The sequence below is a fragment of the Ahaetulla prasina genome, chromosome 13 (assembly GCF_028640845.1).
Source record: "Ahaetulla prasina isolate Xishuangbanna chromosome 13, ASM2864084v1, whole genome shotgun sequence".
NCBI classification, from domain to species: domain Eukaryota; kingdom Metazoa; phylum Chordata; class Lepidosauria; order Squamata; family Colubridae; genus Ahaetulla; species Ahaetulla prasina.
The window spans coordinates 18,996,493-19,217,006 of NC_080551.1; the positions used below are offsets into that span (position 1 = coordinate 18,996,493).

General features: G+C 44.1%; 3 protein-coding genes across 10 annotated transcripts; 2 read left to right on the forward strand and 1 right to left on the reverse strand.

Annotated features, from left to right (window-relative positions):
• The first annotated feature begins 38,026 nt into the window (after nt 1-38,026).
• DMXL2 (Dmx like 2) lies at nt 38,027-115,015 on the forward strand. 8 transcript variants are annotated; one of them, XM_058155991.1, is made up of 45 exons: nt 38,028-38,283; nt 38,442-38,642; nt 50,255-50,377; nt 50,621-50,692; nt 53,299-53,377; nt 54,402-54,567; nt 55,702-55,768; nt 60,149-60,327; nt 61,545-61,734; nt 63,733-63,907; nt 66,133-66,360; nt 68,403-68,674; nt 69,370-70,066; nt 72,439-72,560; nt 73,434-73,523; nt 74,896-75,013; nt 76,288-76,407; nt 78,538-78,765; nt 79,469-81,145; nt 82,101-82,211; nt 82,353-82,522; nt 83,645-83,742; nt 83,936-84,101; nt 84,941-85,205; nt 86,049-87,097; nt 87,203-87,394; nt 87,978-88,054; nt 88,858-88,988; nt 90,884-91,132; nt 93,878-94,059; nt 95,398-95,528; nt 97,527-97,612; nt 98,738-98,939; nt 100,013-100,130; nt 100,552-100,617; nt 101,063-101,149; nt 101,258-101,379; nt 103,065-103,218; nt 104,894-104,954; nt 105,529-105,656; nt 107,006-107,083; nt 108,018-108,109; nt 108,214-108,266; nt 111,623-111,840; nt 113,291-115,015. In XM_058155991.1, exons 2-45 carry the CDS (start codon nt 38,556-38,558, stop codon nt 113,498-113,500), a joined length of 9,186 nt encoding a protein of 3,061 aa, XP_058011974.1. In that variant the 5' UTR covers nt 38,028-38,283; nt 38,442-38,555; the 3' UTR covers nt 113,501-115,015. The 8 variants fall into 8 exon arrangements, 6 of the variants coding, with proteins under 6 accessions (XP_058011979.1, XP_058011974.1, XP_058011976.1 ...); XM_058155993.1 differs by having other exon boundaries at nt 93,887-94,059; XM_058155992.1 differs by having other exon boundaries at nt 88,861-88,988.
• A 1,144-nt stretch (nt 115,016-116,159) lies between these two features.
• Nucleotides 116,160-146,219, reverse strand: GLDN (gliomedin). Its single transcript, XM_058155997.1, has 10 exons — nt 145,759-146,219; nt 138,720-138,771; nt 137,271-137,288; nt 136,648-136,746; nt 134,687-134,833; nt 132,536-132,679; nt 124,958-125,041; nt 124,715-124,840; nt 121,142-121,292; nt 116,160-117,460 (listed from the first exon to the last, which is right to left on the reverse strand). The coding sequence occupies exons 1-10, from the start codon at nt 146,125-146,127 to the stop codon at nt 116,947-116,949; spliced, it is 1,704 nt and encodes a 567-aa protein (XP_058011980.1). The 5' UTR covers nt 146,128-146,219; the 3' UTR covers nt 116,160-116,946.
• Nucleotides 146,220-186,753: 40,534 nt separating this feature from the next.
• Nucleotides 186,754-198,574, forward strand: LOC131184543 (aromatase). The gene is made up of 9 exons (XM_058155959.1): nt 186,754-186,901; nt 190,211-190,361; nt 192,298-192,452; nt 193,022-193,198; nt 193,474-193,588; nt 194,979-195,093; nt 195,803-195,965; nt 196,952-197,193; nt 198,320-198,574. The coding sequence occupies exons 1-9, from the start codon at nt 186,754-186,756 to the stop codon at nt 198,572-198,574; spliced, it is 1,521 nt and encodes a 506-aa protein (XP_058011942.1).
• The last annotated feature ends 21,940 nt before the right edge of the window (nt 198,575-220,514 follow it).

Genomic DNA, 220,514 nt, shown 5'->3' on the forward strand with positions numbered 1-220,514 from the left:
ATTTTTTTCCCTTCTCAAGAGTCTTCCCACTCAGAGTTCTTCAGTCTATGAAGTTTTAGAGCCCAGGGAATGTTTGAAAGATTCAGCATTTACGAAATGGAATTCCCAGTTTTCAAAAGAGAAGGAGTTATTTGATTTGGTGCCTGTCAACAAAGAAACAAACAAAGCTTCAGAGTGTTTTGTTTGCTATTTCAATAGGGAGACCGACTTGTCTCAGGGCAAAACAAATGATGAGACAAAGCAAAGAAACTGAACTTTGTAAAAAAAAAAAACAGATCCTATTCACATGTTTAGACAAGGAATATAAAGTTTGGAAGAGAAGATAATCATGGTTCCTAGCCCTACTGCAGGGATGGCATTCAATTTCCCTAAAAGGTAAAAGGTAAAGGTTCCCCTCGCACATATGTGCTAGTCGTTCCCGACTCTAGGTGGCGGTGCTCATCTCCGTTTCAAAGCCGAAGAGCCAGCGCTGTCCGATGACGTCTCTGTGGTCATGTGGCCGGCATGACTCAACGCCAAAGGTGCACGGAACGCTGTTAACTTCCCACCAAAGGTGGTCCCTATTTTTCTACTTGCATTTTTTTAAACTTGCTTTCGAATTGCTAGGTTGGCAGAAGCTGGGACAAGTAACGGGAGCTCACCCTGTTACACGGCAGCACTAAGGATTCGAACCCATGAGCTACCGACCTTTTGATCGACAAGCTCAACATCCTAGCCCCTGAGCCACCGCGTCCCTTACTTTCCCTACTGGTTTGCAAATGAGCGCGCATGCGCACACTCTGTCCACACATGTGCTTTGCTGGCGCATGTGCCTTCTGCGCATGCGCCCGGCCTCAAAAACATGCCTAAATAGGATGGCATAGAGCCCAGGTAGGTGGGTGGATAGACAGGCCCACCCGCAATTTCCACTACCGGTTCGGCCGAACTGGACTGAACCGGCTAAATACCATCTCTGCCCTACGGCGACATCATCCAGGCCACACTCAACGACGGTGAATAAACCACGATGCGATATTCCCAAAGGCGCTTTTTCAAGAGACAGCTGGGCTTGCTTCGTTTTCCTTGAAGACATTTCACTTCTCATCCCAGAAGCTTCTTCAGTTCTGACTGAATGGTGGAGGATGGAGATATTTCTATTCCTTGCAGTCATATGGACGTTAGGACTCCCTCTGAGAGTCACTGAGGCCACCTGGAGTTTTGTCTGTGCCCTGAGGGACACCTGAATACTATAAATCCTTCCATTCTCCACCATTCAGTCAGAACTGAAGAAGCTTCTTGGATGAGGAGTGAAACAACTTCAAGGAAAAACAAAGAAAGTCTTGTTGCCTTTTGACAAAGCAAGAACCTGTCCAGCCAGGTTGTGGCTGGACAGCCACGACCTGGATGACTGAGAATCTCTAGAGACACAGTGTGATATGAGAAGCCAGAAATACTGCTTTGCAAACCAAATTTTGAGACATCGTAAAGCGCTCAGTTCCATTACATAAAATAAATTATGGCCTAATGTGATTTGAATATGACTATTTTTATTTATGACCATTTTTTGCTTAGAGACCATGCTACTCATGGTCCATGAATTCAAACTTTGAGTTCAATTCAGGGATACCCACCACAAGGGGAAAAAAACAATACCAAACCAGCCAAGGATTGCATAAAATTGGCACGTCTATGAATCTACCCTTATCCCAAGTTACTTATGGTCAATTGGTATGCTTGCATTATAAAGAACGAATCTTTAGTACAGGTCTTCTGCGTGAGCAGGGAGTTGGACTTGATGACCTCCAAGGTCCCTTCCAACTCTGTTACTGTTCATGACTCCAACCCTCTTAGCCTTCCCTAAAGTTTTAAAAACCTGGCTATGCTGCCAAGCCTGGGGCATTACATGCACCAAAGGCCCAGCCTCCTGGCTAGATTGCTAACAGGCCAGATGTCTTGCTTTGCATGGGCTCGAATTTGATGTTTCAATATTATTTTTTTTCAGTGGGGATGCCTTTTGCTGTTTTTATTGTTTTAATTTTTTTTAAAGATTTTAATTGTAGTAGAGGCTTTGAATTGTCAGCTGCCCAGAGCGATAGATAGATGAGAGAGAGAGAGAGAGAGAGAGAGAGAGAGAGAGAGAGAGAGAGAGAGAGAGAGAGAGAGAGAGAAGATGGATGGATGGATGGATGGATGGATGGATGGATGGATGGATGGAGAGAGAGAGAGAGATAGAGACAGACAGACAGACAGACAGACAGTCAGATAGATAGATAGATAGATAGATATAGGATAAATAGATAGATAGGGATGGATGGATGGAGAGAAGGAGGGAGGGAGGGAGGGATGATAGAGATAGATAGATAGATAGATAGATAGATAGATAGATAGATAGATAGATAGATAGGGATGGATGGATGGATGGATGGGATAGAGAGAGACAGAGACAGACAGACAGACAGACAGAGAGAGAGAGAGAGAGAGAAAGAAAGAAAGAAAGGAAAGAAAGAAAGAAAGAAAGAAAGAAAGATGATAGATAGATAGATAGATAGATAGATAGATAGATAGATAGATAGATAGATAGATAGATAGATAGATAGATAGATAACCATTTGTGCATTTGGGATTTATATCAGGAGCCAGAGACTTTCTGGTCAGGGATACGGGCTCTGTGAAAAGCCAAAATTTACCTAGTTCCAATGCTGGAAAGTTCAACGCAAAAAAAAAAAAATGTTTGTTAAATCACAGCAAAAGCAGGAAAAAGAAAGCCTGAAATTAAAGTTGAGGAAGAAGGAATGGCACCTACGTGTTGATCGAGAGCAATCAACCATTTTAATAGCTTCATCCTGGTCGGCAATAAAGATTCTTATCTAGACACACTGTGCAGAGTATCTGGGGAGCTTTTGCCAAGTTTTAGCAGGAGACGATGAAATGTATAACTTGGATTAATTTAGAGGCGTTTTTTTTACTACCCTCCAAATGTTGCAGTCCAGTCCCCTCTCCAAAAAAAAGCATTTTGGGGAAAATTGCATATAAAAAGTAAGACCATTATGGGAAATGGCAAATAAGCAGCCCCATCCGGAGAAAGTACAATGTAGATATGTGCATACATTAGGGAAATGCCTATGAGGAGTCATTTTAAACTTCAGCTCCCCCCATGGAAATGGCTATAACTCTTTTGTGCGGCTCCTGAACGGGGAGATGCTAAAATCGGTGTGGAAATAGCATGAAACAAATTAGTGCTAACATAAAATACGAACACTACAGGAAGGAAAAAGAGACGTGTATGGCTGGGCGGGGCTGCGTTGAATTGCAACCGACAGCAGATACTACATTATACACAGCTTTTCCAGAAAATGCAGAGGAGACTTTTAAAATTTAGAATTTAAACTTAGCTATAGGTATAAACATAGGGACGCTGTGGCTTAGTGGGTAAGACGCTGAGCTTGTCGATCGAAAGGTCGGCAGTTCAGCGGTTCGAGTTCCTAGTGCCGCGTAACGGGTTGAGCTCCCATGACTTGTCTCAGCTTCTGCCAACCTAGCAGTTCGAAAGCACGTAAAAAATACAAGTAGAAAAATAGGGACCACCTTTGGTGGGAAGGGAACAGCGTTCTGTGCATCTTTGGCATTGAGTCATGCCGGCACATGACCACAGAGACGTTTTCGGACAGCGCTGGCTCTTCGGCTTAGAAACAGAGATGAGCACTGCCCCCTAGAGTTGGGAACGACTAGCACGTATGTGCGAGGGGAACCTTTACCTTTATAGGTATAAACAGACGAGGACTTCATATACTGTAGCAACCGGTTCGCGTAGAACCGGAAATGTGAGCGTGCGCCATCCATGCATGCTTGCGATGTCAAACAACACGACAATTCGCTCGTGCGTGCCATCCACACATGCGTGCGATGTCAAACAACAAGACAATTTGCCTGCTTGCGCTGTCCACACATGCACGCGGCATCAAAAACACAGCGATATAGGGCAAGATTGCGCCCAGGCAAGTGGGCAGCACCCACAGGTCGCCGCTACTAGTTCGCCTGAACTGGTCCGAACCTACTGAATCCCACCTCTGGGTTATAAATATATAGCTGTAGCTGTATGTTTAAACTTGGCTGTTCCTGTGTTCAGGTTGGAACCGTGGGAAACCGCAACTCAATGGCCTGGAATTTTTCTAGCTTTCTCGGAAGATGGGCACCGTTTCTACTCACCCTGAGTTTTTTATGTACTTACTAGCAAAAGCAGACTGTCCATCATAGACAGGAAACCCAGGGACTCCAATAGAAATGGAAAATTGCATTCTCCATCTTGCCACCTGCCTAGAGGAAAAGAAATTGAATAGCCTTAACAGCTGGAAGTCAAAATTTGTCTTCTGAATCAAATGGCAGATGTCATGTCGCAGGCTGAATGGCCGAAGTTTTTTTTTTATTTCTTTCTCCCTCCGGTTGTGTATGAGATTTGGGGTTCCGGATAGTTTTTTTTTTTTTAGATGTGTGTAATTCTTAAAACGAGGTTATATCCTGTCCAAGAATTTTTTATCACAATATTTCACCGATTCTAACACTAGTGGTTATTACCTAAATGTGGCATCACATTTTTCCCCCCAGACATGGTGGGATGCTTGCTCCCAGAATAATCAGCTTTTGGCATTTCAAACAACAGAAATCATCGGTATCATAGGGGGCTAAGCCGTTAGTTTGAAAATTTGCAAGTAAGAAATATAGCAATAGCACTGTATAATGTGCTATCGCTATCGCTATATTTCCTACTTGCATAATGTCATAGTGGTATATAAGCCCTCTCTAAGCGGCTTACAGAGGCAGTATCTTGGCCCCCAACAATTTGGGTCTTCACTTTACCCACCTCGGAAGGAAGGATGGAAGGCTGAGTCAACCTTGAGTCTGGTGAGGCTTGAACTCCTGGTTGTGGGCAGAGTTAGCCTGCAATACTGCATTCTAAGGAAGGGAGGGAGGAAGGAAGGAAACTATCAATAGCACTTAGACTTATATACTGTTTTACAGCCCACTCTAAGGGGTTTACAGAGACAGCCTATTGTCCCCCAACAATCTGGGTCCTCATTTTACCAATCTCAGGAGGATGGAAGCCTGAGTCAACCTTGAGGTGGTCAGGATTGAACCTCTGGTTGTGGGTAGAGTCTGCCTGCATTCTAACCACTGGAAAGGAAGGAAGGAAGGAAGGAAGGAAGGAAGGGCACTATCAATAGCACTTAGATTTTACAGCCCTCTCTAAGTAGTTTAGAGTCAGCCTATTCCCCACAACAATCTGGGTCTTCATTTTACCGACCTCAGGAGGATGGAAGGCTGAGTCAACCTTGAGATGGTCAGGATTGAACCCCTGGTTGTGGGTAGAATCTGCCTGCAATACTGCATTCTAACCACTGTGCCACCATGGCGCTGCATAACACACAGTGGATGCATAACGTTAGGTTTTAGGAAAACAGAAAGGGATGTCTGCTACACATAACAACTCAACAGGTTGAACATTAACCATGAAAATCCCTCCACTAGTTCTATCACACCCAGTGAATTCACGTTATGTGAACCCTCTGCAATTAACACTGGAGAATAGTGACTAAAACCCCAATTTGTTCAACAAATACCGGGCCAACCAATGCCGCCATTGGCACAGTCGCTTTGCAGAACGTACAAATCCTGTTGTTGTTCCAAAAACATGGTTTGGAAACGAAATAAATAAATCTGCCTTTTGCCCCATGCATGTCCAAATAAGAAAGTTGTCTGTTATAAAAAAAAAGAAAGAAAGAAAGATCCTGAGTACCTTCAAAATGTTGGAGAAAGAGAGAAGGGAGACTTTGATTTGATGGAGTGGGGAGGAGTTGGGTTTCAAATCATTTGAACGGCCCCCAATTAAATTACTCCTGTCGCGCATGCAGATAGGGATGGATCCGAGCCCCAGCATAAGGTCGCTCCCTTCTCCGTTTTTGCAATTCCCTGTCATGTGGACCAAGGCTGTGGTGTTCCATGAATATGCATGCGCACAGCCCTTTGAAGCACTTCAGTCGCCAGACATTAAGGCACGTTCACTGTATATTTTAAAGTCAAACAAATATACCTGTCATGGACGGGAATATCTTCTATATTTCATTTTAAATGAAATGTCAGGATGATGGAAAATATCTCGGAGGACATTGTGCAAAGGGCAGGAAGCTGCATTCCCAATCGCCACCCGAAGGGGAAGCAGCTGTTTTCAAAGGCCACTGAGGCTTTGTAGACCGCTTTAGAAACTTAGCTGGTGCTCCTCCAGCTCTGAAATCAGAGATTGGTAGGTGAATCAGATGTAACATTGGCTTCAACAGAGTTGGAAGGGACTTGGAGGTCATCTAATCCAACCCTCCCCCCACCCCCGCTGCCCAAGCAGCAGACCCTACACCATTTCTGACAAATGGCAGTCCAATCTGTTCTTGAAAGCCTCCAGTGATGAAGCTCCCACAATTTCTGAAGGCAACTTCTGTTCCATTGGTTCATTGTTCGCACTGTCAGAAAATTTCTCCTTGTTTCTAGGTTGAATCAGTTTCCATCCATTGTTCCTTGTCTCGCCTTCGGGTGCCTTGGAAAATATCATGACAGGTATATTTCTTTCCTGCCTAAGCAGGGGGTTGGACTAGAAGACCTCCAAGGTCCCTTCCAACTCTGCTGTTCTGTTCTGTTCTATTCTATTCTGTTCTTTCTGTTCTGTTCTAAATAGCTTGACTGTGAACACCATGGCTGCACAGCAAGAAATCCAGCGGGGCAAAGTGAAGAGTCCAGGAAGCAAGGGAGCACGGCAACTAATCAAAAAATCTAGAAAGAACTCAAGGAATCCAGGAAACTTCAAACATCAGCACTCAACACTACAGGAATTCAGCATTTGTTCCCGACAAATGCCCCTCCCCACAGCATCTCCTTAAGTCTCAGTCCCCAGATGTGCCTTGTGAAGAGGGGTAGGGCGCTCTCCTCCTGAGTAGCCAGCTCAGCCTGTGCTGTTCTCGCCTTCTCTCCACTCCCCGTGCTCGAGGATCAGAAGGGGATGGTCCTTGCTCGTTGCCTGAGCTCTGCTTAGCCTCTCTTGGTCATCCTGCCCCTTCTTCCTCCCTGCCTACAAGCCATCCCAATCCTGAAAGGCCCTGGCATGACTAGGCCTGCTCTTCCCTATTTTTCCTCTGAAGCCAACAAACCCGCCCCCCTCGATCTCTGTCGTCTCTAGTTCTGGCTCATCTTCCCTTGCAGATTCAGGCTCCGACGGGGGCATGACAGAAATCTTGCCAAACCAATGCAACTAGTTGCATCATTTAAAGATATAATCTGAGAACGTCTAGAAGGAGCTATCTTGACCCTCTTTCTCTTCAACCAAACTACCTCAACTTCGCCGTCTCTTGATCCTCTGGATGGCAGCCCCTTCTTCCTCTGGGATTCCAGATGACACTCCACCGCAGGTTTTTGACACTGCTATTCTCAGAATGGAAGGTGCGAGAATGGCATGATTCTAAGACCTCCAGCTTCTTATGGTCCATCTAGGACTAATGAATCTTGCCCTGAGTAGGCACGCTGAAGCAAACTGTCTTTATTTCTGCTCTTCCATTATTTATTATCTGCATCTGGACAAGGCCCTTGGCAGAATATTGAGCCAATTTTATACTCCGGTGATATGTGGGGTTGTTGTTATTGTTGGTTTTCCCCTCCTCGTTCTTGCATTTCTTTGCTTTGTTGGATCACATTTCTACTCTCCGTATCTCAGCCCATCCCTTTTGTGATAACTTCTAAGCGAAGCAACTCTTCTTTGATTTATGTGGAAGAGCAGTTTTCCCCTCCAATATTGGATTAATAACACCCTACAGGTATCTGCCTTCTTTTCGTCTCCGACCGCCATCAATAAATCTTTTATGTAACTAATTCCAATTTCCATCCGATGGATTGGAGAGTTCCTAGGAGGAGAGCAAGTCATTAAGTTTGGTGATGGAACTTTATCAGCAGCCGGTGAACAAAAAAAAAGAAGAAGAAAGAAAAAAGAAAGTTTTATTTAAGAGGAAAAATATTGGCACTGTTTCTGTCAATTTCTTCCAACATTAATATTTCACACTTGTTGTGCGCTGCCTGCGAGTTGAAAAAAAAATGGATCTGACTAAAAAAGGAGATAAGATATTGCATTGATTTTTTTTCCCCCATCCCAACCCACCTTCTTGATGGAGACAGATTCTCAAACATCCACATTAAGCTCGGCTGCGATCGCCGGAGAGATAAATTATTAATAGGAATGTAGGAACATCATTTTGTTGTGATTAGTTTTCACTTAATTTTTTTTTTTGTCAACTTGCATAGCAAAAAGGAGCCCCTGGCATGCAAGATAAGGAATGCATTCAAAGGATTATTATTACTTTTTTACTTCTTTCCTTTCCGTTTTTTTTTTTTTAGTTTATTTTGTGATCTTTGAAAAACCGACCGTATCTGGGAATCTTGGCGTTCGTGTGGCATCGAATTACCGAAAGCTACATTTTAAAAATTGTTGGATGGTTATTTTGGTTTGTTGTCTGAGGGCTGGGAGGAGGAGGAGGTAAGAAAAATTCAAAACTGTAAATAATTAAACAGCGGAGCATCTATTATTCATAAGCTAAAATGACAGCTTTAATTTAGTTCTTTGTTCGTCTCGGAACAAGATATTGAGGGTGAAGGTGATGGAGAGGGCGGGATTAAAAGTAACAGGAAAAGGGTAAGACTGACGGCGGGCCTTGCTGGTATTTTCCAGAGGAAACCAAAAATCCATGGGCGATGAATTGTGAAAATTTCAGATTTTTTAAAAAAAGACTTTCGTGCAACACACAATAACTTTCTCAGATGATGACTGTGTGGGAAGCCACCCAAAAGAATGAAATATTTTGAGGAATATTTTTTTTAAAAAGGCAGGATAAAATATTTCCCCTAAAAGAGAAATAAAAAAAAAATCTTAAGGGAGACAGAAACTCAGAGCTCCAGCTCCCTCCCCACCCCCAGCAGATATTTTGTGCCCATTGAGAAAGATTGGGCCAGCCTATCTACAAAACAAAAGACCTTCAGCTCCAGGATGATGGGATTAAGACATGACCCTCTAGGACACAATAGGATTACCCACTACCATTTAGCAGCAGAGCTCACTACATTGCACAATCTCCTAAGGACATTGCATCGCCCTCCAAACTTCAACGAAACCTAGCTCAGACAAACATCTAGGATTTGTACTTTGCCTATAGAGCCAGCTATGACCCCTACATAACCCCCTACATGGCCCCATGGGAGACTGACAACAGCCAATAGAATACATGTTCTTGCACAGGAGCAGGAAGCTCAAATACAGAGCCCAGAGAGGGCATAAAAGCCACCCTCTCTCAACTCCATGTGGTCAGCTGCTCAGAACCATGTGCTTAGTGGTTCTGCTTCATCATTAAACTATCTTTCATATCAGCCTCCGGCCTTCATTTTGTCTCCAGTGCCTTTCTTTCATCTTGGAATTGAATCAGTTGGATATTTCTGCCAACAATTGAAAAGGCCTCAGGTAGGTCTTTTGTTGTTCAGTTGTTAAGTCATGTCCAATTCTTCACCAACCCCATGGACCACAGCATGCCAGCCCCCCTTTGTCCTCCAATATCTCCCAGAGTTTGCCCAAATGCATGTTCATTGCATCAATTATTATTATTATTATTATTATTATTATTATTATTATTATTATTATTATTATTATTATTATTATTATTATTATTATTATTATTATTTATTAGATTTCTATACCGCCCTTCTCCCGAAGGACTCAGGGTGGTGTACAGCCAGAATAAAAACCCAAACAATACAATATACAATTAAAACAAAATTAAAAAACTTATTATACAATTGGCCAAAAACTTTAAAACATTTAAAATTCTAAAAACCCATTAAAATTCATATAAAATTTAGAAATATAAAATATAAATTTAAAAAACAAAATTTAAGCCAGCCCCGAGCAAGTAAATAAATACGTTTTCAATTCGCGGCGAAAGGTCCGAAGGTCAGATATTTGGCATAAACCAGGGGTAAGTTCATTCCAGAGGGTAGGAGCCCCCACAGAGAAGGCTCTTCCCCTGGGGGCCACCAGCCGACATCGTATGGCGGACGGCACCCTGAGAAGTCCCTCTCTGTGTGAGCGTACGGGTCAGTGGGAGGCAAGAGGTAACAGTAGGCGGTCCCGTAAGTAATGACACTATCTTACCATCTCATCCTCTGACATCCCTTTCTCCTTTTACCTTCCATCTTTCCCAACATCAGGTCTTTTCCAAGGAGTCTTCTCTTCTCATTAGGTGGCCAAAGTCTTTGAGCTTCAGCTTCAGGATCTGTCCTTCCAAGAAACAATCAAGGTTGATTTCCTTCAGGATTGCTGATTTGATCTCTGTGCAGTCCACTCAAAAGTCTTCTCCAACCCCTGGAGAACATCAGATTAGAAAGGACCATGCATCACTAAACATACAGGCAATTTTAGATTTACAAAATGGGGTGGGGGGAGATGTGGAGAATTGATATTCTGTAATATCTCTTTGCATTGGAACATCTGATGTAATAGAGAGTGAGAGAAAACAGAGTACATAATAAATTAAGTATAGTGTGTGGTGGCTGACAAGGTTAGGATGCTGGTTTGACAATTGGCAGGCTTGTGTTTAAGATCCAGTGGCTGTTGCGGGATGGGGTGAGCTCCTGTCACACGCTCCAGCTCCTGCCAGACCAGCAGTTCAAAAGCAGGTGACTGCAAGTAGATAAATGGGTACCACTTCAGTGGGCAACTAAATGGGGATGTGAAAGGAGCCCCCAACTGGGCATGCTCTGGGCAACAACGATGTCAACCCAGCAGTGCTTCGGTGTTCCGGACACAACTGTAGTAGTAGCAGTAGTAAGAGCAATGCTATTGTCAGAGTTCCAGGTAATACTCCCATGATAAATAGGACTCTGAGACAGGCAGATTCCTCAAAGAACTGCTTTATTGGAAATATCAAATTGGCGCAGGCTGGTGAAAACTGACTCTGAATATTCCCACGGTTTTCACCAAGTTAAAAGTAAAAAAAATTCCCCTTCCCCAAACAGTCAGTCACATGGTCCAATCACTGTGCCATCCGGTTGCTTGGTAACATCACTCCGCCTCTCTCCGGCCACCTGTGGGAATGTCCTTGGTTCCCAAGAGAAAGTATTTTGTTTTGGCTACAAACCCCAACTATCTCTACTCTCCCCATCCCTAACCCTCAGCTTCAGTGTGGCAACCCTCAGGCTAACTTCAGAGTTGACAGCTATGGTTGTGAAGCATTTAGAGAGTCCAGGAAAAAAAAACCAAGATGACAAATAGTTGAGATGCAAGCCCTGTGCAAGAAGAGAAAGAAATATTAAATGTCAACCCTAACCCCCCAAAAAAAAAAAAGTTTCACAGAAATTCAGACTTAAATTTAGAAAGGCCCAAGAGATCTGACTGGTGCTTTGCTTCCTTTGGAGAAACAGGTCACATTCTGTATCGGTACTTTTGACATGCGTCAGTATTCATCTATAGCATTCGGTGAAAAAGTTTGACTGGCTGACAGTTGCATGGAAGACGGCGCTCTCGAGTCAGAAGTCTGGTAGCCTTTAGCTCATCGGGGAAGTTGCTGCATCCAAGAAAATGCCTTCTCCTTTGTCAAGAGAACGAGGCATAAATCTGGACCTGGTGCTTTTACCAGCCAGCAAAATTTTGTCACAAATCTTGGCTGGGGAGGGCCGGTGCTGATTAAAGGACAGGTGGGGACAATTTGCTGCCTTGTTCCTGCCATCACCCAAGGACAGGCCATGATTAAAGGGACGCCGATATCAATTTGAGGCTGAACTTTTAAAACTGGGCGATTGCATTTGTCAAAGCAAGCTGGGGATACTTTATGGCTTTTAAAAAAGAGAAGATTAATTGATGGAAAAAGAAGACCAAAGAGAGGATGGGCAGGTATTAAAAATGTCTGTCAAACGCTGACTGTGGCTTTGTAGAATTTCTAGAGAAATTGCTGTGTTAATCCACTGCAGCAAGACTGATAAAGACAGCTTTGTTAGGCTCCAAGATTTCACAACTGTCCTTCCGTTGTACCCCCGACGTATGATGAAGTAAATGATTGTCCATGACAGCTGAATCTATAATATTGTTGTCGGAGTTTAAGGTGCCACCGAAAGAGGAAGGAAGAGGAAGTAAAGGTGGGACTCTGGAATCTAATTCTGAATTTAGGTAGATGTTCCAGAGCAGCTTAATGCTGTGGTCCACTAGCAGTCTGCAGAGCTGGCAGCAGAGTCAGAGAGTGATGAGGCTGAGGAAGAACAAGGACCAGTCCTGGAGGCTGGGGAAAGCCCAGATGAGGGTTCTGCATCGGAGGCGGAGATGGGGCCAGGGCCATCTGGGAGTGATGTGCGGACTCCGGAACCTCCGGAGGGCTGACAGTAATGAGGCAGAGAATAGGAGGAGCCTGTTCCTAATGCACGCATGAGAAGAGCTGCCAGAAGGCAAGAGCAGCTCAAGCAAAGAGGACGACTCGGGAGCAGGGCCAAGAGATGATTGGCCCCTCCCATAAGGCTTAAAAGACCAGCAACGGTGTTTGGGCTCTTTGTCGGAAAACAACATTGATAGACTTTATCTTGCTGCATTTATTTCTTGTCTGCGTCTTCTGCTTTTGAACTTTTGCCAAGAAAAGCCTTTGGCAGTTTGCCTAATTAGACCAAGGTTGGTGAGAAGATTGAAGAATTGTGTTATGAAGAATTTGTTTTGATTTAGTTCGGACTACGCTGAGAATGAGTTAATTCTCAGCTGTTCTAATAAAGTCTGTTTGTTTTTGAACTGATTGCTTTTAATACTACCTACTTGGGCCTAGGTCACAACACTTAAGTCCAGGGGTGAAATCCACTTACCTTCGCTACCGGTTTGCAAATGTGAGCACTCGCATGCGCAGAGGGTCAAAAATGAACATGATGATGTCTGAGTGGGTGGGCGGAGCTTCCCACCACTGGCGCTACCTGTTCGCCCAAGCTGGATAGAACCGGCTGCATTTCACCACTGCTTAAGTCCAACAGATGCCTCCAGAGGTGTTGTATGTCAAATCTCATATTTCCAAATTTCATTATATTGGCCACTAGGTTGGGAAATATGATTCTAAACCAAGAGCAAGGAATCTTAAATATTAAGTCACAAAGGAAGTCGTCAGGAAGAACCATCTCCCAGATGTCCTCCAATTGTGGAATGTGATGGCACAGAGCAGCAATGGCACCTTCAGGCAAGCAATGAAACTCAGAAATTGCACAATAATCAATTCTAAAACATTATCAGGGAACGAAATGGGTGAAAATAAGCTTTATTGTTTGAGGAAAAGACCATTTGGGCAGGACAAGGTTTAGCCCAGTGATGGACAACAGGATAATTTTACCTCAGAACCCTGAGTGTGGCATCAAGGATAACAGAATAACAAAGTTGGAAGGGACTTCAGAGGTCTTCTCATCCAATCCCCTGCTCAAGCAGGAGACACCTATACCAGGGGTCAGCAACCCACGGCTCTGGAGCCGCATGTGGGTCTTTCATCCCACTGCTGCAGCTCCCTGTCGCTCAAAATATGTGTCCCAACTGCCAATGTGCGACACCCACCAACGCGCAATTTATTAAGCCTTTTGACCCCTGGTAGGCCAACCATGGATAAATCCAAGAAAAGAAAAGTTTCAGAAGAAAACAGAATTTTTAATTCAACTATATATGCTAGTTTTGTGGCCGCTCCGGAAATAGTCAGACAGGGGAAGAATTTTGTGGCTCCCGGTGTTTTCTTTTTTGTGGGAAATGGGTCCAAATGGCTCTGTGAGTGTTTAAGGCTGCAGACCCCTGCTCTACATCATTTCAGACAAATAGCTATCCAATTTCTTCTTGAAAATCTTCAATGATGGAGCACCCAGAACTTCCGAAGGCAAGCCAGTTCCTCGAGATCTGCCCTCTAATCATCCAAAACTACCACTTGGGTTGAAGACTTTCCGTCCTACAAATTCAACCAAGATAGGTTGTTAATTTACTGCCTGAATATTTTTTTTAAAAAAAATGGGGGCGGCTTTCTTAGGTCATTGAGAGGGGACACTCAGAACTCCCGTATTGAATTAGATAGTTATGCATTCAGGAATAAGTGGCCTAGTAATGAACAAGACTGGACAAGAAGAAGGAAGGTCAGAAAGAGGCATTAGAATGGAGAAGAGAAAATGCTTTGTTACAGGCCTCGTCTTCCTGTTAGCAATCCTGCTTTCTCCATAAAGGTTTCTGCACTTGATTATTTCCTCCCCTTTGCCAGCCTCCCCTCCTTTTCAGACCTTAATATCCTGTCCTTGATGGACCTCCTATACTCGAAAAGCGTCTTTCCGAGAAATGCAATATTAACCAGCTCTTCATATCAATTCAAGCCCTTGTGAGCACGCCTTTGACTTGGCTATTAAAATCCAGGCCTGCTGGCTGAGGACCGTTCTGCCGTGCAGTCCTTCTCTCGGAACGCTTCGTCCCTTTGGATATATACAACATGAAAGTTGTGTTTTGTTCTCTGCACCGACACCAAGTGCAGCAACAAGCCCAGGGGATAATAAGTCATGTGTACCTTAAGTTTGTGGTTGAGGGTTTTTCCTCCCCGTTTATATTACACACCAAATGCAGAATGCTTTGTGATTGAATGGGCGGTAGGGTTCAGCCCTTTTTTTCTATTATTTATTTATTTATTATTTTATTTTGTCACAACAGTATACGCAAACATTGACATAAAACAACAACACATCATATAAACATATATATATAAGCAAAAGTACGCAACAACTATATTAATTGTTGGGCCTCTGTGGCTCAGACTGGTAAGACAGTCTGTTATTAACACAGCTGCCTGCAATTACTGCAGGTTCTAGTCCCACCAGGCCCAAGGTTGACTCAGCCTTCCATCCTTTATAAGGTAGGTAAAATGAGGACCCAGATTGTTGGGGGCAATAAGTTGACTTTGCATATAAATATACAAATAGGATGAAGACTATTGCTAACATAGTGTAAGCCGCCCTGAGTCTTCGGAGAAGGGCGGGATATAAATGCAAATTAAAAAAAATTGATATAATGAAAGGGAACAATAGGACAGGAACGGTAGGCACTTTTCTGCTCTTATGCACGCCCCTTAGTCTCAAATCTTTAAACGTTCTTCAATGAAAGAGGGTTTGAGCTTCTCTGTTCTTCTGGGTAGTGAAGAGATAACTTTAGGGTTAAATTTAAGTTATCCAATTACATAGTTGTGGGTTACATGCTCCTTGATAAGCCAAGTATGACTCTGTTCTGGCGTAGGCTTCCCAAGAGCATGACTTGCAGACTCCTTGTCCTGACAAAAACCTCTTTTTATGAAGTTACTGTGAACTCCTCTCGTTCACACCCAGCAAAGTCTTTCAAGGGAGAATTTACAGTCACAGACCTTATCTGGCTTGGGGAGCTGCCAGGCCCATATCTTCAAAACTTAGCAAGGAGTCACGGACCGATTAAGCAAACTAATTGTCTCCTGCAAACTCTACTCCCGTTTTGCTCCTCTTTTATTCCCTCTGGGAGGGGCCATCCCAGGGGTGAAATCCAGCCGGTTCTGACAGGTTCTGGAGAACCGGTAGCGGAAATTTTGAGTAGTTTGGAGAACCAGCAAATAGCACCTCTGGCTGGTCCCAGAGTGGGGTGGGAATGGAGATTTTATTATTTATTTATTATTTTATTTATTTATTTACATTTATATCCCGCCCTTCTCCGAAGACTCAGGGCGGCTTACACTATGTTAGCAATAGTCTTCATTCTATTTGTATATTATATACAAAGTCAACTTATTGCCCCCCCCAACAATCTGGGTCCTCATTTTACCTACCTTATAAAGGATGGAAGGCTGAGTCAACCTTGGGCCTGGTGGGACTAGAACCTGCAGTAATTGCAGGCTGCTGCTGTTAATAACAGACTGCATTAGCAGCCTGAGCCACAGAGGCCCCTATATTGCAGTATCCTTCCCCTGCCACCCCATCAAGCCACGCCCACCAAGCCACACCACACCCACCAAGCCACACCCACGGAACCGGTAGTAAAAAAATTTGGATTTCACCACTGGGCCATTCATCATCCACCTGTGGACTTACCCCCAAGTCGATTTTTAGCTGTTCTTTAGCTGTTCCCTTTGTCTGGCAACTCTGTGCAGGCGCACATTAGGAACAGGCTCCAGCTGTTCATCTGCCTCACTGATGTCTGAATCCGAAGGCAGCTGATAACTGGCATATGGCCCTGGCCCCCTCTCTGCCTCCAATGCAGAGCCCTCCTCAGGGCCGTCCCCGGACTCCAGGACTGGCCCGTGTTCCTCCCCAACCTCCTCACTGTCCGAATCTGCTGCCAACTCTGCGGGCCACAACAGACTCAACAATGGCTGTTGAGGTTCTTCAGCTCCTACCAGGTGGTCACATCTGCTTAGTGCTTCCATGAAGTCAATCCCACATCTGTGGCATTTGCCGAAACCCCGTTCGCCCCTGTTTTGTTTTGCTGTTCCAAATCTGGGTTCACTTCTGAATAAACAGCTTTTGCATCAGATTGTACATCCCCAGAAAGAAAATTTGAAAAAGAAAACTCAAGCCAGGATGGGCCGGAGGCCAAATCAAAGACTGAAATTAAAGAACGCTAGTTCAAAACTAATTACGACCATTGAAGTGTTTAAAAAATAATTATCAGGGTCTATCAAGAATAATCCCAACTTGGCTCCAGGAAATAAAGAGAAAAATCTTTCTTTGTCTTGGAAGAGAGCCCAGAAAATAATCACTAATTTGTTTTTGTTTTTTAAGTCTATTTATAGGGTTTAAATTATTATTGTTTGACAATCTAGGATTGAAAAGAAAGCATACATTCGAAATGCTTGCTCAGAAACTTTGACAAAAACCCTTTTTCAAACAACCACCTTCTCCCCTCACTCCACCCACTCACCCACCCCAAAAACTACAAACAACCACCGAAAAATATTCCTAGGAGTTGCTTCTCTGGCTGTCAATAAATTCAGCAATTGCCCTCTGAGCTTGGCGGTTTTCTTTCAGACGTTTCATTACTAAACTAGCTAACATCATCAATGCTAGAAGGGAGTGGGGTTTGCAGAGAGGAGAAGGAGAAGGAGAAGGAGAAGGAGAAGGAGAAGGAGAAGGAGAAGGAGAAAGAGAAGGAGAAGGAGAAGGAGAAGGAGAAGGAGAAGGAGAAGGAAAAGGAGAAGGAGAAGGAGAAGGAGAAGGAAAAAGAGAAGGAGAGAAGGAGAAGGAGAAAGAGAAAGAGAAGGAAAAGGAAAAGGAGAAGGAGAAGGATAGCACTGATGATGCTGTTGCAATTACGGACTGCCACTAAGCAAATCAAGAATTTACCTCTATATGAGATCATTTTTCTTTTTCTGAGTTCCTCTTCTTATCTGAAAGCTCAAGCAGGTCATTCCGAATCCCTAGTAGTTGGGTGAGCTAATTCTACTTTTTTTTCATGCTTTCTCACTCCGTCCCATAAAGGGAAAAACTGTTTTTCAACATTTATTTCCCAGGACCACAAGATATCAACTAACTTTTTCTGGAGACGGAACGGGGTGTTCATTTTGCGACGAAATGAGTGAACGTTTTAGCAAAAAAATAGCCTTTCTTTCCTAGTTACAACCCAGGTGGCTTCAATCTGCAGCTTCTTCATAATGGGAAGATGTGACATTCCGGACCCCTTAAAGTGGCATTTTGGCCCTCCATCACCTCCTGGGAGGAAGTCAACTCACTTCACTTCCCACTGTTTTATTTTGTATTTATATGTATGTTTTATTAGGCTGTAAACTGCCCTGAGTCCCTTGGGAGATAGGGCGGTATAAAAATGCGATTAAATAAATAAATAAATACTGAGAAAATTTAAAAATTTCCCTGCGCCTTGAGAATAAAGCCGAAACACAAAAGCCTCAAAGGAAGACTATTGTTTTGAGAAATTGCAAACCCATTATCTGATAGGCGTTCAATCCCCCACTTTAATGGCAAGGTTATTGATTGCGGGACTTGATGTAGGATCCCTTTCATTGTTCGGCGAGCTCCCCTGTGCCCACTGAAAGCAACCTTGACATGGCATATAACAATTTTGCACGACTGCATCAATTGATCTCCGGGGACCAATTAACCCTGTAAGGCGCCCCCCCTGTCCTACAATTAGTCTCAATTGCTTTGTATCAACACCCGGTAACAAGATCAAAAGCTCCTAGGTTTTGGCAGCTGTGTTTTCCACAAAGAATTTTGAATTTTTTCCCAGTAGAAGCAAAATGGTCCAGACATGACTTTTAAGTCTAACTCATATCAAAGGACTCTTATTTTGGAATCAATGGATTAACTGATGTGCCATCAAGTTGCCGTTGACTCTTAGCAACTGTTGGAAGAAATGTCCATCTGGGTTTAGTTCCAAGTGGGGAGAAAGACACTGGATTCATGGAGGCTGTTTGGAAGGAGGGTTTATTGATGAACGGGATTGCACGGCTTGAGATGCTGGGCAGAAAAAGGGCAGAGATGCTGAGAGTGCCTGGGTTTTATGCCCTCTGTTGGGGTTTTGAATTTGAGCTTGTCTTCTGATTGGTTGTCAAGACTCCCATGGGGCCATGCAGGGGTGACTTTGTAGTTTGTCTTTTGAGTAGGCTTGGTTGAGCCTTGCTGGGTGATGCAATCTCTCCAGGTGCCATGTGGTGAATTCTGTTGCTAGATGGGTAGAGGGTTTTGGGCAATTCCTACTATGGCTAGTAGGAGGTAGATCTTTCTTATGTAGAATAGGCCGGCCCAGGCCTTCATGGCCCATTGACAATGGTGGCGGGGGCTGAGTTTCTGCCTCCCTTTTAGGAGAAATATTCTGCCCCTTTAATATTTCCTAAAATATCTCATTTTCCTAAGAGAAGAAAAGGAGGTTGACTCAGGTTGACTCAGCCTTCCATCCTTCCGAGGTGGGTAAAATAAGAACCAAGATTGTTGGGGGCAAAATGCTGACTCTGTAAACCGCTTAGAGAGGGCTGTAAAGCACTGTAAAGCGGTATATAAGTCTAAGTGTGCTTCCTTCCTTCCTTCCTTCCTTCCTTCTTTCCTTCCTTGCTTCCTCCCTCCCTCCCTCCATCTATCCCCTCCCTCCCTCCCTCCGTTCCTTCCTTCTTCCCTCCTTCCTTCCCTCCCTCCGTGCCTTCCTTCCTTCCCTCCTTCCTTCCTTGCTTCCTCCCTCCCTCCCCTCCCTCCCTACGTTCTTTCCTTCTTCCCTCCTTCCTTCCCTCCCTCCGTGCCTTCCTTCCTTCCTTCCCTCCTTCCTTCCTTCCTTCCTTCTCTCCCTCCCTCCCTCCCTCCCTAGATCTTTGTTATGTAGAATAGATTTTTGTTATGTAGAATAGATTTTTGTTATCTAGAATAGACTGGCCCAGGCCTTAATGGCCCATTGACAAAGGGGGAGATTGAGTTTCTGCCTCCTTTTTAGGGGAAATATTCTGCCCTTTTAATATTTCCTAAAATATCTCATTTTCCTAAGAGAAGAAAAGGAGGTTGACTCAGGTTGACTCAGCCTTCCATCCTTCCGAGGTGGGTAAAATAAGAACCAAGATTGTTGGGGGCAAAATGCTGACTCTGTAAACCGCTTAGAGAGGGCTGTAAAGCACTGTAAAGGGGTATATAAATCTAAGTGTGCTTCCTTCCTTCCTTCCTTCCTTCCTTCCTTCCTTCCTTCTTTCCTTCCTTGCTTCCTCCCTTCCTTCCTTCCTCCCTCCCCTCCCTCCCTCCCTCCCTCCGTGCCTTCCTTCCTTCCCTCCTTCCTTCCTTCCTTCCTTCTTTCCTTCCTTCTTTCCTTCCTTGCTTTCTCCTCCCTCCTCCCTCCCTCCCTCCTCCATTCCTTCCTTCTTCCTCCTTCCTTCCCTCCTCTGTGCCTTCCTTCCTTCCTTCCTTCCTTCCTTCCTTCCTTCCTTCTCTCCTCCTCCTCCTCCTAGATCTTTGTTATGTAGAATAGATTTTTGTTATGTAGAATAGATTTTTGTTATCTAGAATAGACTGGCCCAGGCCTTAATGGCCCATTGACAAAGGGGGAGATTGAGTTTCTGCCTCCTTTTTAGGGGAAATATTCTGCCCTTTTAATATTTCCTAAAATATCTCATTTTCCCAGGAGAAGGGTAGGTTTTAACTTCCTACACACAGCCAGAGTTTCTCCATTCCTATCTGTCCCAAACCTGATCTTTCAGGTCTTCTAATGATGCACTCTGCTTTAAAACCATCGATCAAAACATTATTTAAATGCACAACGAGATCGTGTTTTGAGAGAACCTTTCTACTCTCAATGGCCCCTGCCCTGCAATTAGTCTCAATTGCTGAGGTTCAAGGCTTCTATCAAGGTCAAAAGCACCTATGTCTTTGCGGCTGTTTTTTTCCCAAATGGTCCCAGCCAGGAGTATGAAAGTAACTCACATCGAAGTGCCCTATTTCGAATTGATTGATTAATTAGGTGCCACAAGTTACTGCTAATTCTTCGCATATCACATTGATTTTTCTCCTGAACAATCTGGTATCATCAAACCTTTTAGAGATGCACTCCGTTTTAAAACCATCTGTTGTGACTCGTCCTCCCTCCTCTCCTCAGCCGGGCCCCTCCCGTCTCCAACCGGGTCTTTTATCAGACTCCGAGTCTGATAATGAAGATGAACGGCCTGTCATGCCTCCAGCCCCCGGCCCTGGCCCCATGCCCGGAGACGATTCCAGGAGTGGAAGGACAAGCCCGATAAACCTCACTCATACAGCGTGTGTTCCTTTGGCTCAGCCTTCAGAGCAGGAAGCCAGCCAGGTGCTGGAATTACTCGGCCCTACTCCCTCTGACCCCTCCCTTTCCCAGATGCTGACAGCAGATCCTGCTGAAAACAAGTCAGGGTGGGTGGACCCTCGCTTCCGGAGATCTGAGAGGCGACGCCAGCAGAAGGAGGGGTGGGGCAGGCCTGGATAAATGCTGAGTCATGAAGCCACACCCCACAGCCTATATAAAGGACCTGCTTTTGGCATTCCAACCTTGAGTCAAGCAAAGTCTTATCTAGTTTGCTGATATCAGACTCTATCACTGAAGTCACAACTTGGGCTCCTGCCTGCCCTGACAAACCTCGAAGGAACTTGGCAAGCTGCAAAGGCTTTGTTGCCAAGTTTGTTATGGACTTCCTTGACTCGTTCGTCGGAGTGGGGGTGGGACACGACACCATCTTTCAAAACATGATTTAAATGCCCAGTGACACCAATGTAACTTTGTTGCTTGTATCCTTTGTTGCTTGTATCTCTCTCATTCATCCTGGTTTGAAAGAACTTTTGTGTGGGTTATTTTTTAATATATTTTTTTAGAATGAAAGAAGGGAGGGAGATCAGATTTGACAAAAATTCCACCTTCTCAAATGTTCTTGCATGCAAATATCTCCCTTATATAGGATTAGGAATAGGAAATCCTGCTTATATGAAACAATATTGATTGTTTGTATCATAAGGATACAAGCAACAAAGTTACAGTCATACAGTCATAAGTGAAAGGAGATGGCTGGTGGGAACGATGAGAAGATTAAGAATAGAATAGAATAGAATAGAATAGAATAGAATAGAATAGAATAGAATAGAATAGAATAGAATAGAATAGAATAGAATAGAATAGAATTTTTTATTGGCCAAGTATGATTGGACACACAAGGAATTTGTCTTGGTGCATATGCTCTCAGTGTACATAAAAGAAAAGATACGTTCACCAAGAATCTTAAGGATAGTCATAGGATACAAATAAGCAATCAGGAAACAATATCAATATAAATCGTAAGGATACAAGCAACAAAGTTACAGTCATACAGTCATAAGTGGAAGGAGATGGGTGATGGGAACAATGAGAAGATTAATAGTAGTGCAGATTTATCCATTGCATTTTGAGGACCCTAAAAACAGTTGTGGGTAGCTGTAAAAGGGAGTTGTGGTGGAAGATACTCTGGATTCCCAAGAGGGAGGGGCTACATTCCACTATCGCTTTAGGCCAGGGGTGTCAAAGGCCCACGGGCTGCATCTGGGCATGGGGTGCTTAGATCTGGCCCACAGGGCCACCCTGGAAACAGCAAAGGACCAGCCCACGGTGCCTTTGCCAATAAAAATGCGCACCGCCACCACCACCCTGAGCTCTGTTTTCACTGGCAGGGGGCTACCAAAACAAGCTAAAAACGAAACAAAAGGAGAAATGTTTCCCCTTTTGCATTTGAGCATGCAAGAAAGGACAGAAAAGGAGAAAGAGAAAGAGGAAAGAAAAAGAAAAAGAAGGGGAGATGGGAAGAGAGCAAGGAAGGAAAAATAAGGAAGGAAGGGAAGGAAGAAGAAAGGAGAATGAAGAGTGAAGGAAGGAAGGAAGGAAGGAGGAGGAGGAGGAGGAGGAAGGAGGAAGAAGGGAAGGAAGGAGGGAAGGAAGGAAGGAAGGAAGGAAGGGAGGGAGGGAGGGAGGGAGGGAGGGAGGGAGGGAGGAAGGAAGGAGAGTGAGGGAGGGTCTGAGGGAAGTTGTGCCTTAACACTTGGCCACCACAAGTGCCCTAGACACACTCCAGCCATGCCAAACCCACTCCAGCCATGCCCACTCCGGACCTCGAGGTCAAACACAACCCTGATGCGGCCCTCAATGAAATCAAATTTGACACCCCTGCTTTAGGTGAACGCAGGAGTCGAAAATAATTTTTTGGGGGTGGGGGGGCAATAAAGCCATTGTTACATTTGAAATCTTTTCATTTGATCCACACAGGACCCTGAAACTATTGGTGATATTTCTGTATCTCCAAGAGCTGTGCTGATTTTTTGAGAGGGGATGGAAGACCACCAGGAGAGTTTTGGGCTGAAAAGCTAAAAAAAAAAAAAAAAGCAGTTGATGACCAAATCACTTTGATGTGGTTTCCAAGAAACTGGCAGGAATGCCATCGGCAGGAGCTAAATTGGACCTGGTGGTTTTGCTCCAGCATCAAAAAAAAAACAAAAAACAGAACACACCTTCCATGCAACTCAAGCAACACCCCCCCCTCCCTTATTATTTGGTTTCACTCTGCTTCCTTCTCTAATGAGCTTTCTTTTCACTACAGCCAGAAGCATCGTCAAGCCCGGCATTGAATCAAATCACAGTGGTGCCTCTTCATTTTCAATTGTAGCCTTTTCAGAGCGTGACGTCCCCAATCAGAGGAAAACGGAGTGGCTTGCACAGCTAGTACGCGTTTCTCCTCCTGGGGGGAGAATCAGAAAAATCACTGTGATCTCATAGTGTGGTGCTCAGTCCCCTCGGTGTTATGGATTAAGTGCGTAGTAACACTTCATGGCTTATGCTTAGACTTTAAGGTCATGACTTCTTCACCCAGACAGAGATGGATGCTTTGCTAATAGACGATGCCCTGTCAGCTTAATTGAATTTCCTTCTGGCTCAAGGAGCAGGTTTTTTTTGCAAATGTCTTAGAAACTGGAGGGGATTATAAACAATGGTTGGCCAGAATCTCGTAACTGACGCCGACTTTCCGGAAAGGCCAACCTTAAATATGCAGAACTCCATCCTTTTCTTCCAAAGACTCTCAGGTTTCCTCCTTGAAGTAAAGATTATCCTGTAGGAGAAGGCGTGGCAGAATCTGGGGGTGGAGTTAAAAGAGGGATCAGCCTAGAATCCAGGAATGAAATGCTACCAGTTCGGACCGGTTCGCTGAGTCAGACATCAGTGAGGCAGACGAACAGCTGGAGCCTGTTCCCAGTGTGCGCATGCACAGAGTTGCCAGCCGAAGGGAACAGCTGTAGAACAAGGGTCGACTTGGGAGTAAGGCCACAGGTGGACGATGAAGGGCCCCTCCCAGAGGGAATAAAAGAGGAGCGAAAGGGGAGTGGAGTTTGCAGGAGACAATTAGTTCATTCCTGCATTCTTGCCAAGGATTGCAGCGTCTGAAAGATATCGGCCTGGCCACTCTCCAGGCCTGATAAAGGTCAGTAATTATGAATGATCTCGAAAGACTGTGGGAGAGGAAAGACTTTGCTGGAAAGGAATTCATTGTAAATTACCGTATATACTCGAGTATAAGCCGAGTTTTTCAGCACGTTTTTTGTGCTGAAAAACGTCCCCTCGGCTTATACTCGAGTATATACGGCTTATACTCGAGTTTTTTTTTTTTTCTTTTTCACATTATACGGATGGTGCAAACTTGGCGGGCTTTTGCATTAGCTGGGGAAGCCCTGCCGGTGCAGTGAGAGGCGGGCGGGAGCCGCCAGCCTTCTCGGCTGAGGGAGGGAGGCTTTCCCTGACCGGTAGCTGCCTCATTTCCCTCCCTCGGCTTATACTCGAGTCCCCAGTTTACCCCAGTTTTTTGGGGTAAAATTGGGGACCTCGGCTTATACTCGGATCGGCTTATATTCGAGTATATACGGTAAATAAAAGAGGTTTATCAGGACCAGGACTTGGCTTTGTGCTGCTGGGGAAGCCTAGGTCAGAACAATACTTATCCATGTGATGAAATCCACATCTTACCCCCACTTTGGAGTCAAACAGCTGGAAGACATCTAAGAAGTTTGTCCCAAAGGTGTGTTTTCAAGAGGCAACTGGACTTCCTTGTTTTTCTTTGAAGACGTTTCGCTTCTCATCCAAGAAGCTTCTTCAGCTTCTTGGATGAGAAGGAAGGAAGTTGATCGTTTGCATTCTTTTAGATTTAGAATTGCATTCTTTCAGAGAGTCGCTGAGGCCACTTGGAGGTGTGTTGTTGTTGTTTTTATTTGCATTTATATCCCGCCCTTCTCCGAAGACTCAGGGCGGCTTACACTATGTTAGCAATAGTCTTCATTCTATTTGTATATTTAGAATAGAATTTATTGGCCAAGTGTGATTGGACACACAAGGAATTTGTCTTGGTGCATATGCTCTCAGTGTACATAAAAGAAAAGATACGTTCATCAAGGTACAACATTTACAACATTTATATACAAAGTCAACTTATTGCCCCCAACAATCTGGGTCCTCATTTTACCTACCGTATAAAGGATGGAAGGCTGAGTCAACCTTGGGCCTGGTGGGACTTGAACCTGCAGTAATTGCAAGCAGCTGTGTTAATAACAGACAGACTTAGTCCGTTGAGCCATTCAGAGAATATTCAGATTCTGACTCAATAGAAGATTGAGTATGATAACATTTAGATTTACAACTCATAAAGCCTTTTTTGCAGTGATGTTACAGTGAGCTCTGGGATTTGGCTGCCGCTCTGAAGTCATTCTGGCTTGTGACAAACACTTGGGCATTAAAATAAATACATTTGTAGATCATGGAGGGTTATTGCTGGGTCATCATTGATGGAACTGATGTCCATCATCTTTAGAAGAAACCAAGTTGAGTAGCATTTTTTTTTATTTGCATTTATATCCCGCCCTTCTCCGAAGACTCAGGGTGGCTTACACTATGTTAGCAATAGTCTTCATCCTATTTGTATATTTATATACAAAGTCAACTTATTGCCCCCAACAATCTGGGTCCTCATTTTACCTACCTTATAAAGGATGGAAGGCTGAGTCAACCTTGGGCCTGGCGGGACTAGAACCTGCAGTAATTGCAGGCAGCTGCTGTTAATAACAGACTGCATTAGCAGTCTGAGCCACAGAGGCCCTCTGTCTGTCTGCGTCCTCAGGGTCACCTGAGTCGTGCAAATGGGTGTGTGCGGCGCCTTCTTGGAACTGCTGAAAGGTCTACGTTGTAGACTGGAGATAGACAACGTCGTATGAGAAGTGAAACATCTTCAAAGGAAAACGAGGAAGTCCAGTTCCCTCTTCCATCTTTGGGACAACCATGACCTGGATGATGGAGCATCTCCACAGACACTAAGAAGTTTATGAGTGACCGGTTTTGAGTCTACTGGCTCCTGCTTTCAAACCGTTGGTATGGATTTGCGCTCACCTCGAGTTAAATCTCACCACCTCAGTTAGCTCAGTTCGCTTTCCCTATCTCTGGGCTGGGACCTAAATTTCTTGATGGAAGACACATCATTGATGGAGACTTCTGGTTGTGGTTTTATGAGAGGCTTGTCTTCCAGCTGACTTCAGATATTTCACTTAGTCCTTATCTTGGTTGTTTCTGCTGGCAGGGAAGGGATATTAAATTGCACCACCCTCAGGCGTTAACTTGGAAAACCTTTGGAAGGCAAAATTTCTAATAGTATTTCCTTTCTTTCCATTATCGAAATTAGCTTGCTAATACCCTATACGCATTTTCAAATATTGACTAATATTTCTGTGGAAATAGATTTGTTCTTAGATATGGCATCTTTAAGATATTTTATATCTATTTTTCTGGTGCTTGGTTTTTATGTCAGGTCCCTTGAGTTTAGGAACTTAGATAAACAAATACATCTAAGTATCTCTAAATAAATATACCAAGGTCCATCTTGTTGGAGAAGCAAAGAAGCCCATAGATTTGAGGGTCAGATGGCGCCTCCTAGTGGCAACAGAGCAGCACAACAGTTTCAGAATGTGGTACCGGACTGCAAAAGAAATCTTTTAAGTTTGTGTTTAATCAGAAATACGTTTTAACAAATCAGAAAGTGAATGGGTCTACAGCATGAACATTATGCGTCGATCTCATATGACCTATTAAAGTTTCATTAAAATAATGGTCCCTCCCCCAGGTCTGACAAGCGGACATTTAAATAAAAATTAAAGAAAGAAGAAGAAGAATAGACAGGCACAGATGTCCTATGCAATATAATTATTGTATTGCAAGTTTTGTTAACTCTGGATTATTGACCAAGCCACATCTGGCTGGGTTCACTCAACCCAAAGCCAAATAAAGTACCATATTTTTCAGAGTATAAGACGCACTGGACTATAAGACACACCTTAGTTTTTGGGGAGGAAAATAAGAAAAAAGCTGATTGGCAGGTAGATCGGCCTCACGGAATACCCTCAATCAGCTGTTCCCAGGGATGAATTTTAGCAATAGGTTCCTTAGTTGTGAGTTCTGTGCCTTGCTTTTTTTTTTTTTTTTATGCCTCTGAAAGCCTCTGAAACAGCTTCAGAAAAAAAGCCTCTGAAGCTCCGTTTGGGGGCTTTTTTCTGAAACTCCGTTTGGGGGCTCAAACCTCCGTTTGAGAAGCTGGGCAAGGCTACATTCGGACTATATGATGCACCCAGATTTTCACCCTCTTTTTTGGGGGGAAAAGGTGCGGCTTATACTGCAAAAAATACGGTACATTTTCCTCTAGGGTGTGGCACACATTTAGATGGTTTTATCAAGTTTATATGTTGCATAAACTTGATGTGGTTAGCTTATATTTGTGTACACTGTGCAAATCTTCAATGTTGGTTTAACTGTTGAGACTCTAGAAAGATCGCAGAGAAGAGCAACCAAGATGATTAGGGGACTGGAGGCTAAAACATATGAAGAACAATTGCAGGAACTCGGTATGTCTAATTTAATGAAAAGAAGGATTAGGGGAGATGTGATAGCAGTCTTCCAATATTTGAGGAGCTGCCACTGAGAGGAGTGGGTCGACCAGCGGTGAAATGCACTTACTTTTGCTACCGGTTCGGAAATGTTAGCGTGCCTCTTCTGCGCATGCGCAGAGGGTCAAAAACGGAACATAATGAAATCCCAGTGGGTGCCTCCCGCCGCCAGCCCTACCGATTCGCGCAAGCCAGATGGATTTCCCCGCTGGGGTCAACCTATTTTCCAAAGCACCTGAAGGCCAGATAAGGAATAATGGATAGAAACTGAACAACAATTCAACCTAGAAATAAGGAGGAATTTTCTGACAGTGAGAACAATCAACCCATGGAACAGAAGTTGCCTTTGGAAGTTGTGGGAACTTCATCACTGGAAGCTTTCAAGAAGAGACTGGATGTATGGTGTAGTGTCTCCTGCTTGGGAAGGGGGAGGTTGGACTAGATGACCTACAAGGTCCCTTCCAACTCTGTTAATTTATAACTGTCTGGTTCGGTTCTGCAACCCAACAAGAAAAACACAGACTTCAGAGGATCATTAGAACTGCAGAAAAAATAATTGCTACCAACCTGCCTTCCATTGAGGACCTGTATACTGCACGAATCAAGAAGAGGGCCGTGAAAATATTTGCAGATCCCTCGCATCCTGGACATAAACTGTTTCAACTCCTACCCTCAAAACGACGCTATAGAGCACTGCACACCAGAACAGCTAGACACAAGGACAGGTTTTTCCCGAGGGCCATCACTCTGCTAAACAAATCATTCCCTCAACACTGTCAGACTATTTACTGAATCTGCACTACTATTAATCGTTTCATAGTTCCCACCACCAATCTCTTTCCACTTATGACTGTATGACTATAACTTGTTGCTGGCAATCCTTATGATTTATATTGATTGATATTGATATATTGACCATCAATTGTGTTGTAAATGTTGTACCTTGATGAACGTATCTTTTCTTTTGTGTGCACTGAGAGCATGTGCGCCGAGGCAGGTTCCTTGTGTGTCCAATCACACTTGGCCAATAAAATTCTATTCTAAGAAAACGCGGGATGAATTTGACAAGCAAACACACCTTCTGACAATCTGGTGATCCAAAGTTCAAGAAAACTCTACTGGATATTGACACTACAATACCACTCAGAAAGTCTTTTTCCCTAAGAGCTAACTCAGGTACACGAGAATCTACAACTTTCCATCAAGGTGAAGCCATAACTATAGCCTTTACATTTTTCTTTCTTTTTTTTTTTAAAAAAAAACCAATTTTATTAGGTTATAAAATAAGATAAAGGTAAAGGTTCTCCTCGCACATACGTGCTAGCCGTTCCCGACTCTAGGGGGGCGGTGCTCATCTCCGTTTCAAAGCCGAAGAGCCAGCGCTGTCCGAAGACGTCTCCGTGGTCATGTGGCCGGCATGACTAAATGCCAAAGGCGCACGGAACGCTCTTCCCTTCCCACCAAAGGTGGTACCTATTTTTCTACTTGCCTTTTTTTACCTCCGTTCGAACTGCTAGGTTGGCAGAAGCTGGGACAAGTCACGGGAGCTCATCCCGTTAGGCGGCAGCACTAGGGATTCGAACTGCTGAACTGCCGACCTTTCGATCGACAAGCTCAGCCACTAGTTTAGTTTAGTTTAGTTTTAGTTTTATTAGATTTTTATACCGCCCTTCTCCCGAAGGACTCAGGGCGGTGTACAGCCGAAATAAAATACAGAGTATAAACAATTAAAAGAAATTAAAAGAAACTATTAATAAATGGCCGATAATTTAAAAATTTTAAAAATTTACAAATGTTTAAAATCTCTAAAACCCCAATTTAAAATCACTATTTATGCCAGTCCTGCTTGAATAAATAAGTATGTTTTGAGCTCACGACGGAAGGTCCGAAGATCAGGAACTTGACGTAAGCCAGGGGGGAGTTCGTTCCAGAGCGTCGGTGCTCCCACAGAGAAGGCCCTACCCCTGGGAGCCGCCAGCCGACATTGTTTGGCGGACGGCACCCTGAGAAGGCCCTCTCTGTGAGAGCGTACGGGTCGATGGGAGGCATACGGTAACAGCAGGCGGTCTCGTAAGTACCCGGGTCCTAAGCCATGGAGCGCTTTAAAGGTGGTAACCAGGATCTTGAAGCGCACCCGAAAGACCACAGGAAGCCAGTGCAAACTACAGAGCAGAGGTGTTACGTGGGAGCCTCGAGCGGCTCCCATTACCACTCGCGCAGCTGCATTCTGGACTAACTGCAGCCTCCGGGTGCACCTCAAGGGCAGCCCCATGTAGAGAGCATTGCAATAATCCAGCCGATAAGCCACTGCGTCAATAAAATAATAAAACAAATAATAAAATAAGATACAAAATACAGAAGGAAATAGGAAGACAGTGGCGGGGGGGGAGAGGGGGAAAGAGACGTGAGGAAGGAACCGGGGAAAAGAAAAAAAATATTGGTGATTTCTGACTGGTGGTAATGATTTACAAAGCTGGCTGAGGAATTCTGGGAGTTGAAGTCCACAAGTCTTAAAGTTGCCAAGGTTGAAGACCCCTGGACTAGAAGAACCCCCATCCGCCTTCCCACTCGGTTATTCTGGTAAGATACAATGGAGAGGAATTGTTTTGGTCAACTTGGACTTTGGGATGAAATGCACAAATGTGGCCACAGGATGGCACTGTTCCTCCACAGAAAGAATCCAGACTCCAGTCCAAATAATAAGCTGTGTACATTTTCTGTAACCCAAACCAATGATGTCTAGGTAGAAGGAGCAGAGGCATGGATAATGAAAGCTTAGAGCTATAACACAAGGGTGATCTGTGGACACCTTCGTCACAATACTACTCTCTATACTGCTTTATAGAGAATGGAGAAATTTTGCTCAAGATGGGAAGCAAAGGATCTAAGCAGGATCTGCAAAAAATAGGAAACCTGCTAGTTGAACACAGGGCCCTATCTAACAAAATGAAAATCAATGTAGAGAAAAGTAAAGTCTTACACTTAGATAAGAAAAACCAAAAGCACACATATAAACTATAACTGTAGCAGTAACTGTGAGAGGGATCTCGGAGTCTTAATGGACAACCAGCTAAATATGAGCCAACAGAGTGCGGTGGAAGCCAAAAAAGTCAATGCGATCCTAAATTGCATTAATAGAGGGATACAATCAAGATCAAGGGAGGTACTAATGCCACTCTATAAAGCCTTAGTAAGACCACACCTAGAGTACTGCATCCAGTTTTGGTCACCACACTGTAAAAAAGATGTTGAGACTCTAGAAAGAGTGCAGAGAAGAGCAACCAAGATGACAAGGGGACTGGAAACTTAAACATATGAAGAACAGTTGCAGGAACTGGGCATGGCTAATCTAGTGAAAGGAAGGACCAGGGGAGACATGATAGCTGTCTTCCAATACTTGAGGGGCTGCCCTAGAGAAGAGTGGGTCAAGCTATTTTCCAAAGCACCTGAAGGCCAGACAAGGAATAATGGATGGAAACCAATCAAGGAGAGATTCAACCTAGAAATAAAGAGGAACTTTCTGACAGTGAGAGCAATCAACCCATGGAACAGAAGTTGCCTTCGGAAGTTGTGGGAGCTTCATCATTTGAGACTGTCAAGAAAAGATTAGACTGCCATTTGTCAGAAATGACAAATGCTTGAGTGGGAGGTTGGACTAGATCAGTGGTCACCAGCCAGTGGTCTGTGGACCATTGATGGTCCGCGAGAAAATTTTGGTGATCCGCAGAAATATCATTTGCATTTTTTATATTGCACTAAATACTATTTATCTTTTTTAAAAAAATTCATATTAGTGGTCCTCGGGATTTAAAATTATGAATTTAGTGGTCCCTGAGGTCCGAGAGGTTGGAGACCCCTGGACTAGATGACCTCTAAGATCCCTTCCAACTCTGTTAATCTGTTAGTTGTTATACAAATATTTTTATTTTTATTTTATGTATTTATTTTTGTCACACAGTATATATAAGCATAAGCATGAAATAATTATACAATATATAATTGTACTCATAATTGTACATATATAATATACTCATATATGAGTATGAGTATGTAATAACTATATTAATTGGATATAACGAAGGAAAACAATAGGGCAGGAGCAGTAGGCACCCTTGTGCTCTTATGCACGTCCCTTACAGACCTCTTAGGAATGGGGTGAGGTCAATAGTAGACAGTTTTTGGTTGAAGTAGCGTCCCCTTCTCTGCCTTACATCTATCACCTTCTTTTCTGTTTTTCTTTTCAGCTTCTATTTTTTTCTTGGTATGGTTTTATAATTTTGACTGCTTTCTATAAAGCCTTTTGCATTTTGATAACCTGATTATGAAAAAAATAATAATGATGATGATGAAAACTTAAGAAACTCTGTGCTAAAAAAAGAAAGAAAGAAAGATATCGGTCTGCCTTTGGAAGCAAAAATGATTTGCTCTTCTCCTTGCAGAGGACTTATAAAGCATCTTGGCTGAGCAAGAGTTAAAGAGGGAAGTACCTGGTTTTTGCTGTAATACAATGCTATGTTGGCAGCAACCGGAAACCCTCGCAGTGCATCAAGACTGGCTCACCTATCAGAGCACGGTAACCGTTTTGACCGCAGAGAAGCGCTGAGTCATGGAACAGACAGTGTTGCAGGACCTTGGACAGCTCCTGTGTTTTCTCGGGGCCCTGAAGCATAATGGCGATTCGCCTTAGAAAAAACCTTGTAATTCTTTTTTTTTTCCCAATATTTTTATTATACATTTTCCTTTATTCTACATCACATTTCCAGTTTTGCAACAGTACTGGCTGGTACTGGCTGTATCAAGTCCTTTTTAGATATGTATAGTATTATACACTCTGATCATAACCAATATTCTCATAGTCATACAGCCTAGTCTCTTTTCAATACATGATATCGTATGTCATCCATTATTCTCGTAGTTATACATAACGCTCTATACATTTATCACTCTATATTTTTTAATCTATAGTCACATACAATCCGATATTAGTATGCTTACAGTATACAGTCAGCTAAACAATGTCGGTTGGCGACCTCCAGGGGGAGGGCCTTCTCTGTGGGGGCTCCTACCCTCTGAAACGAGCTCCTTCTGGGGCTTTGTCAACTCCCCGACCTCAGGTCCTTCCGCTGCGAGCTGAAGAGCTGTTTCGAAGAGCAGGACTAGCGTGAACGTAGTTTTAAATTGGGGTTTAAAATCAGGGGTTTTAAACGGGGTTTTAAATTTGTATTTAAAAGTTTTAGGCCATCAATTGAATTAATTTTCTATTCTTTTTGCTGTTTTATATGTATTATATATTTTCTGTTGTTTTATTGGCTGTGAACCGCCCTGAGTCCTTCGGGAGATGGGCGGTATACAAATATAAAAAATAAATAAAATAAATAAATATAGTGTATATACAGTATACAGTATAACATATACTGTATTATAAAGAAATAAAGGGAGACTAGTATAGATCTATTTCAAGCTTGAAATAGCTTGAAATAGATCTATACTAGTCTCTCTTTATTTCTTTATCAGCAAAATAAATTTTATTTTATACGTATGTACAGTATGTATGTATATATAAGGTAAAGGTAAAGGTTCCCCTCACACATATGTGCTAGTTGTTCCCAACTCTAGGGGGCGGTGCTCATCTCCGTTTCAAAGCCAAAGAGCCAGCGCTGTCCGAAGATGTCTCCGTAGTCATGTGGCTGGCCATACAGTTTGGAAATCTGAGCCTCCAGATCTGGACAGAACTCTTCTCAAACTTGTCCTAATCCAGTGATGGTTAACCTTTTTGATGGTTCAAGAGGCCCGGAAAGCCTCCTGCACCAACTTGGAAGCCAAAACGGGGCACAGGGGTGCTGAGCAAGGTCCCCCCCATGCCCCATTTTGGGCCTGGAAAGCTTCTTGCACCAACCTGCACCACCAACACCCCCGCGCATGCACCCCGCCTCCGCACATGCGCAGCAGAGACCCAAAGACCAGCTGTCTGGGCTGGGGCGATGGCTGGCGTGCCCACAGAGTGGGTCCTAATCTATCAGCAATATCCTGGAGATTTGGGTTAGGGTAGTGGCAGGGAGTTCCTATGTTGGCTTGGCTATGCTCAGCCCAGCTCAGATCTGATGATTAAATATCTGAAGCATAAAAACATTCAAGGCATTTTTCCCTCTCTATCTGCAGGAGTCTGGTAAAAAGCGCCAATCAAGAAAATTATCTTGCAGGGAAATTCTTGGCAAAGATCTCATTACTGAGCAAGAGAAAATTTGGCTCAGCCCCAGGATCTCCGCTGCGCCACATGCGTGGAAAGAAAGCAAGTCATTCTCGCTGTGGAGGGCTTCTGTGCTAAACGCCATCAATTACAGGTAGCCTTCGATTTATGGCCACAATTAAGGCCAGGATTTCTGTGGCTAAGCAAGGCAGTTATTAAGTGAGCCATGTCCGATTTTTGCAATTTGAGTCTCTCAGATATTGGAACATGGCTATCATGTTACCCCTAGTCTTCCTTTTCACTAGGCGAGACATACCCGGTTCCTGCAATAGTTCTTCGTATGTCGTAGTCGCCAGTCCTTTAATCCTCTTTGCGGCTCTTCTTTGCACACTTTCTAGAGCAGGGAGGGCTAACTTTTTTCCAGACCAAATGCCCAAAGCACCCTCCCCCCCCCAAGCCCCTCAAATGCAATGCCTCTGTGGCCCCTGTGCACGCACCCCACCCCCTGTGCATGTGTGCGCAGCCCTGCGCATGTGCCCTGCTCCCCATGCATGCACCCACCCCCCATTGCATGCGGCCCACCCCATGCGTGCGTGCATGACCCCCCCACACGTGCCCCACCCCTGCACTTGCGCACAAGGCACCCTGTATGCAGCCTGAATCCTGAAAATGTGCAGCAGAGACCCAAAGACCAGCTGACTGGTGGGAGATGTGCATGCGCATGTGCACGGCATGTGCACAGCAGAGCTGAACTGGGGCGACAGCCCACATGCCATCAGAGAGGGCGCTGTGTGCCACCTCTGGCACGTGTGCCGTAGTTTCGCCATCACGGTTCTAGAGTCTCATTTTTTTTACATCGTGGTGACCAAAACTGGATGCAGTATTCCAAGTGTGGCCTTACCAAGGCCTTATAAAGTGGTATCAACACATCACGTGATCTTGAGTCTGTCCCTCTGTTGATGCAGCCTAAAGTTGCATTAGGGGTTTTTTTTGGCTTTCTCTTTCTCTTGGCGGCTGTTTCCGATCGGGAAATTGGGGAGGGGGAACTTCAAAATAACAAGCTGGAGTAACCAGAAACAGGTGCAGGATCAGGATCAGGAGTAAAATGTTCTTAAGTCTGCTACCAGTTCACTTGGCTATCGGTTCACTTTGCACGCGCATGCGTAGTGTGTATCAAACATGCGCTTTGCGCGGAGGGGCATCGCAGGTGCTACCACACAGCGTTGAAAAAGGAGGATTAAGAAGCCTTTTCTGAGTCTGAAAAGGTAAGTAGAACATGCGAGGGTATGGGGAACAGCTTTGCCATGCGATTTACATTCGCTAAAAAGCAGCTTTCTAGCGAATATAAATCGCACAGCACAGCTGATTGTCGAAAATACCGGTTCACCCGAACCGGTAGCATATTTTTTTTACTATCGGTTCATCCAAACCAGTAGCATTTATTATTATCGGTTCGGGTGAATTGGTCGGAACCAGTAGCATTTCACCCCTGTGCAGGATCCCAGAATCTCCAGCATGCCAACACTGTCAAGAGGAATTGAGAAGGAATTCTCAAGCAATCTGAGAATAAGCAAATTCTGTTAAGAAGGGATCATTTCTTTTCACCAAATGGCGGGAACAAAACCCTGGAAACTGTGGAGGAGGATCCCTGTCAGCAAAAGACTCTAAAATAACCTCCCCGCAATCAGTGATAGAAAACCTGTTAATCCACATTGCATTGTAAAGGCCTGGCAAATACTGGTGTTGAACCAGGGGTGAAATGCTCCCGGTTCGGACCGGATCGCGCGATCCAGTAGCGATTGTGGCTGGTGGTTCAGCGATCCGGTAGTGCCACCCACCCGCCCAAGTGTCATTCCTTCCTAGTTTTAACCAGAAGGTTTTGCGCATGCAAAAGTCTGCATGCACATGTTGACATGTGTGTGCACGAGCAAAGCGAGCGTGCAAGTGGGGCGCATGCACTTCCGAACTGGTAAGGAAGGTAAGTAGATTTCACTTCTGTGTTGAACCATTTTTTTTAAAAAAATCTTGATCCGTTGGTTTTTCTCTCTCTCTCTCTGCTGTTGATGCTGCAAAGACAACAGGCCTCATACGTTTAGGCAACATGAGATTTTTAAGTCCTTTATAAACCAAGCCAGCTTTGGGGGTTCTTTAAATATTTATACAACAGATGGCAAAGGAACACATATCCAGGAAAAAAAAACCTGTCTTGGGGAGTGTTTTTTCAAGAGTGTTAAAGGGGAAACAGGTTCCTTAATGCAACTACAGGTAAATCTGATCCACTGGTAAACAAATTATCTTCATCTGTCTAGCATGAAACAGTATGGCGGGGGGGGGGCAGAAAATATCCCCATCTTGAAAGCCTGCGTATCCATTGCCAGTCAGAATATTTTTTTTTTAATTTGAATTTATATCCCGCCCTTCTCTGAAGACTCAGGGCGGCTTACACAGTGTTAAGCAATAGTCTTCATCCATTTGTATATTATATACAAAGTCAACTTAATTGCCCCCAACAATCTGGGTCCTTATTTTACCTACCTTATAAAGGATGGAAGGCTGAGTCAACTTTGGGCCTGGTGGGACTTGAACCTGCAGTAATTGCAAGCAGCTGTGTTAATAACAGACAGACTTAGTCTGTTGAGCCATTCAGAGAATATTCAGATTCTGACTCAGTAGAAGATTGAGTATGATAACATTTAGATTTACAACTCATAAAGCCTTTTTTGCAGTGATGTTACAGTGAGCTCTGGGATTTAGATCTTTAGAAAATCGTTAGAAATTTTGGGGGCTAATATGCAAAATATATATATATATGCTTACACTGTTTCCTTTGAACCTTGTGGTATTTAGGATTTGAATGACAGTTTTCATCGGTCTCTACCTCAAAAGAAGGAAGGAAACAGTCGCTTTCATTTTCATCAGCCAAGCTCAAAAGGGCCTCCAAAAACTGGGAATTCCAAAGGTGCCTTCCCTGGCTTAGTGTGTCCTGTGACCTCAGCTAATTGTTGCTCATTATATAGATAAACCATGAGGTCCAGGCAGAAGAAGAACATTTGGGCTTCAAAATCTAAGGGACCGGTTTGGACAAAACTCAGCAGCAGTTTTTTGTGCAGCTGTTGACAAAAATAGGATTGCCAATAAGATCACCAACATCCAATGATGGATATGGCAGAAGAAGAGGAGCAGGAGGAGGAGGAGGGGAGGTGGAGGAGGAATAGAATAGAATAGAATAGAACAGAACAGAACAGAATAGAATTCTTTATTGGACATGCAAGTAATTTGTCTTTGGTGCATATGCTCTCAGTGTACATTTAGAATAGAATAGAATAGAATAGAATTTTTATTGGCCAAATGTGATTGGACACACAAGGAATTTGTCTTGGTGCATATGCTCTCAGTGTACATAAAAGAAAAGATACGTTCATCAAGGTACAATACAATTTAAAACAATACATTCATCAAGAATCATAAGATACAACAGTGATAGTCATAGGTTACTAATAAGCAATCAAATCATACTAGGAAACAAACAGAACAATATAAAGCAACATGGTTATAGTCATAAGTGGGAGGAAATAGGTAATAGGAAGGATGAGAAGAATAGCAGTAATACTGTCACTAAATAGTTTGACAAGTGTTGCGGGAATTAGTTGTTAGAAAATTAGTTGTTAGATGTTAGAAAATGAGTTAGAAAAAAGGAAGTGATAAAAGTCAATATAGAAAGGCCGAGATAAGGCAGACAGACAAACAGATAGATAAACAGATCAATAGATGACAGATGGAAATAGAGAAATACAGAGGGAAGAGTTAGGGTTAGGGTTAGGGTTAGGGTTAGGGTTAGGGTTAGGGTTAGGGTTAGGGTTAGGGTTAGGAAGGATAGGATAGGATAGGATAGGATAGGATAGGATAGGATAGGATAGGATAGGATTCTTTATTGGCCAAGTGTGATTGGACACAGAAGGAATTTGTCTTTGGTGCATATGCTCTCAGTGTACATAAAAGAAAAGATACCTTCCTCAAGAATCCTAAGGTACAACACTTAATGATAGTCATAGGGTACAAATAAGCAATCAGGAAACAATCAATATCAATAGTAAGGATACAAGCAACAAAGTTACAGTCATACAGTCATAAGTGAAGAGAAGAGGAAGAGAGAAGAGGAAGAGAGAAGGAAAGAAGGAAAGAGAGAAGAGAAGAGAAGAGCTGAGCGCAGCTTCTCTCCTCTCTCTACCCTTCCCTTCCTTTAATTCCTTCCATTCTTTTCCGCCCAACCTTCCGGCGGCGAGCGGCCGCTTTGATCCCCCGCCCGGCCGCGCGGCCCCGAGAGGGTTTTCCCAGGGCGGGGAGCGCTGGCAGGAGGGCGGGCGCGCGGGCGGGGGCGCGCTACGCCCTCGCCTTCCTCCTGGGCTTCCCTCGCGCGCCGCGCGCGGCCCGTCTCCTCCTCCTCCTCCTCCTCTTCCTCCTCCGCCTCCGCTGCTGGTGCTGGTGCTTCCACGAGAGCGAGCGCGCGCGCCGGGCCGCTGGCCAGCTCGCCCTCCTGCCTGCCTGCCTGCTGCCAGCCTCCCTTGCCTGCCTGCGCCGCAAAGAGGCTTCCCTTCTCCGCGGCTGCTGCTGCTGCTTCCTTCCTGGTACGGCGGGGAGAGGAGGAGGAGGTGGAGAAGGAGGGCGAGATCCGAAAGGCAGGCAGGCAGGCGGGCCTGGCCGGGTCGTAGTAGCCCTCCCTGATCCCTCCCTTCTTTCTCCTCCTCCTTCTCCTCCATCTCTCTCTGTCTCTCTCTGCGCACAGGAGGAGCGGAGCCAGCCGGGGAGCCCTGCCCGGCTGCTGCCTGGTTGCCTGCCTGCTTGCTTGGTTGGCTGCCTGCCTGCCTGCCTGGCGAGCGAGCGAGCGAGGCCGGCCGTGATGCATCTGCACCAGGTGCTCACCGGCGCCGTCAACCCGGGCGACAACTGCTACTCGGTGGGCAGCGTCGACGACACCCCGTTCACGGTAAGGGCGCGGGGAGGGACGCGGCGATCCCGAGGCCGCCAGGAGGAGGGAGGGAGGGAGGGAAGGGGTGGGGGGAAGAGATGGATGATTAACCGATTAATCGCTTGGAGGGGAGGGGAGGGGAGTGGGGAAGGGACTCCTTTGCTGCTCGCCTGCGCCCGCCTTTCCCTTGCAAGGCTGCGCTTCCAAGGCCGTTTTGCACCAAGCAGCAGCATCGCTAGCATCCCTCTCCCGAGTTGGGGAATGGGAGGGAAGCTCGGGAGGTGCTGCTGGACCAGTTTTCTTCGCCTCCCCTCCCCTCCCCGGGACACACGGAATACACCCTCCGTGGACATCTGCGCAGGCGTGTGTGCGGTGGGAAGGTGTGGGGTGGGGGAGGAAATGCTGTCTGTGTGGGGAGGGTGATGGGGTGCGCGCCTCCCTGGCTGCGCTGGGGTGCCCGTGTCAAAATAGGTGCGCTGACTGCACGTCCAGAGTCTTCGGGTGCGGGTCGAGTAAATTGTAAAAAAAAAGAAAAAGAAAAAAAGGCCCTTTTATGTCAGGGAAGTGGCCTTCTGTGGATGAAGAGGCTCCTTCCCTCTTCTTGCAGATCAAGGGGAGGCCAGGATGTGGTGTGCAAGAGGAAAATTGTACATGGGTGTGTGTTTTTTAGGTGGGAGAAGTGGGGAGAGGGTGCAAACGGGGGTGTGCAGTCTCTTCTCTTGTACATGGATTATATATATGTATGTATGTATGTATGTATGTATGTATGTATGTATGTATGTATATGTAGGTCTTTGGTTATTTGGGTTTTCTCCCGTGTAAAATTGGAAGTGTCTTGGCGACGTTTCGACGAAGTCTCATTCGTCATCTTCAGGCTTCAGCTTCGTGCTTCTGGGAGGCTCCCAGAAGCACGAAGCTGAAGCCTGAAGATGACGAATGAGACTTCGTCGAAACGTCGCCAAGACACTTCCAATTTTACGCGGGAGAAAACCCAAATAACCCAAGACCTACATACAAACACCCGCGAAAACCTCAGAAAACAAATATATATATATGTATGTATGTATGTATGTATGTATGTATGTATAATGCATATAATGTTCAAATCCGAGTAAGGCTATGGCTAGCTGATGAGAGCTAAATAGCTTGAAATAAATCTATAGTAGTCTCCCTTTATTTCTTTATCAGCAAAATACAAATTTGGTACTATATCTATATCTATATATCTATATCTTTAACCAGTGGCGGGATTCAGCCAGTTCGCACTACTTCGGGAGAACCGGTTGTTAACTTTCTGAGCAGTTTGGCAAACCGGTTGTTGGAAGAAATCATTAGGGCAGAGAACCGGTTATTAAAATATTTGAATCCCACCACGGTCTATATCTATCTATCTATCTATCTATACATATATACATACATATATACATATACATATATATATATATATATACATATACATATACATATACATATACATATACATATACATATACATATATATATATATATATATATATATATATATATATATATATACACACACACACACATACATACACACACACACACACACACACACACAGCTTAATATGTTGAGGGCAAGAGAGAAAATGCATGCTGATATGTTTGTAAATAACAACAAACCATATCCGTACATTCTCTCTACAGAAAACATGGTTAAAATTTTCCCATCCCAAGTTCAGAGATCATAGAATCCTGAGGCTGGAAGGGACCTTGGAGGTTGTCTAGTCTAACCCCCTGCCCATCCTTGTAGACATCCCTGAAGGTCCCACCAAAGATCATGGAATCCTAAAGCTGGAAGGAGCCTTGGAGATCTTCCAGTCCAACCCCCCACCCATCCCGCTGGACGTCTCAAGAGATTTACCCTGAGTGTGCTTTTGTGTTTTGTGTGGGTTTTGGGGGAATGGAGTGATCTGAGAAAGGCTTTGCTTTACTGGGTAACTCAGAAAAAGGTGGGGGATCGTTTGGGAAGGTGACAAAAACTGGGTGGGATGACAATATGACAAAAGATGCACAATGCCAAAAAAAATACACTCCATTCCATTGGAAATCTAGACATGGTAGTTTTGAAAAGACTAGGCCGAATGGGTGTCAGGCCTAGAGATGGTGGCTGCTGCTGGTATGTGTGTCTTGTGATTATTATTTTTTCCCCAAACAGGAATCGCTATCTTTAGATAAGGAAAGGTAAATATTCCTGAAGATTGAGAAGGAGTCTTGCTGAACAGTTCTTTGTGGGCCTTAATTTGCATAGAGCGGATAAGATGGGATTTCCAGTTTTCAAAACCTATTGGCCAAGAGACATTGAGGCTAGTCAGAGCGGAAACCGGATAGTGCTAGGCTTATTTATTTTGTTGGTTTGTTAGTTTGTATTCTGCCCTTATTATTTTTACCCACAACTCAAGCCGGTGAAGGTACCCAACCCAACCCATCTTCTTCTCGTCCTATCATCAGCAGCAACCCAACCCCAAGGTGGGCTTGGACCAAGAGAGAATGAGTGGCCCAAAGTCGCCCAGCTGGCTTTTGTGACTTGACCAGGACTAGAACTCACTGCCTCCTGGTGAATTGCCCAAAGTCACTCAACCAGCTTTCATGCTTAAGGCAGGACTAGAGCTCACCATCTTCTGGTGATGGGCCCAAAGACACCCAGTTAGTTTTCATGGATAAGGTGGGACTAGAACTCACAGTCTCCCACTTTCTAGCCTGATGCCTTAACCATGAGACCAAACCCGATTGGGTTCCCTTGATTCAGAGATGTTAACTTACAGGGCCTGCTCTGTATATGTTTCTAAACGCAACAATGACCCTAAGATACATATGCTGAATGGTTATGACACCTAGCCAACCTTGGTTGTTTTTAATGCTAAGCAGGCTCAGGCTTGGTTAGTGCTTGGATGGGGACCACATGAAAAATTCTGGGCTGTAGCTAGGCAAATGACAGACCGTTGCCAAGATTGAACGGAGACAGGTCCATGTTGAGCTCAACTGGGAAAAAATATGACAGTTGCAGCAGGATTATTATATACTTAAAATACTTTCACATTACCCACAATAGAGGAAGATGAAGGAACTTGCTGAGATAGTTAAATTGGCTTCCTTGATTAGAGAAAAGGCAATATTTACAGTTATGACTGTCTGGAAACCTTTTATAGACGTTTTGCACACCACAGAACAAAAATGCCCTTGTGGTTTTGATGATTAGGAAGGAAAAATTGACAATAGAAGAAAGTGAACCTTTTTTTTGCAATCGTACAATAAGAGGTAACTTTTTAAATTTTATTTATATTTGCTGGAAAGGAAATCAGAAGGTGGTTCTTTCTATTTAGGTTTTGTTTTAGCACTTTTGTGTTTGTCTTTTCTTTGTTTTCTTCATCCTGTGTTAGTTTGCATTGGTTTTTAATGATCTCTTTAAAACTTTTTAATAACATTTTAAAAAGTGGGAAAAGATAAGGTGCACTCACATTAATCAAAATATTTAAGGTGTTTTCCTAAATGCAGCGACATTCTCTTGCTTTTAAATCTTGCCTAAAATGCAGCCTTGTTTTGTTTTAATCTCCATGGTGTTTACTGGAGTTTTTATTCTGAGTTGCTGTGAAAACTTTTCGCTGTAGGAGAAAATAGGGCATTTGAGAAATAATCAAATGTGTAACTTCTGATCCTTCATTTAATAAGAGGATCTAGGAGAATAGGAAGGATTTTATTTATTTATTGAAGAAACGGCTTAATTCTGATTCTATAAAAAGATTTTGGCTTCTTTCCTAATGAAGCTATTTGGTTGCAAGCATCTTCTCAAATGCCTCTTTTCCTTGGCTGCAGATAAGCTGTTTCTCTTTAATATAAAATGGGGTATTAATATTCCTTTCTAAAACTGAACAAAAAGGAAGGCAAAGCCCACCCTGAACAACTTCCCAACAAGCCCCCTTTCTAAGTATTTACCAATTAGAAGAGTTATACCAATAAGAGCAGCTTTTAGAATAGTGTTTTTCAATGTCAGGAAGTTTAAGATATGTAGACTTCAACTCCCAGAATTCCCCGACAAGCATACAAGCATACATATCTTAAACTTCCTGAACTTAAGAAACACAACTTCCGAGGGTTGAAACAGGACTATCTTGATATAGAAAGGCACTACTACTTGTTGTCCAAACTATGCAAAATATAGTTTCCATTGCTGAGTCAACCTGAGGCCTGTTGATTCTTCTCTTTAGGAATTCAGGAGAGTGATGTCTTTAAGAGTAATTCAAGAAAGCCACGGCCATAATCTTTTGGACAGAAGAGAAACAAATTACAAATTCTTTCTCCTTTTTTATTTATTTATTTATTTGCTGCTATGCAGTTCTCCTGACTTCTAAGGACACTGGAGGTCCGCTACCAAGTTGGACATTCCTTGGCCACTTGTGCCAAAAAAAACCCACCTCTCTCTCTCCCTCCCTCCCTCCCTCTTTCTCTCTCTCTCCCTCCCTCTCCCCACACTCCCTCTCTTCTTTCTGGCATGAATGCTTTCCCAGATTTTTATCAGATCAAAATTTGTAGACTCCGTTGCAGCTCCAGATGGTGCGTGTGATGACGATTCGCGAACAGCCGGCCAGGAACTGTGGGAGATGAGACATCAATTGCATCTCATCTCTTATTCTTAGCCTCAAGAGTCATAGTTTCATGAGACATCTTGGTTGAAGAACTGGAGGTGGTCTTAGGTCATGGTCAGAAAGTGTAAAGCTAATTATGACACCGATATAATCTGTTGAGCCGGAAAGGAGAATGTTATTTATCAAGGTCTTGGGTTGGCTGTTCTCTTTCAGTAATATTATATATATATATACATATATATATTTGGGCTTTGCTTTCATGGGTTTGATAGCAGTTGTTATTTCTGTACAACGCACCATTTCTAGCAACAGAAATCGGATCTTCTGATGCTACTGTCCTACATTTTTAAATGTTACACTGGGCTACAGGTCAGAATGCATGAGGTATTAAAATAAGAGATGAAGAGCACACATCGGGCCTCTGTGGCTCAGGCTGCTAATGCAGTCTTTTATTAACAGTAGCTGCTTGCAATTACTGCAGGTTCTAGTCCCACTAGGCCCAAGGTTGACTCAGCCTTCCATCCTTTATAAGGTAGGTAAAATGAGGACCCAGATTGTTGCGGGCAATAAGTTGACTTTGTATATAAATATACAAATAGAATGAAGACTATTGCTAACATAGTGTAAGCCGCCCTGAGTCTTCGGAGAAGGGCGGGATATAAATGCAAATTAAAAAAAACATGCTACTCAACTTGGTTTCTTCTAAAGATGATGGACATCAGTTCCATCAATGATGACCCAGCAATAACCCTCCATGATCTACAAATGTATTTATTTTAATGCCCAAGTGTTTGTCACAAGCCAGAATGACTTCAGAGCGACAGCCAAAATTACATCGCTACACAAATAACGTGGTAGTATGGCTAAGGCAAGCATATGAGGCAGATCATTTGCAAAATGAAGTCGTGCTTTGTGTTTTGTTTTGTTTTTTAAATATTGTTTATCCCGTCTCTTCTTTTTTTCATAAACAACTCAGTGAACCTAATATTCCTTCCTTCCTCCTATTCTCCCCACCCCAACAAGGTGGGGTTGGACTCAGAGAGTGACCGGCCAACCCAAGGTCATCCAGATAGTTTTCCATGTCTTAGGTGGGACTAGAACTCACAGTCTCCCAGTTTCTAGCGGATGCCTTAACTACCGAGTTAAACTGGTTCTGTTTCCCACACTGTTGCCAGAACAGTAGTTCCAGACTTGTGAAACTTGTTTGAACTTTACATATGGTTGATGATATCTCTAGGAATATGTTTCACGGAGCATATTTGATGGCCTAGTTCAATGATGGCTAACCTTTTTGCCATTGTGTGTCAAAAGCGGGGGGAGCAGGGGGAGGGATCACGTGCGTATGTGTCCATACCTATAATTCAATGGCCCCCCCGTGCCTCCCCGTGTTCCCCCCACTTTTGGCACGCGACAGCAAAAAAATTACCGGTGGGCCCAGTAGGCCCATTTTTCAGCCTCCCCAGGCTCCAGAGGCTTTCTTGGAGCCTGGGGAGGGCGAAAATCGCCTCCCCCATCCCCCGGGGGCCCTCTAGAAGCCGGAAATGGCCCGTTTCCTGACTTTCAGTGGGAAAATCAGCTGGAGCTGAGCTAGGGCAACGCTCGTGTGCCCACAGATATAGCTCCACGTGCCAACTGTGGCATGTGTACCATAGGCTTGCCATCACGTGGCCTAGTTCTTTGGAGAAGCAAGTTCCTATTTTCATATAAAGTCTGTATACAGTCATTGAATTTGGATCTGACTAACAAAGTGTCACCCACTTTGGAAAACTGGAAGGGATGGTCCTGTAACACGGTCTAATTTGCATGAAAATTGCTGATGAACTTCAGAAGTCACCCAAGTTGGCCAAGTCCTTTGAAAACTAGTCTGGCCACAATTCTGGAGTATCTGAATAATTAAATCCATGGCAACTAAAGAGCAATACAAAGGCCTTAAGAGAAGTCAGCAGCTTAACTCCTAATTAAGTTAACTTTCTTCTCTTGTTTTCTTTGCTTCTTGTAAGCTTTAGTTTTCTTATCTTCTAGGCTCCTCTTCTTTGTACAGGTAGTCCTCGACTTGTAACAGTTCACATAGTGGCCGTTCAAAGTTACAACGGCACTGCAAAAAAGTGACTTACGACTGTTTTTCACAGCTACGACCTTTGAGGCATCCCGCTGATCACGTGATCAAAATTCAGACACTTGGCAACTGGTTCATAGTTCCGACCGTTGCAGCGTCCCGGGATCATCTTTTGCGACCTTCTGATGAGCAAAATCAATGGGGAAGCTGCGGTGATTCACTTAACAACGGTGGCAAGGAAGGTCGTAAAATGGGGCAAAACAAATGTCTCGCTTAACAGCAGAAATGTGGGGCTCAGTTGTCGTAAGTCGAGGACTACCTGTACTTTTCTCAGGCCTAGTTGTAGACATCCACTTCGCTCCATCTATTCTCACCCGTCATTCCTTTGCGAGCACAGAGATGATGAAAAGCAAGGACAGAAATAGACACCAGTTGACCGTTCACCTTGGTCTAGGTATGTCTGAGGTGCCAAGTCAATGCTCTGCTTTGTAAAGTGGTGTGTGTGTGTGTGTGTGTGTGTGTGTTGTGTGTGTGTTATTTTCTCAACTGTTTGAAGGCAGCCGGGGATCACTTGCAATTCTATTTGCTTCCAACTGTGGTTTATCGACGTTATAATTTTGCTGGTTGCGTAATAAGGCTGTCGTCTGCCTGAGAATCCTACAAGTCACTCCGGGATTGTTCACAAAGTCAGCGAGAACAGAAACAACGGATAGAAAAAATATCTTACGTATTGAAAACAATAGCGATAATACTTTGGCTTCGGAACATTGATGGGTTTGACATCTGAGAAACCGCCGAAGATGCCTTACGTGCATTCGGGACAAAGAGGATCTGGTGTCTGTAATTATTTAAGACGTGGCCTCCTCAGGGCCTTGTATTTTATTTATAGCTATCCGTGATGCAGTTTAGGCATGGGGAATTGAAACTTCCCCAGCAGAAAACAATTCACTTCAGGAAAACCGCACAGGTGTGAGACACAGGGAGTCGAGTCCAATTCAAAGACATGTTTTTTTTTCCCACATGCCATCCCTCTGCTAAACAACTAATTCCCCCAACGCTGTCAAACTATTTACTAAGACTGTATTACTATTCTTCTTCTCATTCTTCCTATTACCTATCTCCTCCCACTTATGACTATAACATTGTTGCTTGTATCTTTATGATTTATATTGTTTATTTAGTTTCCTAGTATGATTTGATTGCTTATTTAGTATCCTATAACTATCACTTAAGTATTGTACCATGTTTCCCCGAAAATAAGACCGGGTCTTATATTAACTTTTGCTCCAAAAGACTCATTAGGGCTTATTTTCTGGTTAGGTCTTATTTTGGGGGAAATGCGCTACTAAATCCACCCATATCATCTTCTCTGCACTCTTTCTAGAGTCTCAACATCTTTTTGAATAGAATAGAATAGAATAGAATAGAATAGAATAGAATAGAATAGAATAGAATAGAATAGAATAGAATAGAAATTTTATTGGCCAAGTGTGATTGGACACACAAGGAATTTGTCTTGGTGCACATGCTCTCAGTGTACATAAAAGAAAAGATACGTTCATCAAGGTACAACATTTACAACACAATTGATGATCAATATATCAATATAAATCATAAGGATTGCCAGCAACAAAGTTACAGTCAAACAGTTATAAGTGGCAAGAGATTGGTGATGGGAACTATGAAACGATTAATAGTAGTGCAGGTTTAGTAAATAGTTTGACAGTGTTGAGGGAATTATTTGTTTAGCAGAGTGATGGCCTTCGGGGGAAAACTGTTCTTGTGTCTAGTTGTTCTGTTGTGCAGTGCTCTGTAGTGTCGTTTTGAGGGTAGGAGTTGAAACAGTTTGTGTCCTGGATGTGAGGGATCTGTAAATATTTTCACGGCCCTCTTCTAGTGCGGTGACCAAAACCGGATGCAGTATTCTAGGTCACCAGGCACACCATTTTAATCCACAGTGGACGGTGCAGACAAGTTGTAAATGCGAGGATGTAGGTCAGGTGGTCATTATTTTAATCGAGGGCCACCTGTACCTTCTATTGAATGTGGAGAGATCTCCAGCCTTTGAATTGGGACGGACGGACTTGGATCTATATATTTTGTTTCAAGGTTTTTGCAAAAGGCCGTTTTTCCCTACCTCCGAGGATCTTGCAAGTCATTCTGCTGTTTCTGGCAGCTTGCAAATTCCATCTCATTTTTTTTCGACTGTAGGTAGCCGAGCAACTAAAATCTGTGTGGGCGGTTACAAGGCTGTCTACTTCAGGCTTCTGCAAAGCCGTTCGCACTCTGCAGTGGCTGCCTACTGCTGTCGTGACGGTTCAGAAACACGACGTGACTTTCCTCACTGCTTCTCTTTTTTTTTTTGACAGAACACCTTTAAGTTTCTTTTCCTACCACCCCTGCCTGCCCCTGAACCTTTCTCCAAAACGTATGAGCGGTCTCGCTATTAAAAATGCAAAGAATGTGAACAGGGTATGAAGAAGGAACGTGATGCTTCACGAATCCTTAGAACTTCCTGCAACTATGCAAATGTTTTTATTTTTTTTAACTCTTTTTTTTTTATTGGCTTCGCATACGATGCTTCCACCTCCATGCTTGGTAAATCTACCAGAGCTGTGATGGCGAACCTATGGTACGTGTGCCACAGGTGTTACGCCTAGCCTTATTGGAGGGCATGCGAGCTCAGCTCTGGCACGCATGCACGTGCTAGCCAGCTAATCTTCAGGCCTTCTGGGGCCACTGGAAGTAGGGAAACAGGCTGTTTCCTGCCTCCGGAAGGTTTCAAGGAGTGGTGGGGAAGGCCTGTTTTTCTCTCTCCCCAGGCTCCAGAGCCTTTCTAGGAGCTTAGGGAGGCCGAAAATGGCCTTTCCCACCCCCCTCAAAGGCCCTCTGAAGGCAGGAAATGGCCTGTTTGCCTCCGGAGGGCCTCTGGGGGGGGGAAGCCATTTTCGCTCTCCCCAGGCTTCTAGAAAGGCTCTGGAGGCTGGGAAAGAGCAAAAAACAAGCCTTCTGCTCCCACCGGAAGTTGGCAAATGAGCCATTTCCGGCCTCCAGAGGGCCTCTGGGGGTGGTGGGGAAGGCTGTTTTTGCCCTCCCTAAGCTCCTAGAAAGGCTCTGGAGCCTGGGGAGAGAGAAAACCATGCCATTGCGTGCCAGGAGCTGGGGGAGTGGGGGGGTCATGCGTGGGGATGGGGCGCATACGTGACCTCCCCCCCGACATGCGATGGCAAAAAGGTTAGCCATCACTATTAGAGGCTCTAATTCCCAAACGTAGTTGCCTTTAAGGTGATTTTGGCTCATCCTAAACAATCAACAAGTATTGCTTTTCTAACTTACTGTACAGCGTTAAAATCCAGAAGATTATATTTGTTTTGATTCAGTTTTAATGGTTAGAAGCTTAGCCAGCATTAGCAAATATCTTTTTTTTTCCCCTGCTTCTTCTGTAGCATGGCTTAAATATAACCAGACCCCCCCTCCTTAAAATAACCACCGCAGATAAGGACCGTATATTGATGATAACTCAGAACAGGCAGGCAAAGAAACTGTCAACAGAAGCAGAATGTTTTCGGCCTGAAAAATGACATTGCTGCAAGTTCAAGGTTATGCAAACAGTTGCAGAGTCGAGATGTTTTGCATTTCAACGCCTGTCAATGTGGCTGAGAGCAAAGGATTGTGGGCATCGTAGTCTATGAAGACTCTTCTGTGGACAAAGAGGCCTGCCTTTATAGAGCCTGCACAGAAATACTTTTATCAGAATATCATCATCATCATCACTGCTTCTACTGCTGCACCATAGAGAGTATTTTAAGTAACTGCACCTGTGTATGGTTTGGCAATTGCACAGTGGCAGATAGGACAGCCCTCCAGAGAATCAACATCATTGCCCAAAGGATCATTGGTTGCCCTCTCCCTTCCTTGGAAGAGTTTTATAGCTCCCGCTGCCTTAAAAAAGTTCAAAACATTCTTAAAGATCCATCTCATCCTAGGCACCTTTTTTTTTTTTTTGGAACTATTACCATCTGGCAGATGGTACAGGACAATAAAAACAAGGACAAATAGCTTCTATCCCTGAGCAGTGACTATATTGAATTCTACTGTATAGTGCAGTATTAATGCAAACTTCAATTGCATATAATGTGAAGGATGTTTTTTTTGTTTTATTTTTATAGGTTTTTTTATATATAAGGTACACTGATTTAATTCCATAGTACGAGGTGCAATGACAAAAAAGTAAACTATAAAGTATAAATCAGTCTCATTCTGTCTTAAAAGCATTTGGATAAATTAAATTTATGCCCTTCTCTCTCTAGGTCCAAGATGGCGAACCTATGGCATGTGTGCCACAGGTGGCATGCATAGCCGTATAAGTGGGCACATGAGCTCAGCTCAGGTGCACATGTGCGCGCTGGCCAGCTAATTTTTGGGCCTTCTGGGCTCACTAGAAGTAGGGAAACAGGCTGTTTCCTGCCTCCGGGGGGCCTGGGGTAGTGGGGAAGACCCATTTTTCTCTCTTGACCAGAGCTTCTCTATGAGTCTGGGGAGGGCGAAAACAGCCTTTCCCATGTTCCCAGGCCCTCCGGAGGCCAGAAATTGGTTGGACAGGAAGTGACTTTTTTGCTGTCCCCAGCCTCCAGAGCCTCTCTAGGAGTTTCCGGGGGGATGGGCCTCCGGGGAGGGGGAAAGGCCGTTTTCGCCCTCCCCAGACTCATAGAGAGGCTTTGGAACCAGGTGAGAGAGAAAAATGGGCCTACCGGGCCATCATGTGCCAGGAGCCGGAGAGGGGGGTCATGCGGGCAGGGGCTGGGCTCCTAGAATTATGGGTATGGGCACAGACGCACGCGATACCACCACCACCACCCCCGCCTCCTTGTACGCGATGGCAAAAAGGTTAGCCATCACTGGTCTAGATCCTTTACAAGCAAATCTGGACAAGGCGTTTCTTTCCCTCTTCCTTTGTTTATTTCTTGTAGGCTTACGGCTCTGGGTGCGATATTGTCATCTTGGCCAACGACTTCGAATGCGTGCAAATTATTCCTGGTGCTAAGCACGGAAACATCCAGGTCAGCTGTGTGGAATGTTCCCAGCAAGGCAGGGTAAGAGGTTTGAAATCTTGGGGTGTTGTCCGGTTAAAAAGCAGCCCTGCTTTTAAATTCCCGAGGTTGAAACTTGAAGGGGAAGAAGTTGCATCCTTTTTAAAAAAGAAGATAATTCATTTTCTAGTTGAATCGCTAAATATTTAGGGGATACTTTCTTTTTTCTTTTTTCTTTTCCCAGTGTTGTATTGTGGGTTTAAACGCAGTTTCGCTTTTTGCCTTTTTTCCCCCCTCTCTGCTCAGATTGCTGCCTCTTATGGAAACACCGTGTGTATTTTTGAGCCCCTGGGGATAAATTCTCATAAGAGAAATTGTGTAAGTATGATGTGGTTTTCCGTTGTCCTTTTTACCTTCTGCTGCTCATGGATTCTTATCTTTGCAATGTCATTTTTAAGACCAGAATGACGTATTTCACAGCGAACTCTTTGTTTTGGCCTGAAAAAAAATATGCTTTCAAGACCCCAAAGGGCATTTATTTAAGTTGGCCTGCCTCCAAATTTTTCTCCCAACTTCCCAGACACTTTTTTTTTTCCCCAACCAGGACTTTATATAAAATCTAAAACCATTTCACATGCTGGTTTGGAAGCAAAGCTGAGAAGTACAAGGGAAAATGGGGGGAAAGAAGTAGAATAAAGAGTCATGAGCCACGGTGGCGCAGTGGTGCAGAACTGCAGACTACTTCTGCTGACTGTCGGCTGCCTGCAATTTGGCAGTTCGAATCTCACCAGGCTCAAGGTTGACTCAGCCTTCCGTCCTTCCAAGGTTGATCAAATGAGAGGCAGATTGTTGGGGGCAAAAAGCTGATTCCGTAAATCACTTAAAGATGGCTGTAAAGCACTATAAAGTGGTATATAAGTCTAAGGACTATTGCTATTGCTCTGTCTATCTATCTATCTATCTATCTATCTATCTATCTATCTATCTATCTATCTATCTATCCTTCCTCAAGGCCACTGAGCCTTGGTGGCACAGTGGTTAGAGTGCAGAACTGCATGCTACTTCTGCTGATCTCCAGCTGCTTGCAATTTGGCAGTTCAAATCTCACCAGGCTCAAGGTTGACTCAGCCTTCCGTCCTTCCAAGGATGATCAAATAAGGAGCCAGATTGTTGGGGGCAATAGGCTGACTCCGTAAATCGCTTAAAGAGGACTATAAAGCACTGTAAAGCAGTATATAAAGGCTATTGCTATTGCTCGCTCTAGCTAGCTAGCTATCATCTATCTACCTATCCTTCCTCAAGGCCACTGAGCCATGGTGGCGCAGTGGTTAGAGTGCAAAACTGCAGGCTACTTCTGCCGACTGTCGGCTGCCTGCAATTTGGCAGTTCAAATCTCACCAGGCTCAAGGTTGACTCAGCCTCCAATCCTTCCGAGGTGGGTAAAATGAGGACCCAGATTTTGGGGGGGCAATGTTCTGACTCTGTAAACCACTCTAGAGAGGGATGTAAAACACTGTGAAGCGGTATATAAATCTAAGTGCTATTGCTATTGCTATTATAGGTAGTTCTCATTTAATGAATTCTCGTTCAGGGACCGTTTGAAGCTACAAAGTACAAAGTTCCTCTGGTTGCTGCTGCACCATCTCCATGATCATGTGATCGTGATCTGGGCGCTGGGCAACCAACTTGAAAGTACATCATAGCATTGTGATCAGTCTCCTGTCTCATCGCTTGTGGCCTTCATGGCGAGCGTCCAATAAGCAATGAGGAAGCTAGTAGGAGGCTGCAAATGGTCACTCTGTGGGTGACATCATGCGTAACAAAGCCGCAGGACTTGTTTAGCAATGGCAACAGGAACTGCTGTCACTAAATGGCGCAGTCACCTGACATTGTGATTGTTGCTTAGCAATAGACATTCCCGTCCCAATTGCCATCATTAAGGGAGAACTACCCCATATCTACATTACATGGACAGTGCCGGTGAACTTTTTTGGCACCAAAAAGGTTGCGTGGAAATGTCGTGCGTCCATGTGCGCACTCATCGGGGCCGTGCTCAGGAAAAGCCTGAACTTCCGGGTTCTAGTGCACATGCATGCCCGACAATCAGCTGGCCAGCGGTTTTCGGCACTGCCACACGCACGAAGGACAGCTGATCGTCGCGTACGCATGCGTGCCGGAAACCCAGAAGACAAGCAGGCAAGGCCACGCGTGACATGGCTTCATGTGCCACTTTGGACTAGAACCCAGAAGTTCGCCTTTTTTGGGAGAGCACACATGCGCAACGTTTCTGCGCGACCTTTCAACACTCGGTGATGAAAAGGTTCGCCATGACTGACATAGTCTGTGGGATTTTATTGAATAGGTCATTGCAACTCTATCAAAAGATGCTGGGCATTGAATAGATAGATCAACGGGTAGGGTTTTTTCCCCCTCTAATCCCAGGATTTATATCCCTATAAAACCAGGATATAATAAAATTTGCAACCAGAACCAATTATAGGTGGGCATTCTTACCTTTAAGTAACTTCTCTACAACGAGCTTTGCTTCTCCTTAAAGGCGATATTTTTGCAATCATCTTTTTTTGTGCCCAGGAGTATGTCTCTCTCTGTGAGTATGACTTTTCTATGCAAATCTTTAATTTCACTCCTCCTAATTAAGCAATGGGGCATCGAGCTAATTTTCTCCGCCTTTTTCTTGATGTACTAAGAATTAGCTATTCATGGAGAACAGCAGGAGTGTAGACATATTTTTTCCACTTGTTTTTTTTTTATCTCAGAGCTGTGATTGCGTTCCATTTCCGAAGGTGCTTCATTTGCAAATGTGGTTGGCATTCGTTATTAGCAGTGAAGCATTCTCTTGGCCAACAGTGTGATTGCTTCATTTCGTCCACCAAATTTAGTCCAAAAAAAAAAAAAGGATGAATGAATGACATCTGACATCATTTGTTGTCCCTGATGATTTAATTTTTGCCCTTGTCCCACAGCAACTCAAGTGTCAATGGCAGAAAACTGGACAATTTTTCCTCACTTCCATGACCTTCAACTTGGCATGGGACCCTCAAGGTAACAAGGTGTGAATGTGGTTCATGTCTCAAGGTGTGTAGAAGTGCAAGAAGCTAATCTGGGAGTGTCACCTTTAGGGGGGAAAAATCTTTTGATGTCCATAGTGTAGAAGACAATAAGAGTTAAAAGCTCGTTCAGTATATGTTTTTTGATCTTGATACGATCGTGAGACAAATCCATTGATAAACTAGCTATCCATCTTGTTGACAACATGGACTTTGATCTACAAAAGTCTGTACACTAATAACATTTGGTAGCTTTTCTGGAGCCCCTCATTAATTTTAGGGTATTACGTGCCACATAGAGAACTCTTAATGTGAGCCAGGAATTGCAAGCGTAAAAGCTTACAGCCACAGGCTATTTTGAGTGACACCATGTTTGAAACACCATGAGTCACTTCCTCTTTGAGAAGACAACTTCTTCCACTTCTGGCAATACACAAACCACACTTCAAATATTCACACGGGGACTGGTTTGGAGGAAGTACAAAGTTTCATAGACAAACTACTGTGTTGTTGATTTTCTTTGCCAACAATGAGCGGGGAGGCTCTTGTGATTAGTACGACGGCCTGACAATTGGCAAGCTCACGTCTGAGACATGGTTGATGCTGAGGGACGGGGTGAGCTCCTGTCACTTGCTCCAGCTCCTGCCAACCCATCTGTTGGAAAGCAGGTGACTGTGAGTAGATCGATAGGTACCACTTCGGTGAGCAGCTAAATGGGGATGTGAAAGGAAACCCCAGTGAGCATCTCCATGGCAACGGTGATGTCACCAGCTTTCTACTTGGAAGCACTTCGGAACTACTAACAGGACTGTATTAAATAATATTGCAAACAATGATAAACAAGTCACTCCTTGTGTTAATAGAATTATTTTCTCTACTGAAACATATTTATTTTTTCTGAGTATATTTTTTTTTGCACCCATATTATCCCAAGCTATATCAGATAAGCAGGCTGTTGTAGAAGCTGAGACATATTAAATCATCTGTTCTGTGTCTTCTAAAACATCCTTTGCTCCCAGGGAATCGCTTGCTCACCGCAACGGATAATTTGCAATTGTGGGCCCCTCCTGCTAAGGATGTGCTGGAAGAAGAAGATGAGGAAGAAGAAGATAATTCTGACCTCGGGGTCAAAGATGAGAAAAGCCATCCTGTTCTAAATGATTGGAAATGCATCTGGCAGTGCAGGTAAGCAAAAACTGAAAAAGAAAAAAACAGTGATTAGCTTCAGGAAACATTTGTGTCTTTCGCTTACTAGCAATCTAGTCATCCAGATGAAGTTCCAGATTTGTTGCTGAAAAGTCCAGGTTAAAAAAAAAAAACATTGATAGGAAAGGTAACCATTTCCCAGTGAATTTCAAATTTCAAAGAGCTTTCTTCCAGAACAAGGTAATTTAAAAACCTCGGCTTTTTCAGAAAGCCAAAAACTTAAAAACAAGCTGCAGGAACTTCTCTATCCATGAGCCATGGCGGCGCAGTGGTTAGAATGTAGTATTGCAGATTAACTCTGCCGACTGCCAGCAGTTCGATGCTGACTGGCTCAAGGTTGAGTCAGCCTTCTGTCCTTCCAAGGTCAGTAAAACCAAGACCCAGATTGTTGTGGGCAGTATGCTGACTCTGTAAACTGCTCAGAGAGTGCTCTAAAACATTATGGGGAGGTATATGAGTCTAAGTACTATTGTTATTTCCAGTCCTGTTAAAACTATAGTTTGTGGGGAACTCCAACCATCCCAGCAAAGAGTTGGGAACCATAATTTTTAAGAAACTCTGCTTTGGGGGGGGGGAGGAGAAAGGACAAGCTATGTCTAGCTACTTGGGATTTTATATCAGCCTGTTAGCTTTTTAAGAGGGAAGAGAAGGTATTTAATAAAGAAAGAAGTCTCTAGTGTTCCTTTTCAGTCTGCCAAACTGTGGAGATTTTTTCTGAAAAGTTCACACTTGACCCCAATTGTATATTTAATCTTAGTTTGTTAAATAAAGCACAGTTAGACTTAGCTTCATACAGACCTCTCAGTACTGTTTGACTGATGAGGTGTCAAAATTGTTAAAGTAACAAGGCACTGTTGGACTATTCTACCGAGCCACCCAAAAAGATTTAGGCTATATTCAGCTTCGACGATATAATTAGTTTTTAAAAAATGCATCATGTCGGGCAGCAATTAATTCTGTGTGGATAACAAGATTGCGAGTGTTCATGACAACAGCCTGACATGAATAACCTACCTTGACATTGTAAAGCTTTGTGATATTTATAGCAATAGCTATTTAAAACCGCAATAGTCTTTAAAGTTGAGAATTGCCTTTTTGGTTGTTGTTCTTTAGGACAGCAGTTTCTGTTTACTTGATGGAGTGGTCGCCGGATGGCGAATATTTTGCAACAGCTGGGAAGGTAAAAAGCTTTTTTTAAAAAAATATTAAACACTGCTTTGTATCAGTCAGACTCTGAAGTATATTCAGTGTGGTCAGTAAAATAGAACTACTTTATGGTGAGTGGGTAGGTATGTCTGTATATTGATCCATGATATTTAATAGGCATGTGAAACTAATGCAATACAGGTCCTCTATAAAGAATTTGCAACTGGAAGACCACGTAGCAAAGGATTATGAGGGTTAGTAGTTCTTCAGTGGTCATCAACAGTTGGACCCATTGATACAAATTTCCTCTTTCTATCATGGTTTGGGTCAACTGAAGCTTCTACATTCCACTTCTCAATAAAATAAAGTTAATAGACTATAAACCGGGGTGAAATGCTCCCAGTTCGGACCGGATCAGTTGATCTGGTGGTGATGGCGGCGGATGGTTCGGAGAACCAGTAGCAAAAATCCCTGCCCCCACCTCCACCCCCGGCCCATGCCCACCCAATCGCCTGGTCGCCTGCTTCAGGCTTCTTTTTAAAAATGTTTTAAAAGGTTAAAAAAAGGGCTGAGCCACGCCATCGTTATTTTTTTTTTTACTTTTAAAAGCATTTTTACAACCTATTTACAACTGAATAGGTTGTAAAAAATGTTTTTAAAAGTAAAAAAAAACATCACACCCCACAGCTGATCACCCCCCCCCCAGCACTCTGTTCTACTTACCCCATGCCTCCTTTTGGCATGCACTGCACCTTGCATTTGGTGAGTGGTGTGCATTGCACATGCACATGTGCAGTGTGCTTGCTCAGCCAACGAACCGGTAGTAAACTGGTTCAGATTTCACCATTGCTATAAACGATGACTAAAGTTTAGTCATGCTATTCTAGATACATTTGCTGCTAACATAACGGCAACACCAGTGTGTCCCTAGGCATAACAAAACCACAGTTCCATCTATAATAATAATAATAATAATAATAATAATAATAATAATAATAATAATAATAATAATAATAATAATAATAATAATAATATCAGAATTGGAAGGGACCTTGGAGGTCTTCTAGTCCAACCCTCTGCCGAGGCAGGAAACCCTACACCATTTCAGATAAATGGCTATCCAACATTTTCTTAAAAATTTCCAGTGTTGGAGCATTTACAACTTCTGCAGGCAAGTTGTTCCACTGGTTAATTGTTCTAACTGTCAGGAAATTTCTCCTTAGTTCTAGGTTGCTTCTCTCCTTGATTAGTTTCCACCCATTGCTTCTTGTTCTACCCTCAGGTGCTTTGGAGAATAGCTTGACTCCCTCTTCTTTGTGGCAGCCCCCGAGATATTGGAAGACTGCTATCATGTCTCCCCTAGTCCTTCTTTTCATTAAACTAGGCATACCGAGTTCCTGCAACCGTTCTTCATATGTTTTAGCCTTTAGTCCCCTAATTATCTTTGTTGCTGTTCTCTGCACTCTTTCTAGAATCTCAGCATCCTTTTTACATCTAAAGCATGTTCAGCTGTTCTTTACAAAACTAGGATCTGTAATGTACAGTTACCCAGCAAACCAATAGTTACTGTTCACATCTCAACAGCTGGGAAGTCCATGCAGTGTCCTGACACACACTCCAGATGCCAGATAGCTTGAGTGTGTAGAGCACGGGTGTCAAACTCAAGGCCTGTGGGCCAGATCCGGCCCGCGGAGTGCTTAGATCTGGCCCGCAGGGCTGTCCTAGAAACAGCGAAGGACCAGCCTACAGTGCCTCAGCCACTGAAACCAGAGCTCGGGATGGCCGTGGGCAGCCCTTGCAGGCTCCATTTTCACTGGCAGAGGGTTGTAGGAGGCTGTCGCAGCCAAAAACGGAGCTTGGGAAGGCCTCTGGCAGCCCTCGCGAACTCTGTTTTTGCTGGCAGAGGGTTGCAGGAGGCCTTTGCAGGCGAAAACGGAGCTCAGGAGCCCGTGTTCACTGGCGGAGAGCTTGGGCCCCCACAGGCTCCGCTGACACGAGTGACATCGAGCTGGCCACGGCCACCCTGGCCCCCTGAGGTCAAACAGAACCCTGATGCGGCCCTCCATGAAATCGAGTTTGACACCCCTGGTGTAGAGAGAAGGCATGAACCATAAGACAAATAAGTGAAAGAAGACCAGCTGTAGATTTCCAGATTATTTGCAAAGCACACGGCAGACTCTAATGCAGGCGTCTCCAACCTTGGCAACTTTAAGCCTGGTGGACTTCAACTCTGGGGAATTCTGGGAGTTGAAGTCCACCAGGCTTAAAGTTGCCAAGGTTGGAGACCCCTGCTCTAATGCACAACTTTTCAAGTAGTTCAAGTCAAAGCAATCTGTGGCTTTTCAGGGCATATCTTCCCTCAATTCCAAACCCTTGTTTGTTAAGGCATATAGGAGTTGGAACTCAAAGCAAAGCAATGGTAGCTTACTTCTGAATTAGTAGGCACGGCGATATTTTTTGCTTCGGCCTCCTCTTAATATTGCCTTTTATAAAGATTCTTCCTAGCATCCATTGATATAAAGTGATGATATTAACGCTTCTTTTTTTTTCTTTCCACCTGTGCCAAAAAACGTTCATGGGTAATTCACAAGCTTCGCAATTAAATAACTTACACGGATGTTCTTGGGAGCCGAGTTCTATTTTGGCCAGAGAACATTTCCACTCTAATTGCTACGACTGTGTGTCACTTCCTCTGACTTACCCCGGAGGTTGTGGCAATTAGCTTGGATAGATAATGCCAGTTTAAATGTAAAAGAATGTAAATTAGAATTTTTGTCAATGTAAAAAAAAAAATGTAAAAGAAAATGACCCTTTGACAGTGAAATGGAGAAGACCACTAATGAGGCCAAAACGTTGATCTCCTGGCTTGAAGAGGAAGTTGCTTTTTTGTAAGAGAACGGGGAACTTCCTGAAGCATTCTCATGCAAATTTAATTGCATGGATCTAATGTCATCATGTGTGAGACGTGGTAGCTCAGTGGCTAAGACGCTGAGCTTGGCGATCGAAAGGTCGGCAGTTCAGCGGTTCAAATCCCTAGTGCTGCCACGTAACGGGGTGAGTTCCCATGACTTGTCCCAGCTTCTGCCAACCTAGCAGTTCGAAAGCACGTAAAAAATGCAAATAGAAAAACAGGGACCACCTTTGGTGGGAAAGGAACAGCGTTCCATGCGCCTTTGGCGTAGAGTCATGCCGGCCACATGACCATGGAGACATCTTCAGACGGCACTGGCTCTTCAGCTTTGAAACGGAGATGAGCACTGCCCCCTTGAATCAGGAATGACTAGCACGCATGTGCGAGGGGAACCTTTATCTTCAATGCCATCATATATGATCAGCCAAATTCCTGAATTTCCTCCCCGCTTAGATCTGTCCTCCCAGATGGTTCGGTTCAGAACCAAACACCCAGATACCAGTAGTGGCAGATAATTTGTGGCTGCCTTGATTTCTATCTGTCTGGATGTGGTTTCTTCATATCTGTTATCTGCAACCAGAGATAACATGAATATGTTTCCTGAATATGTTGAGCTCCCCATCTGCCAGTCATGTTTGGTTAGTCAGGTTCTTTTTGAAGGCAAGCACTTCCCTCTTCGCATTTGTTGTGTTTGGGAAGTCTGCTTTATTAGCTAGAGGTTCTTTAAAACAGGGGTCTCCAACCTTGGTCCCTTTAAGACTTGTGGACTTCAACTCTCAGAGTTCCTCAGCCAGCTTTGGCTGAGGAACTCTGGGAGTTGAAGTCCACAAGTCTTAAAGTTGCCAAGATTGGAGACCTCTGCCTTGGAACATTGCCGTTTGCCCATCACGGTTTAAGGTTGGCGAGCGTAAGATTTTGCTAACCCGGGGGCTGCACCAGCATGGTAAGTCAACACAGGTGCAGCCAGAACTTGATTGAAGGAAATTTTCAAGGACCATCAATGCTTGAAATGGGTTCTTTAAGCTTCAGTGAGCCAAAAGCACCATAGCCTGCTTCTAATTTAGAAGATACAAACAAACAAGGCCTATACTCACTAGTGGGATTCAATTTTTTTTTACTACCGGTTCTGTGAGTGTGGCTTGGTGGGCGTGGCAGGGGAAGGATACTGTAAAATTTCCATTCTCCCCCCCCCCCCACTCCAGGGGAAGGTTACTGCAAAATCCCCATTTCCTCCCGATCAGCTGGGACTCGGGAGGCCAGGGTGGGGCAGTCAGAAGTTGCCTTCAGAAGTTGTGGGAGCGTCATCATTGGAAGCTTTCAAGAAGAGACTGGACTGCCCTCTGTCAGAAATGGACTAGATGACCTACAAGGTCCCTTCCCCACTCTGTTCATCTGTTCAAGAAGGCCGGTTTCCATTCTTCTGCCTCTCGCAGTGTTGCTTGAACCCAGCCCACGCAAGACTTCGGAGGGCAAATGACTTTTCCTCTCTTTTGTTTGATTCAGGATGACTGCCTCTTAAAAGTCTGGTATCCCATGACGGGTTGGAAATCGTCCCTCCGTCCCCAAGAGGGGGATGAAAGCAAAAAAGCCGCTGCCTCGACCCTCTTTGCATTTGTCTACCTTTCGCATCCCCGGGCAGTGACGGGATTTTCATGGCGACACACAAGCAAGTTTATGCCCAGGTTAGGACTACTACTCTGGAAGAAAAAGATGGCCTTCCTTACCCACCCAAAAAAAAAGAAAAAAAAAGAACCGTTTTAAATAAATAAATAAATAAATAATCCGATAAAGTTGATTTAAAGTTTATTTGATTTGGTGTCCTACTCGAGGGTGGGCTTCAAAAATTTCAGCAAAGGGTTCTCTGCCCGGTTGCTGGGTGGGCGTGGCCTAGTCAGCCTCCTGCACCATGGTGGGGGGCGGGGTTTTGCCCTTCCTGGGCTCCAGAGGCTTTTCTTGAGCCTCCGGGAGGGTGAAAACAGCCTCCCCAGGCTCTGGAGGCCCGAACTTCCAGTAGGCCCGTTTTTTTGCCCTCCCCGAGCCTCCGTGCACGCCTTGCACTTACCTGTATTCAAAACAGGCCCTGCGGGGACTCTGGGGAGGGGAGGGGCCAGCCAGGAGTGGGATTTGGGGGTTCTCTGAACTGCACAGAATCTTAGCTAGAGGTTCTCCCGAACCCCTGCAAACCCCCGGTCCTACTTCTAACCAGGTCACATTCAAAACGGATGCCTTCTTTAAGTCGGCAAGCCCACCAAAGAGAATGTTAGAATTGAATAGAATATTTGTAAGACGGGGTTGAACCGTGAGTTCCTTGGTTCTCTCTGAGCTTGGTCGTTTTCCTGAAGATGTTTCATTGCCAAACTAGGTAAAAACATCAGTCCTAGAAGAGAGCGGGGGGCGGGTTGGTCCCTGATTGTTTACTGTTCGATAAATTTAACTGTTAGATAAAGTAAATAGTAAATCGATCAAGGAACTGCGAATTCGGATCAACCATCAAAACTCTATAACAATCACCTAATGAAGGAACCACCAAGAATACTCCCACCAACTCTGACAGGACTAGCCACTTGTCTATAAACAGAGAACAATCCCACTTCCTTCTAGCACTGATGATGTTACCTTGTTGGGTAATGAAGTGTCTGCAGGAAAAAAACCAAGCTCAGAGCGCATCAGAGACGCCAAACTTAGCATAGTTTCCGTGTGTGCATTGTTATCAGTAGCTAATGACTTCTACAGGTAGTTTTTGACTTACGACCAGTCACTTAGTGACCGTCCAAAATTACAGCCGACCTCCAAAAAAAGAAGAGTTTTAACGACTGAGATTCAAAGTTCCGACCGTCGGATTGTGGTCCTCCATGGATTGTGATCCAACATGGTCTTTCTTTGTGCTGCTTCTCCTCAGGGGATCTGTTTGCAACGTGCTCCTGACTTCATGTCAGGATGGGGTTTGCCGGCTGTGGGTGGAGACGTTGTTGCCCGAAGATACGCTTTTGGGAGAGCAGATCTGCGAAACCAGCACGTCGAGCATCAGTTCCAGCACCGGCTTCTCGCATTCAGGAAGGCACAAAGACAACATTCAGCACGCTTTGGAAGTATGACGAGTGAAAGAATTGGGTGTCGGAGGCTCCCTTTTATGTGTCTGGAATTAATATCTCAGTAGCAGAGATTCAAAATCAGCAATGTCAGAATCTATGTCTGTCTGTCTGTCTGTCTGTCTTCCTTCTATCTTCCCTTCCTTCCTTCCTTCCTTCTTTCCTCTGCAACCTCCTTCCTTCCTTCTTTCCTTCCATGTAACTTCCTTCCTTTCTTCCTTCCTTCCACCGTAACGTCCTTCTGCTGTAACTTCCTTCCTTCCTCTCTCTGTAACCTCCTTCCTTCCTTCCTTTCTTCCTTCCTTCCTCTGTAACCTCTTTTCTTTCTTCCTTCTGCTGTAACTTCCTTCCTTCCTCTGCAACCTCCTTCCTTCCTTCCTTTCTTCCTTCCTTCCTCTGTAACCTCTTTTCTTTCTTTCTTCTGCTGTAACTTCCTTCCTTCCTTCCTTCCTCTGCAACTTCCTTCCTTCGCTGTAATATCCTTCCTTCCTTCTTTCCTTTCCTCCTTCCTTCCTTCCTTCCTCTGTAACCTCCTTCCTTCCTTTCTTCCTTCCTTCCTCTGTAACCTCCTTCCTTCCTTTCTTCCTTCCTTCCTCTGTAAGCTCTTTTCTTTCTTCCTTCTGCTGTAACTTCCTTCCTTCCTCTGCAACCTCCTTCCTTCCTTTCTTCCTTCCTTCCTGTAACCTCTTTTCTTCCTTCTGCTGTAACTTCCTTCCTTCCTCTGTAACCTCCTTCCTTCCTTTCTTCCTTCCTTCCTCTGTAAGCTCTTTTCTTTCTTCCTTCTGCTGTAACTTCCTTCCTTCCTCTGCAACCTCCTTCCTTCCTTTCTTCCTTCCTTCCTCTGTAACCTCTTTTCTTTCTTCCTTCTGCTGTTACTTCTTTCCTTCCTTCCTCTGCAACTTCCTTCCTTCGCTGTAATATCCTTCCTTCCTTCCTTCCTTCCTTCCTTCCTTCCTTCCTTCCTCTGTAACCTCCTTCCTTCCTTTCTTTCTTCCTTCCTTTCTCTGTAACCTCTTTCCTTCTTTCCTTTCTTCCTTCCTTCCTCTGTAACCTCTTTTCTTTCTTCCTTCTGCTGTTACTTCCTTCCTTCCTCTGCACCCTCCTCCCCTCCTTCCCTTCCTCCTTCCTTCCTGTAACCTCTTTTCTTCCTTCTGCTGTAACTTCCTTCCTTCCTCTGTAACCTCCTTCCTTCCTTCCTTCCTTCCTTCCTCTGTAACCTCTTTTCTTTCTTCCTTCTGCTGTAACTTCCTTCCTTCCTCTGCAACCTCCTTCCTTCCTTCCTTTCTTCCTTCCTTCCTCTGTAACCTCTTTTATTTCTTCCTTCTGCTGTAACTTCCTTCCTTCCTTCCTCTGCAACCTTTCTTCCGCTGTAATATCCTTCCTTCCTTCCTTCCTTCCTTCCTTCCTTCCTTCCTCTGTAACCTCCTTCCTTCCTTTCTTCCTTCCTTCCTCTGTAACCTCCTTCCTTCCTTCCTCTGTAAGCTGTTTTCTTTCTTCCTTCTGCTGTAACTTCCTTCCTTCCTCTGCAACCTCCTTCCTTCCTTCCTTTCTTCCTTCCTTCTTCTGTAACCTCTTTTCTTTCTTCCTTCTGCTGTAACTTCTTTCCTTCCTTCCTCTGCAACTTCCTTCCTTCACTGTAATATCCTTCCTTCCTTCCTTCCTTCCTTCCTCTGTAACCTCCTTTCTTTCTTCCTTCCTTCCTCTGTAACCTCTTTCCTTCCTTCCTTCTGCTGTAACTTCCTTCCTTCCTTCCCCAATATGTGACTAAAAGGTGGACAAGATAAGACACCAGGCCGAATAGCTACTGCTCATTAGTCATTAGTGGCATCTTCTCTGACAATTGCTAGTTTGGCCCAATTTTATCAAGAAAACTGGTTTTCACTCTGGATTAAAATGGCCTTCCTGATGGGGTTTTGTTCCGGTTTTTTTTTTTTTAAAAATATTTATTCATTCATTTTTATCTTCTCTCCTGATCTTCCTTCTTTTCCTCTGCTTCAGACAATCCATCACCTGAAAAACTTGAGGAAGGGTCAGCGAAGATCTTCGGTGCTTATCACTCACGCAGAAGACCTACCCAACCAGTTGGGAGTCCACGAAGTGCAGCGCCATATCTCTCACCATGCTAATGCACTCTGCCATTTCCACATAGCTGCAAGCATTAACCCCAACACTGGTGAATTCTGTATTTGTATTTCTTGCCTAGCAGAAGTTTGTCAACCTTTTCTCTATATTCTATGCACCCTAAGCAGAACTTAGTCCCAAAGATGCTTTTTCAAGAGGCAACTGGCCTTTCTGGTTTTTCTTTGAAGACATTTCGCTTCTCATCCAAGGAGCTTCTTCAGCTCTTCTTCAGAGGAACTTAGCTTTCTCTGCAGTATAACATCAGGCTTGGGAATAGAATAGAATGGAGTGGGATGGGATGGGATGGGATGGGATGGGATGGGATGGGATGGGATGGGATGGGATGGGATGGGATAGGATAGGATAGGATAGGATAGAATAGAATTAGAACATGGAATGGAATGGAATGGAATAGTGTAGCATAGCATAGCATAGCATAGCATAGCATAGCATAGCATAGCATAGCATAGCATAGCATAGCATAGCATAGCATAGAATAGGAATTCTTTATTGGCCAAGTGTGATTGGACACACAAGGAATTTGTCTTTGGTGCATAGGCTCTCAGTGTACATAAAAGAAAAGATACCTTCATCAAGAATCATAAGGTACAACACTTAATGATAGTCATAGGAATAGAATAGAATAGAATAGAATAGAATAGAATAGAATAGAATAGAATAGAATAGAATAGAATAGAATAGAATAGAATAGAATAGAATTCTTTATTGGCCAAGTGTGATTGGACACACAAGGAATTTGTCTTTGGTGCATAGGCTCTCAGTGTACATAAAAGAAAAGATACCTTCATCAAGAATCATAAGGTACAACACTTAATGATAGTCATAGGAATAGAATAGAATAGAATAGAATAGAATAGAATAGAATAGAATAGAATAGAATAGAATAGAATAGAATAGAATAGAATAGAATAGATTTTTTTATTGGCCACGTGTGATTGGACACACAAGGAATTTGTCTTGGTGCATACGCTCTCAGAGTACATAAAAAGAAAAGATACATTCATCAAGAATCATAAGGTACAAAATGATAGAATGATTTGGGTACAAATAAGCAATCAAATCATATTAGGAAACAGTCAATATAAATCTTAAGGATACCAGCAACAAGGTTACAGTCGTACAGTCGTAAGTGGGAAGAGATGAGTGATAGGAACGATGAGAAGATTAATAGTGGTGCAGACTTAGTAACTAGTTTGACAGTGTTGAGGGAATTATTTGTTTAGCAGAGTGATGGCGTTTGGGAAGAAACTGTTCTTGTGTCTAGTTGTTCTAGTGTGTTTGTGCTTCAAATTTTGTAATGGACTTTTAAATTTAGCACTAGCGATAGCAGTTAGACTTATATACTGCTTCATAGTGCTTTACAGCCTTCTCTAAGCGGTTTGCAAAGTCTGTGTGTTGGCCCCAACAATCTAGGTCCTCGTTTTACCGACCTCAGAAGGATGATAGCCTGAGTCAACCTTGAACCGGTCACAATCGAACTGCTGGCAGTGGGCAAAATTTGCCTGCAATACTGCATTCTAACCACTGCACCACCATGGCTCTTAATTTATACAAATTTATTTGTTTGTTTGTGTTACTTATATCATTTGTTAGCTGCCCATTTTGCCACAATATTAAAAGATAAAATTGCATAGTTTATAATAATATCAATATAAATTCTTTCTCCCGTCTTGTATAATTTCCACAGCATCTCAACCGACATTTAGTTACTTTAGTTAGTATTTGCAAATTGTGGGTTAGCAATAGCTTTTCCTCTTTAGACTTGGAGGGCAGAGCAAGCTATAGCAGCATGATTTTTTTTAAAAAAATTGCAGAAGAAAAAAGGGTGAAACAGCAGAAGAAAAAAAAAAAAAGGAACACGGAGTGATGTGGAGAATATTACTCAAACACGTACTCTTTGTCTTTTTGCTTCGTCTGTCATTTTATTTTATTTTTTCCCCTTTATCGTGTTTATTTTGCAAATAAATGTATATGTAGGCTTCTCCTATCTTGATGTCTTATATAATTTTACATGCAGTTTCAATAAAAAACGGTCATGCTGTCTAGTTGCAGATGTTGAATTTCATAGCTTGTGTTAATTTCCTCTTGAAAAGCAGGTTTGGAACTTGAGGAAACAGTTGATCACTGTTCCAAGATATTGTAACATCCTTTTAAGCAAACCGGTTTCCCAAGCACCAGAAAACATTGAATAACTTCATAAATGTCTAAATTAAGCTGGGTTTTTTTCCCTCTCCACCCAAACTGTTCCTTCTTCAGATATTCCACCAGCATTGGTGAAGACCGCTTTTAATTTCGATGAAGGCAGCGAAGGCTTTGTGGTTCATTGGCTAAATAATAAGGAATTCCATTTTACATCTTCCACGGAAATATTTATGCAGCACTTACGGGAATTGGCAGATCATCCGTTGAAAGGAGCGGAAGAAGATGTCTTTGAAAGAGGAAGCAGAGAAAAAGAGAGAGGCTTACTCATGAAACTTGATCATGGTTAGTTATAGATACTTCTCTTCTCCTCAACCACCCCAGTAGTTGTAGCTGAGGGTGAAGTGGGTTACACTTGACCGACAATATTGCTCTTGAGTTTAGTCCTTGACGTGGTTCATTTAGTTGTTATTATTATTATTATTATTATTATTATTATTATTATTATTATTATTATTATTTATTAGATTTTTATACCGCCCTTCTCCCGAAGGACTCAGGGCGGTTTACAGCCAAAGATAAGAACACAAGCAATATACAATTAAAACAAAATTTAAAAACTTATTAAATAATCGGCCGAAATTTAAAACATTTAAAATCTAAAAACCCCTTAAAATTCATCTAGAAATTTAAAATTTAAAAATTTAAAATTTAAAATTTAAGCCAGCCCCGCGCGAGTAAATAAATACGTTTTCAGCTCGCGGCGAAAGGTCCGAAGGTCAGGCAATTGGCGCAAGCCAGGGGGAAGTTCGTTCCAGAGGGTAGGAGCCCCCACAGAGAAGGATCTTCCACTGGGGGCCGCCAGCCGACATTGCTTGGCGGACGGCACCCTGAGAAGTCCCTCTCTGTGTGAGCGTACGGGTCGGTGGGAAGCGTGAGGTAACAGTAGGCGGTCCCGTAAGTACATGTAGTCCGTGACTTAGTCCATTTAATTGTAGTCCTTGACTTAGTTCATTTAGTTGTACTTGTAGTCTTTGATGTGGTTCATTTAGTAACCATTCAAAGTTACAATAGCACTGACAAAAGTGCTTCATGATTGCAGCATCTCTCTGGTCATGTGATCAAAATTCAGATGCTGGACAACCGACTCATCTTTGTGTCATGTGATCAGCTTTTGTAACCACCTGACAAGCAAAGTCAATGGGGAAGACAGTTTCTCTTAACGATGAGGTTACTAATTTAAACAACTGAGGTGATTCACTTAACCATTGTGGCAAGAAAGGTCATAAAAGGGGACAAAACTCACCTAGCAACAGAAATTTTCAGGCTCAATTGTGGTCGTAAGTTGAAGACTACATGTAGTGAGAAATGTTCAATAATACTTTGAAGCAGGGGTCTCCAACCTTGGCAACATTAAGACTTGCGGACTTCAACTCCTAGAGTTCCTCAGCCAGCTTTGCTTTGGGAGTTGAAGTCCACAAGTCTTAAAGTTGCCAAGGTTGGAGACCCCTGCTTTGAAGGATTCAGATTTCCTGACCTTGATGCACTATTATGATAAACCAACTCATGTTCTAGCAAGTCAATGAAATAGTAAAGGAGAATTATCTCCGTCCTTGTTTCTGTGCATTCCCTATTATACGCTTATATTAAACCTTTTTCTTAGCAATTCGTTCTCAGCATTTAGAATAGGAAATGCTGAACGAGGGTTAGTCTGGTATTTTGTTTCTCACCTTCTTTCTTTTTCGGTGTCCACAACATTTCATGCAACACAATGGCTCCTGATCTTTTTGTTGTGGCCCGCCAGCAGGAGTCAGACAGTGAGGAGCTTGGGGAGGAACATGGGCCAGTCCTAGGGGCTGGGGAAAGCTCGGACGAGGGCTCTGCATCAGAGACAGAGAGGGAGCTAGACAGCAGTGAGGCAGAGGAACAGTTGGAGCCTGTTCCCAGTGTGTGCATGCGCAGAGCTGCCAGAAGACAAGTACAACTAAGAAAGTACGGTCGACTTGGGAGTAAAGCCACACCTTGGAGGTGCTTGGCCCCTGTCATAGGAAACAAAACAGGAGTGAACGGTGAGGGGGCTTTTGCAGGAAACTATTTGTTTGTTCAGTCGGTTCAAGAGTGGAAAGTTTTGTTCATGACTCTAAGAGACTCTGTGCCAAGTTTTGCCTTACACTGCATTTGGAAACTAGTTACCTGGCAGCTTTCCAAGCGAGATAAGGTCTGTGTTGATAAATATTCCTCTGAAAGACTGTTTGCCAAGCCTTGCTGACTGTGAATGAAAGTAAATTTACAGTTGTGTAAATAAAAGGGGTTTTGTCAGGACCAAGACTCTGCTTTGTGCTTTTTAAGGGAACCTAGGTCAGAACACTTTTGATCTTTTCTTTTAGAGTTGTCTCTCGACAGAGAATCCGAAACAGGGACCGGCTCCTCAGATCATGACGATGGAGAAAAAGAAGGAAGTCCCAAAATTCTTTCTCCAGTTGTTTCACCCGTTCCACTTCCTACTATCTTGCTTGACCGGAAGATTGAACTTCTACTTAAAGAATGGAACCAAAATCCAGATATGCTCTTCACCATTCATCCCGTGGACGGGACCTTTTTGGTGTGGCACGTGAAACATCTGGATGAGTACAACCCAGGCATCTTTCGACAAGTTCAGGTAGACGCCTCTTCCAAGACTCCATTCCTTTATTCAGAGAAGAGGAAGGGAGTATTAAAACCCACGGTCTCCTCTTGATGTCCTCTTGCCTGCAGATGCTATTCGCTGATTTTTTTTCTAAGTGCAGGTTAAATGCAAGAATGCAATTAACGGCCGCATCTAGCTTTGTCCTAGTATTTAACAATTCTTGGGATTTTTTTTAAATGTGATTCACAGGACAGAGGTGGTTGGGTGTGATGTGAGGATTGTTCTTTCTTTCTTTCTTCCTTCCTTCCTTCCTTCCTTCCTTTTAAAAAATGATGTTTCTTCTCTCTAGACTCGAAGACATTTTTGCCCTCCCGGAGGCTTGAGGAAAACATGCGGAGCCCAGGGATGGCAAAAATGCGCACCACCACCCCCCATCCACCATGGTGCAGGAGTCCAATTAGGCCACACCCACCACGTCCATGGCCATCCAGCAACCGGACAGAGAACCCCTTGCTAAAATTTTTGAAGCCCACCCCTGGGCCTGTCATAGAGATTTCCTGGTTGTGCAAGCGAAGCAAAACAATTTTATACGTAATCTGGACATAGGTTTATAATATTTTAGATTTTATAGTTTGTATTTTTAATCTCTTTGCGTTTTTATCGAAACGTGATGCAAATGCGCCATGCAATAAATAAAACAGATACATTTCCTTCCTCTTTTTTTCTAGGTTTCCTTTTCTTCCCAGATTCCCGTGGCCTTCCCATCGGGCGACGCCAGCTCCCTCAGTAAACACATCATGATGTATGCCTGCCCGACTTTCTTACAGGAAACCAGTGGTGTCCCAGCGTGGAAAAGAACTAGCATTTCAGACAGCCTGTCTGGATGTAGACCCAGCAGGTTCCACGATCAGTCCAGTGGAAACCTATCCACTCCCACCGTCATGATGATTTCCAAACACATCGACGGCTCTTTGAATCAGTGGGCTGTTTCTTTCGCGGACAAATCCGCCTTTACCACGGTCCACACCGTCACTCACAAATTTCGGTACTGCGGCCATCGGTTCCACCTCAATGACCTGGCGTGCCACTCGGTGCTACCGCTACTGCTGACCTCGTCCCACCACAATGCTCTTCTGACTCCCGAGGTTGATGCCCCGTGGGATTTGGAAGGGTTAACGAAATCGGCGGATCCCTCACGTCCCACTCTGAGGACCCCAGCCAAGCAGCATCTGCAAAATGCAGCCACCCGTACGTTCTACAACCCGGATGCGATCTACAGCGAGCTGATCCTTTGGCGAGTGGATCCCATTGGGCCTTTGTCCTACACAGGAGGAGTATCGGAACTGGCGCGCATTAATTCTCTCCATACTTCTGCTTTCTCGAACGTGGCCTGGCTCCCAACTCTTATCCCTAGCTATTGTCTGGGTCAGTACAATTATCACGTCTCTCCCAGCATAGGAAGTAAGACCATTCATTCCCACTTTGTCATGTGCAAGTAACCAAGAACAGGAGTTGAGTTCAAAGCTCTAAAAGTTTATTAGATACAGAGTTAACAGAGTTGGAAGGGACCTTGTAGGTCATCCAGTCCAACTCCCTGCCCAAACAGACCCTACATCAGGGATCGGCAACCCGTGGGTCTGGAGCCACATGTGGCTCTTTCGTCCCTTTGCTATGACTCCCTGTCACCGGTCGGCGCCACAATTTTGAGAGGAGCTTCCAGTTGGGGTGAAGAACACGGCACACCAGGAGGAGACTCTGTGACAAGGGGCAGGTTTTCCAGTTGGCTCCACAATTGATGGGGCTTTCAGTTTTTGTTTTTTTTTATTTGCATTTATATCCCGCCCTTCTCCGAAGACTCAGGGCGGCTTACACTATGTCAAGCAATAGTCTTCATCCATTTGTATACTATATACAAAGTCAACTTATTGCCCCCAACAATCTGGGTCCTCATTTTACCTACCTTATAAAGGATAGAAGGCTGAGTCAACCTTGGGCCTGGTGGGGCTTGAACCTGCAGTAATTGCAAGCAACTGCTGTTAATAACAGACTGTCTTACCAGTCTGAGCCACAGAGGCCCATTAGGACAGGTAGAGGAAAAAGGACGCTGCACTAGGAGGAGAATCTACGGTAGGGGAACCAGACTTCTGGTCAGCTCCAGAATTGAATGGGGGGGGCTCTTCCTGTTAGGACCTTTGTGGCTCTGAATATGTAAGGTTGCCGACCTCTGCCCTACACCATTTTTGACAAGACGGCAGTCCAGTCTCTTCTGAAAAGCTTCCAGTGATGAAGCTCCCACAACTTCTGAAGGCAACTTCTGTTCCATTGGTTGACGGTTCACACTGTCAGAAAATTTCTCCCGATTTCCAGCTTGAATCTCTCCTTGTTAAGTTTCCATCCATTATTCCTTGTCTGGCCTTCAGGTGCTTTGGAAGATAGCTGACCCCTTCCTCTCTGTGACAGACCCTTAAATATTAGAACACTGCTATCATGTCTCCCCTGGTCCTTCTCTTCACTTTACATGCTACTTCTACACAAGAATCTGATCTAGTAACGGTCATGCCAAATTGGCGCTTAAATAAGGGCCAGCAGAATTTACGGAGGGCTGACCTCAGGTCTCTTGTAGCTTCACAAGGACTACAAGCTGATGTTGTGTTTAACTCTGCCCTTGGTTTCAGCCTGCTCATTTCCTACACCCAGTGGAACGACTTGCCTCCAGAAGTTGTGGGTCTTCCAACACTGGAGGTTTTTTAAGAAGAGCAACCGTTTTGTCTGAAATGTTATAGGATTTCCTGCCTGAGCAGTGGGTTGGACTAGAAGACCTCTGTTATTCTGTTACAAAGTCCTAAACTGTGTATGTAGAAGAGAGATTAACATGCTAGTTGTACAACTATCAGCTCTCCTGGGTAAACCAGACAGGAAAGACAACCTGATAAGATAAATCTGCTTTATTGTAAGGCTACCTTAATAGAATCTTTCAGGTCTAAAAGTACAAAACTTCCCACTGCCACTTCTAATTCCTTGATCTATTTGGGCAGGTCCTTCCTAAGTTTCTTCCTCTGACCTTAAGCCATAGGGATTCCTCACTCTCTTATCTCTTTTTGTTTTTTCTCCAGGCAGCACTTCTTCTTCCTTTTCATTCTCCCATTCCATGACAACAAGTCCCTGAAGTTTTCAAATTTTGGAGCTGGCATACCCTTATTTTTATTTTCTCTAAAAACAGATTCTTGCTTTATTTATGGCAAGGAAGAAAAAAGACTACTATCCTTTTGCAATTAGCGTATTTTTCGGAGTATAAGACTCTCCGGACTATAAGATGCACCTACCTTTTTGGGGGAGGAAAACAGGGGAAAAAAATCTGCCCCTGCCTCCTAGCAATTTGCCTCCTTGCAGCAAAATGGGGCACGCGGAGGCAGCAATAGGCAATGGCAATCCCTGTAGCCTGAAGCAGCTGATGGTCGGGAGGCCGATCCAACCGACAATCAGCTGCTTGTGCTAATCAGACTGTGCTGAAGCTGAAACTGAAACAGGCTGTTTGCTGTAAGGAGGCAAATTGCTGGGAGGCAGAAACCAAAGGGTGGGGGGCCGGCGGGTGGGCGGGGCTAAATTTGGTGTATAAGACGCACCCAAATTTTCATCCTCTTTTAGGGGAGAAAAAAGTGTGTCTTATACTCCCAAAAACACAGTAGATCTTTGGGATTTTTCATTTTCCACATGGTAGGACATAACAAACAGCTTGTCTAGTAATAATCATTGAATGGCGTGGCTTCTTACTCGATGCTACCTTGTTCTCAAATTAGGGACGTACTGCAATTCGGCCAGTGCCTGCTTCGTGGCGTCCGACGGGAAGAACTTGAGGCTGTATCAAGCTGTGGTCGATGCTCGGAAGCTTTTAGATGAACTTAGCGACCCTGGAGCCTCCGTAAGTTCCATGGGATGATTTGATTTGATATGACTTGACTTTGACTCTCTATTCTCTAGTCTATTCTACTGTATAGTACAAGTAGCTCTCAACTTACAACCTCAATTGAAACCAGAATTTCCATTACTGAGCAAGGCAGCAGTTAAGTGAGTTGGGCCTGTGGTGGGATTAAATTTTTTTACTACTAGTTCTGTGGGTGTGGCTTGGTGGGCGTGGCAGGGGAAGGATACTGTAAAATCTCCATTCCCTCCCCAATCCAGGGGAAGGATACTGCAAAATCCTCATTTCCTCCCGATCAGCTGGGACTCTGGAGGCAGAGAATAGATGGGGATGGGGCCAGTCAGAGGTGGTATTTACCGGTTCTCCAAACGACTCAAAATTTCTGCTACTGGTTCTCCAGAACTGGTCAGAACCTGCTGAATAGCACCTCTGGTCAGGCCCAATTTTACAATCTGTTAAGTGAATCACTACAGCTATTAAGTTGATCACACGATCGTTAAGCAAATCCGCCTTCCCCCATTGACTTCGCTTGTCCAAAGCTAGCCGAGAAGGTCACAAATAGGGATCATGTGATCCCGGGGTCCTGCTACCCTCACAAACAAATGCTGGTTGCCAAGCACCTAATTTTGACCACCTGGCTCTGAGGCTGCTGCGACATCGTTAAGTGTGAGGACTGGTTTTAAGTCACCTTTGTTGTAACTTCAAATGGTCGTTCAACGAATGGCTTTAAGTCGAGGAATCCCTGTATTCTACTTTGCTCTGCTCGGCTTTATTTTACTCCAAATGTAGATTGAGACTTGAAGCTGTTGTTTGACCGTAATATTGTTTCAAGTATTTGACGGTGCTGGGTTTGCTCATGTTTCCTGCCTTTAGAAACTGATTGGAGAAGTGTTTAACATTGTAAGCCAGCAGTCAACAGCTCGTCCAGGATGCATTATTGAGCTGGATGTCATAACTGACCAGGTAAATCACTTACCTATTATAACATAGACTGGTGTTTAAGGTTTACTTCTTAAGATTCCAAAGGTACCTGACAACCAGTATTGTTGTTGTTAGTTGCGAAGTCGTGTCTGACCCATCGCGACCCCATGGACAACGTTCCTCCAGGCCTTCCTGCCTTCTACCATCCTCCATTTAAGCTCACAGCTACTGCTTCAGTGACTCCATCCAGCCACCTCGTTCTCTGTCGTCCCCTTCTTCTTTTGCCCTCAATCTTTCCCAGCATTAGGCTCTTCTCCAGGGAGTCCTTCCTTCTCATTAGGTGGCCAAAGTATTTGAGTTTCATCTTCAGGATCTGGCCTTCTAAAGAGCAGTCGGGGTTGATCTCCTCTAGGACTGACTGGTTGGATCGCCTTGTAGTCTAAGGGACTCGCAGGAGTCTTCTCTAGCACCAGAGTTCAAAGGCCTCCATTCTTTGGCGCTCAGCTTCCTTATGGTCCACAGCCATATCTTGCAACTGGGAAAACCATAGTATTAGAAGAAATTAAATATCAATAGCTCTTAGACTTAGATACCCCTCCGTAGTGTTTCTACAGTACTTTCTGGGTGATTTACAATGTCAGCCTATGATCCTCAACAATCTGGGTCCTCATTTTACTGATCTCGGAAGGATGAGAGGCTGACTTGATCCTGATCTTGAGACGGTCAGGATTGAACTGCTGGCAGTGGGTAGAATTAGCCTGCAATACTGCATTCTAACTGCATGAATCTGTTCACCTACCATCCCTTTTAAAATTATCTCAATTAGTGAGCATCCTTAAATTCAGGGGCAGCAACTTGGATAGCTCAACTACGCAAAGTGTAAAGAAATTTATCCCTTTTATTCATCCTGAATCTTCCCATATTAATTGTAAGGGGTGCTTTAAGAAGAACAAATAGTAAAATATGTTCTGTATAAAGATATTCTACAATTTGTTCCTTCTTTATACCTCGGGGAACTAAATTTCCTGAGCATAAAAGTGGTTAATGATAGACCTAAAGGTGCTTTTTCAAAAGGCAACTGAACTTATTTTTCCTTGAAGATGTTTCTCTTCTCATCTAAGAAGCTTCTTCAGTTTTGATTGAAGAAGCTTCTTGGATCAGAAATAAAGAAGATTCTTGGATGGGAAGTGAAACATCTTCAAGGAAAAACAAAGGAAGTCCTGTTGCCTTTTGAAAAAAGCACCTTTGGGACAACCATGACCTGGATAGCTGAGAATCTCCATAAACATGTTAAATGACAGACTAACTTATTTGTGTAAAGCTCACACGACAAAATGCCTAATACCTTGAATAAAACTATAAATAAGTACTTCGAAAGTTGTAATTTGCTTATTTTTCTTGTCGCTTCTTCTAGTGTGGGTCCAACACACAATTACTTCATGTCTTTCAAGAAGACTTCATTTTGGGGTACAAGCCGCAGAAGGAAGAGGTGGAGCGGAAGGAAACGGAGATATTTTTCCAACCTTCTAAAGGTCTTGTGATGCTTTTTGTAAGCTAATTGTATCTGTAAACCTGGCTTTCCAGAATGATGGGGTTTATACATAATGAGCAGAGTGGTGGCCTAGAGGTGGAGCTCTTGCCTCGCAGGCAGGAGGCTGTGTGTTCGATCCTAGGTAGCGGCAGATATTTCTCTCTCTGAGAAAATACATAAAGACAAAGTATCTGCTGTGAGCTCCATGTAGGCATCAGGAAGGGCATCCAGCCAATAACTGCTCAATTCCATTCAGTCAAAAATTCCATCCCATTGCAAGGGATTACAAGGTCATTAAAAGAAAAAATACATAATGCTAAACTATAATCTGGTTTCCAGACTGTGGCTTGATATGAAGTGTGAAGACTACCATTCTGATGGAAGCATTATGTGAGATTTAAGGAAGGCAGATTAAAACAACCATGATTAAAAATTACCAACCACTGAATCTTTGTGATGGAGGAAAGAAGAATGAGGATTTGGGACCTGGTTACGGATCAAAGTCTCATTCAGTCATGAAATACATGACATGGTTGGTTGGTTGGGTAGGGTTGCCATCTCAGCTTAATCTCTACTCTAGAGAGTAGAGGTATGTACAGGATGGGAAATGTGTTCTCTTTCATACACATAACAAAGGCAGTCAAGCAGGATTTGGCTAGACTACTTTTAGGGGGGAGAGTCACCATCTGGCCAAGAAGTTCCAGAAGTTCCTGGTTATTCCAGGTTTCAACCAAGCCAATTTCAGACAAGTCTAGCAAAGTAATCAAGATAGATAGATGGATGGATGGATGGATGGATAGATAGATAGATAGATAGATAGATAGATAGATAGATAGATAGATAGATAGATAGATAGATAGATAGATAGATAGATAGATAGATCAGATGATGGATGGATGGATGGATGGATGGATGGATGGATGGATGGATGGATGGATGGATGGATGGATGGATGGGCGGATGTTCAGACAGACATGAGCGAGAGAGAGAGAGAGATCAGATGATGGATGGATGGAGGTTCAGACAGACAAGATAGATAGATAGATAGATAGATAGATAGATAGATAGATAGATAGATAGATACAGAGATACAGAGATACAGAGATACAGAGATACAGAGATACAGAGATAGATACAGCGATAGATACAGAGATAGATAGATAGATATGGATGCATGGATGAAGAGAGAGGGAGATGGATGTTATCTATTATTATGAGATGGCACTATTTTTTTATTGCAATATCAACTATGCAGTATGTTTTATTTCTCGACAGGCTATCGGCCCCCACCTTTCTCTGAAAAGTTCTATCTAATTGTAATTGAGAAGGACACCAGTGGCTGCTCAATTCTTAACATGTGGCATTTGCACCTTAAGTCTGTCCAAGCATGTTTAGGTGAGTGAAACTGTTGCAGATTAATACAGTTGAATTCATGATCTCTGTAACTGTAGGTGCATTCATTTGTTTAACCACTTTTACACTGTTTCCCGATTTGGGAAAAATAGTCACCTACCCTCCTGTTAAGTCAGATCAGACTGCTGAAGATCTCGTAGGCTACAGTGCAATGGTCATTAACTCAAGTCAAATTGTACCCAGGCAAGATATCTTGATTGTGACCTTAAGCACATATATCGGGAATAAGAACATGGTGCGTGTCATGAACAGGAAGTCAGGAGCCAAAGCGGTTGAAATGAATATAGGTTTATTGCATGCTAAGACACTCTCTACAAGAATCTCAACTATTAACAGTCAAAACAAGTTGGTGGTAGATAAGAGCTAATGGAAGAGGGATGCGGTGGCTCAGGGGCTAAGACGCTGAGCCTGTCGATCGAAAGGTCGGCAGTTCAGCGGTTCGAATCCCTAGTGCCGCGTAATGGGGTGAGCTCCCATTACTCGTCCCAGCTTCTGCCAACCTAGCAGTTCGAACGCAAGTAGGAAAATAGGGACCACCTTTGGTGGGAAGGTAAGAGCGTTCCATGCGCCTTTGGCGTTGAGTCGTGCCAGCCACGTGACCACAGAGACATCTTCGGACAGCGTTATCCCTTCAGCTTTGAAACGGAGATGAGCACCGCCCCCTAGAGTCGGGAACAACTGGCACATATGTGCAAGGGGAACCTCTACCTTTTAAAAGCTAATGGCATTCAGAGTGAGCTGGACTTTGATGTCTCCTGGGCACAAAGGGACTCAAGACAGATGGCGTGCTTGATCCCTCCCTCGGGCTTTGCCTGGACAGTGTGAGGAGGCTTAGTCCTAAACATAGAGATGGAAGGACCAAAAGCTCATCCCTAAATATGAGTTACAGTTCAGCCTTGCACGCAGCTTTATTCCTCTCTAGCGTTCATCTCCATTGTTTTGTGATGCATTTCCTGCCACTCTAGGATTTACCTCTATCCGCTCCTGTGAGGCACTTCCTGTTCCTGGTGTGTGTGTGTACATATACATACTGTACATATACATATACATAAATACATACATTTATTTTATTTTATTTATTTTGTCACAACAATATATGTAGGAATCATACAAAAGATTATATAGTATATAAACATATATGGGTAAATATAAGGAGGTATAAGCATATATATAAGAAGAAGAAAAGAAAAACAATAGGACAGGAACGGTAGGCACGTTTGTGCGCTTATGCACGCCCCTTATGGTCCTCTTAGGAATGGGGTGAGGTCAATAGTAGAAAGTTTTTGGTTAAAGCTTTTAGGATTATGAGAAGAGACCACAGAGTCAGGTAAAGTATTCCAAGCACTGATGATTCTGTTACAGAAGTCATATTTTCTGCAATCTAGATTAAAGCGGTTGACATTAAGTTTAAATCTATTGGTTGCTCTTGTATTATTGCAATTAAAGCTGAAGTAGTCTTTGACAGGAAGGACATTACAATAGATAATTCTATGAGTTAAGCTTAGGTCTTGTCGAAGGCGACGGAGTTCCAAGTTTTCCAAGCCCAGGATTTCAAGTCTGGTGGGATAAGGTATTTTGTTGTTTTCAGAGGAATGGAGAACTCTTCTTGTAAAATATTTCTGGAGACGTTCAATTGTATTGATGTCAGAGATGTGGTGAGGGTTCCAAACAGGCGAGCTGTATTCTAGAATTGGTCTAGCAAATGTTTTATATGCTCTGGTTAGTAGTGTGGTGTTTTTGGAAAAGAAGCTATGCAAGATTAGGTTTACAACTCTTAGAGCTTTTTTTGCTATGTAATTGCAGTGGGCTTTGGCACTTAGATCATTTGACATGAAAACTCCAAGGTCTTTAACGGGATGGGGGTCATCTGTAAGGTACATAGATACATACATACATATTGCCTCAATGACTTGTATAGCATTTTTAACTGCATTTTTATTAAACTACATGAAACCGTATGTTTGCTGGCAGTCAAAAATCAATAACATCAAATTTTATTGTTTTGACCTGGTCACATCTGCCTTGAATGTTTAAATTTTTTAAAAAAAATAAAAATAAAACCATTCTGTCTTCACCTCACTAAAGCTGTTTGTCGATTATGCTTCTTGAAAGGTTCATCTGCTGACGTTCAATCATTGGGACAGCAGTTAACTGTTCCTGGGCAACCGATGGCGGATTCTTCTCCAGAAACTTCAGCTGGCACAATGCCCATGCTGCGTTCTTCATCAGTGGCTAACCTTCAGACGGCTAGTAAACTTATACTGAGTTCAAGCCTGGTTTACAGTTACCCCTTGGATCTGCCCCCTGGGGTGGAGGTTGTGCGAGCTACTCCTTCTGCAGGTAAAATAGGAGGACGGACAAACTAGTTAGGGATACCCTTGGTGGATGGGCGCTTGAGATTACCAGCAAATTATGCAAATAGATTGGGAGCCATCCCCAGTTTATTATAAGATGAGGGGGGTATATAAATGTTTTTAGTAAACCTATTTAGCCATTTATATATAAAATGACTAGGAAAACGGTTGCTCAGTGGCTAGGACGCTGAGCTTGTTATTCGAAAGGTTGGCAGTTCAGCGGTTTGAATCTCTAGTGCCGCGTAACGGGGTGAGCTCCCATGACTTGTCCCAGCTTCTGCCAACCTAGCAGTTCGTAAGCATGTAAAAAACACAAATAGAAAAATAGGGACCACCTTTGGTGGGAAGGTCACAGCATTCCGTACGCCTTTGGCATTGAGTCATGCTGGCCACATGACTACGGAGATAACCGGACAGCGCTGGCTCTTCGGCTTTGAAACAGAGATGAGCACCGCCTCCTAGAGTCAGGAACAACTAGCACATGTGTGCAAGGGGAACCTTTACCTTTACATATATAAAATAACTATATAAACTTATATAGCTACCACTCTGGAGAGATAACAATAAAGTAGCTAGTATGAACTCTACACACGTGGGTCAGTCTGGTTGCTCACCACCTGACAGTAGCCTTTCTTTGAAATTTGTGTTCATGGAAACTGTTATCCTAACAATGATCTGATTTCATTCAGGACATCTGAGCTCCTCCTCCATCTATCCTGTCTGCCTGGCGCCTTATTTGTTGGTGACGTCCTGTTCAGACAATAAAGTTCGATTCTGGAAATGCTCCGTAGAGACTACGGAAAGTGGCCAAGGCGGATCAAAAGAAATCTATTCCTGGAAAAAATGGCCTTTGATGAATGATGAGCAAGAAGATGCCACCAGTACCGTCTGCATTGTGGGGAGACCAGTTGCAGTTAGCTGCTCTTACACTGGCCGCTTGGCCGTAGCCTACAAGCAACCCATTCAATCGAGTGGAGTCGGATCCAAAGAATTTTCTATGCATGTGTGTATCTTTGAGTGTGAGTCTACTGGAGGATCGGAATGGGTTGTGGAACAGACCATCCATCTGGATGACCTCGTTAAAGTCGGGAGTGTCCTGGATTCCAGGGTTAGCGTAGACAGCAACTTATTTGTCTACAGTAAATCCGAAATCTTTTTCAATAAGGACCGGTACCTTATCCCAAACATCAAGCACCTGGTCCACTTAGACTGGGTTTCCAAGGAAGATGGTTCGCATATACTTACGGTCGGGGTCGGTGCAAACATATTCATGTACGGACGCGTCTCGGGAATTGTGACGGAACAAACCAGCAGCAAAGATGGCGTGGCGGTCATTACTTTACCGCTCGGTGGGAGCATCAAACAAGGCATCAAGTCCAGATGGATACTTCTGAGATCCATTGATTTGGTGTCTTCAGTTGATGGCACCCCGTCCTTGCCTGTTTCCCTTTCTTGGGTGCGAGATGGTATCCTGGTGGTGGGAATGGACTGTGAAATGCATGTCTATGCCCAATGGAAGCATGTCCTAAAATCCAGGAATGCAGAAAGCAGCGGTTTTCCTCTTGATGACTCCCCCGTTATGGACCCATTCAAGGCTAACTTGCTAGCCAAAAAAGCCAGCATCATTGACGGAGCGGGCGTGGTGGATGATATCTTTGGAACTCCCACCGTCATTCAAGATGGCGGGCTCTTCGAAGCAGCTTTTGTGCTTTCACCAACTCTGCCCCAGTATCATCCCACCCAGCTTCTGGAGCTGATGGACTTGGGGAAAGTCCGCAGAGCAAAAGCTATTCTCTCCCACCTCGTAAAATGCATCGCAGGCGAAGTCGCTATCGTGAAAGACTCAGAAGCGGCCGATGTGGGTTCCAAGCGCCATCTCTCCCGCACGATCAGCGTAAGTGGCAGCACGGCAAAGGATGCAGTCACCACCGGCAAGGAAGGCACGCGGGATTACACAGAGATCGATTCCATCCCACCGCTACCGTTGTACGCCTTGCTGGCAGCGGACCAAGACTCCACCTACAAAACGGAGGAAGCTCCTAAACAAACCAAAAACCTGGAAGATCGTAGGAAGAGGAAGGCTGAAGATCAGTACTCCGATCTTTTCCAGGTCCAGCAGGTCACAACCGATGACTTCATCGATTTTGAGCCAGAGAGAAGAGAACATAAATCCAAAGTGATTAATCTTTCCCAATACGGTCCAACGTACTTTGGCCAAGAGCATGCCAGTGTCCTGTCGAGTCATTTAATGCACTCAAGTTTGCCTGGACTGACACGGCTGGAGCAAATGTTCTTGGTAGCCCTAGCAGATACTGTGGCCACCACGAGTACTGAGCTGGATGAAAACCGAGACAAGCACTACTCAGGTAAATAAGTGGTCTAATCTTTTAGATCAGGGGTCAGCAACCTGTGGCTCTGGAGCCGCATGTGGCTCTTTCATCCCTCTGCTGCGGCTCCCCGTTGCTCAAAATATGCGTCACAACCGCCAATGTACGACACATGCCGGCACGCAATTTATTGAGCTTTTTAACCCCTGGTAGGCCAACCATGGATAAATCCAAGGAAAGAAAAGTTTCAGAAGAAAACAGAACGTTTAATTCAGCTACATATGCTAGTTTTGTGGCTGCTTAGGAAATAGTCAGGCATGGGAAGGGTTTTGTGGCTCCTGGTGTTTTCTGTTGTGTCTGTGTCCCCCGAGCTGGGCCTCCTGCCAGAAAGTGACCTAGAAAGTGAGGGGGAAGGGCCGTCAAGACTTAACTCAGGAGCACTGGCTTCCCTGGCTCAGCTCCAGGAGCCAGAGGCAGGCCAGGTAGAAGAGATAACGAGGCCTCCGTCCCCTGACTCTTTCCCCCCCCAGGTCACGCCTCCAGACCCAGCTTATGGCAATCAGGCCTGGCTGGACCCTAGGTTTCGTAGGCAGGAGAGGCAGGAACAACAGAAGCAGGCCTAGGAAGTGCCGAGTCATGGAGCCACACCCCACAGGATATAAAGGCAGCAAGAGCTGCTGTGCCTCTTCGTAGCAGGCAAATCAACTGCTTAACTAAGAGCTGAAGTACTGTTTGTTCCTGAGTGACTCATCAGCGTCGAGGGAGATACTTGGCAGACACTTGCTAGTTTGCTGCCAGAGCTGATAGTGCCGGCTAATTAAGCCATCGCTCAGATGGAGGCGAGGGGGGACATTTTCTTTTCTGTGGGAAACAGGTCCAAATGGCTCTTTGAGTGTTTAAGATTGCCGACCCCTGTTTTAGACGAACCTTTCGCAAAGTGTACAGAATTTTGTTTGTTTGCACGGTATTAAAAATACTTGGTTTGCTTTTCCAGGAAGAGACACTTTAGATGAGTGTGGCCTGAGGTATTTACTAGCCATGCGCTTACACACCTGCCTTTTAACATCCCTTCCACCTTTATATCGCGTCCAGTTACTTCATCAAGGTAATATTTTTGAATGTAATAAAAGTAATAAATAAGAAAAAAGGTGAATTTATTACTTCTATGTACTTTTTAAAAAAAATTAATAAAGTTAATATTTTTTTTAAAAAAAATGGAAACAGATTTGTTTTGGTCATTGTGCAGGGGTTTCGACGTGCCACTTCGCTTGGGCGTTTCACTCGGAAGCAGAGGAAGAGCTTATCAACATGATTCCTGCCATTCAAAGAGGAGACCCTCAATGGTCTGAGCTAAGAGCCATGGGGATAGGCTGGTGGGTCAGGAATATCAACACGCTTCGACGGTGCATGGAAAAGGTAATCGGAGGTACTATATGGAGCCAGCTTGTTCTACTGGCTAAGGCACCAGACTAGAAACCAGGAGACTGTGAGTTCTAGTTCTGCCTTAGGCATGAAAGGCAGCTGGGTGATTTTGGGTCAATCACTAGGAGTCTGAGAGCTCTAGAATAGAACAGAATAGAATTTTATTGGCCAAGTGTGATTGGACACACAAGGAATTTGTCTTGGTGCATATGCTCTCAGTGTACATAAAAGAAAAGATACGTTCATCAAGAATCATAAGGTACAACACTTAATGATTGTCATAGGTTACAAATAAGCAATCAGGAAACAATCAGGAATAGAATAGAATAGAGTAGAATAGAATAGAATAGAATAGAATAGAATAGAATAGAATAGAATAGAATAGAATAGAATTCTTTATTGGCCAAGTGTGATTGGACACACAAGGAATTTGTCTTTGGTGCATATGCTCTCAGTGTGCATAAAAGAAAAGATACGTTCATCAAGGTACAACATTTACAACACAATTGATGGTCAATATATCAATATAAATCATAAGGATTGGCAGCAACCAAGTTACACTCATACAGTCATAAGTGGAAAGAGATATTTATTATAATAATTATTATAATTATTATAATTATATATAATTATTATAATTATTTATGCAGTTCTAATTACCCTCTAGTCCCACCTTTAGCATGAAAGCCAGCTGGGTGACTTTGGGCCAATCAGTAGGAGACTGAGAGTTCTAGTACCGCCTTTAGCATGAAAGCCAGCTGGGTGGCTTTGGGCATTCACTGGGAGACTCAGAGTTCTAGTCCTGCCGTAGGCATGAAAGCCAACTGGGTGACTTTGGGCCAGTCACCAGGAGTCTGGGATTTCTAGTCCTCCTTAGGCATAAAAGCTGGATGGGTGACCTTCTGCCATCTTACTGCCTACAATAATAACCTTGCTGCAGATGTCAAATACAAATAATCCCTCAACTGACACCAACTATATATTGTGCACGGTTTTCCTGGAGGAAACGGAATCAGAGTATTTTTCAAATACCCCTACATTGTACAGGGGTGCCCTGCCCTGTGAGTGACACTGTACGACGATGACACTTCGTCACCTTCTGTTCAATGCAAACAGGTTGCAAAAGCTGCCTTCCAGAGGAACAACGATGCGTTGGACGCTGCTCTTTTTTATCTTGCAATGAAGAAGAAGGCCGTGGTCTGGGGATTATTTCGGTAAGTAAGGCGAGGAAATTGATCCATGGTTTACGAGACGCTTCTGCAAAATGACAGAAACTTGTGCTATTGGATGCTAACCGCAGTGTGATCCAGGATGTGTTTCCTTAGATGTAAATCCTGCTCAGTTCAGTGGAGTCAGTGGATATCTACTGTAGTGGCTTAAAATGCAGCTTGATGTATTTCCCTACAGTTCCCAGCACGATGAGAAAATGACCCAATTCTTCAGCCATAATTTCAATGAAGACAGATGGCGCAAAGCTGCCCTGAAAAACGCCTTCGCCCTTCTGGGGAAACAGCGCTTTGAGCAATCGGCAGCCTTTTTTTTATTAGCGGGGTCGTTAAAGGATGCCATCGAGGTATGGGTTCAAAGCCACAGTGTGGACTCGGAGGGAGGGCGGGGTGGAGGGATGGACGGATGGACGATGGACAGGTGGATATGTACCAGGTGGATGGGTGGTTGTGTAGATGGAAGGATGGATAGGTGGGTGTGTTGATGGACCCAACGGAAAGATGGATGGATGGGTGAGTGATTGTGTGGATGAATAGATGCATGGATCCATGGATAGATGCATCGATGGATAAATGGATGATTTTGTCAATGGATGGATGGATGGATGGATGGATGGATGGGTGAGTGTGTTGATGGATGGACAGATAGATGGTGCTTGGCTCCGTGGATGGACAGACAGACTGATAAGTGTGTGCATGGATGGACAGATGGACTGGTGGGTGATTGTGTGGATGCATGGATAGGTGTGTTGATGGACAGATGGACAAATGGTGATTTTGTCAATGGACTGATGAACAGATGGGTGGTTGGATGAGTGAATAAATGATAAGTGTGTTGGACAGATGGATGTGTAGATGAATGGATGGATGCATGGATGGACGGACGGACGGACGGACGGACAGACAAATAGATATGTGTGTATGTGGATAGAAGAATGACACAGGTGGATGTGTCAATGGACTGATGGATAAGTGGGTGTATTGATGGATGGATGGACAGGTGTGTTGTGTGGATGAACAGATAGATGAATTGGAGAGTGTCTTACTGGATCAACAAATGGAGAGTTTCTTTTGTTTATCTCTGCTCTTAGTTTAATATTGGCTTCTCTGTTACAATTTTGCTTTTTGATAAATAAATTACATGGTATTTAGAAGACCTCCTTTGTGCTTTCCTTCCCACCCACAGGTATGTCTTGAGAAGATGGAAGACATCCAGCTGGCTTTAATAATTGCTCGCTTGTATGAGTCTGAGTTTGAAATCTCCTCCACCTACACAGCCATCCTTTACGAAAAGATTTTGGGCTGTAAGAAAGATGGAACCGGGTTCTGTTGCACAAATTTGCATCCAGATCCTTTCCTGAGAAGTCTGGCCTACTGGGTTATGAAAGAGTACACAAGAGCTCTTGACACCTTACTGGAACAAACCCCCAAAGAAGAAGATGAAAATCCAGGTGAAGAAATGTCAGCTTATTTGGAGAAGCTCAGTCTTGAATGGGGATTGTAGAAAGATAGATTTGTGGAATCTTTAGGGGTCTCTGAGCTTGGTTGTTTTCTTGTAGACGTTTCATTGTCCAACCAAGTAACATCATGAGGGCAACCAAACTCAAACAGAGAGCAACAAGGACTCCACAGTTCAATCCTGACCTACAGATATTCTCTTCTAAAGATTTATTCGTTGTACAAGATGCTGATAATCACATTGCATGTTTATCAACACACTTAATGTGGTGAACTTTGGTATTGCTTTGTACAAACTCACTTAAGGTAAAGGTAAAGGTTCCCCTCGCACATACGTGCTAGTCATTCCCGACTCTAGGGGGCGGTGCTCATCTCCGTTTCAAAGGCGAAGAGCCAGCGCTGTCCGAAGATGTCTCTGTGGTCAGGTGACCGGCATGACTCAACGCCAAAGGCGCATGGAACGCTGTTCCCTTCCCACCAAAGGTGGTCCCTATTTTTCTACTTGCATTTTTTACGTGCTTTCGAACGGTTAGGTTGGCAGAAGCTGGGACAAGTAACGGGAGCCACAGAGACTTTTTCGGACAGCACTGGCTCTTCGGCTTTGAAACGGAGATGAGCAGCGTCCCCTAGAGTTGGGAACGACTAGCACGTATGTGTGAGGGGAACCTTTAGGAAAAAAAGCACCTTTTTTCCAAAAGCACTGCCAAAGAACAGTGCCTTTCTTGATTGGGATCCACAGGTGATTCTTCAGTCCCAAAGGGCCCACCGGGTTGCTCAATTTGGTGTGACAGATGTTCGGTGTAAGCCTCGACAACCTTGTTTCCATTTTTCCCTAGTTATTGTCAAATCCTGCAACCCCGTGGTGTTCAGTTTCTACAATTACTTGCGTACCCACCCTTTGCTCATCCGAAGGAATTTCTGCTCGCCCGATGGGACCTTAGCAACGTTGGGATTGCAGGCGGATAAAAGTTTTGTGGACAAGATTAACCTCATTGAAAGAAAGCTCTTTTTCACCACTGCAAATGCTCATTTCAAAGTCGGTTGCCCGGTCCTGGCTCTGGAAGTCCTTTCGAAGCTTCCCAAAATAAGAAGCAAGTCCACACTTTCGCCCAAGAAAGGAGAATCCACACCAGTAACGCAGAATGGTCTGAAGGTAGACCTAATTGGATTAGACAAAGGTAGCAAGGTCGATTGGTCACAGCCGGTGGGTACCACGGAAGCTTCCTCCCTAGTGGACTGGAGCAAACCATTGATAACCTTTGAAGATGAACCTCTGAAGCTTGACTGGGGGAACGACCAAAGCGGTTTACTTGACGAGGAAGAGGAGAAGGGTTTGATGATGAACGACTTGGAAAGTAAAGAACAAGAGGTCAAAAGTCCCGATCCCAGTCAAGGCGAGGAGGGTGAGGTCGACAAAACGGAGGTGGATGTGATTGCGGAGCAGCTCAAGTTCCGAGCCTGCTTAAAAATCCTCATGACGGAGTTGAGAACGTTGGCCACCGGCTACGAAGTAGATGGTGGGAAGCTCCGGTTCCAGTTGTACAACTGGCTGGAGAAAGAAATCGCCGCCTTGCATGAAATTTGCAACCACGAGGCAACCCAGGGCAAAGAGGAAGGCCAAACCGATAGCCACGCCAGCGGGGATCTCTTGGGTCACCAAGAGATGGGGGAGAAGATGCCGTCGGGCTCCTACGAGTGGCATCAGATTGAGCGGAGACGGTTGCAAGCCAAACGAGAGCACGCGGAGCGGCGGAAATGGTGGCTCCAGAAAAACCAGGCGCTTCTTCGGGTTTTCCTAAGCTATTGCAGCCTTCACGGGGCACAGGGCGGCGGCCTGGCTTCCGTTAGAATGGAGCTGAAGTTCTTATTACAGGAATCTCAGCAGGTAAGACGGTTCACCTGAGGATGTAGCATCATCACTACAATATATATATATATAAAAAGAGCAATGGTATATTCTCAGTTCTGCCATTATTTCCCCTCCCATCAGGAAACTACTGTGAAACAGCTACAATCGCCACTTCCGCTGCCCACGACGTTACCGCTGCTCTCAGCCAGCATCGCTGCCACAAAAACAGTGATCGCCAATCCCGTCCTCTACCTAAACAACCACATCCACGACATCCTTTACACGATTGTCCAGATGAAAATGCCCCCGCATCCCAACGTCGAAGATGTCAAGGTAATAAACTGGGGAAACTTCGCCTTGAATGCCGAAGGGGCAGATTCAAAGAAGTGGGCATTTTAACTTCTGGTCTAGATGAGTTTGGATTGGATCTGCCTGATCGCTTCCCCATGCAAATAGGGTATTGCTGAACTACAACTCCCAGCATTCCTCCTTGTTGGCTATATTGGCAGGTGCCGCATGCCGTACAAATAGAGCTATATCCAGGGGTGAAATTCAAATTTTGTTACTACCAGTTCTGTGGGCGTGGCTTGGTGGGTGTGGCTTGGTGGGCGTGGCAGGGGAAGGATATTGCAAAATCCTCATTCCCTTCCCACTCCAGGGGGAAGGATGCTGCAAAATCCCCATTTCCTCCCCACTCCTGGGGGAAGGATATTGCAAAATCTCCATTCCCACCCTATTCTGGGGCCAGCCAGAGATGGTATTTTCCGGTTCTCCGAACTATTCAAAATTTCCGCTGCCGGTTCTCCAGAACCTGGTGGGTTTCACCCCTGCTTCTAGGCCACTGCACCACTCAACAATTCAGCCTGGAAATGTATTCATACTATCTTAACCAGTTTTCTTCTGCTTCCATTTTCAGGTCCATACTCTTTATTCTTTAGCTGCTTCCCTTTCTGCATCAATTTATCAAGCCTTATGTGACAGCCATAGCTACAGGTAAGATTTCCTTTGCTGTGTCCTTCTCCCCAGCATGGCTCTGTTGTTCTCCTTTGTGGGACAAAACATGAGATGTGTTGCAATGCTAGTTGTGTTCCCTTAGAGCTAAAGGCAGGATCTGATGGAAGGATAGAGACCGTTTTGGATTTTTCTTGAGCGGTAAACAAGATCTCGATTTGGTTCGAATTCCAAGTTTCCAAAATAGGGATTCAGAGAGTTGAAAAAAAAAATATCTGAATTGTCCCCATCTGCAGCTAGTAGTCAAAATCTTCAGGATGGAAGGTGTGAGGTGGTGATAAATACGTCTTCAGCTCGCGGCGGAAGGTCCGGAGATCAGGAAGTTGACGAAGTTGGGGGAAGCTCGTTCCAGAGGGTAGGGGCCCCCACAGAGAAGGCCCTCCCCCTGGGAGCTGCCAGCCGACATTGTTTGGCTGACGGCACCCTGAGGAGGCCCTCCCTGTGGGAGTGCATGGGTCGGTGGGAGGCAAACGGTGGCAGAACGTGATCCCATGCTCACCTTGGAGTTTTGATCCTGTTGGGTGTGTTACTTGGAACCCTGATACCCATTCCCTTTCGTCTGTTTTTAGTTTGCAGAAACATTCAGGTTGCTTTCATTGAAAAGCTGCTTGTGTATGTGAGAAAGAGGGAGAATTCACTAAGCACTCATTCTTAGAGCTTTTGGCTCCCGAATCGTTATGCTTCCAACCCTGATGTGCACCTGCCACTAATTTGCCAGTTTTGCTTTGGTGTAAGATTTTTTCTATTCTGAGGTGAAGAAAAAAAAAATTAAAACTTCTTCTTAGCAGTCAGACAGAAACAAATCAGTTCACAGGGATGGTTTACCAAGGGCTGCTGCTCAGCGACCGTCGGCGTCTGAGGACCGAGAGCATCGAAGAACACGCCACACCGAATTCGCTGCCCGCTCAATGGCCTGGTAAGAAAAGCCGCACAGGTCAACGCACCCATGCAACTGTCATGCCATCGGTTAGTTAGTTAGAATTCGCTCTGAAAATGAGTGTTTTGAGCTGAACTGGTACCGTTTTAAGCTCAGAACTTTTCCAATAAGAGCTGAATCGAGCACGTTCCAATTTTTGAAATATTTTGCCTGTCCTTATTCTTTTTTATTATTATTATTTTATTTTGTCACAACAGTATATACAATCATCAACATATTGTTTGAGAGAAAAAGTATATATAAGTAAAAGTATAAGTAAAAGTATGCATATAATACTATAATGAAGAGAACAATAGGACAGGAACGGTAGGCACTTTTGTGCTCTTATGCACGCCCCTTATAATCTTCTTAGGAATGGGGTGAGGTCAATAGTGGACAGTTTTTGGTTGAAGATTTTGGGGTTTTGAGTAGAGACTATGGAGTCAGGTGGTGAGTTCCAAGCGTTAACAACTCTGTTACAAAAGTCATATTTTCTGCAATCAAGTTTGAAGCGGTTGACATTAAGTTTAAATCTATTGTTTGCTCTTGTATTGTTGCGATTGAAGCTGAAGTAGTCTTTTACAGGAAGGATATTACATTATTCTTATCTTCTTGATTGTTTAGTAGCATCCTCTAAATTTCTAAAAAGTTATTAAGCAACCTGGAATTAAGGAGAAACTTCCTAACAGTGAGGACAATTAACCAGTGGAGTAGCTTGCCTCCAGAAATTGTGGGAAGTTTTTAAGAAGAAACTAGACAGCCACTTATCTGAAATGATATAGGTTCTCCTGCTTGAGCAGGGGGCTAGACTAAAAGACTTCCAAGAGCCCTTCCAGCTCTATTCTATTCTATTCTATTCTATTCTATTCTATTCTATTCTATTCTATTCTATTCTATTCTATTCTAAATTCTATTCTATTCTATTCTATTCTATTCTATTCTATTCTAAATTCTATTCTAAATTCTATTCTGTTCTGTTCTGTTCTGTTCTGTTCTGTTCTACTCTACCCTACTCTACCCTACTCTACTCTACTCTACTCTACTCTACTCTACTCTACTCTACTCTACTCTGTCCTGTCCTATCCTATCCTATCCTATCCTATCCTATCCTATTCTGAAAAGGATTGTGAAACCTTTCTTCCATAAATTTAGCTTACTCTGTTTTTTTAAGTACATGAAGTACGTGTTTAACTCCCACCTTTTCAAAGGTTGAGATCTTGAACAATGTTTTAATGAGGTCCTGTGGCTGGCCTTACAGACTAATCTAGGCAAAAGAAGCCACCTTTAGATGGGAGGGGGGGTGGTCAGTGACAATTCGCCAGGGCCAACTCATCATGGCCAACTCATCACGGCCAACTTGCCAAGGCCAACTTGCTGCGGGACAAGAGTTACAGTAATGTCAAAGAATGGTGGAGTAGAACCATGAAAGGGCCGTAATAGCTCAAGCTGGTAAAGCCTGTTATTAGAACACAGTAGCCTGCAATTACTGCAGGTTCAAGCCCGGCCCGAGGTTGACTCAGTCTTCCATCCTTTATAAGGTAGGTAAAATGAGGACCCAGATTGTTGGGGGGGCAATAAGTTGACTTTGTAAATATACAAATAGAATGAGACTATTGCCTTATACATTGTAAGCCGCCCTGAGTCTTCGGAGAAGGGCGGGATATAAATGTAAATTTAAAAAAAAAAAAAGGATGCAAAAGGAAAGACAAACTAAAATGTGAATGACAAAAATTAAAATGTTTTTTTGATTTATTTTAAATAATTACATTGAATTGTTATATTGTCCCACAGCGAGTTGGCCCATGGCAAATCGTTCACGGTGAGTTGGCCGTGATGAGATGTCCCATTCCATCTAGAATGGTGCCCATCACCCGTGTACTGTTCTCTTTTCCCAGGTGTGAGTTCCTTGCTCAATCTGTTAAGTTCCGCCCAAGATGAGGATCAGCCAAAGTTAAACATCCTGCTTTGTGAGGCTGTGGTGGCCGTGTATCTCAGTCTTCTCATCCATGCTCTTGCAACAAACGCTTCCAATGAGTTATTCCGGCTGGCAGCCCATCCTCTGAACACCCGAATGTGGGCAGCGATCTTTGGAGGAGGCGTGAAACTTGTGGTTAAACCCAGGCGGCAATCAGAAAATATTCCAGGTAACTCTTCAAGGATTATAGAGAAGTTCTCCTAATCGGAATCAGGGGCTGCCACAAAGAAGAGGGAGTCAAGCTATTCTCCAGAGCACCTGAGGGCAGGGCAGGAAACAATGAATGGAAACTAATCAAGGAGAGAAGCAACTTAGAACTAAGGAGGAATTTCCTGACAGTTAAAACAATTAATCCGTGGAACAACTTGCCTCCAGGAGTTGTGAATGTTCCAATCCACAAATCCACTGGAAGTTTTTAAGAAGATGTTAGATAACCATTTGTCTGAAGAGGTATAGGGTTGCCTGCCTAAGCAGAGGGTTGGACTAGAAGACCTCCAAGCCCCTTCCAACTCTGTTATTCTATTCTATTCTAGCAAGAGTTGGTAGAACCTCAGACGATGTTGAGTTGGAAGCCTGGTGGGGTGGACCTTCAACTGACTTCCTGTTAAAGCCCTGTTTGTCTTATATGAGTTCTAAGCAAGCCATGTTAGACAAATCACACAGTAGTTTGACTGAAATATTACCTGTCTAAACATATGACAGAAGCAGGACAAAAATGTCAAAACTTAGACATGGCCTTTCTTACATTTAGAGCAGGGGTCTCCAACCTTGGCAACTTTAAGACTTGTGGACTTCAACTCTGGGAGTTGAAATCCACAAGTCTTAAAGTTGCCAAGGTTGGAGATCCCTGATTTAGAGAGAGTTGGTGGTTTATTTATTGGTGAGGAAGAGACAGCTTGAAGATTTTTTTTAACCAAACACCCGTTTTCTGCCCACTATCACAATGCAAACATGCACGATTCCAGCCCGTAAACCGTGAGAATCACTCCTCTTCTGATCTGTCCAATTCAGATAAAACGCCGTGCTTAACCGCCAATGCAGAAACCGTAACAGCCTTTGGCAATTCACAGTTACCCCACCGCACTGCTTTATCGGGCATCAACCAAAACTCTGCTGGCTGCGATAGTTGCCCTCTGCTGCAGCAGGATGGTGAGGAACAGATGTGCTGGTGGGCGTGTGGTTTATAATCTTCTGAAAACAGATCCAATTCCTGGATCTGGGGCATGGATTTTAATCTTTCCCTTTGCTTTGAGATGTGTCGCCTGTTCTCCTTGATCTGTTGTTCTGTCTTCTTTCTTTTTTTTTTTTCATAATTGGAGATTTTTATGAAGCGCAATAGGGACTGTGTGTTATTTTTCTGTCCTTTTCTCTTGTAATTTATTTATTTATTTTATTTATTTATTTAATCGCATTTTTATACCGCCCTATCTCCCGGGGGACTCAGGGCGGTTTACAGCCTAATAAAAACATACATATAAATACAAAATAAAACACCAATTAAAAAACTTATTAAATAAGGCCGAATATTAAAAAATTGCGATAAAAATAATAAAACCCCATTAAAACCAAATTTAAAATTTAAAATTCTAGTCCAGTCCTGCGCAAATAAATAGATGTGTCTTAAGCTCACGGCGAAAGGTTCGAAGGTCAGGAAGTTGGCTAAGTCCTGGGGGGAGCTCGTTCCAGAGGGTGGGAGCCCCCACAGAAAAGGCCCTTCCCCTGGGTGTCGCCAGTCGGCACTGCCTGGCTGACGGCACCCTGAGGAATCCCTCCCTGTGAGAGCACACGGGTCGGTGGGAGGCAATCAGTGGCAGCAGACGGTTCCGTAGGTAACCCGGCTCTATGTCATGGAGCGCTTTGAAGATAGTTACCAAAATCTTGAAGCGCACCCGGAAGGCCACAGGTAGCCAGTGCAGTCTGCGCAGGAGAGGTGTCACATGGGAGCCACGAGGGGCTCCCTCTATCATCCGCGCAGCTGCATTCTGGACCAACTGGAGCCTCCGGGTGCTCTTCAAGGGGAGCCCCATGTAGAGAGCATTGCAGTAATCCAGACGAGATGTTTGTAAGAATCAAAAGGAATGTTGTCCTGACCCAACTCCCCAAACACAACAAACACTCAAAAGATTCCTTTATTAGGAGCGCCGGCAGCCCCAGCAAAAAGTTTCTCTCTCACAGTAGGCTAACAAGTCTGTCCGGCAGGGAGATGAGTAGTTGTCTGCCACATCTGTTCATCTCCGCCCCCTGCCTTTTATCCCCAGAGTTAGGGTGGGGCTTCGCTAGGAGCAGTGGCTCTTCTGTCCCAAGGACCGGCCCATAGATTTCCACTGCTCTCCTCTCCTCTGCCTTCTGTGCATCCGCGCGTCAGGCACTGGACCCAACTGTTCCTCCTCCTTCTCATCAGCCACCTCCAGACCTGGGAGCTGTTGACTCTCCATCTGAGGGCTGACGGACGGCCCAGGCTCCACCTCTGTCTCTCTCTCTGCCAGCTCCATTCCCTCTTCCCTTTGAGAGCTCCCAGGTTGCCTTGATGCTGACCCCGACTCCCACTCCTCCTCATCCTCTGATTCAGCTGCTGGAGGAGCCAGAGGCTGACAGGCCACAATAGGACCTCATTCCACTTCACAGGCTCTTCCTGAAGATTACCAGGACCTGTTTTGTTTTGTTTTAATTCTAAGTGTAGTTTCCATGTGATCTTCCTATAGTTGCAGTTCTACAACTTGTGTGATGTGCTTTCTTTCTGAAGATTGAAATTGACACTATGGACTCAACGATGAACTTGCCAATTTGTCCTCATTATGTATCGGTGTATTTCTTTAAACTCTCTCTCTCTCTCTCTCTCTCTCTCTCTCTCTCTCCCTCCCTCCCTCCCTCCCTCCCTCCCTCCCTCTCCCTCTCTCTCTCTCTCTCTGCTTAGCCCCTCCAGTCCCTGCAGAAGAGACAGATAAGCATCGCAGGAGATTCAACATGAGAATGCTAGTGCCTGGAAGACCCGTCAAGGAGAGTGTGGTCCCTCCCCCGGTCCCTGCAGAAAGACCTTCTTACAAAGAAAAATTCATCCCCCCAGAACTCAGCATGTTAGACTATTTTGTGGCTAAGGTAAGCTCCCACCTGAACATCAGAAGAACAAAAGTTGGAAGAGATCTTGAGGTCTTCTAGTCCAGCTGAAGTAGGAAACCGTATAGCATTCAATCAATCAATCAATCAATCAGAATACAGCTGGAAGGGACCTTGGAGGTCTTCTAGGCCAGCCCCCTGCTCAAGCAGAAGATCCTATACCATTTCAGACAAGTGACTGTCTAGTCTCTTCTTAAAAACCTCCAGTGATGAAGCACCCACAACTTCTGAAGGCAAGTTATTTCGATGGTTCATTGTTCTAACTGTCAGGAAATTTCTCCATAGTTCTAGGTTGGTCCTCTCCAGGGATGGGTTCTACTTACCTTTAGTACCGGTCCGTAATGGGACCCTCTGCCACTGAAAACTTCTGCACATGCGCAGATCGCCTGTGATGACATCTGGGTTGGTGGGCGGAGCTTCCCATGGGTTTTACTACCAGTTCTATAGAACTGCCCCAAACTGGGGCAACCCACCACTGGTCCTCTCCTTGATTAGTTTCCATCTATTGTCTTGCCTTCGGTGCTTTGAGGAATAAGTTGATCCCCTCTTCTTTGTGGCAGCCCCTTAGATATTGGAAGACTGCTATCATGTCTCCCCTAGTCCTTCTTCTCATTAAACAAAGGGCCTCTGTGGCTTAGACTGGTAAGACAGTCTGTTATTAACAGCAGCTGCCTGCAATTGCTGCAGGTTCAAGCCCCACCAGGCCCAAGGTTGATTCAGCCTTCCATCCTTTATAAGGTAGGTAAAATGAGGACCCAGATTGTTGGGGGCAATAAGTTGACTTTGTATATAATATACAAATGGATGAAGACTATTGCTTAACATAGTGTAAGCCGCCCTGAGTCTTCGGAGAAGGGCGGGATATAAATGCAAATTAAAAAAAACAAACTAGACATACCCAATTCCTGCCACCGTTCTTCATATGTTTTAGCCTCCAATCCCCTAATTGGCTTTGTTGCTCTTTTCTGCACTCTTTCTAAGAATGAGAATTAGGGAAAACCAACCCATTTCCCTTGTGATCCTATTCATAGACTCCTGAAAGGGAAGAGTTAGAAGGGACCTAAGATCATCCAACCTCTTCTTAACGTAGGAATTATGATGATGGCATCCCTGATGGTCATCCAGCCCCAGAAGGAGAGTCCGTGGTCTCCCAAGTTACCTCCTCCAGTGTTGAACATCTCTTCCCATTAGGGCAATTATTATTTTTTTCCATGACCTCTGAAGTCTTCCTGTGTCTCTGAAATGAAGCAACTTGGTTTGCGTGAATTGAGATCTGGAAGGGCACCTTTTGAAGCCTCTCTCTTTGTCCTTCCTTTACAGCCCTTCCTTCCTTTTTCAGAGAGTGGGGTGATGTACGATTCTGATGAAAGCATCCATAGTGAGGATGAAGATGAGGATGCTTTTCTCTCGGATATGCAGATTCAGGAGCACAAGGATGCCAATTCGTACAGGTAGCGAACCGCCCGGCTAGAACATTCAGAAGCCTCACCCAAAGCCTTCTGGTTTTCCCTTGCTATAAACAATCCGTGCACTTGTCGTTCTGGCCCACTGTTGTGTTGCCTTGACCCTTGTCATTCTGGCCTACTGTTGTGTTGCCTTGACCCTTGTCGTTCTAGCCCACTGTTGTGTTGCCTTGACCCTTGTCATTCTGGCCCACTGTTGTGTTGCCTTGACCCTTGTCGTTCTAGCCCACTGTTGTGTTGCCTTGACCCTTGTCGTTCTAGCCCACTGTTGTGTTGCCTTGACCCTTGTCATTCTGGCCGAATAGGTTGTAAAAAAAATGCTTTTAAAAGTAAAAAAAAAAGATCGCACGCCACAGCTGATCACACACACACACACACAGGCTGTTCTACTTACCCCGTGCCTCCTTTTGGTGTGCACTGCGCACGTGCACCTTGCATTTGGTGCGTGATGCGCACTGAGCATGCGTGCGCACATGCGCAGCCAGCGAACTGGTAACAAACCGGTTCAGATTTTACCACTGCATTGGGGGGCACATGCATGCGCAGGGGGCTGGGGTCAGTGGTGGGATTCAGCCAATTCGCACCGCTTCAGGAGAACCGGTTGTTAACTTTCTGAGCAGTTTGGTGAACTGGTTGTTGGAAGAAATCATTAGAGCAGAGAACCGGTTGTTAAATCATTTGAATCCCACCACTGGCTGGGGTGCATGCGCGCGAACCACACACGCATTGCATTTTGGGGGTTCGGGCACACACATGCTTTGGGCACTCTGTCCAGAAAAGGTTAGCCATCACTGATCTAGGAGAAAGCCTCCCTACTCATTAAATAGGGGTGGGTTGCAGTTATTTAAGTAAATGAAGTGGGACCTACTTTCCATTCCCTGGGGACCCTCGAGAGATGGGGATTAACTCCCAGAATTCTCAGCAAGTGGCTGCACTGGAGTTCTGGGAATTGAAGTCTGTCCATCTGTACAACTTTGGAGAAGCCTAGTACCGTGATCGCAAACCTATGGCATGGAACCTGGAAACCATACTAGACTTTAGGGTTCCAGACGCTGCCACATTTTTTCCCCTGAGGGGAAGAAGGGGGGTTGAGCGGTATGGTAACATTCTTCAAGCGGTCAAGGTCGGATGGTGTTCACATCTGCAGGAGGAGTGGCGGGAAGATATTCGAATGAACTGGGAGAACGTGGGACCATGTGACCAGCAAAGGGGTTAGGGGGGTGGGACTCTTGGGGTTTGTATAACTGGGAAAAGAATCCGGAAGTTCAGTTTTGGAATTTCACTCATCGTGTGCCAGTTTCCTCATGCTAGTAAAGAACTCTGAAAGACAATGGCTTCTGAGGTTTTTTTATGCAGAGGAGGTTTTTCTGGAACCTTGACACGCGGAGCCATATCTGTGAACACACAAGCGTTGCCCTAGCTCAGCTCCAGCGCGCATGCGTGCAACTGATTTTTGAGCCTTCCTGGCCCGAAGTCGGGAAATGGTCTCCAGAGGGCCTCCCGGCGGGTGGGGAAGGCTGTTTTCATCCTCCCCAGGCTCCAAGAAAGCCTCTGGAGCCTGGGGAGGGTGAAAAATGGAAAATGGACCTACCATTCCATCGCGTGCCAAAAGCGGGGGGAGCATAGAGTGGTCATGCATTAATGTGTGGGGAGCAGGGCACATTGAATTATGGGTGTGAGCACGACCCCAGCACGACCCCTGCTTTTGGCACGTAATGGTAAAAAGGTTAGCCATCACTGGTCTAGTATATAGAGTTAGGGCTTGAATTAGCTTGTAAAAGATGGAACAGCCAAAAATAAAGCCTAACCTTTGAGCAAGTAGCCATAATAATAACCTTAATATTCAATATTTCCTTTCCTCTTATTTTTTTTTTCTTTTAAAATACGGTTGGATGGTAAAAGTTGAACACAGTATATATCTTTATTTTATTTTTTTCTCCCTCACTGCATAAACATTTAAATTTCCTTTTTTTTTTTTCCCTGCAGCTGGGCTCTCATCCATTTGGCAATGGTCAAACTCGCTCTGAACAATATTAAGAATTTTTTCCCCATTACCGGCTTAGAGCTGTCTGGTGAGTTGCATTCATCTTTTGAGGATCAGATGTATTTTTTCAACCCGACAAATTAAAAATGATGAATGCCGTGGAATGTGTCTTACGTATTCTCGTCACAAATTATACTCTCCCTCAAGGCCGTTCGGAAGACCGGATATAACTGCAAAGTAGAACAAGCGCAAAATAATAGAGAAGATGTTCACTGTAAGATGGGCGGCTATATAAATGCCTTAAATCAGGGGGGGTCAAACTCAAGGCCCGGGGGCCAGATCTGGCCCGGGGGTATTTAGATCTGGCCCGTGGGACTGCCCTGGAAACAGCGAAGGACCAGCTGCGGTGCTTCTGCCAGCGAAAACGGGCTCTCGAGCTCCGTTTTTGGCAGCCATGGCCTCTTGCAACCCTCTGCCAGTGAAAATGGAGCTCGGGAGGGTCCCGAGCTCCATTTTCACTGGCAGAGGATTGCAGGAGGCCGTGGCAGCCGAAAATGGAGCTCGGGAGCCCATTTTCGCTGGCAGAGCGCTCGGGCCACCACCGGCACCCTTGACGGGAGTGATGTGCTGGCCATGCCCACCACGGCCACGCCCATCACAGCCCTCCACAACCCTGATGCTGGCCCTCAATGAAACTGAGTTGGACACCCCTGCCTTTAAATGAATAAAGCCAGGCAGTGGGGAATTTGAATCTTCCTTACAGTGAGGTAGGGGACGCGGTGGCTCGGGGGCTAGGACGTTGACCTTGTCGATTGAAAGGTCGGCAGCTCGGCGGTTCAAATCCCTAGTGCTGCCATGTAACGGGCTGAGCTCCTGTGACTTGTCCCAGCTTCTGCCAACCTAGCAGTTTCGAAAGCACGTAAAAAATGCAGGTGGAAAAATAGGGACCACCTTTGGTGGGAAGGTAATAGCATTCCGTGCGCCTTTGGCATTGAGTCATGCCGGCCACATGACCACGGAGATGTCTTCGGACAGCGCTGGCTCTTCGGCTTTGAAACGGAGATGAGCACCGCCCCCTAGAGTGGGGAACGACTAGCACGTATGTGCGAGGGGAACCTTTACCTTTACAGTGAGGTGTCCAGAAATGAGTGTTTCTTTTGTTTGGGATTAAACAGTCCACCAAAAGATATATATATATATATTTCTGTTTCAGAGCTTCCTGTCACATCACCTCTGGGTACCGCTGTGATTAAAAATCTGGAGAACTGGGAGCAGATCCTCCAAGAAAGAATGGATCGTTTTGAAGGTCCGCCGCCAGATTACATCAATACTTGTTTTCCTGAACTTGGGATGGGAGCCGGAGCGGCTGCGGCCCGAATCAAAGCAATGGTTGATCCTGAAAACACGCCATTTAAGTAAGAAAGTCTTCATTTAAAAGGAGGAAGGGACATCTGAGGCTGGTCTTTCACAGGTGCCACCAAGTTCCAGATTTCCTGACCAAGCTGGCTATGGCCAATTTATTTTGTTTTTTTTAGCACAACTAAAAGGGACTTATGGGAGGAATCTGTTCTAAGCTTTGATGAGAATCCATGTCCTCCAACCATTCTTCTCCAGATGTATTTGAGATGCAGCTTCTGGAATATCGATGGAGATTCTCAATCATCCAGGTCATGGTTGTGCCAACCATGGACTTTCTTGTTTCGTTTTCTTTGAAGATGTTTTGCTTCTTACCTAAGAAGCTTCTTCGGTTCAGATCCATCTGAAGACGTTTCTTGGCAAAAGGTTTTCAAAGGAAAAAATCTAGAAAGTCCACCTTTGGGAGCTTCTAGAACTCCAGTTAGCATGGCCTTTGATCACTATGTTCAATTAGCATGGTTTTTGACCATTCAGTGGGTAGCATGGGTGGGTACCAGATCTGGGAACATTGACTTCAGTTTCCAAGAAAATGTTAGCAGTCAACTTGCAGCAACTTAATTTTTTTACTGGCAGATGCTAAGACATTGTTTAACAAATGCAGCTCATCAAAGTCATTTATTCCTGGAAATTCTAGTAGCCAATTCTACTCTGGGAATGCTTAGAATTTACTTATCAGCTTTGATCATTTTCGAAAATAGCAACCTTCTTGATCTTGTGCAGCCAGGATTCTGAGTTTTAGACCTACTTATTTCCAGTGAATTAAAGTCATGCTTCTTAGCAGCAGATGTCCGTTTCTTAGCTGAGACATTTTCCAAAGAAATGTTTTTAATTTTATTGATAATATTGATAAAATTGTTTTTATGTTGGTTGTAAACCGCCCTGAGTCCTTTGGGAGAAGGGCGGTATAGAAATCAAATAAATCTAATCTAACCTAAGAGGGGGAAAAAATAATAAAAGGCAATCCATTTTAAGAATTTGTGACTGTTTGTGACAGTGTTTTTATTCTGATTCTATCCGTTCTTGACACGATTAAAGAAATAAAATACCTTCCTTTCTTTCCACCAACTCACAGATCAAAAGATTATTCTGCATTGCCGGCTAAGAGATTGTGGCATTTTCTGGTGAAACAAGAATTATTGCAAGATACTTTCATTCGATACACATTCACCAAGAAGAGAAAACAAAGTGAGGTCAGTGAAAGATATCCAAGTATTAAGGTCTGTTTTCCCAGGGACCCTTTGTGTTACTCTTATTTATATCAATTGCTATTCATTTTAATTTTGTTTTGGCGATACGTTTCATTTTTTGCCCTCCAAATACTTTGGCCATAATGCAGCCGTATCCTGGGTACCATCCATGATAGATTATAAAATAGGAAATGGGCTTGAGCATATTTTCATTATATTATATATATATTCATTATATTTTCAAGTAATTACGCCCACACCTTAAGTTACCTATGAAAGGAATAAAGGCGGGATTTTAAAAAAAAATCCTAATAAATAAATGAAGAACAAGGACATGGAAGGTTTTTCATTTTTTTCCCCCTTTTTATATACCTGTGTGTTTTGTGCATGTGTTGTTCATCTGTGGTTGTGTGCTGTTGTGTAGTCTGTAGAAGACCGCGAGGAGCATGTCACAAAACAGAGCAGCCTAGCAGAAGATGGCAAAGCCAAGGTATCATCCCACCTCCCTAAATCTTTATTATAATACGCTCTCGCTTCCCTGCCTTCCTTTTCCTGTTGCAAAACTAACAAGCGTGCTGAGATTCGCTCCCAGACCTTTAATCCTTTCTACTAACCGTTGGAGACAAATACAAGTGGGGCTACGTGAAAACCAAGGACCAAATCCTAAACAGAATTGGAAGGGGCTTCTAGCCTAACCCCCCCTGCTCAATCAGGAAACCGCTGTACTACTTCGGACAGGTGGTTCTCCCATTCCTGTGTGCCAGCCTGCAGGCTGGAGCCTATGAAAATTTTCTTGGAAAGACTCATTTCTCTTTAAACAAAAAGAGCCATGATTGCTGGGCTTCTCTTGAAGGCTTCTCTCACAGGTGTTCGCTCCTTTCTGTGACCTGTTTCAATGCACAATGTTGCAACAAGATGGCTTCCCTGTTTTCCAGGTGGAGGCAGAACTTGGCTACCCAGGAGGAAGAGCTAAAATTATCCACAAGGAATCGGATATGATCCTCGCCTTTGCGGTGAATAAGGTAAGGCCCTCTGAAGCCGCTGCGGCCTCCATTGCATTAACCTTTGGCTTGACTCAAGGCCTCTAACACCTCAGCTTTGGCCTTTCGGGGGGATGGGGTCTTGTGCAGGCAAACATCAATGAGATCGTTTTAGCTTCCACCCACGACGTGCAAGAGCTGGACGTGTCCGCCCTCTTGGCCGCACAGCCATACATCTGGATCGGAGAAGAGTTTGACAGGGAATCAAAAAGGTTGGATGGTCTCGCCAGTTTTTATTGATGTTATCATGTATGGACCCATCATCTCCCTTTTTCATGGCCTCAAGGGAAAGCCTCCCCTCCTTTTGCCAACCAGTAGGCCAAGCTATAGGGTAGCTTGGCCTACTGGTCAGCCCACCAGTTCTCCATGGTCAGCAAAGATGTAACCCAGTTCTCCCTAAGCCATGGTCAACAAAGATCTAACCCAGTTCTCCCTAAGTCATGGTCAACAAAGATCTAATCCAGTTCTCCCTAAACCATGGTCAACAAAGATCTAACCCAGTTCTCCCTAAGTCATGGTCAATAAAGATCTAATCCAGTTCTCCTTAAGTCATGGTCAACAAAGATCTAACCCAGTTCTCCCTAAGTCATGGTCAACAAAGATCTAACCCAGTTCTCCTTAAGTCATGGTCAACAAAGATCTAATTCAGTTCTCCCTAAACCATGGTCAACAAAGATCTAACCCAGTTCTTCCTAAGCCATGGTCAAAAAAGATCTAACCCAGTTCTCCCTAACCCATGGTCAACAAAGATCTAACCCACTTCTTCCTAAGCCATGGTCAACAAAGATCTAACCCAGTTCTCCCTAAATCATGGTCAACAAAGATCTAACCCAGTTCTCCCTAAATCATGGTCAACAAAGATCTAACCCAGTTCTCCCTAAACCATGGTCAACAAAGATCTAACCCAGTTCTCCCTAAATCATGGTCAACAAAGATCTAACCCAGTTCTCCCTAAATCATGGTCAACAAAGATCTAATCCAGTTCTCCCTAAGTCATGGTCAACAAAGATCTAACCCAGTTCTCCCTAAATCATGGTCAACAAAGATCTAATCCAGTTCTCCCTAAGTCATGGTCAACAAAGATCTAACCCAGTTCTCCTTAAGTCATGGTCAACAAAGATCTAATTCAGTTCTCCCTAAACCATGGTCAACAAAGATCTAACCCAGTTCTTCCTAAGCCATGGTCAAAAAAGATCTAACCCAGTTCTCCCTAACCCATGGTCAACAAAGATCTAACCCACTTCTTCCTAAGCCATGGTCAACAAAGATCTAACCCAGTTCTCCCTAAATCATGGTCAACAAAGATCTAACCCAGTTCTCCCTAAATCATGGTCAACAAAGATCTAACCCAGTTCTCCCTAAACCATGGTCAACAAAGATCTAACCCAGTTCTCCCTAAATCATGGTCAACAAAGATCTAACCCAGTTCTCCCTAAATCATGGTCAACAAAGATCTAATCCAGTTCTCCCTAAGTCATGGTCAACAAAGATCTAACCCAGTTCTCCCTAAATCATGGTCAACAAAGATCTAATCCAGTTCTCCCTAAGTCATGGTTAAGCAGAGATCCTAACCCAGTTGTGGTCTTCTTAATTCTTACAAGATTTAGGGAAATCTAACTAAAAGCTACAGTGCAAAAGATAGGCTCTTTCCAATCTTTTCTGTTCTGTCCATTGCCACGTTGAAATTCTCTCTTTGTCCTACTATTGCTATGGCTGTTCTCGTCCCAAAAAATCCTTAAATTTGATCCAAATTAAATATCAATCCTTTGTTTTTTCCTAAATTATCCAATTTTGAGAGATGCCAAGATTCTGAATGCTCAAAATTGCTCGTCTTTCAATCTTAGCCGGATAAGATTCCAATATTCTATTTTTCACTTTTTTTTTTTTTTTTTTGTAGTTCAGACGATGTGGACTTTCGTGGCTCTACCACCACGCTGACACAGCCCAGCGCTGCATCTTTTGCGGTGGCTCAAATGCAGCACGTTTCAAATCTGTCCACTTCGTCAATGCCGTGGTTGGGCAGCGGGCAAACCAGTACCGGAGCTGGTATAGTAAGTAACTTCTCTTTGCGCGTTCTTCTCCGTTTTAATACCGTCAACTATTTTGTCTCTTCGGCTTTCGTCCACAGTGTTACATAGGGTGACCTACGTATTTTTTTCTGTGTGTGTTTGCCACTTTGAGTTACTTATTAAGTAATAAAGGTGGGATATGGATGGAGAGAGAGAGACAGAGATGAGTAGGTAGGTAGGTAGGTAGGTAGGTAGGTAGAAGATAGATAGATAGATAGATAGATAGATAGATAGATAGATAGATAGATAGATAGATAGATAGATCGCATGTGGCATATCATATATGGACTAACAATATATACTAACATTTCATCTAGATTAGTAGAATAGAATAGAATAGAATTTTTTTATTGGCCAAGTGTGATTGGACACACAAGAAATTTGTCTTGGTGCATATGCTCTCAGTGTACATAAAAGAAAAAATACGTTCATCAAGGTACAACATTTACAACACAATTGATGGTCAATATATCAATATAAATCATAAGGATTGCCAGCAACAAGTTATAGTCATACAGTCATAAGTGGAAAGAGATTGGTGATGGGAACTATGAAACGATTAATAGTAGTGCAGATTCAGTAAATAGTCTGACAGTATTGAGGGAATTATTTGTTTAGCAGAGTGATGGCCTTCGGGAAAAAACTGTTCTTGTGTCTAGTTGTTCTGGTGTGCAGTGCTCTATAGCGTCGTTTTGAGGGTAGGAGTTGAAACAGTTTATGTCCAGGATGCGAGGGATCTGCAAATATTTTCACGGCCCTCTTCTTGATTCGTGCAGTATACAGGTCCTCAATGGAAGGCAGGTTGGTAGCAATTATTTTTTCTGCAGTTCTAATTATCCTCTGAAGTCTGTGTTTTTCTTGTTGGGTTGCAGAACCGAACCAGACAGTTATAGAGGTGCAAATGACAGACTCAATAATTCCTCTGTAGAATTGGATCAGCAGCTCCTTGGGCAGTTTGAGCTTACTGAGTTGGCGCAGAAAGAACAGTCTTTGTTGTCCTTTTTTAATGATGTTTTTGATGTTAGCTGTCCATTTGAGATCTTGTGATATGATAGAACCCAGAAATTTGAAGGTTTCTATTGTTGATACTGTGTTGTCAAGTATTGTGAGAGGTGGAAGTATGGAAGGGTTTCTCCTAAAGTCTACCACCATTTCTACGGTTTTGAGTGTGTTCAGTTCCAGATTGTTTTGGTTGCACCACAAGGCTAGTCGTTCGACCTCTTGTCTATATGCGGATTCGTCATTGTCTAGAACATAAAATATAAATGTTAAAAAGATCTGTGTTCAAATACCAATGTCAATACATCTTTGTATTATACATACATGAGGTGATGGATGGATGGATGGATGGATGGATGGATGGATGGATCATCAATCCTCTAAACTTGTTAGATGAGAACTGGAAAATGCTGCCACATGATATACATTTACTAAGCCACTAGATGGTAGTAAATTACCAGATTCTTTCTTTTATCCTTTACATTTCTTTCTCTGATCTCTTAGCAGCAAATGGCCCCAAGATCCACTTTTATATACACTGGGAATTTAATATTAAATATTGAAAGGGCGAACAATTTTTTTTTTTAATGAAAGCGAGCTATTCTGTCAGCTGTGGAGTAACCAAGCTGATGGTGAATTTAATTGCTTTTGCACGCAGCTCATCAAACGGAATTTGAACAACGTCAAAAGAATGACATCTCACCCATTCCACCAATATTGTAAGTACTTCTTTTGACTGACAGCTCGAATGACTGAGAGATAAGGTTGGGCGGTGACGAAAGTATCAAACCTAAAGCCAGAGGCAGCCCATTTTAACAGAATTTCTATTTCTTAGGATCAAACTGGGGGACTCCATATAAATTTGGGTAAAGGTGAAATATCAGTTCAGTTAATTGTAAAAGAAAAGCCTTAGAAATGAATTTCTGTTTACACTTCTCCTTCCCTTTCACTGATTATGAAAGCTTTTAAGAAGAGACTGGACAGTCATTTGTCTGAAATATTAGAGGATTTCCTGTTTGAGCAGAGGGTTGGACTAAAACAGGGGTCTCCAACCTTGGTCCCTTTAAGACTTGTGGACTTTAGCTCCCAGAGTTCCTCAGCCAGTTTTGCTGAGGAAGTTGAAGTTTGCTGGGAGTTGAAGTCCACAAGCCTTAAAGGGACCAAGGTTGGAGACCCCTGGACTAGAAGACCTCCAAGTCCCCTTCCAATTCGGTTATTCTGTTGTAGTTTCTCTGTTCTGTTATTATGTGATAATCACAATTTCTTGTTTGGGCACTTGGGATGGTTCTCCAGATCTTACTGGAGCCCAGGATGGCAGTGTCCGAATGTTTGAATGGACCAGACCTCAACAGCTGGTATGCTTCCGTCAAGCAGGCAACGCCAGGGTTACGAGAATGTATTTCAATCCTCAGGGCAATAAGGTAAGGGCTTTCCCTCGCGAAACAGATAGAGAACGAAGACCATGGTCATTAAATGAACAGTCATTTAATGCAATGCATTTAATGCGTGCAATGAACTATTGTTCCCTAGAGCGCAGTTTTAGGCAAAGCCACTAAACACTCATTTAATGCAACGCATTTAATGCGTGCAATGAACTATTGTTCCCTAGAGCGCAGTTTTAGGCAAAACCAGAAGTAACTCTAGTCTTCAGGAAAACCATTGTAAAATGTGATTGTGTGATCACAAGACACCTGCAGACTGATGTTTCAAGACCCGACTATGTAACATCATCAGTTCTAGAAGGGAGCGGGTTTTGCGGAATGGAGAGGAGGAAGAGGAGAAGCTGAAGGAGGAGCAGTGGTGGGATGCTGCCGGTTTAACAACCGGTTCGGTGAGCTCGCGCTTTGCGCACGCGCCTAAGGCGTTTGCGCGCAGTGCTGAAAATGGAGCATTTAGAAGCTCAACTGCTTACCTTCAGCAATGGTAAGTAGAACAGCAAGGGGAGGAAATCAACTGTGTCGCGTGATTGAGATGAGCTACAAAGCAGGAAATAAAGGAAAGGATAGATTAGGGGCGGCTGGGCGGGGCCAACTGATTGTTGGCGCTACCAGTTTGCCTGAACTGGTCAGAAGCGGCTGAATATCACCTCCGAGGAGGAGTGAAACAACTATGGGGTCCTTGGTGCTCTCAAAGCTGTGTTGTTTGCTTGTAGACATTTAATTACCTGACTAGGTTACATCATCAGTGTTCCATCAATAGTTGAGTTTCTCTCTTTCTTAGCTGAAAGAGGGAATTCTCCAGCAGGGCAGCTCTTTTGTTTTGTTTTGTTTTGTTTTTTGCATTTATATCCCGCCCTTCTCCGAAGACTCAGGGCGGCTTACACTGTGTTAAGCAATAGTCTTCATCCGTTTGTATATTATATACAAAGTCAACTTATTGCCCCCAACAATCTGGGTCCTCATTTTACCTACCTTATAAAGGATGGAAGGCTGAGTCAACCTTGGGCCTGGTGGGGCTTGAACCTGCAGGAATTGCAAGCAGCTGCTGTTAATAACAGACTGTCTTACCAGTCTGAGCCACAGAGGCCCACCAGCTCTTCCACCACCACATGTCTTAAAGCCCAAAAAATTGAAAAGAGGATGAACTCAGGACTGTATTCGATGAAAGGAACCTTAAATGTATTTGTTGGACAGGATCGCTAGGTAGAAATAGGCCCTATTTCTGAATTTTAAAGAAAAAGTAAAATTGCTCTTGATAAATGAACATTTATGAGTAGCTTTTTGGAACATGCTCACAGAGCCACTAATGTGTGGAAATTTGTCTCTTACAGTGTGGGGTGGCCGACGGAGAAGGATTCTTAAGTATTTGGCAAGTGAACCAAACTTCGAGTAATCCTAAACCCTATCTGGTAAGTAATCAGGAGAAATCTGGATAGACGGTGGAAAAGCACCAGAGGGCAGGACAAGAAGCAATGGATGGAAACTAATCAAGGAGAGAAGCAACTTAGAACTAAGGAGAAATTTCCAGACACTGAGAATAATTAATCAGAAGTTTCCTCCAGAAGTTGTAAATGCTCCAACACTGGAAGTTTTTTAGAAAATGTTGGATAACCATTTGTCTGAAGTGGTGTAGGGTTTCCTGCCTAAGCAGGGGGTTGGACTAGAAGACCTCCAAGGTCCCTTCCAAATCTGTTGTTACATTATATTATATATTATATTAAAGTTTTGAGGATTCCCAAGTTCCAATCCACCTGTAATGACCACATTAGCCTTTGAGGAAGAAGCACGCGGGACTGAACCAACTCTGCAATCCTTTTATTTCTAATGTTATTCTATTCGGTTCTACTTAGCAAAGAGTGGAAATCTAGAAAGAGAATGATCGTTAATATTGATTTTATTTTATTTATTTTATTTATTTATTTATTTTTCTGGACTTTCATAACTCCACTTATGGATCTTATCGTCTGCAAGACTTTCCATATGGCTAATCATGTGCATTGATTTCTAATCCTCGAAATCCATTGAGATGGTACCCCCAGAGATGAGGGAAACATCTCGTTCTTTCCAAGTGTCATCTTTTAATGAGATTGCTCTCCTTTTAGCGATTGCGAGAAAAAGATGATAATTATGAATGAGAGTGTTAATTAAGCTCCTTTTCATTTCCTGTGCTTTACAGCTGAGAATATCTACTGGCAATTGTTAGCTCTGGTGGTTAGTTCCAGCTGTTTGGCTTGAGAAGATGCGATGGCTGGACAATCCGAATTTAGGATTTGCGGTGTGTGCCCTACCACTGAACACCTTGTGTCTGTCAGTGTTGTTATTGTGCCTTTTTTTTTTTTACAGAGCTGGCAGTGCCACAGCAGAACCACAAGTGACTTTGCCTTCATTACCTCTTCAAGTCTAGTGGCTACATCTGGACAGTCCAGCGACAACCGGTGCGTTCAGAAAATCTAGTCGGGTGGGGACGGTCACCCCATGTGGGTTGGGGTAACTGTTGAGTTACTAAACTTCTCTTTCGTGGGTGTGTTTTCTTTTACAGAAATGTGTGCTTGTGGGACACCTTGGTGTCATCATCCAACAACCTCATTCATGGTAGGTTTTTCTTGATGCCGTACCTCTTGATGTAAGTAAAATGATTCAAGGGGAAATCCTGTTTTGTTTAGTTTTATTTTGTTTTTTTAATCCGTATCCGTATCCCAGCTTTATTGTTTCTATAAGGGGTGAACGTCAGAGGTGGGTTTCAGCAGGTTCTGACCAGTTCTGGAGAATCGGTAGCGGAAATTTTGAGTAGTTCGGAGAACCGGTAGTAAAAATTCTGACTGGCCCCGCCCCCATCTGTTCTCTGCCTCCCAAATCCCAGCTGATGGGGAGGGAATGGGGATTTTGCAGTATCCTTCCCCTGCCACGGCCACCAAGGCACACTCACCAAGCTATGCCACACCCACCAAGCCACGCCCACAGAACCGGTAGTAAAAAACTTTGAAATCCACCACTGGTAAACGTGTGTAATAATCCTTCCTCTATTTTCTCCACAGCAACAACTCTGTGAGTTGAGTTGAGTTGGGGTGAGAGAGAATGAATGGCCCAAAGTCACTCTTCCCAGTGGTGGAATTCAATTTTTTTTACTACCAGTTCTGTGGACGTGGCTTGGTGGGCATAGCAGGGGAAGGATACTGCAAAATCTTCATTCCCAACCCACTCCAAGGGAAGGATATTGCAAAATCCCCTTTCCCTCCCCACTCCAGGGGAAGGATATTGCAAAATCTCCATTCCCATCCCGCTCTGGGGCCAGCCAGAGGTGGTATTTGCCGGTTCTCTGAACTACTCAAAATTTCCGCTACCGGTTCTCCAGAACCTGTGAATTTCACCCCTGACTCTTTAATGGCTAAGGCGGAACTGGAATTCCTAGTCACCTACTGAGTGGCCCAAAGTCACTTAGCTGGCTTTCATAGCTAAGGCAAAACTAGAACTCACAGTCACCCACTTTCTAGCCTTTTCTCTTAAACCAGGGGTCTGCAAACCTGGCTCTTTTAAGACTTGTGGACTTCAACTCCCAGAGTTCCTCAGCCAACTTTGCTGGCTGAGGAACTCTGGGAGTTGAAGTCCAGAAGTCTTAAAAGAGCCAAGTTTGCAGACCCCTGTCAATGCATCCTATGGGTTCCTCACAGGTAGACTAAAGTCTTCCTTCAGAAGTTTAGTTGGCCTAATAAATCCTCCCAAATCAACAGGATCCGTTTGGGAAACTTCCATTACAAATCTTGGCACAGACCAACTGCTTCCTTGCCCTTTCCTCTCCTTAAGCAAGCCGTTACTTCCTGCCCCTCAGCATCTGCTCAGGAAAGACCTCGAAAGAATCAGGCAGTATTTGCCTGTCTCTGAAGTAGACAAAACACGAGCTAATCAGCATGATAAGAGTCCAAGCGTGCGTAAATGTGGAGGAGGAGGTCGTCTCTAGGTCTCGGACCCGTAATCTGTGCATGGCCAGAGAATGTGAAAAGTGAGGAGAGCAACCAGCTGTCCCTGACACAGACGGGTGGTAGATTTTCTTCTGAAGATGGCAAAGGAATTTGGGTGGAAGAAGCAGGAAAAGTGGCTCCAGGTTTTCAGTTGCAGATCCCCCAAATATTGGTTATCTATTTTTTTTTCTCTACCTTCTAGCAAATAGAATAGTTTTCTGAATGTAACCAGGTTCACAAGACAGTCTAAGCTGTGGTCTCCAAACATGGCAAATTTACGACTTGTGGATTTCAACTCCCAGAATTCCTCAGCCAACCATGCTGGCTGGGGAATTCTGGGAGTTGAAATCCACACATCTTAAAATTGCCAAATTTGAAGACTCCTCTCCTAAGCCATAAGGTGGGTTTTTATGGATGTTATGTCAATCCTGACGTTCTAGTTAGTGAATCATGGTTTAGCACATTGTATGAACCCAGATTACTAGGGCTTAACCAATACATAATGGTTAGACAAGTCATATCCTATGAATGTTGCCTCTGATATACACTCCATTTGTTAGACTTTAGAAAAACAGATTTTTGGAAAATAGGAATATTGATTCCAGCAATGCTGAAATCTATATTCCCTCAATCAAACTTTATCAACATGCTACCCTCATCAATTGCCCTCAACAATTGCCCGCAGATCATATGATCCAAGATGCTGTTTACAGAATTCTGTAGATTGTCTATAGAAATTCTCAGTCATCGAGGTCATGGTTGTTCCAAAGGCGCTGCTTCAAAACGCAACTAGACTTTCTACTTTTTGCTTGAAGACATTTCACTTCTCATCCTTCTTCAGTTCTGAAGAAGCAAAAGGTCTTCAAGTAGAAACAAGAATGTCCAGTTGCCTTTTGAAGAAGCACCTTTGGGACCATTCTATAGGTCAGGGGTCTCCAACCTTGGTCCCTTTAAGACTTGTGGACTTCAACTCCCAGAGTCCCTCAGCCAGCAAAGCTGGCTGAGGAACTCTGGGAATTGAAGTCCACAAGTCTTAAAGGGACCAAGGTTGGAGACCCTTGCTATAAGTTGTTTTTCCAACATATCTGAAGGATACCAGGATAGGAAAAGCTGATACAGCCTGGTTCGCCATCTGCGCCCCTTTCTAGACTGGGATGCCCTATGCACGGTCACTCATGATCTCTTGACATCTCGTCTGGATTACTGCAATGCTCTCTACATGGGGCTCCCCTTGAAGAGCACCCGGAGGCTCCAGTTAGTCCAGAATGCGGCTGCGCGGGTGATAGAGGGAGCCCCTCGTGGCTCCCATGTGACACCTCTCCTGCGCAGACTGCACTGGCTACCTGTGGCCTTTCGGGTGCGCTTCAAGGTTTTGGTAACTATCTTTAAAGCGCTCCATGGCATAGGGCCGGGCTATCTACGGGACCGTCTGCTGCCACCGATTGCCTCCCACCGACCTGTGCACTCTCACAGGGAGGGACTCCTTAGGGTGCCGTCAGCCAGGCAGTGCCGACTGGCGGCGCCCAGAGGGAGAGCCTTTTCTGTGGGGGCTCCCACCCTCTGGAACAAACTTCCCCCAGGTCTTCGTCAACTTTCTGACCTTCGAACCTTTCGCTGCGAGCTTAAGACACATCTATTTATTTGCGCAGGACTGGACTAGAATTTTAAATTTTAATTTGGTTTTAATGGGGTTTTATTATTTTTATTGCAATTTTTAATATTCGGCCTTATTTAATAAGTTTTTTAAATTGGTGTTTTATTCTGTATTTATATGTATGTTTTTATTAGGCTGTAAACCGCCCTGAGTCCCCTGGGAGATAGGGCGGTATATAAATGTGATTAAATAAATAAATAAATAAAATAAATAAAATAAATACAGATACACAGGTTCTATCTACTTGCTATCTCCCTGACTTCGCTTGTTCTTACATTATTCAGTTGAGGCTAATATCCAGTTCTAAGAACCATCTGGATGATTGTCTTCTCTCTTAGCCTTCACATGTCATGACCATGGCGCCACCGTGCTTCAGTATGCACCGAAACATCAACTGCTGATTTCCGGAGGCAGGAAAGGCCATATATCCATCTTTGACATCCGGCAAAGGCAGGCCCTTCACACATTTCAGGCACATGATTCCGCAATCAAGGCCCTTGCCTTGGACTCCTCAGAAGAATGTTTCTGCACGGGTTCTGCAGAAGGTAACGTAAAGGTGAGTTTGTCCACTTTTCCAATCCAGGAGTGGCAACAAGGAAGATTGAGGGCTGGAAGCACAAGTCTTAGGAGGTGAGATGGAGAGAATGAGTGGAGTTTAGCTTTGAGAAGATCAAGATGGTCCTTTCATGTCCCGGAAGGGCTGGGACAGAAAAGAAGGTCAAAATTTCCTAACATTAAGAGTAGTTTAATGAAAAGAAGGACTGGGGTGACATAATAGCAGTGTTCCAATATCTAAGGGCCTACCGCAAAGAACAAGATCCAACCTATTTTCCAAAACACCTGAAGGCAAGACAAGCAATGGATGAAACCTAATCAAGGAGAGAACTAACTTAGAATTAAGGAGAAATTTCCTGACACTTAGAACAATTAACTAGTGAAATGACTTACCTCCAGAAATTATGGGTGCTCCATCACAGGAGGTTTTAAGAAAAGACTGAACAGCTATTTGTTCGGAATGTGTCTCCTGCTTTAGCAAAGGGTTGGAATAGAAGACTTCCAAGGTCCCTTCCAAATTTGTTATTCTGTTAGTTCGATAGTGGAACTAATTGCAAGGAAGATGTAAAGGTCTGGACCAATAGCAATAGCACCTAGACCAGAAATCTCCAACCTTGGTCCCTTTAAGACTTGTGGACTTCAACTCTCAGAGTTCCTCAGCCAGCTTTGCTGGCTGAGGGACTCTGGGAGTTTAAGTCCACAAGTCTTAAAGGGACCAAGGTTGGAGACCCCTGACCTAGACTTATATACCGCTTCACACAGGAGTGAAATGCTACCGGTTCGGACCGGTTTGACCGAACTGGTAGCGATGGCGATGGGTGGTTCAGAGAACCAGTAGTGATGGCAGCATGAGGCTCTGCCAACTTGCCCAGTTGTCGTTACTTCCTGGTTTTAACCAGGAAGTAACCTGTTTTTTACCCTCTGCGCATGTGCAGAAGGGTTTGTGCATGTGCAGAAGGTCTGTGCGCACATGTGATGTGCACGCGAGCGGAGCAATCGAGTGCAAGCAGCGCGGGCACTTCCGAACCGCTAGGGAAGGTAAATAGATTTCACCCCTGGCTTCACAGTACTTTACAGCCCTCTCTAAGTGGTTTACAGCGTCAGTATATTGGCCCCAACAATCTAGGACCTCATTTTGGAAGGATGGATGGAAGGCCGAGTCAACCTTGAGCCGGTGAGAATCGAACCCCTATCAGTTAGCAGAATTAGCCTGCAACACTGCATTCTAACCACTACGCCACCACAGCTCATCCATGCATCCGACAACAGTTAAACAATAGAAGAGAATATCTGTAGTTTAGGGTGGAATGGTGGAAGTGCTTGGTGCTCTCTGGGTGTGGTTGATCTTGGACACCAACGACTCCACAATGGTTAAACAACTCAGTTCCTGGTTATTGACTGTTTGGTTCTCCTTGCCTGTCTACTTTTTAACAAAAACATCCTTACCCTAGGTGTGGAGACTAACTGGCTACGGTTTGATCCATTCCTTCAAACATGAACACGCTAAGCAATCCATCTTCCGCAACCTGAGTACAGGAGTCATGCAGATTGAAATGGCCCCCGGCAACCGCATTTTCTCCTGCGGGGCAGACGGCACTCTGAAAATGAGGGTTTTACCCAACGCGTTCAACATCCCCTCAGACCTCTGTGACATTATGTAGCCTTGGCAGCCGCCCCATCCAAAGAAGGCGGCCCTGCCTGGCCTTCCCTCAAGAGTTAAGAGGAATGCTTTTCTACACTTTGGCTTCCCAAGAAATTAGCGCAACATTTAATACCAGTAGTGAAGTAGCAGGAAGAGCAAGGTTTACACAACGCACGTTCGTATCGTTCCAAGCACTGCAGTGACGTTCAAGGGGGTGGCACCGATCGTGGTTTGTTGGAGAAAGCATGCCCTATTTCAGATTTTTTCCAGGGGGATGAGTAGTTGGCCTTCTCAGTGTTCTTCTTTGAACTGTCATGTCCTCTTCCTTCAGTTGAATTACGTCCATTTCCCACCTTATGAAAGGGGAGATAAGGATTTCTGAGAGAGTGCAATTTTTAGGGTATTTTTTTTTTTAATTCGTAGTCATTTCTTGGGATCTTCTAAGGAATGACAATGTGACGAATGCACTATTTGTGGGCTAATGTGCAATGAGGAAAGATAGGGTGGCTCATCAGGGTTGTTGTAGTTGTTTTAATTTAATTTAATGTTGAGGTCCTTCTCCTTCTCCAGTTAGCATCGACACACATAAATAGCCGAGATACGCTACATGACGCAGTTGCTATAGAATCGGTTTCTTTTTTTTCTAAAATTGCACGTTAATGTTGATCGCTATAGATAAGACGGTCAACATTTTTGAACCATAATATTGCCATCCGGAATCCAGTCCTGGCATTTCCATGCTCCCAACGTGTCTTTGTGCAATATTTAGCCCTTCGTTTGCTGTGAGTACCCTTGATGAAAGAAGAATCAAGATAGAAAAGACGATGGAGGAGGAGAGGGCTTCTATGTCTTCTGAAGATCTTCATCTCCTATCACATTCTACTTCTAGGGCTCCTCCTCTTTCCCCTATTTATTTTCAGCCTTGTCATTTTTATCAGGAATGTATTATGGACACCAAAAGGTTTCAAGAAACTATAGCTAGTGTCTCATCATCACTTGAGTTTTATTTGAGCCAGTAAACACACATACACATGCACGCACACACAACACTTAATTAAATAATACTATGGGAGAATCCAGTAGCAAACCCATCCACTATTTGTTTGAGAAAAACTGATATCAGCCTTCCACACGGCCAGCTAGGAAAGAGTTGACAAATTAAAACCAACTTCCGCAGCGTAATTGTATAAACTATGCAGAGGTCAATCTTGTTTGCTTGTAATATACTAGCTCTTGTCATATTTAGACGTATTTTTCTCTGTTCTAAACAAGCCAACACATTCTTACTAAGAGAAACAGCCGATGTCTGTGTATTTCAGTGTTGATGAATTGTATTATTTTTTTTTCCCCTTTTGTGAGTGTTCGTGTTTGTGCTGTACTGTACGAGCGAAACAGAAGTCGATGGGATAAATTGCACCGTTGTCTAAAAGCAATTTTAAACTGCAAGCTGTGAAGTGTGTATATGAGAAGAAAGCAAATATCATTTGTTAGTTTTATCTTTGTAAGTTAAATAAATTCCTTTTATTTCGCAAGACTCGGCCTCAGGGATGTAGAGTTGGCATTTTATCAGGTGGCTTTGGAAGATGCTGAGACCAAGACTGGTTTGGATGGAATCCACCATTCTTGCCTGGTGGGGAAGTGGGAGTTAAATGCTTTGGAACTCCAGTTTGTTAATGGAATTCTTGCACCATTTTTTATCTGTGGGCCAAAAACTTTCGTCTTACTAAAACAGCATTCCTACCTTAAACTTCTGCTTTTTATCAGCTTTTAACTGATACCGTGTTAATTTGAAAATCCTTCTAGAATTTCAGGAATTTGTGTGTGTGTTTTTTAAGCACAGAAATATAGCTAGGTGCTAAACATGCTTTCTAGCATGTTTGCATATATGCTAGAAAGATATACGCAAACTTGCAAGCAGAAAGCTTTCAGCTAATCTAAAGCAAATCTATCCCAGTATGGGAACATCTACATGCTTACTAGAGTATTCTGGACTTGTAGTTCCAACCTATCAGGAAGGAATCCATCTGGGAAGAACTGATCTAGATCAGGGGTCTCCAACCTTTGTTGGCTGAGGAATTCTGGGAGTTGAAGTCCACAAGTCTTAAAGTTGCCAAGGTTGGGGACCCTTGATCTAGATAATGGATGAGGTGATGGAACCTCCCACAGATTTTTTTTTTTAAGTGTTAACAGGTCTTTGTAGAGAAAATAGCAATAGATTCGGCCAAAGTCATCCAGAATTAAGGAGCTTATTTTATAGAGGGTCCTAATCAATCAATGAAAGCCGCTACTTGTGTGTTTATCCCAGGTGAGTACAAGACATGATGGCAAAATTTGCTTTGACTGACATGCTTTTACACCCTGGAGTGAAAAGAGCATATTTATGCAGAGGAGTGGTTTCCAACCTTAGTAACTTTAAGACTTACGGACTTCAACTCCCAGAGTTCCTTAGCCAGCAAAGCTGGCTGAGGAACTCTGGGAGTTAAAGTCCATAAGTCTTAAAGTTGCCAAGGTTGGAGACCCCTGATATAGAGCACTCCACTAACACTTTAAGATTATTTCTTCTCTCCCATCGTAAGGTTGGCTTTGCCCTTTGGTGTGTATATGCATGTGGTCTTTGCAGCAACACAAACACAAAAATAGAGGAAGGCGAAGGAACGGCACAAATATGGGACATCATGTCTTGTATTATTTTCATATCAGGCAACAGTAGGATTACAGGATACATTAATAGGATTTTTTTTTATTACAACTGCTTTAATATGGGCAGATTGATGCAGATTCATCTCCTCTGAACTAACCGGAAGACTTGAGATGACCAGCAGCAGCCCAAACTACCTTCAACTTTGAAAGCACAGGTCGTGGTCCTCAGATCTAACTCATGGACACACCAGCCCATTGTAATTTGCCTGATCTGTATCCCGATACATTCGTCGTTGGACTTTTTTTGAACAGGAGATGGGAATTCGAAGAGAGGTTGTCAAAATGGGCCTTCTACTTTACTGTAGAGATGGGTGACGCAGGGGTGGGCTGCTGGGGGTTCACAGGGGTTCAGGAGAACCTCTAGCTAAGATTCTCTGCAGTTTGGAGAACCCCCAAATCCCACTCCTGGCTGGCCCCGCCCATCCTGCCCCTCCCAGGAGTCCCCACGTGGCCCGTTTTGGATGCAGATAAGTGCAGAGCGTGCACAGAGGCTCGGGGAGGACAAAAAATGGGCCTACCAGAAGTTCAGGTGTTTCCGGCCTCTAGAGGGCTTCCGGAGCCTGGGGAGGCTGTTTTCACCCTCCCGGAGGCTCAAGGAAAGCCTCTGGAGCCCAGGGATGGCAAAAAATACCCCCCCCCCGCTGTGGTGCAGGAGGCTGACTAGGCCACACCCATCATGGCCACACCCACCCAGCAACCAGGCAAAGAACCCCTTGCTAAAAATTTTGAAGCGCACCCCTGGGGTGACCCAAAGGTTGTCCAACGCTAGACGAGAAAGTGGACAGGGTACTGTATCAGAAACCCATGTTCCCAGGTATGTAGATGCTTATTCAACCAGTTGTAGGAGATCATGGCCAACACCGGTACCAAGGTCGCATTTGAGGCTGGAGACACTTTCTGTTCGAACCCTTCCAAGGAAAGGGAGAGTTTCAGCTCGAAGCGGGCATCCAGCTGCTTCTCGCGCAAGAGGTCAAAAGCGAAGGCCACATGCATGTGGTTCTTATCAGTGATATAGAGCACCCCGCCGGCCACAAAGGCATTGCCAGCCTTGGACTGCGGGTAGGTGGTGTTGATGTGCCGCAACACGGACAACGTCTCCTCTTCGACTTCTGCCACCATGATGTGTTCATCGGGCCGGGAAAGGTACATGACCCAGAGACCATTTTCTTCCGCTGCAATGCTGAAGTACGACTTGGAAGTACTGAAAAGATACATGCGCTCATAGTACCAAGAGTTCTCAATGGACAACGCTTTGGATAGGCCCGTCTCAAAGTGGTACCTGCAAGGAAGATGGCGGAAAAGAGGTGAGAACAACGATCCAAGAAAATAGGACAGCACTCTGGTTTTCAAAACTCGCGAGAAACCCAAGAAAGACACTTCGCATAAATCCCTTTCTATTTCCCTTTAGGTGTCAGCGAAGAGCAATCAGGAATCAAAATATATTGGTTTTGTTTTTCACAGAATAAGAAATAAGAAAGGTCTTACGGATTATCTAATTAAATAAGAGTTTCTCAACTTGGCGGTTTCCAGATGTGTATGGACTTCAACTCCCAGAATTCCCATACCAGCATGACCATGGATGAGGATCCTGGGAGATGAAGTCCACAAATCTGGAACAGTGGTGGAATTCAATTGTTTTTACTACCGGTTCTGTGGGCATGGCTTGGTAGGCATGGCAAGGGAAGGATACTGCAAAAATCTCTATTCCCTCTCCACGCCAGCGGAAGAATACTGCAAAATCTTCATTCCCACCCCACTCCAGAGGAAGGATACTGCAAAATCCTCATTCCCTCCCCACTCCAGGGGAAGGTTACTGCAAAATCTCCATTCCCTCTGCACTCCTGGGGGGAGGATATTGCAAAATCCCCATTCCCTCCTGACTCCAGGGGAAGGACACTGCAAAATCTCCATTCCCACCCCACTCCAGGGGGAAGGATACTGCAAAATCTCCATTCCCTCCCCACTCCTGGGGGAAGAATATTGCAAAATCCCCATTCCCTCCCCACTCTGGGGCCAGCCAGAGGTGGCGTTTGCCGGTTCTCCAAACTGCTCAAAATTTCCGTTGCCGGTTCCCCAGAACCTGTCAGAACCTGCTGAATTTCACCCTTGGTCTGGAAGCCCCTATCGCTGGGAAACAGATTGTATGCTGTCCAGGAAGATGGGACGGGAAGGGAAGAGCAAATACTAAAGAAATCCTCCTTTTTTTTTTTCCTTCTTGAAAAAAACTTTGCTTTTGAAATTTCCTTTCAAAGAAAAGGGAAGTGGGAGGCAAACTCTCATGCATTTTTTTTTAATTTTATTTTGTCGATACAATCCAGGTGTCTGAGTGAATAGCCTGATTATCACTGCGTTTATCCTCTTACTGAGAGCCTCCCTTGCTTGTCATAAATCCCAAGGAAAAACATCATGAGGAAATTCCTCCCTAGGAGCTTTTTCAGACTGGGCTCTGTGGGCAGCCAGGTGGATGTCAGAATGATGGGAAGATTATCACAATAAACTCCCACCAGCTGAAGTAGCTATCCTTGCCCCCTCCCATCCCACCCAAACTGGAAAATCAGCTCAGAAACATTCCAACAATCAAGTAGGAGAGTCCTTTCATGAAGAGGGAGGGGGGGGAGTTAAGAAACAGCAGGGGAAATTTTATAAAAAAAACTATCACTTGTAATTTACAATTCATTACTTTTAACACTATTAACTTAAATTCCCCAATTCTTATTTTGATTTCTTTTTTTCTAACCATTTGTATAATTCAGAGGTGGGTTTCAGCAGGTTCTCACCAGTTCTGGAGAACCTGCTAAATAGGCTGCATAAACAGAGGGATAGAATCAAGATCACATGAAGTGTTAATACCACTTTATAATGCCTTGGTAAGGCCACACTTGGAATACTGCATTCAGTTTTGGTCGCCACGATGTAAAAAGGATGTTGAGACTCTAGAAAGAGTGCAGAGAAGAGCAACAAAGATGATTAGGGGACTGGAGGCTAAAACATATGAAGAACGATTGCAAGAACTGGATATGTCTAGTTTAATGAAAAGAAGGACCAGGGGAGACATGATAACAGTCTTCCAATATCTCAGTGTCAGATATGTGACAATATCTCATTGTCACAAAGAAGAGGGGCTCAATCTATTCTCCAAAGCACCTGAGGGCAGGACAAGAAGCAATGGATGGAAACTAATCAAGGAGAGAAGCAACTTAGAACTAAGGATAAATTTCCTGACAGTTAGAACAATTAATCAGTGAAACAACTTGCCTCCAGAAGTTATGAATGCTCCAACACTAGAAGTTTTTAAGAAGATGTTGGATGACCATTTGTCTGAAGTGGTGTAGGGTTTCCTGCGTAAGCAGAGGGTTGGACTAGAAGACCTCCAAGGCCCCTTCCAACTCCATTATTCTATTCTATTCTATTCTATTCTATTCTATTCTATTCTATTCTATTCTATTCTATTCTATTCTATTCTATTCTATTCTATTCTATTCTAGCAAGAATTGGAATTTTTTTTTAAGCCAAAAATTCCTGTCTTGCCACTTCTTCCGTAGCCCATTGGAAGCCCCCTTTTAGAAATAACTAGGGATAACTGAGGGACACGGTGGCTCGGTGGCTAAGACACTGAGCTTGTCCATCAAAAGGTCAGCAGTTCAGCGGTTCGAATCCCTAGTGCCACTTAACAGGGTGAGCTCCCGTGACTTGTCCCAGCTTCGAAAGCATGTAAAAAATGCAAGTAGAGAAATAGGGACCACTTTTGGTGGGAAGGTAAGAGCGTTCCGTGTGCCTTTGGCATTTAGTCATGCTGGCCACATGACCACGGAGACGTCTTCGGACAGCGCTGGCTCTTCGGCTTTGACATGGAGATGAGCACCACCCCCCTAGAGTCAGGAATGACTAGCATACATGTGCGAGGGGAACCTAAAAGATTTTTTTCTGCTTTTGAACAGACCAAATTAGGCTCTCGAGACCCTCCTTCGTTTCCATGCTGCGGGCCCCCATTTCCAAGGGGAGAGAGCGTGAGGAGCAACCCACACCTGCTTTCAAACTGGGCGATATTTTTTTTGGCTCACACATCAAAGGCAAGGAAGTGGGGAAATTACTCGTGCTTTGCACCTGAGACCTTGTGGGCCAGCAGCACTAAGCCAGAGCTCTTGAGCTGTCTCAGCTCCCACACACTTCCACACAGATGGACAGCCCTGCTTACTACATGGAACTTTGAATCAACTGTACAATGTCAACCCAGCGTTCAAAAAAGAGGGATGGATCTTTGGTAGCTGTGGTAGCTGTGGTATCCCATGGTAGCTATGGGAGAAATGGGCAGAGGGAACAAAGAATGTTCTTCTGCCTATGCAAATGTACAATTTAATGGACTGACAGGTGCAAGGGTGAAATGCTCCCGGTTCGGACCAGATCGCCCGATCCGGTAGTGATGGCAGTGGTGGTTCGGAGAACTGGTAGCAAAAATCCCTGCCCCCCCTCCCAATGCCCAGCTGAGCCATGCAATCATCAGAGAGGTTTTTTTTTACTTTCAAAAGCATTTTTTCTTTGGCCAAAAAAATACTCAGCTGGGATCATTAGAGCCTTTTAAGAGCATTTTTTTCTACAACCTCTTTCGCCGAAGAGGCTGTTAAAAAATGCTTTTAAAAGGCTCTGACGATCCCAGCCGAGTTGCCTGATCGTCAGAGGCTTTTTTTTTTCTTTTAAAGGCAAAAAAAAAATGCTTTTAAAAGAAATGCCTCTGACGATCAGGCAACTCAGCTGGGATCGTCAGAGCCTTTTAAAGCATTTTTTCTACAACCTCTTCGGCCAAAGAGGTTGCAGAAAAAATGCTTTTAAAAGTAAAAAAAAAAAAGTTGGCCACACTCACCCAGTCACATTACCTACCACCACTTTGGCTTTCTCTCCTGATTCCTTCCAGAGAGCCTTTTCTTGCCTTATCCATGAATTTCAAGCTACCATTGCTACTTACTTCACAACAATGTTGCGTCCCACCCGCTGGTAGTACAGAGCATTGTTGTAGATGGCATGGCCGCATCCATAATATGACCAGGGCAGTTCAATGGGGGTGTAGTTGCCATTCCACAATGCATTGAGATCCTGGTACTCTTTGATGATGTGTCCTGTTGACACAAAGTGAAAAAGTTGAGTACCTGCTCATTGATATTTCTGGGCTTTTCTAAGTCAATACAGTGTAGCACATAAGATGTTGGTTTCCTCTAGAGAAGGCCCAACTTCAAATTCTCCCTCACCTGATCTGTAGAGTAGAGTAGAGTAGAGTAGGGTAGGGTAGGGTAGGGTAGGTAGGGTAGGATAGGATAGGATAGGATAGGATAGGATAGGACAGGACAGGACAGGACAGGACTGGACTGGACTGGACTGGACTGGACTGGACTGGACTGGACTGGACTGGACTGGACTGGACTGGACTGGACTAGACTAGACTAGACTAGACTAGAATAGAATAGAATAGAATAGAATAGAATAGAATAGAATAGAATAGAATAGAATAGAATAGAATAGAATAGTACTTTATTGTCACTTTATTTATTGTCACGCTAATCAACATACATTAAAATGAAATTTTGTTGCATTCCACTCTCAAAAGATAACCACTATGCATACACATACATACACACACATATATGACACAGAGAAACATCAGAGCCTAGTTCAAATGTATACTTGAGGATGGCAAGAAAAATGAATCTTGCAAGTTTACAAGGTGGATGGCATAAGGAACAAAGCTGCTACAGAATCTGGTAGTCCTGCTAGAAATACTTAGAAGATGGGAGTAACAGAAACAGACCGTAAAGTGGACAGGCGAGGTCTGTAACAAGCGCATAGCTCTTATAAGCAGTACCCTGAATAACAGGAAGCGAGCTTCCTATAATTTTCTCCATTGTCCTTACCACTCTCTGTATGGACTTTCTCTCTGAGGCACTGCTACCACCAATCCAAACAGTGATGCAGTTTGTTAAAATGGTATGTGGGATTGGCCTTGGGAGACAATTGGGGGGAACGGTCTCATAAAGTATAGTTAGGTCATCTGAGCATGCTTCCTACGTGGGCTACATCCCAAGGTTGATAACCACAAAAACTCATGATTGATTTGGCCATAGCCCTACCTGTGAAGCAGATTGATTGTTACAACGATACAAAGGAAAGGAGATCTCTCTATATATGTTATCTTGAGCTCCTGGGATATAAACCTTGCAAAGTATACATAGCTCACCTACCATGATTAAGCAGCTGATGTACATTTTCACACTGACTAGCTTCACATATTTTACAATGCTATGATTTGTCCAATAAATCACAGATGACAGCATTTATGCCACACCAGAGATGTGCAATTCTGGCAGGATGCAAATCATAAATGCTAAGCCATAAATGATAGTTGGATAAATCCCAATGGTGGGGTTTATCCGTTATGTTTAACCAGGGTTTCTTGTATAAATCCTGATTAGTTGAATTCATGCAACATGCTGAATCATAAATCACAGCTTGTGAGCCCCAATGGACGGACTCACTCTGTTTTTTAAGGTAAAAACCAAATTACGGCTCAAGAATGATGCATGAGCCTAGTCAATGAATGCAAAGAGGTTAGTTTTTGAGTGAAGTTAGGAATTGCTATGTATTAGAGTTTAAGAAAGAAGGGAATTGATAGTGTGATGGTGTGATGGTGTGAAATGGAATATGTTTTATGTTATATTTTAGATTATGTTTGTTAGTTACAATACCCTGTATTCTGTTCTGGGAAGTCTCGGGGAGGGGGGGGAAATGGCGGGGGGGAAGGGGAAGATTATAAATTGATTGATTGCCATTGTACAGGAATAATGGTAGAATTAAACAAGTTGGAATGGTGTAGAGTCGGGACTGCTCGGTAACCACTCCCGAAGGGAAAGGGTAAGGAAAGAGGAGTAAAGAAGGAAGAAAGTAGGTAGGCAGGTAGGTAGGTAGGATAGAAGGGAGGGAGAAGAAAGGATAGGAGGAGAAGAAGAAGGAGAAGATAGAGGGTTAGAAAGGATGGTAGTGAGAAGTGGGAAAGAGGCGGGGAAGTAGGAAAGCGAGGAGAAGGATGGTGGGGAAAGTCGAAGAAGGATGAGAAGGGTAGAAAGGATTAAGGGAGGGAGTGGCGGTCGAGCAGCCCTGATTGTGTATAATTTGAGTATAGGATCGATTGTGGATTGTAGATAAGTGATTGTATTGTACACTGGTCAAATTGTGGGAATTATTATGGAAAATAAAAAATTTTGCTCTGCAAAAAAAAAAAATGAATGCAAAGAGGGAAACTGGGCATCAGATCCATGGCTTAATCTCAATCTGAAAAATGTAACTTTCTTTTCACTTTCTAAGGACATCAGCATCGGTGAATCTGGACATAGTCTGCATTGTCCTGTTCTCACACTTGTTAAGAATTTCTCTTCCTTTTTAAAAGAAGGCACACGGTACTTAAATGCCTGGCTTTTGAAAAGAAAAAGCGTCTCGTGTCTTAACTCTTGTTGGGCCTCTTGTGGCTCAACAGGCTAATGCAGTCTGTTATTAACACAGCTGCCTGCAATTACAATTACTGCAGGTTCGAGTCCCACCAGGCCCAAGGTTGACTCAGCCTTCCATCCTTTATAAGGTAGGTAAAATGAGGACCCAGATTGTTGGGGGCAATAAGTTGACTTTGTATATAATAGACAAATGGATGAAGACTATTGCTTAACACAATGTAAGCCGCCCTGAGTCTTCAGAGAAGGGCGGGATATAAATTCAAATTAAAAAAAAAACATGATTTCTAAACAGTCAAAGAGCCCTGATGGTGCAGTGGTTAAAGCACAGCATTGCAAGCTAATTCTGCCCACAGCCTGGAGTTCGATCCTGATGGGGCTCAAGGTTGACTCAGCCTTCCATCCTTCCGAGGTGGGTAAAATGGGGACCCAGATTGTTGGGGGCAACAGGCTGACTCTGTAAATCACTTAGAGACGGCTGTAAAGCGCTGTGAAGTGGCAGAGGTGGGCTGCTGGGAGTTTGTAGGAGTTCGGGAGAACCTCTAGGTAAGATTCTGTGCAGTTCAGAGAAGGCCCAAATCCCACTCCTGGTTGGCTTTGCCCACCCTGCCCCACCCCTCCCAGGAGTCCCCACGTGGCCGTTTTGGATGTAGGTAAGTGCAGGGTGTGTGTGAAGGCTCGGGGAGGGTGAAAAACGGGCCCACTGGAAGTTTGGGAACTGTTTCCAGCCTCCAGAGAGTCTCCAGAGCCTGGGGAGACCATTTTCGCCCTCCAGGAGGCTCAAAGAAAGCCTCCGGAGCCCGGGGAGTGCAAAAACACCCCCATCCCCGCTATGGTGCAGGAGGCCGACTAGGCCACGCCCACGATGGCCACGCCCACCCAGCAACCGGGCAGAGAACCCCTGCTAAAAAATTTTTGAAGCCCATCCCTGCGAAGTGGTATGTAAGTCTAGGTGCTATTGCTATATGACTGTATGTTATCGCTATTCTGACAGCATAACTGGCTATCCCGTTTACAAGAGCAAGCAAGGATTACTCCAGGTTTACCCGTGAAATGCTCAGCGATCCAAATCTTTTCATCGGTGCGGTTTCCGAGATCCACCATCCAGGCCCCGTAACTTTGCTTCAGTTTGACGATCTCTTCGGGCCTCCCAATCGACTCGATCGTGTTTTCTAACCAAAGGGAGAAGAGTCAGCGCAAGAAGACAGCAAGCTGAGGTAACCCTCCCCACCCCACCACCACCCCCGCCCATAATTTTTCAAGAAGGATTTGGAACGAATTGACTCTACCGGGTTTTCTGCGTTGATAGAGATGGGCTCGCTCTTTGGCTTTCCCGGCGAGAGTATCGTCGTTTGGAATGCTGCAAGCCTCTCCTAAAACAGGAAGGCAGGAGAGAGAAGCAGAGATTGGGGCTGAACTTTGCCCTCCCCCAGAAAAAGACATTGTTTCGTGATGCTAAAAAATGATTATACTTATTTAAAATGTTTAAAATGTTTTCTGTGCCCCCAAACCTTTCAAGTTTACCCCAGCCCTTCAGATTTCATTTTTTTTTTAAATCAATGTTCAGTGCTGATGATAGTCTATCTCCATGATGGTGAACCTCTGGCACGCGGGCCAGAGGTGACATGTAGAGCCCTCTCTGTGGGCAAACGCGCCATCGCCAGCTGCACTTCTGGTTTCCAGAGTGCCGGCCAGCTAGTCTTTGTGGGCATCAGAGCACTGGAAAATGGTCTGAAAAACGACCTGGAAAAAGGCCCCCAAAATGGTAAAAAATCCAGACCATTTTTCAGGCTGTTTTCCTGGCTGTTTTGGGGCCAAAAAACGACCTGAAAACAGCCCCCAAAATGGCCAAAAAGCAGGCATGCGTGCGCCAGCCAGCTGATCTTTGGGTTTCTGGCACTCCAGCATACACACAGGCACACACGTTCCGGTTTGGGCACTCGGTGCCGAAAAGATTCGCCATCACTGGTCTATCTAACGTCCTTTTATACCATCCTTTTATCACATCCATCCTGGGAGTTGAGAATGAATTCCAGGTTCTAACCTCATCTTGGCCAAGACTTATTTTGATGGTTATTTAAGGGTTCAAGAGTCCTTAAGCTACTTGTCTGGAGTTCAAGACTTAGGAGCTACACAATATATACACAAAGCCAACAGTGTCTCAGCTCACAGTCCAAAGGTTAAGGACTCCTGTTTACTCTTTCACCATATTAAGTGAGAACTTCTTTTTCCCGATTACACGACCCTAGAAACTTGTGTTTATGGCAGATCTGTGTGCGTGGAAGAGAGGGATATTCCTCCCAGAAGTCATGGGAGCTTCATCACTGGAAGGGCCTCTGTGGCTCAGACTGCTAAGAAAGTCTGTTATTAACACAGCTGCTTGCAATTACTGCAGGTTCAAGCCCCACCAGGCCCAAGGTTGACTCAGCCTTCCATCCTTTATAAGGTAGGTAAAATGAGGACCCAGATTGTTGGGGGCAATAAGATGACTTTGTATATAATATACAAATGGATGAAGACTATTGCTTGACATAGTGTAAGCCACCCTGAGTCTTCGGAGAAGGGCGGGATATAAATGCAAATAAAAAAAAATAAAAAAATAAAAAGATTTCAAGAAGAGATTGGACTACCATCTGTCAGAAATGGCATAGGGCAGGGGTTTCAAACTCACGTGGTCACAGCGGCATCACGTGGTGTATCGGGAGTTTTTTTCCCCTTCGCTAAACCAGGCGTGGGCATGGCCAGCACGTGACGCATCCGACCCATGGGCCGGGAGTTGGACAGCCCTGGTATAGGGTCTCCTGCTTGAGCAAGGAGTTGGACTAGATGACCTGCAAGGTCCCTTCCAACTCTATTCTGATTGACAGATTGGGATAATGATGACATGATGGGCTCAATATCCTGATGCTATTATTCTATTCTATTCTATTCTATTCTATTCTATTCTATTCTATTCTATTCTATTTTCTATTCTATTCTATTCTATTCTATTCTATTCTATTCTATTCTATTCTATTCTATTCTATTCTGTTATTCCTATTCTATTCAATTCTCTATTCTATTTTCTATTCTATTCATTCCTATTCTATTCTATTCTATTTTCTATTCTATTCTATTCTATTCTATTCTATTCTATTCTATTCTATTTTCTATTCTATCCTATTCTATTCTATTTTCTATTCTATTCTATTCTATTCTATCCTATCCTATCCTATCCTATTCTATTCTATTTTCTATTCTATTCTATTCTATTCTATTCTATTCTATCCTATCCTATCCTATTCTATTCTATTTTCTATTCTATTCTATTCCTATTCTATTCTATTTTCTATTCTTTTCTATTCTATCCTATCCTATCCTGTCCTATTCTATTCTATTCTATTTTCTATTCTATTCTATTCTATTCTATCCTATTCTATTCTATTTTCTATTCTATTCTATTCTATTCTATTTTCTATTCTATTCTATTCTATTCCTATTCTATTCTATTTTCTATTCTATTCTATTCTATCCTATCCTATCCTATCCTATCCTATTCTATTCTATTCTATTTTCTATTCTATTCTATTCTATTCTATCCTATTCTATTCTATTTTCTATTCTATTCTATTCTATTCTATTTTCTATTCTATTCTATTCTATTCCTATTCTATTCTATTTTCTATTCTATTCTATTCTATCCCATCCTATCCTATCCTGTTCTATTCTATTTTCTGTTCTGTTCTGTTCTGTTCTGTTCTATCCTATTTTGATGGTTATTTAAGGGTTCAAGAGTCCTTAAGCTACTTGTCTGGAGTTCAAGACTTAGGAGCTACACAATATATACACAAAGCCAACAGTGTCTCAGCTCACAGTCCAAAGGTTAAGGACTCCTGTTTACTCTTTCACCATATTAAGTGAGAACTTCTTTTTCCTGATTACACAACCCTAGAAACTTGTGTTTATGACAGATCTGTGTGCGTGGAAGAGAGGGATATTTCTCCCAGAAGTCATGGGAGCTTCATCACTGGAAGGGCCTCTGTGGCTCAGACTGCTAAGACAGTCAGTTATTAACAGCAGCTGCTTGCAATTCCTGCAGGTTCAAGCCCCACCAGGCCCAAGGTTGACTCAGCCTTCCATCCTTTATAAGGTAGGTAAAATGAGGACCCAGATTGTTGGGGGCAATAAGTTGACTTTGTATATAATATACAAATGGATGAAGACTATTGCTTAACATAGTGTAAGCCGCCCTGAGTCTTCGGAGAAGGGCGGGATATAAATTCAAATTAAAAAATTTTTTAAAAAATAAAAAGATTTCAAGAAGAGATTGGACTGCCATCTGTCAGAAATGGCATAGGGCAGGGGTTTCAAACTCACGTGGTCACGGCGGCATCACGTAATGCATCGGGAGTTTTCTTCCCCTTCACTAAACCAGGCGTGGGCATGGCCAGCATGTGATGCATCCGGCCCATGGGCCGGGAGTTGGACAGCCCTGGTATAGGGTCTCCTGCTTGAGCAGGGAGTTGGACTAGATGACCTGCAAGGTCCCTTCCAACTCTATTCTGATTGACAGATTGGGATAATGATGACATGATGGGCTCAATATCCTGATGCTATTATTCTATTCTATTCTATTCTATTCTATTCCATTTATTTTATTCCACATTTTCTATTCTATTCTATTCTATTCTATTTTATTCTATTCCATTCCATTCCATTTATTTTATTCCACATTTTCTATTCTATTCTATTCTATTCTATTCTATTCTATTCTATTCTATTCCATTTTATTCCATTTATTTTATTCCACATTTTCTATTCTATTCTATTCTATTCTATTTTATTCTATTCCATTCCATTCCATTTATTTTATTCCACATTTTCTATTCTATTCTATTCTATTCTATTCCATTCCATTCCATTCCATTTATTTTATTCCACATTTTCTATTCTATTCTATTCTACTCTATTCTATTTTCTATTCTATTCTACTCTATTCTATTTTCTATTCTCTTCTATTTTCTCTTCTCTTCTCTCCTATTTTATTTCATTTTATTTTCTATTCTATTCTTTTCACAGTTCCTTTTCCTAGGAGGGCAGACAAGCACCCTTTAAACCAAGGTTTTTATCTTTTTGTGGGGAAAAAGTCAAAGTCCAAACTAGCATTTGTGATGAAGACAAGAACGGGGGGTTTTTTTTCCCCTTTCTTTTAGAAAATATATGTATATGAGTGACTAACTAACTATGAATAAGAGAATCTACATTTGCAATATGCTTATAAGAAATAAAAAACTTTTTTCCAAAAAAAGAAAAAAGAAAAAAAAGAACAGGATTTGTGACTTGCCGTAACCTTTAACTTTAAAAAAACAATAATATCTAAGGCCATCCGTGTTTCCGTTGGATGTCCTCCAAGACCTAAAGATCAGTCCACAAATCTCAAACCAGAAGCCAGCTTCATCCTTAGATAAGCTTTCCCACCCCAAATATGCCACCTTGAATTCAGGGTGAAGAAGCCGTGTTGTTTCAAGGAAGGCTCCATGAATCCTACTGCAATTATTTCACAGTACATAGCATTCTCTCCTTGTAAAGGAGCAGAACGGCCTGTAGTTATGTTCTCCTTGAGCACTGGAATCCTTGCTTCTGTAGAAGAATAGGGTCAAGTAGTCCCGTTCTCACAAAGCAGACTTTAAAACACCCTTAGGTGTGAGGTTGCTCTAAGGGTCAACTCTTGTGCTATCATTCAAACCTCCCTGGTTCCCCATCAAAAATGATTCTTCAGCACTAAAAGATGGGGGGGGAGATGTTGCTACATCCAATTCTGGATTTACACGTAAGATTCTTTCGATCTCACAAGATGCTGGAGGGTCAGCCCAAATAGACCTCTATTGCTGGTGCTCTAACCCAGGGGTCTCCAACCTTGGCCACTTTAAGACTTGTGGACTTCAACTCCCAGAATTCCTTAGCCAGCTTTGTTGGCTGAGGAACTCTGGGAGTTGAAGTCCACAAGTCTTAAAGTAACCAAGGTTGGAGACCCCTGCTCTAACCTAGTTCAAACCATGGGTGAAATCCTCTGAAGTCTGCTACAGGTTCTGTGAGTCTGCTACCAAGTGCGCAGAGCTAAAAAAGGAACATTTTTAAGCCTTCCGAGTCTGCAAAGGTAAGTAGAACATCGGGGGGGGGGAGGGAATCCGCTATGCCACGCGATTTAGATTAGCTAGAAAGCAGGAAATCCGACGATTCTAGCTAATATAAATCATGTGTCACAGCTGATCGTCACCCAGCCGTCGTCACTGATCGTCACTGGTTGGAAATACCAGTTCGCCTGAATAGGTAGAATTTTTTATTACCGGTTCGTCCGAACCAGTAGCATTTCACCCCTGGTTCAGACCCCTTCAAAGTAGGAGAAAAGTTAGTTTCTGCCATTGCAATTCTCTCATATCTTACTTCTGGTCTTCTTGGTCTTCAGAGCTTGGTAGCTTCAAGGAAAAGAGGTAATGGGAAGAACTAGAGAACAAGCTGCTTTGGACCAAAGTAGATCATTCAGCCACAACTCTCAGTAGCCCCATCTTCACAGCAGCTCTCTGGAAGTTCACCCCCCAAAATGTTGTCCAAGCCCTTCTTGGAGATCTCAAGGTTGAACCTGAGAGCATTTACTCATCAAGCCTGAGCTGGATCATTTCCTAATAGGCCTTCCCTTCCATTAAACCAGATTCTCCAGAGTTCCATGCAAGGGTTTGTTCAGCTGGTCCTGGAATTAACTGAGATTGAACTTAGAATACAAAACTCGGTGCTCTGTTGCTCAGTTTCTGAGCTTCGAGATGGATTTAACCGGGGTGCCCAACCTTTCGGACCTCAGGGACCACTAAATTCATAATTTTAAATCCCACGGACCCCTAATATGATAGAATAGAATAGAATAGAATAGAATAGAATAGAATAGAATAGAATAGAATAGAATAGAATAGAATAGAATTTATTGGCCAAGTGTGATTGGACACACAAGGAATTTGTTTTGGTGCATATGCTCTCAGTGTACATAAAAGAAAAAGGGGAAAAAATACATCAAAGGTACAACATTTACAACACAAATGATGATCTGCCAAATGACTGGCTAGGTGGGCGTGGCTAGGTGGTCATGTGATTGGGTGGGCACGGCCAACTCAATGGTCAACTCGGTATCCCTCACATTGAGGGGCGCCTCACTGGACTCTACTTACCCCTCTCCTGCCAGCCAATCCTTGCCTCCCCACCTGGGCTCCTTAGGGCCCCAACAGGAAACAGGTGTTGGAGCTAAGGAGCCACCACGAGAAAGAGTTGGCAAAACTGCTCAGTTCAAATTGGATCTGGCCAAGAAGGAGGTTCACAGAAGCACCTCACTGAGGACTAGCAGCATAGACTTTCCAAGTAGAGGGAAGAACTGTGGGAGTGCAAGGCTAGGTACTGGGTCCTGGAGGCTCAGCAGGCTGAGATGGTCAGTCAGTTCCAGGCCATGAGGCAGTCCCACTGGAACAAGGCCCTCTAGCTCCTTGCCACCAGTGGCACTTCCCTCCAGCCTTCACCCAAAGCCCCGCGCCAGGAGGCTGAAGCAGACCCCAAGTTGGAATTTCTGACCCCTTCCAACCCGCACAAAAAAAAAAAACATGAAGGGGGAGATTCTCTGCAGCAACACAAACATTCATTTGAGGTATGTTTGAGGACCCCTGATTTAGCGCAATATAAAAAAATGCAAATAATTTTTCTGTGGACCACCAAAATTTTCTCGCGGACCACCAATTGGTGATCGCTGATTTAAGCAACTCTCTGGGTTCATTTGAGCGCTCACAAACCAAGGCTTACCTTGCAAAGGACTGCTCAAGTCCTTATCCACCCCCAGTTATCTTCTCCTCTGCCACATGAGATAAGACAGAAGCTAGACACAGCAGGAGATGGAACCAGTACGGTGCCAGCTCCATGGCGAGCTAATCAGCCAGCCTCCAAAATTGTGCATAGAGGAGAGGGTGAAAGCAAGATTCTCCCACCCCCTTGAGCATCCCTGAAATGGCACATTCTGTTCCCAGCATTGGAAGAGGGCCACGTACCCATTTCACAGGGTAGAAAATAAGCAGGGGCCACCTTCAGAAAGAAAGAAAAAAGGTCAAAAAAGTGGGAGCCTCCAAAATAGCAGAACTAAACTCAGGGGTTTGGGGGGGGTTCTTTTGTGGGGTGGTGAGGAGAGCAAAGATCGGGGTGGGCTTCTGGGGGTTCGCAAGGGTTCGGGAGAACCTCTAGCTAAGATTCTGGGTCATTCGGAGAACTCTCAAATCCCATCCTGGCTGGCCCCACGCATTCCACCCCGCCCCGCCCAGGAGTCCCCACGTGGCTTCTTTTGGATGCAGGTAAGTGCAGGGCATGCGTGGAGACTCAGGGAGGGCAAAAAACAGGCCTACCGGAAGTTCAGGAAGGCCAGAAACGGGCCTGTTTCTGGCCTCCAGAGAGCCTCCGGAGCCTGGAGAGGCTGTTTTCGCCCTCCCAGAGGCTTGGGGAAAGCCTCCGGAGCCCAGGGAAGGCAAAAATGCACACAACACACAGAGCATGGTGCAGGAGGCTGACTAGGCCACGCCCACCATGGCCACGCCCACCCAGCAACCAGGCAGAGAACCCCTTGCTAAAAATTTTGAAGCCCACCCCTGGCAGAGATACTTCACTGAAGCTACCTAAGGAATGATCCAGACCTAGAAAGAGCAGAAGAACTTAGTCCAAGCTTGAAAGGAGCAATAGCTCAAGAGGTTCATTTGCTCTGACCTGAACACAAATAGTGTCGATCATCTGAACAGAAATTTGAATCAGGAACCAAACGGGAGAGGAAAAAGCAACAGATGGCCTTGTAGCTAACATCCGGAAACACTCACCTGTGCATTCGGTGTTGTAGATCTTCTCCTCTTGGGACTTGGCTTTACGCTTCCCTGAAGTTCCTGGTGGTCCCTGAGGTCCTGGTGGTCCCTGAGGTCCTGGGGGACCAGGAGGTCCTGGAGGACCAGGATCACCTTTCTCACCTAGAAGCACCAATCCAAAAAGGTGAGAAAAAAATGACTCTTCCGGAGAGGAAGCTCAAGGTCACTCAAATTTTGGAAGCTTTGCGTGTTGCTTTACTCGTCTCCTCTCCCTCTGTCCAGAATGCATCAGAACCCATCATCAACAACAAGGTGGACATTGCCATCACCATTGGGGCTCTCTTCAGATCATCTCTGCTACCACGTGAGTCATTTGAAAGCAGTGGACTCTAGAGCAGTGATGGCTAACCTTTTTGCCATCGCGTGCCAGGAGGGAGGGGTGGGGGGGTCACATGTGTGAGTGCCCACACCCATAATTCTATGTGCCCCGCCCCCGTGCATGCACATGCGACTCTCCCCTCCTCCCTCTGCTCCTGACATGTGATGGCCCGGTAAGCCCGTTTTTCTCTCTCACCTGGCTCCAGAGCCTCTCTATGAGTCTGGGGAGGGGTGGAAAATGGCCTTCCCAATCTTCCTGGAGGCTGAGGACAGATTCTAGAGACTCCTAGAGAGGGTCTGGAGGATGGGGACAGCAAAAAACGTCACTTCCTGTCCAAACGGAAGTTGGTAAATGGGCCCTTTCTGGCCTCCGGAGGGCATGGGAGAGGTGGGAAAGGCAGTTTTCCAACCCCCCAGACTCCTAGAGAGGTTCTGGAGCCAGATGAGAGAGAAAAACGAGCCTTCCCCACCACCACCCAGGCCCTCTGGAGGCAGGAAACAGCCTGTTTCTCTACTTCTGGTGGGCCCAGAAGGCCTGAAAATCAGCTGGCCGGCATGCGCATGCGCACTGGAGCTGAACTCGTGTGCCCACTAATATGCCATAGGTTCACCATCACAACTCTTCCCCACCTTCTGGAAACGGAAACTTCTTCTGCTCTTTAGCTACTTCCAATGAAGTTCTCAAATGCTGTCTCTGAGCCAGGTGTAACATCTTTCGGACGAAGGGCATCCTGTCCTCAGGAAGGACCATCTGAACCCCACTCCCTAGGGTTTCCAGGGTCAAGCCAAGAAGTTGGCAACAAGTTTTCACTCAGGATCAATGTTCCGGAGAATCTTATCCTATTAGGTCAATCACCTGCTCCACCATGCAGGTCCCATGAAGGTGGAATTTACAGTAGCCAAGAACTAGTACCTGCATTTGTTTGTTTCCTCCTCCTTCCCAAATCCTTTCCCTTTAAGAAACGACCTTCTAGCGCAGTGATGGTGAAACTTTTCAGCACCAAGTGTCCAAATGGGACACATGTGCATGTGTGCACGGGCACAGGCCAGAGCACCAGAAACCCACTCACTGGCCAGCTGGTCTTCGGGTTTCTGGCACATGCATGCATGGCAGCCAGCTGGTCTTTGCATGTGCTGGAGCACCAGAAACCCGAAGACCTATTGGTTGGTGCATGCATGCTGTTTTGGGGGCATTTTGGGGGCATTTTGGGGGCCATTTTCCGGTCATTTTTGGCCATTTTCAGGCCATTTTCCAGGCTGTTTTCAGGCTGTTTTTCAGCTGTTTCCAGGTCATTTTTCAGCTGTTTCTGGGCTGTTTTTCAGGCTGTTTTCGGGCCATTTTCAGGCCGTTTTTGGCCATTTTTGGGACATTTTCAGGCTGTTTTCTGGCACTCGGGCACCCGCGAAGATCAGTTGCATGCTGGAAGCCAGAAGAACAGCTGGCGACAGCGCACATGCCTACAGAGAGGGCTCTGCGTGCCACCTCTGGCACACATACCACAGGTTTGCCATCACTGTTCTAGCGTGTTTGTGCCCAGCCCATGCCCATCACCAAGCATCAGAGTCACTTGGTTGAGTTGGGCGGCTACAGAAATTGAATAACCTAATAAATATTTTCAAAAACTCTTGGCTAGCCACAACGAAGAACAAGCCTTCTCCGCCCTGATGCCTTCCAGATGTGTTTCAATTACATCCTCTGAAGTCAACACATCTGGAAGACGTCAACTTGGAAAAGGCTGGTTTCCAACTCTACCACCGTTGTGTTTTCTGTAGACCATCATTTCACCTTACCTTCTGAAACCAATTCATTGGTGGCTTCTCCTTTTTCACCTTTGGATCCTCTGGAGCCCTTTTCACCGCGTTCCCCCTCTTTTCCAGGCGCACCAATTTCACCAGGATCTCCTTTTTCACCCTTCTCTCCAGGATCGCCCTTAGGTCCTGGAAAACATAAAGGTAAAGGTCCCCCTCGTACATATGTGCTAGTTGTTCCCAACTCTAGGGGGTGGTGCTCATCTTCATTTCAAAGCCGAAGAGCCAGCACTGTCCGAAGACATCTCCATGGTCATGTGGCCGGCATGACTCAACACCAAAGGCACACGGAACGCTGTTACCTTCCCACCAAAGATGGTCCCTATTTTTTTACTTGCACTTTTTACGTGCTTTCGAACTGCTAGGTTGGCGGAAGCTGGGACAAGTAACAGGAGCTCACCCCGTTATACGGTGCTAGGGATTCGAACTACTGAACTGCCGACTTTTTGATCGACAAGCTCAGCATCTTAGCCACTGAGCCACCGCATCCCCTCTGGATGCGGAGAACATAGAAAACATAGGAAAACATTAAATGCCACATGAGACAGGCAGCCGAGAAAAAATGAAATCCAAAAAATTGGAGGAGATATTTACACAGACCCATAAAGGAGACCTGAATCCAACTCCACCCTGCTTGCCCTGAGAATATTCATTTATTTATTTGTTTGTTTATCGTCAAGACCAAGTTACAGAATTTTTAAAAAAACAGGTCCCCATTAATATATATGTACATAACAATAAATACAGTACATAGACAAAAGGAAGAAACCCAATGAAATTAACGATTCCTTTAAGTTGTCTTTGGAGATTCTTAGCCATCCAAGTCATGGTTGTCCCAAAGGTACATTTTCCAAAAGGCAACTGGACTTGCTTGGTTTTTCCCTTGAAAATGTTTTGCTTCTCATCCAAGAAGCTTCTTCAGAACTTAAGAAGTATCTTGGATGAGAAGGGAAACATTTTCAAAGAAGAAAAACCAAGGAAGTCCAGTAGCCTTTTGGAAAAATCACCTTTGGGATTCCTTGAAGGCATCAAAGGGCTTCTATAAACTAAGGCTACCCATTAAAAAATTGCAATTGCCTTAAAAAAAACACACAGGTATTGATCACATAGGAAGAATACCTCAAACACTTCATCATGAGGACCACATATTCAACGTCTAATGCTATGTCTAAACCAGGGTCCAGCTAAGTTGCATCTCATTCAAGGCAGTGGTGAAATCTGAACCGGTCTGCTACCGGTTTGCTGGCCGCGCATACATGCTGCATGCCAAGTGGGCTGCAGGCACATATGCAGGTGCAGTGTGCAGTGCACACCAAAAGGAGGCTTGGGAATGTAAGTAGAACAGCGAGGAGGGGATCAGCTGTGCCACGCGGTTTAGCTTCACTAGAAAGCAAGAAATCCTGCTTTCTAGCAAAGCTAAACCGTGCGGCACAGCTGATCATCAGATTGTAGCTTTTTTAAACTACCGGTTTGACTGAACCAGTAGTTAACTCCCGATTCCCCCGAACCTGTAGCTTTTTTTACTACCAGTTTGCCCGAACCTGTAGTTTTTATCACTACCAGTTTGCCCAAACCGGAGAAAACCGGTAGGATTTCACCCCTGATTCAAGGCCCAGGCAAAATTATGTTGGCTGAGATATGGGAACAATAAAATCGTTTGAGGAACCTCATTGTTACAGAGTCACCGAGGTGATATGGGCAGTGTATGAATGTGAGGAATAAATCAATCAAACTCATTCCATACGATGCAACAATCTAATCTGAAAAAACAAATAGACCACAATCTGAGACAATGTGGATTGTCAATATCAGCCCTACTTAAGCCTGGGGGGGTGGAATCAAATCACTAGATATAATTTGCCCGAAACTCCTCAATGGCGCCAAGGATTAAGCTGGAGCAGAGACGATAGATCAATTTCATCACTCATGTTTTGTGAATATACCTGTTTTCCCTCTTTTTCCTGGTTCACCTCTTTGTCCAGGAATCCCAGGAGCACCATCAGATCCATTCAAACCAGGCAATCCATCAAATCCAGGGGGACCTGATGAAGTCAAAGAATATTTTTTAGTGTTTTGTCTCTTGTGCCAACAGAAAATCAGACACTGAAAGACAAGACGGAATTATTTCCAAGTAAAGATCTTCTTAGGACCATGTTAAGATAAAGGTAAAGGCTCCCCTCACACATATGTGCTACTCGTTCCCGACTCTAGGGGGCAGTGCTCATCTTTGTTTCAAAGCCGAAGAGCCAGCACTGTCCGAAGACGTCTCTGTGGTCATGTGGTCGGCATGACTCAATGCCAAAGGTGCACGGAACGCTGTTACCTTCCCACCAAAGGTGGTCCCTATTTTTCTACTTGCATTTTTTTACGTGCTTTCGAACTGCTAGGTTGGCAGAAGCTGGGACAAGTAATTTCCAATTCCAATTTAAAATTCAGCAAAGGGGAAATCATAGAGGAATGAAAAGCAAAGTGAGAAAGCCAGATAAACAGAGGAGAATTTTAATACTGGGGGTTTTTTCCCCACTAAGACCAAGACACTAGGGCGTGAAAAGAAAATACATATTACCTGGTAATCCCGGTGGACCTAAATAGAGAATAAAACAAAGAATTACAAATAAAGACTAAGCGTAAGATAAAGGTAAAAAGTAGAGATTTCCCCTGTCCAGTTATGTCCGACTCTAGGGGGCAGTGCCCATCTCCATTTCTTAGCTGAGAGAGTCACCACTGTCCGAAGACATTGTCCATGGTCATGTGGCCAGCATGGCTATACACCAAAGTTGCATGGAACGTGAAGTGGTACCTATTTATCTAGCCGCATTTGCATGCTTTCAAACTGCTATGTTTGCGGGAGCTGGAGCAAGTAACAGGAACTCACCTTGTCCCATGGCACTCGGGTCTCGAACCTGGGCTGTCAGCTTTCCAAGCTGACACACTCAGCATCTTTAACTGCTAAGCCATCACGTAACTGCATACTAAACCCCAAAGCGCAAAGCTTAGGTATAGAACTAAGCCAACATCTTACGGAAAACAAGAGAAATATTTTAATGAGCACAACCAGGTTCAAGAGCCATTTAGACACTGGGTACAGAGGTGGTATTCAGCTGGGTTTAGACCGAACCAGTAGCGGAAATCACAGGTGGGTCTGCCCACCTGCTCCAGCTCTATGCCATCCTATTTAGGCATATTTTTTTAGCCGTGTGCATGCGTGCAAGCCGCGTGTGCAATCAAAGCTCATGCACAGAAGGCCAGGCGCATGCGTGGATGAGGCATGCACTCACATTTGCGAATCAGTAGGGAAGGGAAGTTAATACCATCCCTGACAGGGTATACCTTACCCGCTCAATCTAAGAACATATCTTTGAAAGAGATCGGGACGGAGCAGGACACTCATCCAAGGAAAATTAACTCTTTCCTTCAAGAGCCACCCTCGTGGCTCCCATGTGACACCACTCCTGCGCAGACTGCACTGACTGCCTGTGGCCTTCTGGGTGCGCTTCAAGGTTTTGGTAACCATCTTCAAAGCGCTCCATGGCTTAGGGCCGGGCTACTTACGGGACCGTCTACTGCCACCGATTGCCTCCCACCGACCCGTGCGCTCTCACAGGGAGGGACTCCTTAGGGTGCCGTCCGCCAGGCAGTGCCGACTGGCGACACCCAGGGGAAGGGCCTTCTCTGTGGGGGCTCCCACCCTCTGGAATGAACTTCCCCCAGGACTCCGCCAACTTCCTGACCTTCGAACCTTCCGCCGCGAGCTTAAAACACATCTATTTATCTGTGCAGGACTGGACTAGAATTTTAATTTTAAATTTAAATTTAATGGGGTTTTTATCATTTTAATTGTAATTTTAAATTTTGGCTTATTTAAATAAGTTTTTTAATTTAGTGTTTTATCTTGTATTATATTTGTATTTTTATCGGGCTGTAAACCGCCCTGAGTCCTTTGGGAGATAGGGTGGTATAAAAATTTGATTAAATAAATAAATAAATAATAAAAAATCATCGTCGACTTCCTTACCTGTTAAACACACTCCTTTTGTGCTATTGCACAACTCAAGCATTACCCGGACCTAAAATAAGAAAACATGTCAAAGGTCACCTTGCCTTGCACAGGATTGCAGAAATTTTAGAGAATTTAAAATCTGGGTTCCTAACACTGAAATAATTTTAACAGTTGTGGAGCTTGTGATCTTTTCATATTCCTGTTTATTAACTTTTGGGTGAAGAAAGGAAAGGGTATAAATTAAAATAAAGACGGACTCTCAGTGTTAACCTGAATTGTTAACCAGGCTAACAATGGAGCTCAAAGATAAAGATGATAAAGTCGGAATTCTACGCAACCTGGAATACATTTTATAAATGGCTAGAGAAAAGGAGGAATGCAGGGATAGAGAATTAGAAACAAAGTGAAGAACAGGGGAGAAAAATAAATAAAATAATGCAAGAAATATTAGATAGGAGTAAACAGGATTTGAATAGATACGAAGGGAATATGTATGTAACTGGAGTGTGATTGAATGTACAAAAAGTATATGTGGAATATGCATGATGTTATATTGTAATCTACACAAAAGAAAAAGGGTTAGAAAAGTTTGTACCAGACAAGTCGCACCATGTCTTAATGTTTTTAAATTGTATATTTAATAAAATTAATAAAAATAAATAAATAAAAAGAAGCGGAGGGGAGGGCGAGCTTCAGCTCCGTCGGATTTGCAAGATGCTGGTATTACAGCCATTAAAGTCATTTAAAAAGAAAGAAAGAAAGAAAGAAAGAAAGAAAGAAAGAAAGAAAGAAAGAAAGAAAGAAAGAAAGAAAGAAAGAAAGAAAGAAGAAAGAAAGAAAGAAAGAAAGAAAGACTCCAGCTTAGAAAGACACATGATTACCTTTAACACATTTCCTCTTCATTTTAATTCCTAGCAAGCACAATTTAAGATTTTTTTTGTGAGGTTTTATGAATGTAGAATCGCTGCATCACATTGGCAATGAGGGGGAAAGGTTTCTAAAATCTTATTTTTATTATTATTATTTTTCCATTCATGGCCACCCCATTAGGATCGGACTGAGATCTTCAGGAAGCGAAGGAGATTGTGCTTTGTGTAAACAATATTGCTTACACTTAGAAAAAAATGCAATGGCCCAGAGGATCACGAACAGAGCCCCGTGTTCCAAGACGTGACCCCGACTAGCTTTCAAAGGGAGGCCACAAGGATGGCCTTCCCCTGTGAGGCCCTGGTGGAGGGACCAGGCAAAGAAAGACAGATTGTTTTAAAATCAGTCAGTAGTAATTAGGACAATCTACTTCTCATACTCTGCCCAGTCCAAGCATATAAAATCTATCACCTCTCCACTCTTGTGACTTGTGGGGTTGTGGCTAGGAGCATGGCGTTCTGGAACCTCCAATCTAACCCCTTCTTTGCCGTGTCACTGCAAAGCTTGCAAGCTAGAGAAGAAAGTAGAACATTGGTTGCAGGGGTGGGTTATACTTAGCTTTACTACCGGTTCGCAATGGAAGCGCATGCGCAGAACGTCCATGATGACGTCCGGGTGGGTGGGTGGAGTCTCCCGCCGCCATTACTACCGGTTCACAAGAACCAGACCGAACCGGGAGCAACCCACCACTGATTGGTTTGGTAAAGCTTATAACCTAAAGAGGAATAGCAGAAAAGAAGCAGTGTTGGGTTTCTAACAGTTTGGCCCGGTTCGGATGAACCGGTAATGGCAGTGGCGGGAGGCTCTGCCCACCCGCCCGGATGTCATCATGGACGCTCTGTGCTCCGCAGAAGGTTCTGTGTATGTGCAGAAGTGCCTTGCGCAAGTGAAGCGAGTGCGCGCACACACACGCTCCCAGATCCGAACCGGTAGCGAAGGTAAGTGGAACCCACTACTGAACAGAGATCCTCAATGTTGATTGGTGGAGTCATAAGAGCTTCTACTAGAAGCTACAAAAGTCTGCCGCATGTCATCCAAAAAGAAGGCATCTTTTCTTAGAACTTCAACAGAGGTCTTCAACTTGAGACAGAAAAGTAAAACTTCTCACATCAGTTGTTCTTGGAGAAAGACCTCCTTTGAATATCTGAATATCTAAGCAGGATGGAATGATAGGGCAGTGCTCCTTCAAATGTTTGGACCTCAAGTTGGGTTTTCAAGGGTAATCATCAATAGCATGCAAAGAACTCAGGAGTCCAGAACTTCAGAATTCAGACAAAGGAATTCCTCCAAGAATTTATAGAATGAAACCACCCAGACTTTCTCCAATGGTGTCTCTATGTGTATGGACTTCCATTGCCAGAATTCTCCAGCCACAGTCTCATCTGATTCAAGGGATATGGAGAAAGAGCAATAGGTGCCCTCAATATCTTGAGACACGTTGGTGCGTTTCCAAAAGTGACTCAACCAGCAGATTCATCTCAGTCAGGAATGCATGACGTGTTTCTTCAGGATCATCTCTATGCCCCAGCACCAAAGCCTCGGATACAAATTCTTCGACCAGCGTTTCTCAACTTTAGCCACTTTGAGATGTGTGGAAATCAACTCCCAGAATCCCTCATCTAGCAAGATTGCAAGAGTTGAAGTCTATGCTTCTTAAAGTCGCCAAGGTTGAGAAACACTGCTTTAAACCTTTTCAAAAGATGTTGCCACTGGTACCTAGTAGGTATGATTGCATGAGGTCATGAACGTGCAAGGTCCAATCATATATGTGCATTTAACTAGACCTGATGATAAATCAAAGCTCATTTAGCCCTGGCTCCACCCATTTCTTTGTCCTGCCTCTGCTCACTTTTGAGTTTGGCCCTGCATGTAGCATTCAAAGGCCAAAGATGGACACCACCTTGAAAAAGTTGCCCATCTCCATGTAGATCTCCCAACCTGGAAGCTTGTAGGACCATACAGCTCCAATGCTACGCAACTAAGGAGACACCCATCCGCAAGCAACAGCTAAGAATGGAATATTAGCCTGCTTGGACTCCGCTTCTCCGCCCACAAAGAAGACAATATGGTATGATTGAGAAAACTGGCTGGAAAAATTTAGCAGATCAAAGCCATGGGGTCCTCCAGTGTTGGTCATTCATGGAGAGCCCAAACCTGTTTCAGAATCTTGGGCCGTGGGCAGCTTAGGAGAAAAACAACAACAACAACAATTATGTATTCATGGAAGCTTGTTCAGTGAATGAGAAAAACGAATGGCAGCAGCAGTGTGGATGAATGTCCAACATGTTCCTTCTGCACTGCACTCTGGGCTTTTCACTTTATCCACAATGGTTAATCATATCGATTTTGATTATTCTGTTTTTTGTTTCATATTCCACCATCCTCCAGTCTCAAAGCCTGCCTGATTGTGAAGACAGGGACACCCTATGCCTTTCTTCCCCCACAAACACACCGCAAGGTTTAAAGAGAGATTAATTGCTCGCTTATTGCACCCAAAAAAACAACAACAACTGATGAAGATCCTATGGGTCATTAAGAGAAACAGCAAAAAGGAGGGGGCAGAAATTGCATCTTCTCGCCTTACTTTGGCAGAGACCACCAAGCGAGAAAAGGCTCCTAATTTTCCTTTGTTCGGGCATTTATCTCCTTCCTAAGATCCAGCCCCAAAAAGTGCTTTGAAAAGACAAGAAAAGAGGCAATATCGAAAATGAGAGAGGCCAACTTCATCCTACGAGCCCGTTGCTTTGTGATGAAGCACAAGAATAGGAGCTAAATGTCTATGGAGGTTCTCGGTCATCCAGGTCATTTTTCAAGAGGTAACTGGATTTTTTGGGGTTTTCTTTGAAGACATTTCACTTCTCATCCTAGAAGCTTCTTCAGCTCTGGTCCAAAGGTTATAACTAAATGTCTATGGAGGTTCTCGGTCATCCAGGTCATGGCTGTCCCAAGGTGCTTTTTCAAGAGGCAACTGGCCTTTTTTGGGTTTTCTTTGAAGATGTTTTGCTTCTCATCCGAGAAGCTTCCTCAGTTGAAGAACTGAAGAAGCTTCTCTGATGAGAAGTGAAACGTCTTCAAAAAAAACCCAGAAAGTCCAATTGCCTCTTGAAAAAGCACCTTTGGGACAAGCCTAAATGTGCAAAACCTGAAACAAGAGAAGTCTCTTTTGAAGTCAAGCTCAATTTGTGGCCCACATCCATGCGGCTTGCTTTAAAAAAATATAGAAAGGAGATTTCACCAGCTCTCCCTGGATTATTCTCTGTTCACAGCAAGGTGAAGTCACAGCTACCAATTCTTCAGCTGGTGTCAGCTTTCATTGAGTTCATCCCAGAATCTAGTACATTGTATTGTATCAGCGTGGTAGGAGTATGGATCCAAGCAACGTGAAATTTTGCCATTGACAGGTGGAAATTTTGTCAATGCACAGATTTTCTAAGGGTTGTCTAAGACAGGAGTATCCAACTTTAGCAACTTTAAGACCTGTGGCCTTCATGGCCAGCTGAGGAATTCTGGGAGTTGAAGTCCACAAGTCCTAAAATTGCCAAGATTGGACACTCTTTTTCCAAGATATTTTTAGTATGGCACCCAATGTGTCAATAACCACTGGGACACCATGGTCGGTTTATGCCATAATCTTTCAATTTCCCTTCAGATCTTGATACTTTGTGATCTACTCCAGATCTTTTTCTTCTACTCTTCTACTCTTAGGTAAAAGTAAATGTGCTAGTCGTACCAACCCCGTTCTAGGGGGTGGTGCTCATCTCTGTTTCAAAGCCGAAGAGCCAGCGCTGTCTGAAGACGTCTCCATGGTCATGTGGCTGGCATGACTAAACATCAAAGGTGCACAGAACGCTGTTACCTTCCCACCAAAGGTGGTCCCTATTTTTTGACTTGCATTTTTTACTTGCTTTCGAACTGCTAGGTTGGCAGAAGCTGGGACAAATAACGGGTGCTCACCCCGTTACGTGGCACTAGGGATTCAAACCGCTGAACTGCCCACCTTTCGATCAACTAGCTCAGCATCTTAGCCACTAAGCCACTGCATCCCTACCATCTTCTATTCTACTATCCCCTAATACTGCCAAGGTTTGAAGGGTTTTCTCCATGGCAACCTAACTTGGTCCTTCAACTTTTCCAGTGTGCTGAATCTTGCTTCTGGTCATCTTCTTCTCTTTCCTGCCATCTTTCCTAACAGTAGTGTCTTCTCCAGAGACTTGGGTCTTCGAATGCTATGTCCAAAATAGGAAGATTTGAGCCCGTTCATTTGACTCCCAAGTGAGCTACTGAGCATCTTGAACAATCATTGCTGACAATAGAAGAAATGCCGTTGATTCCTTATTGAGTATGGATTGCTTACAGGTTATTTATGATTTTCTATTAGGAAACCAGCTAACGTACAGTAACTTCAACAATAATGATCTATCACAAAGCCAAGATGTACAAAAAGAACACACTGACCATGTTCTTCAATGCAATCCTGGAAACGAGACTCTTGTATTGAAATCCATCACTACAGCCAACCCTCCTGCCTAACATTTGCCTCTCCAGTACAGAACAAGCAGTCCTTAGCAAGCATCTTCATCTGGAGAATCAATCTAGCTATAATTACACAGAGGACTGGAACATCTCCCTACCCGTCTTCTGGAGCTGGTGAAGCTCCAGTGGTGTACATCGCCATTGCTTATGCTGACTACAGGTTGGAAGGATTTTTGGAAATCATTTCAATCAGTGTTTCTCAACCTCAACAACTTTAAGATGGGTGGACTTCAACTCCCAGGATTCCCCAACCAGCCATGCTGGCTGAGGAATTCTGGGAGTTGAAGTCCATACCTCTTCAAATTGCTATGTTGATCTACATCAACTCCAATACTCAGATGAAGGTTTTGATAAAGGAGAACATGCTCTTCTGGATTGGACATGATTTAGCAGCTGAACAACAAAAACCTCCATTCTCCTGGTGGTCTCCTTTCCTTTCCGGTTTTAGGGTGTGTGGGATGTGTCCCCCATCCCCAAGACTTTCAAGTCAAAGTTGGCCGGATTCTACCATGGTTGGGAAACAACACATTCTTGCAACACAGTTGGGTTTCTGTAGCTGGTCCAAGAACCCAAGTCTTCTCCTTAGTTCAGAAACACCCACTTTTAAACCTGGAGCTGATTCAGCTGGAGAAGGCTGGAATTGGTCCCAGAGCTGTACAGACACCTTGAGTAACTCCCCCCATCATCCCTACTCAAGAGATGGCAGATGACTTCTCTTTTTTGTTGTTTTTCTGATTTGACTTTCCTCTCCTCTGTCTCTTTTCTTTTTTTTTCTTCTTAGGTAGGTACAGGGGTGAAATCCAGCAGGTTCTGATAGGTTCTAGAGAACCAGTAGCGGAAATTTTGAGCAGTTCAGAGAACCGGCAAATACCATCTCTGGCTGGCCCCAGAGTGGGGTGGGAATGGGGATTTTGCAATATCCTTCCCCCAGGAGTGGAGAGGGACGGGGGATTTTGCAGTATCTTTCTCCTGCCACGCCCACCAAGCCACACCACACCCATCAAGCCACGCCCACAGAACCGGTAGTAAAAAAGTTAAGATTTAACCACTGGGTAGGTGACAGGATTAGAAATTAGATAAGATAGAAAGAAAAAGTGGTTGTTGTTTTTTAAATAAAGGGTGGCATGATTAAAAGCCAGAATAAGCGACAGACATAAGAGAAGGGGGAATATTGGCATCTATGTTTTTATATAATAAAATAAAAGTCACACGAGAAGTAGCAACTGAACAATGAGAGACGGCAACCTAATATAAATGTGTATCATTAGTAGAAAAACATAAATTACGATCGGCTTTATTCGTTTTGCTTGCATTTGAATGTAGGACACCCAGGTGCCAAACTATTCACGCATTGATTTGATATATTTGTAAAAAAAATAAAATAAAATAAAATAAAAACTTGGACGGAGGGGGCGGGGAGAAGAGACGGCAGGATGGGCAACGGTCGCCCACTGGAAAGAGGCAGAATTAAAGGGAAACCGCCCTACTAACAGCTTCGGGCCCCACTTGTAAACCCAAGAACACAGACTCTCTCTCTCTCTCTCTCACACACACACACACACACACACACACACACACACACGCACGCCCCTACCGGCACCATCGAGTAAGTCATCAGCATGAGCATCTCTTCGCTCTCCGCTCGGAGGTGACCCTTGGCGAGGCCGCGCCGCCGCTGCTGGCTCCGTTTAGCCCGGCCGGACGGCGGGATGGCGCCGTCGGTTGGAACGGTGGGCGCCAGCAAAGCCCGGAGCGCGGCCGCCGGACCCCCGGAGGACGGCGGTCCCCGCAGCTGCCTCGCCTCCTCCTGCAGCTCCCGCAACGCCGCGCTCAGCTCCCGCCACTGGGCCAGCAAGAAGAGGGTCCCGACGGCGCTCAGCGCCGAGATCAACCCGGCCGCGGCCAGAGCGCAACGCAGCGCCCGGCCAGCTCCGCCGCTGCTGCCGCCTCCTTGGCCCTGCATCGCGCTTCTTTGCCCCGGGCGCCGGCCGGAGAGAGGGCTGTGTGCTCGTCCCAGGGCGGAGGAAGCTGCTGCTGCTCCTGCTGCTGCTGCGGCTCGGCCCCGGGGCGGCTCTTATGGCCCGTGGGCGGCTGAGTCACCCGGGTGCCAAGAGAGCACCGGCCGGGATTTGGAGGTGGCAAGGGAGCGGCCACGGATGCCCGGCAACCCACGTCCCTTTCCCGGCTCAGCAGAGGCGCCCGCGGACCGGACTTTTGGAAACCAAAGTCCGGCTGCTGCGCGGTGAACTTGTAACGTAACCGTAACAGAGTTGGAAGGGACCTTGGAGGTCATCTAGTCCAACCCCCTGCTCGCTACCTGTACTAGGGCTTCGAACCGCTTTTCCGATCGACAAGCTCAGTGTCTTAGCCACGGAGCCACCTAGTCAGCTCCAACTTGATAAGGGTGAAACCACCATCGGCGCTGTAAAGCCATGGTTCGCTGAAGGACTATGGTTTCTAGAAATCGGGTGCGGAGGCTAAGCGCGGTTTAGGAGTCGCCGCGGATGGGGACTTGCCACGGGCTAAGCCCAGTGGTGGGATTCAGCCAGTTCGCACCACTTCGGGAGAACCGGTTGTTAACTTTCTGAGCAGTTTGGTGAACTGGTTTGTTGGAAGAAATCATTAGGGCAGAGAACCGGTTGTTAAATTATTTGACTCCCACCACTGGCTAAGCCCCAACCAAGCAAACCTCCATGGAGCAGGGTGCAAATGGTTTATGGAGCCAGCTGATAATAAAAGGGGAATATTGGTAGCTCAGGGTTGAAATGAGGGGTCCTTGGTGCTCTCTGAGCTGGCTTCTTTTCTTGCAAAGGTTTCATGACCCAAACTAGGTGCTGGTGAATGTAGCACGGATGATTGTCTATGGAGACTCTCAGTCACCCAGGTCATGGTTGTCCCAAAGGTGCTTTTTTTTTCAAGAGGCAACTGGACTTTCTGGTTTTTCTTTTGAAGGCATTTGTTTCGCTTCTCAGAGCTGAAGAAGCTTCCTGGATGAGAAGTGAAACGCCTTCAAAGAAAAACCGGAAAGTCCAGTTGCCTCTTGAAAAAAAGCACCTTTAGGATAACACTGATGATATTACCTAGTCTGGGCGATGAAACGCCTGCACGAAAACACGCAAGTTCAGAGAGCGCCAAGGACCCTTCATGTCAACCCTGAGCTACAAATAGTCTCCTTTTATTAGTTTGCTACAGGAAGAGAGAAGCAGGAGAATATGCACAGCTTTGTTTTCCATCACCTTTTCATAGGTTAACAAAGATTGAAATGATTCCTGGCTGATTCCTCTTCTCTTCCAAGAATAGAATAGAATAGAAGAGAAGAGAAGAGAAGAGAAGAGAAGAGAAGAGAAGAGAAGAGAAGAGAAGAGAAGAGTTGGAAGGGACCTTGGAGGTCTTCTAGTCCAACCCCCTGCTTAGGCAGGAAACCCTACACCACTTCAGACAAATGGTTATCCAACATCTTCTTAAAAACTTCCAGTGTTGGAGCATTTACAACTTCTGGAGGCAAATTGTTCCACTGATTAATTGTTCTAACTATCAGGAAATTTCTCTTTAGTTCTAGGTTGCTTCTCTCCTTGATCAATTTCCACCTGCTGCTTCTTGTCCCGGGCGCCGGCCGGAGAGAGGGCTGTGTGCTCGTCCCGGGGCGGAGGAAGCTGCTGCTGCTCCTGCTGCTGCTGCGGCTCGGCCCCGGGGCGGCTCTTATGGCCCGTGGGCGGCTGAGTCACCCGGGTGCCAAGAGAGCACCGGCCGGGATTTGGAGATGGCAAGGGAGCGGCCACGGATGCCCGGCAACCCACGTCTCTTTCCCGGCTCAGCAGAGGCGCCCGCGGACCGGACTTTTGGAAACCAAAGTCCGGCTGCTGCGCGGTGAACTTGTAACCTTAACAGAGTTGGAAGGGACCTCGGAAGTCATCTAGTCCAACCCCCTGCTCACTACCTGTACTAGGGCTTCGAACCGCTTTTCCGATCGACTAGCTCAGTGTCTTAGCCACGGAGCCACCTAGTCAGCTCCAACTTGATAAGAGTGAAACCACCATCGGCGCTGTAAAGCCATGGTTCGCTGAAGGACTATGGTTTCTAGAAATCGGGTGCGCAGGAGTCGCCGCGGATGGGGACTTGCCACGGGCTAAGCCCAGTGGTGGGATTCAGCCAGTTCGCACCACTTCGGGAGAACCGGTTGTTAACTTTCTGAGCAGTTTGGTGAACTGGTTTGTTGGAAGAAATCATTAGGGCAGAGAACCGGTTGTTAAATTATTTGACTCCCACCACTGGCTAAGCCCCAACCAAGCAAACCTCCATGGAGCAGGGTGCAAATGGTTTATGGAGCCAGCTAATAATAAAAGGGGAATATTGGTAGCTCAGGGTTGAAATGAGGGGTCCTTGGTGCTCTCTGAGCTGGCTTCTTTTCTTGCAAAGGTTTCATGACCCAAACTAGGTGCTGGTGAATGTAGCACGGATGATTGTCTATGGAGACTCTCAGTCACCCAGGTCATTGGTTTTCCCAAAGGTGCTTTTTTCAAGAGGCAACTGGACTTTCTGGTTTTTTTTTTTGAAGACGTTTCGCTCAGAGCTGAAGAAGCTTCTTGGATGAGGAGCGAAACGTCTTCAAGGAAAAACCGGAAAGTCCAGTTGCCTCTTGAAAAAAAGCACCTTTAGGATAACACTGATGATATTACCTAGTCTGGGCGATGAAACGCCTGCACGAAAACACGCAAGTTCAGAGAGCGCCAAGGACCCTTCATGTCAACCCTGAGCTACAAATAGTCTCCTTTTATTAGTTTGCTACAGGAAGAGAGAAGCAGGAGAATATGCACAGCTTTGTTTTCCATCACCTTTTCATAGGTTAACAAAGATTGAAATGATTCCTGGCTGATTCCGCTTCTCTTCCAAGAATAGAATAGAATAAAACAGAAAAGAGAAGAGAAGAGAAGAGAAGAGAAGAGAAGAGAAGAGAAGAGAAGAGAAGAGAAGAGTTGGAAGGGACCTTGGAGGTCTTCTAGTCCAACCCCCTGCTTAGGCAGGAAACCTTACACCACTTCAGACAAACGGTTATCCAACCTCTTCTTAAAAACTTCCAGTGTTGGAGCATTTACAACTTCTGGAGGCAAATTGTTCCACTGATTAATTGTTCTAACTGTCAGGAAATTTCTCTTAAGTTCTAAGTTGCTTCTCTCCTTGATTAGTTTCCACCTGTTGCTTCTTGTCCTGCCCTCAGGTGCTTTGGAGAACAGCCCGACTCCCTCTTTTTTGTGGCAGCCCCTGAGATATTGGAACACTGCTATCATGTCTCCCCTAGTCCTTCTTTTTATTAAACTAGACATACCCAGTTCCTGCATCCGTTCTTCATATGTTTTAGCCTCCAGTCCCCTAATCCTCTTTGTTGCTCTTCTCTGCACTCTTTCTAGAGTCTCCACATCTTTTTTTTACATTGTGGAGACCAAAACTGGATGCAGCATTCCAAGTGTGGCCTTACTATGGCATTATAAAGTCATATTAACACTTCCAGTCATCTTGATTCTATCCCTCTGTTTATGCAGCTTAGAACTGTGTTGGCTTTTTTGGCAGTTTGACAAACATTATCTGACCTTCTGGGCTGGGGCAGCTGAGAAATAGGTTCCAGGGTTTGAACGGAGCTGACTTTTCGTTGTGTGTGGAAACTGATAGCCGAAAGGAAACATCTTCCATAATTTGAAGCATAGCATTTGGAGCATAGCAGGAGGCAAGACACACATTGAAGCCTCCATCTGGGCCGTACCCAGGAGGAGCTGAGCTATTTAAAAAGGTGTGTGGTTGTTCATTCTGCGGATTCAAGAACCATCGCAAGTGAACCAATAGTGAGTTTAAGGATGGACCCAGAAAGACACAAAATCTTAAATAAGCCAACTCGGTTTCGGACTGGCATGATATTTGAGCCCAGCCAGCATACGTGGGTAATTTGCAAGTCCCTAGGTGAGATAGGTAGCGATATGAATATGACAAATACACTTTGTTGTTGTCGTGTCTCATTCTTTGCAACCCTAGGTCCTGTAGACCAGGGGTCTCCAACCTTGGCAACTTTAAGCCTGGCGGACTTCAACTCCCAGAATTCCACAAAGCAAATTCCCCAGTAAAGCTGGCTGGGGAATTCTGGGAGTTGAAGTCCGCCAGGCTTAAAGTTGCCAAGGTTGGAGAGCCCTGCTGTAGACCATAGCTTACCAGGCTCCCCTGTCCTCCCCTGTTTTCCTGAGTTGACCCAAACTCATGTTTGTTGCATCAATGACGCTATCTGACCATCTCATCCTCTTCACCTCTCGCCTTCCATCTTTCCCAACATCAGGGTCTGTTCGAAGGAGCAATGGATGGAAACCGATCAAGTAGAGAAGCAACCTAGAACTAAGAAGAAATTTCCTGACAGTTAAAACAAATTAATCAGTGGAACAACTTGGCTCCAGAAGTGGTGAATGCCCCAACATTGGAAGTTTTTAAGAAGATGTTGGATAACCATTTGTCTGAAGTGGTGTAGAGCTTCCTGCCTAAGCAGGGGGTTGGGCTAGAAGGCCTCCAAAATCCCTTCCAACTCTGTTACTCCTCTTCTCTTCTCTTCTCTTCTCTTCTCTTCTCGTCTTCTCTTCCCTTCCCTTCTCTTGTCTTCTCTTCCCTTCTCTTTCATTCCATTCCATTCCATTCCAATCTGAGGACCCAAATTGTTGGGGGCAAGAGGCTGACTCTGTAAACTGCTTAGAGAGGGCTGTAAAAGCACTATGAAGCGGTATATAAGTCTATGTGCTATTGCTATTGCTATTGCTATTCCATTCTACTCCACTCCACTCCACTCCACTCCATTCTCTTCTGTCCTGTCCTGTCCTGTTCTGTTCTATTCTATTCTATTCTATTCTATTCTATTCTATTCTATTCTATTCTATTCTATTCTATTCTATTCTATTCTATTCTCATTTGTTATTTGTTATTTGAGCTTCAGCTTCAGGATCTGTCCTCATTGATGAGTCCACATTACCCTTCCTTCTTAAAAATCAGAGAAAATCAGGTGTGTCTTCAAATCATTACTGGACTTGCCTCAAAGTCATCCAGTGGGCTTCATCTCCCAGGTTGGACTGGGAGAAGCTCAGGGATGGTTTATGCCTGTGCTTAAGCCAACATGTGTTTGTTCACTTTGGATTTTAGCGTCTTGGGTGGAATCCAGCCAATGGTGGGTTATTCAGTCAATCGGAGCCAATTATACCTTCTCACAGTGTGTGCACAGAGAACAATCAAGCAACACATAATCAAATGTATCCACTCTGTACTCAAGGGCCAATAATGGACTGTACTAACCCTGCATCAATAATTAAATGACTACCCCAAAAAAACAAAAACCCATGGAAAAAAACCCAGTATTATTTCACTAGATACATCACACTAGCAAAAGTTTGCTAGAGAGAGACATCTTGCAATCGGGAGAAATAAACCAACAACTAAACCACAACCTTCTCTTTTTGAAAAAAAAACCCAGACAAAATATGTAAATGTATTTTTAAAACAATAACCATGGGAAATGAATGAGATGGATGTTTCTTTCAGGTCTTGGAGGACTGAAAGGGCTACAGAGACGAGTTGGAGGATAGAATATGCATAGGTTCAAATGGTCAAAATCCCGCCCCGTTTAGAATAGAATATAATTTTTTATTGGCCAAGTGTGATTGGACACACAAGGAATTTGTCTTTGGTGCATACGCTCTCAGTGTACATAAAAGAAAAGGTACAACACACAACACTTAATGATAGTCATAGGCTACAAATAAGCAATCAGGAAACAATCAATATCAATATAAATCGTGAGGATACAAGCAACGAAGTTGGAAGGAGATGGGTGATGGGAACTATGAGAAGATTAATAGTGTTGCAGATTTAGTAAATAATTTGACAGTGTTGAGGGAATTATTTGTTTAGCAGAGGGATGGCGTTCGGGAAGAAACTGTTCTTGTGTCTAGTTGTTCTGGTGTGCAGTGCTATATAGCGTCGTTTTGAGGGTAGGAGTTGAAACAGTTTATGTCCAGGATGCGAGGGGTCTGTAAATATTTTCACGGCCCTCTTCTTGATTCGTGCAGTATACAGGTCCTCAATGGAAGGCAGGTTGGTAGCCATTGTTTTTTCTGCAGTTCTAATGATCCTCTGAAGTCTGTGTCTGTCTTGTTGGGTTGCAGAACCAAACCAGACAGTTATAGAGGTGCAAATGACAGACTCAATAATTCCTCTGTAGAACTGGATCAGCAGCTCCTTGGGCAGTTTGAGCTTTCTGAGTTGGTGCAGAAAGAACATCCTTTGTTGTCCTTTTTTGATGTTAGCTGTCCATTTTAGATCTTGCGATATGGTAGAACCTAGAAATTTGAAGGTTTCTACTGTTGATGCTTTAATGGGGGGAGGGGTGCCCACAACACATGTAAAAGGGGGAAAGGGCTTCATTTGCACAATCCATCTTTTACTCTATTGACTCCAGATGTCCCAGGCCGCAGAAATAAAATTCTGGATAAGATAGAAGGTTTTTCTCCCGAAATCCAGAACAAATCTAGAGCAATCTAGAGCAAAACTCATCAAAGGAAGACTTCGCCAACTGAGTCAGTGTGTTAAACAAGTCTGGCCAGTTAGAAAGTAATGAATTGATTCCTTTTTTTAAAAAACAATAAGACACCTGGTTCATTTTTCAATGAAATTTCAGGTATTTCCACCCGATCGTTTGTACTGTGTGTACTAAGTACAAGGGGATTTGCAAATCTTTTGGAGAAACTGCAGTAGTTGTTTCCTTCCTTCCTTTGTGTGTGTGTGTGAGAGAGAGAGAGAGACAAGAGTTCCTTGGACTAGATTCTAGTACAACACAAAACAAGGCATTCAATAGCCCAAGTGCCAGGAAAACACACTCTCACACACACACACACACACAAACGGGCACGCAGCTTGAAAGAAAATGATCGTCTCATTGGCCACGAAAAGATGCTTCCCCCAGAAACTTCTACTGGATTTCTTTGAACAATTACAGGATTGTTTCTGGACAGGAAAAATGAATCAGAGGAGAACCCAGAGGGAGCCATCAAAGTGAACGGAAGGACATGATTCATGTGAATGAATCGAGCAGGATGAAAAGAGAGGGATGGGAACAAGCTATTCATTATGCAAGCCAACACAGGCTAATGTAGCTGCTCCACTGTAGTAGATGGAAAGCAATTGATGGGACTTTTGGGTGGTAGAGTCTGAGACTTCATCTCAGACTTCACCTGCCTTATGGATTGTGAGTGACTCATAACAAGCCGGCCTGGTGATTGATAGCTGTCATCAAATCTTAACTCCTCTGTGTGGAGGACATCAATAGGGAGTAACTGAAGTTGATGCCGTACTGTTGTATAAAGAGTTTCCCATCCAGATAGTGGTCATTTGTGAGAATCTCCCCACTTAGCTATGAAGTTCAGTGGTTGACCTCATGGTTGGATTAACACAAAGCATCAAGCTGTTGGTTAGTTTGGCTTTGGTTTAGCAAGTTCTAAGGAACACTGTTTAGGCACTCTGGTTTTGCAAATTATGGTTGATAATGGAGGAAGCAAAGGAATCTCTGTGAATTTTATTCCCCGATCATTGCCGATTCTAGGGGGTGCTCGTCTCCATTTTAAGGCCTTTGAGCCATGCTGTCTGAAGACATTTCCACAGTCATGTGGCCAGCACGACGTCACAGCATGCTGTTATTTTCCCACTGAGGTGGTACCTATTTATCTACTCACATTTGCATGCTTTCGAACTGCTAGGTTCACAGGAGCTGGGGCGAGGACGGGAGCTCGCCCGTTGTGTGGCACTCAGGTCTCAAACCTGAGCTTTCTGGCCCACAAGCCTAGAATGAACCATGATGCAAAGGTACAAACGGAGCACAAAGCCAACCGTCAAATGATGGTGAGGTGAACCCAATCAACTTGGTTCCTTTGAAGAGCTCGCTGTCTGCAGAATTTATTCTTTGTAGACCTCCATCTCCTACCTGATATTAATTTTAAAAAAATCCCTGGGAAGCTTGCCCGCTTCTAAAAAAAAAAAACACAACCCAACCCCAAAGTTGCCATTATCTTTGATACCAAATTTGCATTTGTCATTATCTTTGATACCAAAGATAACCATGCACAGACACCTAGGCAGACTTGAAAAATAATGATGAGTGGTTAAAACCCACAGTTTTGTTTGAAAATGTTCCTACCTGCCCAGAAGAAAAGCTAACCAGGTGTGAAAGCATATCCCTGCAGAGGAATTCATTTGACTTCTGGTTATTTTGAGATTCATGATAGCCAATCGAGTGGCATGTTTCAATTCAGAATGCCAACCCTGCCCAGTTGCTTCTGATGTAATGGACATAATTCCATCGGTATCCAGGGCAGCCAAATAAGCCACCGTTTCTCCTTTACAGTAAATTAAGATACATTTGTTGGTTCAACAGAATTTGGAAAGAATCCTTGTTCTGTGTTTTTCTTTCTGTAAACTGTTCGCCTGAAATGAAGGAGGGAAGATATTTATAGAAAGAAGGGGGCAATGAACTTAAGCTATCTTTATCATCCCGCCCACCATGCATGCCAAACATTTCCCTGTGCCCACCCCACCCCCAACCACCTGAGAACAGACATATCGGATTCGAAAAAGAAAAATACAAGCTAAATTACAGAAAATATCCTCTCGCCAGCATTGAAACGCTTAGACAACAGTATACTTGGTTTAGGAGAAAACCAACAGATACAGATTTTCTAGCTAAAAATGTTAATTCACACCAATAGCCCCTACGACAAAGCTTGCTCCTAGGTTGATGGGTACAACCCAACTGTAAGCTGCACGAAGCCGTGGTTTATTGAAGAAACTACCTTTAGATTGACCTGCAACAACGAGTCATTAGCTGTGGTTTTGAAATCACAAGGGATGGGTTCCCACACATTGTGTGCAAACTTTAAGATTTGCATGAGATATTTAACTCAGTTTTCAAAAGAGCTTGGTTTCAACATCAGATTAAGTAGAAAAAGAAATTAACAAGCAAGTGTGACTCGGAATGGAGTGGAAGGGAAGGGAAGGGAGGGGAGGGGAGAGGAGAGGAGGGAGGGAGGAGGGAGGAGGAGGAGGAGAGGAGAGAGGAGAGGAGAAGAGAAGAGAAGAGAAGAAGAGAAGAGAAGAGAAGAGAAGAGAAGAGAAGAGAAGAGGAACATGGAGGAACATGGAGGGGAGGGAGGGAGGGAGGGAGGGAGGGAGGGAGGGAGGGAGGGAGGGAGGGAGGGAGGAGGAGGAGAGGAGAGGAGAGGAGAGGAGAGGAGAGGAGAGGAGAATTCTTTATTGACTAAGTATGATTGGACACACAAGGAATTTGTCTTCAGTGCACAGGCTCTCAATGTCCACACATACAACAACAAAGTGATAGGTCATAGATAATAAATCAGAGTTACAGTCATTAATCATAAGATACAAACAACATATCAGAAATCATAAGTACTAAAGCTAAGCAAACACAAGTATGTTATGCAAATACACCTGCTGTGTATATACCCAATACAATTGTGCATGTTGGATGGGTCATTCCATTCTTTTTATGTTCATCCTAAAGCTATTATGTGTTTAGGATTTATTCCACAGACTAGCCAATCACCTTCTTCCTCTCCTAGGAAGACCTATCAATGCTTATTTCAAACAGGGCAGTCATTCCTTAATTTTTTTTTTATTTGAATTCATATCCCGCCCTTCTCTGAAGACTCAGGGCGGCTTACATTGTGTTAAGCAATAGTCTTCATCCATTTGTATATTATATACAAAGTCAACTTTTATTGCCCCCAACAATCTGGGTCCTCATTTTACCTACCTTATAAAGGACGGAAGGCTGAGTCAACCTTGCATTTGTATCAATGTCTGCTACGCCAATAGCTGCAAACTTTGAACCAATCAGCACCCTCGGTGTGCGGATAATAGATTTTTTTTAAAAACAACTAACGGGATGTTAGATGGTCTCAGGATGAGACAATGAAAGGGGATGTACTCAAAGTGAAGTGAAGCTAAACTTCATTCTCTGGATGTTTTCCCAGGTTGTTGTTTTTTTCACTTTCCCTTTTCTTTTCATTCATTCTTTCTTTTGTTCCGGGCTAGCCCAGCCAACTGAGCCAGTCCTTGGCTTCCATGAGAGGTGCTTGTAACCTCATCCCTTTGTAAGCTGAAAGTAACAAGTAGGAGTCAGGGTTTAAAGATCGCTAGGAAGAAAGAATGGAGCAGTGGAGATTTTCCAGAGGAATAGTTAGCTTTATTCAAACATTGCCCAGAGCTACAAGTGAGTATCTGAATACATTCTTGGTGTCTTGACGGAGAAAAAAATCCTGCTCTGCCGAACAAGTGTCATTCCCGTCTGTGTGTGTCTTGTGTGTATATCTACACAGAGAGAGTGTCTCAAAATTGGAACTTCCTCCAGAAATTGTTAATATTCAGCCACACCTTCACCACAATTCACACCTTCAGCACCTTCACCAAGTGTGGCCTTACCAAGGCATCATAAAGTGGTATTATCACCACTATATAAGGCCTTGGTTAAGCCACACTTGGAATACTGCATCCAGTTCCCTAAGGAAGAGCGGTGAAATTCTAGGTGCCATCCCCAAAAAGACCATGTCTCCTCCATAACTCTCTTCACTTCCACAAGGTCTTGAAAACAGGCCACGAAAAGGCTGTTGCCAAGAGAAAAAGGTCAGACATGAAGCTTTTGGTCATGCAAAGACCAACCAGAACAGGACCTTGGATAGCTCCCAGGAAACTTTGCTGGGGGAGGTGTCTCCTTCTAATGGACTTGTCCAGGAAATGACCAGGAATCAAACATTATCACCACTATCACCATCAAAATCATGGAGCGTCCCTACAACATTTTGAGATCAAAGAAAATATTATGATTATAGCTAAAATCCTCAATGGGGACAGATTGGTCTTTTGCTAGGACTGAGGTGGGTTTCAGCAGGTTCTGACCAGTTCTGGAGAACCGGTAGTGGAAATTTTGAGTAGTTCGGAGAACTTGTAGTAAAAATTCTGACTGGCCCCGCACCCATCTATTCTCTGCCTCCCGAGTCCCAGCTGATGGGGAAGAAATGGGGATTTTGCAGTAACTTTCCCCTGGTTTGGTGAGGGAATGGAGATTCTACAGTATCCTTCCCATGCTACACCCACCAAGCCACGCCCACCAAGCCATGCCACGCCCACCAAGCCACGCCCACAGAACCGATAATAAAAAAAATTGGATTTCACCACTGCCCCTAATCATCTTTGTGGCTCTTCTCTGCACTCTTTCTAGAGTCTAGACCACCAAGCCACACCCACAGAACCGGTAGTAAAAAAAATTTGAAACCCACCACTGATCCATAGTCAGGTTTGGAAAAGGGGGGAAAGGGGGAAAAAACACTGCAAGCCAGCAAGACCGATATATGCATGTATTTGTTAAAAAAAATTATAAAACTTTTTAATAAAAATAAATAAATAAAGTGAATGCAATTAAAGGGAACATTAGGACAGAGACGGTAGGCACGCTGGTGCTCTTATGCATGCCCCCTTACAGACCTCTTAGACATGGGGTGAGGTCAACAGTAGACAGTCTAAGGTTAAAGTTTTGGGGGTGCAGGGAAGAAACCACAGAGTCAGGTTGTGCATTCCAGGCATTGAAAACTCTGTTGCTGAAGTCGTATTTTCTGCAATCAAGTTTGGGGCGGTTCATTTTAAGTTTGTATCTATTGTGTGCTCGTGTATTGTTATAGTTGAAGCTGAAGTCGTCATTGACAGGTAGGACATTGTAGCAGAGGATTTTATAAGCTACGCTTAGGTCATACCCAAGGCAGCATAGTTCTAAATTTTCTAAACCCAGAATTTCAAGTCTGGTGGCATAAGGTATTTTGTTGTAAGCGGAGGAGCGGAGGATTCTTTGTGTGAAATATTTCTGGACACATTCAATTGTATTAATGTCCGATATGCAGTGCGGGTTCCAGACCAAAAAAACTCAACTATTTTTGTTTTTAAACGTTTGAAACTTTAGGACCTTCAATCTTTTTTTGTACAGTGATTGAGACTAAATTGATTTTGAACTTAATAACAGCAGCAAGACTGTTGATTGGACAATATTGGAAGAAAAAAGAATTACCCACAATAGAAGAATGGATATTGAAAGTTTCCAATTTGGCTGAGATGGCTAAAATCTCAGCCTTTTTGAAAGACAGTACTCAAGAAAAATATTTAAATGAATGGAAGAACTGGATTGATTATATTCAAAATAGATATCAGATTAAGAAATTTCGGATTGCCTTTGTATGAAGGATGTTGTTTTTGATTTTAATGGAAGAAGTCAGGTTATGTGAGAGAGAAGGATTATAATTGTGTTAGATTTTAAAAATTTAATGTATGACTGTTTGTTTATTGAACTATACCTTGTGTTTGCTCCGGGAAGTCGGGGGGGGGGGGGGTTTGGAGGGAGGGGGGAAGGTGGGGGAGGGGGGAGGGGGGAGGGGAAAATTTAATTGTTGTTGTAAAACTTTTTCAATTAAAAAAAAATCTTTTAAGAAGGAATGTGATATGGTGAGATATATAATGAAAGTGCACCTTTAGTCATGCTAAGTTTTTGCAGGTCACGCAGGGCAGCACACTTAAGAAAATATTGTTTTCTTTTCTTTTAGTTAAATAGCGTCTCCGCTATCCGATTAGCTTTTCAAGAGTCCCTTCATTCTTCTTCAGATCTGGGCTGTGTGTTGTAGTGATGATGCCCCTCAACGTGCTAAATATTTCAGAAGAATATTGCCTCCTTCATCCGAGAGGCAATTTCATGAAGTTTCTTCTTGAGCGATAACGTCGACGCTTTGGACAAGCTAAGGATTCAATCCCATTTAAAGCCAAGTTCTTGGGGATGTACCCTGTTCTTGTGTGTAGAAGTGCAGGGTGCCCCATCTGTGTTTTCTCAACAGCCTCTGATCTATTCAAGTGGCAGGTCTTTGAGGCTGCTAAAGAATAAAACTGCTGTTGAAAGGAAAGACATTGGAAATAACTTGCCATCTCCTCGTGGATGAAAACAAACTGAAGAAGCCAAACGGCGCTTGTTGACTGGACGCTGTGCTAGCAGTTTGGAACTCGTTTTTTTAACGAGCTCGTTCGTACCATTAAATTAATTGTTCAGAGACATTAGGCCGAGAACAGTATGTAGAGATCTCATGGCTGGATAATATGTTCAATTATCAAGAGTAGCTTCCTGCGGTGTAGCCCTGTCGCCCTTTCGTAAGCTGCGCTTCTGAGTCCATAAAGCTAAGACATTATTGCATTCGCAGATCAGATCTCTCTCCGCGGATATAACTTGGTCACCTGCCCTGTTGAAGGGTGGAAGTAGAACTTAGTCGCAAACCGGAACAATGAAATGGACTCTTGACTCACATGTGTACCAAAATGGTTTGAGCACTACTAATGGTGGGTTTCAATTTTTTTTTACTACCGGTTCTGTGGGCGTGGCATGGCTTGGTGGGCGTGGCTTGGTGGGTGTGGCAGGGGAAGGATACTGCAAAATCCCCATTCCCTCCCCACTCCTGGGAGAAGGATACTGCAAAATCCCCTTTCCCTCCCCACTCCAGGGGAAGGATACTGCAAAATCCCCATTCCCTCCCCTCTCCAGGGGAAGGATACTGCAAAATCCCCATTCCCTCCCCACTCCAGGGGAAGGATACTGCAAAATCCCCTTTCCCTCCCCACTCCTGGGGGAAGGATACTGCAAAATCCCCATTCCCTCTCCGCTCCAGGGGAAGGATACTGCAAAATCCCCATTCCCTCCCCGCTCCCGGGAGAAGGACATTGCAAAATCTCCATTCCCTTCCCGCTCTGGGACCAGCCAGAGGTGGTATTTCCCAGTTCTCTCGAACTACTCAAAATTTCTGCTACCGGTTCTCCAGAACCTGTCGGAACCAGCTGGATTTCACCCCTGTCCTTCAGATGAGTAGGAAAAAGGGAGGAAGAGGAAGGAAAGGGGAGGTCATTCTTTTTTGCTTCGGAACCGAAAGAGAAAAATCAAACCTTCCTCCTCCTTCTCTTCCAGAAAAGAATCTGATGCTAACTGTATTTTTAGGAGGGGAGAAAGGAATCAGCAGGGAGAATTTACAGAGAAGCCAGGATGCTAAATAATAATAATAATAAAAAAAACTCTTTTCAAGCTCCCCAGGTGGGCCTGAAGCTGTTCAGATTTCCACTTGCCTTCCTAGCAGCTGCACCCCTACCATGGAAACCCCAGCTATGCCGGGAAGGGGCGATAAAGGCAGATTGTGTGTAGAAGTTGTCTGCGTGCCGCATGCCAACTAAGCTGGGGAAGAAGCAGGAGTAGGAGAAGAAAAACCAAAATGTCAAAATTCTTGCATGCCAAGAACAGGGCGGAGGAGGGAAAGATAGAGAGGCAGTCCGGGGACTTGGATCAACAGTATAAAGGCAGCAGACTTTGGGTGGCAAGAAGGAGAGTTTGGCTCTTGAGCATCTGTTGGGCACACAGGTGAAATGGACTCCTATTTTTAGCTTCCTTGCATATTTCCATAGCACAACAACAAATTATTTATATAGCTTTATGTTTCGCTAGTAAGGCCACATGCTTGGAATAGTGCATTCTCCAGTTTTGGTCGCCGCGATACAAAAAGGTGTTGAGACCAGTGGTGGAATCCAAATTTTTTTTTACTACCGGTTCTGTGGCCGTGGTTTGGTGGGTGTGGTGTGGCTTGGCGGCCGTGGCTTGGTGGCCGTGGCAAGGGAAGGATATTGCAAAATCTCCATTCCCACCCTACTCCTGGGGGAAGGATATTGTGAAATCTCCATTTCCACCCCACTCTGGGGCCAGCCAGAGGTCGTATTTGCCGGTTCTCTGAACTGCTCAAAATTTCTTTTACTAGTTCTCCAAAACCTGCCAGAACCTGCTGGATTTCTATTTATTTATTTATTTATTTTGTCACAACAATATATATAAGCATCATACAAAAAGATTATATAGTATATAAACATATATATGAGTAAATATTAGGAGGTATAAGCATATATATATATAAGAAGAAGAAGAAGAAGAAAAACAATAGGACAGGAACGGTAGGCACGTTTGTGCTCTTATGCACGCCCCTTATGGTCCTCTTAGGAATGGGGTGAGGTCAATAGTAGAAAGTTTTTGGCTGAAGATTTTGGGATTATGGGAAGAGACCACAGAGTCAGGTAAAGTATTCCAAGCACTGATGATTCTGTTACAGAAGTCATATTTTCTGCAATCTAGATTAAAGCGGTTGACATTAAGTTTAAATCTATTGGTTGCTCTTGTATTATTGCAATTAAAGCTGAAGTAGTCTTTAACAGGAAGGACATCACAATAGATGATTTCACCCCTGGTTGAGACTCTAGAATAGGGGTGTCAAACTCAATTTCATTGAGGGCTGCATCAGGGTTGTGTTTGACCTTAAGGGGACGGGTTGGATGTGGCCAGTGTGGGTGTGGCCAGCTTGATGTCACTCATGTTGAGGGGCCCTGGGGTGGCCCGAGTGCTCTGCCAGCAAAAATGGGGGCCCCTGGGCTCTGTTTTCATTGGAAGAGGCACAGCGGGCCGGTCCTTTGCTGTTTCCAGGGCAGTCCCACCAGAGATGGGTTTCAGGAGGTTCTGACCAGTTCTGGAGAACCGGTAGCAGAAATTTTGAGTAGTTCGGAGAACCGGTAGAAAAAATTCTGACTGGCCCCCATCTACTCTCTCCTAAATTGCCTTACACAATGTAAGCCGCCCTGAGTCTTCGGAGAAGGGCAGGATATAAATGTAAATTTAAAAAAAAAAAAAGCATCGCCCCAAATATCTGTTGGGTGCCACATTGGAGGATCAAATCTTGAACGCAAAGCAGAGGCTTTCAAATTCAGGTCAGTGTTGCAAAATAAAATGGGGAAAAAAAATAAAAATAGAACCACCTAAGATGATAGATAACGCTGGATGCTCAGAACTGTCATGGGTCATTTTGATCTCCAGTAGATTAAAGTTGTACAAAAGTGATTTAAAACCAGATAGGATAAGGGGATGAAGATGAAGCAATTGTTGAACAGTGGAAACTACAAATGCATCTATCTATATATTTGTTGTTACGGTGAACAAAAACATTTTTAAGTGCCGTATTGCCTGAACTCTGGTTGAAATAAAGAGTCATATGAAGGATGCCTGAATCTTCCTTGTTGAATGGAGAGGAATTCGTATAAGTGGAATTTCTGAAAGTAAATAAAATTCAACTGTACTTGGCAGTGATCTTGAAGCCGTTCCCTAGGAGGTGCTCATAGAAGTATCGGGAAGAATATTACATGTCCCTGAAATTGAATTATTTTCTGAATATTTCATCAGTGAAATAATAAGTGTCGTTCTGAGTTTTGAACAGGGCAAGAAAGAGTGTACTTTTCTCGAGAAGAGATGCTACTCAATCATCTACCTTACAGAAACTTGTAATATTCCAGAAATATTTGGAAGAATAGAATAGAATAGAATAGAATAGAATAGAATAGAATAGAATAGAATAGAATAGAATAGAATAGAATAGAATAGAATAACAGAGTTGGAAGGGACCTTGGAGGCTTAGGCAGGAAACCCTACACCACTGCAGACAAGTGGTTACCCAACCTCTTCTTAAAAACGTCCAGTGTTGGAGCATTTACAACTTCTGGAGGCAACTTGTTCCACTGACTAATAGTTCTAACTGTCAGGAAATTTCTCCTTAGTTCTAAGTTGCTTCTCTCCTTGATGAGTTTCCACCCGTTGCTTCTTGTCCTGCCTTCAGGTGCTTTGGAGAATAGCTTGACTCCCTCTTCTTTGTGGCAGCCCCTGAGATATTGGAACACTGCTATCATGTCTCCCCTAGTCCTTCTCTTCATTAAACTAGGCATACCGAGTTCCTGCAACTGTTCTTCATATGTTTTAGCCTCCAGTCCCCTAATCTTCTTTGTTGCTCTTCTCTGCACTCTTTCTAGAGTCTCAACGTCTTTTTTACATCGTGACGACCAAAACTGAATGCAATATTCCAAGTGTGGCCTTACCAAGGCATTATAAAGCGGTATTAACACTTCTCGTGTTCTTGATTCTATCCCTCTGTTGATGCAGCCCAGAACTGTGTTGGCTTTTTTGGCAGCTACTGCACACTGCTGGCTCATGTCTAAATGGTTGTCCACTAAGACTCCAAGATCCCTCTCATAGTTACTACTATTGAGCAAGATACCACATATACGGCACCTGTGCATTTTGGGTTTTTTGCCTAAATGTAGAACCTCGCTTTTTTCACCGTTGAATTTCATTTTGTTAGATAGCACCCAATGTTCAAGTCTGTCAAGATCCTTCTGTATCTTGAGCCTATCTTCTGGAGTGTTGGCTGTTCCTGCCAGCTTGGTGTCTTCTGCAAATTTGATGAGTTCCCCATCTATCTCCTCGTCCAAGTCATTGATGAAGATGTTGAAGAGTACTGGGCCTAAAACTGAGCCTAAAACAATTAAAATAGCATTGTTCTCAAGTAGGTAAATGGAAGAGAGAGTTCAGTATCTCGGGTGGAGGGGGGAACAAAACCTTAGAAATTACACAGCACAGAATAGTACTTGGCTATGTTCAATAAGATGGAATAATAGATAAAAAATAAAATGAATCTCTGATATCAGTGGCAATATTTATCCAATTTGCCACACAATCCAAAGCAGAAGGATACCCCATATAATTATAGAGGCATAATTTTGGATTTTGACTCTCTGCTGCTGAAACATTTTTTTAAAGGTTCTTAAGCAGGTATCCATTGATCTATAAAGACGGCATATCGTGGCACAAAGGGAGCGTTTAATCCAGGATAAGAAATACATCAATTGCACCCAGTTTACATTTCCTGTTATGAATAGGCTCCATTATGTTCTGAATTAGAACTCGGAGAAGGACTCCTAAACTGAACAACATGTTTCTTTCTTGTTTTTAAAAAAAAATGGAAAATAATAAAGCACCCATTTTCACCCCGTTCCCTATCTATTGGAGCTGCTAAATTTAAGAGAAAGGTTACCAGCTGGATACCGGATAATCCTGGCAGGAGAACGAAGAGTAGGATTTGCCATGAAACATCCACTATCCAGCAATCAAAAATATTCTCTTGCAATGTCTATTCACTAGGCTAGAATAATTATAGTCTTCCCTCTCCCAAGGCATTCTGGGCACTCTACTTCTGAGAGCTTTGGACAGCTATAGATCTGGAACATCTAATGGAAGTTCTCCTTCCAACGTTCGTGGGAAGCCCCCAAATCACAGGCATCCCATAGTATGTCATATTTCAGGGCTGGGTGACTTCCAGCTGATGGCTTCCTGTGGACTATGAAATTGCTGTTGGCATTTGTCTACATTCCCTTTATCTATAGGTCTCTCTTAGAATGTCAGGCTTGGACCTCTGGATCTTCCAGCTTGGATCTTCTTGAACTGCTATAGCTTTGCAGTTGCCCCGATTCTATCTGAGACTTGAGTTGAGTGACGTTTTGATGTGGAAATTCAGCGTGAAGCTGATTCAACTTCAACTTCCCATTCAATAAACTCAGCAGCCAAGAGGAAATTCAGTTCAGATCATTATATTTGGATGCTGTTGAGATAATCGGGCAATTGAGGAGGACTTTTGCAAAGGGATTTCGAAAATAAAATCAACTGCAATCCAATGCGTGAGACTGAAGCATTCAATCAAACCGGTTTCCTGAATCTATTCAAGTCGTTGAATCCGATCCAGATGTCTGTGTTAATCAAATGGACAATTGAAACTGAATTAGAGGCAATGCGTGCAACCCTATTTGATGATTTCCATAAAACATGGACATAACTGACCCTTTATCTAGCGCTGATGGTTTGTGATTCATAGTGATTCGCCTACAAATTCAGAGACTTGGCATTTTTGTAAGGCTCTTTTGACAACTCAAATATGGTCTATAACAGGGGTCTCCAACCTTGGCAACTTTAAGCCTGGAGGACTTCAACTCCCAGAATTCGGCAACCAGCTTTGCGTTCCATGCGCCATTGGCATTGAGTCATGACGGCCACATGACCACGCTGTCTTCGGACAGCGCTGGCTCTTCGGCTTTGAAACGGAGATGAGCACCTCCCCCTAGAGTCAGGAATGACTAGCATGTATGTGCGAAGGGGAACCTTTACCTTTACCTTATGGTTTTGTGCATGGGTTGGGTTGGTGTTATTATTACTAATGGGAAGATGACTAGTTTTGGAAGGGAAACCCCTTGAGGTGTTCATAGCTGAGAAGTATTTCTGGGGAAGGAAGAAACTCCACAATTTGTTTTCATAGAAGAGAGTTTGCTCATTTCGATCACAAAAGTCCATTGTGAGTTTAGAAAAGACCTAGCTCATTTATAGTGGCATTAAAAAAAAAAAAGAACTTTGTTAATTCATTCAGGAGCCTACACACAGGCGGAAGAATTTGTTAACATTCAGCTGGAGCCCTTTGTTGTAAACAAGACCCCTAATTATTCTGATTGTATTGTACAAAATTCCAAAGATTCTTCAGCATGAAAGGCACCGTTGGTAAATCTACTTTCATTTAAACTCATGCACACACACACACACACACACACAGTCCTACACACACACACACATGCACAGACATTGTCTAGCTTTTGGATACTGACCTCATGAGATGCTTTCAAAAAGATACATTTTCCTCGTGCCCCAATGTTTTGCATACAAAATCATTTGCGTCGAGAAGTAAATGCAAATGCTCGGACCAAAGGACTGTAATGCCAGTAATTATTCTGTTCTAGTGGATAATTTTTATTAGCAGCTGCTGCACCATCTATTTCGGGAAAGTTTCTTCCCATAGTTCTGGAATGACCTTCTTGATCCAGAAGATGGGGACAATCGAACAAACGACGGGAACATTCCGTGATGCTCAACAGATGCTTGTACAAGAGATCCTTTGAAAGTTAAGTGTCCATTCAAGTCAACCCCAAACGCCCATTACATTAGAGGCACAAGATGTCACTCTTAACCGGCTGCAGAGGTAGTGGGCTCTCTGAGCGAGTTCAGCTTTGCAATCCCAGAACAATTAATGCCACCTGCTGCTCTCTAGGAGGTTCTGGGGAATCATAAACCCAACAACATGTGGGGAAGTTTGACCCAAACAATCTTTGGAGTGGGAAAAGGCAAACCCATGTGGCTTCTCCCTCTTTCTCTCAACGACACCTAATCACCGAGAGAAGAGAATATTTGTAGATGAGAGTTGAGCTATGGGGTCCCTGGTGACTAGCCAAAATATTTCATGATGTCTTGAGTGGGTGATGCTCTTCCAGTGGTGGAATTCAATTTTTTTTCACTACTGGTTCTCTGGGCGTGGCTTGGTGGGGGTGGGGTGGCTTGGTGGGCGTGACAGAGGAAGGATACTGCAAAATCTCCATTCTCAACCCACTCCAGGGGGAAGGATACTGCAAAATCTCCATTCCCTCCCCACTCCAGGGGGAAGGATACTGCAAAATCTCCATTCTCAACCCACTCCAGGGGAAGGATACTGCAAAATCTCCATTCCCTCCCCACTCCAGGGGGAAGGATACTGCAAAATCTCCATTCTCAACCCACTCCAGGGGAAGGATACTGCAAAATCTCCATTCCCTCCCCACTCCAGGGGGAAGGATACTGCAAAATCTCCATTCTCAACCCACCCCAGGGGAAGGATACTGCAAAATCTCCATTCCCTCCCCACTCCAGGGGGAAGGATACTGCAAAATCTCCATTCTCAACCCACTCCAGAGGAAAGATATTGCAAAATCCCCATTCCCTCCCCACTCCTGGGTAAAGGATATTGCAAAATCTCCATTCCCACCCCACTCTGGGGCCAGCCAGAGGTGGTATTTGCCGGTTCTCGGACTACTCAAAATTTCCGCTACGGGTTCTCCAGAACCTGTCAGAACCTGCTGAATAGCATCCCTGTGCCCATCTCTATTTAACTCTAATAGAAGGGAATATTTGTAGCCCGAAGTCGACCTGTGGCTTCCTTGGTGCTCTCTGAGGTTCGCTGTGTTTTTTATAGACATTTCATTATCTGTCTAGGTAACATTATCAGTGCTAGAAGGGAGTGGGGTTTGCTCGCTATTTATGTATCAGTGGCTTGCCCTATCAGGATTGGTGGGAGAAGTCTTGGTGGTTCCTTGATTAGGCTGTTGCTTCGTGTTTGTTTGATTGTTTGTCTGAAATGATAGTTCCTTGATTGATTTACTGGTTACTTTATCTAGCAGACAACTTTATCAAACAGTAAACGGCAGGGACCAAACGCCACTCTTCTCTAGCACTGATCTTGTTACCAAGTCTGCAAGAAAAAACAGCCAAGCTCAGACAGCACCAAGGAGCCACAATCATCCTCCTCCTCTCCACAAACCCCACTCCCTTTCAGCACTGATGATGTTATCTAGTTGGGTAGTGAAACATCTGGAAGAAAACCACCAAGCTCAGCGAGCACCAAGGATCCCATAACTCAATTCCACTGGCAGCTTGATGCCAAGGCAAGGAAAATCCTAATTCGATGATGTTTTTCATATCAAATGATTTTTCATATCAAAAGTTTTCATATCAAATGATCTAAGCGCCAAAGCCCACTGTAACTACATTGCAAAAAAGGCCTTAAGAGTTGTAAACCTAATATTACGTAGCTTCTTCTCCAAAAACACTAGCCGGAGCATATAAAACATTTGCTAGACCAATTCTTGAATACAGCTCACCTGTCTGGAACCCACACCTCATTTTGGACATCAATACAATTGAACGTGTCCAGAAATATTTTACAAGAAGAGTTCTCCACTCCTCTAAATACAACAAAATACCTTATGGCACCAGACTTGAAATCCTGGGTTTAGAAAATTTAGAACTACGCCGCCTTCGACATGACGTGAGTTTAACTCATAGAATCATCTATTACAATGTTCTTCCTGTCAAGACTACTTCAGCTTCAATTGCAACAATACACGAGCAAACAATAGATTTAAGCTTAATGTTAACCGCTCCAATCTTGATTTCAGAAAATATGACTTCTGTAACAGAGTTGTTAATGCTTGGAATACACTACCTGACTCTGTGGTCTCTTCCCAAAATCCCCAAAGCTTCATCCAAAAACTGTACTATTGACCTCACCCCATTCCTAAGAGGTCTGTAAGGGGCGTGCATAAGAGCACCAGCGTGCCTACCATCCCTGTTCTAATGTTCCCTTTCGTTATATCCAATTAATATAGTTATTACATACTCATATATATATATATGCTTATATATTGTATTGTTATTTCATGCTTATGCTTATATATACTGTATGACAAAATAAATAAATAAAAATAAAAAATAAATGTTGTAATCTTTTGCATTTCACTTGTCCCAACTAGGCACATATCACGACAGTAACCTCTCGTTCTGTCATGGACCCTCATCTAAGACATCAAAGTTTTCATCAAATTCATGTCATCTCATTCTTTTGAAACATCACCTTCCCTGTTCAAACAAAGTTGATTGCTTTTCACCTGGGTTTTTTTTTTCCTCGTCTTTCTGGATTTTTTTTTTTAAGGCTTAAGTACATTCTGCTATACAGGTTAAATTACAAAAATTATCTTTTGGGCTGCAAAGCCCCCTGACCTACAGGGAGGGGGGGAACCCTAACAACCCACCAACAACATCACTTAGCAACCAATCCCTTAGCAACAAGGAGTACCTCTATATAAAAAAAGATGCTACATAAAGAGTGATCAGTACAAACTCTTTTCTGATCTTTAAAAGGACAGCACCGTTAGCAAAAGGTAGCCGGCTATAGATGCTAGAATAAAGAAGTGTGTGAGAAGAACCAGGTAACTTTTACAACTTTTCTGGTTTATTGTGGTGGTATTTTTTTTTCCCCTCCTGTGCAGGAATGAAATGAAAAATTGATTCTGTAAAAATAGCAAAGATTTTAGGGGTGATTTGTAGACATCTTCATCTCAATCTGCGTTCTTTCTTTCTCTCGCATCCTTGTTCTTACTCATCTAATTTTTACCTTCTTTGGCTTCAGATCTTTTTAGGTGAAAGCAGAATCAAAAGTTGACTATTTCCATAACTTTTGACATCGTGGGGGCATCTGATGGCTTCTTCCAGAGGCAAACGCTTTCTCTTTCCCGTTCTTTTATTTTTACCCTGCATTTCTTCACTTGGGAAGGATAAAAGAACTAGGGATTTTTTTTTCCCCCTCTATGCATCTTCTTAAAATGTTGATGAATTTCAGATGATCCAAAAAGGGGAGCAGAACAATAATGACGAGTGACCATAACAATAAAAGGAACCGCCAATATGATTAAATGAAAAGGTTTCCCAGCGAACCTTCTCCTGAAGCTGACCTGGACCATGAAGGATTCTTCATTAATGATCATAGAAAAATTCTGACTTTGGAGAGATGCTCTTTTCAGACATTTTACCTATTTAGTCCAAAACTCAATGTTCGATCCTCTTTAGTTAATGGTCCTCCTGCTCTGATACTGTAGTTCTCACATGTATCTGTTTATTGGGTGACTGAACTGTTTGATTCCCCCCCCCCCGAGAAATTAAAATTATAACCATGACATTCTGGCTTTTCCAAAGGTAGTTCTGCAGACCATAATAATGCCACTGAATTCCACATGTTGCATTTGATGATTTTACACATCTGCCTTGCTTCCCTTCCAGCTGATGCTGGTATTCAGGGACTATGAAAGAGAGAGAAAACACCCATTCTATGCAACAGGCAAAGAAAACTTCAGCTTTGTTCAAGTGGCATTTACAAAACTGTAACACACTTATTATCTCCTGAGCCAATAATTAATCTCAGCCAAATAATTACTGTGTTTCCCCCAAAATAGAATAGAATAGAATAGAATAGAATAGAATAGAATAGAATAGAATAGAATAGAATAGAATAGAAAAGAAAAGAAAAGAAAAGAAAAGAAAAGAATAGATTTTTTTACTGGCTAAGTGTGATTGGACACACAAGGAATTTGTCTTGGTACGTACGCTCTCAATGTACGTGAAAGAAAAGATAGGTTCATCAAGAATCATAAGGTACAACACTTAATGATTGTCATAGGTTACAAATAAGCAATCAGGAAACAATGTCAATATAAATCGTAAGGATACAAGCAGCAAGGTTACAGTCATATAGTCATAAGTGGAAGGAGATGGGTGATGGGAACAATGAGAAGGTTAATAGTAGTGCAGATTTAGTAAATAGTTTGACAGTGTTGAGGGAATTATTTGTTTAGCAGAGTGATGGGAAAAATTGTTCTTGTGTCTAGTAGTTCTGATGTGCAATGGTCTATAGCGTCGTTTTGAGGGTAGGAATTGAAACAATTTATGTCCAGGATGTGAGGGGTCTGTAAACATTTTCACAGCCCTCTTTTTGACTCATGCAGTATACAGGTCCTCTATGGAAGGCAGATTGGTAGCCATTGTTTTTTCTGCAGTTCTAATGATCCTCTGAAGTCCGTGTCTGCCTTGTTGGGTTGCAGAACCAAACCAGACAGTTATAGAGGTGCAGATGACAGACTCAATAATTCCTCTGTAGAACTGGATCAGCAGCTCCTTGGGCAGTTTGAGCTTTCTGAGTTGGTGCAGAACATTCTTTGTTGTGTTTCTTAATGATGTTTTTGATCAAAAAACCCTATCTTATATTTTTTTGAACCCTGAAATAAGCAATTGGCTTCATTGCCATGTGCTCAGAAGTCCAATTGGGCCAGTGGTGGGATTCAAGTAATTTAACAACCGGTTCTCTACTCTAATGATTTCTTCCAACAACCAGTTTGCCAAACTGCTCAGAAAGTTAAAAACCGGTTCTCCTGAACTGGTGCGAACTGGCTGAATCCCACCACTGAATTGGGCTTATTATCAGGGGATGCCTTATTTGGGGGGGGAAACAGGGTAACAATGGGGTGTTTGGGTTGGGTTTGGGTTTATTTGAGTGCCTGTTTATTTCTTTTGGCTGCAACAGCCAAACTAGACAACTTATCTGAAGTTTTGCTTTGTTTTTTAACTGAGAAGACAAATAGAGAGATACTATGCAAAGAAAAGCCATCTTTTAGAAAAAGAATTAGAGGTGGATATTTGCCAGGTGATGTTTCTCATCTAATGAGAGCATGGATTTTAGTCATGTTTCTCCCCCCCCCCCAGGAAAATTTCAGTTCAGCTAACAGCCCCCAGACCCCTCCCTTTTCTTCTTCAGTTAAGAGGTGGGAAGCTGAAAGAACTAAAGTAGCCCTTCATTTTGGAGAAGTCCTACTTCATAGTGGCTTTGTGATCTCTTTTGGAAAAGAGTCAAAACTGCTGCACTTATTTCTGCTTCAGAGATTGGAGGGAGGAAGATATCCCTGGGGAAATTATATCTCAAGCTGGGAAGGCAAGAATGCCTCCAGCTCAGAGGTGGGTTTCAGCAGGTTCTGACCAGTTCTGGAGAACTGGTAGCGGAAATTTTGAGTAGTTCGGAGAACCGGTAAATACCACCTCTGACTGGCCCCGTCCCCATCTATTCTCTGCCTCCCAAGCCCCAGCTGATCGGGAGGAAATGGGGATTTTGCAGTAACCTTCCCCTGGATTGGGGAGGGAATGGAGATTTTGCAGTGTCCTTTCTCTGGAGTGGGGTAGGAATGGAGATTTTACAATGTCCTTCCCCTGCCACACCCACCAAGCCACTCCCACCAAGCCATCCCACGCCCACTAAGCCACACCCACAGCACCGGTATTGGGTAGTAAAAAAAAATTGTAACCCACCACTGCTCCAGCTGTACGTTTCTCTCTTCTCTTCCTTCTTCTCTTTTGCCTTCTTTACTTGGAAAAGCTGTTATCATTTTTCCTTCTTTTGTTTTCTATTTCAGTTCAACTGGGTTATGTTTTTTTCCCTTGCCCTTCTTGCTTTGGTCCCTTTCTTTTTCTGTTTTCTGACTTCGTTTACATTCAGTGGCGTTGGTTTTTATCTTCTTGGTTTTAAGAAGAGATTGGACAACCATTTGTCTGACATGGTATAGGATTTCCTGCTTGAGCTAGGGGACTAGACTAGAAGACCTCCAAGGTCCCTTCTAACTCTGTTACTGTGTTATTCTTATTAAAAGTCTTAATAAAAATTTATCCAGAAACCCCAGAACTGCTATCATCCAAGCGCTTACCCATTTAGAGGGATGCATGTGTAAACGTTACGTGACACTTCCAGTATATAAATACAGATGGAGTCTGCATTTCTAATGTAGATTTCAAGAGTTTAGTCTTGAGTCACAAATTTCTTTTGCGCTATTTTCTGGACTCACAAGGAACCGACCGAGTGTCATCATTCAGGCTAAACCATAAAAGCATCCCACCACTTCCTTGCCTTAAGGTTCTGCAAGTTGTATGAACTGGGTCTTTGAAATGATTTCAGTTTCATTCGATCGGATAAAAAAACAAACCCACTTGCAGGAGAAGTAAATAATGGTGAAACTCCGGAAGCCTAGAACTTCAGCTATCAACCTTCCATGTAAACCTGTCCGTGGTCAGTGATTGACCTTCAGAACGAATAAAGAGTTTGGCCCCCATTGTATCGTTGTATGCACACACCCACACCCACAAACACACTCACATCTCTCTCCATATCTCAATATTGTTTAGGGTTTCTTTTTTCCATCCTTCCTGAAGAAAAGAGACACTTGGGTCATCTCCTAGACATGGGATGACTCCTTCGAGCCTCAAGAAATTTTGGCAGGAAATGTACATGAAGCAAAGGACCAGGCCAGCCCTGTCCACACAGAACTGGCTCGTTTCATGACATTTCCTGACAGCTCTTTGAAGATATCATAAAAAGGCACACTTCGTCTTGAGGGGCGAGTGAGTCATTTCCATGTCTTCCTGAAGCTAATGCACCGAGTGGACCTACCTAAGGCAGGGAAAAACTGGCCATGAAATTGTTTTTGCTACTAAATAATGACTTCCATGTGCGTGGATTTGCATTTGTTGCAGTGGCCTTAAATAACATATTAAGTGTTGACCACACAGGATTATATTAGTTGGACTTTCTTGAACAGGGGTCTCCAACCTTGGCCACTTTAAGACTTGTGGACTTCAACTCCCAGAATTCCTCAGCCAGCTTTGCTGGGGCCTCTGTGGCTCAGGCTGCTAATGCAGTCTGTTATTAACAGCAGCTGCCTGCAATTACTGCAGGTTCTAGTCCCACCAGGCCCAAGGTTGACTCAGCCTTCCATCCTTTATAAGGTAGGTAAAATGAGGACCCAGATTGTTGGGGGCAATAAGTTGACTTTGTATATAAATATACAAATAGAATGAAGACTATTGCTAACATAGTGTAAGCCGCCCTGAGTCTTCGGAGAAGGGCAGGATATAAATGCAAATTTAAAAAAAAAACATCAATCCAGTTAACAGAATAGAATAGCAGAATGACATGAGTTGGAAGGTACCTTGGAGGTCTTCTAATCTAAACCCCCTTGCTCAAGCAGGAAACCCTGTAACCGTTTTGGACAAGTGACTGTCCAGTGTCTTCTCTTTCAAGTTGATATTCTGATATTCTCTTTCAAGTCAACCTCTTCTCCAAAGCACCTGAAGGCAAGAGAAGAAACTAACCAAGGAGAAAACCAACCTACAATTAAGGAGAAATTACCTGACAGTTAGAACAATTAATCAGTGGAACAGCTTGCCTCCAGAAGTTGTGGGTGCTCCAACACTGAAGGATTTTAAGAAGAGATTGGACAGTCATTTATCTGGAATGATAGAGGGACTAACTGGACTAGAAAACCTCCAACTCTTATTATTCTGATATATAGAACATGTATACACGCATGCTTTAATTCAGACTTTCCAATGAGATAAAACGATCTTCTTAGCTGCAGCTCAGGCTTCCATTTGTCGTGTTTCTATTCGTTAAATAGTTTCAGGGTAAACTTTAACTTCATCTTCCTATTTATCATTATTATAAGGCAACCTAGAGTCCCAATTTATGGAGGACAGTCCATTTGAAGATCACATTTCTGCCGAGGGCATGATGCAGATTTTTAAACAATGTCCTGGCCATGATGTGGCGCCAACCTCAAAAACTATAGTCAAAATAAAAATGAGATATGGTACTGCCTGTGAGCTGCCCTGCAGGTCAATAACTCAATGACCACGTATGATGTACATTAGTTGCTCTATCTAATCTCCTGACATTCAGCTTCCTCCTTATCAATTTCACTGTCTACAGATTCAGACTCAAGACTCCTTCTTATTAGTTTTGCTGTCTTCAGATTCACATTCAACTTTCTCGTTAATTAATTAATTAATTAATTAATATTTATTTATACCTTGAGTTTGTATCGATTGTTTGCCCGTGTATTATTGCGGTTGAAGCTGAAGTAGTCGTTGACAGGTAACACATTGTAGTGGGCAATTTTGTGTACTATGCTTAGATCGGACCTCAGGCAGCGCAGTTCCAGATTGTCCAAGCCCAGAATTTCAAGCCTGGTTCCATAAGGGATCCTACTGTGAGTAGAGGAGTGGAGGACTCTTCTCATGAAGTACCTTTTTTTTTTTTTTTTGTTTACATTTATACCCCGCCCTTCTCCGAAGACTCAGGGCGGCTTACAGTGTATAAGGCAATAGTCTCATTCTATTTGTATATTTTTTTTTTACAAAGTCAACTTATTGCCCCCCCAACAATCTGGGTCCTCATTTTACCTACCTTATAAAGGATGGAAGGCTGAGTCAACCTTGGGCCGGGCTTGAACCTGCAGTAATTGCAGGCTTTGTGTTCTTAATAACAGGCCTTACCAGCCTGAGCTATCCGGCCTCTCTGGTCCCGCTCAATCATACTGATGTCTGATATAAAGTGTGAAATCCAGGCAGTTTCATTGTCTTCAGGCTCAAACTCAACACTTCTTCAAGGAAAGGGTTACTCCTGCCTGGACATCTTTTTAAGTAAATGACCACTTTCTACAAACATAGGATATGTGACTATTATTTGAATCATAGAATCCTAGGGCTGGAAGAGACCTTGGAGGTCTTCTAGACCAACCCCTTGGATCTTATTAACATACCGAGTTTTATCCTTCAGGCTAAGCCATAAAAAGTATCCCACCATATCCTTGCCTTTAAGGATAATGATAATAATAATAATAATAATAATAATAATAATAATAATAATAATAATAATAATAATAATAATAATAATAATAATAATAATAATAATATCAGAGTTGGAAGGGACCTTGGAGGTCTTCTAGTCCAACCCCCGGCCCAGGCAGGAAACCCTACACCATTTCAGACAAATGGCTATCCAACATTTTCTTAAAAATTTCCAGTGTTGGAGCATGTGGATGCCGGCATCTCGATTCAGTCAGCTGCAGCTGCAGCTGACTGTTGGAGGCGAGTTATTGGCCCCAAAGGATAGGGTGCGCAACTTGGGTGTCCTCCTGGATGAGCGGCAGTCGTTTGAAGACCATTTGACGGCCGTCTCCAGGGAGGCCTTCCACCAGGTCCGCCTGGTTCGGCAGTTGCGCCCCTTCCTTGATCGGGATGCCTTGTGCACAGTCACTCACGCACTCGTTACCTCTCGCTTGGATTATTGTAATGCTCTCTACATGGGGCTCCCCTTGAGGTGCACTCGAAGGCTTCAGTTAGTCCAGAATGCAGCTGCGCGGGTGATAGAGGGAGCTTCGCGTAGCTCCCATGTAACACCGCTCCTGCGCAGACTGCACTGGCTACCTATGGCCTTTCGGGTGCACTTTAAGGTTTTGGTTATGACCTTTAAAGCGCTCCATGGCTTAGGACCCGGGTACTTACGGGACCGCCTGCTGTTACCACATGCCTCCCACCGACCCGTACGCTCTCACAGAGAGGGACTTCTCAGGGTGCCGTCCGCCAAGCAATGTCGGCTGGCGGCCCCCAGGGGAAGGTCCTTCTCTGTGGGGGCTCCCACACTCTGGAACGAACTTCCCCCGGGTTTACGCCAAATACCTGACCTTTGGACCTTTCGCCGCGAACTGAAGACACATCTTTTCATTCGCGCGGGGCTGGCTTAAATTTTATTGATTTTATAATTTTATTATTAATTTTAAATGGGGTTTTAGTTTTCTATACATTTTAAATTTTTAGGCTAATTATAATAAGTTTTTTAATCTTGCATTTTATACTGTATATTGTCTTGTCTGTTTTTATTTTGCCTGTACACCGCCCTGAGTCCTTCGGGAGAAGGGCGGTATAAAAATCAAATAAATAAATAAAAATAAATAAATAAAGTTGTTCCATTGATTACTTGTCAGGAAATTTCTCCTTAGTTCTAAGTTGCTTCTCTCCTTCATTAGTTTCCACCCATTGCTTCTTGTCCTGCCCTCTGGTGCTTTGGAGAATAGCGTGACTCCCTCTTCTTTGTGGCAACCCCTGAGATATTGGAACACAGCTATCATGTCTCCCCTAGTCCTTCTTTTCATCAGACTAAACATACCCAGTTCCTGCAACCGTTCTTCGTATGTTTTAGCCTCCAGCCCCCTAATCATCTTTGTTGCTCTTCTCTGCACTCTTTCTAGAGTCTCAACATCCTTTTTACATCGTGGCGACCAAAACTGAATGCAGTATTCCAAGTGTGGCCTTACCAAGGCATTATAAAGTGGCACTAACACTTCACATGATCTTGATTCTCTCCCTCTGTTTATGCAGCCCAGAATTGTGTTCTGCAAGTCGAGTATATATTGGGTCTATATTGTAGCACACACACACACACACACACACACACACACACACACAACTTTTGATTATATAGTTCAATAACCTTCCGTTCGGGTTTTTTTTCTACCATAAAAGTTCTTTGGAATTGCCTATCTTTCAAAACATGTGGCTATAAAATAAATGATCAGCAATTGAAACTTTCTCCCAAACCAAACACGTAAGATTTTGCTTGTCTGGAAGCACACCCAGCCGTACTCATTTCTCTGAATCATCACCATGGATCGTGTACACACTCGGCAGTGTCCATTTCTTGGGCATTTTTCTTGCAGCGTGCCCTTGACTGCTGGCCTGCATTGCAATCATTCCTGAAGCAGTGAAACGGTCCAAGCATTTGATTCCTTCTCCACTGATAATTAGGGCCATAGATCGGGGTGAAATCCAGCAGGTCCTGACAAGTTCTGGAGAACCGGGAGCGGAAATTTTGAGTAGTTTGGAGAACCGACAAATCCTTCCCCTGGCACTCCCACCAAGCCACACCCATCAAGCCATACCATGCCCACCAAGCCACGCCCACAGAACCGGTAGTAAAAAAAAATGGATTTCACCACTGCATAGATCAAAAGATAAGAAAGACCATACTCATATTCATGTGTACAGTCTCCTGCATCTAATTGGAGGTCGTCAGTTTTGGAAGCCAAAATTGACTTATTTAAAGGCATCAGGTTAGAGAAGTGTTATAATCTTTTTTAAAAAAAAGAACCAGCTTAGAAACGGAACTATGATATTTATTGAAATTAGCAAATCTCAGCCTGTTCTGAATCTAGCTGGAAGACCACCTGGAGAAATTGTAAATGCCATCCTCAGTTCCGTTATAGAAATTAATAACCGGATTTCGTAAATGGAAAAAGTTGATTAAACCACATGCAAAAATCGATTCTCCCCTTCACTTTAGCATTCACGAATTCTGCAACAAGCTTCAATTTTCTTCAGACTTTCTCTCCACCTCTGTGGAACTGGGCAAGATCCAGAAAGCATGGATTACATATAACTCAGTCAGGTAGCTTTACTGGGCCTCTGGTGGCTCAGACTGCTAAGACAGTCTGTTATTAACAGCAGCTGTTTGCAATTACTGCAGGTTCAAGCCCCACCAGGCCCAAGGTTGACTCAGCCTTCCATCCTTTATAAGGTAGGTAAAATGAGGACCCAGATTGTTGGGGGCAATAAATTGACTTTGTATATAATATACAAATGGATGAAGACTATTGCTTGACATAGTGTAAGCCGCCCTGAGTCTTCTGAGAAGGGCGGGATATAAATGCAAATTAAAAAAAAAATGCAGACTCTTGGAAACCTTAATAGGAATTTTCTTAGCCTCTTTCTAATGAATTCATTAAGGTTTGTGAAACTTTGCAGATGCTTTCTCTGTTTTTCCCCCAACTTAGGCTGTTACGTCACTCCTTTATTGCTGCCACCTTTATCCTTTCCAAAGATTCCCACAATCTCTGAAACTTTCTCACCTAGAGATCAGCTTTAGAATAACCGAGTTGGAGATCTTCTACTCCAGAGGTCTCCAACCTTGGCAACTTTAAGACTTGTGGACTTCGACTCCCAGAATTCCTCAGCCAGCTTTGCTGGCTGAGGAATTCTGGGAGTCGAAGTCCACAAGTCTTAAAGTTGTCAAGGTTGGAGACCCCTGTTCTGCTCCAGGGGTCTCCAACCTTGGCAACTTTAAGTCTGGCAGACGTCAACTCCCAGAATTCCCTAGCCTGCTTTCCTTGAAGTTCAACTTTGAGTTGAAGTCTGCCAGGCTTAAAGCTGCCAAGGTTGGAGACTCCTGTTCTAATTCAACCTCTTGCTCAAGTAGGAAACCCTACACCACTTCAGACAAATGGTTATCCAACCTCTTCTTAAAAACTTCCAGGGTTGGAGCATTTAGGAACTTTCCCCAAATACGTGTCCATTTATGGATTGAGATCTTCAATGTTGAGAAATTTGGATGGTCTAATTCCAACCTGTCTGGAGAAGACTTCTCAATATCACCAAGTCCACCTCCTTGGTTGTCATCAAAACTGTGGTCATCATTCAAGGAAATAGTGATTTCTTAGGAATCTACTTCCTCTCTTCTTTGCACAAATAATCAAAGTAGAAAGGGACGTATTATGGTTCATTGCCCAAAAAAGCTAGATTAATAAACCAGAGTTAGCAGCCAAAATCCATTACTACTTCTTCCTTTTTCTCAAGGATGTGTGATTAATAGCAAGCTAAAACTTCCCTTCTCCTTGTGTTTGAACCTGCTTCTCCCATCTGCTACAATTTTTCACGTGTATTTGGATTTCAAGGACAAATGAAATACTTAGATTTTATTTTTATTTATTTATTTGTCAAACACAACAGTATATATAAGTATAAGCATGAAATAACGATATGAATTGGATACAATCAAAGGGAACATTAGGACAGGAATGGTAGGCACGCTGGTGCTCTTATGCAGGTCCCTAATAGACCTCTTAGGAATGGGGTGAGGTCAATAGTAGACAGTCTTTGGTTAAAGCTTTGGGGATTTTGGGAAGAGACCAGAGAGTCAGGTAGTGCATTCCAGGCATTAACAACTCTGTTACTGAAGTCATATTTTCTACAATCAAGATGATGGTCAGGATGTAGGCAGCAATGCCAGGAAAAAACTTAATGTTAATGTTAAGTTAGATTGCATGTCTCACTTCAACCTGATAGATTTCAGTTGGTTAGCTCTAAGTACTGTGTTTCCCCGAAAATAAGACCGTCTTATTTTATTTTATTTTTGAATGCCGAAATAAGCTCTTGGCCTTATTTTCGGGGAGATCTTATTATTTTGGAATGCGTGGAGCAAGATGGGGATCCTCTTGCCATCTTACCTGATTTCCAGCTCTGTCTCCCTAACCCTAACCAGAGGAAACAGTGGGGACCAGCTGTGCATGTGCTTAAATATTTTTGGGGAGGGCTTATTTTCAGAGGAGGGCTTATTTTGGGAGGAGGGTTTATTATCTGGGGAGGTCTTATTTTCAGGGAAACACGGTAGGATTAAGCCTAGCTCAAACTCAAAATATGACAAATAAAGCCTGGGCCATTCTATTGCTCATAAGAATTAGTCAAGATGATGTAAAATGTGATATATAGACCAGGGGTCACCAACCTTTCGGACCTCAGGGACCACTAAATTCATAATTTTAAATCCCGAGGACCACTAATTAATTTTTAAAAGATAAATAGCATTTAGTGCAATATAAAAAATGCAAATAATTTTTCTGTGGACCACCAAAAAATTTTTGCGGACCACCAGTGGTCCACGGACCACTGGTTGGTGACCACTGATATAGACCATTCTAGACCATTCCTTTTGTCGCAAACAGCCTTTCTAGCAATGTTCCTAGAAGAAGAGGTTTCTGCTAGAAATAGGTTTCCTGCAGCATAATTATGAACACTTGAGGATAGAAATAGCATGATTCAGAGCTCAATGGCACTTCAGCTGCTTTCCATGCTAAAGGTCTCGGGTTCAGGTGCTGATCTTTCAAGGTGAGGTTTGGAAGGAGCACGGTCTAAAACCCTGGAAATATTGGGAGGTTACATTATCAACAGTCTATGTCAGGGGTGTCAAACTCAAGGCCCGGGGGCCAAATCTAGCCCACAGGGTGCTTAGATGTGGCCTGCAGGGCTGCTCTGGAAACAGCAAAGGACCAGCCTGCTGTGCAGAGGTGGGCTTCAAGTCTTTCAGCAAGGGGTTCTCTGCCCAGTTGTTGGGTGGATGTGGCCATGGTGGGTGTTGTGTTCGGGCAATGAAGAGGCAGGAGACGATACAAGTGACAACAGCTCTTTGGTTTATTGTGATCCCAGCAAAAGCCAACAGGCAAAAAACCCACTTTAAATAGGATTTTGGCTGAGGCATCAGCCAATCAGCAACGTGCATTTTCCCGCTAAAATTTCCCTCCTGAAATTCAAATACATTACACTCCTCCCCTCCCAGAACACATTGTACCATATTTACATAGTTTTTTGCATGTTATTTTTCCACGTAGTCACGCAGGTAGACAGGGCGTCTCCTAACTCTTTCTGACCTGCGCAATTCATTCCCTGGGAGTGAGTCGAGCTGGTCGGAGGGACTGTTTGTTCCTCCCAGCTCCTCCTCTGGGCCATCCGGCCCTGGATTATTGGCAGAGTCGTCCCTGCTGTCCTCTGGAGGAGCCGGTTGGCGTCACTGGACTTCTTCAGACTCAGCTAAGTCCTCCGATCGCCTCGGGGTTGAGTTAGCTGTTGGTTCAAATATTGGGTAGTCAGGGTCTGGCTGTTTGGTTTCTGGATTGTTTTGTATTCTTTTTCGTAATTGATCTATGTGGCGTCTCCACACTCGGCCATCCCCCATGTCCACTATGTATGACTTTGGGCCCGTCACTCCTACAATTGTTCCCTTTAGCCACGCTGGGCCCTCACTATAGTTATGTGCCCATACCGGGTCACCTGTTGTCATTGTTCTGGTTCTTCCCTTTGTGCTTTGGTACCCATCAGGGGAGTATGTTGGGTTTAACCGATCTAGGGGGCACCGGAGTCTTCTACCCATTAATAACTCTGATGGGCTGCGGCCGGTGGTCACACAGGGAGTTCTATGTTGAACTGCCAGGAAGGTATCAATTTTTGATTGCCAATCTCCTGGGCTAATTCTAGATAGCGCTTCCTTGGCACTGTGTACGAAACGTTCTACAAGTCCGTTCGTCGCCGGGTGGAAAGATGCCGAGAGGACATGTCGGATGCCCTCTTCTGCCAAGTACCCCTCAAACTGGGTGGCCGTGAACTGTGGGCCGTTATCAGACACTAGAGTGTCGGACAACCCGTGTATCACAAATAGATGCCTCAAGACTGTAATTACCGCTTCCGCTGTTGTGGTTTTCATGAGTAAAATTTCTAACCACTTCGAGTAGGCATCTACCACAATTAAGAAGGTCTGCCCATGGAACGGCCCAGCAAAATCTATGTGGATCCTGGACCAAGGACCCTGGGGTTTCTCCCAATCCCTAATGGGGGCTGTTGTGGGTAGTGGCCTTGATTCTTGACATGCTTGGCATTTCCCTACCCGGTCGCTAATGTCTTTATCCATTTGTGGCCACCACATGTAACTTCTCGCTAGACTTTTCATTCTCACAATCCCCAGGTGGCCCACATGCAATAGTTCCAACACATGCCCTCATAATTTCTCCGGAATAACCACTCTATCCCCCCATAACAGACAACCCCCTTGTACCGACAGTTCCAAACGCTTTTTTGTAAACTCTTTGAAACGATCCCCCAGTGCAGTGGGCCATCCCCTCTGCATCCAACCGATCACAGTTCTTACGACAATGTCTTTGTAAGATGCCCTAGTCACTTCCGCAGATGTGACTGGGCCAGAGTCCAAAAAGTCAATCAACAAGACGGGCGTCCCTGGGGTCGGGTCTTCAATAGTCTCTGGCAACGGGCATCTACTTAAAGCGTCCGCATGTCCCAAGTCCTTGCCCGGTCGGTGAGACAGTTTGTACAAATATGCTGCCAGGAAAATAGTCCAACAGGTCAGCCTGGGTGATAATGCAACCGGTGTTGGACGGTCCCCCGCCAAGAGTCCCAATAAAGGTCTGTGGTCTGTGACTATTTCAAATTGCCGCCCAAACAGGTACCCGTGGAATTTTTTAACCCCCGAAACTATAGCCAGGGCTTCCCGGTCTAGTTGGCTATAGTTCCTTTCCGCTGCGGACATCGTGCGGGAAAAATATGTGATAGGGGCTTCTGAACCATTCGGTAACCTGTGGCTGAGGACAGCCCCTACCCCGTAGGGTGATGCATCACAAACTAGTACTAGTGGCAATGTCCCATTGTACTGAATAAGAAGGCTCTTGCTGGACAAAAGATTCTTAACTCCTTCAAATGCCTTAGCCTCAACCCTGCCCCAAGTCCACACAGCTTTTTTCGCTAGCAGTTTATGTAGCGGTTTGGCTACTGTTGCCTTATCTTTTAAAAAGACCGCGTAGAAGTTCACAAGCCCCAAAAATGCTTGTAATTCTGTTTTGTTTTTTGGGGTTGGAGCTCTTCTAATGGCTCGCACTTTGCTCTCCGTTGGGTGGATGCCTTCCTTATCTATCCGGTAACCCAAGAATTCTACAGATTCAACTCCTATCTGGCATTTGTTGAGTTTAACCTTAAGCCCCGCAGACCTGAAAATGCCCAAAATCTTCCGCAGTTTTCTGCTGATACCAGTACATCATCGAAATATGGAACTACCCCCGGTAGACCTTGTAGGAGTCATTCCATTAGGTTTTGGAATAACCCAAGGGCTACACTAACTCCGAACTGAAGTCGAGTGCATTTAAAAGCGCCCCGATGTGTGACAATCGTTTGCGCTTTGGCCGTTCCGTTGTCGACCGGTAATTGTTGGTAGGCTTGAGCCAGATCGAGTTCGGCAAAGACCTGTCCCTGCCCTAACGAGTGCAACAAATGTTGCACTACGGGAACGGGATAAGCACTCTTTTGCAATGCTTTGTTAAGCGTTGCCTTATAGTCTGCGCAAATCCGGACTGATCCGTCCGGTTTGACTGGGGTCACTATTGGTGTCTCCCATTATGCATGGTCGACGGGGACTAGTATTCCCTGGCTTACTAACTTATCTAGTTCCCTGTCAATCTTGGGTTTGAGGGCGAATGGGACCCTCCTAGCTTTTAATCTAACGGGAGCCACCTGGGGGTCCAAATTGAATGAAATGGGGGTCCCCACATACTTGCCCAGGCTGTCTTGAAAAACGTCCTCGAATTCCTTCAACAATTCATCCTTCAGGTTGACTCCATTGTTGTGGACCCCGGTTATGCCCATTCCTAGGGCTCGAAACCAGTCCAGTCCCAGTAAACTAGGCAGGTTTCCGTCAACGATGGTGATCGGCAGGGTTTTCTTGAATTGTCCATATCTTACTCTGACCATTGTGGCTCCTTTTACAGGGATCCGGTTTCCCTGGTAGTCTTGCACTCTCAGCTTTTGGGGTTGTAGCTGTCGTTTCGCGACTTCTGGCAGGTCCCGTGCGACCGTGTCCCAGGACATAATCGTGATTGATGAGCCGGTATCCACCTCCATTTTACACTGCACTCCTTCGATGTAGGTCTTAGTGAATATTTTCTTTTCTATGCGTGTCGATGCGTGGCCCACTCGCACAGTGGTGTAATTTGACTTCGCGCCTTTTTTGAACTGGCCAATCCCTGGCCGCTTCACTGAACCGGCGCCCTGCTGATTGGCCGGTTTGAATTTTTGGCAGGAAGGTTGGGAGGCTCGACAGGCCTGAGCTATGTGTCCTTTCTTTTCACACCACCGACAAATTGCGTCTTTGAACCTGCAATTCTATCGTTGGTGTTGGCCTCCGCAACTCACGCACTCGTCCCGGTCGCCTCTCTCTGGCCTTCCGGTGTGGAAAACCTCTTCCTCTTCTTCACCATCCGATTCGGCCTGGATTTCTTCGCTGTGGACTGGCGTTGCTTTCGCCGCAGCATTCGGCGTGTTCGGCTTTTGTAAGGTTTCCGCCGCTTTGGTGGACATCTCGTGTGCCCTGGCCTCATCCAGGGCTATCGCCATGGTTAGGTTGCTTTTCGACAGCAGCCGCCTCTGTAGTCGGATGTCCCTGACCCCACAAATGAGTTGTTCTAATAAAGAGTCCTCCAAATCTCTATACTCACAGTGGTTTGTGGCTTTCCTTAATGCGGCCATGTATACGCTTATCGATTCGCCCTCTCGCTGAACTCTTTGCCTCAACTCGAACCGTTGTACAAACTTCGATGGCACCGGCGCGTAGTGTGCTCGTAGCGTCGTCTGTAACGTTTGCCATGGCACCGACTGTACAGCCGTTGGTTCCGACAGCGATTCGGCGGTATCAGAGGCTTCTGGCCCACAGTGGCTCAGGAAGTAAGCACGCTTGCGATTATCCGATACTCCTTTCAGTTCGTTAGCTTCGAGGAAACACTCGAAATGAGCCATGTACGACCCCCACTTCTCCTTGGCTGGGTCGAATGGCGCTGGCGGCGTATAGCTAGACATCGCTATGTATCCGCTCCTGATACTGGCTGGGTTTTAAACTAAGTTGCTCCTTCAGCTCTTTTCCCGGTCTCACTGCCTTCAATATCCCATCCTCGTCGCCAATGTTGTGTTCGGGCAATGAAGAGGCAGGAGACGATACAAGTGACAACAGCTCTTTGGTTTATTGTGATCCCAGCAAAAGCCAACAGGCAAAAACCCCTCTTTAAATAGGATTTTGGCTGAGGCATCAGCCAATCAGCAACATGCATTTTCCCGCCCAAATTTCCCTCCTGAAATTCAAATACATTACAGTGGGCGTGGCCTAGTCAGCCTCCTGCACCACAAGGGGGGCATTTTTGTCTTATCTTGAGCCTCCGGGAAATTGAAAACAGCCTCCTCAGGCTCCGGAAGCCCTCTGGAGGCCAGAAATGGGCCTGTTTCCAACCTTTCCAAACTTCTGGTAGGCCTGTTTTTCGCCCTCCCCGAGCCTTCACACGCACCCTGCACTTACCTGCATCCAAAACGGGCCACATGGGGACTCCTGCAAGGGGCAGGGTGGGGTAGGAGGGGCCAGCCAGTAGTGGGATTCAGGGGTTCTCCAAACTGCACAGAAACTTAGCTAGAGGTTCTCCCGAACCCCTGCGAACCCTGAGCAGCCCACCCGTGCTGCTGTGACTCTGCCAGCGAAAATGGAGCTCCATTTTTGCTGGCAGGTGGTTGCAGGAGGCCGTCACGGATGAAAATGGAGCTCACGTGGCCCTCCCGAGCTCTGTTTTCTCTGGCAGAAGATTGCAGGAAGCCGTTGCAGTCAAAAACAGAGTTTGGGAGCCTGTTTTCACTGGCAGGGCACTTGAGCCACCACAGGTTCCCCCCAACATGAGTGACATCGAGCTGGCAATGCCCATCCTGGCCATGCACCCCCCCAGCCCCTCCCCAAAGTTCAAACACAACCTTGATGTGGCCCTCAATGAAATTGAATTTGACACCCCTGGTCTATATCACAGGTTCTAGCTTCCTAAATTCCGAGCGATTGTTTCATCAGATTTGAGCACAAAACTTGCTTTCCGTTCCCGAAAGTAATAGAGATTTTAGAGGATCCAATACTCCTCCACAGATTTCTGCAATGTTATGAAAAAGTGATCAAGAATGCTGCTCTCCCACTTTCTTCTAACAGAAGAGTGGGGGGGGGGGTTAAGATGAACAGAAACCTGCCCCATGAGCAAGAAGAACCTCTGCATCTCAGCTAGCATTTTCCATGCCTTCCTTTCCATCTAAATCACCCCACAAATGGACTCCCAGAGCAAAATCTGCAGAGAAGTGCCTTAGAATAACCCATCCTGCCTGCTCTATTTCTCACCCAGAAGATGGACTTGGAAATAGACTGTCACAGAAATCCAAGGGCAGTTTCTGCGAAATCTAGCCACAGATGTTCAAAGTAACCCTTTCTAAAAAATGGAGTTGAGGCTTCAGTTCGCAGCAGACTTTAATTTCTTTGGTGCCGGTTGACAACCTTGGCACCATCTCCCATGTCTACCTTATGACGACCATTCAAGGTTAATGAGGGAGATATGAGGGAGATAGGAAGGCTCCATCGGAATGAAGTTTTTTCCAAGCAACCTGGGCCCTCCATAACCAAGGTCAGGCATGTTTTGGTTTGTAGGACCAGTGAATCTTCTCCACTCTTGTTTTGACGTCGCTTGTGTCGTCTAATCTGAGGCTCTGCCCTTGTTATAAAAGATAGCGCATCGCAGAGCAGGAGTCATTAAGTGGCGGGATCAACTAGAGAGGAGATAGATTTTGGTCGAAGCTGGCCGTAGAGCTCTTCAGCCTCTTCCATACTTCGACTTTTTCTTTGCATTTCTACCCACAGCCAAAATGCTTCTGGAAATCCTGAATCCGATGGACTATAATATCACCCAAGTGGTCTCTGAAAGCCTCCCGACGGTAGCTACTCTACCACTCTTGATCTTGATGGGATTCCTTTACCTGATCTGGGCTTGCGAGGAAACCTCTTCCATACCAGGTAAGTGTTTGGGTTTTTTTGTTTTGTTCTTTAAACAGAATGACAGAGTTGGAAAGGGACATTGGCGGACTTCTAGTCCAACCCCACTAAGTTTCAAAGTGTGATCTAAGAAAAAAAAAAATCTTCCTATTTAAGGAAGAACTAAGAAAGAATGGGGGGGGGTTGACTCAAAATAATAATTTAGCATTTTTAATTTTGGCTTATGCATCACACCCTTTCTAAAGGCTTGGAGCTATCGTGGGAACCTATGAGGATTTGCTTTGCTCAGTGTTTTTATTTTCTATTTGTTTTTAAAAGTTATCTAACGAGCGCAGGTGCTGGGTGCTGGGGGGCATCCAATTAATTAACGTTTTGGCTCAGACGGGTGTTGGAATCCACTCCTTGTGTTTTATAAACCATGATTGCTGGCACCGCGTGTTCTGTGTGAACCCAGCTAATGCTAGCTTTTTCAACAAGCTGCGGTCAAACCAACCACCGTTTTGTACGAGGTGTAAAGCCAGTCTCTTAGGAGGTGTTTCTTAAATCCAGAAAGCTGCTGTGGCTTTTTTTTTTTTTTTCCTCAATAGGGGATCAAAATAATTTTGGATCGCTCTTTCAGGCGCGCAAAAGATATTACATTTTTAAGAGTTTTTAAACATCTGACTCTTCACGCTAGCCGCATTTGCACAGCAAATTTAATCTGGTTGTTTAAATGGGGACATTAAATTGACAAAATATGGGTTGTTGTTTGGTTGATGGTATAGGGCAGGGATCTCCAACCTTGGTCCCTTTAAGACTTGTGGACTTCAACTCCCAAAGTCCCTCAGCCAGCAAAGCTGGCTGAGGAACTCTGGGAGTTGAAGTCCACAAGTCTTAAAGGGACCAAGGTTGGAGACCCCTTTGCTATAGGGTACTTCACATATTGCGCAGCTCCAATCTCCTGCAATGGTATGCTATCAATTCTTATACTCCCTTTGTGTGAGTAATATGCAGAGTGGTTTTATATCGGTCTACTCAGGAGTAATGTAAGGCTAGTTCTTGGGTAAATGCCCCTCCTTACAGGCACAGCTTTATATGAAGATGGATTCCTACTGAAGTAAATGAAACTTATTTCTACACAGATATTAATTAGTGCCTTGGTCTTAAAAATATTTATTTTGCACAAGTAAAATTTCTAGGAGCGTTGACTCATGGGCCGTACTGAAAGATGAAGGCAATACCCTCAAGTTGGTGGCACAAACTGTTGGTTTTCGCACCTCTGGTTTAATCAAATTTGCAAGCTGGACTCTGGCGTTTTTTTCAACCTTGGCCGTTTGATAATGTGTGAGATTCCAGAATTTCCCCAGCCAAGCATAACTTGAAGATGTGTGGACTTCAACTCCCACCAAGCTGGCTGGGGAATTCTGAGAGATGAGTCTACACATTTTCAAGCTGCCAAGATTGAGAAGCTCCGGGATATACCGAAGACTGTCTTTTGGGGGTTTGGTTGTCTTTTTTTTCTTTCTTTTTTTTTTTGCCTGATTATATATACACTGGAGGAAGACTAGAATAGAATAACAGAGTTGGAAGGGACCCTGGAGATCTTCTAGTCCAACCCCCTGCTTAGGCAGGAAACCCTATACCACTTCAGACAAATGGTTATCCAACATCTTAAAAACTTCCAGTGTTGGAGGTTTTCACAACTTTTGAAGTCAAATTGTTCCACTGATTAATTGTTCTAACCGTCAGGAAATTTCTCCTTAGTTCTAAGTGGCTTAACTCCATCTAAGAAAGGAAGTAATTTTTGCCAAGTCATAGGGCAGTGGGCCCCAACCTTTGCGGCTTTGTGGCCTGGCATGGGGGATGGGGGAGAAGAGGGGAACTGGGCCACACCAGCAGGGAGCCAATTTGTGTGAGTGGTGGCCCGGCATGCACATGCACAGCTCAACTTGCAAGAGCAACAGGCTGGGGCGCATGCACGCGAGTGCCCGCCAGCTTGCCACTCGCGCAAGATGAGCTGCATGCACACGCCAGCCACTCACCCAGACCGGTTCCAAATAGGCCACAGCACAGTAGCAGGCCACGGGCCACGGCTGGGGACCCTTTCCATATGGGACATCTGTTCCTGGCAGCTTTAACCATTGATCCATCAGAAGCTGTCATGTGCCAGTCTTTAGAAAACACAGCTTCCCCCCACTCGGACCCCACATGTATACTTCAGCTCAGCCGTCTCTGTAAAATGTCCTTTATGGCTCTTAGACAACATTATAAACATTAATATGGTTTGTTAATTTGTGGCTTAGCGTGGTGTGACCTCACCTCATCCATTCCAGTTGATAAATCGTATTTTACGGCTTGTTGTTTTTGTGGGAATCTGGAAAGAGGTGGTTTGTTCTGTAAACCCTGGTTAAACGCCTCGTGATTCAGCTAGAGGGTGAACACACAGTACGTGGTTAAAGTTTTATGTTTATTGCTGATAAAATTCCTAATTGATCCTTCCTACCTTACTTCCTTCCCCCGCCCTGCCTCCCTTTCCTCTATTTTTCCCTTCATTTCTTCCCTGTATTTTTCTCACCCTTCCTTTCTTCCTTCCTCCTTCATTGCTACTTTCCTTCCTTTCCTCAATCCTCCCTCCCTCCCTCCCTTCCCTTCCTTTCTCTGCCTCCCTTTTTTCTATTTTTCTTTCCTTCCCTCTATTTTTCTCACCCTTCCTTCCTTCCTTCCTTCCTCCTTCATTGCTACCTTCCTCCCCTTCCTCCCTTTCTTCAATCCTTCCTCCCTCCCTTCCCTTCCCTTCCTTTCTCCCCTCCCTTTTTTCTATTTTTCCTTCCTTTCCTCTATTTTTCTCACCCTTCCTTCTTCCTTCCTTCCTTCCTTCCTTCCTTCCTTCCTTCCTTCCTTCCTCCTTCGTTGCTACCTTCCTCCCCTTCTTCCATTTCCTAAATCCTTCCTCCCTCTCTTCCCTTCCTTTCCTTTCTCTGCCTCCCTTTTTTCTATTTTCCTTCCTTCCCTCTATTTTTCTCACCCTTCCTTCCTTCCTTCCTTCCTTCCTTCCTTCCTTCCTTCCTTCCTTCCTTCCTTCCTCCTTCATTGCTACCTTCCTCCCTTCTTCCATTTCCTAAATCCTTCCTCCTCTCTTCCTTCCTTCCTTTCTCTGCCTCCCTTTTTTCTATTTTCCTTCCTTCCCTCTATTTTTCTCACCCTTCCTTCCTTCCTTCCTTCCTTCCTTCCTTCCTTCCTTCCTTCCTTCCTTCCTTCCTCCTTCATTGCTACCTTTCTCCCCTTCCTTCCTTTCCTCAATCCTCCCTCCCTTCCCTTCCCTTCCCTTCTCTGCCTCTTTTTACCTTTCAGGGCCCGGCTACTGCATGGGACTCGGCCCCCTTATTTCCCACGGGAGATTTCTCTGGATGGGACTGGGCAGCGCCTGTAATTATTACAACAAGATGTACGGAGAGTTTATGAGAGTCTGGATCAATGGAGAGGAGACCCTCGTCATTAGCAAGTAAATCTTTGTTCTCTATCAATGGGGGGGGGACAAAGGGGCAATAATAAAGCCTGTGAAATCCTTCCGCTTAGCTCCTTCCCTTGCTCACTCAACTGAGCTGACTGTAGAATGAAAACTGCGCTCTTCATCCCTCAATTTCCCCACCTGCAATTTAACTGCTGATTTTTCCGTGGGTTTTTTTTCCCCCTCTGTTTAAATGAAGGCGCTGACATTTTTAAGCTTCTATCGCCCTCTAAAGGGAATTCAGGGTTGTGGCTCTCTGCAGCTGCCCAAACGCAGATAACCAAGGAGCCAATTTTCTAGCTCGTTGGAGCAGAGCAAAATAGTCAGATACATTTACCACTTTCATTACCTTCTCCATGACCTACTCTTGGTGGACAATGAAAACCCAGGCAAGTTGGAAAAGGAAGCAGGTGGCAGGTTTAGCCAAGAGAGACTCTTACTGGAAGGTAGATATCCTTGGACTATCACCATGTGCCTGTTCCAACGTCGCCCTTGAAAAGAATTTTTTTTAAAAAGTGGCCCAAAATTGGCTCTGGATAAACTTTGCAATTTGAGGTTCCAGTTGTTGCATCTAAAGCAGGGGTGGGCTTCAAAAATTTTAGCAAGAGGTTCTCTGCCTGGTTGCTGGGTGGGCGTGGCCATGGTGGGCGTGGCCTAGTCAGCCTCCTGCACCACGGTGAGTGGGGCATTTTTGCCCTCCCCGGGCTCCGGAGGCTTTCCTCAAGCCTCCAGGAAGGCAAAAACAGCCTCCCCAGGCTCTGGAGGCCCTCTAGAGATCGGAAACGGGCCCGTTTCCAACCTTCCCGAACTTCCAGTAGGCCCGTTTTTTGCCCTCCCCGAGCCTCCGCGCGCCCTCCACTTACCTGCATCCAAAATGGGCTGCATGGGGACTCCCGGGAGGGGAGGGGTGGGCAGGGCGGGGCCAGCCAGGAGTAGGATTTGGGGGTTCTCTGAACTGCACAGAATCTTAGCTAGAGGTTCTTCTGAACCCCTGCGAACCCCCAGCAGCCCACACCTGCCTATATGGTGTGGGGCCAACTAACTTGTGGGATCACCTACTTCTGGAAGTTTCTGTCCTTCTTGCAAGGTCTGACAGTGTGGGTATGCTCTGTGAAAGCTATGTAGAGGAATCTGTGGTGGTGCGGTGGTTAGAATGCAGTATTGCAGGCTAGCTTTGCCGACTGCCAAGAGTTCGATCCTGTCCAGATCAAAGGTTGACTCAGCCTTGCATCCTTCTGAGGTCAGACCCAGATTGTTGGGGGCAATATGCTGATGTTATTAATTGCTTAGAGAGGGCTGTAAAGCACTATGAAGTGGTATATAAGTCTGAGTGCTATTGCTATCCCGTTTGATGGGATACATGAGGTATGACTTCTCCAAGATGGCAGCTACCTTCTTGAACAAGATGGGCTTCAAGTCCTGCTGATCTTCTGGAAGACCTGACTTTTGCCCTAGACATTGGACTGGGATGTCGGTGGAGCCAAATGTGTGTTTTTTATATTATGTTGCCAGAGAAATCCAGCCCATTATAACAATCAATTAATGAGAGTCTGCACAGTCATTGGGAGCAGAATTCTTGCAAGCTTCCACATTCTCTTCTACCATTTGAGTTTGATCTAAGTATGGCATAACTTTAACCCTAAGCAGAATTTGGGATAATTTTTCCCCATGGATCCATTCATGGAGTGAGACCTGAGCAAACAGACAAAAGTTTGTGATGAAAAGTCTTGTAGTAGTTGTTGTTGTTCTTCTTCTTCTTGTTGCTCTTCTTGTTCTTCTTGTTGTTGTTCTTCTTCTTCTTTTCTTCTTCTTCTTGTTCTTCTTCTTGTTGTTGTTCTTTTCTTCTTCTTTTTCTTCTTCTCCTCCTCCTCTTCCTCCTCCTCCTTCTTCTTGTTCTTCTTGTTCTTGTTCTTCTTTTTCCACCATCTAGATCATCCAGCATGTTCCACATCATGAAACATGGACATTACAGTTCTCGGTTCGGCAGCAAGCCTGGTTTGCAGTGCATTGGCATGCATGAAAACGGCATCATCTTTAATAATAATCCGACTCTCTGGAAAGAGATCCGTCCATTTTTCACAAAGGGTAAATATATCGAGTTGTGTCTTTCCCCTGTGACTCTGCCTTCGGGTCTGTTTCTGAACTGAAGTATATAAGGAGAATGAGAAAGAGAAAGAATATTATAGGGCTGAAGTAAACCTGATGGATAGACTTTGGAGCAAAGGTTAGTTTTACCATCAGGTAAAGTGAGATAAGGGACACTCAAGGGATGTGGTGGCTCAGTGGCTAAGACGCTGAGCTTGTCAATCGAAAGGTCGGCAGTTCAGCGGTTCGAATCTCGAGTGCTGCGTAATGGGGGTGAGCTCCCGTTCCTTGTCCCAGCTTCTGCCAACCTAGCAGTTCGAAAGCAGGTAAAAAATGCAAGTAGGAAAAATAGGGGCCACCTTTGGTGGGAAGGTCACAGCTTTCCATGCTCCTTTAGCATTGAGTCATGCCGGCCACGTGATCACGGAGACGTCTTCGGGCAGCGCCGGCTCTTCGGCTTTGAAACGGAGATAAACCCAAAGCAATATGCAGCAAATCTATCTTTCTATAAATAGAAAGTGAGAGAGAGAGAGAGAGAGAAATAATCGAGACATTTGTAAAAATTTCAGCCCTTTCTGGACCGGGTCTTGTACGGATGATAGCCATCTGTGTCGAATCAACAGTTGAACACCTCAACCTGTTGGGGAAAGAGGCCACCACGTTGGAACATGTCAACAGCCTGAACCTCATGAGACGTGTCATGCTTGATACTTCAAACAAGCTTTTTCTCGACATTCCTCTGGATGGTAATATGCATGTAGTATTTTCTCACGGGGTCTTCTGAGGTGGACATGAATCGTTTTTTTCTGCCGTTCTAACGATCCTCTGAATTCTGTGTCTGCCTTGTTGGGTTGCAGAACCAAACCAGACAGTTATAGAGGTGCAGATGACAGACTCAATCATTCCTCTGTAGAACTGGATCAGCAGCTCCTCGGGCAGTTTGAGCTTTCTGAATTGCCGCAGAAAGAACATCCTTTGTTGTCCTGTTTTGATGACTTATTTTTTGTTGATGTACTTTCAGAACATGCCATTGTGCTCAAAATCCAGAACTACTTTGATGCTTGGCAAGCTCTTCTCCTGAAACCTGACATCTTCTTTAAGTTCTCCTGGTTCTACAAGAAGTACGAGAAGTCTGTGTAAGTAGCACATAGGCATTTGTGGATCAGGCTGCCTATCGATCAGGGGTGTCAAACTCAAGTTCAGAGAACCGGTAGCAAAAATCCTTGCTCCTCCCCCCATGCCCAGCTGAGCTTTTTGATCATCAGAGGGTGTGTTTTTTTTTACTTTTAAAAGCATTTGTTCTTCAGCTGAAAAAATGCTTTTAAAAGTATTTTTAAAAAAGCCTCTGATGATCGTGCGGCTCAGCTGGGATCGTCAGAACCTTTTAAAGGTATTTTTTCTACAACCTCTTCAGCAGAAGAGGTGATAAAAAAATGCTTTTAAAAGGGTCCTCTGGCGATCCCAGCTGAGTTGCCTGATCATCAGAGGCTTTTAAAAGCATTTTTTCTACAACCTCTTCGGCCGAAGAGGTTGTAAAAAAATGCTTTTAAAAGTTAAAAAAAAAAGTTGGCCACACCCACCCAGTCATATTAACCCCCCCCCACCAAGCCACACCCACAGAACCAGTAGTAACAAATTTTACATTTCACCCCCGGTTAGCACTCTCTTGACCTCAGGGTCACCTGAATCAACTGATTCAGGACAAGAGAGTGCTAAAATGACTAGATGACCGCCAAGAAATACAATCCTTCCGTAATACACATAACACATCATCGGGTCTCAACTGTCCGTATCTATCCTTCCATCTCCTCCGCCATCACAAATCGATGAAGTTTCTTGGATGAGAAACAAAACATTTCGTTCGTCTTCCTCAAGGCAAAACATAGTCCTGTTGCCTTTTGAAGGAAAAAAGCACCTTTGAGACAGCCTTGTTCTTACCGATTTCACTGAGTTTCTTATGTTCGCAACTTATTATTTCTGTCATGGCCTGTCAGCCACCGGCCCCTCCAGCAGCCGAATCAGAGGAGGAGGATGAGGAGGAGTGGGAGTCAGGGCCAGCGACAAGGTAATCTGAGAGCTCCGAGGGGGAAGAGGGAATGGAGCTGTCAGAGAGAGAGAGAGACAGAGGCGGAGCCTGGACCATCCGTCAGCCTTCATATGAAGAGTCAACAGCCCCCAGGTCTGGAGGTGGCTGATGAGGAAGAGGAGGAACAGCTGGGTCCGGTGCCTGACGCGTGGATGCGCAGAAGGCAGAGGAGAGGAGAGCAGTGGAAATCTATGGGCCGGTCCTTGGGACAGAAGAGCCACTGCTGCTAGCGAAACCCCATCCTTGCTCTGAGGATAAAAATCAGGGGGCAGAGATGAATAGATGTAGCAGACAACTATTTAGCCTTTAGACTTGTGAGCCTACAGTGAGAGAGAAACTTTTTTGCCGGGCCTGCCGGCGCTCCTAATAAAGGAATCTTTGAGTTCACTTCAGAGGGTTTGTTGTTTTGGGGGACTAAAACGATTTCTCCTTTTTTTCAGGAAAGATCTGAAAGAAAGCATCGAAAGTTTAGTTGAGCAGAAACGACAGAAGCTCTCCACCACCGATAAACTGGAGGAACATAGGGATTTTGCAACAGAGTTGATTTTTGCCCAGGTAATCTGGATAGTATGTGTTGTTTTTTTTCCTTTCCAACACTGGGGAACAATAACAGAAATCAGGAGAGAAGTTGATGTTCTATCAACTTTTTATATGAGGCAAAAAGTATCCACAGGTAGTCCTTGACTTACGATTTTAAACTGAACAGAATGAACAAACGTTGCTTCCTGCAAAGGCCCACATGCCTTTGCTCCTCTTTTAAGTCTTATGGGAGGGGCCAATCATCTCCAAGCCCTACTCCCAAGTCGTCCCTTTTGTTTTAACCGTTCTTGCCTTCTGGCAGCTCTGCGCATGCGTGCATTAGGAACAGGCTCCTCCTGTTCCTCTGCCTCACTACTGTCAGCCTCTGGAGGCTCTGGAGGCAGCACATACCCCCCAGATGTCCCTTTCTCTGCCTCCAATGCAGACCCCTCATCCGAGCCTTCCCCAGACTCCAGGACTGGCCCATGTTCCTCCCCAGTTTCCTCACTCCAACTCTGCTGCCAGCTCCCCAGGCCACCGGCGGACAACAACACTCTGGACTTCAGTTCCCAGAATTCCTCAGCCAGCCATGCTAGCTGGGGAATTCTGGGAGTTGGCAAATAGCAAATAGCTCTACTGGGTTCAGCTTTCCAATGTTGTGAAGCCACATTGCACCGACGGGAGTCCAGTGTCATACTAAACTTAAGACTTGACACACCCGGTCCCGCCTGCTTTGATCTTGCAGAACCGCGGTGAGCTGACCGGCGAAAATGTGAACCAGTGTGTTCTGGAGATGCTCATTGCTGCCCCCGATACGCTGTCGGTGACACTCTTCTTCATGCTGGTGCTGATTGCAGAACACCCTCAAGTGGAGGAGGCCATGGTGAAGGAGATCAACACTGTGATGGGTAAGGATCTGGCGACTCCGGCTCTCAAGGAAAAACGCCTACTTTAAGTCACCTCCATTTTAACAGAAGGGCCTCTGGTGGCTCAGCAGACTAAGTCTGCCTGTTATTAACACAGCTGCTTGCAATTACTGCAAGTTCAAGTCCCACCAGGCCCAAGGTTGACTCAGCCTTCCATCCTTTATAAGGTAGGTAAAATGAGGACCCAGATTGTTGGGGGCAATAAAAGTTGACTTTGTATATAATATACAAATGGATGAAGACTATTGCTTAACACAGTGTAAGCCGCCCTGAGTCTTCGGAGAAGGGCGGGATATAAATTCAAATAAAACAAAAAACAAAAAACACTATTTTAATCTGCACAGGTTTCTTTTTACTTGTTTTATAATTTGTAAGCCATCCGGGAGTCACCTTGTTCGGAAGATCGGTGGCATAATAGAATAGAATAGAATAGAATAGAATAGAATAGAATAGAATAGAATAGAATAGAATAGAATAGAATAGAATAGAATAGAATAGAATTTTTATTGGCCAAGTGTGATTGGACACACAAGGAATTTGTCTTGGTACATATGCTCTCAGTGTACATAAAAGAAAAGATACGTTCATCAAGGTACAACATTTACAACACAATTGATGGTCAATATATCAATATAAATCATAAGGATTGCCAGCAACAAGTTATAGTCAACAAGTTGTAATAAAACAAGTTATAATAAAAGATAGATAGGTAGGTAGGTAGGTAGATAGATAGATAGATGGATGGATGGATGGATGGATGGATGGATGGATGGATGGATGGATAGATAGATAGATAGATAGATAGATAGATAGATAGATAGATAGATAGATAGATAGATAGATAGATGATAGAGTGGTGGGCTGCTGCGGGTTCAGACCGGTTTGGGTGAACCGGTAGTTCCAACCATTCCTTAAGAAAGATCGGCCCACAGATCTCACCTGCTTCGTCCTGGTTTCCTTCTCACAAGGTGACAGGGACGTCCAAACGGAGGACATGGGGAAGCTCAAAGTCGTCGAGAACTTCATCATGGAAAGCATGAGATACCAACCCGTGGTGGACCTGGTCATGCGCAAAGCCTTGCAGGATGATGTGATTGGTGGCTATCCCGTGAAGAAAGGGACCAACATTATCCTGAACATCGGGCGCATGCATAAGCTGGAGTTCTTCCCTAAGCCCAACGAATTCTCCCTTGACAATTTTGAAAAGAGTGTAGGTATTTTTCTCTTGCTCTACACATCGCTTCGGGTTTTTGTTTAGGAAATAAGACTCGACACGAAGGCATTGTGGGTAAGCACTCGGAAGCAAGAGAGGGAGGCTCTTTGTCCAGATAATACAGATAGTTCTTGACTTAGGAAACACAACTGAGCCTGGCGTTTCTGTTGCTAAATGAGGCAGCTGTTACATGAGCTGCCATTTTACAACCTTTTTGCTACTGTTGTTTAATCCAGGGGTCTCCAACCTTGGTCCCAGTTCCTCTGGGAGTTGAAATCCACAAGTCTTAAAGGGACCAAGGTTGGAGACCCCTGGTTTAGTCAGTCACTACAGTTGGGAAGCTAGTTTTGACCTCACGCCATTCCTAAGAGGACCATAAGGGGCGTGCATAAGCGCACAAACGTGCCTACCGTTCCTGTCCTATTGTTTTTCTTTTCTTCTTCCTATATACATATATGCTTATACCTCCTTATATTTACTCATATATGTGTTTATATATTATATAATCTTTTTGTATGATACCTACATATATTGTTATGACAAAATAAAATAAATAAAAAATAAATAAAAATAGTAACACTAACTTCCCAACCATTAATAGCACTAACTTCCCAACTGTTAGTAACACTAACTTCCCAACCGTTGGTAACACTAATTTCTCAACCACTGGTAACACTAACTTTCCCAACTTCCCAACATTAACACTAACTGGAAAATTGCCAAGCGGCTGAACTTTGATCACATGACCATGGGGATGCTACAACAGTTGTAAATGTTTTGCATGCTATTGTAACTTGGAACCCTCATTAAATGAACTGTTGTAAGTCAAGGATCAGCTACATCTGCTTCCCTGCCTTCTCCACCAATCTCACAAAATAGGGTGGAACTCCATCCAAAGGGAAAAAATCTATAGGATCAGGTCATAAAATTGGACGGGACTTACTTAACAACTGCCTTGCTTAGCAATGGAAATTTTGGTCCCACTCGTGGTCCTAATTTGAGGACTACCAGTGTTACATTTTGATGACTCTCAACTGCCAGGCTCATCATGCAAAGTGAGTGGCCTAAAGAGGAAGTAAATAAATTGTTAATAAGCCAATTATTATTATTATTTTTAATCTAGGTCCCCCATCGTTACTTCCAGCCCTTTGGCTTTGGCCCCCGCGGCTGCGTTGGGAAGTTCATTGCGATGGTCATGATGAAGGCCATCCTGGTGACCCTCTTGAGAAGATGCAGCATCCGGACTGTGAAAGGCGAAGGTCTTAGCCACATTCCCAAAAACAATGACTTGTCTCTGCATCCCAATGAAAGGCAGCCGCTAGTGGAAATGATCTTCACACCAAGAAAATCCCTGGGCAAGAACGATCAGGGTAAATAAAACCCGATCCAAGCTCAGTTTGCCAAGATGATCCCAGCCACATTGGATTGGTTGGGTGACCCTCATCAAATTCAAAACTCTCACCCACCCAAGGTGCATCGATCTACTCTCCCGATGAAAAGTTTCTTGATGGAACCCAACAGTTTGCTCATTCAAGTGGCCCAGTGGTAGAACTCAGGTTCAACGCAACGGATCATAGTTGATCATATTTTGCCTGTGGTTAAATCAAGTTCTCTAGTCAAGCATTCTCATCCATGCTTCTTTGGCTGCAGCATTTGAGACTCTGATTTTGAGGTCCCAAATTCAGTGTCCTCCAATAGTTCTCAGATTGTCTATCCAAGGACAGACACTGGCTCTTTGCACTACTATGCTACAGCAAGGGTTGAGGGAACTCTAGGTCTCCAGGTGCGCCTCAACCACTTGTTCGAGCAACTTTGGCCTGAATGACTGTTGGTGCGGACTGAGCTACAACCCAACAAAAATCTAGAAGGCTGCAGATTCTCCATCTACCACCCACAGCCAATTTTAAGGAGCCTAAACATTTTTAAAAGTTGAGGAAGGTAAGGAAGGTTCATATTAGCTTAAACTCCAAAGAGGTCCCAAGTCAACTGGAGAAAGAAAGGAAAAAAAAAGCAATATGAATGTCATAATGGAGGCGGTCAAAAACTCATTGTTGAAGACTTGGCTCCTTACTCCCAACCTGAGTTTTAATAGAGAATATCTGTAGGTCAGGGTTGAACTGTGGGATCCTTGGTACCCTTTGAGCTTGGTTGCTTTCTTGCAGATGTTTCATTATCCAAATAAGTCACCTAATCCAGGGTTCTCCAACCTTGGTCCCTTTAAGACTTGTGGACTTCAACTCCCAGAGTTCCTCTGGGAGTTGAAATCCACAAGTCTTAAAGAGACCAAGGTTGGAGACCCCTGGTTTTGTCAGTCACTACAGTTGTGAAGCTAGTTTTGACCTCACGCCATTCCTAAGAGGAACATAAGGGGCGTGCATAAGCGCACAAACGTGCCTACCGTTCCTGTCCTATTGTTTTTCTTTTCTTCTTCCTATATACATATATGCTTATACCTCCTTATATTTACTCATATATGTGTTTATATATTATATAATCTTTTTGTATGATACCTACATATATTGTTATGACAAAATAAATAAATAAAAATAAATAAAAATAGTAACACTAACTTCCCAACCGCTGGTAACACTAATTTCTCAACCACTGGTAACACTAACTTCCCAACCGTTGGTAACACTAATTTCTCAACCACTGGTAACACTAACTTCCCAACTTCCCAACATTAACACTAACTGGAAAATTGCCAAGCGGCTGAACTTTGATCACATGACCATGGGGATGCTACAACAGTTGTAAATGTTTTGCATGCTATTGTAACTTGGAACCCTCATTAAATGAACTGTTGTAAGTCAAGGATCAGCTACATCTGCTTCCCTGCCTTCTCCACCAATCTCACAAAATAGGGTGGAACTCCATCCAAAGGGAAAAAATCTATAGGATCAGGTCATAAAATTGGACGGACTTACTTAACAACTGCCTTGCTTAGCAATGGAAATTTTGGTCCCACTCGTGGTCCTAATTTGAGGACTACCAGTGTTACATTTTGATGACTCTCAACTGCCAGGCTCATCATGCAAAGTGAGTGGCCTAAAGAGGAAGTAAATAAATTGTTAATAAGCCAATTATTATTATTATTTTTAATCTAGGTCCCCCATCGTTACTTCCAGCCCTTTGGCTTTGGCCCCCGCGGCTGCGTTGGGAAGTTCATTGCGATGGTCATGATGAAGGCCATCCTGGTGACCCTCTTGAGAAGATGCAGCATCCGGACTGTGAAAGGCGAAGGTCTTAGCCACATTCCCAAAAACAATGACTTGTCTCTGCATCCCAATGAAAGGCAGCCGTTAGTGGAAATGATCTTCACACCAAGAAAATCCCTGGGCAAGAACGATCAGGGTAAATAAAACCCGATCCAAGCTCAGTTTGCCAAGATGATCCCAGCCACATTGGATTGGTTGGGTGACCCTCATCAAATTCAAAACTCTCACCCACCCAAGGTGCATCGATCTACTCTCCCGATGAAAAGTTTCTTGATGGAACCCAACAGTTTGCTCATTCAAGTGGCCCAGTGGTAGAACTCAGGTTCAACGCAACGGATCATAGTTGATCATATTTTGCCTGTGGTTAAATCAAGTTCTCTAGTCAAGCATTCTCATCCATGCTTCTTTGGCTGCAGCATTTGAGACTCTGATTTTGAGGTCCCAAATTCAGTGTCCTCCAATAGTTCTCAGATTGTCTATCCAAGGACAGACACTGGCTCTTTGCACTACTATGCTACAGCAAGGGTTGAGGGAACTCTAGGTCTCCAGGTGCGCCTCAACCACTTGTTCGAGCAACTTTGGCCTGAATGACTGTTGGTGCGGACTGAGCTACAACCCAACAAAAATCTAGAAGGCTGTAGATTCTCCATCTACCACCCACAGCCAATTTTAAGGAGCCTAAACATTTTTAAAAGTTGAGGAAGGTAAGGAAGGTTCATATTAGCTTAAACTCCAAAGAGGTCCCAAGTCAACTGGAGAAAGAAAGAAAAAAAAAAGCAATATGAATGTCATAATGGAGGTGGTCAAAAACTCATTGTTGAAGACTTGGCTCCTTACTCCCAACCTGAGTTTTAATAGAGAATATCTGTAGGTCAGGGTTGAACTGTGGGATCCTTGGTACCCTTTGAGCTTGGTTGCTTTCTTGCAGATGTTTCATTATCCAAATAAGTCACCTAATCCAGGGGTCTCCAACCTTGGCAACTTTAAGCCTGGAGGACTTCAACTCCCAGGATTCCCCAGCCAGCAAAGCTTTGCTGGCTGGGGAATCCTGGGAGTTGAAGTCCTCCAGGCTTAAAGTTGCCAAGGTTGGAGACCCCTGACCTAATTAATCATCTTCTTTTAGCGACCCCATCATCCCTTGCGGAGTGGAGCCTGGCCAACTGAAAGGAGCCTAGTACTTACTGCCCGGATGCCCTTTCTGTCACCAATCCGGAGTTTTGTCCATCAGATATATTCACAGTGTGTCCAGAGAGAGAGAAATATCTGCCTCGATCTAGGATCGAACTCCCAGCCTCCCGATTGTGAGGCGAGAGCTCCACCTCTAGGCCACCGCACCACTCGAGTAACCTAATGAATGATGTTCCCTAATCGGGTAATGAAACACCTGCAAGAAATCTCCCCAAGCTCAAGGAGCCCCCAAGGACCTCACAAGCTGAGTTTTGCTTTCTTTCTGTCGTATCTCCACCTTCTCTTCACGTTCTCTGGCCACGTATCAGTACTCAGCTGCCTCTTCTTCCGCCGGAAAGCTCTGTCAGTTCAGGAAAAAGCACCGTCCGCCGGGATTCGTGGACGGACTTGCTCCCCAGAGGAGCAATACAATCAGGGGTTCCTATCACCACCTCCGCTACCACTTCCTTCCTTCCTTCCTTCCTTTGCAATCGTTGCTCCATGTGAAAACGAGCTGGAGACCTTCCCTCCGAAACACCTGCAAACCTGAGACTGTTGGGCTACGTATTTATTTCGAGCAGCTGTCGCTAAGGTCATCTGGAACTCCATCTGAGGAGCCGTTTCTCATCATCTGGTCAATCATCTCCATGCACCTACGTTAGTCTATTCCCCCCCCCTCCCCTTATGATTGCTTGAGCATGATCCTTGCCTGGGAATAGCTTTCAATTTTCTCAACAACCAAACTTTGGGTATGTCCGGAAGAGAAAAGGCCAGTAGATGGGGCCACCTGAGGAAGCAATCTTGAAAATGTGCTAAAGCAGAGGTCTCCAACCTTGTCAACTTTAAGCCTGGAGGACTTCAACTCCCAGAATTCCCCAGATTCTGGGAGTTGAAGTCCTCCAGGCTTAAAGTTGCCAAGGTTGGAGACCCCTGTGCTAAAGGGACAGTGTTCCATCTGTTGTTGCCACTCATTCACTGGTCGTCTCAGACGAGCTTCTCTCCAGTCAGCATGTGCTTCCTTGACAATTGGTCCATTTGTGGGCACCACTGAAATGCCCTCCGCCACCTCCATGGCTCAGGTCTAAGTTATCCAGAATGCTGTATTGTCCCAAACGAGCATCGTGAATTTAAGACCTCCAGAAGCAGCTGCCTTTTCTTCCTTTCCAGCATCTGTACTTCGAAACAACTTGAGACAAGACAACTTCTTCCTTTTGGGAGAAGTCCTTGTTAAGCTTCTTCTCGGACGGCCCAGATTTGAAGCTTTCCTCCAGGCGTATTTGAACCCATGAAATGACTGCTTAAGCTTACTGTATATACCCTGTAGTGTGTTGGACGGGTGGTGGGTTTTGTTTTTGTTTTTTTTTTAAACTGCCTGATCTGTCTTATCGAGTTAACTTTTTCTTCTTCTGATACTTCTGATTGTGGTTTTGTACTTAGTATTTTACTGCTGTCGGCCTCCTAGGGCATCGCTGGGTGGCGACCCAGGGGCACATTCTTCTCTTTGGAAAAAGCAATGTAGGTAAATAAATAGGTAAAAGGAAAAACGCTTGCTTCTGTGGTCTTATCAATATCGCACGCAACTAAAACGAAAACATTTGGGTTACTTTACCTGTCGCTACAAATCCACTACAAATCTCCTGCTTAAAAGAGATGTTGAACATCTACCAGCAGAGGGCACTCAGGGCATCCATTTGGGAAAATGTCTATGGCAAGGAGGGCAGTGGCTCAGTGGCTAAGATGCTGAGCTTGTCAATTGAAAGGTCAGCAGTTCAGCGGTTCAAATCCCTAGTGCCGCGTAATGGGGTGAGCTCCCGTGACTTGTCCCAGCTTCTGCCAAGCTAGCAGTTCGAAAAGCACATAAAAAGGGCAAGTAGAAAAATAGGGACCACCTTTGGTGGGAAAGTAACAGCGTTCCGTAGGCCTTCGCCGTTTAGTCATGCCGACCATATGACCACGGAGACGTCTTCGGACAGCGCTGGCTCTTTGGCTTTGAAACAGAGTTGAGCAGCGCCCCCTAGAGTCAGGAACGACTAGCACGTATGTGCGAGTGGAACCTTTACCTTTTACCTATGGTTGTGTAGCAACATCAAAATGAAATGTTGGACTAACGGAATATGCAGAAGAGATTTCCTAATATACAAATGGCAATAGCAAATTGACCATCTTGAGGCTGGATATTATTGTCTCCAGGATCAGAAGATCTGGTGAATACAATCTGACCACCAAAGAAGACCACATACCACTAGACAGTCGAGTATCACGTGAAAGACCATTGCACGGTGCTCTATCTGTGGCCTATTACCATCATCCATCCCACCCGCCCCCAAACACATGGCATCTGGGAGCATAAACGCCCCCAGCTGAAGACCACAAATTGGCTGTGGTCTGGCTGTGCTCACATCAGATTGAGATGGAACTGGCACACACGAATCTTGAGTTCACACAAGTCTCTGTTCCAATCGCTCAATATAACTTCCTTACAGTGAGGACAATTAACCAATGAAACAGCTTGCCTCCAGAAATCGTGGGAACTCCATCACTGGATGTTTTTAAGAAGAGTCTAGACCAGGGGTGAAATGCTCCCGGTTCAGACCGGATCGCCCGATCCAGTAGCGATGGTGGCGGGTGGTTTGGAGAACCATAGCAAAAATCCCTGCCTCCGCCCCCCACCCCAGCTGAGCAGCACGATCATCAGACGTGGTTTTTTTTTTTGCTTTTAAAAGCAGTTTTTCTTCCGCCGAAAAAATGCTTTTAAAAGTAAAAAAAAAAGTGTCTGCTGATCGTCCAGCTCAGCTGGGATCATCAGAACTCTTTAAAAGCATTTTTTCCTCTGGCGATCCCAGCTGAATTGCCTGATCATCACAGGCTTTTAAAAGATACCCCAGGGTTCACCAACCTTTCAAACCTCAGGGACCACTAAGTTCATAATTTTAAATCCTGCGGACCACTAATATGATTTTTTTAAAAAAAAAGATAAATAGTGTTTAGTGCAATATAAGAAATGCAAATAATTTTTCTACGGACCACCATCATTTTCTCGCAGACCACCAGTTGGTGACCACTGAGATACCCAATAGGAACAGTTCAGGTTTTAAATCTATATGTTGTTGTATCATTTCTTCTAACCATGTTTTAATTTTAATCCAATAGTTGTTGTTTTTTGCTTCTGGACATGTCCACCACTTGTGATAATACAATCCTGGTATCTGATGGCATTTCCAACATTTAGCTGATTTATCTTTAAACATTTTCACTAGTCTTTCAAGTGGCTCAGGGTTCAGTCACACCACACTAAGAGAGTTTTACCGTTTATTTCTGTTTTTACCATTTCGACGGATGGGGGGTGGGGGAAATGCAAGGAGATTTTCACAACCAGCAATCCGAATCAGCGGATCATAGGTTTCAAAAGAACATGTCGGAAAAAATATAACCCTTGGAAAGGTTAAGGACTGAGCTTGGAGTTGCTAATAGCAACCCTCCTTTTAATTTTTACACGTACGCCCAATAATGCAATTTGCATTGTGTGTGCCAGGTGGCTGATGTCAAGATTCCCAGTGTGTTGCGGTGGTGAGTTAATTATATTGCGGAATAGCATTTTTGTCAACCTTCTTGGCCTCGCTGTATGATCTTATTTATTTATTTGTTTATTTATTTAATCAAATTTTTATACCGCCCTATCTCCCGAAGGACTCAGGGCGGTTTACAGCCCGATAAAATTGAACAAGAATAAATACAGGATTAAAAACAATATTTAAAAAACTTATTAAATTAGGCCAAATTAAAATTATAATTAAAACAGTAAAAAAACCCATTTAAAACTAAAATCCTAGGCCAGTCCTGCGCAAATAAATAGATGTGTCTTCAGCTCGCGGCGAAAGGTTCGAAGGTCAGGAAGTTGGCGGAGTCCTGGGGGAAGTTCATTCCAGAGGGTGGGAGCCCCCACAGAGAAGGCCCTTCCCCTGGGTGTCCCCAGTCGACACTGCCTGATGGACGGCACCCTAAGGAGTCCCTCTCTGCGAGAACGTACGGGTCGGTGGGAGGCGATCGGTGGCAGTAGGTGGTCCCGTAAGTAACCCGGCCCTATGCCATGGAGCGCTTTAAAGATAGTAACCAAAATCTTAAGTTCAACTGATGTATGGCATTGAAGCAAATTGAGGAAGATTACCCAGATAATTCCAGCAATTCTCGACTTATATTCATGTACATGCCTAGCCCCACTCGTAGGAAATCAAATGCCTTTTCTTTTCTCTCTCTTTCTCTCCACAGCTTTCCCAAATTTTGCCCCCAGCTAGACTAGAATAAGCTCTATGCCAGGGGTCTCCAACCTTGGCAACTTTAAGACTTGTAGCTTCAACTCCCAGAGTTCCTCAGCCAGCTTTGCAGCTTTGCTGGCTGAGGAATTCTGGGAGTTGAAGTCCACAAGTCTTAAAGTTGCCAAGGTTGGAGACCCCTGATCTATGCCATGCTGACCTCTTAACAGAAATAGAGAGAGAGAAAGCTTGGAACACAGTACTGCCTTCTGCCTAAAAATACTACTCCATGTAGTATAGCTGTAGTACTTTTGTCCTTCTCATCTATCCCAGTGGTGAGTTGCTCCCGGTTCTGTCCGGTTCTATAGAATCGGTAGTAAAACTGGCAGGAGGCTCCGCCCACCCGCCCCGACGTCATCAAGGGGCTTCTGTGTACATGCAGAAGCGCGAGCGCAAGCGAAGGAAGCACGTGTGTGCACTCCCGTTGCAAACCAGTAGTAAAGGTAAGTAGAACCCACCCCTGATCTATCCATTATCTTCGTTTACTGGGGCCGTTATTATCATTATTATTACTTTGTTATCATGAATATTATTGCTTTGTTGTTTTGCACGTAAACTGAGAATGTATGCATCGGCTACAAATTCCTTGTGTATCAAATCATACTTGGCCAGTAAAGCTATTCTGTTCTGTTCTGTTCTGTTCCGTTCTATTTTCTATCCTATCCTATCCTATCCTATCCTAAGTGGCTAAGATGCTGAGCTGGTCAATCAGAAAGGTCAGCAGTTAAGTGGTTCGAATCCCTAGTATAGTCCTGCGTGAGTAGGCAATTGGACTAGATGACCTCCAAGGTCCTTTCCAACTCTGTTACTGTTATTCTATTCTATTCCATCCCATCCCATCCCAATTCTAATTCTATTAATTCTATTCTATCCTATCCTATCCTATCCTATCCCATCCCATCCCATCCCATTCTATTCTATTCTATTCTATTCTATTCTATTCTAATTCTAACTCTGTTCTATTCTATTAATCCTATCCTATTCTATTCTATTCTATTCTATTCTATTCTATTCTATTCTATTCTATTCTATTCTTCCCTTCCCTTCCCTTCCCTTCTCTTCCCTGTTCTGTTCTGTTCTGTTCTATTCTATTCTATTCTATTCTATTCTATTCTATTCTATTCTATTCTAATTCTAACTCTGTTCTATTCTATTAATCCTATCCTATTCTATCCTCTATTCTATTCTATTCTATTCTATTCTATTCTATTCTATTCTATTCTTCCCTTCCCTTCCCTTCTCTTCCCTGTTCTGTTCTATTCTATTCTATTCTATTCTATTCTATTCTATTCTATTCTATTCTATTCTATTCTTCCCTTCCCTTCCCTTCCCTTCCCTTCCCTATTCTATTCTATTCTATTCTATTCTATTCTATTCTAATTCTAACTCTGTTCTATTCTATTAATCCTATCCTATTCTATCCTCTATTCTATTCTATTCTATTCTATTCTATTCTATTCTATTCTATTCTACTCTACTCTACTCTACTCTACTCTACTCTATCCAATGTCAAGAGCAGTGAGCTGTAGAGGCATACAAAGCTACAAAGACCTGTCTTTACCTAGGACATTTCAGCTGCTTCTTTAAAACATACATCCCACTCTCCAACATGGAGTAGCTAACTAGATGAACACCCAAAGAGATTTAATCCTACAAGAATCCTTCTCTGTTTATTCCTTGGCTAGCAGTCCAGCAAGAATCTTCCTTACGTTAGCAGTCTTTTATGTGAGAGCCCAGCTTGGTAACATCTATGATCTGTGTTTATCATAAAAAAAGGGGGGGAAAGGCTAAGTACTACAGGGTTACATCTGGTGAGGCCTTAGAGCCACCCACAAACTTCAAAGCTGTAAGTTAGGCTTGGAAGTGGAAAAGATATTCTGGAATAATGTTCAGGTCCTTTCATCGCATTACCAAGAAAACTATCTGGATGTGTCTGAGATGTTAGCTCAACTCAAAGGAGACTTTATCTTTACCTTGCTGTGTGAGCGAAAGTGTTAGTTGTAGAGGTGTTCTGACCCAGCTCCCCAGACACGACAAACACTCTGTATTTAAATCAATGATCCCTTTATTAGGAATGCCGGCAGCCCCAGCAAAAAGTTTATCTCTTGTTGCAAGCTAACAAGTCCATCCAGCAGGGAAATGAATAGTTGCCTGCCACATCTATTCATCTCCACCCCCAGCCTTTTATCCCCAGAGCTAGGATGGGACTTCACTAACAGCGGTGGCTCTTCAGTCCCAAGGACCGGCCCATAGATTTCCACTGCTCTCCTCTCCTCTGCTTTCTGTGCATTCGTGCATCAGGCACTGGACCCAGCTGTTCCTCCTCTTCCTCATCAGCCACCTCCAGACCTAGGAGCTTTTGACTCTCCATCTGATGGACAGCCCAGGCTCCGCCTCTGTCTCTCTCTCTCTGCCAGGTCCATTCCCTCTTCCCCCTTGGAGCTCTCAGATTGCCTTGATGCTGACCCTGACTCGCACGCCTCCTCCTCATCTGATTCAGTTACTGGAGGGGCCAGCGGCCAACAGGCCACAACAAGAGGCTTGTTACACCCAGTGTGTGAATTGGCAGCTGAGGGATATTAGATGCAGGCACTGTCTACCAAAAAATTGCTCACGCAGTAGTTAAAGGAACATCACCATCACTGGTTATTATGCTGTCACATCCATCATTTCAACGGTAGCTCTAGTGCCCATAAAATCCAATCCCAGGTGTGAAGCTTCCAGCCAGGAAGAGACAAGGAAGATCTACAAGGTGTGTGTTTTTGTTTTATGACCCTTGTCCAAACTATACAGTACTGTACGTCTGCTCCTGTAACATTATTTCATTCTGATCTCCCGCGTACCCATCCGGCCATACCAATCAGCTATATAATAGAGCCGATAAGTTTTCTCCGACCTTATTGTGAACTCACACAGAACAAAACTTTTTTTCCAACAGAATGTTTTCCGCATACAGGTAGTCCTTGACCTATGACCACAACTGAGCCCAAATGTTCTGTTGCTAAGTGAGACATTTGCTAAGTGAGTTTTGCCCCGTTTTACAACCTCTCTTGTCACAACTGCTAAATGAATCATTGAGGTTGTCACATGCTTGCTGAACAGTGGTGGTTGCTCCCGGTTCAGTCCGGTTCTTGCGAACCGGTAGTAATGGTGGTGGGAGGCTCCGCCCATCTACCCAATGTCATCACTGATGATCTGCGCATGCACAGAAGCTCAGAAGTTCCCATTGTGAACCAGTAGTAAAGATAAGTGGAACACACCCCTGTTGCTGAGTGAATCTGGCTTTCCCATCAACTTTGCTTGTCAGAAGGTTGCAAAAGGGGATCACATGACCCCGGGACACTGCAACCGTCATAAATGCGAGTCCATTGCCAAGCATGTGAATTTTGATCATGTGACTATGAGGATGCTGTAATGGTCACAAGTGTGAAAAACGGTCATAAGTCATCGGCAATTCTCCAAGCACACGGGTCACTCTGGCAAGGAAAATCCTGTTCTGTCTCCTTCCCCACTTCAGACCCATGAGCTGGCCTTCAGCCAGTGGATTCACGGCTCTTATCAGTCCTGGCAGAGAAATCACAGCTACCTGCCAAAGTTCAAACAAATTACTCACGTAGCGACTTTCAGCTCTTTTTGAAACGGTTCAGCTAAATTTTTGCTTCCCGTGGAGTGAGAGCAGTCCCAAAGCTCCTTATATATCCTGTGGAGCCCCACCCTTCCTTTTGATGATGCTGCCTCTCTAATCTTCTGAAGCGCGGGTCAAGCCAAGCTTGATTATTATTATTATTATCAGCTGGGTCTGAAGGCGTAGCCTGGGGAAGGGAGGAATCAGGGGATGACGGCCTCATTACGTCCTCCGACTGGTCTGGTTCTGGCTCCTGGAGCCGGGCCAAAGGAATCGGTGCTCCCGAGGTAAGCCTTACCGGCCCTTCCTCCTCACTCTCAGAATCACTTTCGGGCATGGGGCCAGGTTCGGGGGCTGGAGTCACAACAAATCCAGAGTCGAAATTCAACCAAACAAAAAATCAGAAAGAACCAAGAAGAGTTTTAAGAAGGAAAACTGAACATGAAAGCAGCAAGAAAAGAGATTTAGATCGGATTTCACAATCTCAAGGGACATTTAGCATCCCAGGTTGCTCATAAATTTGTTGTGTGTGTTTTTTTGGACAGAAATGAACCTATCTTTCCAGTTAGGAAAGGAACTTTCCAATTCATCTAAACTTGAAAAGAAAAGTAGCTTCAAAGTGAAACATTGAGCGGCGCACCGAAATGCTAAATTCCCTAGACGATTACATCTAGGAGTAAGGAGTTTAATGGACGCCGCGTGCTATTGTTATAAAAATAGTGTGTGTTTTGGGGGTAATTTTGTTTTATGAGTTATGCTGGGGAAGATACCGGGGTGCTAATGGAAGATGCTGCTCTGGGCAAAAAATTAAACATCCCTCACGAACGGCTGGCATTTGCAAATGAAATGACTGTCCGCCGCTTTCAATCTGCAGGGTTTTTGTGGCTGCCAATAAAGAGGCTGCCCATTTCCATTCTTATCAGGTGGCATCGGAAAAATGAGCCTGGAAAGCAGCTTGGCTACGCAACGGACCCACAGATTTTGTACACGTCAATGTGTGTTCACAACTGCGCTGTGAGACAGTCTGACCAAGTTGATCTCGCTGTTTCCCAGAGGTGCCCGCAGGTTGTAGTGATCCCAAATGTCCCCATTGTATATCTGCAGTGCACCTAAGAAACAGGTAGAACTCTGATTGCATTGCCGCGGTCATTATCTTGAGGGGTTTTTTTTTAACCATGAAGGCAAATATATGGGATCATGTTGCAGGTTCCAGTCAGAGGGAGGGAGGGAGGGAGGGAGGGAGGGAGGGAGAAAAAAGGACGGAAGGAGGGAAGGAAGGCAGGAAGGAAAGAAGGGAGGAAGGAGGAAGGAAGGAAGGAAGGAAGGAAGGAAGGAAGGAAGGAAGGAAGGAAGGAAGGAAGGAAGGAAGGAAGGAAGGAAGGAAGGAAGGAATGAAGGAAGGAAGGAAGGAAGGAAGGAAGGAAGGAAGGAAGGAAGGAAAAAGGAGGGAGGCAGAGGGAGGAAGACAGGACAGAAGAAAAAAGGAGGGAAGGAGGGAAAGAAGAAGGAAGGAAGGAAAGAAAAAGGAGGGAGGCAGAGAGGGAGGAAGGAAGGAAGAAAAAAGGAGGGAAGGAAGGAAGGAAGGCAGGAAGGCAGGAAGGCAGGAAGGCAGGAAGGCAGGAAGGAAGGAAGGAAGGAAGGAAGGAAGGAAGGAAGGAAGAAGGAAGAAAAAAGGAGGAAGGCAGAGAGGGAGAGAGGGAGGAAGAAAGGGAGGGAAGAAGGAAGGAAGGAAGGAAGGAAGGAAGGAAGAAAGAAAGGAAGAAAGGAAGGAAGGAAAAGGAGGAGGCAGAGGGAGGAAGACAGGACAGAAGAAAAAGGAGGGAAGGAGGGAAAGAAGAAGGAAGGAAGGAAAGAAAAAGGAGGGAGGCAGAGAGGGAGAGAGGGAGGGAGGGAGGAAGGAAGGAAGGAAGAAAAAGGAGGGAAGGAAGGAAAAAGGAGGGAGGGAGATAGGGAGGAAGGAAGGAAGGAAGGAAGGAAGGAAGGAAGGAAGGAAGGAGAATGACACGAGAAAGAGGGTGTCAGAAAGCGACAGGGAAAGAATCAGAGATGGGAAACAAAATCAGGGACGAAGGAAAGACGGAAAGAAGGAAGGACTTCCTTGGCTTCACTTCCAGCCACTTCTAAGTTATGCCCCTCAACAGAAAAAATGTTTCCTATTCCTTCTCTCCCATCAAGTCAATGATAAGTTGAGCAAAACAAGGAAAAAGGACTGAGCAACAGATCGTCAAAGCAATGATGGAAGTATATTGTCTCATGCCCCCTTTTGACCTCAAAGACTTCCGTTCCTTGCTTCTCCAGGTGATCCCAGTTAGCATAGCTGCCCATACCTGGGTGACTGCCTTCAATCTGACAGCCATGTTGCTTCACAAAGACGGTTCATTGTTATATTTCAAGGTGTGGGCTTTGCTCCATTTATAAAAGAAGTAAGCATCAGCTGTCAATCAATCTGCTAACTGAACTTAAAATTGACAAGCGGAGGGAAGGCGGTGTTACATTAGCTTCTGTTTTTATTGTCTTAGCTTCTCCTCCCTATGTTAATACCGGATACATTTGTATGCATGTGTGCTCCTGGCAAGCGTTTCCATTCTGCTTCATGTCTTCACTTGATTTTGAACTTTGCTTCGGACATCTGTTCATGTACTAAGGAATCAGAATTGCTGTTATATTATTAATATTATTGTAATATCATCATCGTTGTCATCCATGCTTTCAGCCCTAATAACATAAATTAATTCCAGGACAGATGGATGGATGGACGGATAGACAGACGGAGAGAGAGAGAGAAAGAGAGAGAGTGGGAGGGAGGGAGGGAGAGAGAGAGAGGGAGAGAGGGAGAGAGAGGGAGAGAGATGATAGGCAGGCAGGCAGGCAGACAGATACCAGTAGGTAGGTAGGTAGTGTTGTGACCTAGGCCCAAGTAGTTATTACCAGACATAATCAGTCCTAAACAAACATATTTTATTAGAACAGCTGAGAATTATTTCATTCCCAGCTTAGTCCAAATTAATTCCAAAACAAAGTCTGGAGAAAAAGTTCTTCGGCTTTATCACAAACCTTTGTCTTCTTTGGCACTCTGCCAAAGGCTTTCCTTGGCAAAGCCCCATGAAGTTCAGAAACAAGAGACGCCTACAAGAAACGATTGTAGCAATGTTGCTTTCCTACAAAAAGCCCAAGAGCCGTTGCTGCTTTTTTAAGTCTTATGGGAGGGGCCAATCATCTCCTGGCCTTACTCCTGAGTCATCCTTTTTGCTTTAGCTGCTCTTGTCTTCTGGCAGCTCTTTGCATGCGTACATTGGGAACAGGCTCCTAATGTCAGTCTCCGGAGGCTCTGGAGTCTGCACATCACTCCCAGATGGCCCTGGTCCCATCTCTGCCTCCGACGCAGAGTTTTCATCAGGGCCTTCCCCAGCCTCCAGGACTGGCCCACGCTCTTTCTCAGCCTCATCGCAGTCTGACTCCATTGCCAGCTCTGCCGGCTGCTGGCGGACCATAACAGGTACGTAGATGGAGGGAGGGAGGGAGGGAGGGGGGAGGGAGAGAGAGTGATCGGAGATGATATCCTCCAGAGTTGGATGTTCAGATTCAATATCTGCTCCACAGTCTACAGCTGTTACCACATGCCTCCCACCGACCCGTACGCTCTCACAGAGAGGAACTTCTCAGGGTGCCGTCCGCCAAGCAATGTCGGCTGGCGGCCCCCAGGGGAAGGTCCTTCTCTGTGGGGGCTCCCACACTCTGGAACGAACTTCCCCCGGGTTTACAGCAAATACCTGACCTTCGGACATTCCGTCGCGAACTGAAGACGCATCTTTTTATTTGCGCGGGGCTGTCTTAAATTGAATTTTATCAAATTTTTAAAAATTCTTATTAACTAATTTTAAATGGGGTTTTAGCTCACTGTATATTTTAATTTTCAGGCCAATTTTAAAATAAGTTTTTTAGTTGCATTTTAAATTATATATTGTACTGTCTGTTTTATTTTTGCCTGTACACCGCCCTGAGTCCTTCGGGAGAAGGGCGGTATAGAAATCAAATAAATAAATAAATAAATAAATACAATGCTATTTTTTTTTTATTTTGTCACAACAATATACGTAAACATCGACATAAAACAGCACATCATAAAAGAAAAACATATATATAAGTAAAAGTATGCAATAACTATATTAATTTGATATAATGAAAGGGAACAATAGGACAGGAACGGTAGGCACTATTGTGCTCTTATGCACGCCCCTTATAGTCCTCTTAGGAATGGGGTGAGAGGTCACTAGTAGACAGTTTTTGGTTGAAGTTTTTGAGATAAAAACTTGTTGAGTTCCTTTTTCTGGGAGGATCTGAACAATCCAAACTTCGATTTTCTATACCATCCAGGACAAACCTGGGCATTTTATGGCCGCACCCTGCCCTTTAGCTGTCCCTGTCCAGCCCACGTGGATTGCTTGTATTTTTAAAGTAATTGCGGATATTTTTTTTCAATTTAAGTATGTTCTGGTGCCTCTTCACAGCCTTATTGACTTGGCCAAATGACAGCAAGCAAAGATATTTCTCAGGAGAATAAAGTAGTAGTTTTAATGAGACGATAGAGTCGAGATCAATTGATGCCTGCCTTTTTAAGAGATGGGACACAAACAACCAAGGCCACAGGTATCAATGCACATTCAGGGGTATAATATCTAGCTAGTACATTTAAGAAACATATCCCTTCTCCATAATAAGCGTAAATCCTTTTCGAGATGGTGATGTGTCATAATCAGAATCCATTGCATAAAGTCCTGGACGGTGAGTTTCAGTTTAATTGTATTTCCTATAGTTGGAAGACTATAAAAGTAGACATAATTTGATTTCTTGATATCACATGTTTTTTCAGACTGCGCATCCAGCAGCTTTATGTCAAGGATGATAGCACTTTATTTATGAGAAAGTAACTGCCTGGTTGCATTTTTGGAGAGTCTATCATCCTAAATGTTGGCCATTCTCGCAAATAATAATTTTAACGAGGCTGGGAAACGCTCTGATTAAAAACAAAACTATATTCATTTCTTATCTGTGTCCCCATGTTGCCTAGCTGGATTTTTAGTTCACCTAGGCTCTTGAATGACAGTACCCATCCAGCTATGGCTAATAATCTCTAAGCAATTAAGCAGGACCAGACCAGGGTTCTGACAGGTTCTGATAGGTTCTGGAGAACTGGTAGCAGAAATTTTCAGCAGTTCGGAGAACCGGCTGGCCCCAGAGTGGGGAGGGAATTGGGATTTTGCAATATCCTTCCCTTGGAGTGGGGAGGGAATGGGGATTTTGCAGTATCCTTCCCTTGGAGTGGGGAGGGAATGGGGATTTTGCAATATCCTTCCCTTGGAGTGGGGAGGGAATGGGGATTTTGCAGTATCCTTCACCTGGAGTGGGGAGGGAATGGGGATTTTGCAATATCCTTCCCTTGGAGTGGGGAGGGAATGGGGATTTTGCAGTATCCTTCACCTGGAGTGGGGAGGGATTGGGGATTTTGCAGTATCCTTCCCTTGGAGTGGGGAGGGAATGCGGATTTTGCAGTATCCTTCACCTGGAGTGGGGAGGGAAAGGGGATATTGCAGTATCCTTCCCCTGGAGTGGGAAGGGAATGGAGATTTTGCAGTATCTATCCCTGCCACAGCCGCCAAGCCACGCACACCAAGCCACGCCAAGCCCACCAAGCCACGCCCACAGAACCGGTAGTAAAAAAATTTCAAGGTTGACTCAACCTTCCATCCTTCCAAGGTCAGTAAAATGAGGAGCCAGATTGTTGGGGGCAATGGTGGGTTGCTCCTGGCTCTGTCCGGTTCTTTAGAACTGGTAGTAAAAATGGCAGGAGGCTCCGCCCATCCGCCCATCATAATTGACGATCTGCGCCTGCATGCTCCCATCCTGAACCGATAGTAAAGCTAAGTAGAACCCACCACTGGTTGGGGGCAATAGGCTGACTCTATAAACCACTTAAAGACGACTGTAAAGCACTGTGAAATGGTATGTAAGTCTAAGTCCATGATGGCGAACCTATGGCACAGGTGCCACAGGTGGCACGCAGAGCCATATCAGTGGTCACTCAAGCATTGCCCTAGCCCATGTGCATGTGCGTGCCAGCCGATTTACGGGCCTTCCGGGCCCACCGGAAGTCATGAAACAAGCTGTTTCCGGCTTCCAGAGGGCCTCCGGGAGGGTGGGGTATGCCGTTTCCGCCCTCCCCAGGCTCCTAGAAAGGCTCTAGAGCCTGAGGAGAGCGAAAAACGGACCTATCAGACCCACCGTGCCATCAAGTGCCAAAAGCGGGGGTCACGAGTGGGTGGGTGGGGTGCATTGAATTATGGGTGTGGGCACACACGCACACGACTCTTTTTGCGCTCCCCCCCGCTTTTGGCACGCAATGGCAAAAAGGATAGCCATCACTGGTCTAAGCGCTGTTGCTCTTTATTAATTAACCAAAGCTGGTACACGTCATGATGGATGAAACTGAAGCCAAGAAACTGTCTTATTATATATTTTTTTAAGTGTGATAGAATACTCGGTTTCCTAGCAACTAACATTGCTGAGTCTTCCAAGGATCAAGGATGGGTGTCTATCCCATCCCCACAAATTCCTTGTCTCAGAAGGTTTCGAACGAGGATGACTTGACCGATTCTTGGGTCATACGTGAGAAATGGCTCCAAGAACATAAACCACATGGCAAAACTCAAAAGACCATCTACTGGGCAATTCTTCCGCTACTTCTTTCAAAGAAAATATACACCAAGGAGCGCATAAAGCTTTATAAAATTTAACGGCGTGACAAATTGGAGGAAACAGCTGACTTTATTTTTGCTGGAAAGGCAAAATTGCCTCTCTTAAAGTGAGGGATTCCCTCTGTATACATTATAGATCAGCATTCTCCATCTTCCAGATATTTTTAAATAATAGCGTTTTATGTCTACCTGGATGTATCCAATTTATTTCATATGATAATTTTCTGCCCTGGCAAGCTTTTTTTTTTTTTTTGAATTTATATCCTGCCCTTCTCCGAAGACTCAGGGTGGCTTACATTGTGTTAAGCAATAGTTTTCATCCATTTGTATATTATATATTATATATATATATTATATTTCAGTCAGTGCAACTCTTTCAATACGTCATATTTTATAAATCGTTCTATTTATTGATATTCTGCCCTTATTATTTTTATAAATATTGATGGAGAACATACCTACATACTGTGCTGTTCTTCCTCCTTCTATTTTTTCCCATCACAACACCCTCTGAGGTGAGTTGAGTTGAGACAGAGTGACTGGTCCAAAGATACCCAAGGCAGTTTTCATGCCTGAGACTAGAACTCCCAGTCTCCTGGGAGTTAATTAATTGCTAGACCAAGCTCCTTAATCGCTAGACCAAGCTAGGTCTCTATGACCTTTGTATGCCCAACTACAAGATGGCATTCATAAGTTCTATAAACTTGGAAGAGGTAGCATCCTGATCAACTGAATTAGCCAAGAAAGAGTTGAATAAGTATGAGGTGACCCTCATCACTCAAAAATCTACCAGCTAAAAAGTAACTGGACAGTTACAAAGGGACATCCCTAGGAGACGTCCTAAGATTGATATTTAAATTCAGATTGATCATAATCTGCATTTCCTTGGAGACCTTAGTGACCTATTCTCACTGTATCCCTTAGGAATTAGGTGGGACTGAGGGAGAATGAGTGAAGTCAGCCAAGGAGACATTTGGTCAAGGGAACTTGACCAAGTTCAGGATTCATCACCAGGGGTGAAATCCAGCCGGTTCTGACACGTTCTGGAGAACCGGTAGCGGAAATTTTGAATAGTTCGGACAACTGGCAAATACCACCTCTGGCTGGCCCCAGAGTGGGGTGGGAATGGAGATTTTGCAATATCCTTCCCCCAGGAGTGCGGAGGGAATGGGGACTTTGCAGTATCCTTAGATTTTGAAGCCATGATGTTCTTCTTCTGAAGAACACCATGGCTTCTTCATCATCATGGCTTCTTCATCATCATGGCTTCTTCTTCATCATGGCTTCTTCATCACCATGGCTTCATCATCATCATGGCTTCATCATCATGGCTTCTTCATCATCATGGCTTCTTCTTCATCATGGCTTCTTTATCATCATGGCTTCTTCATCATCATGGCTTCGAAATCTAAATCATCTCTACACATTGCAAAGATCTACTGAACGTTAGCTAATGTTGATGTAGGCTCAAACGTGTCCAGACTCCTGCCTGTCATCTCATTCTCTGTGGCCTGAGAATAAATCCCCACGGAAAAAAGCAAGTCCAAAATAGCTATCCATAAAGCGGGCTGGAAATAACTTTGAAAGCTAATTGAAAGAGGAGATGCCTACCTATCTTCAAAGCTGATGTCTGTGGTCCGGAGATGAAACTCTTGGACGAAAAATCTCCATCCAAAGCCATGCCAGCATCTTGTAGGGGCTGATAGTTGGCTTCTTTCAAAATCCTTTGTGCAGTTGTTGATGGCCTAAATGGCATTTTGCCCAGTTTGGGATGTCAATCATGGAGAAATTCTGCAGCTCCTTGGGCTTTCTGTATTAATAACAGATGTTCATCGTCTTCTCAATCCAAAACTGTAAACCGCAAGGATCAAATTCCACCTCCGAGCGCAGTCTTCGGTCTTAAAAGATATTTTAAGAGAGAACTCAAAAATCCTAGAGTTTGGATGATTTATCTTGCAACTGAGCCAACGGCCTGTTTTCATGATTGACGTTTTCACCCACCAATCCCATCCCACCAACACCCACCAAGGATCTTTGAGAACATCAAACGCTTTGACGAAGAGGAGAGGGAAGGAAAAATAAACAGCAAAAAGTAGTGGACGGTCCTAGCTGCCGTTTCAATTTTGGAAGCATCGTGAATCTGGAGTACTGGATGAATTTTAGAAACCCAAATGAAAAAATGAAGCTTTGGGGAGGCTTCGATATGAAGACCTTGGTTTTCAGGAATAAGGCAGCGTTTGGTGTAATAAAGCTGTGAAACTCTCTTGACCTTAAACAGAAATCCAGCTGGTCCAAAAAAAAAAAAAAATCAGTTCAGTCTTATTCTTGTGCCTACTCTGCAGATAGTGGCTTGTCCATAGAAGCCATTTATTTATTTAAGCACTAGTAAATAAATAAGTCTCCACTTACTTTTACTTCATGATGTTGATCTAGAACTGTCCTTGAAAATCTGATCTGCTGATCTTTAGCTAAAGGCATACAAAACAAGCTTGTGTTTTAAATCAAAACTATCTTGCACCCTGGAGTTGTTTTGATTGTGTGGTCTCTGTCTGCTTCTCTCTCTCTCTCTCCTATCTCTCTCTCTATCTACCTATCTATCTACCTACCTACCTACCTAATCTATCTCTATCTTCTATCTGTCGTCTATCTATATCTATCTATCTAATCTATCATCTATCATTACCTACCTAATCTATCTCTATCTTCTATCTATCTAATCTATCATCAATCTAATCTATGGTATATTTTATCATCTATCTACTATCTATCTATGTATCTATCTATCATCTACCTACCTAATCTATCATATATGTCTATCTGCCTGTCTGTCTGCCTGCCTGCCTATCTATCTATCATCTATCTATCTATCTATCTATCTATCTATCTATCTATCTATCTATCTATCTATCTATCTATCTATCTATCTAATCTATCATCTATTTAATCTACCGTATCTTCTTTCTTTCTATCTATCTATCTATCCATCCATCCATCCATCCATCATCTATCTACCTAATATATCTCTATCTTCTATCATTTATCTAATCTATCTTCTATATCAATAGATCATATCTATCTATCCATATCAATCTCTCTATCTATCTATCTATCTATCCATCCATCCATCCATCCATCCAACTATCAATCATCTATCTACCTAATATATCTCTATCTTCTATCATTTATCTAATCTATCTTCTATATCAATTGATCATATCTATCTATCCATATTTATCTATCTATCTATCTATCTATCTATCTATCTATCTATCTATCTATCTATCTCTATCTTTTTTATTTCTATTTGTATGTTACAATAACAAAAAAGGGTATAGGAAGGCATACATGTCTAGCTTTCTGCCCGATCCCAACCATACAGCATTTTAAAACAATGTTTACTGCCTTTCTCAGTTTTAAGAGCCCCCATGGAGCTTGGTTATAGACAAGGCCAGTTGCAATCCACCAAAATGTCAATTGCCTCAAGATGGGAAACGCTGGTCAAATTTATTTGACTCGCCTCTCGATTTCCAAAGACAGAAGGGAGACATTTGATTGATTGGTTTATTCTTGGACAGGCTGGTTATTCTTGCAAACTTCTAAAAACAATAGCAAATGTTTGTTGGTTTGTTGCAGCTCTTTCTTTCATCCTTGTCCTTGTTTTCTGAACCTGAGCTCTGGATCATTTCCTACTGCAGTTAGTTTTTCTCCATTGTAACTGTGGAATATTTTGTTCCTTCTTGGTTTCCTGGACATCACGATTTCCTGAGCTGACTGTGCAGCTGTACTAGTTCTAGTAGTGGATTGCAGCACACCTTTAAAAAAAAAAAGGAATGGGGCTTTGATTGTATGGCTGGAGCCACCATCTTAAGAAAAGAGAAGAGAAGAGAAGAGAAGAGAAGAGAATTTTTTTATTGGCCAAGTGTGAAGGATATTGCAAAATCTCCATTCCCATCCCACTCCAGGGGAAGGATACTGCAAAATTTCAGTTACACCCCACTCCAAGAGAAGGATACTGCAAAGTGAAAAAAAGGACTAGGGGAGACATGATAGCAGCCTTCCAAGATCTCAGGGGCTGCCCCAAAGAAGAGGGAGTCAGGCTATTCTCCAAAGCACCTGAGGGCAGGACAAGAAGCAACGGGTGGAAACTAATCAAGGAGAGAAGCAACTTAGAACTAAGGAGAAATTTCCTGACAGTTAGAACAGTTAATCAGTGGAACCACTTGCCTCCAGAGGTTGTGAATGCTCC

Bases quoted from the DNA above. Each gene is read 5' to 3' on its own strand.
- DMXL2 (XM_058155991.1), top strand. From the start codon at position 38,556: ATGCATCTGCACCAGGTGCTCACCGGCGCCGTCAACCCGGGCGACAAC. The intron at 66,361-68,402 runs GTTAGTTATAGA...CTTTTCTTTTAG, and splicing joins ACTCATGAAACTTGATCATG to AGTTGTCTCTCGACAGAGAA. The intron at 101,150-101,257 runs GTAAGGCCCTCT...GGTCTTGTGCAG, and splicing joins TCGCCTTTGCGGTGAATAAG to GCAAACATCAATGAGATCGT.
- GLDN (XM_058155997.1), bottom strand. From the start codon at position 146,127: ATGCAGGGCCAAGGAGGCGGCAGCAGCGGCGGAGCTGGCCGGGCGCTG. The intron at 134,834-136,647 runs GTATATTCACAA...TATGTTTTCCAG, and splicing joins AGGAAAAAGAGGGAAAACAG to GACCTAAGGGCGATCCTGGA. The intron at 124,841-124,957 runs GTAGAGTCAATT...CCCTTTGGTTAG, and splicing joins CTATCAACGCAGAAAACCCG to AAAACACGATCGAGTCGATT.
- LOC131184543 (XM_058155959.1), top strand. From the start codon at position 186,754: ATGCTTCTGGAAATCCTGAATCCGATGGACTATAATATCACCCAAGTG. The intron at 190,362-192,297 runs GTAAATCTTTGT...TCCACCATCTAG, and splicing joins GAGACCCTCGTCATTAGCAA to ATCATCCAGCATGTTCCACA. The intron at 192,453-193,021 runs GTAAATATATCG...TAAAAATTTCAG, and splicing joins CCGTCCATTTTTCACAAAGG to CCCTTTCTGGACCGGGTCTT.